The sequence below is a fragment of the Athene noctua genome, chromosome 1, assembly GCF_965140245.1.
Source record: "Athene noctua chromosome 1, bAthNoc1.hap1.1, whole genome shotgun sequence".
Taxonomy (NCBI): Eukaryota; Metazoa; Chordata; class Aves; order Strigiformes; family Strigidae; genus Athene; species Athene noctua.
Window position 1 is genome coordinate 101,400,351 of NC_134037.1, and position 288,358 is coordinate 101,688,708.

Sequence of the window (288,358 nt, forward strand, 5' to 3'; positions counted from 1 at the left end):
AACTGTTTCTTAAAAATGCTTAACCATTTTAATGTAACCAACAATAAAGGAAATAAGGACTTCATTACACTAATACAAAGATATTCACACAGAAAAATCATTACTCAATAAAAATTCTGCAACCTAATCCATGGATTTGTACTTCTTATGCATTTAATACTACCATGGGTCTTTACAGAATGCTAAAACCCCAATTTTTGCAAAAGCCTTTGCTCCAAGGACCTTACAGTCTTGATCAACCAACTTAATGATATTCCTTGTATATCTAAAGACAAGGATAAGATATTCAAATATCAGAATCAAACCATATGAAATTAAGTGCTTCCATCCCCTTGCAAGTCTGTGGTACTTCCATGGACTAAGTTTAGGACCACATAAGATCTCTGGATTAAAAACTTAGAAAAGTAGAAAATCTGATGGGATTGTTTCATTTAATATTTTTATCTCATTAGTTTTCTGACTATCTTTTGAGGAGAATTAGCAATAAGAGATGATGAGATGTTGCATATTGTGACAGCTGTATTTCTAAGGACATGCTTGAGGTCAAGCTTGTCAACTCCTGCCTACTACCATGTCCTGGAAAAAAAAAAAAAAAAAAAAAAAATTTATATATTTAATGTATTAATATATATTTATTTATACATAAAGTATCTAATGTTATAGTTTTATCAACAGAATCTTAGTGTTGGATGCAATTTATTAATATTAAAGGCATTTTTTTAGTCTTTGAATTTGAAAACAAGATTTTTACCATTTTGCTAAGTTTCAGACAACCTTAAATTAAATTCCTTTTTTTTTTTTTTTTTTTTTTTTTTCTCTGCAGTTTGGTTTGGTTTGGTTTTGGAAGCCCATTCTTTCACATTTGTGATACAGAACTCTTCTGAAATCAAGAAGTAGATGGGGTTGGTTTCACATATCTAGGAAAATGACTGAATACCTCTATGAGTACTTAGCCCAATCCCTACCCCTTCTGTCCGATTCTTCCATGCAAAGCATAGGAAATTGAGAAGGAGATGCCAAGCAGCTTGGCCATCAGTGTGTCACACTCTTGAAGTTACACTCTTTGTCCTTACACATCTATGAACAACGGATCATCTCTTGCTGAATAGTGATTTCCAGACTACCTATTAATTAATTCCTTTCTGTACTATCTCAGATAATGACAAGGAAAGTTGTGGGTGTTGTACACAATGTATGTGTGTTGTACACAGCCTATGTGCATCTTTGTTGATTTTCTCTTGGACTTTTGTTGTAGTATTTTCTAAAAAGTGAAATAAACTCCAAATTTAATTTAAAAACAGCAATCCAAACGAATTGCAGCAAATTCAATGTCAGTGACAAATGTAGCATGCAGTCTTGAGTAAAGTTACCCAACTTTGCATATTTACCCTAATGGGCTTTTTGCTACTGAGGTGTCATTGAAAAATGTCCCTTTAGATATTTCATTTAATGTATTGTATAATGGATTAATTACTGTTCTATAATTTTATTTCATTTATATCTTCAAGTTTTAAACGACAGTAGAGTAAGAATACACTTAAAAAACAAGGTATCAATTTGTCCCATGGCTTTTACAACATCATTTCTTAATTAAGTTCAGGATCCATGCAACCTAAATGTTAGTTCCTGGAAAATACTGAAAAAAGTTAATGAGAGGCTTTCACTTTAATTCATTGTATGCAATGGTACTTACACATCAGGATTGTTATACCTGCATGGAATAGTCTGCAATATATACAGCCCAACATCTTAATTTAAAAACCCATTTGAAAGTAAGTGGGAAGCAGATGCTGTTCTCCCTTATATGACACCAGCACAATTCCACTGGAATTCAGAATATTCTGGTGTAAAGGCACAGTCAAAATTTATGCAGAACTCTTGAGCAGTTGCCAAAGTCAGCTTTAGCTGGAAGGCACAGCAGCTCTTTCCCAGAGACAGCTTTCTGGGACTGCACAGATGTGTCACCGCCAGATGGGCTATGGGATGAGCAGCTGCTCCATCCACCATGAAAGGGCAGTATGAAATTTCCTGACTGGACTTCCCTCTGACAGCTGAGGGAGAACAGTTGCTCTCTAGAATGTATACCAGCATTGGTAGGAGTAAGGCTCCTCTCTTTTCTAGTCCTGCAAAGGTCCAAGGAAGCATAGGGACCCCAGCCACCAGGAACTGATTATTCTGGCATAACAAGCAACAGAGATTAAACACACAAAACATATCACTACTGTAACCCTACTGGGTCCTGAAAATAAGATGACCTCTGTAAAAAAGTAAGAAATGTATTTAAATTTCCCACGTACTTAAGTACTATAACCAATCTTTGTTGATTACCACATCAAGCTTGTCTCTCCACAGCATGCCTCTGTTATGCTCTTCCTAATAGAGCACAGGAAACAGCATGATCTGTTCTCAGTCTCTCTTTGTCTTGGTAAAATCCCTAGTCATTTTTGTCATTACACACAAAAGTCATTTCAGGTAACTGCTTTCTATTTGCTAAGAAATGTCACAAGAGCTTGCCCCACACCCTACCCGCCCTGTCAATTAAAATTTGCCATATCAACAACATTTCAACTATGGACCTCTTTTATAACTTATGAAGGGACGGACTGTGAATACTTTGTCCACAAATACAAACACAAGTCAGCTAGCATGGGCAGCCAGTGCAGGTTACAGAAAAGCAAAGTACTATGGACATCCCACAGCAAGGAAGCCGATGGCCAAAATTCAGCATTAGATCTAATTGTGATACGATTTTTTTACATATTGCCCTGCAAAGTGAAGTGTGTTGCAGAAATCAGAACCCAAAGATGGAATGCCATCATTATCATGATGGTATTACAGCATTGGAGCAAATGCTGCAATTACAACAAAGCCAAGACTTGGAAAAAGGTTTTTCATTTTTCTTGATCACAGCTACTGACTGAGCATCTAAAAACTGTCTAAAACCTAATAAGGTTCCTAAAGAGTAAAGCAGAATAAACAGCTGCACTGGGACTGTTTAGCCTAGAGAAGAGAAGGCTCAGGGCAGATCTTATAGATGTATATACAAATACCTAAAGAGAGGGTGTAAAGAAGATGGAGCCAGGCTCTTTTCAGTGGTGCCCAGTGGACATAAGAGTCCCTGGGCACAAACTGAAACACAGGAGGTTCCCTATGAACATTAGGAAACACTTTTTCACTGTGAGGGTGACTGAGCACTGGCACAGGTTGCCCAGAGAGGTTGTGGAGTTTCCCTGTTGGGAGATATTCAAAAGCTGTCTGGTCATGGCCCTGGGCAACTGGCTCTAGGTAGCCCTGCTAGAGCAGAGGGTTGGTCAAGATGTCCTCCAGAGGTCCCTTCAAACCTAAACTCTTCTGTGATCTTGTGATAAATACTAATATAAAATGCTAACATAAAGTGTTGATACAAGCCATAGCTATTTTATTGGTTGGGATACTACAAATTTATGACAGTTCAACTTCTGTTTGTCCTAATTGATATTTCTGTCTTATTCAGATAATAAATCACTCATGCAGTTTGTGCAGCTATGACACTTGGTGTCTTCAGTACAGAGAGATATTGCCCTCTCTTCCCTAATACAAGGAAACCTGATGAACTGTACTCTCTAGGGAAAGGAGCAGATCATCCATGCTGTCCCTTGGAATTACACCAGAGCATCCCATCTACACCCTGGTTAGAAACTTCAGCCACAGCCAGTCTGTGTTAACAATGGACTTTCCAGCACTAAGAGTTCATTAATTCCCTTACCATTCTCCTGTGCCATATCCAAGCATCAAAAAGAGGTAAACCGGAATCAACTGCAACAGGCATTCCTGCTAACCCTAATTTTGTTGGAAAGAGATAAAAATTAAGTCATTAATAAGCACACTTAGATCTAAACAGAAGACTTTACAAGCAGCTGGCATCCCTTTCCTATGAATACAGACTTAATGTCTAAACCTGTATTTTTGTGCAAGATGTAACCAATCATTGCTATTTATTCCCCACCTTATCCAGGAAGGTCATTGGTTTCATGGAGAAGAAAATATCATTCATATTTGAACCTCATCAAAATTCTGGTTTTGAAACTTAGCAGGAGCATATTGAGAATGAGGTTCTATTTCATCCATCGCAAATCATCCGCAAACTGTCATGAGATCACATTACAATGGGCTCTCATATCCAGCTATTTTTTAGTCCTCAAGTATGCTTCTGTCATGCAGTTTATGCTGTGATGATGACATTTGTATCAGTGTGCTTGTGCATTCTTCAGATAACTGTCATTGCAAACGCCCGGTTTCTTTCTGCTCGTCCAAGGAGATATATCGTTTCAGGAAGCATGCTTTTCACAACAGTTTATCAACTTCATGTTAAATTGAAATGGATTGCTAAAAAGAATTACCTTCAAGGAGCTGGAGGTTCAGTCCCCTTCCTGTTCATTGAAAACAGAGTTCTCTTGTTTCCTCTTCCATGAGCAGGACAGTCAACCCCTGACACTGCACATCACATTGCACAGTGAGCATTCCATCATGACTCAGATACTGTCAGTAGCCACCTGCCTCCTTAAGAAGTTTAGAGTTTACTGTTAGCAAGTGAGAATTCCCTGTTATGCTTTTGGGAAGGAGTTTGTCCTAAAGACAAACCAATAAAAGGGATACAGAGAGATCCTAATGTTCCCTTTTTGACCATGTTTGCACAGCAGCACAACTATTTATGATGAAAGAGACCCCGGGAAGATGTTTTACTCGTCTTTCTCAAAAACCTCTCTTATGCTCTACCAGAACATTCCTAAATGGCCGCAGGAGTACATATAACCCAGTTTTGAAGGGAGCAGAGGTCACTACCTGCAGCTACACCAGTTATTTTAAGTAATGCCATTTCTTAGTGGCAAGAACGTATCTTGAGTAAGCACTCAGGAAGGGAAGACAAAGCTCTTTCCAGCTGGCATCTCCACCTCTGAAAGCTATGAACAGAAGAAAGCGGCTCAAGATACTTTGATTTCTTAAGGTGAAAAATGTGGTGAGCCTCTTCAGAAGAGCTGTCTCTTCGTAAGAAAGACTATATGCACAACTGCTGAAAGGTAAGAGCACGAAAAGAACATTCACACAGTAACACACTTGTAATGGTAGCTGCATATGCAAACACTAACTGAGATACTCCTTCTGTAATGCAAAACACAAGAAAATACAAATCTGAATATGATTAAAATACTAGGAAAAATGTATTTGAATCATAATCTCTGGATTTTTAAAAAACTTTAATTGGAACATGAGATCCCAGACAAAAGACACTGGCTCCAAATTTTTTCTACAGAAAGACATAAACCAGAGAACTTGAATTTAATACATTGCAATTGTTTGCTTTTTATGGAAATATTAGGACATGTTCCAGATTTTTAGCTACACCTGTCAAAAGGAACCTAAGACACAAAGTTACAAAGCCTCATGCATCAGTCTTTTATCACTGTCTGCTACAGTCTGGAAATGCTGGATGAAAAAAAATCAAAATAAAATTTGGAGTAAAGGACAGCCCAGAAAGGTGCCAATTACAGGCAATAATTCTGAAGACAGGACATTTTATGATGAAGCTTCCACATTTTCTTTTTATCATTAAAAAAGACTACTCTGCTTTCTGATTCAGCAAGCTAATTCAAGGTAACTTGCTAGAATAGGAGGAATGCATTAAAATACAGCTTTTATCTAGCAAATAAACTCAGAGCAAAATTTAAAGCCAGAAGAAAAACTACAGTCACTATAAGTATCTAACGAGAAATACAGAATATAACCCAGATGAGAAAGAAAGTCAGCAAATTCTTGGTCTGCTCTTCCGCTGATTAACAGGAAACATACTAACATTGAAACCAAAAAAGATGCATTGATTTACAGCTGCTAATACCTGTGGATCTGACATGACAGACAAGTCTGATGGTATGAAATGGAGTCGGAGCTCTGTGCTGATAAATCTACACTCACAGGACTTGTTTTAAGCAGCAAGATCCAGATTGATTGTACCTTGTCTCTGACAAAGGATCTAGGGCTTGGATCATTAAAAATTGGACTGGGGCATTATCTATTGAAACCTGGTAGCACTTATTCCTACCTTTTCTTAACTAGCTTTTTGGTTTATAAACAGTAGTCTTTTAAGGGGAATTATTCTTAGTAGAATACCTTGCGTATGGAGACATTATTGTGGGTTTTAGAGAAGGCCCATTCCCAGGTGACAGCCCAGAGTGAATCCTTTTAGTCTACCTGTCATTGCCAAGTTCCTTATGGAGACAAGGAAGCACATGACCCTGATGCCCACTGTAATCACTGGGAGTTTTGCCTTGATCAGGACCTACACTCTTCGTATGATCTGTGCTGTTTGGAGACAGTTTGGGACATTTGTATACATGTATTAAATGACCATTCAAACTCCAAATATAAGCAGACAAAAGCAGATGTTGGTTTGGGTTGTCCTTATACATCTTTCTCTGCCAGATTATTCCTTCCAACATCTCTCTCCTGTTTTTCACATCCAGACGAGAAACCATCATTTATGCCTGTGGCATAGTATTTTAAGGGTTGCATTGAATTCATAGAAAGAATGAGGACATGAGGGAAATTACAACTTGCGTAAGGACAATTTCTAGTTGCTCTGCTGTCAACTGCAGTAATGTAAAGTTCAAGCAAAACAGTCACTGCTGCATCACCTCTCCTGCAGGGTGGCTCCTGCTGCAGGAACAATGCAACTGTTGATACAGCAGATACTGAATCATGGCTAGTAGTCAAAAATATTTAGAAGAACAAGCACTAAGGTCAGATTAATTTCATATGCTGGGTTTTAAACCGTGATGGTTCAACAGCAACTATTCAGAACAGTAAATACACTCTCTAAAACAAACTACTTGGGCCATCTCAGGCTACACTTGTGGTTGCTAACAAAGAAGAATCTTAAAGCATGCATTGAAGATCTCTAGATGACACTGTATCAATCTGAAATCCCCTGCTAGGTTTACAGGCAAGGAAGATGCTATAAGGCACAATTCTGCTGCTGGGTTACAGTATTATTGATGTGAAAGACTAAACAGAACAATGAGCAACACGTATATTTGAACAGCTCTTGTTGTCTATTTCTATTTTCTGTTATCTCACTGATAGCTAGGGTGATTACCTTCAGGAATAACACAGACAGACTAAAAAAATTATCAGTCACATTAATGACCAGACGCAAACAGGGAAGGGATTAACATAATCTAATCCAATTACTCCTGAAAGCACAATATGCAATAGACCTATATGAAAAAATATCAGTTATTCCATAAAGGACGCTCTTCAGTATAACCACAGCCAAATGTTAGTCTGCTTCTCATTTGGTCTTAATTTTCCTCTTCAGAGTCATTATATAAACATTCCCTGTTAAACTAACCGATTCTCCTAAGGTGGTTTCATTTTTACAAGATCAACAAGATTTTAAGTATTCTTGGGAGCTGCTCTCAGAAGTTAATTACAGGGTGAGGAAATAGGAACATGCAGGCATGTAGCCTTCAGACTCTGGCACTGAGAAGTATTCACCTATGATCAAAAAAGAAAAAAAAAGGTGAAGATTTAAGGTCCCTGGACTCTAAAAAAAAAAAAAGTATATATATATATACATGAAAACTGGAAATGCAGAAAACCTATTTGTTCAGGCAGGCAGTCTGTCTTCTTTCATGAGATCAACAAATAACTAACATCTGGTAAGATGAGCTCAGCCTATTCCTTAACTTCACAGGTGGTATACCAGTAGCACATAGATAGATGACTACGTTGGGGAATAGGACTGGTTGCTACTTTTTCCACAGAATGAAATGACAGAAAATTACAACATTTTGACAGAATTATACTGTGCCTCTCAGGATACCTCTCTCAAAGCCATTTCAGTTGTGCTGGTAGGAAGCTTGGAGTGCTGGTGTTCAGACTTCCCCATTCACTGGCATCAGGCCAGCAGCTCTCCTCCTCATTCACTGCCTTTAAGAATTAATTGTTTCAATTTTAACATTTTGTATGGGACTGTCAGAAGCACTCAAGCACAGACCCTTGCCCTTGCAGCTATGTAGACTGTGAGCTCTGTGGTGTTAAATCTGCCTGGCTTCAGATGGCAGTTCATGCTGGGATGTCAGATGTCCCCTCCTCATCCCATGTGATATGATGGCCCAAGCTTCTTCACCCATCTGTCAGATTTTGACTTTTAAATAAACTCTTGGAGGGGGTGGGGACCTATGTTTGAAGTAGACTTAACAGTCTTCAAGTATTACATAACTACAGTTGAAGAAGAAAGGAGTTAAGCCAAAACTAAGTGCTTTTAAAACCATGCTCTTGAGAGAAAATAATACATATCTCTGCTTACAAACAGAAACTCCATTGAACAATACCATAAAAAAACCCAATTTTGATAAAAAGGCAGAATGGCAAATCTCTTGAACTATATTCCAAATGATAAAGCCAAATTCCCTGTGAGATACTGAAATCCTGTATTACCAGTAAAGCCCTACTGGGACGTGATTCTTTTCCACACAGATAACTTTAATAACTAACTGTGCAGGGTGTATTAAAACACCTAGGAATTAAATGCTGAACTTTTTAGAAATTACACAAAGAAATTAAGAACAACTGAAGCAGAGCTTTCTAAGAGACTGCACCAACAAATTCTCTTTGCTCTGTGCTTCAGGTAAGCAAGACAATTCCAGCAGTGCTAGAACCAACATGCTTAACTCTTAATGTTGGTGGCATTTTCTATGCTGCATACCAGAAAGCAACAGCTACCGCCTGAACTTTGATAGGACTGGAATAGAAATCATGCCTTAGTGATGTAGGAGTCCGAAATGCTGGGGTTTCAACCCCAAATTAAGGTTGACATATGGGTGGTTCCCACAGTCCTTCACAAAGGAGTGATGAGTTTGCCTTTAAGCTTTCCCCGGCCTTGCAGGGAGAGCCATTAGGTAAATGAGCCCCAGGTGTCCCACATTAGACAAAAGTCAGGTGTCCCACTTAGGGATAAAAGCTGGAACCACTTACAGAAGGAGGGGAGTGTTTGTTTGTGAGGTGGAGGCACTTTGCAGAGGTTCCTGTTGGGGAAGGACCTCCTGCCTCCCTGTAACTGGGCTCCAGTCAGGTCTGGCTTTTGTAAATGTGGGCTGTGTAGAGATTCAGGATGTGGCTTTCTTGGTCTTATGTGTTTGGCTTACTGACCCAGTTGTCTCCTATCCCTTCTATGGGAAACTGCATTTCACCATTTATTCTACCCATTGTTGGTCATGCAGTGTCATTGTTTGGGTCATTATGTATAATCTGACTGACTTGATTGTACCCCCAGTGCTCACTCATGTACTGACCCTTTTGTATCAAATACAATTTGGTTATTTGTTCATCTTTATGCTGGCTGTGTCCTTTATGCTAGGCCTCATAACTGGCAAAACAGGGGCTCTGCAAGTCCCTTGATATGTGTGTGTGGTAGGAGGAGTAAGGTTGAAGACTAATAATTTTACAGTCCTTATAAATCACTTTACTGTTGCTCTCTTCAACGTATTCCCACTTAAGGGAAAATAAGTAGTTCCTGTCTGCTTTCAGGCTTCTGACAAAGTATACATTTGTGTGTGCTTTTGTAATCAATTTACCCGTGAAAGTTCAGAAGACACAACATCTGGTTTGCAGCAAGATTTTCCTTTCCAAGAGAAAAAACTGAATTAGTCTGTTATGAATCATTCAACAGTATTGATATTACAATCTGAGCTGAAATAAACATCATAAAACTACCATACAGTAAACACAACACTGATAAAAGTAGGGAATCTAACTTTTTTTAAAAAAATTTAGCAATTTTAAAAAAATATTTCCATGAATGTTGTGTTCTCAATTTTTTGCCATCTCACCTGAATTTAACACTGAGACATCCCCTTCTTTCCAGCCCAGTATATTTTCCATTTGGTATCGCACTCCTAGACTGTATCAAATGGCTAGAAAGAAATAACTTCCTCTACCTAAAGAGGCTAGTTCACACTGCATAGTCCAGAGAAAAAGTGTTTTAGATGGAGAAGGCAATTGTCACCAGAGGATCCCCCTGACACAAGCATTTCCTAAATCTGTTCCCTGTATCATATGGTATACAACTCTCACATGCCAGGGGATGAACAGTTTTCAAAGCCCAGTGGGTGACAGGGTCACTCACCATAATGTAGTTTTTATCACTTACTATCTGGAAAATATATTTTGAAAATTCATTTGATGTGTGGTTTGGTGAAAAGTCTGCAGTTTGTACTGCGCTACAGACCAGATGCCTGGGTAGCAAGTCAGCAAATGATAGGTCAAGCTCAAAAGCTTTACCCAAATACAGCTATTAAGCATTAAAAATTTCAGTTATCAATCTGAATTACTTCAGATTAGAGCTAGGCTACACAGAAACACAGTATCAGAGCAGGGAGCTCTGAAGTTTACCAGAGCACGTGGGCCTGTTGAGACCAGTCATGTCCATTCCCAGAAGCCTCCCTATCTTGTTTGAACTAAGAAAGAGAAATGCCCCAGATAAGATTTTTTCTTTCCTTAGTCCTATAAAAACTTGATTCTCTGGGTGTAGTTTTACGAGCTTTGGCTTTCATTTCAGGGCTTAATTACTACTCTCTTGTCTGCCCTAAGCAGTCCCTGTTTCATAAAATAACCGCAACAAAAATCAATAAGCTCTCAAACCCAAAGTTTAAAAAATCTTGGTAACATCCCCTTCATTTGCCTTCTACTTCCAAAAAGACTAGCTCAATTGATGAAAAAAACATAAGCGCTTTTTTTTTTTTTAAAAAAAAGGTAGGTTTTTATGTCCTCCAGTTTTAAAACCGCTCAAAACCCAAAGTGCACATGGGAGCAGAAGACATTTTCCTCATCATGGGAACTCTTGTAGCAAGAGGCAGAACCATGACTGGTGATGAATGCATGAGAATGAGAAATGCTCCCCAGCAGCAGCTCTAAATCTTGTTATACTGAGCAATGTGAGGTGACTAGAAAGACGGTAGAAGTTACTGCCAGAAGGCCTTTCCAACACAGGTGCAAACAAAATGTATTGCAAACAGCAGTATGAAGTTCATCAGCAATGGCAATAATGGATGGACCTCTTCCATAGTATGCCATGGAACACATGCTGCATGAAACAACTAGAATAGGAAAAGTAGCAGCAGAACTTCTCATAAATGCATTCCACTCTGATCCAGGCACACAGGAAAGAAATTCATTTCTGACTGTATTCCAAGTCTCGGCAAGATCTAGAGAACATCTGCCAAGATACATTTAGCTGAAAGCTAAGGGTTTGGTGGAGCAGACAGTATCAACTTCCAGCAATGTGAGGGACTCCGCATTTATATTTGCATGAATATACAAATTTGTATTTGCATTTAAAAAAAAAAAAAGCTGTTGATTTTTGTATTTTTAACCTGCTTGTAAATAGACACATTTAGGTTTCATGCATTTCATTTCCTGCATTTATTTTAAGTGTAAGCAAGTTTTCAAGTGAGGCCCAAATTAAAAGGGGGAGGGGGTCCATAAGAATGTATGTCACTTGAAGCTTGTTTTACTGAAAAATTAGCAGGACTTAAGCTCTGATGTGCTTGTTTGCTTTTGACATTGAAAACATGCCAGCACTTCCACTGCTAAGTGAACTGGCCTTCTATTTATTTTTAAATTATTTTTATCATGCACGCTAGATGGTGCTCCAGTTAAAAAATAAGTGGCAACTTCAACAAACTTTTCATGAGATTAGCAAAATACATGTTCTTCCTTTGCAGTACTTATAACAAAACTTAAGGAAAAATTGCCTATTTACTTGAGTCTCTTTCTGACTGCTGATCATCATGCATTTTACTAAAATTGTATTTCACAGGCTTTGTTCATAATCACTGCTGATTTTTAGTTGGATATTTATGAAATTTTTACAGTCACTTATAGCATCCTGCATTACTGAGAGAGTGATAAATTACGTGAATGTAAGTACAGTGCTACAACCAATATGGAAATACATTTCACCAGCCATCAGAAATACAGTATCTGTGTTCATGACAGTACTGGCTTGTGGAAACATTTGAAAACAGAATTATTTCTTTCTCAGTGATCATATTGGATTAACCTATTAGTTTATGGAAAAGTTATCATGTTACTTGACATTTCAAACAGAGAAACTGTACCAAGTATGTCACAGACCTTTATCCTAGCTGCAGTCTGAGTTTTGAGCAAATCAGGTTCTTTTCAAGCAGCATAGAGAGAAAGGACTAAGCAATTCACAGTTTAATAGGTGTCCAGTCCTGGCTGAAGACTGACAGACCCTCCTGAACTGGCAGTGATTGAACACAAGTGGTCACAATCAGACAGATGAGAACACAAAATTGGTGAGGAGCAGAGACTGACAGCAATGTTGGATTGGTCACAGGCCGAGAGACATGCAGACCTTGAATTAATCAGAAGTATATAGATGCTTGAATCTGGCAGATGACGATTAATTGATTAATTTGAGATCTTTTCTACTTTTTCAATACTTAATAGCTCCTCAAGGAAAGTTATTTATTTCTGCAAGGTTAATAATTCCTTAGGTAAACCCAGAGGCTAACTTGGGCTGTGGATAGATGTCCTCTTCCAGATGAAGATGCTACTGACCTGAGATACTTGTCTTCCATGGCTGTCAGAGGTTCTTATCTACTCCCCTCCCTCCTATTTCTTTCATTTCAGAAAATACCACATGGTTAAGCTTAGTTTTCAGCCTAACTTTGAAGCAGAAAACAGCAGAGTCCATGCTATTCTCTCTGCTGACAGAGGGCAGAACCCCCCAGCAGAGGATTAGCAGCAAGTAGCTGTTCTAGGGTGACACCTTCAGTCACCATGGCTGTTTGCAAAGCGAACACCAACCCCACAGCCTTAGCCCAGTCCAGATACCAGCTCCAGTTTTGGAAAAATGATGATAAATTATTCCAGAATTGCAAACCAGTGGTCTAGGGGAAAGGAGGTAGGAAGCAAATCTAACTGAATTTTACAGTACTTCTCAAATGCCCCTAAATATTTGCACAAAACCTGAAAGTGATCTTGATTCTTTTTATCTAACACCTGCTGGTCTGTCACAGTTCACCATTAAAAAACAAATGACTCCAATCTACTGGAAATAACAAAAGGTAAGAGAGTGTCAAGTGCTGTTTGCACAAAGAGAACTGTGCAATAAAGAAGTTCATAAAACCATGAGCAAAGTTCACCTTTATCCTCTACAAATAACATTTCAACTTCCTTGTGTGTGTATAATAAAAAAAGCAATGTTTCATCACATACAACTAGCCTGTACCTTTTACTGTATTATCCTATCTTTTTTTGCCATGAGGTGAAAAGCATTTAAAAACCTGTGAATAGAAATCACCATGGATTTAAATGTGGAGAGACCATTAGGAGCTAGTAACCCTCACCCACTTCTTGATTCAGAGAGAATACATCTTTTTCTTCCTCACATTAGATAACAGAACACCTCTTCTGCAGAAACTAGCAACATCCTCTCCTGTGTCACTAAGAAGATCCTATATCTACTATCAGCTCTTGAATATTTTTTAATATCATAGCCATTGTCACAAAACTATAAATCTAAAAAGCATTTTTTAATAATTACAGGAGGTTATTAGCCCTAACCTAAAGAGCTTACAGCTTAGCCTGCAATCCCACTTCAGAATTCTTAGTTGCCTTCAAGAGGATTTGCACAGATGCAGGAGTTTGACCAGAAGGCCATTTCTAGAAGCATCATGCGACTTTACAGAGATTAATTCTACAGTTCTTATGGTGAACATGGGATTCTTTCAGAAGATCCCCAGACAGGATAAACTCATCAGCTCAGAAAATAATTTCCCTGTCTGTGCAACTCCACAGTCTTATATACTGTCATCAGATTTGAACATCCAGAGAACTAAATGGTTAAATGGGCTATTTTTGGACAGACTGTTTGATTCTTTCCCGGACACAAGACAGAATTAATTGCCAAGTAAAGCCCCCTCTTTCACTGAGGTTTTTACCCATAAGAAAACAGAGGGTCAGTGTACACTGTTGCAGACAGCACTACGCTGAGTTGTCAGGCTGAGTATCTTTGACTTTGGTGATGTGCACCAATGAGTTTACACACTGGTTTTAGAACAGTATACGTAGGTTGGCCCAGATGGGCAGAAGGCTGAAATCAAATCAGCAAAATGAAAAGAGCTAGTGAATCAGATTTTCTCAAATTAACTGCTATTTAAAAATAATAAGCAACTGCAATTGATTCTCATTAGTGCATCAAGGGAAGATGGAGAAAATCCAGAGCTAGGCAGTCACTTCATTTATATTCTTCTACTGAAATCTTTCAAATGTAATCCACACAAGCAGTAAACAGAAGAAAGCTAGTCAGCATTCAAGTAGCAGGTCTAATTACAGGCTGGCAAGGCATGTGTAAGATACAGTCAAGCCAAACCCTAGAGCAGAATTCCTCTAAGCCTGAAGGAAGAGTAAAAAAGCCAAACATTCAACATGATAAAAGTCTGCAGTAAGCCCCAGTCTTTGGAGGGGGCAGTACAAAACCACTGGCTCCAAATACCTGAGAAAGTGGGCAGGTTTAAAACATTAATCTGGACTAGAATTCTGATGAATTGGCTATATCTAGGTTTATCGAGCTATAAGCCCACATCAAATGTTCACTGCCCTCACTCCAACAGGTACAAATTTGTGATTTTGAAGACTATGTAATATTTCAAGTAAGATCTGAACATATTAGATAAATCTTTATCAGTAAGGGAAATAACAGTGGAAAGGAAGGCAGAATGGGAGTATCTCCAGAGGGCTCAACCACTCTGAACTAATTATTACACTCCAAACTGCAGAAGTGCCACAGAGCCTGCTTTAGCCACAGAACAAGACACTGCTGTGCTATAGGTGACAGCAGCATCAGCCAGGCAGGCTGCCCCCATACTTAACAATTTTAGAATAAGAAGTATCAGACCGGTTTGTAGTAGCCAGCACACAGTCTGCACCAAGGGACACTCCACAGTGTTCCAACTTTTCCTTCTGCCAGGCATTCAGCAGCTACAGAGCCAAACCAATGCACACTGGGAAGGGGAGCAGCATCGGGATCTCCTTTCTTCTGAACATATACAAGAAGCAGAAGAGCAAGCAGAGATCATAAGAAAGGAGATAACATTTAACCATGCCTTAACTGTGCACATACAAATTGCAGGATGGAGTCTAGTCCACTTGAAAAGGCCAATCAATACTGTGCTTAGTGTTACTAATAGGGAAAATAAACAATGAGGCAGGATTAACAAACAGCTAGTACAGAGTCAAGCTCCTTCAAGCAGATCACGCAACACAACTACTTTATGGATTATGGATTAAATGCATATTCTAAGGACCAAAGTAATCTAGTGTAACTTTTCTTAGATTCACTGTCTGAAAAGAGATTAAAATTCTCATGGAAACCTAGACTGAAGGAAAGAAACAAATATGGAGCCATTCAAAAATATTACAGTCTCTGCATTTCCATTGCATATGCCCTAATAACTTATCTGACTGAAATGTTAAAGTAGTAGTTCCTGTTTCCAGTATGTGCATACTGGGCAGAGGAAACAGCACAAATTGAGGAGTTTGATGAATACAGCAAAAGCAAGTGCAGTGTCCAGAGAACTGGAATGGAAAGGACTGCTTGAAAGAATGATCCTTTCAGTCATTGACAATTTTACCCATGTAACAAAAGGAAATCATGTTCAGTGTCCTATTCTCCTATATCCTGCAAGTTTAAGGTTCTACCCTCTTTACTTATTTCTCATCTTCACACAAATCCTTCTGAAATTAATTTTTGCTGTTATTATACAGAATGATCTTTTATGTGCCTAAGCAGAAGAAACTAAAGAAAGAGCCACTTTTAGCCCAAAGGTGATATGAATGCTTCCTCCACATTAATGAAACTATTGACTCAGATTACTGTGGAGCAAATCTCCGAAGTAATAATACAACTAGCAAGCAGGGGAAAGAAAAACCCTACAAACAAATTAGGGAGTCATCATACTCATCCAGGCTCAGTGGAGCTTAGCTTTGGGGAGGAAATTCTGCAGCCATGAATTGCTAACTTGGTAGGAAGTCCTTTTCCTCCCACGCTATTGCCCAAAGCAGTACAGACTAAGATTTTATTCCTGCAGGAGATTTTGTTTGTTACAAGACTCTGTTAAGCCACTTAAATACAAATGTCCTCATTGCATAGTATCAGTGCCAATTCTAATGCTTAAGGAACATACCAGCTACACAAAGCAGACTTTGATTTGATTGTGTATCTCAAAATTTACTGGCCACAGACAGTGCTTTGGCCTGACATCTAGGTTTTATCACCATTTACATGAGTGATAAAGAATTTAATTTCCGTAAAGATCCCTCTGTTTAATTTATAAGGAACACACATTTAATGTATAAACAAATAACATACAGTTGAAGAACCTTTTGGTCTTGTCACAGTGGTAACAAGGGGCTGTAATGTAACAGGGTCCTAAAGCCCCATATGGCCTTTATGTTAAATTGAAATGGTAACAGTCACTTATCTGCTAGTTTCTAATTGAATAAAACAGTCATAATGCATTTGACTTCATAGAAAAGTTTCACAGTGTCAAACCAGTCTCACAAACAATGTATTTTGCATTTACAGTGCTTTATGGAAGTTCTGCATATACCAAGGACTGAAACACAACTCAGCTCCTAGTAAAACAATCATTTCTGCTTTTATGTAAATCGAAGAGCCTTCTTTTAAAAAATCTTTTTCCTTTTTTCTGCCTGCTAGTGCAAGCAAAACACTTTAAGTCCTTTCATTGCTGAGGCTTTGTGTGTGTGATCAATACCTTTACAGTGAGCTATAGAATTAAGAGACTAAAGTGGTCCCTCAAGTACGTATTTTAACTAGACAAGGGAAAGGCTTTACAGTACTTGTACTTTGGAAGTGATGAGTATCTTGGTCCTCCTCCTGTTTGACTGAGATTCCTTGTAAGCCTGGTTAAAGAGATGCCCATTTCTTCAGTTCCACCAGCAAAGGACTGCTTCCAGAGATCATCCCCCCCTTGATACCATTACAACTCACCCAGAAGGACTAGTAAATGTAACCAAATAAATCCAAACACCACAGAAGAAGGAGTTTTGCGAATCTGGACAGATGTCTTCAGGGGAGGGGGGAAAAAAGAGAAAAAGATAATCCATTCTAACGCACACACTTGAAACAGAAGTTAGCGTGTGGACCAAGCAGCATAGATCTAAGTAAATCCTGCCTTCCCCAGGACAGATGGGGGAATTAGGAGATGGAAAGAGTTGCCTCAAACAAACCGGTGAAGTAGTAGCCATTACTTCTGTGCAGAAGCCCTTTGTATGACTCTCCTTCTTTGCAAAAACCATCTGATTTAATTGGGGAAATTACTTCAGATGTTATTAAGGAAGAGGATTCAGATTATGTCCCATATTCAGACAGAAGTCACCAGTTCTATGTACTACCAAATTAACAACATGCTAAGTTTTTGACACTAACGCCGACCTGCAAAGTTTAGATGGGCCAATGCACTGGGGACCACAATGCACTGTAACTTCTAGTATTTTTTGTGAACTATGAGTCCTTCTGCCTAGATTTCAGTTCAATCCCAACAAGTTTTCTAGTGTTCCAATGCAATGACCAATACCTCATGTCTCTCTCTCTGCTTGACTTTTGAGTCTTCTTTCCTCATCCCCATTTCAACTACTTGTGTCTTTAACTCTAATGCATTTTAAACAGCTTATCAGTTTTCAGTCTCTTGATTATTCAGTAGTCTACTGTAAAATAGGATGACCGTGTCAATGCAGAAATTTGGTTTCCTGCAAAAAGGGCCAAGAGTCACAAAGTTTGTACACAAAGACACTTTAATGCAAATCAAATAGTACTATGCTTCATTCTAAGGTGCTCCACATCCTCAAACACTCAACATTGAGCTTCCCAGTTTTACCATTCCATTGAGAAATTCACTTTTAGTCTAAACAGCAGAATTGAAAAAAGAAAGCTCTTTAATGCTTCTTTTTTATTTAATCAATACTGTCTTTCAATAACCAACTGTTAAATCTTTATGAGCAACAGGAGCATATTCTGCAAATTTGTTTGTTGATCACTATATAGTACAACCTCAAAACTCTTATCCAAAACCCATGTATTCCAAAATTAGGTTTCCTCCCTCAACATGCAACGTTTGAATAAAAAAGTCCTGACTTACTCAAAAAAATTCCACTGTGCAGTTATATAAACTCAGATCTCTTGACACCCACTCTGGCTTATGAAGACACAGGTTTATATAAAGGACCTTCAAGAGAAAATGAAAAATGAACATTATTCTGCTGAAATTTCCAGAGGATTCTAACACTTCCATTACCATAGCAGTACACATATATAAAGACATTGTGTCCACTATATTGTACTTTGCAATATAATATTTCTGAAGGACTATAATTGTTCTCTGCGAAAGGCTGTGGCATGTTATGCTGTGACTGTATCAGAAACAACTACGCAGTCATTCCATTTTATTTAAGCCTTCATAATTAGGAAAGTACCTGTGTTGAATTATATTTATTAAAATCCCCTCTTACTTCAGATTAATAAAAAGTGCACATTTTGTAAGTGCAGATTCCATTTCACCATTTCTACTGCTTGTTTGTTCTTCATTTCAGATTCAGTGCCCAGTTTTTCATAACATGCTGCAAGGTTTGGACTCCAGAAATGAAGGTTATATTTGCCCTTAATCAAAACACTGGTTTAAAAAATGTTGTTTTCATACCACCAACACATTTCAAGCACTCTCAAGTATTTCAAAACCTCATATTTCCACTCCACAGAACCACAAGTTCCATCACTAAATAGGGGCCTTTAAAAATAATCTGAAAACAATATATAAAATATTTCAAGAGAGCAGAATAGCTATATAGTTGAAATCAGCAACACAGACATTTTAAATGTTAAAACAATCTTCCTACTTTTTATATGAGACCTCTGGAGACAAAAAGATTGTGCATTTTGCATGGTTTTCTAGCCCCATATTTGTAAGAGGAAAGGCAGATTTTCAGATACAGTTCTTATTTAGATAACAGGAAAATAAATCATATTGCAAATGCAGTGCTGATTCTGCCTAGATTCTCGTGCTCACATCCATGGTAAGTACCAACTTCTTGTCCTTGCTTCTAAGGTTTATGTTTATACTCAGTGTCATTGTTGATGACTGATATATGTTAGCTAGTTTTAAAATAACTATCTTGGGAAGCTTGATAAAAACAGTACTGAGCTCTGATTTGCTGTGGATATACTGTTACAGTTTACACAGGAATGTGTTATCTTTGCTCACAGACAGTGGAAAAATCTTTAACTCAACAGAAAGCATGGAATTCCATGACATTGTGGTAAGGACTGTCACAATTTCTACAAAAATTTTAATCCTTATGCCCAAACCCAGCAGGAACATATCTTCAGCTAATCTTCCATCAACACTTCCGGCTGAAATTCACAGGTAAATCCTGCATCCATACCTGGAGAACGTCTTGCAGGAAAGGTAAGATGGAGAGCAGGTAAAGACAAAGGTGTGATACATGGCGTGCAGTTTCTCTGTGCACTGTGTGCATTTCAGGGGAGGGAAAGTCTCTGTGCAGCTGCATGCGAAACAGTTTAAAGATGGAGCAGAAGGGATTCCAGCAGTCTCCTCCGTGCCTTACCCACCTCAAGGCTTAGCTATTGAAACCTGTGAAATGACTGCCAGGCAGGGGCACAGCATTATTTCCAGTGTATCCAGATGAAGCACCTCAGCTTGAAGCTGCAAAGGATTCTTCTTTACCTTGGCTATTTGATGCAAAAGATAACAGTATCAGGCAGCCGGCTGCATAACAGGGAGTCGTGTTCCCAATCTCTCTCTCCTCAGAGGGAAAGAAGTAAAAATGACTTCACATGAGACTATTACGGATACTAACACTTTTGTCAAAAGCAGAAACATACAGAGATTTTACAAAATACTGTCTAGACATTGTAGCACACTGACTAAAAGAAATAATTTCAGCACAAGCTTAATAAGGCATGGTAAGAAATTCACCACCTTTAAACTAATGACACTTTGAAAATGAGTCTGCTGTGTGTGATTTCACTGATGCCTAAGGGAGACAAAGCTCTTTCTGTTCATGTTTTTCATACTTTCAGTCAAACAGATTGCTGAATAATCATGTTTTCTTTATTCTAATGGGTGAGGAAGCTATTATACAGAAGGTGTTTCCATATGTCATAGTCAATAAAGGCAATTCTTACTAGCAAGAATAGGTTGTCTCCACTCAAGTTATCTGATGAAAAGCCCTCCTGTTGTGAGGAAAAAGCAGATCCTGTGGCTAGAAAAGACTCCTAGGGCTGCACACTTCAGCGGCTACGGGAAAGAACTGTAAGCAGATGAATCTCAGGTCTTCTCCAACTGAGTCTAAATCAGTGACATTCACTAGGGTGCTCAGGGTACTAGGAGCACTTTGTGTCATAATCTCTCCTTCATATTCACCCTTTTCTTGCTGGTGAAGGACAGCAGACAAGACCTGAATCCCTCACTCCAGAAAATCATCAGCAAGTCCCTTCAGGAGTTCAAAGCGGTTTCTTTTTTGAAGAAGCATCTGGGCCATTGTCTCAAGAGCTCAAAATCCTACACCGAGAGTATCACTCCTTACAGGCTGAGACCACAGATGCTTTTTCAGGTTGAAACCATAAATTGCATGGGGGGGAAATAATTTTTGGGGAATCACCCAGAGGTATGAGATACCACTCACATCTTTGTCTTTCTACCCACAGAGCTGAGCGCATGTCCACAACTGGATGAATACCTCACATCTATACTATACTGTTAGAGCTACCTAGTAAAGAGAGAGGAGAAAAAAGTCTCGAAGCTCATCTCAGCTTACTATGATATGTTTAGTGTCTGACTATCTCTTAAAAAAGCCATATGGAAACCAAACCTATTGAAGGACACAACTTGCCTCAGATAATCAACATACCCCAACTAGGTTTACACAGCAGTGCTACACACTGGTGGCCTCCTGATTTCAAAGTAGGGCAGAGATTGTTCACCTGTAAGTACCTGAGTAGAAAAAAGACCTGCCTCTGTTGCCACTCCCACTTTCAGGAGGACTGACAGTTTCCTACAAGTAGTTTCAAAAGGCACATCATCTCTCCATGGTGAGTATCTACCTGTAGCCTTACAATTAGGATCTTCAAAGCATTCTGCAAGACATCTTTTTATCCAGACATATCAAAATGTAGAAATTATTTTGTGGAGAGACATTTCTAATAGGAAATACTGGGAATAGTGTTCTGCTGGCTTTCGCTATTCAGAATAGGCTTCAAGAAATGCAAAAAATACCCAAAGAAATAGGTGGATGCTTGCAAATATATAGGCAATGGGACCAGTTCCTACACATGCAACTAGTCCAGCTGGATGTTCACTGCCACACATAATACTTTCCAGGATTTTAACCAAAGCTAACATGGCCAGCATTTTGAAAATTGGCCACTAATTACGTTTAAGTTTCAGAACTGCTAAACAACTCCCTGTCCTCATTTCAGGGTCTGGATGCTCAGCAGTTCAGAAAATCAAATCCAAAGTGACTCAAGCCAATACTGAAGAATATGAACACCTAACGTTTGCAGTTGTTTTTGAAAATGCAAGCTGCTCAAGGCTAAATCCCGCTTTAAAGACACTGCAATAGTTTTGAAAGCTGTATATTTTTGTATCAAGCCATTAGATGGCATAGACAAACATGGTGGGTGGACTTTGCATCCATATTCCTTCAGTGTGGTCAGTGCACAGTCCCTCCCTGACCAGCCAATGCTGATGTTAAAAAAATGGAGAGAAAAGCTGGACAACCCTGGATAGGCCTGCACAGTGAACCAGAAGTAGCCCTTGCGGAGACGAGGGAAAACAAGGGCTGCTGTTGGATCCTGCCCAGAACTCAGAACCCAGACACAGTCTGTCCATACAGTGTTTCTGTCTTGAAGATGTGGAAGGTCTTGTATCTGCATTCACAATTAAACATGATTCTGACATGATTATGGTGCTGATGCTCTGATGTCTTCAGTGCACGATGGTTCCTGGTTCTGTTTGTGCCTGCCTATTGTTCATGAGAGACTTTGCCTTTGCAATGATCGGAGAACAAGGTTTTCTGGAAGCTCTTTTCAGCTGTGATCTGGTGAACTTCTTACGGATTTTTCTGTAAGGAGGGAAGAAGGAAAGGAGGGAAAGAAGAGAGAGACAACAGAAGAGATAAATCTCAGTCTTTAACAGAAGACTGCTCAGGAGCCAATAACAAACATAACAAATACTCTTACCAGAGAAGGAAGGCTAGTTCATGGAAAAAGAGACTTGCAGTCAAGCCCTGTCCATCAACTGATGATTCACAGTTGTCTCCAACTGATAATTGCTCAGTGAAAAGTGAGTTGGTGTTAGACAATATTTGGACAATAACAGTTAATTATATAAAATTTTGGGCCACAATTCTCAAATGGTGAATCCTTACATGTGATATCAATGCAGGAACAAAGGACCACAGAAGAAAGAAACTATGTTACATCTGTAACTGGGAGCAGTTGTTATTTGCACTGTATCAATTTTGCAGATAATGCATAACCCAAGTCTCTTGGCTTTTTGTATTAGTGCCTTTCACGTGCAGTGAATTCACTTTAATTTTAGACTTTTAGATGATAAATCAAATGTATTAACTACAGGCAACCATACTGTTCGTATTGTAACCTTATACATCCAAGGATAGTTAATTCTGAAGCAAAAAGCTTTGTTACATTCCAGCTGCTCTGTCTACTATTATAAATCAATAACCACAATTCCTGGTAGAGTATCAGAAAACACAGAAATGACACACACTGAGTATGTCAAGAATCATCTTAATTTGCAGAGTCCTGAATATTAGATGTTACTGGAAAATTACCTGGTTTTTTTATTCACTCAAGTCGAGAATCCCAGCTTTCATTTAGATAGCTTTATAAATCACAGAGATTTTGAGCTTATGGAAATGAATTAAAGCAAACTGGGGCCTCTGACACTGAATGAGACCAAGCTTTCTAATTCAAACCTTCCAATTTGAAAATGTGACCTAACTACAAACTGGAGGGTGATGAAGTGCCTACCTGCATCAAGGCTCTGAGATGGTAACTCAAGAACTGATTTGTCCCTTTCATCTTAATGGGCTGTTAACGCTGAAACTGAAAAATGGTGGCACGTGACATTGAAAATACAGGATCATCTTAAAATAAATTCTATTGAACACTAAAATAATAATTTGCATATTAAATTTCAAACTTGTATTTAGTTACGGATTGAGTATTAGCCAGGAATGTAAGCTTCCAGTTGAGTAACTGGGCCACAGAAGAGAACACAAAGACAAAACAAAAAGTCAAAAATCAGGATATTATATTGTGCTCTTAGAGGTTAAAGGGACTCTGAAAAATACATTTATTTTGGTTAATATATGTAAAAGATGCAGGGAAGTATTCACTTTAGCTGCCTGAAAAAAAATGTCATCAGCATCTCATGGTCTGGAATAGCAAATTAGGATTTAGCATCATTAAGTAATAAGCACAACAGAAGAAAACGAAAGGAATTGCCAGAAAGTTAAGTTTAGGCTTTTCACACAATCCCACAGACACACAAACTTACTGTTTGAGTACTGACTTTACATGGTTGTCTTAAATTAGGCCTAAGAAGATATTAAATTTATTGACAAGATATTGCATACCTTCCAGAATGGTAAGATCACAGAAAGGTAACCTGAGACTGGTGGAAACACGTATTTTTAAATGAGACATCTAAGTTTTATAAATTCATGTAATAGACAATAGAAAAATACTGATTATTAATGGGGATTATTCCAGCAAAACCTTACAGAACTGGATCCTTTTTCATATGTTTCTTTGCAAAACTTCGTATTTATTTAGAGAACGAATGTGGCCATTAATCATTTGAGAAGCCCGTGGTTTACAACAATATTAGATAATTGTTTGCCCTTCTGAATTTTTAATATGGCAACTTCATAAACTGCCAAGAGGCTGCTACTAACGAAAGCAATTTGCAGCTGACACTAAATGTAAGGACAGAAAAGTATTTGTGATTACAATTTGTGATTATTTTCTAAGTCAAAATATGTAGTTATTCTCATTAAATATTGGTTTGAAATTAGCATAAAGGCAGAACAAAAAAAGGGGGAGTCATCACATTATCATATCAAGCGAACCACAAAACCAGTCAACTCCTCGCTTAGTATAAATGAAAGTAGGTCTACATAGACAGTGAGAACAACTAATCTGGTATGCATTCTAAAAAGACAATCCAGTACTTCTGTTTAAACAGGACTGTGAAAATGCTTCCAGAAATTAGTTTTCTGGGATATAGCCTTTCAGAAATAAAATTGGAAGAATGGAAATTTCCACTGACTTCATTAAATGTAGTATTGAAACAACCATTTCACAAAAAGCAAAACCTGTTCTTTTTACTGCAAAAAATATAGAGGCTGGAGGGAACTGATGATTTACACTGAAGAATTTAGCATCTAAATACAGTCAAGCTTTTTGAGAAGCATCGATCAGGTTTATAATGCTTCAGAGGTTTTTTTAACACTTAAACATGCGGGTTGTAATAGTAGCTGATGAAAGGCAGGAAATTCAAAAGATAAAGTTGTCACCGCCCTTTCACTACAACACTTCTCCTTTCCCCAGTGATACAGTGAATTAAGGGCAGAGTCACCTTTAATGTTCAATTTCCTGTCCCTTTTTCAGTTAATACCAGCCACGTTTTAATTACATAAAGCTTTTATTTGGTGATGGCAAATAAATGGCTTTAATATCTGTAGCGCTGATAACATCCTTTGCAGTTGTTATGAAAGAGTAATTGCTATTTTCCCCTGCTTTTTCCTTTGACTTTTGTACTAGTGCTTGAAGTAGGATGCGTTACATACTTCAACTGAAATGCAAATTAAAAAGTATTTTAAAGCCTTCTAGCCCTCCTGAGACCAAAGGTATGAGAATGAATCAAACTTTTAATAGGTGATTGTTATATAAAGCCCACTGTGCTCATTTTTATGTCAGATGTGATGCACTGCTGTAGAGTAGGAATAAGACAAATTCTTTATGTCTGCATGATATTTCAATTAGTAACTGCAGATGAAGGTATGCAAGACCCCTGTCACCTATTCAGAGAAATACGGAAACGTACATAAGTACCACACACTATTAAGACCTATCTTCTCTCTGCAAGTTTCATACACAGACTGAAACCTACTGGGTAGAAATAATAGTTAGGCTATATAGGGCCTATTTACGCCATGCTTAAATTTAATCAGGCAAACCATTTCAATGAACCAAACCTTTCTCAGGATCTAAGTGAATTCCATGTAACTAACCATCTGGTGAAGTTAAGCACAATCCTGTATAATCTGTTATGTCCAGATTCCTCAGGAATAGGATAGATGGTAACAAAGTTTCTCATTAATAAAAGCTGATTCAAAATTCTCCCCTCTAATTATGCCACGCATTAAAACAGCAACAATTTTAAAACTTGAATAAAATAAAGAAGGGTGACCTTCAGTTGATGTTAGTCAAGAATGTGTTTTTCAAGCCTTTCCTAATAGGAGTTGAAGGCATTACTTGCTTTAGCTCTGTTGATATCAGGCGTATCTGACTGTTACCGCTTCTATATATAAACTGTTGTGCATCAGTCTTGCCTCCTCTGCATAAGACTCAGAGTTGTGATCACTAGAGTGATTTTGGTCTATTCAGCTATACCAACAGTACTTAAGAAATAATACTAAATGCATTCAAATTATGGCAGAAGTTTTTACTGTGAGAGGGATTCATTGCATATAAAGGCCTGCTGACATCTTAGCAGACGATAAATGCTATTTTGAAAGAAACAAACATTTTCCTATGAAGGGGAATCGCCCCCAACACACAAACACACTTTTGAGATGTCCATAACCTTCCTTAAATACCAAGGCCCAGAAGTGGTTTTGATGCTCTGTTTCCACTAAAAATAATACAAAACTGGCTACGGAGTTTTAAGCTGAAGGGCATACTATTGTTTCATACTCTACCTAGACCAATTTGATAATTTTGCCTGAGTCTCTTAGCTCATTTGAACAGCCACTTTGTACACAAAGACCAGCTGCTGCGGAAATATATTATTACCCAATTGTTGCTGGCAGCACAGCGAGTATGTAAAGGTCGGCAGCAGGCATAAGAGAACTGTTTCCCTGGACAATCGTAGCTGAAATTCCACCCAATCTCTAGATTGGGGTGACGTATTCTGGTGTGGCTTGCCAATTGTAAACAGCAATTTAAATGCCCCAGGTGCACAAAATACTGCCAACCTTGAAAGGAGGTGGAGTTTTAGACATTAACTACAGCAAGGCAGGATTTTGCACTCTGCCACAAGTTTTACATGAAACTTGCAATCAGTCTAACCATTGAGACTTTCAGAGAGAAAAACTAAACTTAAAAAAAAAAAAAGTCTTCTAGACAAAGATTCCTGAAGTTGCTGCTGCTCCAGGGCAATGTAAATTTTGTGCAGTGTAAATTTTCTGAGCAAGCTCAAGGCCAGTTAGCAAAAACAACTATTTAAAAAATAACCATCATTCCTTGGAGTTATTAGACCCAATTACCACTCATTTCTGAGGGCTTCTTGTACCCAGAGGTATACTACAACTATTCAGTGGATTAAATAACAAGAGGGGGCGCTATTTTAGGAAGCTGATAGGCTTTCTATTCATTTCAACACGCCTTTAAACAAAGTGGAAGGCCAAAATGTGTGCAATGTTGTCTGCTCAAAGAGAATTTAACTGGAATGAAGCTGTAGGAAGAGATCTTTAGAAACTTCACAGGTTACAAAGAGACTGAATGATTCACAGCACTTCCTATATTTCTACCTATGTGGAAATGAGAAGTATTTTATTTAACTGACTATCTGGCTTGCTGACATCTTTTGGCTTGGTTTGTTTGTTTTGTTTTGGGTTTTTTCCCTCAGCACTTTGAGGCTAAAGCTTACCCATATATCACTGAAGTTTTAATCTAACCTCAAAATGACAGAAATTAGGAGAAATATATCTGGAAGGCAGAAGTGGGCTGACACTGATACGCCTTTTAAAAATAAGCTCCTTTGTGAAATGTTCATTTATAAACAAAATCGGAAGTGTTTTAATAAGCATCGGGCTAACGGAAAGCAGTTACCATGAGCTACTTGGTTGCATTATAAAACTCATACAGATAGAGTGGTACAACCTTTGTAAGATTAAAGAGGTGCTGCTGCAGACATGCCAACATCATCTAAATGTTTTAAGAGCTTGTCTTATCTTTCTCCTCCTAGCAAGGAAATGTTTTCCTCTGCTGGTGTTTATCTTCCAACTTGGTATCAATATTTACGGAGCAAAACTGTCCTCAATGAACAATAATTTATTGACACACCGGTTACAAATTATGGTGTCAGATCTTCCTAAACAGCTTAATATAGCATTTTCAAGCATTGCTTGAGGGCTTCTCTGATGTTTTGTGTTCCAGAGCAACAGCTTACAGCTACTATGCGTGTGTATATATATATCTATATATAAAAAAAATAATGTTTTTTGACTATTTTCTTTACTGGGAGGCAAAATCCAGCTCAAGTGCTTAAAACACAGACTTCTATGACTGTGTCATGCCTGACCTGTTGCATGGCACAATCATCTCTCTGTCTCTACCTGCTGCTGATTTAAAACCTACTTGGAACAAAATCTCCTCAGAGCAGAAATTACCTCTTTGTGTGCATTTTTAGAGTGCCTAGAACAACATGAACCTTACCCGTTATTGAAATGATTTATATCCAGTTTTACTGACAACTGGCATGGCTTTTGGAAAAACCACCTTGTTCAACAGATTTTTCCATGCTTTCATTTCCCCTGAAAATGGCACATTTCATTAATATTTTAAAGTGGTTTAGGATGATTGGAGAGAAGGAATTAAAGAAGTGCAAAGTCTTATTCTCAGCATTTTTCAGTTGAGAACTGCAAAAAACTTTTAACCCCTAAGAAACATTATAAATAGATGCTGTCATACAGCAGTCATCACACGATGACTAAATCTAAATCTTAACAATCAGCAATGAAATTATCCTCCTAGTTCATCTGTGAGCTTGGTACTTATCACCAAGAGCCTAAAGTTACCTACTGCAGATGACTAGGACAAAAACGATTACACATTAGTCTTGATGCAACACTGACTTCGGGCAGAAGCCAGAAGCACAGAGGCCCTACCAGACTGACTGATGGCAGCCACAGTTTAAAAAAAAACCCCTTGACCTAGTAATCAGACTAGGAATGATGGCCATCACAGAGCTCAACGTGGATTAAGTAGCTCAGGACTTGCCCTGCGTCTTGGGTGGAGCTGTGCTAACTCAGCAGGGACGTTATCTCACTTTACACACCACACAGCAGTGACTATTGCAGAGGCATGCACAGAGCCATGCTCCTCAAGACAGTTTTCCCCTTGAAGAAGGGAGAAAACCTTGTCTTTGGATTCATGGGGTTTCACCACAGTGTCCAGCTTTGTAGAGTTGATTAGAACCAATAAGTCCTAGCAAAGGTAGCTTAATGGATGGGTAAAAAGTAAATTATTCATACTCCTCAAAACAAAACAATGGCTCAGGCTTCAACAGGCTTGTAACCTGAGCTACAGGACACCTGCTGTGCACCTTATCTGAAATTCATTAGCCTCTCCTTAGTTACCATCTACTTCAGAGGTTAACAGAGCAGGCTTCATGCTTTTCAAAGAAAGAGTTGCTTAACCTCTCCTTCCCATGAACACTCAAGGTCACTGCAGATTTGTCAGTATGTAGGCACCCTGGGAATCCAAGCAGCCAGAAAGCCTTCTACAGCTCACAGACACAAACGCCAGAAGATCTCAAAGCAACACCTTTATTCTTCCTAACTGTATCATCAGGGTGTGGGTGAATTCCTACACTGCACAACTTTATGCTTTACCAATAGGAATTTGTGTTACCATCTAGTTATTCTGCAGAAAGATGGCCGTTCTGTATATTGATTAAACATCACCTGCTATTAGATTAAAATATTACCCACATGACAGCATATATTTTTTCCTGAGACAGTCAAGAAATTGGAGAGAAGGTGTATCAGAGCTGGCTAAGAGTGGAACACAATGTTGCTTTCAACTACTCCCCAAACACCTTGTATATCAGCCAGCGTTATCCCAGATTTTAAGATGACAAAAATGTTCATAATATGCAACTTCTGTTTCCGGCCCTGGGCTACCAACCAGCATCGTGCCATTTCTCCAGCAACATTAAACAGTGTTGAAAAATTTAAAAAAAAAAAAAAATTGTGTTAACTAAATATGCTTAAGTCCAAGATAACAGAAAACATTCTATTATATGCTCCATTTGGGGGGGTGGGGGGGGAATGAGAGACTTTACTTTTGTTGACACCCCCTCTTAACTAAATACTTTAGTATTTTATTTATTAAGAGAACTGTTTCAACACAAAATGTTATGTATGCTTCCTACCTGAACACTCAAAAAAATGGACAATATTTTTCCTCTTTAACAATTATACATATACTTTTCCTGGAATAATATATGTACCAATAGAGTATATTTGGAGGAGTTTCTTGGCATTCTGGCAACTTGCTGTTAAGCAAGGGCTGAAAATCAAAATTAATCAGTCTTACCAGCAACAGTTGGAGAGCAAAGGTTCCCTCACAAAACGGTCCCCTGGGGCTCTACTCCACACCATCCATCTCTGGCATAATCAGCACTTACTCTACACACAGAAGCTTCAATGCAGAATATGGATTAGAAATCTGTATTGTGGCATCAACAGAGGAAAGCTTTGCCACAGAATGATTTGATGCTAATTTCTATGGCCAGCTTCATTTCAAAGACTGAAATTTTCAATATTCATGTTACCAAAAGTCTATCTGGGTTCATTTTCTGCCGCTCATCCTGCTCTCCACTCTACGGCTAACACTTTTCATGTATCTTATTGTGCTTGCTGGACTGCTTAATTAAAAACTGCACAGCATCCTTAAGGGTAGGTATACATCAATAAAATTATTGATTGATTATTGATTATTATAGATAAAATCTAGTTTACAGACAAAAAGGTGGAGCTACTCAGAGGTTAAATTACTTGTCTGGTTTCTCACATCAGACAAGAGACAATGTAGGAATTTTAAAGTTGGGATCTGTGGTTTTTCCACTAGAACAACACTTCTATTGTATTTTGTCAGGTAAATGTTTTAGCCTCTATCCACAGCACAAGTAAGCCGGCCACAGAACTGATAGTTATCTCTCTGATTGGCTTTCACAGTCACAGTCATTATGTTCCCTTCAGTATTTTACATTTAAAATGCCTATGTACTTATGCAAGCTTTTCCATAAAGAGAGACCAACATTTGTTTTTCCACAGCTTTACTTGCATTAATGCCAGAGGGTCATGCATTTAAAAGATCTTAATGAGTTTTAAAAAAAACCCACAACACAACTATCAGAGGAAAATAATAAGAATTATTAAATACATACATTGAAATATAGACTAACTCAGAATTAAGTCCTCTATCTGGAATTTAAAATGAATAATCCAATACAGGACAATTTAAAGTGAAAGTTAGTGGTCAGTTCTGTGTGAATTTTAAGACTGTGAGGATCACTGACATTATATTTTTGTACATACCACAGTTTTATCATCTAATTTGCTACTTAACTTTAGCAACAGTGTGTTCACCACAGGAATTTACCTGGTTTCTATACCTATGTGAACATTATTGCTGTGTATTTCTCTGCCTTCAGATGAAATAATTCTTAACCCTGTGTCCAGCTTCTACTAATTACTATTGCTCACATGGCACAGAAATTGCAAAAAGGAAAAAAGCTCTCTTAAGACTGATAATGTGCAGTGTTTGAGGATTACAATCATCAATAGCTAATATTTACTGTGATAAACCTCTGTGGTTTAGGCATAGAAATGCGAGTAGACTAATTTTAGTTCTAAATTAGTGTTACTCTAGCCTTGCTATAGGTAACAATTGTACAATCTTGTCTTTATCTTTTCTTTGATACTTAAATATGCAAAAGACTATGGCGGTCTGACAAGTTAGCATTTTTATTCTTATTTTGGATGCTTCCCAAGGCTTTGAAAGAGAAATTGGCTTCTCATGCAAAGATGCTTCTTTATAGAAAAATCTCTTCTTGTTCAAAACCAAACTGGGTTTAACTCCCACAATAGAAGATGACCAAATATTACAAGATGACACATTTCCACTGGGATGTGGATTTAGGAAAAAGCTGAGCAGCAAACTAGCAAAAAGCTAAGCCCTAAGACCTTCAGTTAAAACATCCTGTAAAGAGGATTGGGTTCAGCTACATCAAATCCTCTGCACAAACACAAAAGACAGCTTCTGAAGGAAAACCTTTTGAAATGGACAACCATATTGCAGGAAATTCAAAATTTGTCAAGAACTATGAGAAAACAGGTTAAAAGAATTGCATGACATCCCAATTTAACATCTGGCATAGAAGATGTAATACTGACTACATGATGTACTCTAGCTGAAGGACTGTGCTCAGTGGGAGTCAGGCATGCATTCAGCTTTGCTGAATTTGGTCTGGAAGGTCTAATGAAGTGACTGAAGTTTATGGCAAAATTAAGCACTTATACAGATACTTCACCACGAAAATCTGTGTTTAAGACAATCCTTAATGCACTTATCATCATCCCTGTGTTTCATTTAAGTTTTGGTGTTTTTTTTTTTTTTCCCCAAGTCAATAAAATTTTGAAAAAAGTGTAATTTCAGAAATTATATTTCCCTTCTCAAATATAAAATGCTCTGGCTACTTCTGCAGCTACTGTCTCAGTGTGAAATGACTTTCATCAAAGCGAGTGGAGAAGATTGCAAGTGGTTGAGTAACACCTCTAAAGGTGTCATTGCTCTTCAGCTGAGTCATGGGAATTAACCACATTCAAGCTCCTACCTAAGAGGTATTGCAAAATATACTTTGGTATCTAAGCCACCACAGAGAGGCAGCATATTTGAATTTCTGCTCACAACAGGGTAAGATCAGACAAGATCATTTTACAATATCCAATGGTGTGACTCTTCAGGCAGCAGTAACTAGGTCATTTACCACCATCTGTTCTTTGCCTCAGTCTCCCTGCAGTCATCACTGAAGCTGTGCACTAATTAATTTTCACCTGCTAATCAGTGGAGACACCCCTGAAACTAACAAATCACCTAGTTTCAGTCAACAGTTTCTGGACTCCTTTGGGTGGCATTTCCATGAGATTTTTATCACCAATAAAGGTAAACAATTTTCTCTGAAAGAAGATCCCCTGTAAAGTTTCTGATCTGCTTCATGTACAACAGCCCTGTGAAAGAACAAAGTACTCTTCATCTGATTCTTCAGACAAAGAACAGAAGGTACATTGACAATTTCCTCCACATCCTCAACAAAGTATTTAGGCACCTTGTTAATTTTGATGTGAGAAGTTAGGTATCTAAATGCTTGGACATATGGACTTAAAAGACCTGCTTGAGGTCTCCGGAAAGTCTAGGAGGGAACAGGGAACTGAATCATGTTTTCCCAAGTACTAGGTAAGCACTCCAACCACTGCAACATCCTTCCCTTCTCAGGTAGCTTTAAATAGGGTGAGTGGCTTACTAAAATGTCACTGAAACTTCATCTTAAACTGTGAGAAAATTAATACAGAACTCCAAACCAAAATGACTGTACTTCATTTGTTCCGAAGATCGATAAAACAAAACTCTTAATACCATATGCTCTTCAAACCTACCAGCTCTAACTAGTGGCACATCTTATACTGAACTTTAGGTTTTGTTACGTATGTGTTTTCTATGTATATATCTATTATGCCTCTTATAAGTTAAAAAAAATATTAAGATTATTCAAATGAGTTGATTTTAGCTTCATGGAATGATCCTGCTTTTAAAAACAAACTTTTGCATTATCACAGTAGTGACTTAGCAGGTGCTGTAAAAGGAGCCAGAGGAAAAACTCATGTAGATAAATAGCGAAAGAAAATATCTGTAGACCCATGAAAACTGCTCAATGAGAAACAAATGGCAAGAGATTACGATCTAGCTTCTATACCGCTGGTTGTGATTCTGCATCACAATACCTCACCTCAGCTAGAGCTCAGAGAATAATGATTTATAAAGTGTGAACAGTGCATAGCATTCATGAGTAATCCACACTAAATAAGGTCAAAATAACAGCTCACAGAAACTATTATTCACTCTCATGAGTACGTAAAAACTTTGAACAGTAGCTAGCCAAGCAGGACCGCTCCTAAACTGCAGCAAGGACAGTTCCTCCCCAAATTCCCCATATGCAGTACTGTCACAGTGACTGGATGTGGTTGTCAGCTCACCTGTGTTCTGCTGCAACCAATCAGTAAGATATCTGCAATCCTATGAGCAAGGATTAGACATAATTCTAAGGGATATATTCTGTCATGCCTGTTTTTCAAGATGTACAACAACTATATAATACAGCAGAAGGAAACAGAAAATTATATCCTTAGAGGCTGATATTTTGGTTAGAGGGTAGTAGCTGGTGCATCATGTTCTCGGGCTTGCAGCTGATGCTCCAAGGGTGCAGCCAGACGTCTTCATGCTGCTGGTTACAGGGTCAGGGTGTAATGGCAACAGTGCCATGCAGATAAGAAATTAAAGTGCACTATGCCCTGGATCCAAGTATGGTGAAGTACAAAACCAGGATCCCAATTCAAATCAAATTGTCTTGTCTTTTTGAAAAGCAGAGGTCATCCCTGAGTATACATTAAAACCCCTTTTTTTTCGGTGCACAAATTTTTTGCACGGTTGTGGACAACTGAAAAAGAAACAATAAATGTACCTATGAACATTTCTGTGATACAAACTGCACATGTGAAGAGGAAGAAGGAGCAGAGCAGTTAGCACTGGAACTCTGACTCTGATTTAGACCTGCACCTGTGTACCGTATGTCAGACCCCAGGCACTGTAGACTTACTCCTCCACTTTTCACTGTTCACCCAGCAACATCCTACAAGTAGTCACTCAAACACCATGCCTGACCTTGCCTAAGCACTGATTAAAACATGTGAGAGGGAGAATGGTCAAGGGCAGGTCATTCACAACTCTTAATATTGGCTTTGGTTCACCCACGTTTTCAGTTTGGTTTTAAAGGGACAGCTTTACACCGATAAAGCTACAGTGCAGAGTTAGTGGTATATGCAGGAGCTCGAAGGGCTGTGAACACTAGCACGATTCTTCCCCACTTCTGTAAGAGAACCAGATCACTGATGGCAAGGCAAGACTCAACGTTTTGCTGAACTTGGTTGTCAGCCTTACATTCTCTTCCTTCTCAACATGCAACTTTAGTTTTTAAGCTTTTTATGTGTGCTATGAGACATGCATAAATAAAAATGAGTGCTATCAGGTAATTATCATAGCAATTGTGATATTCTTACGTAGTACCTCAACAAATCAAGGGAAGCTTTTCCTTTTGGAGACAAAACATGAAGTGAAGAATATGAAAATTGCCTATATAACGCTACCACACGGATGCCTCTCAAATAATTTTATCAGCAAAAAGGAAGCAATGTCTGCTGATAACAGCTAAAGATCACGTTCTAATTTTAGCAGTTGCAGTTAACTCATTCCCAATGGAGTTGCACTTACCGTGAGAAGGTTTCTAACTGCTTCAGCACTGAAAGGAAACAAGCATCGAGTCATTCAACTGCAGTTCTATATGCAAATACGCTTTTTGGCCCATGAAGGGAAAGCATATGGAATCTGCTGCTATAACCCATTCAGCCAAACATTTCCACACATTTCTTATAATTCAAATGCTGAAAAAAAAATTTAACTTTCCACACAGTGTTTTATCTGTCCCTATACAAGTATGAACATTAGCATGCACATGCTTCTGTTAGAGACAGAGCATGTGTATAGGAACTGTATGCATGCTGCATACCTAGAATTGGTAAGAAAAGTTTTAAACAACAGATACATTTCCCTTGACATCCAACAGCTATATTAAAAATTTTATTCATAGATTATGATTATATCTTATAGAACTCAACAGATACAAAGATATATTTTTATTAAACTTCTGGAGACCATGATATGAACTGTCCCACTTTTTCAATTATTATTTAACTCCCAGAATGGTGTTTCAGTATAAAGAATTTAATCTCACACAATATAGTAATTTTCTGCATTAATCTCTAACAGGGCCTACAACAGAATCCACATCACAGCTGGTCAACAAAAGGGGAACAAACCCCAAAAAGCTTCCTTATAGAGAACGTGATTTAGTGTAGTCCTGAATAAAATTTATTTTAGTTATGAGACTTTTGGTTGATCCTAAAGCATGCATTTAGTGCTAGAAGAATCCTAGCAGCTAGTATCTAAGTATATTAAAAAGAAATAAGGAGACTCTCTTGGTGAGCAGTGCTAAATATAAGGTTCTTTAAAGAGTGATTTTTCAATGAATTGTGTAAACAGATTTGAACTTTAGAATAAAACCTTGAGCAAGTTATTTTGCAGAAGGGAATGAGAATTCCTTTTTCATTCAAAAAGGGTAGGAGTAAACTAAAATACAGAAATGTTACATCCAGCAGAGGTCAACATAAAATTACGATGTAATGTCAAGGTAAGTGTTCTTGACCTGTCACCTGCTTTTCTGCCTGGATTAATCCCTGCTGTGAGCCTGTGACTGAACAGAGGCGTGCTGGACTCACACAGGCATCAGGACAGTTTCTGAATGGAGAGTGCAGCTTGTCACTACAGATAGAATAGCAAAACTGTTGACCTCTATATTTACTGGCAAAATTCACTGAGCATGCTGATAGGTATTCAGGAAGGAGATCTACATACACATATATAGATACAGAATAATCAAGAAATTCATACAGGTGATTAATTCATGGCACTAATATCTAGGCTGATGCAAATTTGTTCTGTCCCTTCCCCAAACTGGCCAGGGGCTGCAACGACTGGGACTCAGCACTGTGCTAATGGCAGCCTCGCTTTCCAGAGGCCTCTGGGCTTGGAAAAGGGGGAATTCTGCTGGCACCTTCCCCGAGATGTGCAGATACTGATACACAACAGGGGAGGAAACTGCATTTGAATAGCTATAACTTCAAAAAAATCTGAAGTGTATGAGGATGCACATTATAAATTATATATAGTACATTCCTGTTCTATTCTGAAGAGCAGATCAGCACCCAAGATATGTTGAACTTCAGATGCAAACTCCGGTCTTTTCGTTTCAATGATACATATGCTCACACTAAATTCTAAGTGTACCTGCAGGCACTGTTGAACTGTGGCCTGAGTGAAGAGCAAAGAGCACTGTCCCAAAATTCTAGGATAACTCCAAGTGTTACATTGGAAAGCTTAGATGATCTATAATTTCCACAATTATTTTCATCACTCTGAATATTCAGCTCCCTCCTCATCCATTACTACAAGTATCACAAATCTGTGAGCATTCAGATATACAATAGTTTACTTTGTATAAATCTGATTGCTGCTTAAACTCAGAGGGGGGCGAAGGATGAAAACAATTTCTTTAAAAATATTTTCTAAAATGGATCTATAGGCATAAATACACATATTCACCTTATCTATTGATGGATAATAAAATTTAGAATGTTCATGTGCATCTCTGGCTTGGTTAGCATGAAACAGACTGGCACCTCATTTAGTTTAGCAGAAATAATACTATATTTTTTTCTCAGATAATATCAACCAACTAGCTTAGTATAATTTTTTTAGCTAAATGTCTGAGAAAATTTACCCATTAGACTCCCTACTTGATGTTTTATAGAAATATGCATCTTAAACCTTAATTCACTGCACAAACAAAAATGTTTTAGGATGGGGAAATGAAAATTGTTATGGACTGTTGCAAAAAAACCATTATACTGAAAAATATTTTCCCCTTTGCACACTGTAATTATACTGGAAAATATTTTTCCTTTTGTTGTCATTCAAATGTGTCTGTCTTGCATGTATTTTTAATGAACAAATACACATGATAAAACAGACCGGATCCCAATGCAGCATAAAACAAGTGCTCTAAAGAAAGAGCTGTTACCTTGATTCAAATGGGCTGATTATTTCTGAGCTGAGTGTTCAGAACATATTTAAACACCTAATGGCTGCAAAAAGACAACTGACTTTCTTTTTCATTCTATGGCAGGACTGGATAAATTGTGTGCTGCTTTTTCACAAACATCTCCCTAGATATCTCTTCCCATTGCCATTACATTGCATTCAACCCTGTCATGTCTGTGCTCAGCTATGTGAATTTCTATCATAGGACATGCTGACTGTCAGGGACTAGTGTCTATTCCTTCTTCCCCCTCCTTCCCTTAAAGAGTGGAGCATTTAATTGTCATCTTGGGCATCAGTGCATTCCTAGCAGCAGAACCAGGCAGTGCTTTCCAGTTCAAGCTGTAAAGGCTGGAGGCAAGTGAGAGCTGAGAGGAGAACAAGCTATACCGTCTCTCCTAAATAATCTTGGAGTAAAGGTGGAAGGAATCAAAGCATCAAAGGAAAAAGTTAGAAAGGAGAAAGTACACCTGAGGTAGGGAAGGAATCAATAGGGGTGGGATGGGGATGGGGAGGGGAAGGAAAAAAAAAAGGAAAAGCTCTGTGAGAGGGAATGAACAGATCTCATGTGAAATGGAGTTTCAAAGGTTAAATGTTGCTGTTTCCCATTAGTAATAGTTTTGAAGGTTAGTGTGTGTGTGAGGCACTAATACTCCTTGTGTGTTGCTATCACAGAAGGAAGGTGCATGCACATGTACTGGCATCGAACCTATGGGGTTAGCTCTTGTCAAACTGGGAATGGCTGTACAGGGAGGTGAGCCCATGCTGGCCCCTGAGCCCTCCCTGCTGTGCTTCCTCAGCACCGGCCAGTGATGCAGCACGACACTTCCAGGCACCTCCTTGTTTGAGGGAGCATCAGTGAGGTCTAACCGGCCTGTGTTCCCCATACCAGGAGACTGCAAATGTTACTCTCCAAAGTTTTAATGGAGAATTTAAGAAGAGCAGCTGACAGAGCCCTGTGGACTAAAGCCCTTGTTCACCCACCGCTGTGGGTGTGGAGGGGGAGACAGTGCAAGTTCTGCCTTGCTGCCTGGCCCGGGTACAGTCTCCACAGCCATGGCAGTAGAGGGGGATTTCACAGGATGGGAACAGGCAGGGCTATCATGGATGAGGGATTTGGAAAGGCAGGATTCATTTTAGCATACTTCAATCACCTAGAATTTAAACATCTAGTGTAGGCCAGTTGTCTGGGCTACCTCTGAAATCAGTGGGGAGACGAAAACATTGTCACTGTAGGACTTATCCTTTGATAGGCACTTCTCTACAGTAATTGAGAAAAAAATTTCAAAATTCTAAAAACTCAAAAGGTTACCAGTCTCACTTTGAGTTACATGCTACTAAACTTTGCATCCAACAACTCAAAATAGTGAATGCTATCAATCTGGGCTAGACTTCAAACGGCTAAGAGCTCATCATCCTCCTACCACTCTCTCTGAATTGTCGCATTCCTCATACAAAAGAAAAATGAACTGCCACATTTAATTAATCTTGAAATAACCACCAAATTGTCACATACTAGTATTTTGACTTCTCTATCTGAATCTACCATAAATGGGACTAAATATGCACATTTTCCTTGGTTAGCTCTATATTTACATATGTTCTTCCTCTTCCTCATTTTATTTTTCTCAGTTGTGCTCAACTCCCAGCTTTTCTAGGCTTGAGAAATAATCACAGAAGTGAGGAGCAGTCTGATGTTACTTGCCATAATCCCCTTGCTTAAGTAAGATTTTAAAGGCTTTTAAAGAACAGGACCAGCAACTACAGCTTACAAAAATAGACAGTAACTTCTTGTCTTAGTCTGAATTAACTCAGGGAATGGCCAGATCTTAACAGAAGAAAAGAACAGAGGAGCCTCCAGAAAACTAGTGACTCTTCTGTGATACCGAGCTCTATCAGGAAAAGCAAAAGCTCATCAAATTTTACCAACTAATTTGTAAATAAAGGACTGAAAACTATGATCACCTTAGCTGCTTTTTAAAGGAATTAAATTTCTACCCTGGAAAAGATGCTATCTGGTGTATATTTCTCTATTACGTGCTGTATATTTTTCAAGTTCTGTAACCTACATTGTGGATGCATTTACATTGTGCTGAATGATCAGACAAGCCTTAAACTTCATTGTATATGAACTCAACTAGTAACAATTAAAAAGTTCTAATCTTTGCCACAGAGAAGTAGCCCTGACTGAGTAAGTCTTATTAGTGAAATAACTGATAGTATTAGTATGCAAGAGATGCAAAATCGGGTGTATGTTTTGATGTAATATTGCTCTTCACTGTAATGCAACCTCAGACAATAATGTCAAAAACTGTTATTCAAATTGTGGATCAACAACATGGATGCAGTGAAGCCTCGTTCCCTGCTTAGATTTCATTTCTCTTACCTGGTCTCTTCTGTAGCTATAAAGAAACCATCATCTGAAGCATCAAGCCAATTTTGCCTCTGTCTCTTGATCACTGGAATGGTGCTTGTCTTAATGGCACTTGCAGTGGCTTGCAAGGCCTTACCATTAGTCATATGAACATGGGGAGCAGCATGCTGAAATCATAATAAAAGGGAAAGGTATTTGCCTGAGAATAACCATAATTCTGTTAACTAGTTCTGCTGTAAAGGGCAGCCTACACACAGCACCCTTCTCAAAAAACAGCTAGTTTTCCTCAACCAGTACCTGGGGGTCAGATAACACACTGTAAACATTGACATATTTTACCCAGAGGTCTTAAAGCTCTTTAAAAATTACATTAACTACTGCTAATGCCATTTTATACAAAGAGAAATTGAGGCATGGATCAGTGCCATAAAGTAAGCAGTTCCACAACAGAAACACCTTGATTTTAGGAGAGAATTCACATTTTCTGAGCAAAATCCTAGCATCCCAAGAAATGAAATATGACTTGTTTTTCCATCCAAGTATAGCATTAAGCTGATTTAAAAATATCCATACTTCTCACTTCATTGGTCCTTACTTTGCCTGTCTGTTGTTTTAAATAATAGTCACTAAATAAGTGGTTTGGTCCTGATGCTAACCTAAATGGAAGCAGGATAACAAAGGTTTGTATCGCCTTGCTGTGCCATGGTTCTTAGGTTTACTCACCAGTCATTATATATTAGAACTGACCGCAAAATGTAAACATTCATTTTAATACAGGTAACATTAAACATAAAATGCATTAATTTTCCACTAAACCTTTACCTGGAATAATTGGGCAACAAGAGCAATTGTTCACATCTAATGAGAGAAGCTGACTTCTGATATACGAAAAGGAGAGAGTGAAAATAATGTTTTCTATATCGTCTATAGGCAACATTCTGGAAGAATATCCCATGACAAATATATTAATCTTGGAAATTCAAATCTTGTTTCCCACATAACTGATTATCAGCAGGACTAACTAATAACATTACTTAACTAAGACAGATATGATAGAAGGCATTATACAAAGATGAAAGTTTGATTACTTTCTCTCACATGGATTCAGTATCATGTTTTCTTAGGAAGTACTGTTTTCTTGGTGAAACAATACCAGTATTGCACATTACTGATAGCATTTTTGTAATATTCCTAAAAAGTGCACAGTGCTGCAGATTCATGGGAGCATCCTCTAATTAGGGGACCATTTCCTGAGTAAGGAAGGGGCTGGTAGTATCCACAAAGACTAGCAGAACAGAACTCAAAACTGATTTCTTAAATCATGTCACAAGAACATAATAACCAAAAATAATAAACATGGGCCTCATTCCTTCTACACAATTCTCACATTCATATTCCATGTATTATGTTCACATTATGTCACCACTTTGAATACACCTCAATCCACAGCATTTGCTCCCTCCAGCATGACAAGCTTTATGCCTTTGATGAAAAATTCCAGTGTTCATTATTTTAGTGCAAATAATTGAACAATATCCTCTATGATTCCTTAGATCTGATGTAACAACACCAAATAACAACAGAAAGAGCAACAAGACATCAAATTTGAGTAAGTCACATGTATCTCTTTCTTAGAGCTAAAATATTTTCCTTTGTGTTAGAGACGAACAAGTTTTATGGTGAATTTAGTTGCTGTTGCTCATAATGCTGCAGGTCTGTCTTTACAGTCCTTCTAAATATTTGCCTAATTTTTTCATTCAGTGTCTGAATTCAGTGTCTAGACTGCAGTTTGGTTTTCACATATTTTTTTGTATTGCCTTTGGTGGAAGGAAGAACTAAAGGACATGCTACTAGCAGTAATTCAGCTATTAATTAAATTCAGGATAAAATACATAGCTTGAATGAAATTAGAAATTCATAAAGGTATTTAGCAGAAGACCTCTTAGTGTACAAAGTGGATAGTGCCCAAAAAGTGAGTAAGAATTCATGCATGGAAAACATGCTTGAAACATGGAAAACACTGTCATACATCAGACTTCACACTAATTATTTTTATCTGGCAATTGCCAGTGCCATACGTCACAGAGGAACATTCAAGGGCTCAAATGGCAATTTCTTGCTGTGCTTCTCCAGTCAGAAAGGGTTTTAAGGTATCAAACACAATGGTTTATATCTTTTCACAGGCTCCTTTCTAATACACCACTGAATATTTCCCTTATTCAAGACAATACATAAAGGCAAAAAATGTTCAGGAAGCATACAAGGTACAAAAAGTGTATTTCTTATGGCATAAATTCTGAAGAATGGTTAAGCCTGATGGAAAGATACGTGTTTTTTCATAATACTTCTTCCCCTGGCAGAGACAGATATCATTACTAGTTCTGAACTTCTGTTTTGTCTACTTTTATTAGACCCTAACTCTTATTCCAGGAAAGAGATAACATTAGAGAAAATAGTGCAAGGGTTACAATATAATCTCATTTCTGTTGCATCATATTGGTTAGAATTTTCTCTTTTATTTCCCTTCTCTCCTGGTCCTTTCAAGCTACTTGAAGAAATTAATTACAATTCATTTAAGGACAAGAGAAAATAAGATAATTGTTCTCCGGTCTGTACTAGGGACCACATTATCTTCACTTTCTAGTTAATCAAAACAATTGAAGTTCTTGAGTAGAAAATCAGTTAATTAGTTCCTCTCAAAATATATATATTTACCACTGTGTATAACAATGAGTATTCAACGCCTCCGTCATACTAATACCAACACCAAGAGCAAAATGAACTTTCATACAAAGTACTTGTTAAATGCTTTTTTAAAAATTATCATTATGATTTAAAATTTTCCCCCTCCATCACACAGTTAGGCTAGAAAGGTTATGAAAGCCTCAGGAATACTACCTGTACTATAACAGAAGCACTATTCATTCAAAAACTCTGCATGCAGAAAGCTCCATTAATTTCATCGTAACACTGCCATGTGCAATTAGCAGCTGGCATTTTGATTTTGGCTGTGAACATCACTACTAAGCTGTGCTGTGGTTTGCAACAAAACCACTGGTATTAAGAGTCCACATACCAGTGGCAGAACACAGAGCAGCACCTAAGCATCAGGAGCTTTACACAGAGTTTGCCAATGGCACGTTGGACAAATTTTACCTCTGTGCTGAGTGACTCCTTCCTCCCAAGATTTTCCTCATCACAATCTGTGTACATTCACTGAGTTCTCTTGTACCTCTAGGACAAAATTGTTCCATGCCCAAAAGACATGATGAGAAAACCAAAGTACCTGAAAGAAAAACCTCGCAAGGCTGAGGGAGCTCTGGTTCAGGCAATGTTACATTCAATAAAGAACACAAATATTTAAGTCAGCACAGAGTTATCTCTGTGAAGAGCTTCACCTCCCAAACAGGAGGCCTTCATGGTGCAGACTGAACACATCCTCAGAGACCTCTGAGACCAAAGACAATCTTTTCAAGGTCTTCAACAAGGAGGAGTTTATGGAAAGACTGTTTGTTACAATGTCTTCATAGCTTCCCCTGTCCCTTGCTGAATCATTTCTCTAGGGCCAGGGTTCTCAGGTACTTCTGTCACAGACGGGTGCACAGCTTGATTTTTGGGAGCTGCTTGCAAATGCTGCTTATGAAAACTTACCTGGCAGGGTCACAGATTTTTCCATTGGCATACACAAACATCCATTTGTCGGGGGGCAACTGAAACACCTCCAATGTTCAATGAGAGAAAGAGTCCCTTTCATGAAGAAGCTACCTACATAAGAATGTGTTTCACCCTGTCAAATCTGCAAGCAGCAGCACAGAATTACTAATTCAATCAGTTGCTTAACTGTAAATCCAGGTCTTTCAATACACTAGGGATAAAGCTTTGCTGTGCCTGGGAAACAGAGGAATTAGTTGTAGAGAATCACTATACACACGCTGCATGCTGTAGTGACAGCTACCAGTCCAACAGTTTGGACATTATTCCAAAGACACACAAAGATACTCCACAAGCACCTTATACTGCAGTGGCAACTTCATATAGCATCTTTATTATGGAGAGTAAATCTCATATCTTCACTAGCTCCCAGAGGAATTTCAAGCACAAGGACATTAAGAGGCACATTGGAAAGTCAACAGAGGAATCTTGTATAAATTCAGAAACAGGACTCAGATACTAAATCACAGCTGAGGTTCCTGTCTACACATTTCCTAACTTGTACTGGCATAAAAGTGGCTGAGCATTTATTCAATGAGAGCCACTGAAGATTCTGAAAAGACATCCAGCTTTGAGATAAATACATAACATCAACAGGCACTATAAGTGTAAAATCTAATAATGAATGTTTATGCTGTGGCTGAAAAAATGTTTAATTGCATTATCATATATTCCTAAGTGGACTTGAATTTATGATCTCTTATGTTTTTCCCTATCCTTTCAAAAAGGATAAAATTCACATTGCCTTGAATTAGCATTTTTAAAATTTCTTTCACATCTTTAATTGAAAAAAATCAAATTAAGCAGAGCAAAAGATGCTCAGTACCTGGAGGGAAAAAAAAAAATCACTAGAAGAAATCAGGCATGCTCAGATGATTGGTAATAATCCATATTAACTGGTTAATATATCTTTCATTGATCTAATTATACAGGATATTGTGGAAAACAAGTGTAGAATTACATTAAGTTTGAATCAGTTATTGATTCTGTTTTGACACACCTGAAGCGTTCTTATTTGCAAAGGCATTAGTATTATACCTCTAATAAGCATCAAGGTTTCGGGGCTGGTTTAGTTTACTTATTCATAGATATTTGACATGAATACAAAAATTACAGGTTCCACACAACATGGAGTTGCAAATGTTGATACTAGCATGCAGGCACACATTCATTTTGGGTTTAGAATTTCATTTAAGAAACCCAAAGGCTATTAAAAATGAAAAGATTTTCAAACAACAGATCTTACATGAGAAATTACCCAGAAGTCAACACAAGTATTACTTTTGAAACTCCTGATTTTCTATCAAACCTTTCACAAGACACCTAGAATAGATGTAATGATGAAAGTCCAAGTCAATGATTTTTCTGTGCAGAGGGTGAAAAATAAAAAATATGACAGTTGACTTTCCAAAGCATCTGAGCTATAATACTGCAATGTTTATAGTTTTCATGGAAATTATATAAAAGCTATATAGCCTCTGAAAAAAACATGTCTTTGAAAGCAGCATTTTGAAGTTAATATTTATTTATATAAATGAGTAAATTAGTAATGAAAGACTAATCTAGGCATCTATCCACAGAATATGAGGAAATTTATTTTACAGTTAAAACACAGAATATCTCCTCCCTCCCCCTCCCCTCACACAGACCCTTAAAGAATTTTCTAGTTTTTTATTTTTCTGAACAAGAATCTGAAACAAAAAATAGGGAGACATCATTGTATCTAAATACAGAAGAAAAATTCTTGTAATATTATCAGAAAAACCGCACTTTTTCCTTAGCAAATTACATTCTATTCCTCATTGGCTGTGATTTTAACGTAAATCTGAATCTTCAGAGACAAGATCAGATTTAATGCCTTATGTTGCTTCACTACCTATAAATGCAACTTAAAAAGAGTTCAAATACTTTGCCTTGGTAAGACAAAAGCTTTTTTGCAACAAAGCTCCTGAGGCAGTATATAGAGATTTGCTGCTATACCTTTCATATCCTGAGTGACTAAAGATCATGCTTTAACTTTTTGTTACAATATTAATCATAATCAGTCAGAAAAAGGGGACTTTCAGAGTAATTGTTTATTGCAGTAGTCATTCAAAAATGGATTTCAGCAGTATTGCTTTACTATGTCTGTATTAAATAGATAATCTGATACTATTTCTAATGCAAGGAATACTATATTTTCTGGCTTTACTGACATATTCTATCTACTCATTGGAGAGTATGAAATTTTCCATTGTACATTCAGTTATGCTTTAATTGTAAAGAAGAGTGGACATATTGTTATAAACTTTTCACAGTAAACAGGATACTTTAATAAATAAAAAGAAAATTTAAAGTAAGTGCAACAGACAACTGCTGCACATTGACTGCAGAACAGTCTGAATGATCTCAATTGTCAGCAGAGAGGTCTGGAGAGGTTCACGACACAGGAACCTCAATAACTCAAGCTATTTAAAAACCCTTCTCTTATATCTTTAAAGTTTGGCCATGTTTTGGTGTGAGGACACATTTATATAGGCAAAAACCCCATTTCTTTGGGTCAGTTTTTAGAGCTGTTCTGATGGAAAAGAGAGACGGACAAAATGTGCTACCTTCAGAGTAAAATTAATACAGGAAAAAAAAATAAAGGGAAATGAAAAGTGAAGTTTTCACCAGCTTCAGCATTAATCTCTAGCTCTTTTCCTGACTCCAATGCAGGATTTGAAAGAAATTTTGAAAAAGTTTTCAATCCTTCAGAAATTTTATAGCAGAGGAATACAGTTAAATGACTCTAAGCATCTTATTTTGAAGTAGGTCTATTTAAACCATGACAAAGAAGGATTACATCACATCCAGTAAAAAACATTACTTTTTTCCAAAGCTATCTCTACTATTTTGAAATTTTGTAATCTGTAGTCCTTACATATTTATTATCCATTTGCACTGGGATATTAATGACTATTGATGATAAAGCTAGTGAACTAAATTTACCCGTTGTTTCCTGCTGAATCAAGTATCTATGTGAGAATTTACATGTCCCATAAATGTTATACATAAAAAAAGAGGCATTAAATTTGAAGGGGCACCCTGAAAATTGTAGGAATGAAAACAAACAAGCTTATATCATGTTTTGTTGGGTTTTATTCTGAGAATTGAAAACTAGTTGAATTGAAAATTGGTCTTTTTCTGAAAGTGGATAGTCACCCCCAGAAACATCTTACAGGATAGGCATGAAACATCACCAGTCAGGCAAAGGTTTTTTTAATATGAATTTTTGTTCAGTCCTTACCTAAATTTTATTAGGAGTTTGAAACAGAAAGAGACTGATAAATTTTTTCACCCTATAAAAACCCAAGATAGGCACTAAATCCACAACATTTTTACACATAAAACTTTTAAATCTCATTTTTGAAGATGTATCGATCTGTTTAAACATTTCTCTGTTTCTGGAACCCAAACTTACAAAACTCAAGGTAAAGTCAGAAACCAGCTTCACAGGAATGTGATGCCACAAATTAGTCAGCTATTGTTCTGAACTTTAAATGTACTCTGACACATCTGATACACATAGAATGGAAGAGATCTTTATCAACTCTGACATATCAAAAATCACTTAAACACATAACACACTGAATTGTAACTGGATATTTCACCTGTTCAGACTGACAGTACTGCTACTTAAGTTATTCAGCCTCACATTTTTTCCAAGATTTCCCATGAAATGTGGTAGCAGACAGACTCATTTTATCTCTACAGTGACAAAGGACTTTATAAAAGAACATGCCAACGGCTTAGGATACTATCATATTCAGTCTGTTTTCAAAGAAAAAAACACATTTATAGATAGGTCGATACCTATAATCGCCTCTATACTTACCATTATTGTTCTTGTTGTATGGCTGGATGATTCTGGAAAACAAAAGAAGCACTGTGTATTAGAGTATAATCTTTATCCATCAAAGCCCTTTTCTGATGCTCACCCTGAAGGCTAAGATGCTACTGTTCAGCTACAGCAATGAACATATCAAAAATGCAGAGATTTGAAAGATTCTTCAGGAAGTGACCATGAGAAACACCACTGGTCCAGAAAACATACGGCACACTATAGTATGGTGTTAACTGCACTCATTCTCTTTGTTTAATTATCCTCTTCTGCAAGAAAATATAAAAATGGAACTAATTCATAATTCATGTTTCAAGAAGTGTTTTTTCTCATTTTACTTTCAACATATGGCATTATTTAACATGGAGGATTAAAAAGGAAAAAAATACAAACAGTATCAGCATAATTCCTTTACTATTCCCATTTGAAAAAGCTGTATAAAACTAGGCAATACTTTTTCTGAGAATTTTGAGATGGATTCTCAGTTTGAAAATGACAAAGTATATTGAGAAGTGTAACATCCAGAAATCTTAATTATTTTCTCCTATATGATAAATCAGAAGTCAGTCAACTGAACTCACAATTATATTTATACAAAATTGCAGAGGAATCACTACTAGGCCAATAGCTAAGATAGATTTCACCCTGATGTTTAAATTATTTTAAATAATGTTTCCTTTTTTTCCCCCAAGGTCAGAAATCTCAACCTCTTTCGCTTTAAAATGTTACATATTACAGTTGTGTTCTTTTTCAAAGCAGTATAACTTCAGTAACTAAACAATTAAAAAAACTGCAAGAAAATTTGCTGCTGATCTATAAGATGGGAGATGATGCTATTAGCAATCTCACAGACTTGCTCAAAAATTTGGGTAAGTCATCATATCAGCTATAGTACACAGAGTTCTTAAGGAAAAGACATTTATCAACATTACATGCAGTTCTGGGTATAATGTACACAATTCTGCATGAATTCAATCAGCAGAATCTCAATTCTGCAAGGAGATAAATGCACAATAATTACAATGGAATAGTTATTCTTGCCCTGGTTCCAAATTGCGATTCTTATGGGGGTCTCAACTGGCATCACTTACACAAAGAATTCTTTAGGGGTTTTGTTATTGTTAAAAATAGTATTAAAGAGATTAAAAGGACATGAAAAAGAATAGCTGCACACCTCTTTCTGAAATAATGGCAATTACACTCTCAAACTGGTGCTTCTCTATGAGGAGTCACCTTAACCAGTCTGAAGGTATAGTTCAATCACTGATAGAAACAAAGGCAAGCCAATTTTAAACTTCTCAAACTATTTTAGAAACTTCAATCCTATATTCAGCAGTAATTCCTCTATCTAGTTTACATTTATATTTGTACAAACGTTTATCCTTAATCAAATCTAATAATAATAATAACAAATTAAATCAATACAGATATCAATAACTTCCCATTGATAAAGGTTCTGTAATGTGAAAACCTACCTAAAGCCACTGATATTTTAGTTGTGAGCTTCTCTCCCAGCCCCCTTTTCCTCTCTTTCTTCACACAAAAAATATCATATATAAAAATACATTTAGGTCACAATCCTCCAGGCAAGTTTTAATTAAATAATGTGACAGTCTCCTGTTTCCTGATACCTTGAATATATTTTGCACTGTTATAAAGTAAGAGAAGATCACAACAGAGTGAAGAACTCTATAATCTATTCAATTTTTATCTACACAGTAAAGTTATTTTTGTTTTTACAAGTTTATTTTTTTCGACATCCCAGTGAACATTCCTGGGAAAACCCAGAGACTGCATTCATGGAGGTATAACGACCCGAATAACTCTTGAGACTAGGACTCACTCTGTTTATAAACCCAACTACCCAGAAAACACCCCACCAACCTGTTCTCAGGAGCACAACTACATTTCCTAGGAATCCTCAATTTAAGCAGAATTACCAGGTTAAACAAAAAAGGATGAGGCTTCTCTCTTGAAATACAGATAAGATACATTACACATCACTTCTAGTCACCCCCAAAAAGATCAAAGTGAACAAACAAAAATCCTTACTTTTTGTAGATACTTAATAATAAAATCTTCAGTCTTCCTCAGAGGTGCTATGCTTTTGGCATAACTTTATATGCCAAATCTACAAAAGCTATGCTTAGCCATGATTGTCTCAAAATACTGTCATCCTCTGAGTTCCACAGACAACTGAGAGAGAGAGAGAGAATTTCTCCCTAAAGGGAACTGAGCTGAATGTACCTGGAGGCTGTTAAACAGTGTACTTTTGAAGAATACTTTACAGAAACTCTTCATACAATCCCAACAGCTATTAACTCCAGCATATTACCATACTGATAATCTATTAATAAAACCAAGCAAAGAAGTGAAGAAAGATCTGTTATATTTGTGGAGTAATATCCCTGTGTTATATCATACAATAAAAATTCTCTGCTTTTTTCACATCTTTTCTTTGCTTTTATTGCTGTAGATACTGAAATGTCATCTAAGTTGCCAAACATCTTTTAGAAAGACCTGAGGATATCTATAAATAAAAAGCTACAGAAAGAACTGTTTAATAAGTAGAAACAGTCAAAAGATTCTAGAATCTAGAACAGACTACTAATTAAGGTGATGTTTTTATACAATTTAAACTCTTATATACTCTGATACCCAAATATTCAGATTTTAGAACTGAGGAGACACTGGTTTCTTACAGAAAATAATTACACACAGATTTGGCAGGATTCTGACCAACGTTTACGCATGAACACACACCAGCCAATTCTGTGGAAAACTTTGCTTTTAATTAAGGCAACTGAGGAAGAAAGCCCTTGCTTTCAGTTAAAAAGGCAGTCATGCAGCACTCAAAAAGGCACGTTTTACAAAAGGTCCGCACACCAGTGCAACTTCCAATGCAGCCTGAGGGCAACAGGGCTTATTTAAAAACCACAAATATGTCTCAGTGTTCAACAGAACAGAAAACAAAACATTGGATTTTCAGTTTTATCTGTTAAGTTTTAGAATGCATTAGGGAATTTAAATAATCAGGGTCAAACTTCAGTGAAACAGGTACCAGTAGACACTTGGTTTATGAATGAGTTCTTATAGAAAATTATTTTGTGGAAGGCAATAATCCGAAATTGTGCTTCTTCAATAGAAAGGGAACTCCAGGACACAGAATGATTCTCTCCTTAGGGCCGATGAAGTGCTGGTGAAGTGGATTACTCCACTTCAAACAGAAATGGTCAGACAATGTCATTAACAAGAGGTTCTGGTGATGCGATATGAGTAAATGACAGTAAATGCAACTTCAGTACTGACTAAGCACTCAGAAGCTTACTATTGTGGAGAAATTGATGCACCAATGGCAGAAACTGCCTAAGATGCTCCTATGCTCTTTCTACAACGTATTTATGTGAACTCAAATAGCAACGAGTAAGGTGTAAAAAGAAATTTCTTCACATTAGAAGTTGCTTCTCCAACCACACTGACCAATCAAGTGTTTCTCCCTGTTTACAGGCAGTAGGAGACTATAAAATTTCCCACTGTAAAACCATTTAAGGCTAAAACAGAAAAAGTCCACTGCTAAAGGATGGTGCCAGCTACAGAATTATTCCAGATTTAGATATTATTCCCCAGCAACCTCCCCCCCCCCCCCCCCCCCGCTTAAGAACTCTTCAAGCCAGGGCAGAAAGCACATCCTTACTAACACTCCAGTCCTTTTCCAGCTATACATGTGTTATGTGCCATTCTTTAGTTCTGCTGATAAGAAACTTAGTTATCTGATATTCATATTTCTCTTTTCTATTAATAGGGTCATCAGCAATACCAGTGGGTGAAAGGTGCCCTTTTTCTAAACCTTCCAGAATAAATATGCTTCAGGATAATGTCATTTAGACATGTGGAAAATAAAGGCAGACAGGCAATAGCAGAGGTGTTTAATCCTAGTAATACTCTCAGTTTATCATGGTGCATAAGACTATAATGAACCTTTTCACCCAGGAGGGACCATCTTATGAAATAAGCTGAGAAAGGAACATTGTTTCATTATTTCTTCTCCACTTGGGTTATGAATATTTTAAGTAACCAAACATCATCTTTTTTTCCTACCAGTTTTAACAACTGAATGACAGTAAGTGTTACTTTAAACTATTATTTTAAGAAATAACATATATATATGTGTGTGTGTCTTACAATCATACTAAGAATGAGTTTGACTTAATTTGAGGAAGACTCTTGGTCTCCACAGACAGAAATTTGAAACACTGAAGAAACAATATACAGACAAGAAAAGCAAAAAGCACAAAAACATACAAAATTATCACAAAGCATTTTCCCCAGACGCAGAATCTTTCCAGTTACACTACCTAAGCACTTTCTGAAGGTGCCTTCCCTATTACATTATGTACTGAAATTGTTAAGAACTATTGCTCTGCAATCACATCTTATAAAAATAATCAACTTACTTGACAGTAATCATACATAGAAGCACTTTAAGTATAAATTCCAGATCTTGAGTCCAGAACACATAATTCATGAGGTAATACACTGCTAATCATGTTATCCAACAGACAGGATTCTCTTTCTGCAACTTTAATTCTTTAAAATAATACTAGGGGAAAGTAGTGATTCCAGGAATTAGGTTCTGGTTATCTGCACTGTGTTTTAAATGCTAACTTAATTGTAGTGTTGTTCTTACTATTTAAGAGCTGATTTATTCTGCCAATTAGAAAAGCAATTTCATGCCTACACATTACCTGTATACAAAAGAAACCACTGATTCAGCAGCAGAAATGGGGCAGTTCACCATAAAATGCCTTTTCCTCCACCTATGATCCCACATAGCTTGCTCTTTCTAACCCCTGCTGTTATCACAGTTATCAGAAGCATGTGTTACGTGAATAGAGAGATACAATGCTATAATCTTTTCATAAGCTTTCATTTTCTTAGTACAGCAAAATGTAAGTGATGTATGGCACACTCGAAGTGGTGCATCAAAGCATGAATGTGATTCTAGTTTTGTGCTTTCTGTGAATTAAATGTGGGCAAAGAAGCCTTATAAATCCAAAGAAAAATTTTTGAAAGAAAGGAAATGAAAAAAAAAAAATCCCCTCTTCAATTTCTAGTGTACTTGCATCCTTGGAAAGAACACATTTCACAAGATACAGCAAGCCTGAGAACTACCGTTGAATGGAAATTGTATTTTGACTTTGGCAAAACAAAAGCAATCACTGTCTGTATTTAAAAACTCTGCAACACAGCGTATGCTATGCTAACGTTTAGAAGGAACAGTTTTCTCAGACAAAATTCAAGGAAACATGGGTTTGCAGAAATGGTTTTGCTCCTCCCAAGTCCTCCTGTGACCAAGTTCATCACAGAGAAGTTACACTGCTTACCTTTACTCATTTAAAAAATAAGGGCAGTTTGAGCAGTCTTCAGACACAGAATGGAAGCCCGTTCTATTATTTGCAATCAAAGAACCTCAAATACTTGGGAGATAATTGTAATGTGAATTCGATGTAGGCAAATGATGACCGCACATTTATCACTGCAAGACAATAAACCATTTTCTCAACTTTATGAAATTCTGGGAGTGAAAAAAAAAAGTATTTCTCTCTTATTTTTCAGGCAAAAATATTTTCCTCCTAGTTGATTAGTTTTTATGTTAAGTCCCAATATCATTTACATCACTGGGGCTGGAGGAATGAGGACCAAAGTGGGGAAGGGGGAATCATCAACTCACTGTGAATGCGCCAAAAACATTGTTTTATAATACAAAAATTTAAACAGAAAAAAAAAAAAAGGCTTAAGACATGCAAATGAGACGTAGTAGCTTATTTCTACAAAGGATTGACAATATCAGCAATAACCCCCTGGGGTAATTAAGCCCTGCGTCATTTTCCAGGTACATAATTTGGGCTCTGGAGGTTATCACTAGTTCATCATCTCCAGTATTAACATTTGTACTTCTGCAAAAACAAGTGAATATACTGACCACAGAAATGTAAGCTTTAAGAGCATTTTAGTTTTCTATTAAATATTTAAAATTATTGCTTCCAGTTGGACAGTGAAAATAGACAGAAATTGGCTACTCTTGGGCAAGTTGCAAAAAATCAAAGGTAAAAAGGTGGTGCGGTTAGTCTCTTGAGAGTCAGAGATGACTTTAATGACTTTGTATAGAAAGGCACGACAAGGCTCTTACCATAAAGCATTTCTTATCATGACATAAATAAACACTCTGAGTAATATATGTTGGGAAATAACTAAGAGTCATAAACACCCTTTTCATAGTGTTCTGCTTCTCCAGTAAATGACAGTAACACATCATTTTTTCCAGCTTGTATTTCCATCAGTATCAGTGCACACATTTCGGTAAGAGACCTGTAGCCAAATATTTCAAAACGTGCTGGCTATACCAACGAACAAAATCAGAATGCACATGCCCAAAACAAATTTCAGAGGAAAAACTGACCATGAAACATAACTTTTGTTTCTCACTTTTGGAAAGAGTGGGTATACACAATTCAACATCAGTCATACTCTGTGTTTCAGCATGGAAGAAATGGCAAAAGTGGATTCACATAATAGCTTGTGTATCATATCTTATTTCTTCTTCTTCCAGTTGGAAATCACTGGTATGTAAAATGAGGTTTATAACAATTTAGGCTATGTTTATAGTTTATTATTATGTAAGAGAAAATTTGTTTATTTTTTAAACTAACGGAGTGCCAGATGTTTTCTGGTATGCGTTTAATCCTGTTAGCCTGCCACCACTGTAGAACATCTCCATCTCTACTAAAAAACAGTATTGTGATAACAATGATCAGACACTTCTGAGAAAAAAACAACTCTCTCTCTTGAGAAATTACATCCTACAGTGAAAACTCCTTCTCTGCAATGTACCTTCACATAGGGTTGTGTGAAGTTAATTATGATGAAGTACATATTAGAATTGTTTTATCTGTCTCAAGAAAATTTAGGGCAGGAAAGGCTCCAGTCTCCCTGCTTGCCAGTTAGGCTGCTTACATTTTCATGTGTTTGTCAAATGAGAGTCTCAAATTCCTCATGGAAAAATAGAAGTGAAATATAAGACTTTCTTCCTTGCATATCTCCTCAACAGCAAATATTATTAGTCATAAGTAGAGAGAGAGGATTGACCAAAATAGCATCTAAGAGAGAAGGTAAATTTTTTTGAGGACTTTCTTCCTTTGCCAATTGCTCATGTCACTTTCTCATCTTGCTGTGCCAGAGATGTGTGGGTTCCGAGGAAAACAGACCCAAAAATTGCTGTCTCATTCTTAGATATAGCTGCATACTTCAATATATTGAAGAAATCTGACTGTTGAAAGAATCCTCTTGAAGGCATCAGCATATCTCAACTTGAAATACAGTATTAAAGGTCTGGGCAGGGGAAGAGAGAAGGAAGATCAGGGCTGTTGATTAAAGTCTCTTCAGATATGAACAACGGGTTCTCTTCTTTCTGCCCACGAATCATCAAAATGGTATCAACAGGCACAGACTGATTTCCATCCCTCATTAGTGACGTTAATATCCTGGACATCCTGTGGATATTCTGGTTCTGATGTATGTAAAAGTACGGAAATGCCTGCCAGCTGACAGAGATTATACCCATGTAAAATACCTCTATACCCGATCTTTCCAAATATTATAAAGAAAATTATCATTACTCACCCTGCCAAGACAATAGCCTGACATGAAACTTGACTACTTGGATGTACTGTTGCTCACAGTTAAGCAGCTTGTGGGTGAAAGTAATTGCTCGGAATAATTTCAGACACTGTAATTTAAAGATCAGATTCAAAATATCTACAAAGCACTTTACAGTCACACCTAAATCTTCCCATCGTCAACTCCAGTCATAAAATTGGATACACATAACGTCCTGCAACATTGTGATTTTCTGAAGATGGAATTTTCCCATTTGAAAGAGACTGTCTTCACCACTGAAAACCACTTAAACATCTTGTGTTGACTTTATTTTCAGCAGCAGTGGAAATACTGCATCTCAGAGTAGTTAAAAGCATCAGCATGCATATTACATGAAAACTCCCCAAAGTACTGTGATTTATTTCCAGAAGAGAAAAAGCTTTCTGGCATTTTTCATTCCATCGTACAGAATGTGAGATTTGCTGTTGTTTGAAAATAAAAGGAAAAACACTTTTCTAAGATCATCCAGAAAAAGTCTCCCACCTACAATAAAGGGCACAAACAACTAAAAGACTTTCTATCTAGCTAGTTAGAAGTGCTTAAGCAGTGCAATTTTACTTATGTCTATGCCTTATACATGGGTCCATGCACACAACTACAACTACGACTCTCAGCCATCAGTGACTGACACTCAGATCAGCTAACAGCAAGATACCAGGGCACAAGCCTCATCATTTATGAAGAGACATATGAGCTCCCTCATCACTCTCGATAAAGAGCTAGCAATAACAATCAGAAATTACAGGCTCCTCACCCCTACCAGTTCCACCAAACTCTTGCTGGAGGTGTATCCACAGAAAAATGGAAGGGAAAATTGTGCTGCATTGGCCAAAATCAAGACTCAAGCCAACATAAGACTTCTCTAAAATATGCTAATCCTGTTCTTGTTTATTACACTTAAAATCATTAAACCAAATATTAATGTTGTTTCTCATAATCTTTCCCCACTCCCCCAAACAGGCATAAAGAAGTGCCATTTTCATATTACATTGTTCTGAGCCAATAATTATTATCTTGTTAATAATAAATTCTGTCAAAATATGGCACTCAATTCACCTAGGCAGTATGACTGACTTTAAATATGCCCATCTAAATATATATTTGCAGAAGCCTAAGTGACATTTACTTAAATGCTGTAAATTATTGTATATCTTAAGTAAACATATTTATATGGCTTCTTTACAATAAATTTTTAATGCTGTTGGAAAAAAACAAACCCAAACATGCAGACATTTCTATGTCAATAACATTAAGATTATGAAAATAGCAAGAGATAAGACTCAATATAAGCCCACTGTGTTCCTTTTTGTTTGCTCATTTCATCAAAGCATGCATTGAAAGACAGAATCTATCATCATCTCCATAGTAGGCTTTCTGGATACTGTTAATTGACACAATGCAATAAACTTCGCAACCACCAATACTATTTTGGAACCAAAAAAGCTTTTTAGTGTATTTATAGTAACACTAAAACTCTGTAGGTTGGCAAAACCTGTCATTGCACAAATGGTACATCATGGTCAGTGCAATTATACAGAAACCACCATTTCCCAAGTTGATCTGGTCACTGATTTCTTGCTGTGTAGCTAGACTGTTTTTGCTAGAAGCTAGACAAATTACAGCCAAACCCCCGTATTTTATATTCACCAATAATCAGAGGAGAAATCAAACGGTAAATATTGAAGGTAATAATTTTTAAATCAAAAGGGACAGAGGACCTGTGCAGTTAAGTATCATTATTACTGGTTTGTTGCTTTTTCTTTGCATTTTATTTACACTTTGCATGCTTTTTAATTAAAGAGAGAGGCTAGTTTAAGAACCAAAATAGCCATTTTAAATACTAAAATAGCCATTTTTACACTGAGAAAACACAGATTTCAGTTATTTAGGATATATGCTTTCCAGTAAGCTATGTTTTCATGGTAAACAGACAAGCAGAAATGGTTATCTCCTAAAGCAATGACTTGCAATTCTCAGTACTAAATTTTTACATGTTATTTTGTGCAGATTGCCTTAACACAGTTAGCTGTTTGATATAAACTCATCAGTATGGCTAATGACTGGTTTTATACATTCTTTACTTTGAAGAGAACATCTGTACTAAATAGAAGAAAAATTTTAAAGACTTCCAAGCATGCCTCCTTATGGGGACATAAGGAGGGACATAATCATGTTTACCTTGAACTTATTGCTACAGCCTTCTCTGCAGTAGAAATGTAACATCCCCTTTATTTCCAGATTAAAGTCATTCATCACTCAAAGCTCATATGGAGACTCCTGTCTAATGGTCAGCATTGGCGGAGGGGGAAAGCAGCTTTCATCCACGTTCCCATGCAGCAACTACCAGACCATCCCTGCAGAACTTCACATCCAAAGACTGTAGTAGAAATACAGCATTTATGGCTATGCCTATTAATGTCATCCACTTTTCTTCCAAGTACAAGTCACATGTTTGCCATCCTGGTCCACTGAATAGCTTGTGCTGCCATGCACATTATCTGCCTGCTGCGTAATGGCTGTGTGCACACTGAGCAGAGGTCCAAGAGATCCTCTCTTCTGTGTATTCTAAATAAGCACAGTTTGTCAGTACACAGTGATTTCTATCTAGGTATTATTAAATGTACAGTAGGTATTTTCACTGCAAGATACAAATAGCATTGGCAATGACAGAAAAATATGATCATTATGGGAAGATGATGGATAACGGATCAAGTTTTTCTTCTTGTATTTGAAATACTGTTTCTATTAGCTTGTCTAAAAGGCAAGTCCCTCTCAGTTTTACCTCAAGCTATTCTGTGAAGCATAAAAACAGTCTCCTCTTTTGTGCAGATCTTGTCCTGAAAAGCATATTTCAGAGCCTAACTTCTTTCAGATTTCTAATCTCAACAAATTTATTCAATTACAGAACAGATAAGCTAACGTCTTACAGAAGTTATATCTGACAAAAAGAGAGTTCAGGAATGCATGCATTTCTTTTCAGTGCAAACAAATTATATCCTGCTGGATTGTCCTCTTATCTAGACATGAGGTGAAACTGTTCACAGTTGAAAAATCTTTCTTTTTCGTAATGATTTAAAAAAAACCAAACAGAAATACACAGTCACTTTTCAGAATAAAAAATAATTTGGGAAGTTAGTCTTATCCACAGATTTCCATCACATTTTTGCACAGCTTCCTATCTGCTCTCCATACGCACCACATGTTAATGAAGTGGTTGGATACACCAGGCTTAAACATCATCTCTGGTGCTGCACAGTGTACAGGAAAAGCCTCTCCTGTACGTCTGTGATACCCCTTTTGCTTCCTCGTCTGCAAGCGGTATAAATACAGAGACAGTCACTTTCTAAGGAGCTCCTACCTTCCACCAGTCCTTACTGCCAGGACTACTTCTTGTTTTAAATGACTCCGTGACACCGGTCTTGTGATGCAAGAGCTATCTTCCCTCTGTTACAAATCACACTGTTGAGAATCCAGACTAAGCAGTGTTCAGAATTCACATATGAGCAAAGAGATTGGCTGCAAACTAGCAAGCCCAGCACATATCAAGTAATTTCAGAGTAATTAAAAAGATCTTGCATATCTGCAAAATATTTCTTCAGATAAAAATGCCATAAGTCAAAATAAAACATATTGCATCTCTGCCTTCACCAAAATGGTTTTATTATTTTCTCATCCTTTTATATCAAGATTAGTAAGGAAAAGGTAAAAGCAGTTTTTGCAAGAGATGGCATTAATATATCCAATGTTCAATGGATAAGCACCACCATTCATTGCTATTAAGAATCTATGCTATAAACACACTATCCATATCTTACATTTTGGTTGGTCTGTACCCCCTTATTTAACGTATTCTCAGGTCGGCAGAAAGTTTTGCAGTTTAGAGTATTAAAGGATATTCCTTTTATATTCCTTCACATACCATCAAGACCATTATGATGGCTGTAGTTTCTTTTTCCCAAAATACTTAATGAAGAGTGATTGGAAGGTGCAAGCAGCCGTTTTGCACTTGGACTCTGAAGGCTTGGTGTTGACCTGATTACATTGGGTTTCACTGCTGGATGAATCTCTGTTTGAGATAAAAGAGAGAGAGAAAAATTATACATACTTGATAAATAAAACCAGTCTATTCAGCATACTAAATTTACATTTAAATTTCTGGTGAAAGGAAAGAAAATTTCTTCTGCATGAATGTTTTTACAGGACCTTGCATAGCAATTCAAACAGAAGTCTTCATACCCACAGCTCCTGCAAGAAAGATCTATTTCACTTTAGATTGCCCAAGTTCTATGGTGTTGATGCATAAGGATTTCAGAGGTTGAACAGATAATATAAATCAATCTGAAACAGGTCTGTGTTTACATTTTCCTACCCTTTTGAGGTTTGTATTGGAGCTACACTCCTACAGAGTTTTTAGCAAGCAAATAAAAGCATTTTACTATAGTGAAATCACCTCAATACCTCAAGCTATTCAATATTTTCTGTCACAATAACAAGCTTTAAGGGACTTTCCCAAACACAAGTCACCAGCTGCAAGAGTCAGGGGGTCAGCCACAGCAGGGCTCTGAAGCTAAAACTACCTCAAAACCACATGACAAACACAAAAATTGTTAAGATTGCACTGGGTTCCCAGGTTCTGCCAGACTTTCATACACAGTCACTACTGGGGATCTTCAAACATCCCGGAGTATCCAATATGGTTCACGGAGCAGGATTATTTTGGAGAAGGAGGATGAAAGGTGGGTAAGAGGCAGTGAAACATCTGGGCAGCACACTTCAGGGTGGCAGCTGCTGTGTTTGCCAAAAGCTGATACAGCTCTATGGAAATTTCTCAGTTATCTTGCCAGATAAAAGTGGCAAAAGGAAGCTTCAGTAAAGTCTGCTTGTCCTGCACCAGGAATTTGCTGAAGCAATTAACTTATTCCCACCACACATTTGGGTTCAGAATGCCACCACTGTGTACGTCCTTGGACAGACCCAAACTTGTGAGGGAAACCAGACTGCCAGAGGGCAGGTCCCCATCCCTCTGACACAGCCACAGGGCACTCTGCTGCTGGCACTGTGCAGGTTGTGAGGTGCTGGCAGCCTGATTACAGCCGGCCACCTGAATTCCCCATGGAGCAGGAGAGACCACTGGGCTGAGAATGCGAGAGCAGAAGGGCTGGGAGACAGGTCAGGAGGGTCAGATGCCTAAGGGGAGCAAGATCAGAAGACAAAAATTAAGTCCTTTCCCTTTTGTAGCACACGTTTGCACCTCCTGAATAGTGTTTCTTTCTGCTTTTCTGTTTATAAAATAAAGCACAGAAGCTGGGAATATGAAAAATCTAAAGTGAGGCCAGGCATCCAAGGAGGAGGCCCTCCAGCCTCTGCTGCTCACAGCTATCATGCGGGAGAAACAGAAACCATCACATAAAGTCAAAGTCCACTGCGATAGCAGGTTTTTCCTCTTTCAGAAATTCCAAGGAAGTCTGATATCCAAGTGCTTGCCTGCCTGGTCTCACACTCTCTTTCCCACAGGAAGCCTTCACACCCAGCCTGCAGGCACCCACTCCACCCACCCATGGCTGCAGGGGAGACTGGGGATGCGCCGCAAGAAATCGTGATAACCTTTAAAAGACAGATACATAAAGATGGGACAGCCAAATAGTTTCATCAGTATCCAAACAGGTGGAAAGGAGTGACTTGGCCAGGCTATACTGGGAAGAGCATGCCAGGAGGAGACAACGCCGATAATTTTCACATTTGAAATGACTTTGCTTAAATGCAAACCACTGGTTTGGTCAGCACTTGCAATTATACTCTTAAAGCATCAACACCCTCAGCCAAGATGCTTCAAGAGGGTCAGATAAGAAAGAGTAGAGTAAGGTTATGCACAGGCAGGTGTTAGAATAGCACAGAGCTAGGGTACAAGTAATTGCTCAGGGCAGTTCTGCAGATTTGGGAATGTGTGTAAAGGCCAGTTTGATGTCATGGATTTTCTCACGGCTTAAGATGAGAGCTTCTTACTGCCATTCACTGCAGTATTCATCTGCTTTTCATATAAAAGAGTTTAGGAACACCAAGCAGCCAGCAGATTTCATGGCATGTCCCATTTTTCATACTATAGAGAAAAAGTGTCTGGTTTGCTTTTTCACTAAAATGGTAACAGAAGCATGCTTAATGTTATGAACACTACTGATTGCCAAAGCAAAACTTTAAACTGGAATAAAAAGGTTCGTGCTGTTTGCTGAAGATGATTGCAATTTGGATTTTAAAATGCTCATATGGCAATCTTTCCCAATCTTCTTGAAAGAAATGGTTAATTTTCAGGTCTAACACCATTAAATTATTACCTTTTTTGGTCTAAGAGCTCCAGCAGTAACCACAATAATCCAAGCAGCTGCATCAACATATGAGAATGCATAAACTCCTTCTGTCTACAGCCTATAGGAGATGTAATTTTGTATTTTCGGGGTGAGTGAACAGTTGAAGAAGGAAGCATTTACTTTCTTTGACTTTTCTTCAGTTTGTAGGTCACTAATCCTCCATTAGTTTACCACAAAGGCTGTCCTTTCTTCTTTTGCAGTAGAGGAAGGTAGCGAGACTAAGCTCTCCCTTTAAGTTCTAGAAACAAACTTAATTAAACAGGCAGGACCACTCCCCAGTGGATTAAGTCCTTCATGTGGGATCTTTACACCTTACACTCACTCATCCTCTACATATAGAATCGCCTCAATATTTGCATGCTTTAGATCAGCACTTTCTAACTAGCTGCTTCATCACACCTGAAAGGGATAAGCAGACATTTCAGGGTTTTTGCCTAAATTGTACTATGGAATAACAGTAATTAGGGTTTTCTAATTCCTGCTGCTCTTATCCTTGTTCTATTGCTTAGTACTTCACTGAAAATATCCTCGCCACCTGTACCATCTGTTAACTCGGAGAATTAACTATAACATCCAAACCACTCAAACTATCTCTTTACCCACACAATAAATAACCAGTTGGTTAGATTCAGACTGTAGCATCATTTCTGAAATAAAAATAAAAGAGGAGTAAGAAACAATACTTGAACAACGTAGTAGGAACCCTTGCTTTAAGATCAGGTTGCAGCCTCAAACAAGTAAATAGCAATAATAGCTCTAAAAACTTCTCTCATTTCCATTAATGTCACTAGGGTAAAGGAAAAAAGAAAAATCCAAAGCAAAGCAAAGTTGAAGGCTCCTACTGAGTTGCTTAAATAAGTATCCTGGCTTCCAGAGGTGCTTAAGCAGCTGCACACCTCTCTCATTGCATCTCAACATGCATCCCAGCTGGAAATGTTAGCCTGGTTTCCTCCTAACTGGGAGGTAATAGAGGACATTTAATTAGCCAAGGGGTTCACCTCAGGGGGTCTGCTTAGTAAGCACAGTGATGATTGAAGAGATTACAGGGGATTAGCCCCAGTTCTCTAGAGGACAGGGCCTACTTTTAATGCTTAACCTACCTCACCTGCGGAACTGGCAGCCGAGAAGCAGAACAGCAATAAAAGGAAGCAATGACCCAGGATGTGCAGGGCACTGAAATCCTCTCTGCCTTACCAGTCAGGCTGAGAATAGTAGTGCCCTGAGACACACCCAGTTACCTGTATGGCAATAAATGTCTGTGGGAATGGCATGGAAGGAATTTTAAAAAGAAAACAAACACCTCCTGGATAAGCTATGATGTGATATTTAATACTAGATTTTATGAGAAAAATAATGCAATATTCACTGGAACATGCAAAAATCCCAAATAAAGAAAAAAAACCCCAAACTAAAAAAACCTACCCCCCCCTCCCCAAGTTAAATAGCAAACAAAAGCCATTTTCTAGCCATCCTTACACAGTTGGAATGAATACAGATTCATGTATTTAATGCACTCGGTACACTTCATATCCCTGTAACACATATTGTTTGCCTTCAACCGTAGTGAGATACTTTCACTTCCCATAGAATCAAATGCTAAACAGACTCTACAGATACCTGGTATATTTTAGTACCGTTAATCTTCTACAAAACCTTCACCTAACTACACATAATGGTGTCTGACACTGTTTGTCCATTTACTCCCATTAAACATAAAGACTTATGCTCCCAGAGGTATCAAGACGATCTCTCACCAACTAAATAACATGGCACTAAAAAGATGCAGTATCTTCTGAGATTACTATAGACACTGCCAATTCTTCTTTCGACTACATAGACAGGTCAGCCAGGAGAACCATCTTCTGTCCGATTGTCCCCTCTTACAACCACAGCTCCACCAAGACAATCTAAGCAGTCCTTTCCTCATCCATGCTAATAACATACGTAACACACACAGCTGGGATGCCTGCAGGAAATGATCACTGGCTTTTCTCTTAAACTCCAGGGCAGAAGGAATAAAAATTCAGTGAGAGTGGGCAATAATTCTTCATTATCCAGTTTTCTGAAGTTTGGATTTTGTTAAAATTGATGTTCTGGAAGAACAATTATAACTATATTAATAGCTATTTTCTATTTCATTAAGAGACTGTTATTGTTTACTTAATTCTACTACAAAAAAATCTCCTGTTAATTGAAATTTTGAGCAAAACATCTAGACTCAGCTCTACCCTTAGCTTCGCTTCTGTAGAATGGGATTAATACAGTGCAGAATTATTCACTGTTTCTCTGATCAGTGGATTGATTTCTATATTCATTTGAGGACTAATAGAAAGCCATTAGGCTTTCTTATATGGTTGTGTAAATATTTAATAGTCAGTTCTGGTTCCTTGCAAAGAGGATGATTTTCATTTTTTTAATAAGGAATTACAATTACTAGAATTTCCCCTCTCCCCATTATCTCATGTGAGTTCATTGTCCTCTTGACCGTGATCTCAGTACAGATTTCATCGCATCTTTTAAAATTATGTCAGCACATTAGAAGATCATTGTCTTCCTGAGAGACAGTCTAAAGTCTCCTCCTTTTAAGTACACACGAGTATTACAAGTGGATTCAAGGGGCACAGTAGAGCAACACTGAGCATACTGAGTATCTCCCCTTTGAGTGCTTATTTTTTAATTTAGACTACCAGACTATTTTTCACATTCTAAATTACATCAGGTTTCATTTTAAAACTGTCGCAGAAGGTCTTCTGATTCTTTAAACCAGTATCATTCTGCAAGTTCAGTCATGCAGTTTGCAACTGATAGTGGACCAGAATTTTTACTGATTTATTAACTTTATAGTTTTCTTGTTACTAAAAGCATAAATCCCTCACTCTACGCATGTAAAATTCTTAAGTATCAGTACATACTGAATGTTCATTTGGTTTGTCATTCTCTGGAGGCAGATACGCACCTAAATACCCAATGATACATGACAGTGGTTTTCTGGTGCTTTTTATCTTCAGAGGATTTCCAGCAAGTTCACAATGTCGATCTGCATCTGAGAATTTTAAAGAATAAAACTCAGTTTAAATATTTTACCATGACAAATACAATTAGGACACACCAACCAGTTCCTGACTTGCAGTTTTACCACAAATTTCTTTTTTCCTTTTAGCACACGTTCTTCTTTTTCATCAATGCTTATAATGATGGATATCTAAAGGGAGGCTAATGCAAGTGATAATATATATATTTTTTAAAGTTAGTGTAAGTTCTAACACAAATTTGACTGCATTTTTTGCTTACAAAGTCTTTTCGGAGACAGTCAGCTAGGCAGATGACACACAGATGAAAACACGAGTACTAAAATAAAAGGAGCTCTGGCTGTTAAAAATACTTTACATTGAATTCTTCAGTTTTCTACAAGCCTGTCTGGCTGTAAATGGGGTAATACAAAGGTAAGAAGGATTTAAAGTTGGGACTACTGATTTCTGTCTTTTCTTACTCGCATAGTATAGTAATTCATTTCATTCTTAAGTAAAACAGAACATGGGGGCTATCATGGCAAGATGAGGCTTAAAAACAAAACCAAAAAAACCCCTCTGTACTACAAACTTTTGAACAGTGGCCAGTTGTAACCAAGCATAACAGAGCTCAAAGGTCTCAAAATTCCTGCAAGGTAAATGAAAACAAACAGTTCAGTAACTACCTTAAATTTGACACTACAACTATGAACTCACACCTTTAAAGACACTGAAAATATGCAAGCAGACAATCTGTCTAAATGCCCCGAATATAAAAGTGCTACTATGAAGAGGTTCATGTTTAGACAGCAAAGTCAGCCAACCTAAGGTAAAAATTCGCAAGACTCTAGGTTTCAGTAGTTTCCAAGACTACTGGACCTATATTATCTTTTTTTTTTTTTTTAAAACTACTCAGAGTGATTCGGTTATTTTTCTTCCAAAAGCATGTAAGTAATTCCCATATAGGGCTTCCAGCATCCCTAGAACACAGGTATTCTGTTTTGTACAAAACTGCAATCACATGTTGATTGTGTAGATCTAGAGTTCTCACGTGCAATTACTTCCCACATATACATACCTACCTGTACGCTTTTCTTTCTACAGGTTTCAAATCTGCAGATCTGCATTTTCTAACAAGATTTACAGGAGCTAGACATTATAAATAGATTATAATAATTGTAATTCCACTTTGTCTCCACCTTGTGCTTTAGCAAAATGTTCCTGTTTGCTTCATTCCAACACACACGATGGAGTACATAGTCACACAAAGAAGGTAAGACACTATATAGAACAATTAACAATCTCTTCATATACTCATTCTAGCTCTGTGCAAAAAACATGTAAGTCATGAAACCACAGCAATGACTGAAATAAGTATTTCAGTATGTTCACAGATGTTTTGAACACAACAGACGATGCACAACTTATTTCAATATATTAAGGAATCTACTGGAAATTCTGGAAATGCTAGCTGGTATCTGGGCAGCCCAAAGGTTCCCGAGCCCTAATGTTGAGTACAAGAAGAACTTCGTTATTTTATCTTAATAACAAAATATACTGTTCTCAGTGGAAAAAAAATGCCATGAATCCGGTGCCTGGAATATTTTGAATATTCCACAGCACTTGAAATATTTTAAGTGACAGAGTAGAACAATGTGTCTCCACTGTCTCCCTTAGTAAAATAAGCACAGACTACACAGTAAGTATTTTATAGTTACTTTGGGAACAGCAAAGCATGGCCTAAGAAGTAATTAGCAAGAAAATTTTCCATTTACGTGTCTTCAATGTAAAAAAAGACACTGAATCATGGTGTGATATTAATATGCTGACTGAGAATACAGACTGCAAAGAGAGTACAATATCCATGTTTGAGGCAAAGCATGTTCACCAAAGGTATTGAGCAGGTATTCCAAAACACACCTATCTGTTAAACCAGTTAAATATGTTTAACAACAGCAAACTTTAATCCACAATACAGTACTCCCATTAAAGGTATAATAAAGTTTATGACCTTTATGACATGCAGAAAAACACAAGTTAGATTGTGCATCACTTTCAAGTGTAAAACCACAGAATAAAATTTAGGTAGGAAGTTGTCAAAAATACAATTTAGAAGTCCTAAAATCAAATATGGGCTTCCACATGAACATTAAAAATCTTAGTACGATCAGTGAAATAGTGGAAGCTATGAGAAAAAATAATCCATTTAAAAACACCAACTACCCAGGAGTATTATATTTGATAGAGTATTTTTTCAAACATAACAAAAGCAGGAAGTGTGCTAGTGCATGTAGCAATAGGAGATGATCAAGGTGTGAGGAAAATATACAAGAAAGATAAAGGCATGGCAGCAAAGCCGAATGCATTCTTTGCATCAGTGTTCACTGCAGAAGAACTTAAAGAAGCTCACTTCCAAAATCCTTTTACAAGGGAAGTGTAAGAACTGTGTCACATCGAAATGTCCATAGGAAATATTTCAAAACAAACCGGTTAATGAATAAAAACAAGTTACCAGAACCAGATGGAATTCATCCAAACAGAAACTGCTGAGCACGTACACTACTGGTGTTTAACTAATGCTTAAACTGGTCTTGGTTCAAGAGAACAAAAACATGGCAAAAGTGATAACATTCTTCAGTAAGTAGGTCTGTAGACTGGCAAAAGGGTTGAACTATTAACAGAGGCGTACAGTTAAATATGGAAACATCGAGGGAGCCAACAACGACCTTGTAGAGGGAAAACATGTTTAATGCGTTCACATTATTCAGCAGCGTGTCCCTGAAACAAGGACAACTGCATACTGGGCCTCGTGAGCACCAGTGCAGCCAGCGGGGCAAGGGAGGTAACCCTTCCTCTCCACCCCTGGAAAACATGTCTAGACCCTGTGTTGACTTCTTGGATCCCTGCTAGAAGAGATACAGACATACCGGAGCAAGTCCAGCTATTGGGGAGCCACCAAGCTGGTTGGGGGCTGGAGTACAGGACATTCATGGAGTGTCTGAGGGAGCTAGGTCTGGTCAGTCTTGAGATGAGAAAGCCAAGGGGAGACCCAATTGCTACCTCTAACTTCCTAGCAGCAGAGCAGACTGAGCCAGAGCCTTCTCAGAGGTACGTAGGGATAGGACAACACACTACTGCTGTCTGTGGCAATGGACACAAGCTTGGAGATGGGAAATTCTTTTTAGATGTAAGAACAATATTATTTAAAGTGAAGCTGAACAAACATTGGGACAGGTGCCCAGAGAAGCTGTGGAGTTTCCACCTTTGGAGATACACAAATCTAATCTGGACAAAAGGCCCATGAGCAAACACATAAACTTTATGAAGGGCGTAGAATTAGAGACCTACAGAAGTCCCTTCCTACTTATGTGTCCTGTAAACCTGTGATTGCAAGTGTCACAGGTCTGCCAGGATCCTCTGAAGGAATCGTGACATGTACACATGCAGCTGATTTGGCATTCAACTTGGCATTTCAGTTAGCTTTTAACAAACTGTGTCACCAAAGACCATTGCTGTCCAGCTGTTACAGGGCAAAAGATAAATTTTTTTCAGGGATTAGCACCTGATTAAAATTAATTGTCTATGTAAGCCCCAAAAGACCTGTGCTGTTCAACATACAAAAGATCAGGAAAAGAGGCAATCAGAGAGTTAAAGTTTCCTGATAAGAAATTATGAAGCATAATCAAAGCTAAAACTAATGACAAAGGATATCAGCAACATCAAGTAATAAATGTAAATTAATTCTCAAGGGGTAAAATGACTGTAATTTACAGAAATAACAATGGGTTCTACACCACCACCATGCAGAAGAGAATTCATGGAGTCAGCCAGTGTCAACAGCTTTCTAAAAATATCCAGACAGTACTAAAGAGTGGTCACTTATAAGGAAATTTAAATATTAGAAATTATGATGACAGGAAAACAGAAAACATTTGACTCTCTCTAAAATGATGGGAAATCTGTATCTTGAAGTGCATGCAATTTGGGGCACCATAACCCTAAAGAGGATACAGTACAATTAGAAAAACTCCAGGGAACAACATTACGAACCACAGCATGAAATGGATTCTTTATGAGGTTTTAAACAGACCAAGATCTAACCTAGAAAAGTGATGACTGTCGCGGGTCTTACAGAAGTCAATGAAATCAGGAATGTTATGGAGAAGCTGATAGCAAATAAGGCTTGTTCTTTTAGATTTGAAAGGGTTCTTCAATGATTTCCTTTTCTTAAACTAGATTTGTAGGTCTCTTAAGCTTAGAAAGACTCTTGGGGAGTTATTTCTCTTTGAAGTTCCATCATATCTCTATCCAAACTCAGATTATCTAATGAATGTATTGTGCTCTATGTATTCCCTCAATTGTATTCTTCTTAGAAACTTTGGGAAAAAAATAGCATGCTCTTTTCATTATATTATTGGCTACTAAAATCTGGTACGAACTATATTTAAAGATAACGGTAGAGAAAATATTTTCACCCTAGATGCAGCCAAAAGATCTTCTGCAGCTATCAAAATCAAGGATGTGAAACATTGTTTATGAAACAGTACCCATAAATGTTACTCACTTCAGATGAATGGGCAGTTTTACACCAGTAAAACAGGCTGTATGTTTATAAAGACAAATCAGTTACATTTTGCATATTCTACTTAATTTTCACTTATCTTTGTTTTATCAAACCAGACTGGAACAAGCAAGTACTGTGCACCAAACTTGTCAATAAATCTGCAGATTTAAAGGTATGTTAAGTTTTGATCATAAACAGTATACCCATTTCCAGAGAACTATATATATTATACAGATATTACCATTCACTGCAAACATTTTGACAATCATGTCTATACATAGACATAGTTACCCAAATTTAAATTACTATAATTAATACATATAATTATATTGATAAAACTATATCCAAGCAGGGAAAAAAAAAACAAAAAACCCCACCAAACCAAAATCCCTCAAAAATCTTCTTGTGCTGAAGGAATAAGGTTCACAGACGCATGGCTTTCTGCCATGCATATATCTACAGGCTTGCAAGCTGGCAACAGATCAATGTTGTCAGTGACTGTAGAAGAATGCCCACTTTGGTTTCCTCTGATTAAGAGACCTTCCATAGACAGGATAGTTTTGCTAAACTTACTAAAAAACATGCAATATATTAAAACTAAAAAGAAGGTATTTTGCCTAATTTAGAGCATGGGAATTTCCTCTTACTGAAACAGTTTGCCAATTCTAATTATTAGTGAAAATCCATCAGACAAGTTTATTGTCAACAACTACAGTGAGTCTATTATCGTCAGCTGAACAAAGTTCGAGATTTCCATGATGGGTTGTGCTCCTAGCAGGAGATGCCATGCCTTCTCAACCTCCTGGTGACCATTCCCTACATTGAACTGGGATGGAAATGCATCATCTCCTCTACCTCCTGCTGGCATCTGAGCAGGGGTCATGCTATATGGTTCATTAATGAGAAAAATCTAATTCTCTGCACTAACTGAAGGAATAAAGAACATAGAATAGGACCTTGTTTTCTGCCAGTGGGTGTAATGGGCCAAGGCAGATGATGTGGGTAGAATTACTACAATAAAAAAATGCTCTGTCTGAAATGTGGTTTCACCTAAAAGATGGTTGGGCCTGAGGTTAGCATTCTCAAAGGCCTCCATGTCCCTTCCAAGACAAAAGAAGTATCTGCAAATGAGTTCAGGTGGCATGCAAAAATCTATTTCTTTTATGAGGAAGCTCCAACTGGCTTGTTCAGACTTCCTTTCTCAGAACTGGGAATTAGTTTAATTTACAACGTGACAGTTCAACAAATTGCATAAGACTGAGAAGACATAAAACCTGGTATGCTGCTGGGGTAAGTGCCCTACCACCCTTCTGCCTTCAGGTTTTATGGTTTCTGAGTGTGGTATGGTGCCTGCTGCAACAGAGTTGTGAAATGCAGTTAAATTTTCAGGCACTGGTTTGTCACACACACAGAGCCGGGTGAGTCTGACCAAGCATCTAAGCAGACATTAGATTCAAGTTTCAGCACATCTACATGGAAACCAAATTCGAAATCAGTTCTTGCACATCCTAACCCTCTCATGCCATATCACCTCATGGGTGATCTGCTAATCTGACCAGGTTATCATCTAAGCACGACTCTAACTTTTGTAACACCAACACAGATATTTATTCAATCTTGTTATTACTCACCGGTATTCAACATATGAAATCATTACTCTTAATTAAATATGTCATTTACAAATTAAAAAAAATAAAAATTCCTTGTATCAGGCTACCCTTAGAAAAGGATTCAAGGCATTCTCAGAAAGAAAGAGACTATTTAGTTATAACATTAGAATCTACAGAGTTCACTGAACACAGGTCACCAGATAAAGTACAGGAACGAAATAGAAAACAATTTTTTATTCACTTACTAGACTTTACTAGAGTAAGAATATGACAGTGACAATGTAGCTGAGATCATTGTATGATTCCAGAGAGATACTGCCAGAAACAGAGTATGTGCGCATGTGTGTGTGCATGTAGGTGTATGTGTGCACAGAGAGAAGCACGAGTTAAATTAATTAAATAGGGTATAATCTGGTTTCCACCATTGTAAAATAGTTTGCATGTCGTGTTCAAAAAGCATTGGTAACTGTTCTTTTTTTTTTTTCCAATCTATGCTAGGTCTATCAGGAAGCATCAGCATTCAAAAAGACAAAATTGCAAGGTCCAAATTTTGCTTTAAGCAAAAAGAATAATGAAAGACAGAGACTACAGGGGGGGAAAAAAAATCTTTCTGCTCTTGATGTGGCATTTTTTCATTCAAAGGAACAAAGATGAAGCACTCACAGCACTGCCAGTCTGATACAAGAATGACTATTTCCTGCTGAAAAGCTCAGCCTTTCACTCCTTTGTTTTAAAGTTGAACTGTGTATATAACTCTTGTTCTAGTATGATGAACAGTTGGATGAAACTTTTTTTTTCTTCTATTTTTTCTCTTCCTTAAACAAAAGCTTAATCTTTGGAATTGAGTTACTGCACTGAGAAGAGGGATATGGATAAAAAGATTCAAGGTTCAAGTGACTTCCTAAATTAATTTCCCTCCATGATTCAGCAGAAATCAGTGCCAAATACATAAATTAAAAGGCAGTGATTTCCTGTCAGTAAATAACTTGTTTTGTATTAAGAATTAAAAATATAATCCTAGTCCAGTCTTCGGACAGAATTCTTCCATAAAGTACAACCCATTTTATTCACACAGTGGACATATGGTTTCCTTAAATCTGAAAGCTGCTCCTGACTTGCATAGCTTTGAAAGGAGGAAGAAAATGGCCAACAGGACAACTAAATAAATAAGACGGCAATGAACAGAAATATTCACCAAGTTCTGGGTGACTGCGGAAGTAGGTGAAGAGTTTGCATGTGAAGAATGGCTGGTGTAAAAGTACATAAGGTGAAAATAATTACTCAAAACCAGATTTTAAGCGTCCATGGAGTAAATTTCTTATTCACACTGACATCATCAGCATCCCAGTTCAGTATGGTGGGCAAACATTTAGTGTTTAATCTAGTAAACACAGGTATAACACCAACATCTACTATTGTAAAAAAAGGTCTCTTCGATTCTTATACAACGGACAGTACAAGGAGCCAGTACGGCTCATCTTGGAATACCCAGCATCTGCTCCAAGAACTGCACCTATGGAATACTGGGAAACGTAACCTAACAGTGGGAGCAGTAAAACAACATGCTCAGCACAGATATAAAACCTGCTGAAATATTCAGTGACTTTGCAACAGAACTTACACACATGTGCACGTAAAGAGACTTACTGTTGCTATCTACAACTCACAACATTTTGTCTACTAGTGAATTTACCCGTTCTTTATATTTTGCCTATATGAAGAACAAGCATAATATATAAAATTTTATTTAAACTAAAATTTAATACTGGAACAGACCAAAAAAAAAGAGATGCAATTACGATGAAATAATAAACATGGCTATGACCACCATCTGATCACCACAGTAACAAAGGGCTGTATTACATGCCCGATTTAAATTCTTATGCATCCTCAGCTCTATTCCTTAACCAACCCCACTGAGAAAAAGTAAAACATGTACAGATCTATACTTTCTGCTCAGCTGAGGAATAAACCATATAGAAGCAAACTTCTTTCACACTGCCTAGTAGGAAGCACCTTTTTTATGTCACAGCACTGATTTCCTCTCTCTGCCCCTGATTTTTTTTAATGAGAATTTTCTGTAAGTGAATGAGGTAACAGTTATCCCCTCTTTAATTCATATGAAATGTTTCCCCAGCCTGAAATCTGTTCAAGGCAGCCAGAATTTATCCAATGTGTTGGTGATATGCTGGACAAATGAAAAAATGAAAAGCAAAAGCATATAGACAAGAAATGTTTATTGAAAAAGAAAATAAAATTAAAAGACAAAAATGGGTGGGAAGCACAGCACACAGAACTAAGAATTAAAAAAACATCTTACATTCTGCCTTAATGGCAGCACAGTTAATAGGGACAAAGGGACGTCTTGCTGCCTGCCGCAGCCGGAGGGTATTTTTGCAGACCTGACGGGCCAGTTTTGTCCAACACGTTGTGTGAAGAAAGAAAGCTTGACGTGTTTTCACTGCCGACTTTGGACTTCCAGTGTTACGAACTGGAGTTCCCTGTGTGGCCTGCCGGGACATGTGAGTTCTAACATGAGATTCCTATGAAAATAAAATTTAAAAAAAAATCAAAATCATAACACTGATTTATGACACTTACAACACTTATGACATTTATAACACTGAGTTACAGCATTAAAAAAATTCACAGTTTGGATAAATTCACAAGGTTAATCAAATAATATGTATAAGCACTATACAAAACACGTGGGGCTTATGCAAGAAGCTGCATAACACAGTAGAAAGCTCTACTGTGAGTGGATATATAATGCCATTCTACATGAGATATAGTACAGTCATATTAACATTTTATACGTAATACACCATTTGATTGACAAGATGACATTTGTCCACCAAAAATGCATGAAGTGGATGTTTGTTTATCTAAGACTTGGTCATATAAAGATACGGCAGGACCCGCAGTTCTACTTAAGACAAGAAAAGGATTAATAAATTAAGTTCTGTAAAACTGAAATTGAACACACAGATAAAAACCCATGCCATTAAACATTCAAATCACAGCAGTCTTGTGAAAGTACCACATTTTATTTTAGTAATTCTACCTATGCAATCCTACCTCTGTAGGTTGGCTGGAAGACAGTTTGTCTTCATCTGTCTGTGTGGGCATTTTCAGGCCACCATATTTCTTCCAATAAATCCAGCAAGATGCACACAATCTACATTGCATATTAGGAGGACCCCAAGAATACCACTGGTGAGACTGTGGAGCTAAGAGAAAAAAACAGTACAGCTGAAATGGTGCGTGCTATATTGAATACAAAATCCAAATACTGTAATAGATGGCATTCCCAAAGAGCATTATATGGATAAATATTTAATACATTTCAGATGGAGAAAAGAACTTGGATTTTTAGTTTATTTTTTTTAAAAGCTTAAAAGTTTATTTTTAAAAAAGCACCCCAAAAGTCAACTCCAAATGGAAATTTCAAAATACTTTCCTATTTAATTTCAAATGAGGGACTTTGTATTACCAAGAAGAGATTTTCTTCCAGGGGACTACAAAAAATCCCCCAAAACAACCAGCCAACCAACAAAAAAAACCCAAACAGAAAAGAAAAAAAACACCAACACAACAAAAAAACCCGAAACCCAAAACCCTATACACCCTCCACTATTTCTAATCTTACACTGGAAGACAGGCTTATTAAGTAGCTTGCTACTTATTAGAATTACTAGACATGTAGGGATTTTGCCCAAGTCATGCAAAGTGAGTACTTGTAAGTCAAAATTCATATAAAAAAAGGACAAGCACTTCTACTGACCTTGGAGATTCATGTGTACCTTTATCTTGTGCATGTGGAGACTCAGAAGGAAACACTAATTTAACCTTTTTGTAATCTTTCACGAGAAAACTTATTTTAAAAATGTGATTTGAAAAACAACAAAGTATATAACTGGAACTTTCTACATACAGAAAATTATTTTAATTTAATTGGTGTTTTAGACGCAGTGAGCCATAGCAATGGTAAGTAAATAACTCTCGTATGGTAGGCCTTTTCAATTCTTTCCAGTTCTGTTACATCTTGTCTCACATAATCCATGTTGAAACCTGCTATTTCAAGTCCACCAGGGACCACCAGAAACACACAAAATACTAGAAAAACCAACTTCACCTTCCCCATCCCCAACAACAATAACAAAAGAGGGTGGGAAACGACACACCCCCCAAAACAACTCAAAAAGCCCCGCAACCTTACAGGAGAAACAAAAATAAATTTGAATCTAGTATGCTGAAGGTAAAGAAAAACATATCAGTGCCATCATATTATACTACTTTATCTTTCTGTACTTTCTGAATTGTTAAAAAAATCATAAAGTGGATTTGAATACTGACATTCCATCAACATACTGAAGACAGGTCTAAATTTGGTTTTGCCACACAATTAATTGAAAATTATCCTCTATCTATAACATGCAAACAAAAGTAGATATATTTGGTTTTTTAAAAAGTGCTTATTAAAATTTAATATCATCATCATTATTATTATTATTATTATTGTTAAAAAATTACTTACTATAGCAACTTTCACAAGCCCGACCTATTAGGGAGGCCTGTGCCTGATAAGAGGCTCCCATTGCTCCATTGACTGCAGCAGGTTTCCCATTGTTGCTGGATATTTGATTGGGATTTGGTTTATTGCTTAAAAAAAAAAATAAAAGCTTTTACTAACAAGTTAGTCTACATGAAAACAAACAATCTAATTCTGGAATTCTGATGTGTGGTGACAACACCTGTAAAAACTTCTCTAAACAAGACTGATTTTTATACTCGTATTTTCAGCACTGTAAGAGACTTGTTCTATCAAGAGCTGCTTTGATACTCAAATTTACAGATCTTTGTAAAATGCTCTCACATGGTCTAAGCTACTTGGCAAGCTAGTAAAAGACCAAGTCTCAAGGTGAAGCATTAACATAAGCCTGACACAGGACAGAATTTAAGAAGGGGATTCCAGTCAACAGATGAAGCTTTACAGTGTGAGGCTGGGCTTTGGGTGAAGTATAGCAAGTAAGAACAGTAACACTGACTAAAATACCAGACAGGCTGTCCAACCTAGAAGAGAGTTTGCTGCCTCATATTACAGGCAGAAGTACATACCTCCCCACCAACTACAATAAATGCAAATGTTGTATAATCCTGCAAAGCTCGCCCATGTAATATCAGGCTGTTCTGCCTGGGTTGTGTCCTAAACATCTTTCACACTCTGAGAAGGCTGAAGAACTGTTATTGGATTATTTTTTTTTTGTTATATTATTATGATGATTATTTTACCTACTAATACTTCACTGACTTTAAGGTCAGCTAATTCAGAGGGAATTAATATACTCCTGGCTAGGTTAAGTACTGCACTTCCAAAGCCTCAACTCTGTAGGTGTTAATTACCCATTTGACAAGCTATATTCACAATACAATGCAAGGCTGGATACATTGATTCTTAAAATGATTATTCGTTACTTTAGGTAGCATAAAACATATCCAAGATTAGTTAAAATGACTAATTGAAGAAATCTTTACTGTATCATCTCTACTCCAAAGGCCAGCAAATCTGTCTCCTGCCTTCTCCTTTTTCACTATATCCAGTGAGAGACTATTTTACAATTTCCAGATACGCTTTATCAACTACCCTCAAAAGAAGTACCTTGGGCTCAAGGTACAAGCGAAGGTATCAAGAGATTATTTTCTCCCACGTTATGATCTGTTGCTTAGAGACCTTCCAGAGAAAGCATGAATTGAAAGGGTTATTGAGAACAGAACCTTGCTTTTACAGTAAATACCTTATGATCAAATTCAAAAAGGTATTCAGCTCTGAGCATCAATTCTACTCAGATTTCAGATACACTAAATCAGTCTTGAAACACAGCATTAAGCAATCAATTTGCCCACGAGTGCTCAGATTGCACAGTTATCAAAGGCTTGAGAAGCCCTACCCTCTTACCATTGACTATGGATTTTGTCTTGACATGGAAGTAAAAGACAAGACGTTCAAAAAGATAAAAAAGGTAAAAACCCTACATTTCAAAACAGGTTTTGTCATTCAGTACAACTAGTCCCCCTACTGTGAACATACTGCCAAAAGTCCTGAGCTGTCCACACGGACCAATGAAATAAAACTGAAAAAGCATTATGTAAAAACTGAGCATCTTACAGTTTTCCTAAAGCAGCCATTTACCTGAGACGGTTAGGGAACAATCACATTAAGAGTTTTCAGTGTTTTTAAAAAGGCATCATTTATTAGACTTGAGCTTCAAAACTTAAAACATTTCTTCAGAGATGAGATTAAAACACTGAATTTAAGAGTCTGCTGTTTGTACTGTTAAATCTACTTAAGAGCAAAGTCTGTAAGAAATATGGAAATGAAGCTCTACTGCATGCAATTTATACAAGTCATCAAAATGACAACAGTGGATTTTCAAATTATTTCATTTGGTTATACAAACACTTATAACATTGGGAAATTCACATGTATGTAAACTGAATATAACACAGAAATCTTAAAGTCATCTGTAATCCTTTCTTTTCCCATAATATTGAAATTATGACTATGAGACAGATTATATCTTGTTTCTGTAAACTACATGTTAACAATAGCAGATACAGCATAGAGTTTAAATCTAAAAAACCCCAGATTAAACACCCCTCAGAAGAAAACAGATTTCATTAATAAAAACTGTTCAAAGATAAAAGATCACATTAACAACTGCTTCTGTTTTGAAATACTGCATTTACACAAATATGAGGTGTTGTGCTACAGGGGATCGGAAGTGATTATTCTGGAAAAATTTCTTTTTAAATGATAAGGCCCTTCTTGCATGTGAACAGTCCATGTAGCACTTGAACACCTTTTGTAAAACTTCTCAGAATTCCAAAACAGGCAGTTCACAGGTCAAAGACAAAGGGCTCAATTAAGTACTAAGGTTTCACTTATGACAAGAGTTTGTGGCATTTTCTGATTAAATCTCTGTATATTCTGTTTGTATATAGTAACTATTAAAAAGAGAAGTAAAAAAATATCATGCATGTTACTGCATGCAACTGCATGTTACTATTTCAATTTTACCTGTACGTTATTAAAAAAAAAAAGATTACTTTATTGTTATACTCACTAGGTGGGGATGTATACTTGTTTCAATTTACTTTCTGCTTCAGCCGCTTTCAGACGTTTCTAGTTGAAAAATTAACACAATAAAATATTTTATTATATTCAAGATTTCATAAACTGCACACAATCCATCTTTAGATTATTTTTATTTTTTTTATTTCTCAAGAGCCTCCAAAACAAGTGTGGAAATCTACAAGATGAAAACCATGAAAAACGATTTCTCTATTTTTATTATTAGCTTGAAATTATAGTATACTGTCCTCCCCAGTAAAACTCATACGCCTCACATATGAGAGCAAAACTGTAAAAAATGACAATTACAATTTACATAAATTACATCTACATAAACATGTATGACATTGTGGCTAACCCTCACTGCAGAATAAATAGAAAATAAATGAATGAAATTGCACATGATGAGTTCCCTCATCAGTCATGTTACTCAATACTTCTTGTGTGCTCTGTCAAGCCTGAGGCTAGTATTTTATAACCAGTATAAGGAAGTGGAACAGTAAAGGCCATTGACTGTTAGAAATAACTAAACATCTACTCCCATTAAGTGCCATTAAAACTGCAGATCAGAAACACATCGGGACAGCTATACTACTATGAAGATAGTATGTGAATTTACTAAATTATTACTTCCTATTTGCAACAAACTGAAAACATGTTGTGCTCAAGGTAGTATTACTAAGTTCCAAAATGTTGAGAAGATTTAGTTACAAGTAACTAAGACAACATTTTTTTCAGCAATGGCACATGAAATACAGAGTTCAGATGTCTACTGATTATCCGAAACATTTGTTTGTACATAAAAGTTGAAGCAAAAAAAGATTATTTCCCCAATATTCCTGTACTATAGACATCACTTCTGTTCACTTGGGGGAAGAAAAAAAAAAAAAGAACAAAAAGGAGTTGAAACAAGGTCAATTTTACTGCTGAGGAGTCAAAAAAAAAGAAAGGGGTGGGGGTGGGGGGTGGGAACTGCACTGATATCCAGCAATAAATCAACACTACCTGCCTGCCTCTCAAGATTCTCCCTTTCTTTATCAGGTGTTTGAAATTTAGTCCTCCATTTCTCCTACAACAGCTAATTCTCTTCTCAGCTATACTTCTATTTTCTGAGATCCAATCTTTGTGAGGCTCACAAACCAGGAAGAGATTTCCCACTATTAGAAAAGTATCATCAAAAGACTCTGCTCTGAGAGCCTCTTGCCTGGGCCATGAGGTGAATTACAGGGTTAATCAGCTTTAGTGGTCAAGTAGCCTGAGTAGGCCACCTCACATAAACCGCTGCTCTCCTCCACTTCAGAAAGTTTCCTCTGTGCCATCCATCACCATAACTCTCATCTATAAAAACTGCATCTTTGAGGAGCAATCTATGACAAATTGAGTCCTAAGCAGGCCATGACACCACAAATTAATTCCCATGCAATATGAGAGCCCTTTTCCATTTATTTCCAAGATAGGCTTCCCCCAGCAGGTCTCTGCTGTTCACAGATGCCTAGTTTGAGTTTGGAGCTAGAGAGAGAAGTGACTTCCATTGATACATCTGGTGCAGCTGCACTCGTTCCCCAGCACGAGGGCTCGGCAACACTGCACTACCTTCAACAGGCCCATAGCAAAACTGCAAACATGCTATGCTCTGCCTGCTTAAGTCAGTTTTCACAAGGGCAATGATAAAGAAGAGCGGCAGCAGCATGCCCCAAACCTTGTAAACTGATACTTTTTAATCTGAGAACATTCCACAGCCCCAGCAGAAGAGCTCTCAAGAGTGACCTCTTTCCACTTAACAGCTTCAGGCCACAGGCTTTCCACAACTCTATCTTTTTCCTTTTCATATGATACCCAACAATACAGAATTTGTTTTCAAACTGAAAAAGCATGGGAGACTGCAGGTCAGCAGATAACACACATTCCACAGGGGTTCATGACTAACTGGTCCCGTTCTACAAAAAGAACAAGTAAATCTCACTGCACACCTAGCAAGATCATCAGAGCAAAAGAGAAAAATACAATAAAAGGAAAGAAATAAGGAAAGTAGCCTTGAAGCACTGTCAAAATGTAAAGGCATTTGTAGGAAGCTTATTAAGCCCTGATGTCAGTTATCAGTGAGACGTGGCTATACACATTAATTAAATTTTAGCATACTTTTATTACTGGCATGATGGTTGAAGGGAATACAATTTTAGCAATTGCTTTCCTCCTTTATTTTCTAAAATTAAGAATATACTGCTTTCTACAAAATAATCACACAATGCTGTTTCAGTATAAACTTTATTTTTATGCACCAAAACGATGGTCAGCATTGCTCTCTAAAAGCAACAGAAAATGTCACGGCTTGGATTCACACTGACCCATCAACTTTTAAGTATCGAGAGAGAAAAAAAGATGCAGATACAAAACTATCAAGAAATAGTTGCAAATTCTAGGGGGAAAGTTCTGCCTGTTAAAATTTAGAGGATGAAAACTGGTAAACTGTAAAGGTTGGATGTTGAAATTGAAGACATTTAGACAAAAAACAAAGCACCAGTATGTAACAGTAAGTGTAAGAAATCATGGAGCAATGTGACAAGAGTTGATGCTTTTCCTAAAAAAAATATTTACATCTGATCTTAAACAGTAACTATTTCAAACCAGTTTTACAGACTACAAGGTAGGGGAGGTTGAACTACAACTAGCCCAGCTTTTCACCTGGGCTCTGCTATTTTTAATCAACTACCTTGAAACTGAATGTTACTTCTTTTTAAGAACTTCTGTTATGAGTATCAACTAACAAACATCTCAAGAAATGACCACTTCCCTACTGTGGAAATAAATAAATGAGAGTGAAATGTAATAATTTGTTGTTGTACAGCGATTTAGTTATCCTTACATATGTTCTCCCTTTTTCTGTTGCAAAGTCCCAGTAAGTCTTTTTGCATTGAATCAGATTTTTAAGGAGAACACCACAAATAATGAGAACACATTTCATTCAGTGGAATGAGCCACCTGGTCTTTCTCAAACTCTATATAATGTAGTGGTCATGAAAAGTCACATATCACCAAGAATGATTACCCAAGGTCTGAATTAGTTTTGCTAGACAGGTTCAGCACAGACTGAGAACTTTAACGTATCTATTTCCCTTCACCTTGAATTGAAGGGAACAAGTTCTGAAGGCAAGGTGGCAGCAGTATCTCCCTTGCCATTAAATCACCACCTTTAGCTTCCGAGCAAGAATAATATTTAGTAGCAAATATGACAAGGAAACCTTTCTTATGCCAGACACAATGCAGTCAATTCACACAAAGAATAAAATAATCAAAGAGCAAATTTTCATATTAAATCACACTGCTCTAGAATTCAGAGACTGTATTTTATGCATAACATTCAAGTATGTACAATAGGAAGACCTTTTTGTCTTCCCATCCCCCCAGGCTGCCCTGCCCCTCAAACATGATGTTCAGGGAAGAATGACTCAGAAATTGCCACTTCCTTACTGAATGTATTTTCTCCCTGAAATGCCTTCAACTATGACAGCTTGTTCTGGTGGGGAAAACAAACCTACTGATACAATTTTTACTGAACTGTATTATTCTTACCATTTCAAAACAAACTTAAACAAGGGCAGAAGGAAGTTCTCATCTCTCATTAGGAAGGATTACAGAAATGTTAACCAGGATAGAAATGAAGTATTTGGTCTACACTGGTTTTGTTACTGATGATCATATGTGACCTTGAAAGAACATGTCTAAAGCAGTAAATCCTGTGATGTACTACCATGTTCTGAGTTAGGATGTTCTAAGTTTACTTAGTTACAAGTAAAACACAGGCATTTGTAAGAGCATTCAAGTTGTAGATAACCATAAAGCCTATGTGTATTTCTTGTATGCGAGGCTAAAAATCCAATCCTGTGGAAGGATACACAAACTCGACGCACCATCACACACCTTGATCACTGTAGCAACAGAATCACAACAATGCCCTAGAGAACTTTAGAAAGGGAGTCAGCCTTCTACCAACCACTCCAGAGCAAGTATTTCAGAAAAATTTCACAGAAAACAAGATTTGTCTCCAGGCAGCCTAAGGGTATTGACAAAAGTCAATTTGTACTTCAATTTATCCTTACTCCATGGCTTTCAGTATCAATAAAATCTTTTTATCTGGTTCTTCAAGATCATCTGTTGTCCAACCCTTAGGAGGTGACACAAAGCACAGCAAATCTCTGCTGGCAATACCTTTTAGGATAGATTAAAAGCACAAAGAAAAAAGCATTAGAAATGATATGAAAGGCGACAAACCCAGAAAAACGTGCCTTTATACACAGCATATTATTGTCTATTTGTATTATCCACAGAACTAAAAGGTCCTAGTGATAGTTCAAGACTACTACGTGGTAAAAGACTTTACCATTACTTTCCATACCCTGATAAGATGATGCAGAAACGCTTTCAAATAATCCAGAACAACCTGAAGCACTCATCCTCCTGGCACACTGTAACAAAATCTGGAACAATTCCAAAGATCCATCTAACAATACAGCTGTAACCATTACAGCAGAAAATTTCTTTTCAACGTGCTGTATGTACATAACATCGCCACTAATTATGTATCAAATAAAGGAGCTACAAACTTAAATGTTAAATCATAAATTAAAATTGAGTATTTTAAAATATTTTATGTATCTAAACCAAGGAGTAAATATATAAAGACTGCAATTTATAAAAAGCACCAACACTGAAATTTTGCCTGAACCTGATTAAAATATCCCAGTGTCAGTACCCAATATAATCTTACTATGTTTCTGCCCAGACAACTGAACATTCAATGAGAAGGATAAACACATCCACTGTGTGCAGACAGTTCGCAACTTTGTTTTTAAATCCTGGTAATGCCAAAGCAATGTTTTACCATGGAGTACCAATAAAAGGTTCACAACATTAGCAGCCACTTTAACACAATGTATTTTTCCTTTTCCTTCAGTCCCATGCACAGCTTCACAGCCTAAAGCATTTTCTCTGCAGCCCATTTCCTTCTTATCCCATACTGCAGTAAGAACCAGAAATCACATTGTTACAAACCAGCATACAATACAAATGGCTTAAAAAGCTCTTCACAGCTCTGTGATGTACAGTAGGTATCAGAGGATTTGACAATACACCCCGTGAACAGCACAAAACCTAAAATATTACCATAGGGCTCCCACCATATCTCTTTTTAAGAACAGAAACAGATTTTTATGTTTTAACAAGATCAGGGTTTTTTAAGAACATGGCAGACTGGTTCATGCTGAAGTAGTCATTAAATTACCTGCTGCACATATCTGTCCGTGGTTTTCCACATGTAATAATACTCAATGATGCTAGTCAGTGACTTCCAAGGGAGCTGAAAAACATTTGTTACAAATTAAAGTGCTTTCAAGAAATTGCCATGTCCCCATCTTAGTAAAGACATGTTAAAATCAAGTATAGTTGATACACAAATGCTAACATGTGAATGTACTAAATGCCTGCATTAAAATCCATATGCAAATGAATATTTATTACTATTATCAATAGACAACCTTTCCTTAAGAGTTAACAAGGATGCAGAATTACAATAATATTACACATCCAAATCCAAATGTAATTCATTCTGTTTAAGCCATAAGGTTAAACAAAATCATCAAAACAGAATCCAGATTTCTATCAGGAAACACAGAAGGTAATAGCTCTATTATAAAGTGTATCACATGAAGAACAATATCAGGACTAAAATAAATCATCTTGACAAGACTGTGTTTGTCTCATGAACATTTCACTCTTAAAAAATACAATGGTCACTGTACTTAGTTCACAGGTTTTTCAAGTCCCATAACTCAGCCACTCATACAACACCACTAGTTTTGCATAAACCTCCACATACTGTTGGACCATGAAATAAGAAACAAAACGATGCTAGGGACAAATGCTACGGTGAACAACAAGAGTGATACTGACAATGAATATTTCACAAAATTCACTGCAAACTCAGGGCAACTGAAGATTATTATTTTGGGCGCACATGTTCATTGGCAAAATAAAAATGTATCAGCTTAAGTTTAGGGGAGAAAATTAAGCGTACAGCAGCCACTTTTACTTACTACTGAATAATCTATTTAACTCCATAAATTCTTTCTATAATTTACATTAGTACTTCTTTTACAAAATTCATGCAATTTCTCTTCATAACCTGTAAACACTCTACTATTTTGTGCATTGTATTTTCTAGAGGTATGCATCAATGCTAGTATTATCTGCTTTACAGAAATTAGGATGATTTTTAAGAAGTCCCAGAAAATACAGGTGCAGAAACTTATCTTTCCAACCTTATTTACTCCACTTTGGGGCTTTCTGCATGTCTTAAGCCAAAAGAACAGCTTCATGACCCTTTATTAATTTCCTAAAGCAACAGAGGAACACCATATCAAGCTGCCTCCCTGCATGCAGGAGCTCACAGCTAGTTTTTCATGCCACTTTCTTCCAGACACTGAGAGGAACTGAGTCTGGCTCCCACTTCTGCCTTTCAGAAGCTGGGATTCAGGTCCAGATTGAGCTGTGAATTCATTCTCAGACAGTGGACCACAGTGTGTAAATCCTTGTCCATTTGCATTTAATTAAAAAGTAGGAGTGTAACAAATACATAAGCTGAAATTCCAGTAAATAGCACCATCATTTGATTTACTAAAATCCTTTTACTTTCTCAGGTAAATTACGCCTTAAGAGAAATCTGCCCAAGAAAAAGCCAGTGATGGGAACACATGTTCAGTGTGAGTTGACAGATCAGCTGCTTCTCAGTCTCTGTGTCCATATTCTTCCTGACATCCAGATGAAACACCATTACCCCAACTACCTGCTATCTGTCAAGTAGTACATTTCAGCATTTCCATATTTAATTTCCTTCCTGAACACTTATATTCATGCTACAGATTACGTTTGCCATGTCTCTAGAAGATACTTTAGTCTGTTTTAACTATGATTGTGATGCCAGTATGTTCATTCACTCAGTAGGGATCTACAATTAAAGAAAGATAATTAAGGTGCTTGGACTGGATAACCATAATTCTTTTACACGTTGATTCACAACTCAGAAAACCTGTTTGACAGACGAAGTATGAATACCCTGTATTCTCTTTACCTACTCACTTAAATGACAAAACACTGAAGAGGCATGTGAATTTTCCAGAGGTTGCTCTGAACTGCCAGAGAAGCTTGAACAGCCATAGAATGTACTCTACCAAATGCTATTAAACACTAATTGAAAGAAGTAAAAATGATCACCTGCGTGACATTTTTGTATAAGAAAATTAGCAGAGAGGTGTCAGCAATACAAAAACAGGGAGAGGGAATTTTCAGTTTCTTTAATTTCTTCAGGGTAAAAAAGGACTACTCTAATCAGAGCAGCAGAAAAAAATTTAGGACTATAAAGTATCTTAAAATGAACATGTTAATGTTAAGGCATGTTACCACAACTTTCTGAAGTTGGAAAACAGTTGCTCCTGTTTTCTATAAATGGTACAAGTCTTGATTCTCATGGCCTTTCCTGGCATGTTTGAGATGTAAGAGTTACAAATTTGTGAAAACTGTTGATAATGAAAAAGTAAGAATTAACAAGCATAACAGCTGTCTCTTATGATTAGGAAAATAGTTATACACAGAGAACATAAAATATTCAGTCTTCTTTCATTCTACTACTCTGGGATGTGAAGTAATTCAAGTACTTCAAGTAAATTCAATTAACTTAAAAAGTTTAGGTTGATTAGGATTCACATAGGTTCTTAAAAGATATCAGAACCTCAACAAATGAGCTCCTATAACAGTTGATGAGTTAACAGCTGATGAAAATGATTATTCAAAAGCTAGACTCGTAAATTGGTAACAAATGAGCTTCTCCTATTAAAAAAAAAAAAAGGTAAACTCCTTTACACCATTTAATTTATAATAATTGTCTCACTGACTAATATTTAATGTTCATAGCTTAATGCTTGAGCTGCACATTGAATGTCAACTAGTGCCAATTCTTACTAATTGCTGGAAAAGTAAATGAACCTGCCCTTTAGAGAACTATCACGTAAGGGCTGCAATTGCAGCTGCCATGCCATGCCTTACAAATCCAGGCTGATTCAGAAAAGGCAACTTCTCTGGCATGTCATTACTCAAAGCAGGTATTACATAACCCTTTTGCTTCAGAAGAGTGCTAACAACCACCTTCTGCCATGCAACATGATAGTCTTGCCTGTACTGTGTCATCACTGTGTGACTGCTTAGGTTCAAGTTTAATCTCAGGCACCATAGGATTTAATTTTACTATTAGATCCCACATGGACACTCGAACAAGTTCATTACTCTGCATTAGAATTCAGCAAATTGAACCTTCGCTCCCTGTAGTCTGATACTTCAGTACCAAAAACAGTGTAGTTTGTACACATTGGAAAACATTTCCTTTGAGAAGTGCCAAAATACCTAATATGTCAAAATAACTTCCTGGACTGCACCCCAAACGCTATCTGAATATAAATTTCTCTCTGCTAAGGAGGAAACTCCAGCTTTCCAAAACCACTCAGGAGAATCAGCCATGTAGCTGCTCATGAATTTCACTAGAAATTGTGGGAAAGTTGCTGGAAGTTTTTCAGATGCTTGTAAAATCCTTGTAAAAATCCTTATGAAAACACACCAGCATGAGACATCCTACCTGGTATTAAACCATTAAATAAATTATCTTCTGTCAACATCTTTCCAAAGTACGACACCAAACAAGAAAGCATATTGACTTTCAGCCAGATAAAAAGTATATGTATGTTAATTACACATATTAGCTACACAGATTTCTCCTCTAGCTAATATTCCAAACTTACAGAAAACAGTTATGCTCACCCATGTGAAACCGCAGTAACAGAAAAGTGAACTAATTTCGTACTTACAAAGTCTTGTCGAATGTCATTGAAGTCCTTGCCATACTTTTCCAATGCCTCTTCAAATAAACTAGCTTCTGATGCTGACCACTCTTCCATTTCATCTCTACACAAGACAGGCCCTCCAACTGGCACCAGAACACTGATGGCACTGCTCAAATCATAGTTGTGCTTATGCAGTGTATCCATTGCATGAAACTAGCAAGGTGAAGGAAAGAATAAAAAACGTGTTTAAACAGGAGTCCATTTCAGTTAATGAAAATTCAATGTATTATTTTCTGTAAGCCACACGAGAAGCCTCAACTAATAAAGCTAAATTTAGAATCTATCTTAATATTATAGGTATTCTGCAACAGGGCATAAGGAAAATAAATTTTTAATTGCTTAATTTGGGAAAGAAAATGCCTTGATTGTTTACTAAAAATAACATTAGTTTATTAGTTCTTGTAAATTACTAGCAAACATTTCTACAGAATCTTTAGTTGGTAGAAATTGGTTCCAAGTAACCCAACAGAGACAGTAGCATATATTGACTGAGAGGCCATTTTCAATTAACAGAAGTTCTAAATAGTAGCTAAGCAGCTGCCCAAACATCTATGTGCTCAATATTCTCATTGCTCGGGAAGGAAGGCATTTAGTGTTTTAATTATCATCAAACTGAAAGACTAGCAAGATTTTTTGTCCCGTGCTAAATTCTTTTGTAAGAGATGGGTAAATGAGGTTTCTTTTGTTAATTCACTTTTTGTTATAAAAGAGGAAAACAGAAAATGAACAAGTTATAGCATTCTTCACTTTACAGGTAACACTAAATGCTCACTAACCAATGATGGGGAATATGAAAAGTACACAACTACATCACAGATCCACCTGCAGGTAAAACAAGCAACCTCAGCATCTCAAAAGACCCCATCACCACAGTCTTAAATTGTTGAGCCAAAGGGGCTGTTAGAGGTATAAAGCTCAGTAACATGTGTGACTATGTAACATCAGTCTCCTACTTCTTTGTCCCACCAGAGTTATGAGCTGTAACTGTAGCATGCAATGCTTCACACAGCCCTAAACTCACTTTATGAGAGAAGGCACTCAAAACCTTTCAAGGAACAAATACTCTTGAAGTATCTGTCAATATAGCACTTACAGAGCAATTCCAGTTGAGCTTCTACATACAAATGTACTGCAAATAATGAATTTTCCTTACCTTTTGCCATCTCCTATGAGTGGCTAAAGTCTTTCTTCAGCTTTCAATATACCTCTTTGAAAACTATCAAGCACAAGATTCTCGAACTGTTTCATCAGCAACAAGTAATGTCACTGTTACCCTACAATACATCCTTTTACTTATGGTTCAAGTCAAATTCACCAGTCTTGAGAAAAAGCCACGGTTAAAAGGAAGTATTCTAATCTGGAAATATGTAACATAAGGTCTAAAATCCATAATCTTCAGATTGTGGAGAGTAAAATAAAAACATTGCTTATCATTTAGGCAATGAGTAAATCAGGCCTAAAGACTGAACTCTTATTACAGTGTATGTGTTACCAAGGTTTAAATCTTTGTTTAAATTGCAGCCCTTGTGGAAAAGCAGTACATACCAGACATTTCCAAGCAGCTGCTAAATCCAATCTATTCACTGATAGCAACTTTCTTAAAAATGACGAGAGGTAAATAAATCAGGATCTTGATCTTGCTTTATGTTCATTTTTCCATGTATAATAAACATCTGATTTCATAAAGCTTTTTTTTGGTATTACTAAAGATTCATAATGAACTCTGTGGGGAAGTAGTGTCTCCACTGAGCTGCTCTGTAACAGAAGACCACTGATAAATTCCCATAATAACACCACTTTGTCATTTGTAGGTTTGTCAGCCCTCACCTGCAATCAAATTCCCACACTGCAGTGAGTAAACTGTGCTAGCAAAAGCAAAAGCAGCCTGAAGACATAACTTGATCCCAAGACACAAAGTCCTGGAGTATCTCCTTTTTACCTGCTTCACCCAAGTATGAGAGGACTGTAAGAAACAACTGGTGGGTAGCTGACACCTAGGGAGCAGGAGGCTGGGAAGACCTGCCATCACATCTCCCAAATAAGAGCTTGAAGGACAGAGGAAGAATGACCCTTCCCTAATAACTCTTGCTCAAAGCATACTGTCCAGCACAGACAAGGGGTCCACCAGATAAAAGGTATTAGCCACACAGACAGAGGAAACTTCAAGTCCAAATTTAAAGGAAGAAATTCTCCACCAAAAGCTAAGGAAGGGCTGCATGCAGCTGGAAAGAAAGGGAGTGACAGGGCATACTGCAAACAAGCTGTAACACACAGTTCACAAGCCAGCTGCAATTTCAGTAGTCAGTTAAATCAATTAAACTGAACTGCCTCCAACAAAGCACTCAAACTGGAAACAGAGTACGGGTTCTATAATTCAATAATATTTTAGGCATGCTTGTCTTATGAGCTACATATATGGAAGTATAATAAAAATCTTTAAAAAGACATCATTCAAAATGCAAAGGCAAACTTGTTCATACTTCTTGTTTTGAAGTGATATCCAAAACCAGATTTACATCCTTACAGTAAAGTAGCATGGGCTCTTCCAAACAAGCCCACCACAAAGAGCAAGTGATTCCATCAACCTGCTTTGCTTTAACTGCTCTCATTGTCAGTGTATGCGCTATAGAATGGTTAGGAATCTGAAAATGGAAGTCTTTCCAGTTTCTTTCTCTTCTGAGAGATCAGTTTTCATTATAAAATAAAACACTGCCTCTAAGAAGGCCAGAAATTCAAGTTTCAGTTGGTTGGTTGTCTTACAAATCTTTGTCACTGTAAGAAAAGAACATCTAGTATCATCTAAGAAGGTAAATACACAGTTTCATGTCTTTCAGTAGGGTTTTCTAAAAGCACTGGTAGTTTCCTGCCTTGTCTCATTACCTTCCACGTGTTTTCAAACTAAGGAAGTAGCATCTCACTTGCTGTTAAGCTGCAAGAGTTCCCTATTGTGCACATCCACCCTTAATTTATTCATGTTTATAAACCATGCATTTATTGAATGTTTTTGGGATCACTCTGTTTACAGTCATCTCTAACTGAAACAACTCATTAGGAATACTGGAAAGCCATAGGTGTGGTGTACAGAAATCACATTAATAGCACTTTAGGTGCAAGGGTTATCTGACTTGCATTAAGAATACAGACAGTATAATTTTCTTAGTGGCATGCACCTACATGCCTTCCAAAGCGTAAATGAGTTAGACCACAAGTTCTGTAAACGTCTGTACTAACTTTAACTGCTGCTCAAAATATGCTCCCAATCAACATGGAATGTCTGAAAGAGTAACTACTACAATGACAAATACGTCTTTTTCTTAACTTAGAAGGAAGTACATTGCCAAAGAGCAAAAGAGAAGGGTTTTAAAAAGCCGAGGGGGTAGGAAAATTAGAACAGACACAATAATTAAACCTGGGGTGGCTCCTCTGGTGCCTCATTATAAGATATGCCTTTCATTAAGTGTAATGGAACTTAATGGATCATTTGCCATGGAGAAACATTTATACAGCACTCAAACACTAAATGTATCCCTTTATTAGCAGCACTGCACATGTACTTTCAAACAAGATGAAATTGCTATAAGGATGAATCTAGTCCGTTAATCACTGAATACAGTAAGAAGGACTGTGAAATGTGTGGTATTTATTAGAAATTCTTAATCCAATGAAATCTTAATAAAATTAAAAATGTTAAACTAAAGAACTACTTTGATGAAAAAAATAAAGTATTTAATATGAACAGAATTGTGGTGGTAAGGTCATACCAGCAAGTATGAAACATAAAACTCATTTTGAGTATTACTGAAAATATTACATTTTGCCTTTGCCTTTACTACACTATCATAGTCCAGACTAAGTTTCCTGTTTAATGGTGTTTGAGTACACTCACCATACTTATGAACATATTTTATCTGGAATGTAAGAACTGCTCTATTGAATCAGACCAGTCTTCCATCTAGCCAAGCATTCTGTCTCTGACAGCAGCACCAAGGGTGGCTACTTAAGAGAAAATATGCAGGAAAGTCTAACCACAGTATGAGGTCAACTCCCATTTCATTCACCAGCATCCATAAACCTTGGGAATTAGCAATAGTTCTCCCTATTCTCCTCAGTACCCACTTATGGAACCATGCTCCACAATTTTTCTAACCCCTATTTTAACCTCCTGATATTGTCTGTTCCCACAAAACTTTGTGTAACTAAGTTCTAGGGGCTCTCTAGCTGCTTTGTGAGGCAGTACCTTAACTATTTTAATCTGATCTGTTAGTTTCATTGAGCATTCTCTAGCTCAAATACTCAAGTATCTGATGAACAGCAGATCTACTTTAGCCTTAACTATTTTCATGATTCTGTACACACTTAAACAATTCCTGCTGATGTCCCTGGCAATCTAAATCAAATTGATTCTATGAAACAGTAAGACTTTTTGTTCTCATACAATTTTCCTGGCATGCTTTTATTACTGTAGCACATCTTGTAATCTCAGCTAATATGAATACAGAGAGACAAAATTTTGGTTTCTAATAGATGTATTTTTGATTTCTTTAAAAGATGCAGTTGTTTACATTACGGTGAATGCTTTAACAAACTAAGGAAACATCCTAAGGGTATCCTAAGCAAAATGTTCTTCAAAAAGTTGCTTACAAAGTCAGATTGCTTAACCTTTAGTAAATTTACTGACACACACATCTAGTAAGTAAAACATATTATCTCAACAATTTTCAATCAGCTTACCACATACTTTAAATCACACTATTGATGAATTCTACCAAATGAATCCCTATAAAATGGGTATTATCCACTCTGCTGTGCAAATTACACATATGAAGATATTTAAATAGATTTCAGCTAAACTCAAATGATTTACAGTATGATTACAAGGGCATCACCAATAAGCTTACAGAAAACACCCAGGATTATCTACCGTACCCACATGCACCTTGCACACAGGTATCTAAGGGAAAACAGGTATCCAGAGGACAGGCACTCTGTAGTAATAGGTACTGCTGAATTCACAGATATTAAAAAAGTTTTAGGGTTTTTAAGAAGCCACCTACCAGTGTGATGTCTCGGGAAGCAGCAGCTGCACTCATGTGTAAACTAGGTTGCCTGACAGAACTACTGCAGTCCAACGCTCGAGCAAACGTGCCAACCGCACTACAACAGAGAAACAGTAGACAGTAAATACACAGAAAGATGGAACCTCTTTTTTATTACGAGACCATGTCATATGTATAAAAGTGTCCTGAAAATAAAACTCACACACTGCTACTCTTAAAATTCAGCTCTTTGCTAACAAAGGACAATTTGATAAAGACAAATCACTCAAGACTGCAGTAAAAACTCTGGCCTTCTCCCCTAAAAGCAACAACCTATATATAATAAGAACAACAACAGGGAAACAAAAGATATTCCACAAATTCTAATGTACCAACTTCTTCATGTACCAATTTTTTTATTAATTATGAAGTTAAAGACTCTACTCAGTTTGGTTTCTACAACCATGACTATTATTTTTTGAATTAAAAAACCACAACACTGCTTAACAAATTACAATAAAATTAAAAAAGGAGGTTCACCATATTTCCGTGAAGACATTAGTAACATTTTATTCACTTCAGTAATGTATGTCTACTACTTCCATTAGTAAGGCAAAGAAAACATATTAGCTTAGTCTAAGGCATGTCCAAACCAATATTTTTATTACAGGTTTTAATTAATAATGAAATAAACGGATTTCTCAGCTTACTTAATAAAAGCATTCCAGCATTATTGAAATGGATATGCTCTTCTCCAAACCTTTACCTTTTTTTCTCCCCCCTCACTTTTGTTGATGCATTGTATATGGTTTATTATACTTACGAGAGAAACAAAATACAAGGAATGGAGATGAAGAAGTAGTGAGTTAGTGACTGTTCTAAACTGCAAACTTTTCTTGGAAGCACATCTATATCATGCACAGTGAATATGTGTACGAGAATTTGACTGGGCTCAGTGTATCAGACAAGAACGAGCAAAGATGCAGCGACATGTGAAAAATTACTAATTAATAGAATGGAAATTGCTGCAGTACTCCGAGCTGCATAATGCCTCTTGAGGTTCATTGTGTCACTGTGATATTAGGAAAGAATTATTTGTTGCAATTATTATGTAAGTTCTTCTAAATTCAAAGACCCAATACTCACCTAACATTTTTAATATAGTTTATGCCTCTGGACTAAGGACTGGAGCCTAATTCAGCAATTACACTCCACACAAGTTACAAATGCAGATTTATAACAGTGAGAAATATCATTGACAGAGATCGACACATGAAAGTGTCACATTACTCTGTACTATAAACCCGATGTTCCACAATAAAATCATGTAATGTGCATCAAGAGTTTAACTCACTAAGGTGTATTATTAATCGTGGAAAAACTAGTAACAACATCTCCTATTGCAATTGTATACTGAATCTCAAAACATTTAATACTGAATGCATGTTTCAGCACTTGCTGCCAAAAACTTGTAAGACACAGCTAAGATTCAACGGCAGTGATTCACACTCCAGATATTAACTGCTTAAATTTCTAAAGGCTGTGGAATAAATTATAGCCAAACGTTGTTTCACAACCTTTGCTCCCTCTTTGCAGAGATGGCAAATACGTGACAAGAATACACACACACACATATACTATTTTCTTTTTTAAAAGTTTGGCAGTACATAAAACAGTATTTGTCCACAAATCAGTCCGAGAATAAGGCTCTATTGTGAACACATTTCCTGATAGTCAGTCAACCTCTTTAAACATGTTGGCATTGATAAGGGTTGTAGCTAAACAGCCTTTCCTGTGATCCTTCTGTCGCTACTGTTCAAACCAGTAAAGCAGCATGCGGCATGACTGTATTTCCCTTCTGCTGCTACCTAACAGCTTCTTCTCTTCCTTTTGCATAATTAACACTATTTTCTTTTGACCATATTTCTAAAACAAAATCAGAGTATGCCATGAAAATTACAAAGAGTATGTCCTCACGAGTCACTCTCTAGCACATCAAGCTTTTTAGGTTGACTTCAGAGCCCAAGCATATGTGAATTATGTTGCCCACTACTCAAAGTCAAGATTAAGACACAATATAAAGCTAAGTTTATTTTGAATAAGTGATAAAGAGATAAGAATTGATGCATTAGTTGACATCGCCTCCAGAGCTGTACTGAGTAGGAGAGGATCGCAACCATCAGAGGAACGCTGCGTGGGAGCATGGGGTACGTGAGTGCAAAACAAATAAGAACCACCATAAAATGTAGGCAGGGTGCCAGTTTGGGGGGCGGGGCATGGGAGGGGACAGAGGGACATGGGACACAACAAGGCGGGGGGAAAGGGGGTGTCTGTGGTTATATGTTGAAATCAACATAACTTCCAGTTCACCTGTCCCTGGAAACTTCTGAAAAAGAGTTAATTTTTCAAACAATCCAAATAAGTGTAGGAATTCTAAAGCATTTGGCTACGAAATGGTAACTAGTCTCAAACCTTAACAGTGACATAGTGCTCTGTATAATCTAGCCATACAATCCAAACCCAAATTCAATAATAATTTTAGAAATCATTAAAATACCTTTTTATGTTTTTCCATTTAAAAAACAGATATGAGGAGCATATTGATACAAAGGTCAAACATTTTCTTTGTCATTTTTCCTTGCTTTTTTTTTTCCTAATAATACCATCAAAGAATGATTTAAAAAATGTTAAAAGGAAAACCACTATTGTCTTCACCTACCTGTTACCAAAACTCAGTATTAAGCCAATGTGGGCTGAACAGTCAGACCCTAACTACTCATGTTTTTCCTTTACAGTCTTAAATGTAAATGTTCCATTAGGTTGGTAGGATCCAAAAATAACTGTAAATGCTTAATTGAAAGTACATTTATTTCAATAATAACAATAATAAACTCATGTAACCAAAAATACGTGCTCAGCAAGCTAGTCACAAATTAGTTATTCAATGAATAATTAAAATATCGAGACTTCAAACAGAAACCAACAGCCCCCACGCTGCCCAAAATAAGCTGAAGCCAAAAGGCATATAGACGGTGAATGACACACATGACAGATATGAACAAGAATTATAAACAATTGGTGATACCTGCAGAGAGACCCCTCTTTGCACAGGCTGTACCAGCAATCAGGTATAAGAGCTTTAACGGCTAGACCAAATGATCCACTGTTACCTTAATTAGGTTTTCCTTAGTTTAATTATCTTAAAGACCAGAACCAAGAACATTCTCTCTAGAACTTACAACAAAGATTATAGCTGACAATCATACAAACATAAAACAAATCATGATAATTCAGTGCCAGAATCTAAGACCATGGAATAAATCCACAAATACAGCAAAACTCAACAATATTTATGTCCAAAAAACCCTCACAGTGAAGTCTCTAGGGAGGAAGTAGCTCATGATCATTTTGTTGTGCCTGTGTGCCCTACATTCAGGAAAAATTTCAGATTATGTATTGAACACAGAAAATACACTGCTCCACATTTCTTATAACTTACATCTAAGACATTAAAGGAAGCAATTGTTCAAATTTTTGCATAAGAATAGTATTAATGGTAGCCAGTGAAACTGTGAAGCAGCAAATGCAAAAGACTGTTCTAAAGATTCAATTGCTCATCAGTAACTAGGTTCTGAAAATGGATGTTATTTACCAAAGACAATCTGGAAACACTGTGACTATACCTCAGGATTAATATAGTTACTAGTCTCCCCAGTAGCAACAGCAGTCCAGCATCAAATCAGATCCAGAAAATTCTGGATCCAGGCCAGTAACTTTTTTTTCTTCTACCTTGTATTCACAAAAACCCAGCTGAGACAGGGATTTTTTTTAATCTGAGGATGTTTATTTTTAAAATGTTCACTTTTATACACTGTTTCTCTGTTTCAGTGATATGAGTAGTGAATACACTCTGGTCAAATCTGTTTAAAGCAAATTACCTTTGTGCATAGATGAATCCACAAATTCACAATTTTCCTCACGTATTTGCAAACTAATAAATTGAAACCTATGCTTCACCTCAGAGTTAATGTTTTTGAGGAAAATAATTATGTGGATTTTTCATGGCTTCCTACATATTAGGAAAGCTTTTTGTCTTCCTTATTAATACATCAATGATGTAATAATCCCCTTCACTATGAGTTGGAAACAGTCCTAGAAGATGACCTCTTAGACTGCTATCAGTAACAGCATTTTACAAACAGTCAATTAATATCTGATTGCTCTGTAACAGAGCCATGTGACAGTTAAAATCATGGAAAGAAGATAAAAAACACTCTTCAGTGGAGTATGTGTAATCAGCATAACAGTGAAGTTGAAAAAGAACTCTTGAGATTTTTACTACTGGATAATGCAAAATCTGACACAAAGAACATATTCGTAGCAAAATGATGCTGTTCCAGAAGACACATTTTCCTTGCATTTCTGTCTGTACAGTGCTATGCTTCATTATCACTTCAGATATTTAGTGCACAAAGGGAGATGACATGATTAACATGAAAGTCACCTGCCACTAATCTTTCTCTGAAAGAATCTCAAAGTTTGGGTAGGATGTGGCATTACACATAATGTCCCCTATGCACCACAACTAACCTTCAGTTTCATTACTAAATGAATAGAGGTGGAACATATGTGGAATCTTTTTTATTCAACAGAATAGAACCCAATACATGCAAGTTGTTTCATTTACAGCATATGATTTAAGTGAACATCTGTACACCATCCTGAAATTTTAGTCACAGAGGAATAAGTTTACAGCCCCCAAAAAGCAGGTCCATGAAAACGCTGCTGCAGAAATCTTTTCTTTATAATGGAATAGATCAAAATTCATTAAAAAAAATGCAAAAAGAAATTCAGCTCCAAGTCTGAATTAGCTGTTTTGAAATTTATTTGGTCAAGAAGAAATACAGCAACACAAAATGCACAAAGGAGTAAACATGTATTGGCCAAGCATGAAAGAAAGGCAGAAACATAGCATCTTTGATACTCATAGTAAACTTGATGTGAACATGTTTTTCCTTTTTATTGCCAAACCATCTGCCTACCATTAGATGCTGTAACTCACCTTGCTAGCAAACATCTAGTTTTGTGAGTGCAGCACTGGCATCCAGATTTTACACCATCTTTATTGCATAATTTTATGTTGCAATTCTGCCATTAAATTTCATTACCTCTTTAATGAACTCCAATTCCTCCCACTTCTCACCATCTAAAGAGAATCCAGAAGCACACTAATACTGAAGCTTTCAAACTAGTGACTTCTATGTATTTGTTTTCATTGACGAGCTTTGGGAGTTTTGTCTGCTGCCGCTGACAACACTGAATTATCTTGCAAGAACATTGTATTACTATTTGAGCACACTTTTAAACGTTTTTACTTATTGTTCTTAGTTGACAAGTGTATTCTTTTCCTCAATATGATGAAAGACACATTGCTAGCAGAAGTTGCATTGTGTTCCCCTCCACACTGTAAGATAAATTTATATACCATGAGCACTTATACCATAAGTGCTCATGGTACCATAAGATATACCATGAGCACTTATAACTAAATCAATAGTAAGCAACAGAAAATGAATATAAGCACTGTCTTAGAGAAAAAGGAAAAGTGGGAACAACACAGGAAGGATCAAGCTCTAATTCAAAATGACTAACACATAATCTTCCATTCTTCTGTGATTTGCTATCAAAAATTAGCTGGCATTAAAATGAAGACAAATATGTTATGTTAGCCTGCGGTATGCAATGCCATTTTAATTTTAAAGAAATCAAAGAAAAAAATTTTAAGGTAGAGATGCAGTGCTTTAAGGCTATTTTAATGAGTCTTCAAAACTCTGGTTTAGTTGGAAATAAGCTGGGACCACAAATGTCTGTAAAAAACCTTGACTTAAGAGACATATTCCCTCCAGAAGACTATGCTGATAATGTAGTTAGATGAAGCAGAATAAAAGAAGTTAATTGTTTCACTGCATCATAAAGTACATAAATGGAACTAGAACATACCAAAAATATATCGTGTAATGAATTACAGGCTATATTAGCAGATAGAAAGAAAATGAAAAAAATGGGTTGGGTCTATGGCTCTCAGCATCTGTCTGGACTGGAGCCCACAGATCCTACCACTTCTGAGTCTGGTCAGGTCCATTTTCAACTCGACAAACTAAAAAAGAAGACAGAACTATTACGTTATACATACAGTAGGAAAGTTTCTATTTCCTAATACTATGCAACTTGGAACAGAGTTAGAAAGAGAGCAGGAGATGTCACAAAGAAACTAAATACTCCTTGTATATTAGGAAATAGAGACTGATGACTGAGAAAATGGTGCATCTGTATCAGTGTTTTAGTTCAAATTAGGAATGGAGTGTCAAAGCAACGGTCCCCAGCATCTTTATCTACTGCACTTTAATCAGCAAAAGGTCTCTTGTAGCATACAAACTGGATTTCTGTTAAGTTAAACAGTAGTTCCACATACTCAATAGATATTTAGTCCACAGGACCACATCAGAGTTAGCCTAAAAATAAAACTGCTCAAAATGTGCAAGTGTGGATGCTAGGTCCTCAGCATCAAACATTTCAATTCTACAAATCCACTTCTACTGTATTGTACTATTTGCTAACGTGGACAGATCTAAACTGTTGTGGCAGCTTCTCAAGAGTCCTGTTCTTTGAAGCCAGCAGACACAGGAGAACTGTTGTCAATATAAATGACGGAACAAAAATTGGTTGATGAAGCTGTATCTTATTTGAACAGAGTAAAAAATGGTGTTGGAATTCTCACTGCCAGAGTGAAAATCACAGCACATTGCACAAAAACCAACTCAAAACCAGAATACATTAATCAGTCTGATGCCTCAAGCTTCACTTAACAGATGCTTTCTCTAGTTCGGGCAAGAGCTCTTGCCCAAATTATGCTTCAGTAGTACCAATAAGGTACTTACAAGATTTGTAAATCCACACTCAAGCAAGACTACTGAGGGAGCTCAAGGTTAAGAATCTTTTTGCTCAAGTACTCTTCCACTTTTTTCAAAATCTCCACAGATTTTTATGGCACTGCTATCTCCAATTTCTGGACAGGATAGGCATTATTCTACCTTTATATGAAGCAAATTATTGCATACTAGGGCTTACTAACAGGCTCGGACTGATCAAGCATATAAACATAGAAAAAATGCCTCTAGTTCCTGAGACAGTAAACAAACCTTGTAAGACTGAGAAAGCTACATGCGCAAGACCAAATATAAATGTTCTTGCATATGGGCAACACAGATAGAAAAAGAGAGTATTTAAATACCTTCTAAAGAACCAACAAAGTGTGCTTGAGTGATTGAAAAAGCTAAAGCCTGTAACAACAAAAGCAACTCTTCCTTCAACCAGAGCAGACTGAAAAACACTGAGAAGAAATACTCATGCCTTTGATGCAGCATGTAAAAAGGATGATGTGAAAATGCTTTTAAAATTTCAAATATAGATAGCATACACACTTAACCAAAATCACATATAGGAATGCATTTAGGAAAGAGTTCTTATATTGTCAGAATTTCAAATCTGCAAAACTAAAGATAACCAGAGGAATCCCATTCTCTCTGGAAACTCAGCAGGCATAGGCAATATCCAGTGAACAGGAACTAGGCCACAGCAGAGCTATCTCCTGAGTCTGTGAACACAGTTTACGGTATCATAATACCAACTCCACTATTACTCAGGCAGCTTTTAATGGTCCAGTATAACGAAAGCTTTTACCTCTAAGCACACAACATACTGAATTTAAAGCTGCCACAATCATCATAGGAGAACTGTTTCTCCAGAAGTTGGTGAAAATCTGTCTCAGAAGCACTTAATGCAACAGAAATGTGATCTTGCAGCCTGTGAATACAAGCACACAGGAGCTTGGAAATAGCTTGTGTCAGTTCCAAAGGAGCTTGGAAAGATGAATAGAGTTTTGTGGAAGTACATCAATAAAGTGGTACCTGAGTAACGTCTGATTACAGAAGGTCATTAGCGACTGCCTACCACAAGATCTTGTGGCAAGACAATTATTTAGCTACAACCAAGACCCACTCTGCCATAACAGAAACCTTCTTTACAGAAATTTATCACCTTCTACACAAATGCAGTCTTGGTCAGGGCACAGAATGTCTTAAGTAAGGGGAAGAAAAGAGAAGAATTTTCAAAAAAAAAAATTCATCAACTCTCTGTCACTTCTCAGCAGACTGCTTACTGGTACACTCCTCTGGGAACATTTTCAGCTTCACAATATATTACTTAAGCTCCCCAGAGTGGCTGCAAAACAAGGAGTGGAGGGATGTGAAAGCAATGAATGAACTCTTCAAAAACATACATAATCTTCATGTAGATGTTTTTTTAGAGCACTCCACAATGATCTGCCCATACATGTTCAGGTATTATATTGCTTGTAATAGAAGTAGTTGATGTTCTGGGTTCTGTTCTATAGAGCATCTACCAGGCATTGTGATCTTCTGAACAGATGCATGCTAACAGCTCTACCCCTCTGGCTTGCTTGGAAAATCAACAGGGCCAGGCAATTTTTACTACTGCCTAGAAAGGACACAGCACTACAAAGTGAGGGAGAAAGAAGAAACCCAGGTGGATCAGAATCTGAACTGTAAAACAATAAATCAGCAACTCATTTCACCATACACATAAGCCGGAAAACATAAAGCAACTTCTCCATTTCCTTTCTGAAATGCTTTGTTCAAAATGGAGAAAGTATATAGAACAAAAACTGGAAAAAACGTAAAAAGATTATATACCTAAGGCGACTTGAGACTACACTCTGCAACCAGGTTACAGAAAATACAGGGGATGGAGTGATTCAGCATAAAACCCCTACATTAGCTGTGATTAACAGTTCTCTGCCACCATTAAAACAGTACCTTTGTACTATATTTCTAAGTATGAATTACAGGACAGGCAAAATATGCTGTATCTTATGAGCTTTGTCCTTCAGTAAGAAGTCTATAGAATTTTGAAAGTCAGGTTGGTTTTTTTAAAGTAGAGAAATAGGTTTTTAGGATATTTATGAATTCCAAGGGCTTTGATGTTCCTCTCATAAATCTGCATAATCATATGTTAATTTATAAATTAACCTGGTTACCTGGGATATGGAGAAGGCTGACTCAACAACTTTTTTGCCTCAGTTTTCACCGGCAAATGCTCCAGCCACACCACCCAAGATGCAGAAGGCAAAGGCAAGGACTGTGAGAATGAAGAACCACCCACTGTAGGAGAAGACCAGGTTTAAGACCATATAAGAACCCTGAAGGTGCACAAGTCCATGAGACCTGGTGAGATGCAGCCACGGGTCCTGAGAGAACTGGCAGATGAAGTGGCTCAGCCACTATCCATCATATTTGAGAAGTCACGGAAATCCAGTGAAGTGCCTGCTGGCTGGAAAAGTGGAAACATAACCCCCATTCTTAAAAAGGGGAAAAAAAGAAGACCCAGAGAACTACAAGCCAGTCAGCCTCACCTCTGTGCCTGGCAAGATCATGGAGCAGATCCTCCTGGAAACTGTGCTAGGGCACATGGAAAATAAGCAGGTGACTGGTGACAGCCAACATAACTTCACTAAGGGCAAATCGTGCCTGATAAATTTGGTGGCCTTCTGTGATGGAGTTACAGTGCTGGTGGAAAAGGGAAGTGCAACTGATATCATCTACCTGCACTTGTGAAAAGCATTTGACACTGTCCCACCCGACATCCTTGTCTCTAAATTGGACACAGGTGGATTTGACAGATGAACCACTCAGTGGATAAGGAATTGGCTGGATGGTTGCACTGAGAGTTGCGGTCAACAGCTCAATGCTCGATGTCTTTAGTAGAGAACAGTGATGAGTGGCATTCCTCAGGGATTGGTGTTGGGACTGGTGGTTTAACATCTTTGTTGGTGACATGGACAGTGGGATTAAGCACACCCTCAGCATATTTGCTGACAACACCAAGATGTGTGGTGCGGTCGACAGGCTGGAGGGAAGGGATGTGCCATCCAGAGGGACCTGGACAGGCTGGGGAGGTGGGACCCTGCAAACCTCATGAAGTTCAGTAAGGCCAAGTGCAAGGTCCTGCACATGGGTCAGGGCAATCCCAAGCACAAATACAGGCTGGGCAAGGAGTGGATTGAGAGCAGCCCTTCCTTTGGAGAAGGACTTGGGGGTATTAGTGGATGGAAAACTGACTGTGACCCAGCAATGTGTTCTCACATCCCAGAAAGCCAACTGTGTCCTGGGCTGCATCAAGAGAACTATGGCCAGCAGGTCGAGGGAATCTCTTGTGAGACCCCACCTGGAGTACAGCATTCAGCTCTGGGGCCCCCAACATAAGCAGGACATGGACCTGCTCGATTTAGCCCAGAGGAGGGACACGAAGATGATCAGAGGGCTGGAGCACAATCCTTATGAGGACAGGCTGAGAGTTGGGGTTGTTCAGCCTAAAGAAGAGAAGCCTCTGGGGAGACCTTATAGGGGCCTTCCAGTACTTAAATGAGGCTACAGGAAAGATGGAGAGGGACACTTTATCAGGGACTGTAGGGATAGGATGAGGGGTAACAGTCTTAAACTGAAAAGAGGGTAAATTTAGATTAGATATAAGGACAAAGTTCTTCACTGTGAGGGTGGTGAGACACTGGAACAGCTGAATGCCCCCTCCCTGGCAGTGTTCAAGGCCAGGCTGGATGGGGCTTTGAGCAACCGGGTCTAGTGGAAGGTGTCCCTGCCCATGGCAGGGGGGTTGGAACTGGATGATCTTTAAGGTCCCTTCGAACCCAAACCATTCTAGGATTTCATGATTCTATGGAAATTGAACTGACCAGATTTTTTTACACTAATGAAATACATCCATTCAAAACTTTGATTTCAACATTCATCCAAAATAATTGCACTGCAGATTATTCAGCTTATATGTAAATTGGGCAAGCTCTGCATCCATTTCATTTGTTAACATTTTATTTATTTCTATTCTTAACTTTTATTTTACACTATGAAATTCCAAGTACTATATAATACAAGACTGAAATATTAAATTCTGTTTCATTTACTTTGAAGGGAAACCAGACTGTTTTCTACATTTAAAGTATCAAATACTACTATAACCTGAAATACAGGGAGTGTAGCATTATTCCAAAATTCACTCTCTTTTTCTCTCTTCTGTATTGGTAGCTTCAATAAATATGCAGAAGGTTATGGTCTGATTTTCTCTTTTAGCTAACTGTGGGAAAGAGAAGGGCTCACAAAATGGCAAACAAATTGAGTAACACGATATAGGGGAATAAATAGTCAGTAGGAAAAGGAAAAGGAATTTTTTTTTATTAGACGATTTTAATCTTACCGTGCTACAACTAAAAACTGGTCAATCTGACGGTCAGTAAGGGGGCTATCTGGATCCCATACTTTTACTTCCAGCTTTGCCTGTTCTCTGTCATCTAATTCTCCTGTCAAAAGGTAGATGGGACAAAACACTTATTACTCACAATGTTCTTCTCTGTGTATTTCTTGTACTATGTTTAAAAGAGACATTGTACATTTTTAAACACACACATACACACAGAGTATTTAACAATCAGCAGTTATTCATTTAAATTCTATAATGCAGCACCAGTAAAATAAATCTCTTCCCTTAACATCAGCATTTCAATTTCAGGAGGCATTCTTAGGAGGCATATTATCAAAGAACTTTAATAAAATGTGATTATAAACTCGAAACCATAACCTAAGTAACCAGTGGTTTCTTAAATTGCTTCTCAACTATATCAAAGTTACTGTTTCACTTCAGCCATATTAAAATTAATTTCACACTTAACCAGCTTTAGCAATTAAATTCTATCCAATTTGGATTCTATGTCCCTCAAACAAAAATAATTATGAAAAAACACTGTCTACCACATTTACTTATTTTTTTCACCTTTTGCTCTGAGTCACTACACTATCTGTATTGTTAACTCACTTCATATTATTAAAATTGCTGTGTACGTTGACTAGTTATATCCTCTTAGAAAATAGTATATAAGTTTACAGCACAAGAAAGTTACTATATGCTACATCATCATTTCCCAACTCCATTTGTCTGATCAGAGCAATCTTTGTACATGAAGTGGCCAAAACAATGGTAGTGGTTTCTGGTATTTGTTTTGCCCTGTATTAATTACTTAACAAGTATGGCATTTATACTGCTTGTAAGAAAAGTGAAGTGTGAAGATGCTACAATGATTCACGTTCACACGGAAGCCCACTATGGCCTTACTACTACACCAGTTAACTTCTACTGCAAAATGAGAAATGTTACAGAGGTTGAATAAGTAGGCAAGACATATTCTACCAGCATGAGAAGATTTACCTGTGGGATGTGGCCAGCACATCTGTGGCCACAAGAGATGACAACAGCAAAATTTTTGTCCCTCCTTGGTATTTTAGAATACGGGCATGTTCTTCCTTCAGTGAACATGTGAAAAACTCCAATGTTTAGTTGGCTGCTAGTACTTGTCTCTGATTTTTATGAGCTACTACAAGAATAAAAATCTGTTCTCAAATACAGCCATTTCATTTCCTCTGAAAATCCAAGATGTGTAGGTACCTCTCTGAGCATGTAGATCTTTGGTCTGTGCTACTTCTTACAACTTAACGAAAACCACCAGTCTAAACAGGCACAGTATCAAGACATGAAATAACCTGTACCCTTAAGAGTCTGGAGGCAGGCTGCAAAACAAGCACTGGCTCTTCTGAAATCTAAGCATATATGGCAAGTTTCTCTAGCACTTTCATCCTGGAAGGAAATGAAAATGTGGTATATATTTATCCCTACCAAATACACAAGTTAGAACTGCACCATGCTGTCTGGCTAATGTTTCAGGAACAAATTTCAGTCACATTCTCAGAAAAATACAGTAAAGTACTTTCTTCAAAGAACTGCCTGCCTCATGGGACTTCTGCGCCTCTTTAAACTCATTCACATCCAGTACTGGAAAACAACTTAATTTCTGGCAATCTTGGGTAGGATTTTAAACTTATTCAATGGAGTACACACCTGTCAATACATTATTTTTCCCATCTGTGACAGACACATTGTGGGTGATGTTCTACATTTTATAAATAATCTCTGAGCACTTCATTTCAATCTGTTAATATATAGTTCTTAAATCTTATTTTTAATGTTAGTTAACTGTTTCAGCACATCATATCCTGAAGACTATAACTATAGTCAGGCAGGGTATACTTCTTACAAAGAGTAAACATCATAGAAGCACAGCACAAGTATTCAACCCAAACACGTCACTCTCCTGAATTAAATTTGCAAAAAGATGAAAAAAATTGCAATACTACACATCGTACTTCAATTACAATTACTTCTACAAAATACCGTTTTAACTCTTGATAAAGCTAAATCTAAAATATTGCCAAACAGTATTTTGTAATGGCAGTAGACATAAACAGGGTATGTGCAACCAAACATCTATACCAAAAGTATCCAAACACATACAATATTTGCAGTATTAAATATTACTGCAACAATGGCAGACAGAGAGGTTTCCAGAAGATATGTGGTCTCTGCCAAACTGCAGTTACAAAAAAAGCTTCATTCCCGATTTTCCATTTAAATGGCAGGATATTATCACTTAAACAGGAAGAAAAGTAACCTAAACAGATCAATCAAGGAGACAGGGAAGCGGTGCTGTAGAAATCTTTGCAAAGTTGAGTTCAGGAATAAAAAATTTTGTTTACTTCCTTTGAATGTGTTGCAAGAATCAGTGTAAGAGGATCACATAAGATAAACAGGCCTCCTCTCCAGAGATCACCTTTAAAACGGTAATTACAAAACCCCCTCTGTTTTCCTTGAGCTGTCTGTCCTTACTTAGTTCATCATGCTTGTACCTTATACTATAGGATTTTTAAGGTGCCAGACCCCTTTAAATCTAAGACGCTATTTTCCTGTTAATATCTCTACATTTATCTTTAATATTGTTGAATTTGACACAGAACTAAAAGACATTGAAACTGAACACGTATCCAAGTTGCCATAGTATTAATTCCTTCCACTGCAAATTCCAGGACAGAAACAGAATGGGGGGTGTTAATTTTTAACATTTTCAGCCTTGCATATGAGAAGGTTCTCAGATTCTCTTTCACAAGTTTTAAGTTCTCTCACCAACATACCAATTACAGATTCTGAGAAGTGCTAGGCAATTTTTTTGAATGACTGGTATGACATACCAGCATATCCAATTTATTTTGAGCTCTGCTTATAATTTTATTATAACCAATCTAATCCTGAAGATTAATTTTACCGGAAAACATTACAAGATGGCCAGAAATATGCCTGGTTTTGTCTTCATCAATCATTCAATGCTTTACTTCTCATGGTTCTCCCCTAATAAAAAGCAAAATTTTTTTTTCTTAATTAAAAAAAAGAAAGTTCTGCATTTCAGTTAGTCATTTTAAACAAAGGAAAGCATGATATGACTCCTACAGAAAACAACTGTAGAAAAAATTTTACAAAACGGAAATAAATCAAATGAAACTTTTAACTGAATGCAGTTAAGATGAACAGCAAGAAATTAAAGACCTACTTCGTCTTTTAGACTTCACTTCCTGCAGATAAATACCCCCAAGGTAATTAGTACATTAGATTCAGTATGATTCTGTGTTCTTATAACATATCCAACTAAAAGAAAATAACTTGCAATATGAACTATGAACATTTTCTTAGAGCGCAATTCTTTTTAATTTTACAGATATATAACAATGCTGCAATATTGTATCCTTTTAACTGAAATAGGAAATTTATAAAAATTGGATTTTTAAAAAATGGTTTTCAGGGAAACAATGCCAATTGCACCTTTAATGACAAAAAACCTGATGAGATATCTGACTGAAATATAGCCAGGAGGACAGTTTTTAGAGACATCACTTGTCAGGTACAATGACTTATTTTTGTATTTTGCACAATTTGCACTATTTTTCAAGATACCTCTTTATTCTCCTTTCAAAAAGTAATTTACCAGTCACTTCAATCCAAACATATGAACTAAACACCTGCAGTGCTCAGCTTTCTGAGTGAATCCATTTTTCATTATATGTAAAACAGAGGTACCAGCTGCTGGATCCTTAATCACATGGCACAGAAAATCTGTAGTTGCAATTTTTTGGTCAGAGTAGGGCAGACATAACCATGGACAGCAGTTAAGACACCAGAGCAATAGTTTATACCACAGAGTTCCTCCTACTATGGAAATTCATTCAGGGCTTGACACAATCTGTTGAAATGAGCCAGGAGTTTTGACTCATGCAATTCACCCGGTTCGCTAGATACCTAAGCACATAAACATGAAGGCCCGTGTAGAAGTTTATATTCTTAAATCTTGGCACATATCTAAGAAGTAAATTCACTGTCTTCATCTTTGTGCTTCAGTTTTATACCTGTGAAATAGGAATGTATCTCCTGGCTACGTCGCAATGACGCAGAAGAGGTACTTGTCAGTTCTTATTTCCCCCTTCGTCCAGTTCAGTGTGCAACACAACAAAAATTCTATTAGTGAAATAGAGGATAAGATTTAGCAGATAAAGCACTTAGCAGGTTTTTGTCAGAACTGTTTGGCGGTATACTAACTGCAGGCAATCCTAAATGTCTTTTTGAACATAGCTTCATGTGATATATAACACTATAAAAAAAGGCAATTAATCACTGAAAAGGGTTTCAATTCATGAACCACCTTCTCACGCTGCTAGTTAGACTGCTTCAATTTACAGGTGAGAAAAATAGCATCGCATTGGATTTTCTCACACTGTCTAGCTATGAACAAAGTTCCAGATGTTAAGTCTGCTGGTTTAAAGTAAAATCTGAGCTTTTTCCTTCACTGAAAAGTTCATTAGGTCCTCTCTAAAACACTCAGTATATTCATTCTGCATAAAAAATAAATTATAGTCATACAAAGGTTAATTATCATAAAACATCCCAAAGGTTTTGACAAACAACTGATGGGATGGGGCACATACAGCTTAATTGAGAAAGCTGGTTACCAAACGTCGAAGTAATTGCCACTGGGAAAGTAAGTTTTACATGATCTACAGAAGGAAAGACACCTTTCAGATCGATGCACAAACTTTATCTACTGACACTCAATGAGTTCAACTCTGCATAAACTGAATTAATGGTAAATAGCTAGCTAACTGTTAGTCTTAACTAACAGAAATTACAACCCTTCTCACTATAAATGTTCTGCAGACATAGAATTCTTACTACTTTATTTTTTCTTTTTTTTTTAGTGATGTGATTATTACCAGTACTAACAATCACCAATCATTCAGAAAAAAAGTTCAAAAATTTTACATTCAACTCTGCAAAAAATAAAACTGAATTATGTGCAAAAAATTTCTCTCATTGAAGTAACATGAGAAATCTTAGATTATTTTAAAAGTATAGGCAAAAGGAAAATTATTACATTTCAATTGCAGAACAATTCCATCCCCCTTAGCTTGCCTGACAGATGTATATCCAAAATTTCAATTACTTATTCAGATAATGAGTTGTGTATTTACACAAATCTTATGGTAAAACTCAATTTATGAGCATAACGCATGTATGAAGACTAGAAATGAAAACCAAACTATTATAAAGACTATACGTATAGAGACAATTAAAGATACCAGGTAATACAAGCCCATTATTTGTCTACAACTTAAACTGCTGCTGAGCATTTTCCAAGACAATAAAACGTGCATAGTCCAATTGCCTTATATGCTCTAACTCTAGCCTATTAAACAAATTCAGTCATATTTCACTTGAAAACTCCCTTTTGAATTAAACTTCCTCAACTCCAACAACCTCAGAGCTCTCTCAGTGCTCAAGTCTTGCAGTGCTTATAAATGAACCACTGACGATCAAAGACCTCAAAAGCACTCAAAAGAGCTTTAATTCATCATGTTCTAAATTCCTAAACAGAAAGAACTATAATTGGGCTCAAAATAAAAACTGTAACCATGCAGTAATGACAAACTTCTCCATAATGCTGCATCAGGAACAGCTGACCTATGGGAATGTCCGGTGCTGGAAAAAAAGGAACAAATAAGGTCGCTTCTTTCCCAAAACCCTGCAGAACAGCATGCAAAAAGAAACTTCCACAGATCAGAGAACATGGAGGCATAATGTCCTACAATCACACCATTCCTCACTTTATAGTCCTTATTAAATCGTACTTGGATAGAATCCCCACTGCCACAGAAATGAAATGATTAAAAAGTGAGCCCTTTCATTTTAGCTTTTTATGGCAAATCTAAAGACAACGACCTAAATTAATATATTGCATAAAACTACAAGGTCACCTTCAATTCAAAGGCAAGGGTAAGTATTCAACTAAGAAAAAGATAGTTGAAATTCACCTTTATTTGGGAATTAGCTTCTTGTACTCTGATATTATGAATAAATCTGAACAATGAGACTTGCACCCAGATTCCCTGCCCCTCACCCCCCCATTTTAGATGATATTTTGGTTGGTAGACACTGTGCAGTGGTCTAGCACCTATTCCAATCTGAATACAGAAAGATTGCAACCGTTTTTCTGAATTCCTGACATAACACAACCTGAGGCAACACAGTTTTCAGGAAAGCATAGTGAAAATGTTTCTGTGTATAATTAACAGTACCATACTACATATGATTATTAACAATATTTAAAGTACTTGTTTTAGAAAGAGGGATACCACAATGCCTAGACATTGTATTCTTCAAAAAAACCCCACTAAATGAAAATGAAATCTCTGGTTCTGTCTTTCTTTTTTTAAAAAAATAAACTTAATTTTATGAATATGCAAATCCCCTGTGACTATAGTATTCTAAAGCTAAACAGGACTATTCATTTGCATAAATGTAAACAAAACATAATTCAGAGAATAACTTATTTAGGATGAGATGTATTTTGATTTATTCAAATGCAAAAAAGATTTCATCTGCATCTGATATTTGTTTTTCATCTTCTACAGAATAAACTTAAAAGAAAAATCAGACTTGCAATAAAACAGCAAATGGAAAAAAACCCTCAATTTACAATAAGTCCATTTAGGCAAAGTTACTGAGGTATAAAAAAACCAGCAAGGTCAATTAAACTCTAAGATGTTGCTGCTTGAAAGGTGATTTGAGTGCTCACTGCGATACATTATTTGGGATAATAAGTGCATACACAGCATACAATAAATAGCTGTATCCTTCATAAGACTGCCTACCCAACAGAACTCATTTAGTATTTGAACAATCTCAGCCAATACTCTATGGCTATTATTAATAAAGAAATCTTTCCGACAGCAATCATGCACAACCTTCCACGTCAACAACGCAGCACAGACTATTCATGCTGCATTGCAACCAGAAGGCAAAAAGAGAAGACAGCTACTTTAGCCATTTCCTTCAAGTTATTGACAATAGGAGGTTCATTACAAATGTAAGAATGAGAACAGATGCTTAAGTCTCCTCAAGAGGCTAAAGACAGTAGGAAATCATGGCTCTCTTGTTATAAAGACTAAAACTCCAACTGACTTGTCTTTAAGCATCAAGCAAATGAGAAAGGCAGACCTGCTTTTACAATTCAGGGCAGGAACAGGGGGTAAAATAGACCAAACAATCCCCAAGCAGAAAATCTGCACTGCTCACTTCGACTGTTGAACAGATTTTATGAGCTAATTGCTTAACAGGACCATTTCCAACTCTTCTAATTTACCATTTCACTGTTAACACAGAAGTTGTGAGTGATATGAGAATTGAAGCTCAGAAATTTCCATTACCACATTACCTAAGAATAGCGTAAGCATAGTAAATATATAAGGAAGAACCAACATAACCCATGTAACTGCTTGTTTGATCAAAATCATACATGCATTTAATACCTCAATGAATTGTACCAAGAGGCAACAAATATTTTAAAATAACATTACTGAAGAGACTTCATAAAGTACTGTTTTATAATGCAGAGCTTCTAAATACCTAACTGAGCTTCTGTAGTATACGTGGCTGCAATCCTAAACTACAGATTTCCCTTGCATCTGCAAGGTTAGGCAGAAGTAAATGAAGTCTTTACTGAAAACAGGCACAAAGAGGCCATTTACATGTGCTTTATCTGATTTATAGTAAAACTGATAAAAGTCTATAAACAGGCATTTAATTGGCTAGCACATAAATCACTAATTCAGTTCCCTAGACGAGAAATTGGCAACACTGATGTAAAGGATATCATAATCCTATTAAAACCTGACATGAACAACATTGTAAAGAGTATTTTACTATTTGTGATGATCATGCATTTGACAGTTAATTATGCAAAATTTACTCCACTGAGCTTAGTAACAAAAGTCTACGAATCAGACAGGTGACTACCACAGCTCCTTCTTTTAGAAGGTATTACAGAAAAAATTTCATGTAACTCAAAGGCAAAAGTGCAACCAACAGAAACTCCATATAAGAACAAAATATGTTTGAGTACTCATAAACAGGAGTTTCATTCTGGTGTACTACTTCTGTTGAGATTCATCTCATCAAACCTTAAACGTCCTCTGATCTATTTTACACATCCATCTTCAGCTGATATGAATCAGGTTTAGGCAACATTTTTCTCTGACCATAAAGGTAAGTCTTACTGGGTTAGCACAATCATACCTTTTATGTCTGGTATTCTACTGCAGCTTCCACAGGTAGAACTCCCGAATTGGCTTTTCATATCTGTTGTCCCACACACTCCTGAAAAATTCATTAAACTGGAAAGCCATCATATTTTAGTTGACTGAATCGCCCTCAAAGACCTCTTTGCTTCTGGCATATTCTGACTGGTATTGAAGTTATCATTTATTTTGCTGCTAACTTACTAGATTTTCCAACAACTTTGAAGCTTCAACACATTTCAGACTAAACTTGGTGGAAGAGATTTCTACAAGGTTCCTGAGCATCCACTTTAAGCAAATGAGACTTAGGCATAAACATCTCCTTTTATACTTGCTCCTGAAGGTAGTTCTAGCTTCAGAATTTGAGCTTTGACTTCTGCTGTCTAGATCCCAGTAAGGTCACCTTGAGTTGCCAGGAGATCTAGTTTTAGACAACAGACTATGGACTCCCAAATTGCTGTATGTAGAACAAGAGAGGTGTACTACACAAACTAGTCCCTTCATCCCATCCAGAACTGTACTTTATGGCTGACAGCTTTCTCCATTAAAATCTTTTCCTCACATGCCAACACACCACTCAAAGAGCCTAAAGCTGCTGCTGTCACCTTCTGTGTGTGCATAGGAAAAGCAATTCTTTCTTTGATGATCTAACCTAAGCAACAAGTTTTGCACTAAATCCACTAATTTATCCTTGCAACTTGGTTCACTCACAAAGGAAATATTAACATGGCCTCAAAATCATCAGTCCTCATGATTTCTTAAACCCAGTTAAAAACAAAAGGCTAGACATATACTATTTGTGAAAATACTGAACTCAGGAAAAGAGGCACTGTTTTCTTCATTTTATTTTCCAAGAACCACCTATTATATTAACGTGCCCAGATCTCACATTCAGCAATTGTCATAAAACTGATCACTCAGCACAAATTACAGATCATATTTTCTGAAAACTGATAGGATGCTAAGACACAATATTTGTTTATCCTGTCAGACATTTCTCACAGCCACACATCAATCGTCTTCAGAGTCTAACAATTGCATAACTCTCTAATTTTTAACTTAAATACCTGAATACAGAATCTTCTGAAAAATATTTCATATTGACGAATTTTTAAAAGGCCTGATTTTTATCTTCTCACAAAAGAATGCAGTCATTGCAACTACATCAACACCAACAGAGATAATACAGCACACAGACTTTTGACAAGAAAATCAGATGCACCATTCAAGCCACTCCTGCAGGTCTCTGGCTAGTATTAGTGATTTTTCAATTCAGCAGTGGTTCTTCCAATAAATGAGAGTATTATGTACCACGAAGTAACAAAACAGATCCCTCCTCATGAGATACAGTTGAGTTCCAATATTCTAAAACATATTTTTCATTTATTAAATTACAATAAAAATTTAATGTATATGGGAAGCATTTAAAAAAACAGAAAATCAAATACACTGAGTCTAAGCATCCTGAACTTTCATGATGTTAAAAATCGAAACAGTATGAGTTTCTTATCTGTCTCTTTACATGTAACTATGTTCAAGCTTAAAATGCTGAAATTCCAATATTCCCAAACATTAACAGGCTTGAACTCTGAGTTTAATAGTTTCCATCTGATATATCTGGTCCATTAAAAACAACATGCTCTCACAACTGAGTTGCAGGAAAAAGACACTAGGAAACACCTCTGAAGGAATTATTTTGGTTTTTCAGAACAAAAAAGTTTTAGAAGTTTTGGACACAGATTTTCTGTGCATCATCCAAAATTTACAGCTTAAACTTCCCCACCTGCTCCCCGTCTTCCTATTAAGCGCTCAGCTACTTGAACTCCATTAATTCTAAAATGCCTTGCCTTCAAGAAATGGAACCAACTTCACAGCAGGTGCTATTTCTAGATGCTCTCTGGATATTTTCAGATGTGTACGAGGGAGTCTGGGTTTTTATACAGATACTATGAATATAGTTTATAATTTTATTTATTACAAAGAAAAAAAAAACTTTGAACAGAATGTCTTTCCTACGGGCTACTTCTTCCTCCGTTTCAGAGACTCTCATTCCTCTTCCTCTATATGTCTCAGTAAGTGGGTAGTCCTATTCCTTGCTAACTCTAAACTCTTTGTACTGCTTTAAATGGCCACAGAGTAATTGTGTCAGATCCCAGCTCCATAAAGAATTCCCCAGAATACAGTGGTCTCCTTTTAACACAGATACAAGAGATAAGCAGCACTGGACTAGGAACAGGACTTCAGCTGGGAGTGGACCACTAGCATAAGGAAAATTCCATGTAGCGGGACACAGACATCCCCATAACAGTGACTCTAACCAAGATCAGCCCTCTCGCTAATTAAAACAGGAATTTGCAAACAGTTTGCCATTGCTGGTGACAGTACTCAATTAGCACTAGCAACCTGTTCTCTAGATAAACCTTTAAATCTAATTATTACCCACCACACCTGTCAACACCTTGATGCTTGTCTCCTTCCATATACCTTTGCATGGAGACTGAAATCTCATTTCCCACCAACTGCAAACCAAACCTAACCCTTCATGCATCCATCACCACGTTTCCCACTGACACGCCTCTCTTTTGCCCAAAGATCTCTATCTCCACATGACTTGCTCAGTACTCAGAATCCTTACAGCAGGCACTACGAGCAGAGCCTGATGAGCTGACAGAAACTGCTGCTATACACAGACAATTAATTCACAGTAAAACGTTCTTACTGTGCACTTTCCACTGCTCAGATAAGCATGTGCACACTGATAGCTGTGCACAGCTGTCACTGTGATGCCGCCCAGGAAAACATAGATTGGGAATCTCTGTGTGCAAAAAGACACCCTTCAACCACCTGAACACCTTGAGACAGGTAGAGAAAGTTTAAAGGTTAATTCCCTCTACAGCCTACTTTCAAGCTGGTAGTTTTGTACTAAATCTCAGAAATTATGCCATGTTTTTACAATAGAAATAAAATTTTTAAAGGTTAGTAGTTGCTTTGTTAACTGAATCATATTGTGCATATGTTATACTTTTTCTTATATTACAGTATTATAATCTAATTATACCGAAGACTTTTTGAGAGGTAGTAATGCTGTTAGCTTAGCATTAGTGTTTGAACTTCCTAATATTCAGGTGTTCCTTTTATTTTTAGACTGAGATTTGCTAAAAGCTCAACATATTGTCTCAAGCCTTTATGGAAAAGTCAGCTGAAACTGAGCATACTAATGACAATGACTGAACATGTACAAAGAAGTTATTTACTACCCTGCATCATCACTGGAGGGAAGGTAGCAGTTTGAGGTTTCTCTTTCAGCTTCTCTTAATGAAATATGACTGTAGATAAGCACAGAAAAATATGGTGCCTAAGATCATCTTTGAAGCATAGGTGTTTTGATTAAACAACTGTCCACTCACATGCTTGTTCAATAAGAGGTAAACTTCCAATCCCAACCCGCTCTCTATGGATAAAGAAGCACTTCCCCAGGGTAAAAGGCTGAATCTCGTAAGTAGGTGGTTAAACTGTAGCACCATAGTAGAATCAGTTCAAGTTAGAAGGGATCGCAGGAGATGTCTAGCATAGCCTCCTCCTCAAAAAAGACTCAGCTGTGAGATGAGACCAGAGCTTTATCCACTTCAGTCTTGAAAACCTCTAATGACAGAGATGATACAACCTCCCTCGGTATTTGCTCCACTACCTGACCATACTTATGGAAAAAAAACTTCTGCTCATGGCCATTCTGAACCTCATCTTTCAAATTCTATCTTTTATCTCATCCTCCCACTATGCACCACTTTCAAGAACCTGTCTGTCTTCTCAACAACCTCCCCTCAAGTCACTGGGTAGCTGCAGTTCGTCACCACCTTGAAGCCAACTCTTTTCCAGGGTGAACAAGCTCAATTCCCTCAGACTGTCCTTGCAGGGCAAGTGCTCTAGCCCCATGAAGTGTGATGGTCTTCACAGAACTTATTTCAGTTTACCAATAACTAGCCCATGCTGGGGGACTCAAACCTGGATGCAGTATCTAGATGGGATCTAATGAGTGCTCAGTAAAGGGGGATGATCACTTACTTTCCTTGATCTACTGGCTATGTGCCAGGTGACACAGCCCAGAATGCTGTTAGCCTCCTTCGCAGCCGAAGTACACTGCTGGCTTACATTCCCTTGCTGTCTGCCAGCACCCCAGGGCCTTTTCCACACAGCTGTTCCCCTCAGTCCCTTCATCCCCCAATAAATTTCTTACTTTACTAAATATATGAATGAGTACCTTAATGTACTATAAATTTCCCTTCAGCTAGAACTAAACTGAAGTCATCTAAAGCCACAGAAGAAGAAAACTGGCATTGTGATGAAGACATGCTACCAGATGTAGGGTTAATTACTACTTTTTTTAGTCTTGTCACTCTTCTTTCATCCTCCTATTTGCTAAAACATTGTCCAAATTTCAGAGGGCATTCAAATAACTAAAGTCTTCGGAGATAATAGCCATAAGGTCTATAAACTACCTAAGGGTCTAAGATCTTAGCAACGTGCTCTCTTTAAAAAGGGAGCAAATTAGAGAAATTCAAGATAACTGTTAGCAGAATAATTCATAAAAGTACGCCTTTTAATCAAATAATCATAAGAATGACTTACCCAAAGCAAAACTGTATAGAGTTTTTTGTTGTTTGTTTGGGGGTGTGTGTTTTGTTTTTTGAACTTACTAGTCACATATTTCATTAGCTGTTGACAAATACAGTAGGTAGATGCCCCAGACAGCACATATAGAGAACAAGGTACCTTGCTCTGGGACTGTACAGTAGGGATGCTTGAAACAAGATACACTTTGTCCAAATGCATGCTTTGGTTCTCAGAGATAAATCTTTTTATCCTTGCTTTGTGCAGAGGAGCACAACTGGAAACAGGTTTGAAAATAAACACCTGCTATATTGACAGAATAAGCCGCTGGAGAATGTGTGGTTAAAAGCAGAGAAAGGACCTTCTTTAGCATCACACTAGCCAGAATTTCAGTCAATGCTGTAGAATATAGTCTCCTGTTCTCCTGTGTAATAAGAGCAACTAAAAAGACTCTCACAATCTTCAAACTATAGTCTAGGAAGACTGGAGCACTTGCACCTGGGAGGAGAAAGAAGGGTTTCACAGAACCATAATATCATTTGAATCTGACAACTTTGATCATAGGTTTACTCCCGAAGATGCTCATAAATGTAACAAGAGATGGGCTGAAAGAAATCTGCTCTGGTCTTTCTCCAAAGTTAAAGATCTTCACTAAATGTATATCTAAGTGATTTAGCTAAGCCACTACAAACAAAACCAGCATAGATAAAGAAGGCTTAGGCATCTTCAGCCAGTTTTAAACTTTGTTTATATTTGTTTACTGTAATTGTGGAAAGGATTTACGATTCAATGTATCTCAAAGTGGAAAAACAGTTGGACCTGAAATACTTTATTATGTATCTTGATTTTAATAACTTTTTTAAAAAGCAAACATTCTTTTCATTTCAAAAATTAAAGAGAAATATAAAGTTATCCAATTCACCCAAGGTGGAGATAGAGGGGAGAAGGTATGTTGCATTATACAAAGTTTGATCTAAACACCAGGTTTTGGAGTATGTTCTACTCAAGGACAGAAAAATGGTAACATCAGTGCAAGGGGAAAAAAAATAAAATCTATTCCCACAAAGAAAATATATATAGTTCTCCAATTAACACTAAAAAAAAAAGATATAGTAGTCCAGACAGAACATGAATTATCACAGTATAGAGAAAATGAAAGCAATTTGAATTTTTTATCTACTAGAATACATCAGTGTGTTTACATCAAAATAATTTAATGTTTATAGATGTGGAAGGGCTTTGACAGTTCAAAGAACTTTTTTTTTTTTTCAGCCACTTTGTGACTGGCCTTCTGAAAGCTAATCTGACCTGGCATGCCTTCAGTCATCTGAATTACATGCCAGTAACTTTTGAAACAAAATAACTGATGGCATGTGAATCTTCGATTTTTCTAAATCTTTTTTTAAAATAGTTTGGGAGATTTTCTGTAAACATAAAATATTCCTACCAATAACATTCAAAAAGGTATACTTCCTTTACATTAAAGAACAAATTTTAAGTGTGAGTAAAGTTGGCAATGCTTTCTATTTTATTATCTAATACTATTATTAGATGACACAACCTAATTTTTCTGAAGTGATCTTTGACTCGAAGTTGTCTAAATTATCGAAGCTAAATGATTTCTTTTAATTTACGGTGATTGCTCTAGGCTTTTAGTTTTAAAGAACCATACATTATGGCATAATAATTTGGACATACAGATCATTAGCTACTTTTAAAAATACAGGCACAAAAATTTATTTCAAAAATCAGAAATCTTCATGGAATTCCGTATTTGCAAACATCTCTATTTTATTCTATTAATTTTAAACATTGCTTAGATTTGTTTTCATGACTGAAAAGGCTTGACAGTGAATGGATTAACTTTCAGGCTGTCAGCTTACATAAAGACACAGTAATAGCTGAATCACCTTTTTCTTTTCCTTGGAGGTCAGAAGATTACAGAAACATTTAGGTAACGGTCAGTCAAAACTACAATAATTCACATATTTTTATCCTCCTAAAACGAAACTTTTTTCCACCAACCACTGGAAATACATGCAGATTAATCCAACTAAACTGCCAAAATAGTGCTCTGTATACCACCTGGTCTTTGGTTTGTGGACAGCTTGATGTTTCTGAACCCTAATAATAAGTGATGGACTATTATCACCTACTAGAGACAGCAAGAAGACTTAACTGCACTTTGAGGATTAATGGGGCGTGAGAAAAACAAGACAGTAACACACAGTGAAATCCTGTCTTCATCACATAAAAAAAAGATCATCTTCTCATTTAACTGAATCAAGGATTTAACTCAGAAAGTTAAGCTCCAGAAGAACTTAGTAACTTAACTTCTAATAAATATGGAATTTAATTTTAGAAAAAAAAATAATAAATAAGTAAAATTTCCATGGGAAAAACATTTACTTTATATGTAGCATTCACTATTCCATAATTAGGCTCTGTCTTTAGTAATGTAAGTAGCAGAATTCAGTAGGAAAAACCCTCCTGCCTGGCAGACACTCCAGCTCATCCTGAAAACCCACCAATTCAGCCAGCTACTTCAGAAGCACATCAATACTTCCTGGCTACTTGATACACACATTGAGACAGTAATTTTCTCTCATACTCTGGGAAGCTTTCCTCTTGAGCATATGAATGCCTACATAATTATTTGTTTCCCTATGACAGGCACATTTTACAGCAAGAATTGCAGTGTATCACATTCTAGTCATAAACTTGTTCTGAAACAAGTCTGTATGCCTTATAAACAAATCTGGAGAAGTCTTCCTACAGTTTACTTCTGGTTATTAAAAGTCAGAATAATAATGCAGGTGAGCTACTAAATGGCATCCATTGTAAAATAATCTGCCACTTGCCAGAAATTAAATCATTCATGTTTTATACAGTTTATTAAATAAGCCTTGTAGAAATAATGCTTATTTTGTATGAAAGAAAAAGTATAGCAGAAAAAACCCCAGCCCATTACAAATGAAAACCACACCATTTAAGGTTATAAATAGACACATTTGTGGCATTCAGACCTCCTTTGACTTACTGCAAGTGATATTCCTGTCACATAATCTTTTCTTATTAAGGAATAAATACCATGATTCTTGAAAATAGTATTTGTGTCTAGATACTCCTCATGAAACTTTTGTTTTTGTTAGCACTCAATGATGAGTGCATATTTCACTGACAAAACCAGCTCATTTTAAAATTTACTATGTAAATATAATTCAAACATAACAAGACACAGAGCGTGCTGATGCTTCTTAAATAACATCCAAACACTAAATAAATATTCTACTTGAAATTTTGTTTAAAAAAATAAAGTTTCTACTTAGCAAAAGCCTAAGGTAAAGATAGTTGTGCTAGATTAGAAATAAATAAAATCTACTTTAAAAATACCACTGATTTTAAAGATATGCCAAGGCTTGAAACATTTGTTTCACTCCTGCTACCAAACAGAGAAGATGTAAGCCATTTTAACTATTTTTAAAAATATTTTAAAGTAAGACGACACACCAACATACATTCTCTATGCAAATACTATTTGAAAAGTGAGTCAAAGAATACGTTTTTCATTTGTTTGTTACCATGTTATTTTTCTAGAAAATGGGTTGGTGCTCAGCATCATCTTTCCATGAGGCCTACATCTAGGCCTATAAGATCTAACCAGACCATATAACAAGTAAACAAACACTGAATGCCTAAATTGTGTTATGCACAAACTGGAAACGGACAATGCCTTTTCAAAAGCTATTCAAGTATCCTTTCCTTCTTTCTTTCTTTATAATACCAAAAGGTATTTGTCAATTTTTAAAGATCTACTATTTTACTCACTCTGCCTCTATGCTGATTAGTTTAGTTCAGAAAGTCAACGTAAGTAATAATGAAAGATGAGGATTATTTTGTTGACTAATCAAAGATCATGTATTTACCTTCTGCAAGCATGTCTGGCACATCTGCTTGATATCTAGGCCCCACTCTGATTTCTCCCTTGTCTGCTAAAAGCGTTTTCAGTGATGGATCATACACCAATGAATAAAAAAAAGTATCCTAAAAAAGAAGACATATTTGCAACAGCATAATGATTTTTAAAATTAGGTTTATAAACCTGTATCACTTTCCATTTGGAAATTATTAAAGGAACCCTACTTGCACACTTTTGCAAGGCACAGTTTTGGTACCTTAATCCTTATTTAAAATAATGCAGATGTATCATGGGTACTTTTAAAAGGCTAATTGAAGCCTCTCTCATTGCTAGGAGTTATTTCAAGATAGAGCAATAATGAAAAGATTCATAGACAAAAATACATCAATAGATTTGAAAAGAATAAACAACTGCTTTTTGAATTTAACATGTTTCCTCCCCTAAATACTACCATGCTGACTTTGCATTATAAATTACAACTCAAAAAATCATAAAACACTATCAGTGTCTGAAGAGGGCTTACACAAAAATAGTATCGGCATGTCTGGTACAATCCCATGAAGTATAGGGCAAATCCTGTTTTCAGAAAAGTTTTTATCAGTGGTTTTGGTGTAGAAATTTAAAAATAAAGACATGCTAATTTCAGCTAAAAACATCTGTCTGTCTGATGTCATATTAAGCCTCTCCAAAGAAAATATGTTTATTTTGAATGTATTTTGCAATACAACTCTCTTTCAAATTCTTGAGGAATTTTCTTCCCCTCTTGTAAAGCTAAGCATCCTAAGTTTCTTCAACGGGAAATGAAAGGTGAGGAGATTTTTTCCATACAGTAATTCAGAACCCTTTAAATTAAACCCTATGCTAAGTTGCCCTCTCTAGGACCCCCTCGTCTCTCCCTGTCCACCACAGGAAGACTCTTCTTTCTATAACACCTCTACGAAAAAAGAAAAAAACAAAACAAAACAAGCCGTATGAATTCCCCCTTAAGTATCTGCTACAGGAAAAAGTCTGTGTATTTTTCTTTTGTAAGATGCCACATGAATTACTTTTAACTATTTTTTTTCCAAATACAACTATATTAATAATAAAACTGTCATTTAAGAGTGTCAATTTTTTATCCAATAAGATTTTTTAAATCAGCGTTTTCAACATGATTTTCTAATTTATTCAAGAAAAATTTTCAAAAATGTTGTCTCCCCATTTATTAAAAATACAGCCATAAAAAAAACCCATAAACCCATCCCAATATTTACCCAAATAAAAGTCACATTACCTCTTTCTCCAGATATGACAGCACAGATTCTGTCTCATTCAGAAGTGCAACACTGCATTTTCCCCTACACAAACACAAGGAAGAACTGTTACTTTGTAGAAGTTCACATTTTTATTGTCAAAAAATTATTTGCAAGAAAACGATCTAGACATAGTTTACATTAAGAATATAGTAAAATGCACATTGCCATACTTCTAAGATATGAAAAATAATATCAAAGAAACAAAATGAATGGCTGTACTGACCTAATCATTCAAATACATAGGAATTCTGCCAAACTGGGAAATAGTTTCAGAAATAGAGAAACAGTGAAGGAACAAGAGGTAATATGACAAACAGTAAATACACATACAATTAATAAAAAGGCCTGGAAGAATAAACATCACCTCCGAGTGACTTACCTCTAGTAAGTTCAGTGCCTAAACTGAAAACAACCCAAAACAGAAACAATATAAAGTATACCAATGGCCTGTAGAAGTAAAGCACTTTTCCTTTTTGAATGGAATTATTTCTAATAATTAATCAGGAAATTCTATTCATTTATCCTATGGCCACATTAAAATATTAACTACCACATTTTTGTGCAGGCTGCCAGTAGAAATCTTCCCATTATTCAGTAGTGGTACAGATCTGACCATGTATAACACATGGAGATAACGCAACGGGAGTTTGCCCCACTACCCTCACCCCCTTCTCTCCCCTCTTTCTCATCCCCTTCTCCCTCAACATTACTTTGGCCTCAAATTCCTCTGCTTCCAACTTCTCTGCAAATAATCTGCAGAATTATTTTTAACAAATGGTATTTTAAAGAAACACACATAGCTGCGGATGAAAAATGTTAAGCGTGCTGAATCATCTTGCTAGCAACTGGCATTTTTATGCTATCATTTTCAACTGAAGTAACATTTTATAATAATATATATTTCTTATCACTTACACACACCACCTTCTATTCCATGCACCTAAGTTTTATTCAGTTTCTATCAGTTTAGTCTGTATTTACCAGGAAGTTCCAGTGGCCTCATATATATGGCTACAGGACCTCTGCCCAGAAAACCCTTCTCCCATCTTCTACCATGGAACAAACCAGCAAACAAATATCGAAAAGACAATTGTTTGCAGAGACCTTGATTTTAAGATAACACCAAAGAAGTTATAGCAAAAAGCACTGTTCGTTTCAGTCAGTGTTGACTGTTACGCTCAACCATAAGCATGAGACATCAATTGTTAAAGACTAATCATTAAGCAAACACACCCAGCTTATTTCTTATTCATTACCATTCATTATCACAGGAAATGGAGTTAAATCACACATTAAATCTACAGTATATAACCTCCTGAATTTCTCTTCATCTCCATATCTGTCAGGAGAACCACACCACCAAAGTGAAATAGTGGAAAAATGAGAAAGAAAAATCTGAGCACAATACAGAACAGAGGAAAAGACACCTGCAGTAGAGAAGTAGGAAAACTTCTCTATACCTGACCATGCATTTGAATGCCTTTTAAAGCTTTTGGCCTTGATAATTCCAGAACATCACTTCTAAAAATTAATTATATATTGTACCATAAAGTCAGTTTGTCAACTTTAACTGATTTTTTTTCTGTGTGTTAAAGGATAAATGGGAGTTTACCTTTCCAGTTTGCTTCTATTCCACATACCTCTAGTATGGTCTCTTTTCACTACAGCCTACCCTTATTTAACTCCAATTACTGCAGAGGCATTCCTTAGCTGTCATTGTGCTGCAAGAGTAATTTATTGACTGACCTTATATCTTATTGCAAGTAATTAAAAAAAAATAATATTATTTAATTAAGAGACAAGATTAATCCCCCTGGCATGTTTTCTAAGTGAGTGAATTTCTATTTGATGTTACATTTCTTTGTACAGCATTTTAACCACCTAATGGTTACATGCATGTATGGTATCTCACATGCACGGACTAGAGTCTCAAAAAAACCAATAGTAGACATAAAGATACCACAGACATAGCAGATACCACTGTAAAATAAAAAAATTTTTTAAAAAGCCATCCGAAAACAGGTAAATAACAGACTCAAAACCAGAAAAAAAAAGTATCAGTATTACAGTTACCAGCTTTTGTAATCTAGAAACCTCTGATACTTATTACAGAATCACAGAATCATTCAGGTTGGAAAAGACCCTTGGGATCACCGAGTCCAACCATCAGCCCTACTCTACAGAGTTCTCCCCTACACCATATCACCCAACATCTCATCTAAACAACCCTTAAACACATCCAGGGATGGTGACTCCACCACCTCCCTGGGCAGCCTGTTCCACTGTCTGACCACTCTTTACATGAACATTTTTTTCCCAACGTCCAGTCTAAACCTCCCCTGTTGCAGTTTAAAGCCATTCCCTCCTGTTCTATCGCTAATTACCTGTGAGAAGAGACCAGCACCAACCTCTCTAGAACGTCCTTTCAGGTAGCTGTAGAGAGTGATGGGGTCTCTCCTTAGCCTTCTCCTCCTCAAACTACACAGTCCCAGCTCCTTCAATCCCTCCTCACAGGATTTATTCTCCAGGCCCTTCACCAGGTTCATTGCCCTCCTCTGCACTCACTCCAGCACCTCGATATCTCTCTCGTATTGAGGTGCCCAAAACTGGACACAATACTCAACGTGTGGCCTCACCAGTGCAGAGTACAGGGGGACTATCACCTCCCTACTTCTGCTGGTCACACTATTTCTAATACAAGCCAGGATGCCGTTGGCTTTCTTGGCCACCCGGGCACACTGCTGGCTCATGTTCAGCTGCTTGTCAGTTAGAACCCCCAGATCCTTCTCTTCCAGACAGCTCTCCAGCCACACCTCCCCAGGCCTTTAGCCATGCATGGGGTTGTTGTGGCCCAAGTGCAGGACCTGGCACTTGGCCTTGCTGAAGCTCATCCCGTTAATGTTGGCCCACTGATCCAATCTATCCGAGTCTCTCTGTAGAGCCTCCCTATCCTCATGCAGATCCACACTCCCGCTTAACTTGGTGTCATCTGTGAACTCACTGATGATACACTCTATGTCCTTATCAAGATCATCAATAAAGATGTTGAACAGAAATGGTCCCAACACTGAGCCCTGAGGAACACCACTTGTGACCAGCCTCCAGCTGGATTTAACTCCACTGACCACCACTCTCTGGGACCGTCCATCCAGTCAGTGCTTGCTCCAGCAGACCGTTCACTCATCCAGGCCATGGGCAGCCAGTTTTTCTATGAGAATTCTATGGGAAACTGTATCGAATGCTTTTTGAAAATCCAGGTAAACAATATTCATAGCCTTTCCCCTGTCCAATAGTTGGGTCATCTTGTCATAGAAGGAGATCAGGTTTGTGAGGTAGGACCTGCCTTTCATAAACCCGTGCTGACTAAGCCTGATCCCCTGGTTGTCCATTATATGACTTTTAACGGCACTCAAGATGATCTGCTCCATGACCTTCCCTTGTACCAAGGTCAGACTGACAGGTCTATAGTCTCCTGGATCCTCCTTTCTGCCTCTATTTAGTATCTTTACAAAACACATAAAAGCCTACTGTTTACATATACCCTCTTCCTCTTTTCCATCAGAGGAAAATCCTCTCAGCCTATTGTAAATGGTCTATTGGGTTGAACCAAGCATCTAGCTCATTATATAATCTCTGGCATCTTTCAATCATGGATGCCTAGGAAATAACTTAAGTGAATACAGATTTGCAGTGATATGTCCCTAAATATTCTCCAACCACCATTGCAGTTTTCACCCTTTCTTCCAATACTAATAATCAAAATGCCCTGGAGAGAAAGTTACGTGGTTTAAGCCACATTATGACAAGACTTGGAGTTCTTCCTCTAAGGCTTGTATCTAAACACCCTGAGCTTCTCTGGATTTAAATACAATATTCTCCTACTCACAGTGTTCTGGAACTTTGTTCATTGATGTTTTTAAACAGTTTCAGATAATTGAGACAGATAGAGTTGTATCAAATACAGAATCAATAAAACAGGATAAAATCTGAGTATTCTAGCATAGAGGAAAACAAGGCAGCAGCTAGCTACCTACAGAGACAAGTGAAAGAGGATATACACTGCATTTACCAAATTGCAAAATCAGTTGCACACCAAAATAATATGATACTCTCTTTGCAAAGACACTAGGATTTCTGAAAGTTCTGAGTATTATTTAGACTGGTAAAGTATAATGCCACAGTTTCACTGTTCTATTGCTGGAGTCTCCTGTCTGAAATATGTCACAAAAACTAAGCAAACTAAGGTAAAAGTTACCAGCTTCCATGAAATGAAAAAAAAAAACAACAACTATTGGAGAGTTGTTTACTATTTATTTATTCAGATATGAAACCTTCATCTGACTCCCATTCTCTGATTTAAGTTATACTACTCCAATAAGCAGCATTCTTGACTTAATGAGTATCAACAAGGTGAATTACTAGTAAATAGCATCAGAAGGTCTCAATGACATTAAGATTACATATCTGTTTTTGACCTTTTCCTCACGTCGAAAATATTCAGAAAAATTATTTTTACTTCCTAGAGAATTAGGCAAAATTTACCTTGTACGAATGTTGAGGGAAAATTTCAGATACCTCAGCAATGTACAAATAACCGAAAACAAAAAAAATCAGTTCATTTTTATGTCTTCACTTACAGTTTAATTCTAATGAGACTAAATTATCCCTTCAGAATCCTTCCTGCTCTTAGATGTTCTTTGTATTTGAACTGGTCACAAATAAAAAGTTCTTCCATTGAGCTGACAACAGTACCAACAAAGCTTGTTATATTACTAAATCAGTCAGCAATAAAAAGTAATTTAGAGGTCTTGCAGTAAAAGGAGACAATGAAGCTTGCCTATATATATGTTCATGGTCTTACCAACCTCTATCATACAAACCACTCAGGATTCAATTGCTTCCCCTGTCCTAGGAGCCAGAGCTACAACTCATTATTTTTTTTCTTTCTTTAAAGCATTAACATGTGAAAGCTGTCAAATGTTACACCCTCCTCTGTTCTCATTTGTTAGATGCTCTTATCTGCTTGTAATTTTTTTTATGTTTCAGGTGACTCCACCAGTAGGTTGACTATTCCTGATCTTTTACAGCCATCAGCTAAGGGATACCTAACAACCAGTTACTTCTATACATCAGCAAAGCCCTTCTGTTAAAACACAGAAATGAGACTCAAACACTTCCCACAAAAATACTCTAAAATACTACTTTGGAAAAAATACCTTAATGATTTTGTAGAAAAGGATTTATTTAACAGCCAAAACAGAAAGTCAGGACCATATAGTCCCAAAAACAAAATGCTAACCATCTACAACTGAAACAGCAAAGCACAGAGGTGCTAACGAGGATTATAAGGAAATGGCAAGACATACTAGTCATCATGGTAGGTAGAAGTCTCAGTGCAGTGAACATAAGGATGTAACAAATTATTCTCCTCCCCCCCTCCCTGTTTTGAGGAGCTTTTAAAAAATTATTTCTTTTACTGTGGACCAAAGAAAAGGAGAATCAAAAGAAAGAAGAAAATAAATGGCAGCTTTGTGAGACAGTCATAGATAAGACTGTCTTGGACAATTCAATAAGAAGCTACTCAAAATTAACACTCTGTATGAGATGTCAATTGGCATGTGAGTTCTGAAGAAGAGCTTTCAAAGCGAGTAAGCAGGCATAGGACCTAACAGGCCTTGAAAACTAAAGACAAGAAAGCTCTACATTTGAGTGAGACCCAAGGAAGGAATGAAAAGCATGTGGGAACATAATTCATACAAGACCATAACAACAAACAGTATTTAGAACAGAGAAATACAAGACTGCCCTTACTAACCTGTTCCAGTGAAAATGTAAGACAATGATAACCAGCTCAAGAATTTAAGCTGTACAGAAAAAGTTGTACCGAGGCTGTTATACAGGATAACATTATTTCAATCTAGCCTGGTTAAACAACCTAGCAAACCACCAAATTCTCCAGAAGATACACTTAATGCGTATCTGGGAAATAAAAAAATAGACTTCTTGTTTGCACTGTGTAATTGTCATTTAATAAGTTTTTTCTTAAAAAGCAATCAAAAATATAGTTTCAAATATTTACCAAAATTTAAAAAAACTGAGGCAAACTCTGATTTTTTAAAACTACCAAAATGAATTGAAATAAATAACTGTTTTGATCTTTTAAAGTCCTTGTCTGTTTTAGCACAACCCCTACTTTTAAACCAGTGAAAAGCTCTACAATTCCTGTTCTATTTCTTCATGTTTTCACTAGATGAACGAAACAGCCTATGAGAACAAATCTTATTTTAATAAGGATTCCTTGAGACAGGAGGTATGCAAACAAAAATTACAGAAAGAAATTACAAAAGAAACAAAACGCTTAATGCCTGTTAACCAGGACAAACCATAGTAGTGGAAAAGGCAACCTCACAAGTATGATATCACATCATCTAAGTTTCCTGTTGGAATGTAGATGCAGTTTGGGGGACATTGATGCATTGCAAGCTCATTGCTCTGGGTTCCCACCAAGTCAGGGACACTTGACATGTGTTGGTCATTCAGATACAAACTGAAGAAAGAAAATAATATATGCAGGCATGATCCCACAGACTTTTAAATTCTGCTATTAACAATTATTAATTGCCCTCCTGAATATGACAGAATGATTTAGGGTAATTCTGTACAGATATACCAATTATCTCTTACTGATCTTCACCAAAAAATGTTGGTCTCAGTAGAGATCTGGAACACAGAAGTGTGAGTCACCAGCTAGACAGTCTGAGAATGAAATGAGAGAATATTAGGAAATATTATACTTGTGAGGAAAATCTGATTTGATTTTAACATATGCTGTTACTTTAGTGACAACCAGAGATCAAACTAAAAACGAAAGTATATAATGACGAGGGGCAGTAAGGTTTTGTGCATAAGTAGAACTCAGGAGAAACATTTCCCATATTCAGTATAAAGGGATAAAAGGGGGAGAAAAAAAGGCACAAATATTGAGTAGAGGAGTAGAGAGATACCTTAAATAAAAAAGGTTTTTTCTTAACTGTCTTAAATAGGAAGTGTTTTGAAGATTTCCAACCAAAAAATCACTCTGAGCCAAGTCTTGATCCCTTAACAAGCTGTCTAAACTGCAGTGATGATCATCAAACCACAGACTAGGAACTGCGGAGTCCAAAGAGCTTCTGCTAATTATAGGAAATTGATTCCACAGTTATGGGAAGCCGATACTAACAGCACGTGGGTATTTTACTTTTAAGAGCAGTTTAAGGGGCACAGAATGATGCTGAAAGACATGTACTAAAGTCTTTATAGCAAATTTCAAGTTCTCCAGATAGATATTTACAACTGGAGAGCAAGCTACTGCTTAACACTAAAACCAAGAAAACAGAAAACATCGTTGCGATTTAAATCTGCAACAGACCCCTAACTAGAGTTGGACTTTTAAAATATTCAATCAGTATCTATAATTGACAGAACAAAGATCTGCACTGTATTGATTCATACTTAATTGACTGCAGTTTGGCTCTGCTCATTTACAGAGCTGTTTCAAACATGAGGAAAAAAAAAACAACCCAGCAAGCAAAAACCATTTGATATGTGAATACTACTGGAATCTGTGTCTCCAACAAAATTATACCAATCTCCCAAACAGTACAAGGTTGTGTATCTGTGGCCAAAGATAGATAAATAAACTTGGCATTACCTAATTAACACTCTCCTGATCAAATAAAATTAAAAACAGAATGTACAGCAATTTATGTACATCTAAATGAACCAATAAATGCTTGACATCTAAACACACGCGTAAGATCATATGGATGGCCCAGTATTTTTATGCTACATGTGGCTTTTAGTAAAAAAATTCAGTTCTAAATTAAAGCTGGAGTGCTGATTTTGAGCACTCAAAATTGGTAAGATTTAAAGGCAGTTTCTTGGAGCAATCATGCACAACTGACATAGATTTGAAAGTAATTTGTAGATAACATTCAATTTTTTTGGAGTATTCTTAAGGTTCCAACTTTTATATAGTTCTTACCACTATTGTCTAGTCACAATCTAAACAGGACAAAGCATTCCCATTGTGAAATATATTTACTAAAGACAAAATTAAAGACGACTTTGCATTCAGTAACAATTTATGTAGTTTTTATGTTTATACTACACAGTTAGATGAAGAGCCAAAGCATACAAAACTTTACCAGAATATCTTACCTTAATAGTTGCAGGAAATGTAAATGTATGAATCTATGAATGTACACATATTTGAAACAAGTTTTAACACATTATCACTTAAAATTGGATTTACACTAGTACTGCTCCAGTCTACATTACCGAATGAATCTTGTGTTCTGTAGCTGAGAAGGGTTTGCAAGAAAACACTGAGTACAAAGAACAATCCACTGAGTGCCACAGAGAAATGTAAATGTTTTCTTGGTCTGGGCACAGTAGAACTATGTGTTTTGATACCTCAGAATAAGCATACTTTCTATAAACTATTGTAGGAAACTCAAGTCATTGATATTTTTCCTCTAAGGATTAATTCATGCTAAATTGTAAAAAAATGTTACCTTTCAGCACAGCAACACTAAATCACATGTATTGAATAAAAACACAGGAGGCCGGTTAGGAATGATTTTTCACAGAATCATAGAATAATTTAGGCTGGAAAAGACCTTTAAGATCATTGAGTCCATTAAAAGGTTGCCCAGCTCAGAAACAATGCACATCACTCCATGCAACTGAACTTAAACGTTTCGCACTATATGAAAGAATCCCACTTTGCAATTATATTACTAAAAGGGAAATATGTAATGATTTTCAGGTATTTAAGTGACAACCTTCCATCACTAGTACTGGCAATTGACCACATCCGAAAACAAGATTCTGGCCTATGTTGAATTTTCATCTTAATTCACATAAGAATTCTCCAAATTCTATTGAATTAAAAAAAGAGAAAAAACCCCAAACAATCGACACGCTTCAAAAGTCCCTTTGCTCTAAATAAACTCAATGCAGAAAGGAAGAATTCCTTTCTTAACAATCCAAATCATCAGGTAAGCACATTCCTATGCTAAACAGATTCACTCCTTATCCAGTCTGATTTATGCCAGAAAATAAATCAGGCTTATAAGGCTCAAAGTAAGCTTTTAAATGTTGGCTACTGTATCTCATATATATATATATATATATATATACACACACACACACATACACAGAGAGGTATATAAATTCATCACACACCATCACCCTGTATGTCAGAAATTTCTACTTTGCCAAGAATAGCAAAACTAGAAATCCTGAGGTAGTATCACTAAATGCTAAGGTGCCATACCTTAAAAAGTTGCAACATTTCTTCTATAAAATGACCTGCCCTATCTGGTGTAAGCTTCAGACCATTTGCTGCATTTTAAATGAAAGAATCCCACATTCAGAAAAAAGTACTTCTCTACATCTTAACCTTAGTTGTTTGAAGTAACAATATTTGAAAGTCCTGATGAGATCATGAAAAAGAAAATGCAGCATAAAGGAAGCCGTATGATAAAACTGAGTTCTTTATTATGCATCTAAAAATCATCACACCCTTATAGGCAGTTTGTATGCACTACATGTTTTTATAAACTGCACATACTTGTGCTACTTTTTCTGATATGTCTACAAAGTGGTAACAAAGTTACTGTAGTTTACCCAGTAGCTAGGGGATAATTTAACCAAAAAACTAAACTAAAACAAAACCAAAAAACAAAACAAGATGTAACAAACACCCACCCCACCCACCCACCCCCCCAAAAAACCCAAAACAAACCAAAACCACCAAACAAACAAAACAAACATAAAAAAACCCCACAACTAAAAAACCCCCCACTGTGTTTTGGACTGCATTACTGATCAGAATGATGTCAAAAGAGAGAAAAAGTTAGTAAGAATGTACTAAACTAATACAGGGAAAAAATTCAGAACTGAGGGAAACCGAGATTTTTACAGCTTAATACTTTAAGTACACTTTTTACATGCTTAAATGTGAAAATATGCAGAGGCTCAAAATTCCTTGATAAAAATTAAGAGTCCTCTAACAATAGTCCATTTGGAAGCCCTTTAATGTCACACATGCAGAGACATTCTGCACAAATATTCACCTGCTCCCCAATCATATTAATGAGTTCTTAATAAAATGATCTTATGCAATCACAATCTTTGAAAGGCTTATGAAGTCCTTTCTGTGTGGGAATGGAATAAATCAAGCCAAGAGCTTTTTAGGATAGTTGGGGGTTTGTTGTTTTGGGTTTGTTTTGTTTTTTAAATAAAGGGTATGTATGAGAAGAGTTCATAAATTAGAACTAAAGATTTCAGAATCAGAGTTCAGACAGTTTTTCTGAATTAAGGCCATAGATACACAGAAAGCTTGAATTTGCTTCTTATGTCAAGCAACAAATATAATCCTCTAAGAAATAAAAGAAACAGTTAATCCAATGACAAATTAAATAAATACTCCCCATTAAAGATTAGGGTGTATATTTATTATAGTTATTTGAAAAATCTCCATAATGACAAAAATGCACATAATGCACCGGTATCATACACAGCCATATTGAGTGCAGAAATAAAGCTCAGCAAGAAATTTCAGCATCTTGAAACTGTGTGCAAGAAAAGCAAAAAGGATTCAGTGAAAATACAGTCTCCAGGAGAAAAAAAAGTAAAATACTATGTGACAAGAATCCTTCCCCTTATAAAAAAAGTAGAGCAGTACAAAACGCATGTAATTGGCAACTGATAAAACTACAAATATGGTAAATTATCCATGCCTTGGATATTTGTCAGCCAAGCATGGAGGTCCCACTGAAATACACAATTTAATTCAAGCACAAACTGTTGGGATCACATCAACAGTTACAGCACAAAACTGTGTGGCCTGAATGAGGTAAAAGAGCAACTAAAGAGGTCATGACAATCTCATACTGCTCTTCTATGGTCCCAGGGAAGGACTCTTAAAAACCTGTATTCAAACTATATTTTACCAGAAAGATTGCTGAACAGAAGATATTTAGCAAATTTAATTTTTATTTACTCGCGATAAATATGTCACCCTGTTGTAACTAAGAATTTTGACATAGTAGTTTACTCTTTAACCCTAACAAAAACCACGCAACTGTATCAGCCATATAAATCACCAACATTATAGCAACCAAAGTAATTATATATTTAAAATCCTCTCTCCCCTTCACAAATGGCCACCACTATTTGAAACTCTTCTCCACTCTCAAGCTGTTTTGATGTTAGTCAAATGGTCTGTATACAAGCTTCTTTGCATAAATGAGTTGGGTTTTTTTAAAGGGGGCATATGTGTTATTGCAGTATAGAGCAGCCTAAAAGATTCACACATGATTTTTTATTATGACATCTGAGATTGCTTGTCTTATGTATGCTTTCCAAACACTTAAAATAAAATAATAATTTTAAAAACCCACAAACAAACAAAAAAAACTCCACAACCCCAAGACTGAAACACAGTTATTGGCAAACAAGCACTAAGCAAAGATAATGAAATGGCAAGATGAATCCTGATGTATAAATTCTTCTACACAACATCATATGACGTGTTAAATTTAAAATCAATTACAAATGATCTTAGAAGTCAATGCAATTTTTACAGCAATCTAAATCCCCTCTTAACACTTGAGCTCTAAAGAATGAAAAACAAATTTAAAGCCCAAATCAGGTAACCATTTGCAGCTTTTTATACAAGGCATCCATTTCACCATGTACTAAATTTTATGGTGAATTTTACAACACTGGCAAAAAATTTCACCTTTATGACAACTTTCAACTTTTTCCCTGTGCCTTCTCATGACTTTCCAAAATTCTGTATTTGGTAATTACTAAAATCTCAGAAAACCCAAGTTAAAGTACACAGAACTTCAGCTCAACTCAGCCCATCTTTGGGACTGGCATTACTTACAGGAACCATCTGCATGAATTCTGGGCGCACTCACTGTGTGACATTAATGAAGGAGAGTGTTGAGTGAGTCTGGCTGGCAGTATAACTTTGTTACAAGGACATCTGGGGATTACAGCGCCTGGAAAAACTGCATCTCTAACATGCAGGGATTAGGAGAAAAGAAGATAATTTACTGAAGGGGTGCTACTAACCTTACACTTCTGAGCAGATAGGGTAGGGAATAGTTTCACTTGTAACTTGACAAGTAGGCACGAAGGTAACAAGCCTTGTTTTGAGACCCAACATCAGTACATCAGCTTGTACTGTACCACACGCCATCACTCCAGAATGGTGCTGCACTGAGCTAGGCAATTATACTTTCTTAAATACATACCACTTGCAGGAACACTGCATCCACAAGGCAGCATTACCATGTTTAATTACTACTACACTACCCACTTCTAATTCTTTTCTAAATCTGGCTTTTTTTTGGTGCCAAAACTATACCACCTGCTAAAGCTACTAAAATGGCATAGTGACACCTAATGTAAAGGGGAAACAAGATTAAATCTAAAAAATCACAATATTTTTAACAAAACAAATTATATCTCACGAGAGATACATATAATGTATATAGCAAAATAAAAAGTATGAGAATAAGGAATGAAACTGTATTTCAGCAATTCAAAAGCAAACAAAGTACATCAGAATTATTCAAACTCAACATTACAGACCAAACAACTTCAGAATTTGACTTGCATGTCAAAGAAATCTAACCTGATAAAATAACTGCAAGGCATCTCAACTACAAAGTAGTGACACCAGGTGTATAAATGAGACATTACTGTATTCGTAACTGTGAATTAGAATAAAAGTAATCTCAATCATAGGGTTGGCTTAGGAGGGGGGCACTGTAATTTTCTCTTTCAGTTTAAAAAATGTTAAAAGAGGAAAGTTAAGGAGAAAGATGAAACAAACCAGTTAAAGTATGTTACTAAAAAGTAAATAAAAATATAGCACACTGGTTACAAATTTATTCCCTTAAATTACAAGCAGAAAGGCAACCAATCTAATTTTCTTTTCTTGGCTGCAGATGTCAGTAAAAGTTCAAGATCTGCAGCTGCCAAAAGCAACGATAGATGGTTCAATCTCCTCCATTCTCTTAAAATCACTTTCAGCTTTCTTCACTTCCAAAGCGACTGAGCTTCTGTATTCTTACTCTTGAGAGACCTGATCTCCATTCTTCACTCTATTTTGTTGTACCATTTATTTTTTCCTGTAATAACAATTGTTCCTGTCTAGGGGCTAAAACTGCAGGTGGTAAGAGCAAAGGCCCACAGATTGGAGCTACTCAGACTTTTATTGCATGAGTACCTGCTAGCTTTCTCTATGGAGATGACTGGCTTGCTAAACCAGTGACATCAGTGAGTATCAGCCACCCTGACTTTAGCAAGGCCTGCAGGCTATTCCATAGTGTGCTTTAACCAGACTGGTAACATGTGGGCTAGGTAAGTAGACAATAGGGTTGGAAAAAAACTAGCTGGACCACCAGGCTGAAAAGGTTGTAGTGAGTGGTACAAAGTCCAGCTGGCAGCTGATTATTGGGGGCATCCCCCAAGTGTTGATACTGGGGCCAAAAGTTTAACATCTTTATTAACAATCTGAACAAGTTAACTGCATACACTTTCAGCAAGTCTACACATGATACTAAACTGGATTTGTTCACTCTTAAAACAACTAAAGGGAGAAATCCTACTGTTGTCTTCAATTACCTAATGAAAAAATATATAAGTAAGATGGAGCCAGGCTCCTTTCAGAGAAGCACAGTTATAGGACAAGAGGCAGTGGACACTAAGCTTCAACAAGGGAAAGCCCAATTAGATGACAGGAAAAAAATTTTCACAATGGTGGTCAAACACTGAAACAGACGTGCAGAAAGGCTGTGAAATCTCCATTCCTGGATGTTCTGGAGTACTGACGGGAAAAAGTTGCAGGAGTACCACATTCACATTTCTTTTACAGGACAAACTAATTAATACAAGTTATGAAAACTACTGAGAATCACAAAATCTGAACATTAGTAAGTTAAAAAACTAAATAAGGAATATGCTGCAGTGTGTTGTCCTTCTTGTTTCTTTTTATAATAAAGATTCTTAAAACATCATTAGACTACATAAAGCTTGTTCCAGATTTCACACACAGCCTACAGCATTGATCTGTTCTGAAAAGTAGATGCAAGTCATCACTCTGCATTTGCCTGCTGTGCAGTGCTCTATGTACCATGTATTTACATGTTTTTCTGGCTTCTTTGTGAACTATGTACTGGAGACCCTCAATTATATTTGATCCCTGAGTTGTGAGGTGAGAAGACATTTACAAAACTTCTATGCAATCTTCTCTCTACAAAGAGAATACCTTATTTCTGTATCTAAATGTCAAAGTAAGTAAAAGATACTGTGCAGGATTATTAACTCTATGCTATAGTTGGAGAAGCAGAGATTTGACAGTTAAATGACTTTCTCAAAGTCAGAGAACAAGTAGCTGAATCAAGAACAGGAGATCAATACAAAAACTTTCAACTTCCAGTTTTTGTGATGGCAGTGAGAAAGTTAAGTCACCCATGTGCCAATGTGTATGTGCACATGCACATACACAGTGTTTCTCCTTCTGGAGTGTATACACTCTTTTTCTGGTAGCCTCTAGTCACTTATGGTCTGAAATGGCTGAGGGGAGATGCATGCAATGAGAGAATGAAAATTCCTTCGGAACACAGTGTAAGAGCCCTTGTTTTACACTTACTACATTCCCCCCTGTCATTGTGCTCTTTTTTTTCCCCCCATTTTTAAGTACATGATCCACCCCATCCCAACACAAAAAGAATGTGCTTGAATGCTAAATAGGAGATGACATGATCACTTACATAATTTACGGAACGAAATCAACAAATCATTTTTGAGCTTTAGCAAGCCTCTTCCTACATTAGTATTAGGACAATTTAAAACAATACTTGAAATTGCTTTTGCAACATTTAGCCAAACTCAGTCATGACTTCTTCTCATTTGCTAAAGTAAGTTGGGGCAATTTTATTTTTATATGCAGCCCTAAATTGCAGATCTGACCACTGAATCACTGCCTTCTTTCCAAACCCATCTGTGGTTTCCCTGGGCAGACAAAATGGTCAAAGTTCCTCTGTCCAGCAGAAGAATAATTAAAAAACACAACTCTTCCAAAGCAGGAACAGACTAACTTTATACCACATTATCAACTGATGCTCCAACTGGCAAGCCAGAACTTTGAGGCTCTTATCCCTTCCAAGGTTCAAACATGAAATAACAGAAGGAAAAACCAAAGGCAGTTCCAAAGCAGATCATGGGACAACCTGGTACAACTGAGCTGTGATCAATCACATCCCAGTCCACAATAAAGGCTGAAGTGTTCAAGCAGGTGGGCACTGACAGGCAATCCACTGCAACATAATACACAGAAAAATATTTACTTTTTCTTACCTGATATGTGTTGCCGGAAGGGACTCATACTGGCGAGAAAGGAAGAGCTCTCTGTGCTTCAACTGATGTTTCTGTTTATCAGTTAAATCAACCTCAATTGTAGTTTCAGACTCTTCTTCAACTTCTTCTGCAGAGAAACAAAGCGTAGGTTGAAATTAACTCTGTTGCATAACACCGTTGCAGCCATTTCACTTGACATCCCCTCCACCCCTTCGTATTTCAAAGAAAAGATGAGTTTAACAAAACCAGTAACTTGACAGAATATTAAGTATTTTGAATTCTATACCTTTTACTTAAAACTCTTTCAAAAAATTATGCTACTTTTCTACTGTACTACACATTGATGTGTTTCACACAGCTGTAAAAACAATTCTAACAACATCGCTTGTTCTTTTTTCATCTTCTTTCATCTGTTTTTTGTCTGGGGATGCCTCTTGCTTGCTGACCAGTTCTGGTTTAGATTTTCTGTTGTGAACTTTTACAGAAGTCCTAGAGAAAAGCATACTTTCTATGAAGACAAATTTACTAGATACAACTGCAGTATAAGACTGCCAAATTGCAATCTAAGAAAGTGAAAAACCCTACTGCTTTCCTTTATGTCAACTTTATTATTAACTTACAACAAATACAGTTTATTTTCATATTTAAATGATTTAAAATTATTTCTATTTTAAAACAGCACTATTTAATGTAGAAGACAGCATCTAGAACAGCAAACCATAAATTAATAGCTCTATTTGAAGGATATTTTCAGTTGAAAATTATCTTTTATAATTAGTCTAATCTGAAATTCTCTAGTATTACCTCATCTATGATAAGACCAAGAAAATTATTCCCTTTTAAAGATTTAAACCAACCATAAACCGGGAATATAAAGGAAGAAATAAAAGCAGATACTAGAAAGCATCATGTACAGAGTTAAAGAGCAAAGTTCACAGTGGTTGCTAACATGTCATACAATGACAGGCTCTCCAAAATGGCTACCCTGGGATCTTCATGGCTGAAATCTGCCTTCCTAGTGGATCCTTGGGACATGTGGAACTTGCATCTATACTTTCTCTAGCTTCCCAGAAAAGACAGAAAGTCTCCATGAATGCTGTATGCAAAAATACAGACATTTCAATAACTTCTCTAAGATTTGGCATTTTTTCACCTGCTAAATTATCCATCAGCTGCAAAATCAAGTGTACTTTGTAAAAGATGTCTCTGAAAATAAACAATGAAACCTCAGCATTAGGTAGTATTTCATGTAACTAACTACAACAGATCAATCAGTTCATCCGCTCTTCCAACAATAACCATTTTAACAAACAACCTACAGACACTACCTCGAAACGAAGCCTGCCTGCATCCTCATGGCAACCACAGTTCTCTCCAAATGTAATACTTTTATTCATGCCTGTAGCTCATTCCACTTCTAATAGTTCCTTCCACTCTGATATAACCAACTTCTTCAAACCCAATTCCATCCACTTTAAGTCTATCTTACTGTAGACCCCCCCCCCCACCCCCCCCCCCCCACCCCCCCCCCCGTTACCTTGCTTGTTTTGGCATACTTTGTGGGAAGATAGAACAAGAAAACCAAAAATGAAAAATAAGACTCCCCTAGTCTCACCTGACACATGGACAGATTCAAGTCAGATCGTAACTCAGTTCAGAATTATTCTGACATCTATAATACTAACAATGAATAAAGCTTAAAAAAAATCTGTGTAAAGCCAAAACGTTTTTTCAATTAAGCAAGTAATTAAAGAAAAAAATAGAAATTAACGTTAAAAGGTTTCTGTTTCAAGCAATTAATAGCTATGACTGTTTATTACAGTAAGTGACCATTAAAAACTACATTTGTATTTCAAAGTTCAAGCATTAGTTTTTCTTCTTAAAATATCAACACATGCCAGTGCTTGCTTTATTGGTTTGTTTTGTTGGGGTATTTTTAAATAAATGTACTGCTTGTAGCATTCTACAGGTCCAAAGTTCTCAGTTGGCTACTTACTTTCTCTCTCCTTCCTGAAAACTATCAAAGCAAGGTAATCCCGTGTTATAACCATCTGAAAACAGCTGACAAAAAGCAGTCTATTAGAAAGCAATTTAGGCATCCAAACACAAGTGTCTGGGACCATTTTAGATCGACATATCCAAAACATCTGACTGCAGATATGGCACAAAACAAAGGAGAGTATGTGCCATTTTAAACTGGCTGCAGGGAGCCAGAGATTATATTCGAGAGAGTTTAAAATGGCTTTAGACACCTATGCTCAAGCATCTTAATAACTCCCTCAGAGTAAAAATTTAAATTAGAAAAAATAATTTTAAAACCCCCAAACTTTAATCACATATTGTAATAATCTTACATAAACCATTAAAGTGTTGATCCAAGAGCCTGAAGCTGAAATCAAACATCTCTTACACACACCTCTTAAAACGCTCTAAACCTAAACATGAAACAATGTAACTTATTCTGCAGTATTTTTAGAAATAAAACATACATGTTTCACTCATGATGACCTGACAAGCTCAGTAGTAAGTAGAAAAACATCCAGGCAGGGAACAGTTCCACTCTTAACACAATATAATTTATCACCAGGATAATTTTACAATTTTCTTTACTGTTATAATATAAAAACAATGTTAATAGTAGGATTAGCATTTAGTAAAACAAGCAATAATTTGCCTCAGCAATAACACAAACTTGTACCAGGGAAGGAAACACTAGATAAAGAAGTAATAAAACTAAATTTGCTTGATAGCAAGTACAAATACAAAACCAATTTGCTTCATGGCAATACAAAGAATTCTGCAGCTGAACAAACCTTTCGATAGCTGCTTTTGAAACAGGTTTTTGCATAGATCAGGACTTAACACCTATTAGAAAAACAAGTGGTGATGAACTTCCAGCACTTTTAGAGATCTCTTCGCCTTTCTGACTCTCATTTGCAGCATTGCAGGAAATCATAAAGTAGCGCTAAGCTAAGCACACTTTCAGCACTCAGGAAGAGAAATATAGCAATGGCTCAGACTGAGCAAATATTTTAATGGAGCAATATGGTGATGACATACATAAGCCTCATTGTTCCAAGATAAGAGAAAACACAATTCAATTTAAAATTGTTCAGCTTAAAAACAATTTTAAAGTCTTAGGTATGACTGCAAAGATGAACACAATCAGTCTTTGAAAATGACACAATCCCCTCTGGGCCTTGGGTGAAGTTTAAGATAATTCTGTCTTGCAGTGCTTTTCCTGGTTTACAAGAAATATTTCATTATTTAAAGGAAAAATCCTGAAGAGAAAAGCAGGCATCTCCACTGAGCTTTTAAAGCTTTACATCTATTTATTATACATGGGCTTTCTAATCAGGATTGTAAATACTTACTCTGATCCTCAAAACTAGAATGATCTGGTAATACTTTCAGTGGCAGTGTTGCAGACTTACCCCCTTCCCTTTTTCCCTCTGATGGTATATAAGACTTAATTGACTCCATCAAGCAACGGGTACTGGGAAGAAACTGTAACCCCCATTCATTCTACATATGCACCACTGCTTTTAAAAACATAACGAATTTTTTCTTCCTCTTTCATTTAATTTGTGGGATTCACTGTTTTAAAATGGTGGTGTTAGTGAGTATGAGAAGAGACAACTGTCCATGCCACCTAAACTTTGTATACACTGCCTTTGTTTACAGTTAAGTAATGTGATGACTCAAGCATGACACTAGGAAGAACTGCTTGTTTTTACAACTAAAATCGAAATAAACTGACAGCAAGTCTCATATCTATAAAAACAATACTTCCATTTAATATAAAATGGTTTAAAAATAACTTTAAAAAAAAGTAAATCCTGAAAGACACTTAAACGGTTTAAATACAACTCAAACCACACTATAATTAACCACCAGCTAGCAAACAAGTTCCCCTAACATATTATTCTTCCTTAACTAAGTCAAAATAACGCACCATGTGCTCTCCTTGCTTACTGTAACAGTAAATAGATTAAACACAGGAGGCTACCTTCAGGGAGGAGGAGTAAATCTTCAGTTTTAAAAGGAATAACAAAGTTCTCCCTCTAATGCCACCAAACTGCTGACAATATTATTTTCAGCTAGAGGTTGGCTGAATCACAAAACCATGGAAACACAGAATAATTCAGGCTGGTAGGGGCCTCGGGAGGTCTCTAGTACAAACTCCTCAAAGGCGGCTCAGCTGTGAGGTCAGCCTAGGTTACTCAGCATTTTATTCAGTTGGGTCTTCAAAACCTTCAAGAACAGAGACCACATAACCTCTCCAGCAACCCAGACATGGTGAAAAAGTTTTTTCTTCTATCTAATCTGAATTGCTCCTGTTTCAGTTTAGTCACTGCGAAAAGTCCAACTCTATCTTCTCTATAATCTCTCCACAGGCACTGGGCGCCCACCTCTTCTCCAAGCTGAACAGGCTCCATTCTTGCAGCCTCTCCTAGCAGGGCAGGTGTCCATCATAGTGGCCTCTGCTCAACTTGCTCTGATTTATCAGCAGTTTTCCTGTATCGGGGGCCTAAAATTGGATGAGATACCTAGACATGATGCAACAAGTGCTGAATAATCAGGGAGGATAATCACTTGCCTCAATCTACAGGCTATGTGCCTGGTGATATAGTCCAGGATGCTGTTGACCAACTTTGTTACCAGTAAGTTGCTATCTACCAGCACCCACTGGGCCTTTCACTCCCCCAAGCCCCTCTGTCCTCAGCCTTTACCCCAGCCAGGGGCTCTTCCTTCCCTGGCCAAGACTTGGCATTTGTCTTTGCTGAGTATCTTCAGGTTCTCAGACTACTCCTCCAGCCTTCTAGGAATCTCTGACTACCAGCTTTTTCCTCAAATGTATCATCTGGTCTTCCCCCCCAGTATGGTGTCACCTGCAAATATGATGAGAGTGCACAACATTGCCTGCTCCAGTCACTGATAAAGGCAGGTTCCCCTACAGATCCCCGTGGGATTCCACAAACAGTATGATCCCTTAATCACCACCCTCTGACTCAGAGCACGCAATTAGTTTTTTATTCATCTAGCTGTCCTTTAATCCAGATCAATTCCAATTCCTTGGCCTGGTGTGCCTACCAAAAATGCTAGTGCTGGCACAAAAGAAAAAAGCAGAAATACGAGACTTAAACTGGGAAGACATGATAGGAAAAACCAAGACCACTCCTTTCAACAGCAGCACAAACCGACGCTAAGACCGACGCTAAATTAAATCAGCAGTGTAACCAAAAACTGAGGTGCATTAACTTCCTACCTCTTAAACTTAATTGCTTCCAATTTTGAAACCGTATCTCAGCTTAGCTGCATCCGGCTTATGAAAGCTTAGATTTAAATCACTAACACAATTTGTGGTGTTAAAGCAATTTCACAGAGTTTGTTAACCTACCTTTAAAATTATATTAGATCAGTGTAAATTTCAGTTCAAAGAATGTCACTAAACTTTACTTTTAGAACAGTTTCTAAACTTTTTCCTTTCCTATATACCTTTTCCTTCTATACTGATCCCAAAAACTATATACATCATAGGTATCACCAACATATTTTAAAGCCTACAGATAAAAAGCTGAGAATGCTTAACAGCAGCAAGTTTACCACACACATCAAAGGAAAGATGGCTATGCCTAAGTCTCTTTTAAGCTTAGCTGGTTCTGGCAAAAACATCAAGTGCACATTTGGCAGTTAGATGTTACAGCAGTAAAAATTTTAAGTGTATATTTTGGGGGAGAGGGAGTAAATCTATTTACTGCCAAACTGAGTACAAAAGATAAACATTAAGTCTAATCATCTGAACAACTCTATTCAGACTGTGAATGAAGAACTCTTAGGTGAGCAGCTGGCCAATTTGCTTATCTTTGTGAGGCTTCTTGCCACGTGTTGTGTTGTACTAACTTAGTTGTGATATTTAACCCTCTAGTGCTGTAGTAAAGCTTTTTAATCAACTTTGTGAGCTAGACTATGCATGGTTATACTGTCAATTCGACTGAGAAAGTGTTTACCGAAGCTGAATTAATTAGCTTTCCTTACACCACGTCTGTTAGTACAATGTTCAGAAGGCTGTTAGAATATGTAACACCAATTTGATATTTGCTGTTACTGTCAGATAGGAATAGAAATCTAAAGCACAATTTGCATGGATTATGAGTCATTTAGATAGCATATTACTATCTGAAGTGTGAATCTGAGCAATTCTGTAGATAGAAAAAAAGATTGATCAGTTGTCTTTTTACATAGAACAGGTGTATTTTTAATTTCTATTATTTAGCACAAATAGACATGTGGCCTCTAAGGAGTTAGCCAGTTTTCTTACACAGTTATCCAAATGATCCTCCTACACTACCTATCATTATTTTTTCAAAAGAGGTCACAAAACAAAGAAATAATTATCCTGCACAACCCCTAAGAACTAATATGCTACACCTACTCCCCAGTAATAAAACTTATTTCTAAAATAATGAAAAAAGGTTTTTTTTAGTACCTCCAAGTAGCATTTTACAATAGCAATTCCCAGGACAACAGTCAGTTATAAGCAACTGGGTAACTATCTCCTGTTTATCACAGGCCTGTAGCAAAAATATTTAATGAAAACTTACCACAGTTTTCATTACCAGAAAACTCACACTTTCCAAAACTTGATGGATGGGTTTTTTGGATAACTGGTTTTGGAGATTTTTGAAAGCAAGAAGCTCATGGGTGGAAGGCAGGAAAGAATTACCTTCATGAGTATTATGAACCATGATGCACTACATTAATAAATATATCCTAATAAATTGTGACATGAAAAAAATGCAAGAGTAATCACAGTAGTTTAACCCTGTTATTCAGCATTGCAAACTAGTTTATGACAACACTGCACCACAACAAAAGGGTCCCGTAGAAGCATGAAAACAATGACATGCAGGTCATGGTGACAGAGCTGGCAGTTCTGTATCATAAATCTAACCTAGACTTTCCCCTCTCTTCCCCTTACCTGTTTTCTGTCTCACCTATGCAAAAACAAACTCTTCCAAATAAGAAAATATCCCCTTACAAGGCTCAAAATGTGTTTGGTCATGTGTACACCTGTATGAACTGCAGCAACCTGTTGCAGGATGTGTGAAGCAACAGTTCTGCACAGGGTTTCTTTAAGCAGCTCGTTAGTAGCAGCAAGCAGCAGATCAAAATTGTGCCACAGACACACCAATTTGCATTAGGATGAATATTTTCAATGTTCAATTACTGGTATCCAGCTCATCAGCTGAATCAAAAGCCAATTAGTAGTTTTTCCAAAGTGTAAATATATTTAGAGCTGTGGTGGAAAGTCTTAGTTCTACTCCCAAATCCATGCTGGCAGACCATCCACAGAGCAAAAGTGCCCATGAAGAATCTGACACTGCCCAAGAAATAATTTTTTTTAATCTGTCACCTGGCTCAAGAAATACGAAGGCTATCAGCAACAATGCCATGTAACCTGCATTAATAATTATTAGACCCGCTTTTGAGAAAAGGGAGATCTGTATCTTCCATTTCATGAAACTGATGCTATTAGCAACTTCTCCCATCACTTGGATTTTCACCATTACCATACACAACTCCTGCTCATAGTATCTGTTAAAACAAGGTCTTTCCTTTAGAACAAGCAACAGGTATGATTAATCTAGTTAGTTAACAAGTTCTGTACTTGCTTCTCAGCAAAATGCAGTGTAAATATTTATAAAGCAATAAACATATCATGTAGAGGACTAACACCACCAAAAATCTCTTAAGTTTTCTGTAAGAACTCAAGAGTCTACATTTAAGATATACACGTGCATTTTCTTTCACTGTGTGACAATAATAACCAGAAAGCTTCAGAGATATAAACTGCTTCTCTAACATACAATTCACATCCTCAATAGCAGGTAAACAAATTTTCATAATCTGTTGGCAGAGACAAAAAGGCACAGATTGTACAAGCACTTTCCTTCCCCTACTCAGAATGGTCTACGATTTTGCCTGTAAAACACAAATCATTTATCTTCTACAGTATCTCCTTCCAGGAGGACTGAATTTTGTTTGATTTTTTGCAGGAATGAAAGCAGTATTAGGAAAAAGAAAACCAAAAGGATTTGTATACCCTATTCTTGAGTAAACTTAACCAAAACACATTAAAGCTCCATCTGCAGGATTTTAAAATGGGAAGAATGTTACCCAAGATAATGTCCGCACAATGCCAGCATGGTCAGAAAGCTTTTCTGCTTATATACTGAGGAGACAAGCAGGAAAAGAGATTCATTTACTCAGACTGTCTGTGTAAGACTTAAAAGATAACGTCTTTCCAGCTATGCTGGAGATTTATCTTCCAGGGTATATTATTTTCTTCGTGCATGTACAGAGATCTTAAGACTCTAATTAACAGGAACTATATGTATTAACTGAGAAAATTATAAAGAGATATGAATATATGTATCACTTTAAATTATTAAAATCTTTTATTAATTCTGATGCCAGGGGGAAAAAAAACAACCAAAAAACCAATATAAGAATAAACATCAGATTGTATTAATTAGTCAAATCTTTAATACATATGCCATTTTCATCACTTTTTAAAAATAAATGGAAATAAAGATCAAGTAAACCAATGAAGTTTTTCTTCTACTCTCAGTACTTTTTTTTGTAGACAACACATTCAAATGCCATGTTTGTTATAGTATCAAGTAAAATATCAAAAATCATCATTAATTCACTTCATACATGTTGAATTTTCAGTATGACGATCCTGGCTTTTTTTCCTCTTATTAAGAAAAAAATGAAAAACAGAATAGAAAAAAAAAAGAAAAAGATAACAGCATTTCAACAGTATATGAAGCTAGTCACCCTTTCAAGGCAAATATAAAGATAAAATCTGTCCATATACCAAAGCCCTTTTTCTTGTATGATACTTGGCAACTGAGTCCTTGGCCCCTTGACGCCCTACTGAGAATTAACAGCATCAGGATTCCTCTCCTAACAGCAGCGTCAGTCAAACGATCTGGCCTAAAGGAACTGTCACATAGCAAAGGGTGACAGTGCCCTGTAGGACTAGGTTACGGGTCACTGACCCTGCCAACACTAACAACTTCTGCCCTGGTTTAAGTCGAAACAAGGCTGCACTTTTCATACAGAATAACTGAAACATGACTCTCTTCAGCGTTGCATATCACTGTCACAATCGTTCACAGAAACAAGAACAGACAAATGAAAATTTAAGTCTATCACTAAGCATATCAAAAATGGGAAGACTGCTAATTTAGTTGTGCTGGTTTTTGATGGATGCTTAACCTGTTGTACAAGTAGAAAACCCAGGTGTACTTACATAACCTCTGGGTGTATGTGTACATAGCACTCCATGCATAGCCCAGCAACTAGGCAACTAATCTGCACAGAGAAGACATCTTATGTACTGTGGTAAATCTGCAGACAAGTTTTGGATTCCGACACTGGGTGACACTCAAAATGAACTATTTAGCTTCCCAAAGTCTTTTAGGAATTTGATAATCTAGAACAGGCTTTACTGAAAAAAAAATTGTACTTTTTACCACTCAAACTTGTTTTGCTCATGGGAGTGATGTATTCTATATTAGCACAAAACATCTCTCTGCAAGGATCCTTGCAGAAGCACCTGTGTAGCACAAAAATCAGAATCAAAGCTGTTTCTCACTACAAACTTTCCCTTGCTCAGATAGGGTTACAAACAGTAGTTGAGGTGAAAAACAAAGTATTGATCAAACAGACAAATCACATCACCAATAGCACAGCCATTCCAGCCACCCACTCTGACACTCCATGTGGTTTGGGACATGTCAGACTCAACAACTATGGTAAATTTGTGCACATATCCTGTTATTTGTGCAGCCTAGATTTAACAGAAAGAGAGTTTACAGACAAACCACAGAAGTACTTTACAAATTAATCTTATTTGCTACTTCTACATTTTCCAGAATACCTCATGCCATATACATACTCAGCACTGCATGAATAAGCTTGGGTAGGAAGCACTACATTCATCCTCACACACCACTTTGCCCCAGCTAATAAACTCCATCTCTATCATCATGGGTGAAGTTACAGGCATGCATGAGTAATTAGAAGGACAACTATTGCAGACTTCATTCTGCTGCATGATACAGACATTCAAGAATTACTGCTGGTAAGCCTTTAAACCATCAGACCTGATCCTCAATTCATACATTTAACTGCCACTGTGTGATAGTAAAAAAGATTTTCTATATTAATAGTGAGTTTATATCATTCAAATTTGTAAATTATACGAACTAGCGATTCAACTAGACTATCAGAGAACTCTTTGAAGATGTAAAATGCATCTCTAATTGGAGCTTTACAGATAGAGATAACATAGCAATGTTTTTGTAGTCTAAAATTCATGCCTCAGGTACTTTGGTACAGTGTGGGTACACAGAGAACGTGGGAAGGGTCACTCAAAATCAGGAGCCAAGGAAAAAAGAAAAAGTAGAACCATCTGAAATTATGTAAGTCTAGGAGCTGTGAAACATCCTATTTATCTTCATGAGACAAAAATTATGATCTATAATATCAATTTAGATGTTACTAGTATTTTGGAGGTCATCAAGAAACAATGTAGGATCACTGGCCTGCACAATTAACAAACATTAAGGAGACAAGAAAGTTAGCAGCTGAGAGATGATAGTTACATGCTTTCCACAAATCAAAAGAAACCCTGAACAAGAAGTACGGTAATACTGATGCATGTATTCAAACTTAACCATGGGGAAATGAATCCTAAGGAACACAGGGAAACAGAGAATGCACAATGCTGTGGCAGTTTCCTGTGAATGCTGTCTCCTTGCAAAAACTCCAATGTGAAGAATTTATTTTGTGAGTAGAGCTTAAAAAAGTGCCACCTTTTCTACCCTATTGAGTCCCTCCCTACTGAGGAAACACACTAAATAAATAATTTCAGTAATTAAGTAATAAAAATAAAAGCTGAATTTCAGATATCTATTAAATAGTTTTAAGCATAACTTTGCAGCTTTCCACTCTCCACAGAAAACTCCCAGAATTAATACAGATTTTGGGTTTAGTTTGGTTTTATACTCACAGAGATTGGCAGAAATATGTTCAATCTTTTTAAATTATGTGTTCACAAAATAAAAAAATCTAGGTATGATTGCCCAAAGTTATAAATCTATTCTTAAGTGATCAAAAGATGAAGCTGGCAGTTACTAGCTAGTTTGCTAGTTCATGCAAAAATTCAAATGCAGTTATACCAACTGCACAGAGTGGACAGTATTTTTATATGTGCAAAGTCCTGCATACCCAAATAAAGATCAGATATACTCAGATGAAAAAAAATGTATTTATGCAAGTTTTTCATCCGAGCTAAGAGCTACTAAAATGATGAACTTAGATGGAAATCCATTAAGAGAAGATCATTAACATTCACCATCTAACAGAACATTCTGCACCAAAGAAAGAGTCTGAACCACCACAGCAGTTAATAATTCCACAAGATACTTAGAGCTGACAGTAAACTTGTTAATGAGACAATATACGCTACTGTTAACTACTAATTCTAAAATGTCATTCACAAAAAAGATGATTCTGATATTGTCAGAAGCAAAAAGCTCCTCATTACTGCCTCTTTATTGCTTTTACCTTTGAGGGGAAAAAAAAAAAATCACAAGTATGAAGTTCTTGCACAAAACCCAAATGAACAAAACATAAATTATGAGACTACCCAAAGCACCCTTGAAAAGGATAATTGGGAGCCTTGAAACAAGTTTCTCCTTGGCGACAAGGATGTAATTTTGGACGAGGCTTGCTCTATTTCAGCAAGTTCTGAATTTTTACCCCCTCTCCAAAAAAATTACAGGTGAAGGAATTCTCTTGGGTAAATGAAGGAAAACTTCATGTTCCCTTGTCTCAGGAGATCAAAAAAGTCATGTCTTCCTCACAAAAAACCCCAACTATTCCTCAAGATCATTTTCAGTGAAAGTGATAGTTACACTAATATAAAAATACCTTAGCATAAAAGCAACTCTGCCACTGATTAAAGAATTTATCTGTATCATCCTTAAATGGTCCTCCTAGGGTGTGTCTCACCCACATCACAGACTTCAAGATCCCCAGAAGCAACATAACATACTTGAATTTGCTAGTGCTTAGTTTCCATGTCTCTATTAGTTGACTGCAAATATGTATAACATGTAAAATTTCAGTCTTGAGCAAAAAGGTTATTGGAACTCATTCTCCTAAACTTTCCTGTCCTACTATATTTGTTTTTGTCTGTTCACCACCCCATCTTCAAAGCAAACCCAAGAGCTTTCTGATTGCTTGCTCACAGACACAGACTTCTGAAAGACTTGTCTTTTCCTCAAAGAGGGCAAATATGTGAAGTCAAAAATAATTTTTTCCTAATTCTTGGGTACTCACTGGGGAGGCATGGGCGGTGGGGTGGACCCAGATGACAGAGCCAGGGGCACTAAGTTGAAAACAAACACTAGTTTATATTTACAGAAGTCCTGACATTAAGACAGTAGTATCTCACTGAACCAGTTACACAAGTCTGCTCACCCACTCCTCGGGCATATCTAGCAGCCAAGCCTCCTCCTTCCTTATAAATGCTGCAAGACATTCTCCTATTTTTGATTCGCAGCTCTGCCTTTCCATTCCTTAGCTCCTTTCCCTCCTATCTAACATCCAGAAAAATGGTATCCTTCATCACGGGGTAGGATCAACAGATCTGTTTTCTTAACAGCAAGCAATAAAGAGGCCTTCTCACCAAGTGCAATTAAAAAACAAACTGTAACCTAACAGAAACACTGAATTCCATGGAAGAGCCACTTACACACTACTGTAAGACATGCAAATCAACTGAACTCTTGAGCTCTAAAGACTTCTTTTATTTTGCACCCACGTGACCATAAATAAGACCCAAAAGGTTTTGTTTCTGTTTTATTTGTATCAAGACCAATGCAATACAATCATCTTCTTTTCATTCAAAGGACCACCTGCTAAACAGGCAGCTCTTTAATCTTCAATTTGTTTGATGGAGTAACTAAGAACTCTCTATGCCTCAGAGAATCCTATCCTGTAAGATAGATGTTAATCTCTACTAGCCTACCAGTAAAGTGAATAAGCTGTCTTAATTCATTCCCTGAAAGTTGTATGTAGGGTACAACAACATAAGCATTCAACATAATAAAAAAACCAAACCAAAACAAAAAACAAACATGAATTATTTCAACATTTGAAATTATGAAGGTGGAAAAAATGGATCATATGCAATGGAAGAATTAACATTTGTGTCTCACATTCATTTGATCAAAGGTGCTTTTAACCAGACATAGGTTGTGGAAACAACAGGTATTCAAAGGAACTAACGGGACCAAAAAAAGGGAAATTTAAGGTCTCAAATAGAATTTCCAGTCAAAATATACTTTTTATGCTAAGACATTATATGATTTGAATTAAGTAACAAGAAAAGTCTCACATCTTATTTTTCAGAAGAGGGATTGTGATTAAAGACACATTATATCCTTTCTGAAAAACAGCTTTTTAGTGAACTACTGTGATGAAAAAGAATCATGACAAAAAAAAACCAAAACCCAACCACCGAGTTTTTGGCTGTGTTATCATCTGATTTGGCAAAAATAACCCAGTAATACTAAATTATAAATGTTCTGAATTACACTGAGTCAAATATGTGACTAAGAGAAAAGAACATCAAACAACACAAAGCATTTTAGGCATTTTACTCTGGAGTTCCTTACTGAACCCCCAGGGTCTACACACACACACATAATTTTTTTCTTACCAAATGAATATGTCAATTGCCCCATTCCTGTTTTAGTTCTAGGTACACTTGAGAAAAATACTGAAAAATGAAGCTGAGTTGTGTTTCTTCAATTGTTGAAGAGGGCAGGAAAAAAAATCACACGTTTTTCCTGGAACTGAGTATTAAGAATACCACTATGCAACAGCAACCATATATTAAAAAAACCTGACGACACACGAAAGGAATTTACATTTCAGTTTTGTATATCTTTGGGAATATTCATGAGTAATCTGCATTACTATTAAATATATTAAACACTATTATTCAAGTTAAGTTCATCTTCTTGACACCTTCTACACTACCTACTAATCTGCTGCTCTACTGAAATCCCCAAAATCAGATGAAATATTAACAGCTTCATTTTCTTGGATGCATCTGGAGTGGTTGGCAATTATTATAATAACGCAGATTGACAATATGCAAACGAATTGTTATTTTTTTCACAAATACAAAGCATCTTTACATAAAAGAATTCAACAGGAGCAAAACTGCTCTGTAAGATCAAACCATTTCCAGCACTGTTGGAACATTCTTGATACTAATACACAAAATAAATTTTATTTTTAAGGCGCTTTGAGATCTTTTAATCGGAGCTATACAAATGTATTGGTATATTAAATATTTTTCACCAACCTTAACAACTTCTAATAAGAGCATTACTTTACAGATAAAGAAACTAAAGTACAAGAGAGAATACTTGATTTGCTTCTGATTACAATACATCAGTGTCATACCAGAGTCAGAACTAAGTACAGACTCCAGCTGTTCAACAGTAATCACTAGATCACTAGCAGGACTCTTCCTTTTTTCCTAGAAATCTATCATGTACAAAATTTCTGTAGTAGAAACACCATTTTGCAAAGCAGTGTGATACAAAACATGTGTTCAAGAGCCAAAGGCTAAGAAAGCCCTAAAAAAAGTGCAACTATGAGAAGTAAAGCCATTAAGTGATCTCTACAGTGCAACTGAGATTCAAGAAAGGAGATTTTGACAACAGCTTCTGTAATCTAGAAAAATGTGTTTTAACTCTGATCTCTTAGTCACTGAAACCAATATGCCTCCCATTTTTTTCTGTCAATTTTTGCTAATGAGAAAGAATACATAGTGCATGAGTTTATCACAGGCCCAGAAAAATTCTGGGCATTCAGTCAGGAGCTCAGCACACCTAAAGAAAGCTCTCTTAACAAATCCAAAGACAAAGGCCTCCCCAGGCGGTCGACCAGGCAAAAGCTGTTTGAGGAGTTGCAATAACAGAATGACTTCAGACACAGTATTACATGGTAGCACATGAACAGATAAAGAATTTAAAATGTGAAGAACCGTAAAAAAAGGCATCGTGTACTCAAACCACCCTACTCAGCTTCAAGAAAGTAATAGTGCATAAACCTAACCCAAAGCCAGTGCTAATACAGAGCTAATATAGTCCCCCCCTCTCCAGCTATTAAAACTTTGCCCTCCAAATTTACATCAACTCCACTTTATCTAAAGGATCATCTAAATTTTATAGATCCAGCTACAGTTGGCAATTGCACATTCAATCACACCATTTGGTTAGAAAACATCTCTATGCCACCCCTTTATGTTTGTTTCACCCATTTTAATAAGCTGAGTGGGTTTGTCCCTTCTTTCCAAGTTCATTTGCTTATGTACTTCAGTCATCTGTTGCAATAGCTCTTGTACTGCCTGCTGTCTTCTATTCATCTTTTTTCCTTCTTTTCTCCATAAAGCAAGACTTGCTCTGCTGCAGGAAGAGAGGAATGACCCCCTCGCAATGACCCTATGGTAACAGCTACAACCTAAAACCTAGCAGGTGTTAACACTCCAACAGAACTCCCCTACTCAGTTCAAGAGGCTGCGCAGTGTCAAGGAGATGATCTCAGCCCATATTTTGTTTTGGCTTTCAAGTTGACTTCACCATAAACTCTTTTTTATAGTAACAGAAGTCAAGCCAGGAAAACGCAATGTCTTCAAGGGCCCATAAAACATTCCAAATCCCTGGATTTCAGTGGCTGCACTCATCTTATAGAACTATTCCCAGATCTAGACTGACATCATACATGATGCTGGTAGACAAATAAAAATGCTCATTAATTAACTTCCACCAGAAACACCAGAGAAAAAGATGGAGGAAATGCAATTTCCTCACAGATTAATGTCAGATGCTTTGAAATCAAGGGAGCTCATCTGTACCCGTATTTTAGAACAGCCTAAGGAAAACCCGTTTCTCCTCCCTCTGTTTCTTTTTATGTCCTGAAACTTTTTTGAAGACAATGTAAAAAACAAACACAAAAACCCCCAATAAATAGTATATTGACTCTTTATCAGTGACTGTCACACAACTACTTCATTCCATTTTTCCCATTCTTTAAAACTGTTTTGAAACTTTTTCAAGTTACTGAAAATGCATTCTTTAAAGTTCAAAAATATTTTCTCATGAAGCTATTTTCTTCTCTTATTAAATGAGACCATACCTACATCACAAAATGCAATCTTCAGAAATTGAAATGTCACCAAAAAAAAACCCAACCCTAACCCCACCTGCCAAAATCTTCAAAAGTGTATTACTCAGGACAGTTTTCTCCATCAGAAATATATATATATATTTTTTTAAATGCTAGCAATGCAAAATGTCATTAGAAAAGATCAAGCAGATCTTATACTTAAAAGACTTCTCTAGGCATGTACACTGGAGTAACCAGTGACTGAACTGGAATTTCCGTTCTGTAAGAAACTCGTGTCTTTTAGTATTTATTTTATAACAAAGCAGGTAGAAGTGCTGAAGCACCAACATGTTTAGCTGTATAAAACATTCCCAAAACATTCAATTCATAAATATACAAATATTTTGTTTACATACATCATTTTTTTAAACAGACCACTGTGGTATTGCAGAATCAAAATATTGAAATTGATTTGACATTTAACTACATCTGCTGTATGAGCTGTATGAAGATCCAAGCAAGCAATCCTTCACTACATGCTGTCCCCTGTAACATATATCTCATAAGGTAACTTCACTATACAGATTCCACAGATTGGTCAGAAAGAAAACATTATGTACAGAAAAAACATCCAAACCTAATCCATAAAAACACTGGGTTAGAAGACTTACGACCTGTGAAACAGAGGCATTCTAAAGATGCTTGTTGAATCAGCTAGGAATTACATTTCTATTTTCTCACTAGAAAACAGCAAGAAATCTCAATAGAGAAAATGTGATAGAAGATTCCATGATACTTCTGTTAACACCAACAAACCCCTAGTATGCTATAGTGGAAGAGCAACAGACCGTCAACAAGTCCTTTATTTCAAAGTGCTGACAAACTGGCAATCTAAAACTCACAAAGGAAACAGAAAAATCTTATTCCATTTTCCAGATTGAATGATGCCCACAGAACTAACACACCCTTTTCTAAAAAATAAGCCAACCAAAAAAATTTACAAGATTCATGTTTTAAAAATAAAATGGGAAAAAAAAAAAATGTATTTCCAGTAAAACTGTTATCCTTTCCATCCTTCCCTGCCCCCTCCATTAGAAAAGAAAAAAAAAAAAAAAAAAGTGCTGGAAAGCTTACTGAAGCTCACTAAGAGTTCTGTGTGTCTATACATTTCATATGGAAGAACTCAAAAGACTATAAAGATTGTGGGGGCAGACTACCATAAAATTGGTCACCAATAATTATAAAACGTACTCAACTATATTAGAAAAACATTTCAATAAATCATTCCCTTATAACATGAGCAAGATGTTTCTTCTTCAAAAACCAAGCTAGTACTTCACACTACATATTCAAATCACCTTCACTTCTCCAGGACCAATGAGAGAGTAAAACAAAAGCCAAAGGCTGGCTGCTTCTCTTCACTAATGGTACTTGTATGAGCAAAGTAATCAGAATTTGACATTAAACAAACTGTAAGGTATTTTAAGTGCCTAATTACTCCATCATATATCTACACACAAAATATGGCATTAGGTAATGTCTTTAAAGAGGTTCATCCCAATAAATCAGAAAAGATACTATTATAATCCCTACATCACTTATTCACGTATTAGTTTTGAAAACTCAAGTATCATTTATAATCAAAATGTTGTTTAACAGTATATGGCAAGAAATTAACTGGATGTTGACATGTTCAACACTTCAGTTATTTACAAACATGAGCACAATATTTTGCAAATAACTGTTTTCTCAAACATCTCAGTTTCTCAGGTTGTTTTTGTTTACAGAATTATATTTTTAAAGTTATAGAAAAATACCATTTTTCAGTTACAGGCCAAATGGCAGCTACCAAAAAAAAGTTACTTTCATGATGAAAATGGGATTTTTTTCCCTATTACCACTTGTTGCTTTTCTGAAAAAGCAGTGAGATGATGCTTGCTGCTATTTTACTGATTAATACCTACATTTATCATAAATGCACATAACAGTTACTTTACAACCTCCAGTGATTTTCAGTCTCCAATGATATACTTCATTCTTTACAGTAAGCAATACCCGTTTATGTCTAACTCGAAGTCAAATCAAATCCTCACAAACACTCTTCAGCTTAAATCAACTTACACTCAAGATTTACTTTAGACATAAATAAGAAATATAGCTGTATCTTCCAGATGAAAAAACATATTCTTTTTTTTCAAATGGAGACTTTGTATCACTTCAACACAGCTTAAGTCCCGGAAGCAACTACTAGGAGCAGGGCCAGTATCAGATAATGCTAAGCATCTAACTGGGTATTAATTAACGCCTCGTATAAATATATATATATTCCACATGCCAAAGAAATGCAATTTTAAGTAGCTGCAGAAACTTAACGGGCTGTAACAGAAAGAAAAAATGCCCTATACAATCTACTTACTAGCATGCTTATCTGCAAGCATTATAAGGCTGTTGGAAATATCTCTTCGCCTATAAAAACACACCACTTTTGCTTCCACGTTTCCATTGGCAGTCTACAAAAGAAAAATAAATCAAGTCAGAATGTATCCTTCCTCAGCTAAATAATACAAATTAAATGCCCTCTGCTTGTATTAGTAGTTCTCACACGATCAGTCAGGCTGAAGTCAACAAAATTACTCAAATAGGTAAAAACCTGATACAGGCCAATATCAATTTCAGATCAAACAATGGTATTGACTATAATTATTTAGTCCTAAGAATGAATATATTACTCCGCTGTTTAGAGATGTAATGCCAGTATCATGTTAATGTAAGAATCCTTAGTAAATATTAGAAGCTTGTGAATATTTCTTTGCAATGCAGCTTTAGACAGAAATCTGTACTTCAAAGTACAAATTTTTCAGAATCATATTTAATATAACATTGTTTATTTGAAAACTCACTGTGGCTCGTAAGATAAGAGAGCTATTTAGTTCACAGCTGCTTTCATGACTCATTACAGGATCATGCTCTTTAGCCTGGTAACTGTGAAGAATCTACTAACATTTGAAGAACTGTATGCTCTTTCTTGTTATGAGAAGTACAAAATTAGTTCATTACCTTGAGCTGCTTATTTAAAAGTCAAGTTGTGGCACTGAAAAGTATCACGTTTTAATTAGGTTTGTTACAAAAAAAAAAAGAAAGCATCTTGTCTCTGGTAAAATGATAACTAAAGCATTTTGTTACATATTTACGTAACATCTCCATGTTTGCTTAATGCCTTTAACACATGAACGCACATAACTCATAATTAAGATATCTGGACTATATCCTCGAAACACTCTTAAAAAAAAATCAATACCATCCATGAGCAAGATTAAATTATAGCAATGCAGTTTAAAGATAATAAGTATTACATTCAGAACATGATTGGAATCAGTTCAATTACTGTAAATAAAAGATATTCTCCTCCAATAAAAGTCCAAAATGATTTGTCATGCACAAGTTCAGTGGATGTTGTGTTGGACAGTACTAACTGGTGATGTGGTTGATGTCTGCTATGGAATAGTGTTATGTTCCATCAATAAGAAGAAAACTGTTTGCAGGTCACAATTTTTGAACTTACTTTCCAACCACAGGAAAAAGAATCTTTATCATTATTTACATAACGATAAGCACTTTGATCATTAACTTTTGACATAATGTATCAGTAAGCTTTAATACTGCTTGATTAAATAGTAAAACTATGACACACACAAAAAAATCCCACATCATTCCTAATAGTACAAAACCAAAGAAAAATAATCATGCTTTCTCCAAAACAAAACTCTCAAAAACTTCCATTCTTTATAAAAATACACTCAGGTTAAAGAAGTAGAATACAGTCTCTGTTTCTATTCAAAAACCAGTCCTTTATTTGCAGCTGCCAATAAGCAGAGCAATTAACAGCCACAGAAGTCACATATTCTTCTACTTGATCACTACAAAGTCTGATACTTGCTTTTGGATGTATGTGGAAAGAGCTGACACATTGCATGATCACTATCATTCCAGATGGATTCAGTGTCATTATACACAGACCCAAATTAATTCTTTTCCTCAAGCATTCATAGGATTCATTTGGAAATTTTTTTACAGCAAAGTAGTCCTGTTCACCAGGAATATTTCCTTAGGTAACAGGGCAGAATTACAGGATATCACATAGTAGTATCTCAGTAACTGAAACATACACAAAATACACAGCAAATCTCAAGAAGGTAAAAAACCTCAGAAAATTCTACCACAACAGAAGTCTTATGGAATAGAAATAATTTTCAGTTTTTGAAAAGTGCACTGGCTGTTGTCAAAGGTTAAGCAAGAATCTCAGATACTCGTGTACCTTGTTAAGTTCTTCAATTCTCCTAATGAGATATGGATTGCTGGAAGAATTTTCAAAATAAACATAATCTGCAATGAAAAAAGGAAAGATACTGAAATACCAAAAAATAATATGTAAAAGCATATCATTATTAATGCAAAAATTTTCTTCTAAACCTAGAAGCTGTTAAAAAGCTGAGATTTCTTAGTAAATGTTAAAACAGTAAAGTATTTCTATACTGAGATTTAACAGCATTTGTTCCTAAAATCTGGTTACAACTGGACTACACGTGCTTTAACAACCATGCTGAAATTAAGTTAAATGCCTTGTGTTGAAACTTACATGTAATTCAGTAATACACACACTTTATAAATCTTGATATAAAAGCAGCAGTTTCTCACAATCGATTAGGGAAGATTTAAGAATGGAGTGCTTTAGTGAGTTTCTATTTGTGTAGATAGATAAACATTTCTGTAAAATATGCTACCTCACGATTATTATCAGGTGCTGTGGTAGCACAATCATCCAAATGAGTAATGCACATTTTCTGATACTTGCTTTTATTGTTACCTCTGTTCAGTAACATGCAAACTATACTAAGCAGTAATACTCATGAAGTTCGTGAGGTTCTTCAGGACAAAATCTTTTACAGCATCATTAATATAAAAATATTTTCATAGAGCATATGAAAGTTGCTCCCGTGTAACATAAAGAGTTGACATGCAGCACATTTCCTTCCATAGTTTTCTCAAAACTTGTTGTCATCTAATGTTAAAACACACTTTACATTTGATATGTCTTCCACACCACGCACCTTGTGAACTTCATTTTAAAAAACTGAATGGGGGGACCATAATGATGTATAAAACTCTTCTGCAATGTTTTGACACTGCATTACAGTGAAACAGACACTCGGGTTGATCATTTAGCTCTGAAGGAAGAGTATGATCTCTGGATATTGTTCACATTTTCTTATTAAGGTTACAACGACAAAATTAGGAATGGATGACCCAAGAAGAAAACCCTACCCAGATTTCAACTGCGCTGCTCAGAGGATTACTTTCGTGAGTAAAGGCTGATGGGATTACAACCTAAATGCCCTAATGGACTATGCAGATGGACGATTTGCGGATGTATCAGCGTATCTCAAAACAAGAGGCAGAAAGAGATTCGAACTATCACCCCTTGCATGTTCCCTCTCACCTCGGCTGCCGAGAGAGCATGAGAAAATAAGCCATCTTGGAGCACCAAGTACCGAAAACCTAACTTGAGCGGTGCACCTGAGCCCCAGCACTTGGCACACGGCCACGTTCACTCCCTAAGGGAGGGCAGTGGAAAGTTATCAGTGTCCGTTTCGTCAGGCTGGGGGTGGGAAGAGGCACCTTTGCCGTGTTTTTTACCGCCCAAGTGCCCCCCCCCCTTCGCCCAGTGCCAGGCGCACTCGCAGGGGGGTCACGCCGGCAAGCAGGAAAGCTGACAGGAATCTCCCGGTTACACAGTCGGATTTCTTACTGATCACCGGGAGCTGAAAGCAGGCGTGGGGACACTCCGCGGCTGAAGGGAGGGAACGGGGTTCGGGGGACGGCACGGAGGGAAGCACCACCGGGCGCCCCCCGGGCCCGCCAGGCCGCAGGGCCGGGCCGGGCCGAGGGAGGCCCCTGGGCCGGGGGCGGGCGGCCCTGCCGCGGCGCGCTGGTCCGGCGGGTGGCGGGGCCGAGGCCGGCCGCGCGGCCGCTCAGCGGGGAAGGAGGCGAGGCGCGAAGGGAGGCCATGCCCGCGCCGCGGTGAGCGGGTGGCAAGCCGGCGGCGCCGCTCCCCCCTTCCCCGCGCACAGGGCTGGTGGGGAGGAACCTGCGTCCTCCGCCCCGCGGAGGGCCCGGCGTCCCTTTTGCCGGGACCCGCCGCCCGCCCGGGCCTGGCCGCCACGCTCGGGGCCACGGCAGGCGGAGGGGGCCGGCGAGCCCCTCTTCACCGCGGCGCGGCGCGCACAGCCCGCGGCTCGGCGGGGCCCCCGGACCAGGCCCCGTCCCCGCTGCCGGGCCCCCCGGCGCCGGGCGGGTGCTGCCGCGTCCCCACATACCTCCCACTCGGTACATGTTGGCCGCCATGTCTGCGCTCTGCGCCCTCCTCCTCCTCCTCCCGCCGCCACCGCCTCTGCCGGGCCGGGCTGGGCGAGGAGGGAGCGGCTCCGGCGGCCCCCCCGCCCCGCGCTCGCCCCCACCCCGCGCCACCCCTCCCCGCCCGGGCACAGGACACAGCGCCGCGCCTCACGGGGCCGCCGCCGCCTCGGCCGTTTCCGGAGCCGCCCGGCGGCGAAAGGGTTAAACAACCGCCCCCCGCCGCTTCCCTCCCCGCCGCGCACCGGCCCCGAGGCGGGTCGGAGGCGGCGGGGGCCGGCGGCCCGGCCGCAGGTGGGGCGCCCCGAGCGGGCGGTCCCGGGGGCGGTGCGGGTGCGCGGATTCCCCCGGCCCGGCGGACGGCGAGCAGGGTGCCCCACCTCGGGTTGGGGGCTGCCCGCCGCGCACCCGGAGCCCGCCACGTTTTGCGGGCCCGCACCGCTTTGTCCCCAAACTCGGGAGCCGCGCGCTGCCTGGAAGAAGCGGGCGACTCCGTCTTCCATCTCCTGCGGGGTTTTGCTGGTGGTTGCCTCTCCCCCGGCGCAGCCCCCTGGGAAACACCCAGAGAAAGAAAGTTTCTCACGCTGGGCTGTGCGCAGCACCTGCCGGGGATGGGCCCGGCGGCTCCTCTGCGCGCCCTGGGAGCGGGGCGCAGCCGGGAACGGCGGCCGGGGGGCCCGCCCGCGGGGGTGGCCGGTTTGGCCGCATCAGACAGCACCCACGGCAAAGTACAGATTAATCTAGCAGCTCGTCTCGGAATCAGGAAGCGTTGAGGGAGCCGCTTACAAATCATCTGATGAGAGGGGATGCTTCAGAAACATCAATATTGATGTAACGCGAAGCCATTTTCCCGTGTTTATACAAAGGTCACACCATCCCGACGCTTTACGAACAAATTGATCCTACTGTGTAGCGATTCCTTGGGAGAGAAATGCTTTTTATCATTTTCTTGCAAGGAAGGTGAGCATTTACTGTTCATTTCCTGGATTGCCATGCATGTAGCTTGAGCTCTACCAAGCTAACATTTAACTTCATCCTGAGCTGCAAGGAAACGTGTTGATTAGGAGGATGAGCTTCCCCGTGTTACAAATAATCGTATGGTCTCTTCCCTTTCCCCCTTTTAAGTGAATCTGGGACTACCAGGTTAAGATTTCTCCTACTTTTAGGGCACTTTTAATTTCCTGACAGGCTACTTTGTGGCAAACAGGCAACCGAGTACCAAATTCCTGAAACTTGTGAAGTAGGCATATGATATTCACAGTGATTTAGTCCCCTATAATAAAGAGCTACACATTCATGCATTGAAAGGGAAGATCTGAAGTCTTGATCTATTTTGTCTCCCAACAAGAACACCTGTGGGAGCCAGCAGAAACTCCTTGGGAAGTGGCAGCTCTATCCAGCTGGTTATTTCTCAAGGCATAATAACACTACCTTAGCAGAGACCTAAATACAAATAGCTAGAAGTTAAATGGGATGTTACTTGTACTCTTGTGGTTTACTGCTTGGTAAAGGAAACAGGTTAAACTTCCAAGGCAGGAGAACAGTTAATTCAAATAGTTAGCTTGACACGGTCATTTATCAATTAAACAAAATGCCTCCAAGCTCTCTCCTCCTCAGTTTAAGTCTACACTTCGAGATTAGAGGAATTCCCCTACTTTGAAGCTTATAATGTACCCTCATCCAGCAAGGAGTGGATTTCGATAGAAACAGACTCATTTCCATCATCTGAAGGCAGGGCCTATAGAAAAGGAAGGCAGCTCCTGAAGATACAGAATTCACCTCTCAAGAACATAAGAGCACAGCCCAGGTGAGCCCATGGTCCCAGCCTGCCCTTTCAGGTTGTCAGCCTGGAAATAGTTAGAAAAAACCCTTTATTTACAGTTGCCTGACTAAGGCATGCATCACAGACCAAATAAAGAATGATGTTTATATATACACCTTAGTACTGAATCACTGGGCCTTAATATTCACACAAACACAGTTTGTATAGCCACAGACAGCACAACCTGATACTGTATGGTGTCACACTGCTGTATTTGCTTAGTTTAAAGTCATACTGCAAGCTGAGGGAGGTAGTGGGCACAGCTAGCTGTGGCTGGGTACAGAGTTGCAGGGCTAGCAGTACATTTTACTTTGGTGTACTGTATACAAAAGCCTGGATACAGTTTATTTTCTGTGCTATCTCAGTGCACAGAATGGGAAAAATTAAAGTTATGTAAACATCTTCATTTTTCTAGATTAAATGCAATGGAAAACTCATTTCAACCACAACATTGTTGAGAAAACAATTCAGATAATAGCTGTATCTTAACAATGAGCCTGTATTCAGCTACAGACTGAGGTTACTTGTGTTGTTCAAAAGAAATCACATTTCTGTGGTAACTTTAAATTGCAAATAGATTATTCCTGTTAGGAGAGAGATTACCCGAGAACTTAATTTCACAACTTTTTTTGTGTCATCCTGAGCAGTCCATCATTCCTCCTCATACTCCTCTAAAAATAGCAAAGAAGGAAAGTATAGAGTGTAAAGAATCATTTTAAAACATAGATCAGTTGCCTGGTCCAGGGACACCAACTGCCCTCAGGGTGAGCTAGATCAGCAGTACTGAAGGAGTGGAAATGAGGCGCTGAGAGCAGGGCTACTGCCTGAAGACCTTTCCTGGTATTACAAATACAGTGTCTATTGGCTTGCCCAGGCCACACCCTCTTTGTTGGCTTTTTCACTTTAGCATCATCAGCTGCATCTAAATTAACACCCATTAAGCTGACTGGAGCTATACAGTTTTCTTACTGTATTTAAAAAAATGCAATGATTAAATACTTTTTTTTTCATTAGGGATAATACAAAAAGTTTCACTTTTTCTTCTTAGACAATTCAAGGCTTCTTTCTCATGTGTGGAATTAGTTGGACAAAGAGAATTGTAATCTGCTATCATAGAATTTTATTCCTGAATTTTCATTTTTAATTCCCTAAAGCTTTTCGGAGACCAGAAGTTGTGTTCAGCCAGCGGCAGAACTCTGGCTGTTTACATTAGTTCAGAGATTGTAGGACAAATCTTCGAGGATTCTTGCATCAGACAAAAAATCCTCACCAATGGTCTTTTCTCAAAAACCTCCGACAACCTTATCACTCCAGAAAGTGGCAGAATACAGGAACTTTCCTTGCAGCTGTTGTGCAACGTCCTGTTTTGTGTCCAGAGAACTTAATTTCAAGGGTTCCAGTGCAGCATGTTCTCTAGATAAAAGCCTGAATCTAACAAAAAAAAAAAAAAAATCCCAACCAAAAACCCCACAAACTTGCTCACAAAAAGACACCAATATGGAAGACAAATCTTCCTAAATTACTTTCTTAAAGATTAAACTGACAGTTCAGAGGTCTGAAGTAAAGTATATTGATAGAGGTGTGTTTAAGAATTGAATACTTGGGATCTTACAGGTAGAAACATCTTACTGAAATCAACAAAAGAATTGGAGAAGAGAGTTGCTTGAACCTTAATAAAAGGTGCTCAGCTCCTTCAGGAGCTTTCATAGAGACTCACCCTCATGCTGATGCAACAGAAAGGAAAAGACATTTAGACTTTCCCGTCCTTGGGCCACACTTACAAGACATGCCTAACTCATAGTGGCTGAGCCTAGAGTTTCATTTTGGCATGGTGAAGTGCTAAGGCTTGGACAACAGGCCCAAGCCAGAGTTGACCTATAGATGAATCCTGTATAGTTTATAACTGAGAACTATTATACTAGTAGGTATTGTATTGTACTAAGCGATAACAACCTACCTATGCTGATGTAAAAAGTGCTAAAGCATTGCAATACTGCAGCCTGAACAACAGGCCCCAAGCCAAAGCTGCTAACTTAGCATGTAGTCATTAATAAAATATGTAAACTCACTAGTGAAAGATGCAGCTTAAACAAAATATAATCAGTAGTGAAGAGAGGAGGTATCCAACTTTCTCAACCTTGTTCAAGGCTGAGAACTCAAGTATCTGGCCTTGCTAGAAACTCCCTTGGTCGTCGTGTCCATCCCCCCCCCCCCCCCCCCCCCCCCCCCCCCCCCGAGCCCTGGCTAGGCTTTGGGTGGAACCCAATAGGAGAACAAAAACAGAAATTTTCCACTCAAAACAAAGGTGTCAGCTATTCTGGCTTGTTGATCTCTGGTATATAAGGCTGGGCCCGTTTGCAGCCACTTTGGAAGCCTCACCTATGGGTGGTGGCACCGCGTAGGATTTCCCACTTGCCGGGACAGGCTCTGCAAACCCTCGCTGTAACCGGGGCTGCCCAGTGACTGCAGATCTGGATGATGGTAACATATGCAAGTGGTGATGTATCTTTCTTAATGACTATTCTCTCTCTCATGTAGTAATGATTTGATGCATTACCCTGTATTTTCCTGTTTGTTGCTTAAGTGCACTATTCTGCTTTTTCTTACTGCATGTTTTCTGTATTACACTGTTACATTATTTGGTTATCACCAGTAAAATACGCCTACTTTTTTCATTCTGGTGTCTGAGTTTAACTGGTATCCTTAATCAGCAAAATACATGGGTAATCTGGAAGCACAACAAACATGCAGCAGTTCAATTTTACTATTTCACACCAAGGGAAGGTGACTCCCTTGCTAATATAACTTTGCTACAACAGATAAACAGGCTGCATGCATGTAACCCATGCAAAGAGTTAAAAAAAAAATACAAAGGACTTGAAAAATGATAATTTCTTACAAGCCTAAACTCCTGCTTACACTGAGAGTAATCCACTGTCAGAGAACTTTGGTAGTTCATGGGCTTGTCCTGCAGCTCAAAAATAATATGTAGTCTGTATAAAGTCACTTTCCTCTAGAGTGAACAAACATGCCAGCTAAAACAGCTGCATATCCATCAGACTGCCTTATAGGCAGCTAAACGAACATGTTTGGGTTTTTTAAATGCAAAGACACACCATAGCTTGAAAAACCTCATTAATGAACTTGTAGCAGAAACAGAATTCATATTGTTGTCACTTAATTAGTCACCAAAGAAAAACATTTTTCTATGTCAGTAGTCATGACTATTTATAAAAACCTTAGATAGCTTTCATTTTTAATAGATAGAAGATTTTTTTATATTTAATGTACAGGAGTATGAAATTCAATGTTTTCTATTGTAAGCAATAGAAAATTTTAGCTGCCTCTGCTAAGGCAGAAGCTAGATGCAATCTGTAATAGATGCTTTCATCTTAACTTCTTTATAAATCAGAAAAAAATATACCAACCCTCTCACAAGAGAAAATCATCTTGTCTTAGCATCAGAAATAACGTTGGCTTTTTTATTGACTCTGAGTCAGATCTCTCAAGAGACTCTTAGCTAAATATGTCACTATTTTCATTAAATATGATTTAAACAATATCCTAAAGTTAATTACTGAATTGTGAGTAGTCTACAGATTTAGATGTTTAATCTGAATCTTAAAGTTGTAAGAATACCACTAAATCAATGTGCAGAAAAAAAATGGTGCTTATGGCTGACAACAAGTTATTACTTGAGTGGGTAGTGAAAAAGAGATATTTGGTAATGGCTTTTCAATATGTATCATACTATTATATATGTAGATGCTACAGCCTACCATATGGCAATGCTTTGACACCATACATAGTTTTATTTCCCATAAATCATTCAATTGAATTAAGGACTTTTTTGGGTGTGCAAAATAAGTCAGATCTGGACCTGTATGTACCTGTCATCTTGTTCTGACTGAATTTGCTTTAATGAGAAACATTCTATTGCAATGGAAATAATACTATAGGTTTGATGGAGAGAGGGGGGGAAGGATTGTAAAGTAGGATTTATTATTAATCTTCAACTAAAGACTAGGTATGCAAGAAATGCATTTCTTCCATTCCACAGGCATAACTCACAGTTTTTGATAATAATCTCAGTAAGAGTAGAGATGTTACTTTTTAATCAGATTAAAAAAACAAAAGAAAATTTGCCCATCTAGAGATTGTTATACCTACAAATTTATTTTGCAGTTCACATCCTGATGGAGAAAAAGCCTACAGCTCTAGGATTCAGTTTTGTACCCCATTCTGTTCGCCAGTTTTAGAGAAGACTTAGGTTCACATCTTGTTTCTGTTAAAGTCAATGTGAGTTTTGTGGTTGACTCCAGTAGGGCTAAAGTGAGACCATTATATACCTTTGTTATCTTTGACGTAAGCAAGGCTGCAAATCAGAGCAGTTGAAAGCACACTAGAGTGTTGCGTACATCTGCAGCACTCCTAAATGAAGCCATTTTGGGCTTGAACACAATGGTACTAGATAGACATTAAACACACCACACTGGATTTACTGTTTATCTCTCCTGTTCTCTCAACTGATCTATTCTTCGTGCTAAACACCTGCTAAAAGCTGTCAAAGGTGCTTAATGACACATATTTAAGTACAGTACATTCATCTGAGCAGAATTAATTTAAGGACTCGGCATCTGTTCAGTTCAGTTTTTCTGAGGATTGAACAGGCAAGCAACAAAGCACAACTTACTGATCAAATGTACTCCAAGTCCCTCAGTGCCTTACCATGTCTCTAAACACTGCCTTGTGCTCCCATTGTAGACACGTTTGATCTGAAATTCTCAGGTACTATTTTTACCTTTAGTTTTGACAATCAGAACCATTTATGCAGGTAGCAAGTCTTCAGGTCAGTGCAGTGAGAAGACAATCACTTATTATTCTGTTGGTAGGATGAACTTCACTTCCGAAATGTCTGGCTGAATCAGGGACACATTTATCAGTGGTATAATACACACACCTTCCTCTTAATTCAGGTGATTCATCCTTGCTTACACACAGTGAATTTAACTTTGTGTTCAAGTGACCTTTATTTCCAACAACAGGCAGCATCACAGAGGATGTCAGTTTGCCTGCCTTATTAACAGGCTTTTGACTAGATGACTTGCTTCCAAAATCAGGCTGTGTACTGGTGAGGAAGAACAGCAACACTCCACAGAATGGTAGCAATACTGTTATTTTGGAAAGTATTGGCAGTTGCTTTTAAGCAAGTCTTTTACCTAAAGACAACGACATACCTGGCTGAAGTCAAGAAGTTCATGAAGTGTTCTTTCTGCTCATTCTGAGAAAACAAGTAATGTACCTTTAGGTAGCTAGATTACTGCAGGTAGCTAGAATTACCACACCAGGCAACAGGTGATGACATAAGAAATACTGTAAGAATGAGAGGCTCCCTAGTTGCAAAGCTGGCATGGGTTTTTTTGTTGCTGTTTGGAATTATTTTATTTGTTTAATTCAGCTATGTGTTATGCCTGGCAAGAAGAAATAAACAGTTTGAAAAATCCTCTTCCCCATAGCACACAATGGGCTGAGAGAGAACACTTGTGCACTCAGAATACCCTGAGTATTCCCCTGTAGGCAAGGCAATAGGAGATTTTGTATATTTCCTAAACAGGACTACAGCAAGAAGCCTAACTTTGGATGTCATACAAACCTGTACTTCCTGCAAATTGGCTGTTGGTGCCAAATAGTCACAAACAAAAAACCTGAATGTATTACCTGCCCCGAAACATCCATATTCAGTAAAAATCTCTATTACAGTTAAGTCTCTCTTTGTAGGGGAGGCAGATGCCAATTGTACAGTCCGATAGGTCTGTCATGTCCATGCTCAGTCTGTCAAATTTTACTCTTATCCCTGGCAGATTGAAGATTTTTGGCTCTACAGCCTTCAGGTGCATTTATCAGGTGAGCTTCTCACTATTCTTTAACCTCTGCAACTAGACCCTTTTGCAGCTTGGATCTTGGTTATAGCTATGGATGGAAACCTGTAAAATCTGGATACCAGATATTGACAGTCTGCAAGTATTTGAGTTTTAGTATTCTACAATATTGTCTAGAATACCAAGGAACATTTTATGTGCTTACAAACCAGTTCTTATAATTTATATTTCAATATAAACAAACAAGCAAGGTGCATTAGCCCTCTTCTCCTTATAAAGTTCCACTAGAAGGCAAGTGTACAGCATATACCCAAGACTAACAACACATAAAACCAAAATTGAATGTTTCCATTCCCTTGTCTTTCTCAAAGCTACCCAACCAACTACTCTGAACTGGGTAATCAGCAATGAGGAAAACTGCTAGAGGAAAACAAAAGTTCTTGCTCTTCGGGAAGAATATGACCAAAGAAGTGTCTTTTACAGTATGCTCTTTGAAATAACCGAGATTTCTTGATCCAATGGTTCTGTCATACAACTCTAAAAATATTTTGGGATCAGTCCTGCAAGTTCTGCTTTGGGACAGAACTCAAAAATACCTAAAAAGAGAGACACATTATAGAAAGAAGGGAGGAGTCTTGGGCTCACATGCATACAGTGCGCTTGTTTTCCTATTATTTTAAACACAAGAATAAGATATACCAGAATAACCCCCTTTTATACTGTTACAGCTTCTTTCCCCTTAGGGATCTGTAAAAGTTTTTGAACTAATGCATATCAACAACAATTAAAAAACCAAAACCAAACAAAAACCAAACCATCCAATCAAAACCAAAACACAAAACAAAACCAGAACCAACCCAAAAAACCCAACCAAACAAACCACAACCAAAAATACCCCCAAATTAGGCAGCAAGATACCCAGGAATATTTTCACTGAAGCCTGTTCCCAAATTTCACCAGAGTAACAACCAGCAGTGAGGTCAAAGTACAAATATCTGTGTATGTGAAATGCCCAGAAGACATCGCAGAGAAAAACACAGCTCACACTGCTAAATCACTTACACTCTGAGACAGAAGAGGCCTGCTCATGCATGTTTCTCAGATCTGCTTCCAGAAGTTCTGGTCTTCTTTCCAAATGAAGACTCATATCCCTTTGAGGACTGGCTGGGTCTGTCAATAAGCAGCAGTCAACATCCAAATCCAACACTGCAGGGCTCAGTTTTAACAGGTGCTGAATGCCATCTGCTTTCATGAACATCAACTGGAAGATACAGATCGTACAATACACATAGAAGGCCCTCCCACTTTGCAGTGCTTAAGAGTACTGTATAAGTTCTTGTAATAATTATTCATAACATCAGTTCCATACAGACTTTTCCATGAACACAGTCAAAAATAGTGCACTGTGACAGGAAGGGGAAAACTGCATAATAAATGCATATAATAAATATAATAATAATAAAATATCCTGGCCATAGTGGCCTTCAAGCCTTTCAGAATATGACATTTTTAATGAATATTTTAAGATTTCATGTTTTGATTGGGTTCCTCTTTGGTAGTTGCCCAACATTTTGGGATGAGGAAGGTTATTTATGATTAACATAGTCTTCTGAACATGAGTCATTGTGTGTTTGGCTATCAACCTTTTCTGTTTAGAAAAGGAAATAACAAATGATTGAATACAGCATAGTGATTTGTTGTGATTGGAGAGGTAGGAGGAGAATGTGTATGGGCCACGGTTGCCTTCTATAGGGTGGCATCTGGACTCCACAGAGTTTACAGTACTTAATCTGACATTTTTACCTTAGCTCTTTAGCAAGCTTCATACAATCTATAAAGCATAAAATAAGTATATGTTAGTTCTATCTTAAAAACTTGAAGAGATACACTGCTTAATAGTAATTGTGACTTAAAGGCAAACAGTCATTTTTAAAGGCCTTTTACAATTTTGTACATAGAGTAAAATGTAAAACTGAAAGTATCAACTTGTAGTTTAAGTGTTTTGTTTTGTTTTTTTAATGGGACAAACCACTGCTGAGCAGCTTTCTTACTCACCTACAGATTTCTATGATGGAAGTATCACAGGGATTGAAAGCAATATTTGCTGCTGTATTAGTCCTTAACAAATTCAAATAGATTTATGAATGCAGTGCATAGTTTCAAAACTGCCTTGTTCAGGGATGCGCTGTTTCCTACAAACACTGGGAAACCCCATTACACTTCCATCAAAATTATTTCCCCACAAAAGAGGACAAAAGTAACTACAGTTCTTCATGATCTTTCTGGAATTGTGTATTAAATTGAAGCATTCACTCTCTATTGGAGACTGCTGTTCTGAACAGCAAAAGGTAATGCTGCTCTTTCAGGAGCACCAGTTTTGCAATCTCCTCCGAGGGCAAAACTTCAAGGCACAGAGAATCCATCACGTCACCATTCATAACTAAAATTTTCTCCATCGCTGTTTCCATTACCAGCCTCTGTTGCAAGGTTTATAACTTGGCAGTAAAAGTTCATGCTAGACTGAAACTTGTCCTGTGAGGTTTAAGGAACCCAAGAGCAATTTTCTTTTTTACTACAGAAGTACTTCTCTCCTTGTAGGAGACAGAGAGGATTGCTTTTATGTCAACAAAATAAGCAAAGACTCTAATGCCCACAAACAATTATACCAAGCGATTTCTCTATAGGAAATAACTTTTCTGTCACACAGAGCATCCGTCTCTTGAGCCAGTTGACCTAAATGGTCACAATTTCTACAATGCAGATTCCTTTCCACAGAATTTATCTAAAATTCCTTAAATACAGCAAATACTGGAATACTAGACAAACCATCATTATTAGTGATAAAAACATATTTTATTTGCCTACAGAGACTCAGAAGGACCAAACAATAATTAACTCTCAGTCACACCATTGTAAATTCAGATAAACTCTATTAATACTGTTAATCCACAGAAATCGCACCTTGGGGAAGGCAAGAGAACTTGGTTACATTATTACAAAATTCAGCAATAGATTGAATCTTTAAGGCCCAACGCCATGAAAGGAAGACTGCACATCTATCTGCTCCACTCCCAGTACAGGATGGGGACCCACACACTTCAGGTTGGTGACTGGTCTGCCAGACCTCCCTGGTGCACTGGGAGGAGGAATACTGGCACACCTCAACAGACTTGCTCCCACAAAGCTTCCAAGAAGTGCGGGGTTAGGAATCACAGCTCCACAAGCTTACTTTCCTCTCAGCTTTCAGGGACTACTCCTTGGGGGATAATGAAAGCATAAGAGTCTGTAAAAGTCAGCTGCATGAGTAGACAATCCAACTACATACGTGGCCAAATATTTTTCCTGTTCTGTGAAGTCACCGAAATGTTGCACTTGAGAGATGAGGAGGTTGTAAGGAATGTTTTCCAAATAATCTCTGCAAATAATAAGAGAGAGCACGAGGCTCTGGCACATCCTCAATTTCTGCTGAGACCCAGGCCACAGCAACTGTTCACATCTTTGAATCAGTGACCACATCCCAGGCTGAGTGGGGAACTCCTCACCATCCTCTTTCTTGGGGCTGAGAAGAGAGAAGGAAAGGGGATGAATGTATGACTGAGTAGAACATGCAGAAGTAGGGCTCCCAGTATAGCTCCTGGAAAACAGAAGCACTGAACTTCAATCCTATGTTTTAATCAGTAGTTGGGGTTTGGGTGTTTTATTTGGTTCATTTTGGGTGCTCTTTTGGTTTTGTTTTGGGTCTTGGGGGTTTTTAAGTTTATTTTCCCTATTCTTCTCCTTTGGAGAAAAAAATTAATATATGAATTACAAAAAGTGTTAGGTAGAAGACACAGAAAGCCAGTGATATAAATTGGTGAATTAAAGACAGGTATCAGAATTAAAGATATAACTATAGGAGGAAAGAAATCAAACAAACAAGGCACTGCAAACATGAGATGTCTGTTCCCAGTTTGAAGTCTGCTTGGCAGCACAAATGTTTAAACAGATGAAATGTCTAAAAAAGAGAGTCACATTTAAACCCACTGAGGGAAAAATGTGTTGATGATCTGATAACAATACTCCTCAAAAAACTAAGGAAGCCACATGATCTTGAGGTCATGTTTTACAGTCTTCAGCATAAGACCACAACACTAAATAAATAAATCAATAATAAAAAGTGCAAACCCCCAAACAGAAAAAAGCTTCCCCAGCTGAATGCTGCAGTCTGTGGGCAGAGAATTTCTGCTAAGGGTAGGAGCCTTCTGAAACAAGCTTCTGTGATTGTTACTATAATTTCCCACCTTTGAGAACCAGGGCAATATCATATTCATTGAAGTGCAACACAACACAACGTGTCTCATTAAATGATGCTAAGCTTTTCAAAAGAGACATGTACATATTTTTTTACTATGATTTCAAGGTAACTGCTGTCTCCTGCCTTGTTTATGCAATAGTTTAAAGAAAAAAAAAAAAAAAAAGGAAAAACAAACTCCCATGGATCAAAGGAAAACATGATTTAGAATCTGAAATGAGTGATCTGTTTTATTCTGGCTCCTGCAATTGAAAGGCACATCTATAAACCTGCCTGGGCAGCTTAATGTGCAAAAACCTCTACTGAAATTTTACCAAAGATCTTTATCAGCATAAGTTAGCATAGCTCTGCAGACAGCATTAATAATTTGTTTCTTAGCCATCATTTCCAGAAAATTTCTGGTTTGTCATCAATATTGTGACGTTTTGGTTTTCTGCTAAACCCAGGCTAGGGTCAGTCCTAACATGATGGCAAAGTTGTGCCCAAGTCACTCCAGCCCCAGCAGCTGGGTTCCACAGTTTATTGCAATGGGAAGCAGGGAAATGAGGAGAAGTCTAAATTGCTAATGTGGGTTGATTAGCTTTACATCCTGCAGGTACATCAGTAGCTGAGTCAGAGAGGTAGTGGCCATTACAGCAATGCAGGTGGCCCACTTGCTGTTTGATTTCGGCATGACGCAACTGTTTTTGAGCACTGCAAAGTCCACCAGCAGCACTTTCTAACACACCCCGTGATGGCAAAGGAATGCATATTTTTAAACTGCAATGTCATTATGGATTTTGGCACACATATTAGAGGGGTACCACAGTAAAGTACCCCTCCTCTGAATCCCACTCCTCTCTTCCCAAGGGGAGTGTGGGGAATTCACCTTCCCCTCCCGTAATTAGCAGAAAAAGAACAATTAGTGAACATATTGCAGCTTTCCAAGAAGTGACTCAGGAACTGTGACTTCAGTGACACTTGACTTAAAATGTGGGGGCAGGTCTGCACGTAGGTAGGATCTGCAGTTGCCAGCATAGAAACAAATGTGTGTTGAAATAGGCAAAAATATACGTTAAAAAGAAAAATCATTATATCAGAACTTGTACAGAATGAAGCTATAGTAACTTATACCAGAGAACAACACAGCATAAAAACTGTACACAAATGTATATTTTTTACAGTGCGAAAGAAAAAAAAAATATGTTCTTATGCAGTTGTTTTATTCTCAAGAACTAGATTCTCAGATAATTTGCTAACACTGTTCTAAGAGGTGATCAATCTACCAGATTGTTCTGGTGGATTTTGTACCCGATCCAGACCATTGGTGTTTACATCTTGAAGTTGTAGTTGAAAAATACCATCATGAGGAATATTATACCTCCATAAAATGAAGGCAGAGAAAGACAGACTCATTCTGGCTCCACGACATTTCTAGCTGTCTAATGGAGATAACAGTGTGATCACTTTAGCTTCCAATTCCAGGACATGATCCAGTCTCTTGTGAGATTTAGGAAGGAATCATCTGATGTAAGGGGAGAGAAGTTATCGCTTCTGAAACCAGAAACCAACTTGTGCCAGTGATACAGCAGTGAACTCAGGCAACATCCATGTAATTCGCTTAGATGTTGACAGAGATTGTGTAGGCACATGGGGAGACCTGTATACAATTGCTTACATGCAACCCTGCTTAGTATAACCTTTTTGCTAGAAGCCAGAGTCCTCTCCAATATACTGGAGATAAGTTACAGAAAGTACTGAGGGATCTTCAGCTTATTTCTGAACAGCCATGAAAGGCAAGCTGCCATTTAACATCCTACATTGTAAACTCAGGCTGGAGTGGCTTTATTTGCTTCCCTGTAACAGTAATGAAGCTATGCTCCAGTTGTTCCTGAAGCTCTGATAATGCAAAGGTTTTAACACCTTATTGTGCTGCAGAACTAGGTCTGCCTATGTCCCAAGGAAGGATACAAGCACACCGCACTCCCCAGTGCTGCAAGAGGCTTGGGAAAAGAGATTTTTAGAGAGGTCTGATCTAATTTTCGCTGAGAATCAAAGGATTTCTTTGTGAACAGAACAAGACACTACTGGTTTATTAATTTTAACTGGATGAGTATTCGACTTCAGATTTAGTATTTTAAGAACCTGAGCATCATCTTTAAGTTTTAAATAGTCATGCAAATGTTTATTTAAGTTAGCAAGCGCAATCATTTTTATTATAAAACATTATAGTCAGCAGGAAAAGTTTCTGGGACTTCTGGAAGAGCATGTAGGATTAGACTAAATAGAAATTAATTACTCTTTAGAAATTAAAAACTGCATGTAAGGGGTCAAAGTGACTGAATTTTGTATTCTCAAGTGTTATATAAGACCTGATTCTGCATCATTTATTGTAGTTTAGTACGATCAAGTGGTCAGTAGTTAACAACGCAGCATTTGAGAAAAGCAGTATTTAAGAAGGAATTATTTCCCCTGTTCATCAGGAAACAAGTGAAAGGACTTCCAAAAACACCTTATTTAACTTTATTTCCTCTGAAGTGTGAAGTTTAGAGCAGTGTAACAGCAAGACAGAGTTTCTAACTTTCCTTCCCCTGAGAGCTTAGGTATCTAAAATAGAAAAGTACACTATTTCTCACTAAGGAATAAAATAAATTAACCAATATTTCCAGAAACTTCTCTTTAGAATATTTTTTCCACAAATCCAGGAAAACCCTGGGGGAAAAACTTGTGGGACACTAACTCACTGTGGTCAGCTCTCACCTAATTAGACCTCTAGGCTTATTACCTCCTCTAAATGAGCAGGCAGGTCTATGTGTGCTGCCTTCAATGGCCCTGCAAGTTCCCAGCAATAGGATTTCAGAGTCCCAGCTGTCTGAATTCCCTTTCCAAAGACCATGGGTGACTCACCAGGGCATCTGACCCCAATCCCAACCAACACAACTTTCAAGTTTCCAGTCCTGTTCCTTCAACAAGGCATAACAGATGCCTAGGGCTCAATTCAATTACCTGAACACAGGCATGAAATGTCCCCTGTATGGCACCCAGGACATCCATGGGGGCTGGTGGACAGGACACAGAAGGCTCATGCATTAATGGAACAGCAGGTGGAGAATAGGGCATCTCAAGTGAAACCAACTCATGGATGTTTAGGCAAGTGAACTGAACTCATAGCCTTTGAGGATGCAAGGGGGAAAAAAGCCTACAAAAAACTACAACAGTAACTCTTTATGTTGGCTAATGCAAAAAAAAAAAAGTAAGATTGTGACAAAATAATGTTTATATGCATTTATCTGGCCCGGTTTTCTTCCTCTTCTGAGAGCATACTTTGAATTCACCCACACACGGCTTCTCCAAATCCTAGGATTTCTCTCCATCTTCTCTGCCGACAGTTTCCCTTCCCCTTGGTTGGCATTTAGAAAAGGATCTCACTGCTGTGAAAGCACATTCTTGCGTTGTACTCTCCTGTGAGAATACGTTCATGCTTTTGAATTCTCCATTAGCAAGTCTCCTTCTAATCACCTTCCTCAGGCAAGCAGAAGTCCTGCTTTCTGTGCTTTGTATGTGCCTGCCTGGAGTTCAGATGTAGAAGCTGGGGTAAACCAGTTTGTTAACAATCTCTGTCCAAGAGGACTTAATTTGATTCAATAATCATTGGCATTTAATAGCCTTCAACAATTAGCCCAGCATCAGGTACAAGAAGTTTTGCATTTGATTTTCTCAATATGGAGGTGAAGGACAACAGAGAAAGCAGTTGTCTCTCACATTTAAAAAAACCCACTCACAGTCTGACCTACAAATACATCGAGTCTCCAGTGTCAAATCTAATTGTTCACAGCCAAATTTACCAAATTGTTAGCATGTTTCATGAAATAAGTTATTCTAATTATAAATGTCAACTACAGATTGTATTCTGTGCACATGTATATATGTGAATACCCAACTCCCTACTAAATGTCATTCATCCGCTTTTAGAAACATTCATATTCAAAATTATTCAGATTTTTCTAAGTGCCTCAGTGACAAGGGAACTTGTACTCTTATGTCAGGTGCCACTGACAATCCAAACTGCATCTGTCATTAGACTGTTTGGTAATTATATGTGGTAATAGGCTCACCTCATAAAAGGCTTTCTATGTAACCCACAAATCACATTTAAGTAGAGGGGCTTTGTTGCAGAGAAGTTTGATTAAAGAAAAAACAGCTATTTTAAACCATTTTTCCCCAAGACCTAAACTAAAGATAAAGGCAAGCCATAGTCCATCTGTGCATATGGAACCTTTTGAAGCATTTGTTCTAGTCTATGTATTGCCTTTTCAAGTAATTAAGATAGATACGGCCAAATGCAGTGTGTTCAATACCAAAAAGCACTGGGTCATCCCCTCCCCTAGTTTTATATGTTATGTACTGTATACTCCCTGGCCAGGAAGATCTTTTTGTTCTGTGTGTACAAGTCAATCATCATGGCAACCTGCTCCACTGCTAGAGTGCCTACATCTTGTGGTCATAAAAATAACCAAGATTCCTTACAGAAGACACCCCACCAAAAGCCAATTTTGCTTGCACTGAAATCAGCAGCACTCAGTTAGTACCTCAGTAGGAAGAGAATTTCACGCCGTTATGAAAGATGCCTGCCATCAAAAGATACCACTTTGCTCACATACAAAATGCAAGTAAAGACTCCCTTTTCTAAAAGCAAACATAGAGCTGCACTCAAAACACAGAGCAATGGTCTCAGCGCAGGGCCAGAAAGATTTGGAAACTGTAGAAAATTTTTCAAGTTCATTAAATTACCCTAGGATGCAATAGCACAGCACAAGCCTTGGAAATAAGTATTGACATAGAGAAAGCGATTTTTACATAACAACTATTAATTGTGAAGTTCCTCCTGGGCAGCAAGTGATAACAACTATAACACCAGGAAAAGAGTAATTGCTTCAATTCAACATCCCAGCATGTATCTCCAGGTCATAAAAACCCAAACTCAAACCAACCCAACCCCCCAATCACCTAAACTCAAAATACTTGAGAGAGGCCTTTATTATATTTTCAATTATTAGTCAGCTCAGTCCTTCTAAAGATTCACTTTACGCTTCATACTTTACCATTTAACATATAGGTTGAATACTCTATTAATTTCTGTGTTGATCTATTTAGACAGATTTATTGGCTGGCCTTTTTTTTTTTTTTTGCCAATTAGGTACCATCTCTCAAATCAGGACAGCTGGAACTTTCAAATACACTTTTTTCCCCCCCGCTTACAATAGATTTTAAAAAAGGTCTTAACAGATTACTAAGTGTCTTGCTTACAGTCACACATTTTAAGTGTTTTGTCTCTTTCAGACTCACCATCCTATTTGTTTCAAATTTCTTAAGACTTTCAGTCACAAAATTCAACACCACCAAAAAAAAAAAAGTTACACTCACTGACACTTCCTGGAAAATAAGGCATATACCACAACAACCACTGAACTGACACTTATAAATTCTGAGTAACTTACATGAAGCAATGCGAGTTACCACAAATCTACTATAAACCAGCTATTTCAGAACTGCAGTGGGTAACCAATCTCAAAACACCAAAAATCAGAACATGTACTGAAAAATTACAAGTCCTGTCTAAAATCTTGCTAAGTTGTGGCTCCTGGTGCTAGGTGTTGTTTACAGCTATTGACACCAGCCCACTGTAACAAAATCACCTCAATTGAAAGTCAGTAATTATAACTAAAACAACTAAACTTGAACACATCAGACTACAGAGGAAAACATTGTGTTGGCAGGTTAGCTTTGCTTACATCCAATGTTTGACAAAGTTATTCTGAAGGAGGAAATCATTGTATTCTGTATTTAAAAGAAACTGAAAACCAGAAATAGGCATCTATTTTGCAATGCTACATCAAGCAAGGTACTTTAAAGACAAAATCTTGCCAGGCCAGCACTTTACCTGTTCTGCCATACAGGTTCACAAGACAGCACGTAAAGCTTTGTTCATCTTGAAACGACTTCTAGAATGTAATTCCAACTCCTATTTCTATACAGTTAGTAAATACATGTCTTCAGGCCACCTTATTCACACTCTTCTCTCTTCCTTTGCCATCTCCCTGTGTGGAATGAAGGGGGTTAAAATATATGGAGCAGGAAGCATGACAAATTGCAAACCCAGAAGCACCTGGATAACTGATTGTCACTGTCAGAGTTCTAGTCAGGTTTTGCTATTTATTTTTTAAACAGATATTCTAGTAATTGTTCCTGAAAGAATTAAATAAAGAACCATACAGATCAAAGAAAGGTGAAGAGGTTTAAAGTAGTGTTTGTTGCTTGTAAAATTAACAGGCAGCCAAGATACATTAACTGAACATAGCTGCTGGAAGGAAAACCTTTCCAGCTATGTGAAAACAGACAGCAGCATGACTAAACAGAGATCAAAAATGACCTTACTGCAGACCAACACGCTGGCCTGTATACTTTCACCACATTTTGTGACTGGAGTTTGGGTGGGTTTCTTGTCATTCAGTAAGTGAACAGAGAAAAATGACTAACCGTGACCTCTAGTGGTTATTCTCTATAACAACCATAGCAGGGCTTGCAGAACTCTCTTAGTGGTAACGTGGACATTTATTCGAATCTTTCTCAAAGTATTTTTTAGAAGATGACAAATAGGGTTAAAAATAGTAGCGCTTAATCGCATTCTCCTTTAAAACAACAATTTTTGCTACACGATTAGATGACTATCCATTTATTTTGATACACCTATGTGTGCCTTACAAGTCTTGGCTGAGAAAGTAACATGGCAGCAACAAGAAAAAACAAAAAAACCCACCCCCAAACCCACCTACATCTAGAAGGGCAAAGAACGGGGCTGGTAAAACACTGTTTTAATCTGGATGTCCTTTTACAGACACAGTGCTTGAGCCACAGATCTTTGGCATTGGTTTTGAAAGGATAGACTCACCTGCCCTTTCTTCTGCCAACTGCAGGCACATTCGCAACTGGAAGCACCTCACTGAAAGGGAGAGAGTGTCTTGGCTGATTTTACCGCTTGATGCTCCAGATGTTAATAAGCCTAGAAGATACCTCAGCCTGGAGAATTGCTATACCAGAGTCAGAAGTGTGAATGAAGAACTCTGTCTACATAATGCAACCAAATGAGATCGAAGCTTTGCAGAGCAGACAGGGTCGTACCAGCAGCTGGGTGTTTCAGTGCGGTAGATAGGTGCGGGACGCAGGACCGGAGGGGGCTGCACGAGTGAGACGTGAGAGGGGCAGGGGCAGGGGAGAAGGCGCTACCCAAGGCACCCGACTCTTCCCGGTGTCCACACACTACGTGAGGAGGGAAAGGAGAAGGGTCTGCCGATCCAGATGTGCGGGGGGGTGGGGGGTGGGTGGGTGGACACACGACACAGGCTGTGAAAAGAAACCCGCGTTTCGCAGGGAAGCCCGGGCGCTGCCCCGTGCAGGCAGGGCCGCGGCGAACAAATGAGACGGGAGCGACTGGGGCTGGCAGGCGGCTGCCTTGGGCAGGGGGGAGCGAGCGCTGTCGCGCTCAAACGATTCACTGGAAGCTTTTTTTTTTTTTTTTTTTTTTTTGGAGAGGGGGTGCGTGTGCGCTACTTGGGCTTGGCGGCCAACTTCGCCCAAGTGCCTCTCCGCCGGGCTCTCCCCCGCCGCAGCCGCAGGCCCCTGCCCGGCGGGCTCCCCGGAGGGCCGGGGGCGGCGGAAGCCCCGCGGGAGCTCCGCGGCACCCCCCGCGCTCCGCCATGTGCGCGGGCGGGGGAGGAGGCGTGTCCCCAGCCCCCCCCGCCGCCGCCGCGCCGCCCCCCGGTCGCTGCCAGCCGGCACCGGCGGAACGGAGCGGAGCGGCGCCGGGCGCAGAGATCCCCGGCCCCGCCATGCCCCCGGCCCCGCCCCAGCGGGGCCCCGCGGAGGCGCCCGCCCGCCGGCGCTGAGGCGGCGGCCGCACCTGCGAGCGGCATCGCCGGGGGGGCGCGCAGCCGCCGCCGCGCCCCGTCTCCTGCGCGGCCGCCGGGGCGCCCGCAGCGGCGCCTCTCCCGCCTCCCCGCCCGCCCCGTCGCCAAGCGGGAGCCGCCAGCGGTGCGAGCGGAGCCGGAGCCGGGGCCGGGGCAGCCTCCGCCGCCCGCGCTGCCCCCCGCCTCGCCGCCCTGCCCGCCCGTCCCCTCCTCCGTCCCGCCCAAGCCATGAACTTTGGCCGCGGTCCCTCGGTGGTGTTGAACGTCGGGGGCACCCGGTACTCCTTCTCCCGGGAGGTGCTGAAGGATTTCCCGCTGCGGCGGGTGAGCCGCCTGCACGGCTGCCTCTCGGAGCAGGACGTGCTGGAGGTGTGCGACGACTACGACCGGGAGCGGAACGAGTACTTCTTCGACCGGCACTCGGAGGCCTTCGGCTTCATCATGCTCTACGTGCGGCACGGGCACCTGCGCTTCGTGCCGCACATGTGCGAGCTCTCCTTCTACAACGAGATGATCTACTGGGGGCTGGAGGGCTCCCACCTCGACTACTGCTGCCAGCGCCGCCTCGACGACCGCATGTCCGAGACGTGCACCTACTACGCGGCGGAGGAGCCGCCGGGGGAGTCGGCCGGCGGCCCCGAGGGCAAGGGCCGGCGGCCGCCGGGAGCCGAGGGCGGGAAGTGGCTGGAGAGGATGAGGAGGACTTTCGAGGAGCCCACGTCTTCCGTGGCCGCCCAGGTCCTGGCCACCGTCTCCATCCTCTTCGTCATCGTGTCCATGGTGGTGCTGTGCGCCAGCACCCTGCCCGAGTGGCGGGCGCCGGAGAACCGCAGCGTGGAGGAGCAGAGCAGGTACACAGCAGAGTCAGTGAGGGAGCCCTCAGGGTAGGAGGATCCTTTATTTTCCTGCTGTCCGGTCCCCGTGTGTCCCGTCCAGTGTGTCCTGCCCCTCGTCCTGACCGTCCATACCTGTAGCCCGTGCGCCTTAAAACGCCGGCGCTGAACTGGGGGGGCCTGGGGGGGAGGTGGATGTGGGGGTGTCTCGGGGAGCGGGCGCTGCTCTACAGCTCCGGCTGTCGCCGGGCGGCTCCGGGGGCAGGGGCCGGGCGCGGGAGCGGAGCCCCGCGGCGGGCAGGGCCGGGGCCTCCTCCCCGGGGCCGCCGGCAGCGGCCGCGCTCCGGGCGCGCAGCCCGGGGCGGGCTCGGGGCTCGGGCACGCTGACGGCGGCGCAGGTGCCATCGGAGCGCGGCTCCTCTCCTCTGGCAGCCTGCCTCCGCCTGGGGGGGAGCTCGGAGCTCTGATCTCCCCGCTCCGAGGAGCTCCGGGACTCCCTACCCACGCAGAGAAGTTCAGACACTTGGAAAAATCATATGAGGCCCTTACGGTTGTGGGAAAAGGGGGACATAAAACCCTAAAAGAATGCAATTCCCTTCTTCTTTGGGAAAAGCGCAAACCTGCATGTACTCTGCGGGCATTCGTACAGGTCCTTCTGCTGGAGCAGATCCAGCGCCTGCTACGGTTGTGCTCTTGTAAAATCCTGTATGTGGGAACACCCATTCCTCTTTCCATCTCAGATTCTCTGTGTCTGTGTGGAGCACAGGAGATGATCAGGCTGCGCAGTAAGCTCTTGCAAATGCATCGTAGAAGTGCCCAAGCGTATGAATGTAACAGATGTTTACGTTTCCTTTAGATAAAACGTAAGCGCCCAGAACATTGCAAAACAGTTGCAGAAACCAGGGCATGGGGTGTAAGGCTCAATCCCGAGCCTTACTAGTAGGAACAAGTCCTTTCTCATCTTCTCTGCGACCTCAGTTTAGGGTTACGTTGATGCAACTCTGCTGACTTCAGTATCATTGCTCGCTCACTCGCTCGCTCTCTTCTGCTCCCTAGAGAACAGACTCAAGACCACTCTGGTAGGATTTCCCCCGTAAATAAGACTGACATAGAAAGAACGAAGTAAACACTTCCTGTATTTCCTAGCTTCTCCCCTTCTTTTAAAACAGGTTATTCAACAAAAAGTTTTCAGCTTCTGCTCAGCTAAAGGGGCCCTACACTAAAATAGCAGACTTGTCATTATGAAATCACCATCTTTTACCATAGAGTTAATTGGAATGTGATATATTATATCTTAGTAGCCAAATTAATTCCTCAGAAAGTATTTTCATAGTTTCCATTAGCTTAATGGAAAACTGCACCTGTATTTCTCACTGTAGCTGAGCCAAAGAATTGATTGTATGAATAAAAAGAAAGCAGATACAGATTGAGCAGCTGTTGATTCCTCCTTAGATTCAGTTATGTCAAAAGTTAATCTTACAGGTTCTTCAAGTTAAAAAGCCTTACTTAAGCTTTGCAAAGTTATTTCAAAGGGTGGACGTTTTAGATGATCTTTTTGTAAGGCAGCAAATTGCTTAGATACCCCCAGTAGACAAGGGGAAAATAGGTGCAACACTACCATGGCATTAACGGCATCAGTCATATCTTTGTTCACATCTTCAATAATAATTTATTTATTATGTTATAATCATATATTTATTATGTTCACATCAGTCAACAGTCATTTTTCCTCTTACTGAAAGAGTTCAACTTGCAGAGGAACAAGGCATATGACGTGTGAGTTTTCTTTCGTAGTGCTTTGTTTTCAAGAACGTGTGTGTATTATATACACACAGAATTTTACTTTTCTGAACAATTGCATATTGTATACCAAGTGTTTGAAGGATAAGGGATCTTAAATACTTGCAAGGTACAGTGTAGCCGAGCACTTCACAGGGCAGTGAAGGCTTCTTTTAAAACCAGAAAGACCATTATCAATGGTAGGGTGAGTTTCTTCAGTACGGGTCGTAGTACTCCATGGAACTGCCACAAAAAAAGAGGGGTATTTCTAACCATCTTCTTGCAAAAGTGTTGCATGTAAACGATACAGGCTCGTTCAGTTCATGTGTGACTTAACCGACGTGTTCTCACTGCACAGGAACCGATGGCAATTTAATGGCAAACACATGGAAAACAGATACAAATGTGTTCCTTTCTTTCTACAGCTGATCACCTGCTGAGGTGGCCTCTTGTTCTCTTATGGCAGACACTCCTTTCTTTATTGCATATGCTGCATCATGACTAAAAAGCCCGTTACATCTGGGAAAAAAGGCATGAGCTACAGTTGCTTTTAAGTCAGTCATCCAGTTTAGTTACAACTGCTTATATACATGCCATAGGATTTGACCTAACATGCCCAGCTGTCATCTGACTTTATTTCCCTTTAGTTGTTTGTATTTTCTTTTGGGTTTTTTTAGTCATTTCATTTTAAATGAGTTTTCAAAACCTGCGTAGTTAAATGGCTTCTTTGAAAGTCTGACCACAGAAATCACACAGAAGTGTCTGGGATTGTGAACTCTGGCTATACTGTCCATCTTAGGGGAGAAGGCTTTTAGAAACATGGCTGCTAGTTTCTGATGCATTTAAAAGTTTGAAGTCAAATTCTGGCTTTTGTTTATTAACCAAAGTTCCTCATCAAAATAAAGAAATTCTATCTAACATGATAATACAGGTTTGGTTTGTTTTGGTTGGCTGCTTTTTTTTTTTTTTTTTTTTCCCCCCCCCAGAGAAATTGTGATGTAAATGCTGTATACAAATGAGTTTTGACTCACATGGCACTGTGATTACCATTATGAAGACTTTATACATTATTCTAAAAATGTTTTTTTGAAGAGTTTTGGAAATTAAAGTTGAATGGGCTTATCTAGAAGTCCTTAAGCTGTGGATTTTGGATGTGACTGACTATTCAGATCCACATAAGGCACTGCTTAGAGGAAGTGAGAACTACCTCATGAAATTCAGCAACTTTGATATTTTTAGTCTCTCACATGCTTAGTAATAAAAACCCTTGTCCTTCCCTCAATGTTATGTTACAGTTCAGAAGAAAGGTGCCACATGGATAATTTCTGTGGCTGAACTGTGGTAACCGTCCCCAGAACCGCTTTGGGCAGCTGTAGTGAAAATGGGTCTAGCAGTATGTCTCCAGCTTACCTGCATATCATCTCTACGAGTGAGGGGGTCACTAACTCAGCAATTTACAAAATCGGCCTCTCTAATGAGGTTTGCAGTGAGGGTTACAGCTGCTGCCAGCTAATACCAGCTGTGTTTATTTTTCTTGTATGAACACCTCTTCACCAGCAGAGGAATTGAGTCCACCAAACTTTTCTCAGAAACCATTATGTTGTTACTACTTTTCCTGGTAGCCTAAGACTATTTCTGATCCTTTGGGGTAACGCCCTTTAGAGGGCAACAGAGAACAGTAACGAATAAGCCTTTTTATGGACAGAGTGATGGGGAATCTGACCTCTGAATTTCATAGATCTTACAGACACGGACAGTATAATTCCCTGATTTGCAGAGGGATTGCCTTCCCCAGGTCTGTTCTCAGGATGAGGCATGAGTTATTAAATTTCTTGCATTTTAAGATTTTTGCTCTCTTCCCTGCCTTGGCATGTTTCACTTATCAGAGCTAAAGATTTGCATCAGATTTGCAGAGTTTAGGAGCAGACAGCAGGGACACCTGTCTCCCCTTCTGTTGCTTCTGGCAATTTCAAGCCATCTTTGCTCTCCTCTGAACTGTGCCAACAGATGCATACTGCGAGTTTCTGATCAGGGACCCGTCCACACATTGATCGTAAGCAGCATCTTTTGTGGAGAGCTTCTCAAGCCTGTAATAGGAAGTAATTTGAAGCTGCTTGACTTACTGCCAGCACAGTTCTATCTACCTGCCTTTAAACTATTTTTCTAATGCTAAGTACGAGTAGCTTGTTAGCACAAAGAAGAGACTGTTGCCCCTTTTCCACCTACTAATCACGGTTACATTTGTTTTGAAAGAATCACTTGGTTATCAAGCCTATATGATTGCTGTGTTCTTAAGCAAAAGCAAATAAACACAGTAACTTCTCCAAACAGCATCTCTCAACAGATACCAGTGGGCTTTTCTGCATCTCTGTAAGACATCAGCTTAAAAAGTTGCATCTGAATTTCAGACAAATAAAAATCATTATTCCTTTATTGTGGTGGGATTTCAGAACACCAGGATGCCCAAGTCCAAAAAAATAAAAACTTCTTTCCTGGGTAAGATCTAACCTGAACACCATATTTTTGCTAAATTAAAACAGTAAACTGAAGGTAAAGATTGGAACTACAGACCTAAGTTAAAAACATGGATGTGGATTCTTCTAATGGATTTGCAAGCTTTTTTGAAAAATAGAGGTAACACAAGGAACAGACATGTATCACTGCCTGGCCACAGGAGAATCTTAACGAACTCAGCAGGGCTAGGTGCCACTTGTATTCAAAGTATACGGAAAAGATGATGAGGACTTGAGATGTTCATATCCAGCTATCCCCTGAGAGCTGTGAAAGGCATTTGCCCCTGCCCGGGGAGTGCTGTGTCATTACAGCCTCCCACATAAGGCATTGGAGTTTAATGCTTCAAGACATATTATTGCTACCAAGCCAGAGAGAGAATGGAAAAAAGGCAGCAAGGTTTTTAATGCAGGGCAACTAGCTGTTTTGTGGCCCTTAATCTACAGTTTGTAGTGAAACAGAAGCCCTATTGATTTCAAAAGGATTTTTTTTTTTTTTTTAAAAAAAAAAGACATTTGCTGAAATGACTAGGAGTCTTCATGAGCAGGAATTTGATCATTCTGGCTACTGCTTGGATGTTTTTCATGTTTAATGTGCTTTACATGGAAATAGGCTTTAGCAACAATTTAACAAATCAGTGCTGACAGACTTTAATCCTGTCATATACTGTTTTTAATCATATTATCTGTTTTCATCATGTGTCCCGTTGATGTGTATGTTTTATTTACAAGCTTAATAGATAATAGTGCCATGAACTAATATTTTGGCTAGATTTCAAGCAACTCACCAGGGGATACTGAAAGTATACAAATTGGCACGCTGTGGCAAAGAATAATGCTAAGTTGAAATATTCTAAGACATTCACAATATGGGTTTTTTTAGTAATAACTAGTCTTGTTAGTGATTGAAAAAATTTCTGAAGTGGTTTAGCTCATTGTACATAAAACAGCTTATTCTGAAAGGAAGTTATCAGATGGAACAGAAAATTGAACAGTCATGGGATTACAGGAGAAACAAGGCTCACAAAGGCTTGATTTTCCATTTATGGACAAAAGACTCATATGAGCAATCTTGACAGACTGTTAAGTACCATGACGCTTAATATTATAGGGGAAAAACCCTCTTTCGTGTGCTTAGGTCTGGGGCAATGAACAGTAAGTTTGAGCAGAAATAACCTGTAACTGAATAAAAATTGGGACTTGGTATTTTCTCCGATTATTTATAAATTTTGTGGGGAATCTTCAAAGAAATGCTTCATGAGTTTGTTTTTAATTTTCCCCTCTCCCTTTTGAATGCCAGCTAATTTAAAACTGAACTGATGTGGGGGAAAAAAACAACCAAAAATTGTGATAGAAGTTTATAAAACAGGTACTACATTTTACCAAATAGAGCTCATGATTTCATTATCTAGTTACAGATTTTAATGCAGTGCTATTCCAGGAATAGAAAATAAAAGGCAGTCTGTCCTGTGAATATGTAACAAATATTTTAAGAAGTGGTTACAGAAGATACAGTAACTTTAGTCTTCTGAGTGCATGCATTTTATTTGGCTTTAACTTCATACTCAGTTAAGTTCTCTTTCCTTATTAGATGTTATTTATCCATTAACAAGGTTAGCTATAAAGTTAAGTCACTACAAGGAGAGGGAGACTTGACCTGAAAATGGAAATGTAGTATGTAGCACTCCAGACTTCCCAACAGGCCAGAGGTTTCTAGTTCTTCTCACCACAGCACGCACTTTTATCTGATTCACCAGGACTGCCGAAATCCATCTACACAGGCAAAAAGGAGTATGAAGAGAGAAAAGATGAAAAATGTTTCACTGGTGGCTAAGAAGTAAGGAGAGGAAGGACAAAAATAAGGGACACCCTTCTTCATTATCTTCTTCCTAGCCAGGATGCCTATAGTTGATGAGAAAGAAGGGTAGATAGATGTAGAATGGAGAAATGAAAGTGCAATGTGTAACGGAGTGGCAGTAATGCATCTCCCACTATCTTGATCTTGCTTTGTCATTTTTGCATCAGTGATGTTGCATAGCTCTCTTCAAGTCCATTTCACAGTAAAAGGCCTCTTCAGGCCTTCCTACTGAAGTATAACTGATTTTTAGTATCTCTTGTGCTCAGAACTGCCAGACTAAAACAATGGATTGATCACATTTTGTGGATTTTTACTTGTGCATCTATTCCCCAGATTTATAGCAGACCACTGAATCAGTGTTCATTCATAAAGAGGAATTCTACTGAATCACAATAATCAGGACCTAACTTCCTTAAAGTTCAACTCAGAAATAACCAATAAAATGGAGGAATCACATTTCCAGCATTATCAGGGCATCATGAGGAAATACCGAGTTAAAAAGCTTTAAATTCTATAATTTTGAATTGCTTTTTCATTTAAATGCTCCATGTCATAGGATACAGGCAGCACTACCAGAGAAATCTCGTAAAATGTAATGAAACAGTCTGTTGGGATTGTTGAATATTCCTGGCTACAACTTTCTATCCAGATACAATTTTTCTTTTAGTCATTACATGAGATCTCAACTAGTCAACGTATAAGTACATTCAGATTTTATCAGTGTGTCCATTACTATGATCTTGCTGTTTGACTGATTTTACTAGAGAAAGGCTTAGGTATTTCCTCATCTCGTCTAAAAACGATTTAAGAGAACTTACCCATTAACATTTTTTTCTTGATTTTTTTCGGCATAAAGGAACAATAATCCACATCCATACAATAGCTTTCATATATTCTGTACATGACTTTTGTTTAGAAGATGTTATGATCTGAGCATTTTTTTAAAAGAAATTAAATCTGCATCTGAGGTAGTTACCACTCACTGCCACTAGTAAAAGAAGCCCTAGTATTTTCAAAAGCTTAATTTTTAAGAGAACACACAATTCTTAAGAGCAAGCTATTTTTGAAGTTCACAGGTCTTTCCATCAAAAGGTGCTAACATGAACAAGGGTTTTAGAAGCCCTTTATGAAGAAAGGCCACTTGCTTACAGAACTTTCATTAGTCACGAAACAAAAAAAACAAGGTCTGGTTTTATGTGAATAACTATTTCTTTAAGTAATTCATTTATGTCCATTTCAGTTTGCTGTGGCTGGAATTACAACGTACCTTGTGACTTTACATCAACTGACTGTAACTGTTTCCTCCACTTTTAGCATAAAACTAAAGTGAATGAATGAATAAAATTAATTTAAAAAATAAAAACTTCAGTGTATCAAACTTTTATGAATGTTCATTTATAGAGTCTATTAGTATAATTACAGCAGTTACAGAAGAATATTGTCTTTCTAACAGGCCTTTGTCTTAATAATAACAATAGATTTCAGAACTGGTAAAAAATTATGCAGATGTGTTAGGGAAGCAAAATGTGAGGTTTGAAATGACAGTTGGATTATTACTTGCAACTCATTACGTTTCTACAGACACTACCTTGTCAGGATTCAGGATCCCCGCAGTAGCAAAAAAGCTCTGCTTGTATGTAGTATTTTTCAAATTCCCAATCTCACATCAGTTCAGTTTCAGATCTGTTGGTACAAAAAAGGCATTGGTGATTGGCTTTTTCTTTGTTCAAATTGCTGGTAAAAAACCAAAAAAACCCCAACCAAACAAAGGAAAGGGGGAAAGATTAGCTTCCATTCTTTCCTGTATTAAACAAGTGAGCACAGTCTGGATTCTTAAGAAAAGGGTTATTTACAGATGGGGGATTTGAGACTACATGCACAACAGTTACTAAATAATCTTGGAGGAATGTTTTCATCTTCTCTTTCTACCTTCCACCAGTTTCAAGTTGAGATATTCTCAAATGTCAGTCACTGCACTGGGACTTGAAAATATTTAAGAACATACTGAAATCACCTTCCAGGATTTATTTTCTTAAGGGCCTTATTTTTATTTGGTAAGATTATGATCTTGCCCATTGTTTTGGTTACCTGGACATTTTTGCTGCAATACAGTTTAGGTGGAGTTACATTTAAAACAAAAGAAAAAAAACAGTAATGCAGAGCATAGTGGTAAATGGGAGGACACAAGCTTATTAAGTTGTGTACCAATGATGAAAAATAAAATACCATCTGTATTTAGTGGCAATACCTATAAAGTTCTGAATATAGTTCTAGGTAAGCCCCTGTTTGGGATGCAAATCGATCAGATTGGTTCCTGAAGAGCCAATTTACATTAATTACCCAATGCAAAAGATGACTTCTGCATACTCCATTTCTTCACTTGCATTTTAGTTTAACAGTCTGGTTCTATACATTGCTAACCAGCCAGTTATCCATTCATAACCAGCCAGTTCACTCATCCACAGTCCTTGGCATTCTCAAGTGGATCAGCCCTCACAGATTTAAAACAAACAAAAAAATGAACAAAATTCCCCCAAATCCAACCAAGAAAAAAAAAAAAAAGCAGTTCTAGATAATGTTACACGTTGGCATTGGTGGTGTACCATTTCCTGTAGGGTTCCAGTTTTTGTAGCTATATTTGCCCAGTATTAGGACCAGAGCAATCTATAATTCAAAAAAAATGATCAGTGAGTGAGCTCTTAGCAGTCACTGGTTTAAACTCCTCACTAGATCCTCAGGTTAACTGCTGAAATCTGGTGCTACCATGCGTAGGATAAGAATAGCATGGCATTCTGTTTGTCATTTGTGGAAGTCTGAGTGTCAATTTGGTAATACCTGTGAACAAACCAAACATCCACTAAAGCTTTTGCACAAAACGTAAATACTGTACTTTGTTTCTTTTGACAGGATAATTGAAGCTATCTGCATAGGCTGGTTCACTGCAGAGTGCATTGTGAGGTTCATCGTCTCCAAAAACAAGTGTGAGTTTGTCAGAAGACCTCTCAACATCATTGATTTACTGGCAATTACTCCTTACTACATCTCTGTTCTAATGACAGTTTTCACAGGGGAAAATTCGCAGCTTCAGAGGGCTGGAGTCACCTTGAGGGTCTTAAGAATGATGAGGATTTTTTGGGTGATTAAACTGGCTCGTCATTTCATTGGCCTTCAAACACTTGGTCTGACTCTGAAGCGTTGTTACAGAGAGATGGTGATGCTACTTGTCTTTATCTGTGTTGCTATGGCAATTTTCAGTGCACTTTCCCAGCTTCTTGAAAATGGGTTGGACTTGGGAACAAAGAATAAGGATTATGCCAGCATTCCTGCTGCTTGTTGGTGGGTGATCATCTCGATGACCACAGTTGGTTATGGTGACATGTGTCCCATCACTGTACCAGGAAGGATTCTTGGAGGAATTTGTGTGGTTAGTGGCATTGTTTTATTAGCCTTGCCAATCACTTTCATTTATCACAGCTTTGTGCAATGTTACCATGAGCTCAAGTTCCGATCCGCTAGGTACAGTAGAAGCCTCTCTGCTGAATTCTTAAATTGACTAACCTTGCATTCTGTTGTAGTTACATGCTAAGCTTTGTCTTAGAAGAGAATGGTGGAAGGTCCCTTCGTGTGTCCTCCTTGACTGGATGGTCCCATGGAACAACATTCTCGCCAGCCTGGAGAAAGCCCGTCACCATTCAGACAGGAAGGATGGCCATCTGCCTTGGGCACCTTGCAGGGAGAGGGACTGACGTTTCGAATTTGAGAGAACAAAATTAACAAAAGAGGATTCAGAAGTCCTCAACCAGACTAGTTTGGTCTTCAGTTTGCCTTTTCACACAAAAGCAGAACAAAAAATGGGCTTAACAGTGAGATCTGTCGTTCCCATAATTACATCCTATACCATTCTAAGCAATGTGTAGCAGAAGTTTTTCAAATATTTCAGTATCTAAACGCTCCACAAAGGCATTGGTAACTTCTTGTTTGAAGTTTTAACTTTTAATTCAGATAACCCAATTAGATACTGAAGGAGAATCACTGCTACTTTTGAGCTTTGCAACAGAGTAGATCTGGTTCTGTAACTCAGGAAACATGAAGAATATAGGTCTGTAGGGCAGAGAGTCTTGAGACCTGATGCTGATCTTTGATGAAGCACACAAATCTTCTGTAAAGCCAGTGAAGTCAGTGGCATTGCTCTGAACTTGGTAATTCAAAGAAGTGCAAGTACACCTCTGAATGTTATAGCAAGGATTTCTTTAGCCACAATTAATTTCTACTCTGGAACCAAATTGGTAGCAGAAGCAAGTGTTGTACTTTATAAAGATCAGCATAAAAACCAGGCACAGATAAATACATTTTCTGGTAGCTTAGTGGGGGAGCTATCCAAATTTTACATACATTCAGTTCAACTTCATCCACCTGAAGTTACTCATAAGCATAGATATTTCTTATCCCATTTAATTAAACATATCTATCATAGTGAAAGTTCTCGAAGACAACTTAAAAGATTCTGTCGCTCGAAAGTCTGGAGAAACCACTGGAAACCAAGAGTAGTTGCTCCCTGTCAGATGAAACCCTTCATCACCTTTAAATTCTTCAATCCTTACTGAAGGATACACTTTACTTTAATGGAAGTTCTAAAAACAACTGTAAAAAGCCCAGAGCATACCAAAGAAAGTAAAATATAGAAGTGTGAGTTGCACTTGGCAAAATGGTATATTCTCCAATGTAACTAGAAAATGAAAATGAATCAAGTTAGGTTCTGAAATATCGTTCACTACATTTCTTGTGTAGTACTGCTTAATAGCCTTGTTCAGTATCATTCTGAAAGGCTGCTATGTAGAAATGTGCAGTTAGATACTAAAACACATTCAGGTCCAGCTTTACAAGTTTGGGTACCAATAAACATCAGCAGGGAGCTTTCTTACTAACTAACATGGAAGTTCAGAGTCATCAGCATAGTTGAACTTGGTGTGCTTGCCTGAAAATACTGCATTTACTATTACTGTGCTATAGAACAATCTTTGATATACATATTTATTAAAAGCTTTAGAAGTAAAATGAGTACCACCTAGAAAACAGATCTCGGGAACTGCTCACTCAAATAAAAGTACCACATTGGTCAGTAACTAGTACACTGAAGGCTCTATCCTAAGACCTGAAAATTCATTATCATTTTAAGTGGTCTTAGTCTTAAGTAGTCTTAAAGAACTACATTTTTTCTGAAAACCTGTAAAGAATTTTAGTAGCCTTCTTACAGACGAGCTTGACTTCAATAGTTTTTCAAGACTACATTATTAACAAACGTTACAGCCATACCTCTGTTCTTGCCACTGACTCATTCTGGTGTTCAGAAGGTTAGCTTTGTAGTTCCCTGTACTACTGTATTTATGTCTTTTATATCAGAATCATGGCATTCAGAAACTGGCTCCAGCATTCCACAGAGAGGTGAATATGAGATAAGCAAAAATTTCTTTCTTAGGTGAGATTCACAGCTGATGTTAGTTAGGCAAGTTGTGACTTCAGAGACACTTAGATGTTTTACACCAGCAGAGATGCTGGCTCTGTATTCCTGCATGTGTACCTATATATATCCTGCATATATTATATATTATAGTCAGTCAAAATGTTGGGGTTTTTTTCTCTTCACAAAAAATTTCTTCCTTGACAAAATTGAAATTTCAGACCTTAATCCAAACACAGCTGTTGAAGAAAATGACATTTTCATCTTCTAATGAAAAGTTTATTTTTACAATATCAAAAGCATTTTCAAGGAGAAAATCACTGTTTTTTTGTATTCTGATCTATTTTTTTTTTCTCCATTAAAAATAGGTAAAAAAAGCCCCACGTGAGAACTTAGCCCTACAGATTTTTGTATGCTGGTTTTCACACTTGGGAAAAATACTGTTTTTCGTAAAACTCCTTAAAACTTACTTTGTCTTTTGTCCATGTGTTGTATTTAACCAGACCAGTACTCTGAGATACAGCCCTCCTCCCACAAAACACCCAAACCATCATCACGATGACAATAGTTTGAAATCCATACAGAATGTGAATATACTTGAAAGTATGTTACAGTCTTGATTTCAAGACAAAATAAAATGTACTTCAGCACTACCTATAAATTTAATCTTTAGATGCCCATACAAAGGAAAAACTATAAATAAATGCACATAATAAATTGTGAATACCAATTTGCACAATGAATCATTTTGTATAAGCAATTAAGGACAGGAAGTTTTCAAAGATCCAGGCTGTATGTGATATACAAACAAAATGTTTGATCCTTTATAAAGTGCTTACCAGCTAAAGAATCCTTTTCCAGTGTAAAAAGGTTACCTAATGAAAATAATCATGTAAAGGAGTAAATCTGTGGAGATTATTTTAAACTGTACTTTTTTTTTTTTTTTTTTAACAGCTTATGTTCACTTTTTATATGGCAAGATGTGAACAGAATGACCTAATGTATTTTTTGAGTTATAATAAAATATTTTGAAACTGCTCTATATAAGCCCACTAAGGCGAGATACTGGGGTGGGGTTTTTTGTTTTTTTATTGTTGTATGGTTATCAGTGTGTAGACTTTAGTTTCCTTAGAAACCAAGTTGAAGTAACGTGATCTCAACAGTAGCCTTAAAACAGAATTTTATAGTAAGCAAATAGGGTTCCTGACTTCTAGTAATACATGTCATCTTATTTTCAATGGACCAATGTTTTTTTAGTGAAACTTTAAAAGAACTGAATGATATGTGTAGTCAACACTAAGCATACTTTAAACAAATGCAGCTGTTTTACTAAATGTTTACTTGAGACCATGTTTCATGCAGCGCTCTATTTCGAAATACAGCATTTCAAAGGCAAGTGAAGACAAGCTGGCTCATTTCTAATCATTGCCAGTTTGAACCCTATACCTATACAATAAAATACTTCATGGGCAGTACCTCTTTCAATATCAGAAACATTAACCAATTAGATGAAATACAAATATAACAAAACTGGGGATAAATGAAGAAAGCTTATATAATTGTGATCCAGCCTTTCTGTTCATCTAAAATTAAAACCAATGCCAGTTAGTTTTGAACAGCCATTGTATGTTTTGATGGTAACAAAGGTTAATCATACACTATGTACTAGTTTCAATCCTTGGAACTAACCTATTGGGAACTATACATTGGCTGCAATCATTCAGGGTACTTCGTGCCACTTAAAAGCATTTGATCATTAATGAAATCACTGAAAGGAAAGCTGTCTAGGGTACATTTTCCTTCTACAGTTCCACAAGAAGCATCCTAAAAAATAGAAAGCTGTCTAGGGTATATTTTCCTTCTGCAGTTCCACAAGAAGCATCCTAAAGAACAGAAGATTATAATTTCCCTTGATGTAATACTTGGGAACAGCATTGTCTTGATGAATACCCACCAAAAAAAAAAAAAAAAAATTGCCTGATGATTTTAAACAGTTTTATCAGCATAGGGATCAGCCATTTAAATATGTGATATTCATTCTTACTGTACAATGGCTTATCCTGGTGTACATAGCACGAAGTTTGAGGAAGATAAAAATCCTGTTACTGTAAGATTCCTATCTCGATACCCATGTATTTAAAGGAAAAGGTATTGGGTTTTCATATTGTGAATGCGATTTGTGCCCATAAAGGAATTGGTCTTCAGCTTTTGTAGCATTCAACCTCATTTTTCCAAAATAAAACTAAAGTCCTTATGGGTTCAAAACACTTATCTCTTCTCCTCTGGGTAACAACTACAAAAATCTTACCAGGTCTGAACGTGTGCCAGAAGTGGTCATATGCACACACCAGCCAGCTACATTCAGCAGCCAAACCAGCCAGTTTCCTGGGAACCAGCACAACGAACAAGGTCTGGTGTGCTATGAATTTTCTCCCACCTGGGAGGATCAGGATAAAACTCCTGACTAAAGTTTGATCATCTGAAGTACCTTGAAAATTTTAGAATTATCCTTTCAAAGGAGCTTCTAAGAAGACATTTGCTGGAAAATTAAATAAGGTAGGCATAGCAAAAAAAGATTATATTGCTTTATAGAAATCTTTTCACTATGATTTTAAAAAAGAAAATTAACTCTCATTTTCTGTTGTTTGTAAAAGCAAAAATGCAGGTCAGTATACCCCTGCTAGTTAAACTTGCTACATAAAACAGATCCCCATTTAAAATAAGATTTAGTGAGAAAGGTCTTCCAGTTTTGCCAGAGCTGTAACAGTTAACACTAGCTGAATAGCTGCCCCAGCCCATATGGAAGAAACAACAAAATGCTGGTTTCACAGTGGAAAACTGATATGATGTATAGCCTGCGAAATGCAACACAAAATAGGGAATATCTTTTGCAGATGATTGGATAGGTTAAGCATCAAGAAGGCTGCACAGTGAGCAACCAAGACTGCCAGCCTGTTTGACAAGAAGTATAAAGAGCCACCGAAGAAGAAGAAGAATATAAATCTTTTGTCAAATTAATAAAATGTGATTGTTTGCAACTACGCATTTTAGACTCCTTTATTCTTTACAAATGCAAAGGTTTATAATTTTATAGAACATTAATTTTATATATTGTTCGCTTATCTGTGAAGAAAAAATGTATACTATAATTTGAAAAGGTAATCAATGTTTTTTGATGTGAATACAGAAATAGATGCATAAAATCACATAATAAAATTTGCTGGTCTTGTTGCTATATTTCATGGACTACTGGTCAAAACACAAATGTTTATAAAATGTGTTCTTTTTAACAAATTAATTTTGTGGCTATTCATATTGCTATTGTACCTTGGCAAAAACTTTAAACAATTTTTGGCTACTGAGAAGTCTGCTATTTAGAACCTAGGAATATTACTCAGTAGAAAATCTGAATATTTTATCCAGAAGTTAGTCTGAGCCAAAATACAAAGTTACACCTACAAAGGGTTATTCTTCAGCAACTGAATATCTATTATAATTATGGACAACAGAACTGTCAGAAAAAAATTAAAAAGCAGCCATGTACCACAGGGCTTATTTACAAGAACAAATCTGGAGAAATAGAGTGAATTTGGCTTCAAGTTCACTGAACTGTATTTATATTTTAAAACCAACACCAGCAACATGGTATTCATTCTGGAATTTCAAAACCAGAATTATCATCAGTGCAATGCTTGCGTTACTGTGAACGGATCTGAGACACTCTGGTGAGTCTTTAAATTTCAAAAGTACTTCCAAAAATAATCACAACTAATGTTCTTTTTTAAAAAAATTTGAATATTTTGAGAGATCACTGAATTATGAACTATTTTGGCACCAGCCCACTGCATTATGAAAATGAACAGACTTTTAATTTAGAAATCATGAGCATTTTTATTTCTTGTATTTTATTTACTTGTTTTAAGTTTTACATAAAATCAATCAGTGAAGAAATTAAGCAGGTGTCCACATAGTAATATCAGTGTATTTTAGAAATGTTTTTCTAAAAGAACTTCTGAAATATTTTGGAAGCAGAAGGGGTTTTTAATGTTTTAACACTGTTATTATTTACAGATATGCTCAGCACTTGCACCTCTAGCAATCTGAGATGCAACAGTAAATACGTAAGAACCCCCCCAAAGTAAGATTGATTCTTGCTGTCCTGGGGATCATTTAGTACATTTGTTTGCCACAAGTATTTTAAAAAGAAAACAGTAAAGAGGTTCATTAAAATCTAGGAAATCTTGAAGTTCAAAATTGGAATTCTTTCGCTTGTGCCACAGAAATCCTCTGCTTCAAATTTTGTATTTCTTTTCATTGTTCTTTTACAAATATTGAAATAGCAACTAGGAACTACAGTGAGGACTAGGCTTCTGTTTTATTCAGTGCTCTACAGCCACAGATCAAAATTACAATTCTGCTCCCTAAAACCATATAATCCAGGACTGAAACACAAGTCACAAGCTGCATGCAGAGAACAGTGCAATCAAACAACATGGCATTTCTCTGTAGCATAAGTGTAGCTTATCTATTGAGTCTGATATACTTTTAAGTACTAAGTATTCAAATACATTTTTTTTTCTCTCTTCCATTTAGAGAGGCTCCCAGAGAATACAGCACTTAGAAGACAGTCTTTTCTACATTGCTAAAGGCCTTGTCAGCTGTACTGTCTATGCCAAGACAGTACAGCCTCTAACCGTGACTTTTGCTGTTAGGGTTTAATATTTGAACTTGATGACATTTGATGGGATGCTATGAATGAGTAAAATTGGGGCCATTTATTAGAATAGCATCTTGAAACCTTGATGCTATATAAGGATTCTATTATATAGATGTCATATAAAAGCAAAAGAGAAAAACAATCCCAACAGTATATTCACTAAGCATAGTCATGCAGAGACCCACTGAAAAGAAAAGCATCAGTAACAGAATTACTTCAAGAAAAAAAAATAAATAAAAACGAATCTAAAAGTGTGGATTCCTGCCAGAGATTCTTGCTCATAGCCCTCAAATTTACATGGATTCCTTGAGTATCCCTGCCTTTGGGTGCAGTGTCTTTAGGGTGTATCCATTGGGCCCTTTAATACAAACTAAGCCTATAGGTCACAGCAGCTTTTTGGCCTCCACTGACTCAAGAAGCTTAAAAACCATATACAACTGAAGAGAAAAATCTTCTTCAAGGGAGCCAGTCAACCAGCAGTGAACAAAAGCTGGCTAAGATAAATACTGTTTGGTTTACAAAATCTATTTGTCATATGGGTTATGGAAGGTTACATTGGATGTAAATGCCAGATTACCCTTCACACACGACCAGGGGCCATGAAGCTCATCTGCTTCCTTCTTTATAGCACACTCCAGTATGTCTCTTTTGTTTCAGCCCTTTTTCTTTCTCCTTTCACCTGATACTCACTCAAGGAGCATTAAGGTTAAACATTAACATTCAGGGACTGAGGCTGCTGTTACCTTTGCCTTCATACAGATTGTCCCATTCACATTTCAAATGCGGTTCAACTCCAGATTAGATAGCTGAGAATAAATATCCATACATTTCTCTGTCTCAGTGTAGGATAAGAAGATCTTTCCTCCCCCACAATAAATGTCATATATAATGGGAAGAAACAGTCATGCAAAGCAAAGCTTTTACAAAGCAACACTAAATAGCCTAAGCCATCCACATCCCACCCTTCATCTACAGTCTTATCCTGGCACCTTGCATCCTGCAGCCCATTCAAATCCTCTCACAACTCTGCAGTAAAGATCACCTATCTGCCTTTGGCCACCTACTCCTGCCAACATGAGTGACAGCATGTTTCCACTGGCTGGTCCACATCCACCATCATGTAATAGTCATGCTAGAAGCCACTAACAGCCTTGAAAACTGGTAGGCTTTCACTCTAGTATTAAAGATCCCAGTTTAGGATCTATAAGAGGAATTACTAGTTTTATGTTCCCTGCTTTAGGGATTTATCCCTACTTAAGAGTTCAGGATTGTCATGTGTACTGAAAGAACACTGTAGAGAGCGGGTGGAAGACTAATTAATTAAAGAATAGAAATGGGGTAGAGGGATAGGGAGAGGTTAAAAATACAAAATCCAACAATGTGAAAGGCTCTAAGATGGTAATAGAGTCCTTTCTGAGTGACTCACCAAAACCTAAGAATATGCAATGCAGATAACTCTCAGATACTAAACACAGTGAGGCTTCGCTGTGCTTTTTAGCCCTCTTCGCCATCACTGCTGCTGCTCTGCCATACCCTCCCTGAAAACACGTCTCTGCTTTCTTCCTTTGCCAGACTTTTTCCATCCAACTCCTTTCCTCTTTTGTTCTTTTTACCCTTTTCCTAGCTGCCCCATTTTCCTTCTGCTGCTAGCCACGCTGGCAGACTTCTTGCACTGGCACCAAATATTTCCGAAATCACAGTGCCAGCCCACTTTCTGCCATCCCATCCTGCCCATTCTATTTTATCCTATTGTCATTTCAATAGGTGTATGCTTATATAAATTGAGCATCCTGCCCCTTGAGGAACTGTGCTAAAAAGCAGTTTCCCAGTCCACTCATGCCTGATAAATATAACCCAACTGATACATGCCCAATTTCCTTTCACCCATTTCTTTGGTTTACATGCTGTGACAATAACTTGTATTGCCAACATTTGTGATTTACTATTTCCCTCTAAATGTCTTATGAATGTGTCTGCTTGCAGACGCAGTCTCTCAGATCAGAAGTATAAAAGAGAATCTGGCACCGTCTCATTGCTTTCAGCAGTCACTTCCCTTTCCATCATGTGCTAATAACTACCAAAAAGCATACGGCATCCACAGTAAGGGAATCTAGGGACTGCAGGCTTCAACCCAAAATACACATAACGGTAAACAGAGGGCTCTGACTTAAAATCTCCCCAAAAGTCATATCCTTTCCTTTCAGAGATGACCACTGGAAACTTCCATGGAACTGTGCCATCTCAGCATGGAGGGTCCCTACCCTAGTCTTTAATCATGATAGCTGGCACACCAAACACAACGTTTTGCTGCTTACGCAGGCTAAAATTGTGGTCAGCACCATGTCAGCCAACTCCACTCCGTTAGCACTCTAAGGCTAACAGTAACATACGCAGCAAATGCTGCTGTGTTCAGCTCTATAACTCGGGCTCCCAAGTCACATCTTTATCCATTCACTCCTACTATTTTGAAGCAGGATATACTACAGATACTTACTACTTTACTTTTTAAAAGAGTATGAAACAAAAGCTCAGCTAAAGCACCATAAATTGTCTTGGAGACTAGAGTAAGAAGATAAGCACTACAGTACTTGATTAGGTATTTTCACTGCTCAAAGGAGAGATACAGATCTCCTGAATCAAAAGATGTTCAGTTTGAATGTTCAGAGGCAAAATTGCATAAGTCTATTGTAGAAACCTGAAGTTATTTACCAGTAGTCATAAATAATCTGTAAACTCTCTACTAAGTCTTTTATTTCCTCCTCATCTATCAAATGTGCAAATTATATATATTTTTTTTAATATTTAAGAAATATTTTTAAAATATTTAAGAAAGCTTTTTAGCTTTAAGGCCACAATCACCCAAAAAAGAACAAAAGGGAACACACATAGGTTCAAATTCTTTTATGTGTGAATCAAAGTCAGCTCTTAAGATTACACTGAAAATATACGGGACTTAAGTAAAACCTTTTTAATAGCGTTTAGACAATGTTTCCCTTGTCTCTACCCATAAAACTTTTCTGTAAGGCAAGCGTGTAGATCTCACTCCTAATTTATTTCTCCCTGAAGCACTACAAACGTGATGCTGAAATTCAATAACCTAGTGGAAGCAAAGAAAGAACTTGGAGTAATTTGTCTCCCATTATTTTAGTGTAACCTCTACACTATAAGGCAAGTGTTCAGCCAGGGCAAAGAAGCTTGAGTTTGTAGCTTCAAATTATGTTAATCTGATACCATCTGTTTGGTGGCAACTGTATCTGGGACAAGCAATTTAATGGGGTCAAAGCAGCGCCTCCAGCAATTCTGAGGACGCACAGAATCAAGTTTCCATTCTGCCTTTGAACAGTGAGGAACAAATACTGTAGTCTAAAGGAGATGGGGAATCCTTCAGGAAACCATAATCACATCAGATCCACACTGTAAAGTCTAAAAAGAGAACTATACTGGGGAGGGGAAACAATCAAGAGTATGCAAAGTAAAAAGCAAGTAAAATCATGGTGCCAAATTGCTGTTTCCACACCTCCTCACCACCCCTTTTTAGTTCCCTCAGGCTGCAGAATAGGATATAGCACTCTTAAATGAACATGGCTGCACCACCAATGGTACTGCAAGCTCTGATACTCCCTGGGAATACAAAACTCAGATTTTCCCATTAAAAAAGCCCAGGCTCCTATATATTGAGCCAACTGAAACTCTCTGTTAGCAATTGGCATCACAGAACCTACGCAAGGGAGCCAGATACAGTTCAGCTAAATTTGCTGTGAGAAATCTTTAGGAGGGAGGATGTTGTCAAAAGACATTTTTTCCAAAAAAAATTTTTACTCAGATGTTAAGTGTGGTCAGCAACTGAATCACACTGCTTCCATCCATGTACACATACCTGCACTCACACAGGTCATCTCTTGCTTGGGAGGAGACTATAAATAGAGATGCAAAGTGCAGTATGGAGAACCCCAGTCTAACTATAGGCTTTGTAAGGCTGTGTATGCTCTGCCAAATAAAAGTTCCTGCACAACGCAGAGGCAGATGTTGCAGGCAGCATTTACTTGGAGGGCTCCCTATTTCTGCAACTATCCAACCCTTTAATGTGTGCAAGGACTTGGCTCTGGAACAGCTCCTTTCAGCTTTCCCTGCTGTTGCTCCACTCACTCCAGCACACTTCAGTCCGCTTTTCTGCAGAGATGCTACTCAGCTTCCCTCCTCCCCTCACTCCGGACTTTATCTGTGTTCTCCCACACTGTTACCTAATCTTCTGAACTTCCTTCTCCTATGCAGGGGTAATGCTGTGATAAGGAGGGAGATAGTTCTTTCATCTGCTTGTACTCCCGGTTTTACAGTGTCACTATTTTGATGTCAGTAAGGAAGCACAGACAGGTATACAAGAGCTGACAGAATATTTCAAAAGGAAAAAAGCCCCGCATTTAAAATGTGGCAAGACAAAGGGGAAATGCATCAAAAAACCTGCAAGACTTCCTGAAACAGATCTGAGTTACATTACCATATGAAGAAACTAAACCATAAAAGTTACAAGCTTGTAGGACGTCAGTAAGACTACAGGATGCTGCAGGAAAGATAATTAGGAGACTGTCAGTTGTAAAGGTATCACAGGGTAATGGTTCCTACTGCTGGCAGAACACAATCATCAGAAAGAAATGTAGTCAAAACTATGCATTATTTTCAATGCAGGAGACACTGATCTCATGGCAGCAATATATTTTTGTTATGTTACCCCTGATGTGCTAGATGATTCATAAAACAAGATTATTTTATATAAGATTTCTCTAGTAACTAGAGCGTTGACATTAGTATTACTAGATTTAAGTATGCTTTTTTTTTTTAATCCCTTAGAGTACAGCCTGTTGACAAATAATTTGGGCAAAGTTGGACCTTCTACTACAGTAATAGTTCAGCCAGCTCTGAATGGCTTTACCCCATGGCATTACTTGGAAAAAGGATTTAGAGGTAGTAGCTGTGAATGAGATTCTAGGCAGGCATTAGGATCTATAAAATCCATCCTCACATCCCATCTTCCACAATTTACCAGGTTGTGCCTGCTGTGGGAAGCAGTGGAGACAAGAGGAGCAATGTGCAAAATGACACAGCTGATGCTGAGGGCCTGACACCCACACCACACACATTTCAGGGGGGGTCACTTCAGACTAGTTCTAGTTTGGTCATATTGTCTGAATGCTCGTTACCAATTGGAGCATATTAGGTGTGTTTCTTAAGTGCATTTTACAGTCAACCAGGAAGTCCAGCTTCATCCAAGAAGACAGCCCATCTGTGAGCTCCAAGCCCGCTCTGTGATACAAACCAAAGCACAGGTATAACTTGGAGGTTTACTTCAAAAGCGTATTTCGGATTAAAAGCTTCCCAGTTGAGGACAGCTGGAGGGAAGTTCTCTTTTTGCTCCTTAGGTTTCAGCTTCTCCTCTGTAACATATTGGAGATCTGTTGTTCTTAGCCTTTGTGGATCCACAGGACTGTGGACATTTCACTGGAGCTGCAGGTCTAGGCTTGTCTTAGACTACATCTTGGCTGAGTGGCCATGGCACACTGCATGGTCCTCATTTCCCATTCACTCCATCTAGAGACTGAGCCAAAGGCTGCAGTACCCTTCCCATGGAAAACTTTGTCCAGGAGCAAACTGGGAGATGACTCTGGATGTGCATCCTAGATACATCCTTAGCTAAAACGCAATCAAAAGATTTTGCAAGACACGTCTACTGCTCTTACAAGGATGCTTGGATGTAGAGTACTGCTATTTGATGGCACCACTTTAAGAATTATTAGCAAACAGTGATCCTCTGGTGGAAGAATTGCTGTTATTCTTGTTTCTTTGTCCCGAACAGCATGGATTCAATGCACTCTATCAAACAGCATTGCCTCAGCATGTACCTATAGGTCACTCTGCACTATGTTGAGGGTGCAGTGCTAACAAACAATTTATATCTTCTTCAGGAAATTACAGCTCAGAAGTTGACAGCTTTTGAAATTTATTACCTATGATAGTCTTTTTAAAAAATCATCATGTGAAATGAGGCTTTCATCTATTCATGTTCCTTATATCCTGAGGCATGAGAAAGAAGTGCTAAAACATGATCACATGCTAAAACGTGAATAACTGACAAATTTTTAAATCCAAGCTCATGATTTTTGAACAGCTGGTGCTGGTGATCCTGCATGTTCACTGATCATTGCCTTCTCCAAGGAACTGTTAGACTAGATACAGGGCAGTGTCACTGTTGAGAAAAGATAAATTAAGCCCCAACACAGCTCTATAGAATGTACTGAAATGTGACTGATAATAACTAAAATTAAGTGACTAACAAGTGGGCACTGGACCAGGAAAGCAAAAGACTCGTGTATTCAAGTCAAGCCACCTGGCATACACTGCCCCATGCGTTAGTTGTTAATACTGAGGAACAGTGCATGGGATCTTTCCTCAGCCCATCACAATACCCTACTATCTATCTGCTTCATACCACACAAACGTACAGAACATTTCCTCTAACACATGTGCAGAGAAGGTTTTTCAGGTCTATAAATCTTGACTTACCCAGGAAAGTTTGTTACAATACTGCACTAAGGATGTGGTTGTCTCTGGACACCAGTCTGTGGATTTGAGTATGAAAAGGCTGACAAGAAGAAATGAAATACAAAGACAATGCCTCATCCTTGCAGTATTTACAGCATATCTGAGAAAAATAAACTTCTGCTGCAGACTGTTGACTGTTTGAGAAAGAAACTTTTATAGCCTAGGGAGGGAGAAGGAAGAGGTGAAGGAAGACTTTGGCAGCAGTGTGAAAGCAGAAAACCTTACAGATCCATTTTACCTCTCAATGTCCAGAGATACTGCTCACTTTATTTGGGAACCTATTTCACTACCTGTGTAATGTTTAAAGGAAAAGTTCAGGCAGAATAAGGTACTACCATCATGAGATTTCCATTATGATTGTAAAGGAAAAAGATACATCACACAAAGAAATGTCAACCTATGGTTGTCCCCATCAAAGTCAACAGCAAGAGGCAAAGTATCCAGCCTTCCAGTACAGTATTTCTGAAGTGAGAAGTGTTATATGCCACAGAGATAGGGCCTGGGGATTTCAAGATTACTTGCTCAAAAATAGGGCTTTTAGGTAATTATTATTTTACTGACAGCCAACTTCGATGTCTCAATCAGATGAAAAACTTACCTTTGCTTCTGCAATCCTGAAAATAAAGGGGAAAAAAGGAAAGACAACAAAGCTGAAAAGTCATGAAAGCAATATTTACTGTAGGTTCCTATAATGCTTTTCACATCTGGAGACTGCAGGATAGAAGAATACTTATTTGCTAACCTGGAATAAAACAGTGCTTTCACAATTTCCATTCTGCTTTTACACAGGTAAGACGTAACTGCAGAGAGACGGTATATAAGAAGCATAACTTGCTGCTCCAGAGGCATTATTCAATCATTAGGCTTTACAATAATTATACCATCAAGTTTTAAATTCCTTAATTTACTTTCTCAGACAAGTTCTGCCTGAGAACGTGGAAAAAATACTATACATGTATAACTAGAGGGAGATACCCCCAAATAAAATTCAATACCTTTAAAAAGATTCCTGATCCCCATCATACTACAGTCAACACAATGTCCTTATTGCCCAAATTGCTATTGCTATTAAGCAACTACTGCTATCAAGTATTTCACAAGTAGAAGCCTTATGTCAAGACAAAGAAGTGTCCATGAAATAGAAGTGAAATATGAAATTATTTCTTAATTCATAGAGAAGAGCTAAATGGCTGTCTCTTTAACCCCATCTCCCTCAGAAAAAAAAGCAAGAATTTTGTTATGAGAAAGATATAGTAAAACCTTTGGTTAAACTTATATTAATATTAAAATATGTTTTTATTCATTTTCAGTACTGTTAAGTCTCTCAAAGAGAAATCTCTTTGTGGACAATAGTAGTCTATTTCCAAGAGTCATCTGTGCTGTATTCAGTATATATGGGCAATAAAGCACCAATAAATTCACATAAAGGTTTGAGAACTAACTACTGCCATATTCTGTGCATGGACTTAATTTCTTTCAGTTGATAACATTATTCAAATGGAACATGTTTACAATGTCCCAGACTCTTGCATTAATAGAGCTTATGCTTGGTGATCATCTAGTTTGAGGGTTTGTATATATTATGTATACACACACAGACACACAAAGCAAATATTAAGCACATCCAATCTAGTACTCTTAAAAACGAGTACTGCATAAACAAAACATAAGCACACACGGCAATTTCATGTTCTAAATCCACCCACATAGTTGTTCTCAGCAATTCAAGAACAGAGCTGCATGGGCAGATTGACAGAATTTGAGTTACAGACATCTGTGCTGAAATAATGATCAGCATATGAAGGTTTTGTTCATTAAGCAACAGAATAAGGTCTTGGGCTTTTATTTATTTTATCCTCAAAAAGAAAATAGATACACAAAAATCGCAACAACAACAACAACAACAAAGAAGCTCAAGGTACTCCGCTTCTTTCATTCACTCTCAGAAATCTACTCCTCTCAAAGCATAATCTTAGTGCTATTCCAGGAACGAGCCATGATAAGCAAACCTGCATGTATGAAACCAGTTACCTTAAAATCTGGAAAAAATGGAATAGATTAAACTACAGTGTAGCCTGTAGGACAGTATTGTCTTTAGCTACTGCCAATACCACACTGCAGATGAAGATATAAAATCCCTAACAGACCCAATGTAGAACTGCCAGTTCCCATAAATTATTGGTCTCAATGTCTAGAAGTCAGAGCTCAGCTTAAAGTCCAATGCAGGAAGGCTTTTCCTTCCAGGACACTTTGTTTGCATTAAATGTACATAGTTTTATGGTCCACAAAGATGCCTGGTCTTTCTTTGAACCATGGTAGGGTGAGTGGCCTCATTTTGCCCCAATGACTTCTCATGGCAGTAAGTTTTACAGTCAATTTATCCATTATGTCATCAAGTCTGGTAAGCAAAGCAGTCTAGGCAAAAGTCTAGAGACTAAAGCAAAAGGTGGAGAAAAAGCCTAAGGGAAAACCAAGTTTCTTCCTTTAGAGGAAAGACTTTATGCTATTCTGATTTTACTTTCCTTTTCACAGAATGTCCCCATGCTCCTGTGTTGCACGAACGACAGCAGAAGCTTCATTTATAACTGTAATTTTATTCATGTCATCCTCCCATGCATCCTTCTTGCAAGGTAAACAATTTCACATCTTCAATTTTGTGAGCTAAAACAAGACAGAGGCAGCACCTAGGTTTTGTTTCAACAGCTTGCAGCAGCAGTTTCACAGCTTACTTTTAAGCATCATGACTTGAATTGATTAACTGAAAAAGGGAATAAACCTGTACGCTTTTCACAGCCTCCTTGGAGCTCCAGGGCACGAACCTTTCTTTTCCACAGCTTTCCATCAATATTGAATGACTTTTCAAGAACTTGATTCAAGAGCATCAACAGAGCAAGAACGAGTTATACAATGGCATTATCTCCATGCATGACCTGCCACAAAACCTGTGCTCCTCTGGAATTATAGCAAGTATTAATGTTGGAAAAAAAGGTGGAAGAGCAAGATATAAAACAACCTCAGTAAGTGAGCTTGCCAGGCACATCTATTTCTTCTGGCAAATGCTGAAATAGCTGGACAGAAGGAGCTATAGTGCATCTACAGATAGATATGCCCAGGGAAGGTTCCAGAGCCAGATCCCATGCATTTCAATAGGTCAGGCCTGTTACGCACAAATCTAGCCATGATTCACAGCATTCCACTCTAAAATAGGTATATCTCATCTTCAGGGTCTTCTGCTCCATTATGGGCAGATTTGTAATCAAACATAACTTCTCGTTTAACTTTCCCAGAAATAAGTACAATCCCAATCAGCAAATTCTTTTCTACCATAAATTATGCAGCACATGTTCATTAATGCTCCCTAGTGTTGAAAGCTGCAGGGATTTCACAATACTTCCTGTAATGTTTACAAAATATTTCCTACTTAATGAACAAATAACATATCCTCTCCAGTTAATGTTCTTAGCATTGAGTCAGAACATCAACTCAGGGTATCATGTATGGAACAACCAGCTGGTTCTCTCAGAGAGGACAGCAGAGACAGGGCTTGTGGAACTGGTCTCACCAAGAGGAAAATCTGCCTCCAGGGCAACAGGCACAGATAAGAACTAGTGTAGCGGGACCTACACTTCAGGTTCACTGCCCGGCTCGCACAAGTAAAGGGAAACACAGAGCTCACAGGGGCTTTCCTTGTTCCTGAGCAGTGGTCACCCTGTACAGGACATGTCTGTTCACAAGGTGATAAATCCAAGACACAAGGCTCCATTTTGCTGCCATCAAGCTCAGATTCTGAAAACTAAGTAGAAGGCGTTACATGAGCGGGTAAAGAAGTCATATCATACATATTTTAAAATTTTACTTTCTAAAACACCTCCTATGAATAGATCTTCCTCTAGTGTATAATCAAATCATATTTTAATAGTTCTCAGTGCATAACCACAGATATTTTTACAGCAAGTGTATCTGCAAAACTGTATGTGGGACTCCTAATAGGCAATACTCTAACTGGTGCGGGTCACTAATGACTATTACCAACAAATTCTAGAAACAAACTCTAGATATCAGATGTATTCTAAAGGCAGGAGTAGAGAAAGGAATCACTTGATAAAAGTAGAGACACAGAGAAAATAAAACGGCTCCTTCTTAATTTCTATCAGAAAAGAAACACTTCAACCCGCCAGCGCTGCCTCAAATTCCAAATACCAGGCGGGCGGTAAGGAGCGCAAGGCGCACAGGCCGCCCGCCCCTGGCTACCCCCGCGGCGGCCAGGAAGGGAAGAGCGGGCTGGGCCACCGTGGGGGAAGCACCACGCACACGAGCTCTGTCCCACCCGTGGGCGGCCGCCTCCCGCGCCCGCAGCATCGCGGCGCCTCAAAACCCGCCCGGGGCCCCGCCGCGGCGGCTCCACGCTGCCGGCCCGACCCCCGCTGGGGGCGGGGCCTCCCGCCCGCCTGCGCTGATTGGCTGACAGCAGCCCCACCCCTCCACACCACCTGCCGCCAGCCGGCATCCCGCTACCGGTGCCCTTCGGCGGGCAGTGGTGCGCATGCGCACCACAGCTCGGGCTGCTAGGGGGCTAAACTGTTGCCTGACTGAAAATTGCCCCCAGTCTCACTTTAAGAGCTGCAGGAATTACAGAGAGAGAGAGGCTCTCTCACAGATTTAGTAACGGTTCTTGGATTTCGCAGTTTTATTTTTTAATCCCGCTCCTTTGGCGGCTTTCCTACCACAGCGCTTTCAGGCGTTCGTGGCTGGGTTCAGCGGGCCGGCGGGCCCTTGCACATTAAAGCGTCGCAAAAAGCCGGCTGGGGTCCTTCCGCTTCAGGCGTCGCAGCCGGTGGGCCCTGGGAGCGCGCGTGCCGGTGGCCCCCGCCATGTATTACAAGTTCAACGGCTTCACGCAGAGGCTGGTCGGGGCAACGGCGTCCGCCGCCTACAACCCCCAGGTAACGGGGCCGCCGCTGCCGTCCTGGGCGCCCTCGCGGCGGTGACCTTTGCCGTCCTCGTGCGGCGCCACTCGCTTCCCCAGAGCCGCTGGAGGAGCCGGAGCCGGGCCCGGGACTCCGCCGGCGGCCAGAGCGTGGTGGCGGCGGGGTGGTGGGGGTTGGAGCTGGCGGGCCGCGCGAGTGTGTGCTCCCGGGCGGAGGGCGCTTGGCGGCTGCTCTGGTGTTTGCCTCGCCTGCCGGCACCGGCCTCGGGACCTGGCGGCGTTTATTTCGCTGGGGAGGGATCTTCGGCGCCCCCTCCCCCTCGCCGTGCGCCCCTAGGTGTACCGAGAGAACGTGCCCTGTGGCTCGACAAGACAGACGCTTCGTTCTGCGGTGCACCTCTTGATTCAGTTTTGGGATGTGCTGGGTGTTATAGCAAGAAATTTTCCCACTTTCAGCATGTAGGTCTGCGCCTGAGCTAGAACGGTGGCTGGTGGTGTTTTAAAATCGCAGCTGGCAAATCCAAACAGCACTGCAGCTGGTCCCCCTTCTTGTCTGTGCTGAAAAAAACACTAATTATTGAAAGTATTAAAACCCTTATTAGGGAGGACACAGATTTCTAGAAGTTTGTTTAAAGCAAAATGAAAAACAGCCTTTCCTCTCTATGTTGCTGATGTGTTTACTAAGGGTACACAGATTAAAGGTTGCATTAAGTAGGCATATATTTTCCACACTTTATAGTTACGGTACATGGTTAATTCTGTGGGAATGGAGGGGAGAACGAATCCTGATTACATCAGCCATTTCAAGACATTAAAGAGTTGCACAGTGGTGAAAAGAAATCACAGAACTTACTTGCTTTGATGTGCCTCAGCATAGTTTCCTAGGTAATGTGATTTTTGTCACAGGACAAATGCAGCATGGTTGCTATACCATCTTGCAAGTTTCCAAGTAAACTTTGAAAAACTTAAGTTCTTACAGTTTAGTAATTGAAAAAAAACAAAAAACCACCATACCAACCTGGAGGTTTAAGGATTAGAAGAATGATTTTTTTTAAAAAAAGTCAACCTTCCAAAGAACTGACTTCAGAGAGCAAACATATCTGTTATGACTTGAGGTTTTTAAGGAAAAAATAAGTGTATACACAGAAGTGAAATCAAAGTTATATTTTGGCTTTTTCCTGATAAACTCATTAATAAAATGTAACTGAAATTTACTACATCTTTATAGACTAATGTGTATTGTTGTGATACACAAGTAACTTCTTATTTCATTCTTTCTTAGTCTAAATCTGTTAGCAACCTACCTTACAGTTAAGCTTTCCTGGATAACTTTGACGATGCAAGTTTTACTTGGAAAATCCAGTTATCTTCAAGCAATAAAGTTGTATTAAGCTTCTGTAAAATCTCAAATTGTTTCAAGGGCCCCAGACCAGCTACAGAGCTCTTAATTTTGAAATTTTTTGAAGATGTTGTAGTTTAGATGGATAGGCAATTAGAAGGGTTAAGAGAACTGGATGATCAGGCTTAACGTAGTGGCTAATGGGTCATATCTGTAGGGGTGCTCATAACAAGTGGAATACTGCAGGACTTTATCAGTTACCTGGAGCAGGCAACAGAGTGCACTCTTCTAAAGTTTACAGAAGACATCAAGGCAGTGCCTCCAAAACATCTCAAGTAGAGCTGCCATTCAGAGGGACTTATCTAGAGTGAAGGGTGTGAGGAATACTGTGAATGTCCACGAGGAAAAAAGGCAAAGTTGTGAATGTGGGAAGGAAGAGCCAGTGGCAGAGATACAGGCTGGAAACTGACAGGCTGGTGGGAGCAGCTCTGTTGTAGACACTCTGTGGTACTGGCAGACAGCAGCATCCTGGGCTGTGTCACCGTGTGCACAGCCAGCAGATGAAGGAAAGTGATTATGTCCCTCTGCCCAGCACTCATTGGATCACATCTAGGTACTGCATCCCGTTATGGGCCCCCCAGTATGGGAATGTTCTTGAGCAACTGGAGAAAATTCACCAGAGGTCACCAAGATGGTCAGGGGATTGGAGCACTTGCCATGTGATGAGAAAATGGGGCTTGTTCTACCTGGAGAAGAGAAGAGAGAGGGGGGCAGGTGCAGACATAAGACCAGCCAGCCCACGCCTACAAGGAGGTTATCAAGATGATGGAGCCAGGCTCTGCATAATGGTGCATGGTGGGAGGGCAAAAGACAACAGGCATAAGCTGCAACAAGAGAGGTTCAAACTGGATATCAGGAAAGACATTCTCATGAGAACAGTCAGGCAGTGGAGCAAGTGCCTGGGGAAGTTGTGCAGTCTCGATCCTTGGAGGATTTCCAAGGCCTTTCAAGGCCAGACCAGACAAAACCCACAGCAACCCAGTGTCACCTCAGTTTGGACTAAAGAGTGCTAGAGAGTCCTTCCATCCTGATTTACTCTATGATCTTAAGTTAACATTGAGGTACTACTGACTCTCTGATAGGGCAATTTCTGTCTGAAGAAGATTTTTATCTTCTTTCCCCATCACTCTTTGGAAGGCTTCCTGGGTAGCTATTGGGGGCAGGGCTTCAGGGCACAGGGAAGACAGCAGAATAAATAATATGTTCTAGTCTAAAAGTAGGTCTGTTCATTAGAGTGTGTACGAGTATGTCCAACAGGCACCTCTGCTAGAAAACACTTGCCACTATTGCAGTGTTTGGGGCACTTCTTACCTCTTCTACAGTAAGATATATTCAGAGAATAAACATCAATGGACATTTCATTTATGTAGAGGAAAGCAAAGGCCAGGGTTACTGTTGGGGTGGGGCAAAAGGGCTTCAAGCCCAAGCAGTGAAGTACCTCCTCTCTGGAAGAGTATCACTTAGAACACTACATATTAGTCTCTAGGTCATTGCGACTATTTTTCTGCAAATGATGCATCCTTTTTTAGGATCGTAAGAGAAAAGCCCCAGCACAGAAATACAGAAAGCTCTGATAACTACCTGGAGCAAAGTTGTCCTAAAGACAACACTCTTGGCTTCTGGAGCCCAGATTGTGGAATATTGCTTACCTTTCTGTTCAGCAGCCTCCATTACATTATAACAATTATCCCATTTTAGGTACATCTTTATTTTTTAGGGATTTAAAAAACAGAAGCAAGATAAGAGGGGAATACAGAATTCTCTTATCCCACATTTTGTTATGTTAATGATTATTAGGCATGTATGAATATCATTGCACTAGATACAGAAAGACACGATAAATTCTGAATTCTTGACATAATCCAGATTAAAATGCTGTAGTGTCATATATCAAAACTGGTTCATAAAGAGTCTGTGCAAAACTAGCTTTACATAAATGTATCATTGCAGATAAAAAAAAAAAGTCTAGATGGATCTTACTTCTATCCTCTGCAAGGCAGGAAAGACAATGTCCAAGGAATAGAAATAATTTTCTTCTAGAACACTGTAGTTATTTCATTTTAGGTCATCATCAGGCATTGTATTTCATTTCAGTGTCATTACTGAAATGTTAAAACCTAATTTTTGAGGGAATATAGTTGAGAAGATGAGATTGAAATGCATCTGCTTGGATACACATAGGTTTTAGGAATATTGTCTCGCTTTATAAATGGGTTTTTTTTTCATATTGATGTATGTAGTTTTTTCATGTTTGGCTCACCATTCATATGGCTTAGTCCTCAACTGTGGTGTGCAAATGTGCTATGCAACAGAATAGCTTCATTTTAAAAAGTTACCTTCAGTCCCTTTCTACAGTGTTCTTAGTCCAGTAGAATTTTTTTTTTTACTCTATTCCCAGGTGACACATTCAGAAGCAGTCTGATAAAACTGTTTGCAATAAATAGAATTAATATATAATTATTACGTCTACATAAGTAGATATTAAGTCAGAAACAAAGTAAATTTTTTCCTGTTGATTTCGTTGCTGTATTTAACAAAACCATAGCTCTGCATGTAAAATGGTTTGGTTTTTATGCTTCTATTTATCTTGATGTTTCTGGAAAAATGAAGACATCCTGTGATTCAAATTCTGCTTGCTCAAATATACACTATAATAATTCATTCTGTTCTGTACTGTTACATTCTAATGGTTCCCTATGGAGTATTGTCCTGATACAGGTTTAAGCTTATTGTGGGTCTGCAAAATATCAGTCAAAATGTATTTCAGAAATTCTTTTGCTGACAGTAACGTAACTAACAGCTTATACTAACAAAAAACATCTCTTAGTTTGAAACCTGTCTTGTTCTTTCCATCTCAGTCTTAGCATTCTCAGAAGACTTAATTTTACATTTTAAAAAAGTTCCATAAAGTAGTATGAACAATTTCGCCTGTTTGACTAAATGGGAACTTTCTCAGCTAGTGGAGGTGAGGAGTCAAATAGGCTAAAAATTACTACTCATATTTAGGAGGATAATGAGTGCCATAGCCATTACAAATACAATAAAACTGTTAATTCAAGGAGTTGGCTTATGTTTAAAGTACAAACAGTGGGACCGGTTTCAAATGCCATCAGGTGGATGACTGTATGAACTTTTGGCTAGTTCAAGGCTGACCATGATCCTGCCCAGCCAAAACCAGGACAACCTGGTAGAAATTTAGTCATACTACTGTATCTTCACTTGATACAACTTACTTTGCTTGTAGCTATTTTAAACCCCCACAAATCACAGATCTCTTGATTTTAGCTGTTACAAATTGGAGTTTGTTGAGAGACTGTAATGGTTAACTTTTTATGCTGCAGATGATACTTAAAGTGTACAAAAACCAACTTTTACTTAAGTGTGTCATTCCAAGACAAAGCCTCAAGTGATCCTACTTAAAAGCATCTTTGGGTTAGTGGTAACAAATATATTTAACTTCATATAGCAAGGTATATTTACTGTGAAGGACCTGCTATTTAGCTTAGCAAGTTCATATAAGTTACTTCAATGCCTGTTCTGAAATAATAATTTTCCTTAACTTTCCTGTTTCCCCTTTTCATTTTGGTCCTTACCTCAGTTTTTACCACATTCTCATTCTCTGATCTGTTTGAGCAATCCCCCTAACATTTAAAAAAATTAAGCGTGGTGCTATTTCCATTAAATTGTGCTCCAAATCCTTAACTGTTTCATGCTCGGGAATTCATGCTAGCAAGGGATGTTTGTTTTAACTGAGCATGTTGGCCAACCGACAGATAGACTGGGTCCTAAAACCTTCAGACCTCTGACAGGAAAACAAACACACTTTACAGAGGGGTAGGTAGAGACTTTTGTTTGCTGTTTTGGATTAGCTACACGTCCTGACCTTTCATTGAGGACTTCAGCATTTCACAAAGTCATTGCTGTAGTGTGCTGATGAAATCAGCTGATGTTGACTCTTCTGCACAAGTACATGTGCTGTACTTTGTCCAGGAATTTGAACAAATTCTTGTTAACATGATTAGAAATGAAAAATTAACACCTTAATATCAGAAGATAAATTATCAATGTGAAACATTTTCCTATGAAGCACAGGTCAAACGTTTAGAGGCATTCATTCCTCAGTACTATCTTGAGTGTAGTAAGACTGATGCTGTTAAATAAGCCTGCAATTTTAGTCATGTTAAATGCAAGTGACGGTTAGGTCATTTAAGGTGTCTTAATGACTTGCATAAAAAATGATCTGTACTGAATTTCTTATGTGTGATACTGAGGATTTCTCTTCAGCCACATTAAGCTTAACCAGCAATTGGGTATGAGATAAGGGACTTGCCACTTTCTTTCAATAAACACAGACCAGTACCCAGCTGGAACAGCCATGCAGTTACGCTAATTTAGCTGAGCTTGGTTGGAGCTGACCACAAGGTTCACATTCATGGATGCAATTCAAGTTTATGTTGGGGTGAGAGACCCTGATTAATGCAGTGTCTGTGTTATGCAAACTGAGCTGTCTCTCTTCTGCAGCATGTGTTTTGTTGTACTCTTTCCTGAAACCAATGAACCATGTAAATGATTTTTATTTGAATTGCTATGCAATGTTCTTAACCAGCACCATGTTGCTTTGGAAGTCATTTCAATAGTACACTGATGATTATATGAGTTTTCTGATATGGTTTCATTTGATTTTGTTATGAAGTTAGTCACCTGAGTCAGGTTTGAATCTCCTGTTGCTCACAACAGGAGGGGATCTTACAAGTATCTGGACAGTAATGTATTTCTAAAGCCTGAAAAAGTATGCAATAACTTGCAGTTGTTAGCACGACTGATTTCACTATTCTAATATTAATCTGTAGTGTCTTGCATCCAGGTGGTATCCTGTAGAGGCAGGAGTTTTAGAAACCCCTACCATTTGTTACTAGTGCTAAGCACATTTTTAAGCCCCCTGTCCGTGAGTTTAGGAAAGATTAAAGAAGTATCTTTATCGTGGAATTGTTTGAAGTAGTTTGCAGCTTACTCCAGTTCTCAATATTTACAGGTTTTATACACTACAGACAGCTCATGAAATAAAGTAGATATGATGACAACAAGCATAAATTCCAATGATGTAGTAACTATTGAAGTGATCTCAAAGACTGCTCCTGAAAAAGTTAAGCTCTCAGGAAGGCAAAAGTGAGATTCAGAAGTGGAAGCCTAAAGCAAGACGAAAGGTGCACCTTGCTGCAATACTAACAATCAAGAAGGTGAGAAAAAGTCACCTGCACATGTGGTGATCTGTTCTGTAGTTTTTTCTGTCAAATCATTAACCTTTTAAAGACAAATCTAATAAAGTAGTTAGAGTTCTTATAGACAAAAATACGGGTCCAAAATTGCTTGCTTCAAGTATTTTTGACATAATTGGTACTTAGTCTTGAATATATATCCGGTAACTTCCCTGGGATAATAATAGTTTCTTAGATGCATCCTTCTTAGTGGTACGATCAGAACTGCCTAGTCTTAAATAATTCAGTACCTTCTGTGCAAGCTTGTTCAGTAGGAAGGCACTAGTTAGTTATTGAATGTGTCAGAGAATCCAGTTTTGGCTGCTGTCTTTCAAAACATAACCAAGAAGGTCACAAAGGGATTCTAATATTCATTCAGGCACTAGAAAAGTGGGAAGCTGGACCCATGTCTGGAGGATGGAGCCCTGATGATCATTCCACAGGCTATTTTGGGATGTTGAGAAATCTGGTCTTTCTGTTGAAGATGCCTGTTGCGGCAGAGAATTTAGAGCCTTTACGTATGGAAAAAACGCGTCTGGTCTATGGCAGGCGTAAGAGAAAAAAAGAGTGCTAGTCTGCTTCCAACTCCAAATACTGTTCAGGCAGTTCTCTTAAATACAAAATGTATCAACTAGTCCTTTGAACAGAAACTAGAATTTCAGTGCAGCCTTAACTTGACCCATAGAGAGCAATTGCTGATTCTGTTCGTAAAGAAAACCCATTACATGAACCTACTTGTACAATGCTTTTCATTTCTGTGGCGAGTGAGGGGGAAAAAAAATTACAGCTGTTTCAGGAGCCATAATGTGAAGTATCACTGCCATGTGTCCAGGCGTAACTGTTAAATCTAACTATAACAATAAAGGCAAGGAGGCCACCTCATGGTGGCTGTGACTTTGTGCACTAAATCTTATCCATACAACTGCATTATGTAGTTTCTGATTACGGCAAATGTAGAGTACAATCATTTGAACTGAAAGCAAATTAAGTTGTGCTGCTCATGGGGAGTCCGTTGAGGTGTGGAAAGTTGTGGCAGCATGTGAATTGTAGGGTGTAGTTACACCTGCATAAAATATCCACCATGTCAGGGCTTCTAGACGTGTCCTTGAGCACTACTTACTACTTTTGTATGAAACGAGTGGTCCTAACCCCCTTTTTTTTTTCCTCAAACTATACATCCAAGTTATTTAAGGCCCAGTTATTTATGGCTACTGCTTGCAGCCTTCAGGAGGAAGAATTCATTGAAATCTCCTCAGTCTGTTTGACCCAAGCATCAGGGATTCCCTGCTTCTAATCCTGCTACTCAAATAGAGCCCTAGATAGTCTGTGTGCAAAAAACAAGCAGCAATTTGAGCCAAGTACGTGCACAGAAAAACTTACGATTACTGTAAATTTATGTCATGAAGAAATCAGAAAAGATGCTTCTATTCTCCTTGCTAAGCTCTGACCCAGAGTTGTTGCTGAGAAGTGAGTGGGCCAAAAATGTGTCTAGCTCATTGTCACAGGTCTTTGTACCAGATAAATAGTCTTTGTAATGTATCCTTGTAATGACTGGCAGTGTGCCTGCCTAATGTGACAATTGGTACATTTGCAAGTGTTATGTACCTTGATATTTTAATCTTTATTTATGCAGGGACTCAAACCAATAGTTTCCACTGAATCTCCCGCTCTGATATTTGGGACAACAACTAAACTTGCATCAGATTTACCAGCAACTGATTCATTCTTGGGTAAAAACAAGGTGCCAGACCTACAGAAACTTTTTCAGGTAACAACAACTTTGAGAGTAACTTAAGAAAACTGGAGAGTAGGACATAAACTTTCCTTATTTTAATGTGGCTAACTAGTTTTGTTCTACAATACCAAAATTTTGTAAAGCCTAGTTAAGAAAGGTTCAAGTACAGTATAACTTGTACTATACTACAAGGTATATATGCCTTGTGTAGGAGATAAATACAGAAAGTGGAAAGTCTGGTAATATTGTCTGTCTCTTCACTGGCTTCAGATGATGTTTATTGTATTATCTGACTATTAGAAGCACTTTCTGTCTGGGAATCCAAGTGTATGCCTTAAAGCAGATCTGGAGGAGTGCAGTAGATCATTACTGTTTTGTGTATAATTTTAACATCACTGAAGCTGTTTATAATGCAGCATAAGAGCAGCACAGTAAAGTTTTCAAAGCCAGTTAGCTATGCAATTTCTAAGTGTACTAAGACTTTTCATAAAACAAATCAATTCAGCATTTTTTTTAAAAACATCAAGAATGTGCTTTATATGATGTTCCCTTTTCTCTCTTACATGCCACTTGCATTTGGAATGTGTCAGTCTGACTTGGTGAACAATTTTTTACACATATCTTTTCATGTTCTTTTGTTAGTGACACTTTTCCCATTCAGGTCCTCTTGAGAAATATTTCAAGATACATCCTTTCTGCCTTCACTTAACAGCTTTGGCTAATAAAATTAACTTGCCTTTGTATTTGTCTTGCTAAATGAAAAACACATAATACACTTGACTGTAGATAGCCTATTTGTCAGGAGGTTTCCCTCATGGAAGTCCCTTAACTTACATCAGATAGCTTGTTCCTTATGGCCTTAGTATGGATGTTAATTTCTTTTTTTGTTTTCTTTTTAAACTCTTCTCACAGAAAGCAGATGGACTGCCAGTACACCTGAAAAGAGGAGTTCCAGATAAGCTGCTTTATCGGACCACTATGGCTCTCACAATAGGGGGGACTATCTACTGTCTAGTAGCACTGTACATGGCCTCACAACCAAGAAGCCAAAAGTAAATGAACCACGACTCTTGGGACTCATCATATTTCTCTGAAGGACCTCCAGCATGTATCTCTCTGCACTTGCTTTAATTCTGTGATCCTAAAGGGTTCATTATTAGAACCATTTATTGGAGAAAATGTTTTTAAATTGGTTGCCTTACGTGTAATAGAAATCAATACAAACAGACTTAAAGACATCATTTTAACATATGGTTGTAGTTTTGCATTTGTTGTCTTGCAGGAGTGTATGAACAGTTGGAGAAAGATGAGCTTTTCCTTCCTTCCTTCCCTCCCTCAACTTTAACAATGTTAGAGATAGGACAAGACAAATACATTGTGGTCTATGCTCCACATTCCTTAGTGGGAAGATGCTGCTGGTATCCAAAACAGCAAAAGCAAATAATTATTATAACATACTGGGAACCTCTTTCTGTCAAACACAAGTCATTTTACATAAGCAGGTGGCAGTGGAACTTTTCCAAATGCTGCTGTATTATTAAATATTTGTACCTCTGGTGATAGAACAAAGGGCTTATCTCCTTGGAGCATTTAAAGTGGATTTATTCCATAATGTTAGTATTATGTATGTATACATTCAGCAGAGTGCACCAGTATTACAACATCAGTTATACCAGTTTTTGGACTTTATTTGTCAAACAGTCTTACTGTGCAATAAAGATAACCACATGAATAATAAAAGATGCAAGCGTTGACAGTTTCAGATGACTTTGGCTGGCCTGCTAGTGAAATAAACATATTGGTACTCTTTTGTTAAGTTCAACTTGTAGATCTCAAACCAAACAATTGATTCAGCTACCTTACTGTAATCTTTTTGAGATGGTAATCCTCTTAAAATTATCTCGGAACTCATTGGGTGTTTAACTATACTATTGGGTGAAGCAGGTCACTGTCATGGCTCAGCTGCATATTATTTTCAGTAGACACACACACATTTCCTTTGTGTGGGTGGGAGAGAGTGGCCAATAAAACCCTTTATTCATTCTCTTTTGCTTGTAATATCATAGCCTTGAACTGCAAGTTTCACACAAGTCTTCACAAAAAGCATCCTGTAATTTGGTAGATCCTCCTCTGTCTGTGACTCTCAGTCACCCAGGCTCTGGATAAACATGGATTCACTGGCCTCTGTAAAGACTCATCTCTCCCACAACTGTGCAGAAACCATGTTCCATGTAAATAAGGAAAACAGTTGATAAAGGAACCTAAAATTCCCATTTCTTCAATCTTTTAGTAAAAACATCCCGATTTTTTTTCCAGTTGAGTTACATCAAAGCCTCATTACTGTTCCATGGGAAAGAAAATAGCTGCTTGTACTGTGATCTCAGCTTTCAGTTAATGTTGGTATTTCAGGATGGGAGAGATTAAGTCACTGAAAAAGAAATTTCTAAGGACAACAAGACTCAAAGAATACAGAGAATAATTAAGTTCTCCAAGTATTGACAGCTATGTTGCCTCTACTGATAAAATATTTTATCCTCAGTAGCCTATGCTTGAAAGAAAAAAAAAGAGAGAAAGATAAAGCAGCATGGTAGGTTATTGTCTGTCTTCCCTGTATATCATATATTCAGCACTGCCTACAAGAATTTTCTAATAAAGGATACTGTGCACACAAACTTGACAGGTAGATTTTCACGAGGATGAGTTTTACTGGAGAATTTCTATGCTCATAAAGGGTTTGGGTTTTTTGGGTTTTGTTTGCTTTTTTTTTTAAAAAAAAACCAACTATTTTTAGAGCTCACATAGAGGATAACAACTTTCTGCTTGTTGCTAAGGCAGGTGTTGAGAAACTAACTAAACTGTTATCCCATAGCCCATTAACCAGTGGAAATACTCTTCCAAGTACTTATGGAAAGAATGACAACAGAGACTTGCTGCTCAGGTCCAGCTTTCTTAAAGGGAACTCAACTAGGAGATTGGGTTCATATATTGCCACAGAGGTTATGGTTGGAGCTATGGATATCAGAATTGTCTTCCTGTTGCCTTGGGTCTAGCTTTTTCCAGCTTGTTGTCAGCAGCTAAAAACACACATACTAAGGAGAAAACATCAAACTTCAAAAATAACCAGATACTAGATAATCCAGTAGGGTTTTTTTGTTTAGTTGTTTTGTGGGGTTTTTTCAGTGTTTGGATTTTGAAAAACTATTTTCACTTTGCGCTTCTCAAAGAAGCGAACCCAGTTGAAGCAGGATGAGAGCACTGCTTCAGCTTGTCAGATTGCATCCCTGGTTCATTTGGAGGTTAAAGAACAAAGAGGCATTGCTTGTCTGCAGCCACCGGGCAGGGCTCCAGACATGAGAGAAAGAGGAGACTGCACTTCTGTATTCCCACAGCAAAGTGCTCTGAAGAACAGGAAAGCTTGCAAGCTGTAACCAGAAGGTTAAGCTGTGGCAGCAAAATCTTGCCTCTTTTCTCAGTTTTGAGATCATCATAAAGAAATTAAAACATTGTAAATCCTTTTTTTTTTCTAGAAAAAAAAAAAAATCTCTGTTAAATATCTATTTAAAAGGTATTCCTGATGCCAGACTTCTATGAGAATTCAAGAGGGTTTAAGTGTTTTCAATTGTTGTTTGTGATAGAGACCTTCTCAAGCCTTAGAGATATTTTTTTGTGATAAAGAGATCTTAAGCCTTCAGGAACACCCTTACCTTTAAAAGGAGTAGTCTGTCCCTGGCCTCATGTTAAATACAGTCTTACGTTTGGAAAACCAGGAGTGAATTGCAAAGTCAAGGCTATTTCAGTATTTTAAGTTGCCATTCCCAGAAGTAATAATCTGACTTGGGTACTACAACTTCATTATATGTGTATTATGTTCTGCTTTATTTTAAAGACCCTCTCAGTTTTGCCTTAGAAATTATGAAACCTACCAGCACCGATAACTGAGAAAACAAAATGCATGTTTAAGTGATAGCTTATACTCTAGTGTTTTGGCTTGAATGCACAGTAGAGAATAAATTGTGATAAACTCTCATACCCCAGGGTGCTGGGTTTGGAAGGGGAGGAAGCTGAGATTACAATACTCAGGAACAAAATTATCTCATGGATAATCATCCATCCTCCATGGTATTATCTTATTGTTGAGAGACAGTGGTTTTCCTTCTTGAATGATCTCTCTGGCAACCTGAATTCAATAGTTATCTCTTTATAATGGTTTTTCAATAAGATCTCCCTCCTTACTTTTTGTGTGGGAGTAGCAGAATAAATGCACTTGAGAAGACATTGATAGTATGCATGTATGTCTTTCAGCTGCTTTAAAAATAGAAGTATGTTAAGGAGAGGATTCCTTCACAGTATTCCAGTATGACCATACTGTCTCAACAGGCCATAACATTTTAAATTGTCATAAGACTGATTATTTCAATACTAAGACATTAATTGATTGGTCTTCCCTTAAAGTAAAGCTTGTCAAATTAAAAGGCGCTGTAAGGAATAAAAGCAAGAGAAACTAAGAAAAAGGGAATCTAATCTTACAGACATCAGAAAGCTAAAAGAGTGTTTAAGAGCTGTATCCTCACACATACATGCATAGTACTTACTCCCTCTGTACCCTCCTTCCTCCAAGTTCAAGCCTTTCAAGAGGCTTCAGAAGAGTCACAGATCAGATTTTTCCACTCCTGTCACAAACAATTGCCCCTGCAGGTCTTAAATAAAGTGCTTTTTCACTAAGAGAAAAAAGCATATGTATTGGGTAAGTTACATGTAAAATCATGCTAAACTGTTCTAAAAAGGCAATCCACCTGCATTTTATGACACAGTATAGTAATTTTTTCCCTCTCCAGCCCTTAACTTTGCTGTAAAGTTTCACAGGAAGACAAAGTCAGATCTCTGTTTTAAAATGGGAAGTGGGTAGAGCTTGCCTGTAATCTAAGCATTAATTTTAGCAATAGGCATGAAAAACAACTTTTTAAATATTTTGTATATTCAGTACTAATTGCATCTTAGTTTATTAAAGCTTATTTATTTGAATCAATTCCAGTTAGCTGCAGTGCAAGTGATGCACAGATTGCTAGGAAGTAGAAGCACATTTGGTGTGAAAGGGAGTGCAAGCATGCCTGTGGATCAGGAAATAGGGTATATGCTAGCAGGTATCAGTATGGCATCTGCCTAGTACCAGATCTTATCTCCTGGTGCTTATATAATCCCAGACTGCTTTTGGTTATGGTACTAGACAGAAGGAACTATTTTATTTGTACATTATCTCAAGGTACAAGAACGTTAAATTCAAGGGCCTGTTCCCCTCCACACCTCAGTCTGTTGCAGGCAGCCTGTATGTGTCCTCTGGCTTTAAAGAGAGATGATATCATTCCATGCTAAAACATTTTTCTAATTACTTTGCCCAGCGGATCCAGTGTTGCAAAACTAGGGGGGTGGGAGGGAGGAGGAAATACTTTGCCTCACACTTTGTGTCAGCTGCACACCACCATCACTTTTCCCCCTTCCTCACTCCCACATTTTTATACTTAAAAGACCATGAAAAGTTTTCTAGTTTATGTTCCACAGCATTTTTAAAATATTCTGTGCCACAAAAGGAACGAAGCTCATTCTAAGTGCTTCGAGAAAACTTCTGAAATAGTCATATCAGAACATAAACATTTTTTGCATGTATTTTTTCTCTGCAAGTTGGAACAAGCCCTGGAAGTCTCCTTTGAGAAGTACGTGATCCTATCAACCCAGCAACTTGCATCCGCTCCAGGTACACAGGTGAACTTACTACAGTGGCAGGTCTTTGAAGAAGCTGTTCTACAGTTGTGCAAATATAGGGGCATCAAATGACTTACTGCTTCCAAGCACCCGACTGTATTCAAAAAAATACAGAAAATACCTCCTCCCTGCAACATTCTTACACTTCAAGCCATGTAACCTGGAATGTATATTGTACACATTTTTATATCTTACAATTCAGTCACGTTAATCTTGCTATTAATTGCTTTATCTGTTTATGGTGTGGTGGTGCTTCAAGCATCTTGATTTTGCTTTCCAATTTCATCACTGAGTCCTAATCTTGAGCACCCAAAATTAGAAATGTGGGCATTAATTATAACACATGTCAGTTACAAAACTTTCACTCAAGGCACTGAGCAGAGACAGCTAACAGCATCCATACTAGGGTTCAGTACAACCTGCCACCATAAACCAGATGTTCTCCCAAACACACAAAGCCATCCTTAGCATTTTGCATGGTTGTTCTTGTTACATGTAAGGAAAATGATCTGTGTAATCTTTAGTCACTTACCTATTTGCAAGAAAAGATTGAGCATTGTCTAAGCCACAATACTGTATAAGTGCAAATTGCATTTTCCCTTAAACTAAAACCGTAACAGCACTTCTTTGGAAGGAGGCAAGGAGAACATGTTTGGAGGATTAGAGAGGTCGTGTTAGTTCCACCAACATGATCCTGACTTGTAGCCAAGAGAGCAAAACCAATGAAAGGCAGCTTTTCGGGCATAAAGAGCAAGTGCTACTTGTTAAAGCTCATTCTTGCATAAGCCTAAGGAAAATGTATTAGTCTTCTAATTGGAACTGATAAAGCAACTCTGGTCATATGCAAACCAAACCCCACACTTCAGCATACTCATCATTAGCAGCATGACCCTGCAGAATTAACAGGGTCAAGACTTGGGGCTTTCATAAAACAGCAACAAAACCCTACATTGCAATAAAGCAAGCTGAAGTCAACACAGGTTCACCAAGATGTGGAGAAACCAAACAGCTTGTAGTGCTGTGCCCTTCTTACACTCTTCAGAAAAGCATACTTTAGAAACAGACTGAAAGAATGGTTTCTGGCAATCTCAGAGACTTCCTGGTTTCCCAGAAATTCCCCTGGAAGCCTTTCTAAAGCTCTATAACAGCTTTCCATGGCCTCTGAAGAATGGCTTCATAGACAAAGGTCTGAACTTTTGTTTAGACACGCTCCCAGCTATGCAGAGCCCGATGGATAATGCCCATCAGGTCAGTCTGCAGAGAAGCTGTGTATTTGATCCCTCTGTACTGCAGCTTGTAGAAAATGTAATCATAATACAACATCCAGGTGTGACAATTTTTAAAAAGTTGAATAATTCAGAGATCCAGGCTCTTCAAGAAATTTTTCATCTATGTGGGGCATATTTACTTTCACTGACCAACAGGCTGGGAGAAAAACCTATGATGTCAATCGGATTTCCTGGATTACACACTCAAATCCCATGTTCTGTATTTAAATTGTATGGGATAAACCAAACTGAGTAAAAATAGCAAAATCTGTCAATAGCAGTTTTAACTAGAGTCATCCCTTCTTCCTGGTTTGCTGCCCCTCCTTTCCAGGAGCAGATGTCAGTGCCTGTGCCCTTCCTGCTGCTTTTCCGGGAGCAGGAAGCAACAAGCAATCACGTACCTATGCACAGTATGATTTTTCTAGCTTCTAGAACAAGGGAGATAGGGTTGGCCATACAGTAACCGTCTTGTTTCCATGACACCCACTGCTTTCTCTGTGGATGCACCCAGCCATCTAGACTGCAGTTTTCTCTGAAACCATAGCACCTGGCATGCCTGCCTGGCCTAAGGAAGAGATCTCCATGAATACTCTGGCTGGTCAACAGCAGGTCCAGCTGCTCTGGCAGCAAGAGAAAAGGGAAGTGATATTTGCTGCCTCTGGAAAAAAAGCCATCAGGGCTACATGAAGGGATCACCCATAAAGAGCACCATCGAATGCCAGCATGTCTACTAGGAACGCTGCTTGTGACCATGTGTCAGATGGTTATTCCATATATATGTACATGTGTGCGTACAGTATTTTAACTATAAGCTTTGGCTTCCAGGTTTTCAAAATTCAGCAATTTTCACCAGCTAGATGACAATCTGACGTGGGAACACTTCTTTAAACCATTTAGTTTTTACACACTGTAAACTCAAATAACCATCTGATACACACATTTCACCAGGATCACTGATCTGCATTTATCTTTTTATCTCTGTAAATTTTATCTGGCTGCATAAGAGTATTCAAATTTAGATGCAGCCCAAACTGCTCTTTTGACTTCCATTGCTTTTATTAGGTATTTCTAGTAAGTGTTTGCTGGGCAGAGCTATACAGTATCTTATCTTGTATGAACAGCTCTGCTCCTAATAACTGAGCCTGAAAGTTGCTGAACACAGTGCATGAATGAGGAATTATGTGCTTTATTTCTCAGGACTACACGCAGATATACATACATGAGGCCTGCAGGTTTAGTTCTGTTTTTCCATTGCACTTCAGGAAAACATATTTCCAGGAGCAATAAGCAAACAGACTCTAGTACCTGTAACAAACATTTTGCCTGGTTTGCACCACTGGCTTGGAGAAATTAAACTATGCAAGACCAGCAAAGCCAGGCTTCACAAGGCAAAGGAGAAGTTTAAAAAAGAATGTTTTTATCTAACCTGTTGAAATTCACTCTAGACAACTTAAAGAGTTTAACTATTATGGCACTGTCTACCTTTGGATTTTAACATACAGTATGTAAGAATACACTACCGCTTTTTCTCACTGAATAGTTGTTTCAGTTTTACACTGTGAGGAGGTACAAATGCTTGGAGACATGATGGTCTCCAACTCCACAGCTTGTGAAAGGTTTTAAAAGAGTGTTTTTCTCTTCATGCATTTTTTGTGTGAAAAATTGCAAGGATCCTATAGGTTATCGTTTTTAGAGTCCACTTTGCTGGTACACAGAGTGTTAGGCCAGAACTAGAAGAGCCCTTCCAGGTTGCCATTATCAGAGGGATCCTCTCTCCTGAGGCTGAATTCCAGCCTTGTTTCTGGCAAGGTATAGACCAATTCTTAGGTTGTATTTCCATACTCATCATTATTTTATCAGCAGAACTTATGTTGGTTCAGGTTTGCATAACAACCTCCCTAAGTTTAATTCCTACTGGCAAAATCCAGGCCAAAGTAGAAATGATACATGTGAAAGAAGAAAGTTCTTTATGTTTCTGTAGCATGATCTGTTACACAAACGTTCAAGGTTAGGGTGAAGAGCATTAGGGTAAAAACAAAACAAAACAAAAAACCCACACACAAATAAACAAAAGGCCTGGCAGAATTTCTGTCCATTTTTTACAGATTATGACAGGAAATCCCTACAGATTTTTTCCCCTTTCAAGATTCCTTTCATATTTCATCTCTCCTGATCAGAAAGATCAAGTAGCAGAGAGCAGTTTCTTTCTTATGAAGCAGTTTGTAATATGCTACATCTCTGCAGCTCCCGACACAGGACTCATGCTGACGTCAATGGAAGTGCTGTGAATTTGTGATAGTGTATGAGACGCAGTTTGATGCTCTTTTGGGACGGAAAAGTTAGCGGGACACTGATTATAGATCAAACTAGAGAGCAGTTACCACAGTAAAGTGGTTCTTTTGTCATCTGAGGTGTCCCACATAAATCTGTGTTGTCATACCTGCCCAGTGAAACAAATACAGTTCCAACTGTCCTGCCTGCAGGAACAATATAACCTAGAGGCTGCAAGATGGGTAACATGGCTGGATTTTAGATCTCCCTCTTGTTTTCTGTGATGAGACAAGAGCGTTTAATAAAAGCACTGTTTGCATATGATAGAGTCTACCATTTACCAAACAGTGTTACAGCAATCACCAAAAGTATCTTTTATTTTTTAATATCTACATAAAGTTACAGTATTTTTCACTGTACCAAATAATTATAAGCCTAGGATGCTGATTTGACTTTCCCTACAAGGACGAACATGCTTTGGCTGACCCTGGTGCTACCACCTTGTTCTAATTTGGTTTATTTTTCACACTTGATTTTCCCTGTTGGAGTAAAATTAAAGAATGCAGGAGTGGTATGAAAAAGAAATCATTGCTTAAGTGTGCAGAAGGAGCAAGAACTAGTCTTGTACAATTAAGATTGAAAGTTCCTCAGTTATTTCATAATATATTTCTATAGATACAAAGCTCCTTGAAGCTTTGCATTATATTTTATATATAATACCATTTACAACTTTTGATTTTGATCAAAGTCCTTTTGATTTACTCATAGCACTCATTACAATACATGATCAGCTGTGACCCTGAAACCATGTATTACAATCCATGTGAATTTTGGCTGGAGTTTCATTTGACTGATATATGAAAGGGGGTTACAGATTCTGATGTAAAAAAGTAACTACATATTTGCTATAATTTTTGTAACAAAGAACAATTTATGATCAGACACACTGGAATAAATCTGAAGTGTATTCGCTTTTTTAGGCTTACTCTGAAACCACCGTTTTCTCATACAAAGTCAGTTATCTGTTATAAGATACAGCAGCATTTTTAAAAAACAATGACATTAATAATTATAAGAAACTTCAGTTGTGTTTATGTGGTTCTGTGTGCCAGAAGAGATGATCAGATTTGGCAGCCTGAATGGCCATGGAGTATCATCTTGTCACTATAAATTTTATTTTTGTAGAATTTAGGACAAGCTCTAGTATTAATTGCAATAACTCAATTTTTAGAATAAAATGCATAACGGTTCTCTCTCACTATTTGTATCATTTTGGTTACAAATCAAATGTAATTTACTCTATTAATCTTTCATTAATAGCATTTTGTTAGGAATGAACTATGCAGGTTATTCATTTCAATACAGTAAAAGAGGCTTGAAATGTATTTCATAGCTGCACAAGACGAAGTGGAAAAAAAGATTTTAAAAAGAGGTCTGATTCTCACTTATCTGTTGCAATTGTTACATCTGTTCAAAGTAAACTAAAAAAAAAAATATTCTGGCGTATTTCTATTTCAAGTTTATCTTAAAACAGTCCATTCAGTTTGAAACAAAATGTATTGATCTCAGGTAATCTAACGTTCAGAAGTTAACTTTAAAATAAAAGAAAGAACATAATATCTCTGAAGCTTTAAATTATAAAAAAAGAACTAACTTACAAAACACTAGAATTTCTGGAGTAAAACCATCACACAGAAACACATACGCTATTTCTTACTGTTTTTTCCTTCTTGTACAGATAAAACTATTCACTGAATTTAACCCAAGCCCAAGTATCATTTAGCTTCCACAGAAACTGACTCCTTTAACAGAAAGTTTTTAAGAAAACAGAATAAAATTCATCTGGCTGTAGTGTAAATGTCTTGATTGTGTTCTAACACATGCATTTACCCTTCACAGGGCTAAATTACTAGAGCGCACACGCTAGAATAGAACTTACAAAGCAGAAGAAAATAGGGAATCATGACAGAGACTAATTTTAAGACTAATTTAGCATAACTAAGACTGGAAGAAAGAAAGTATGGAGACAAAAATTGAGTGAGGTTTTACAGTGAACAATTATAGATTTTAATAAAACTAGACTAGTATACATGAGCTGAAACCCAGACTCTTCTTTATAAAGGCAAAACTGAAAGCAGCATCCAAGAACAGAAATTATATAAATTATGGTACTGAATTTCCCTGCAATGTTTCCCTAGAATGTGCAAACTATTATGCAAAGTCATTGTCCAGATAGTTTTACTTCTCAGTGTTCTATTAGGGCTAATACAAATAATTACATTTACAATGGAGACATTGGTCTAGGAGTGGATGGTAGAAGGCAGACCTTCCATTACAGACCATTAAGAGTTCTGCATGAGCAGAAGCATATTTCTCTCAGAAGGCAATGAGGGTGTTCAGACATCTCAGTGAAGAGGATTTTTTGTTTACAAGTGTTTCTCTCAGATGAACATATGCTGAGACCATAGACCTCAAGATGAAGAGGTCTGTAGATAAACACTTTAAAATTATTTGATTTCTACTATTTAGTGGAACTCTGATGATGCAGAACACTCAAGAGTTTAATAACACAACATAAAGCAGTGTTTTCTGTCTGGCGCTTAAGACTCAATTATTAAAGTGACTATACTTATTCTTCTCGCTAGAATGTTTTGAAAATAATTTCTGATTCATTGACCTCTGTGTTTTACCCTAGTTACTGAATTTTGATATTGCAATATTTCAAGGGAATATCTTTTTCTTTTCTTTGTTGATGACCTGTTCTTTCTCATTCCAAAAAATACGGAAAATGTAAAATAACTGTATCTTTGAAATATTCTCATTTGAGTTTGATAAATACCCAGTATTAATGCACCATAAAATTATGCCAAGACTGACCATGACTTTGAGGGGAACACATGGTTTCAGAAGCACCCAAAGAGGACATGAGGCATTAAGGATGAACAGAAATAGAAGTCTGTTTTATACAGGGCTGTATAAAAGGGAAACTCAAAAGGTTGGCAAGGTGGAATATATTCTCTCTATATTGGTTTTCTTCCATTCAAACATTTTCGTTGTAATAGGAGCTTTGCGGAAAATCTGCAGTATTTTATGTTACTGTGAGCCCTTTCAGTGTCTCTAACCAACTGTTTGTCATTTATCCCAGAGAAGGACTATGCCCCCTCAGGTTTTTGAACGTTTGTGGTGCAGCTTTGCAATGGAAACAGTGAACATTCAGCAATGGTCAAGATTGCAGCGTGGGGGCCATTATGCTTGTTCTGCCCAATTCACCTTGGGAATTTATCTAGTTTGTAAATCATGGTTGGGGGGAGAGGAAATAAGCTCAGTAACTGTTTTGAACAGGCAAAGGTTGGGGGACATCTGTGGAAGACAGAGATTTGTGAACAACAAGGCTTTGATCTTCAAACTGTAAAGAATTATTTGTTTCAACACACAATTGTACAGATGGTACTTATCTGCCTTATGACCTCACTGCCCAGTATTTTGTTTTCTCGGTGTTCTTGTGTCAAAACCAAATCCATGTGACATATTTCAATAAATCTCTATTAACTAACAGCTATTAGAGAAGCTATTTCCAGCCAAAGCTGAAAGGGCATAACGCATTCATGGGTCAGTGTGGAAGGATGCAAGTAAGGATGAAGACAAGCTGCTCTGTGTGCAGCAGAACTATTGACACCTTGTATGGTAGTTATGCTTTGTCTCTCAAACTTGCTCCCTTCCCTTCAAAGTAACACTTATCCTAGGTCTCCTTTAATATTTTAATCAGGTAATAGACAACATGCAGATAATCTGGAGCTACCAACAGTCTGACAGACAAGATTACAGCTGGCAAATTAGCCCCAACAAATCACAGGCAGCAGCTGAATTCTGCTGATTATCCTGACACACTGTCAAGACACCAATTTTAAGAAGCTTCCAGGAATTTAATTTTCTATAATTTGAAGGAGATCAGCAAACATGTTTAAATCATTATCAGTGGGGGACTGATAAGTGGACAGTAGATGAAATCACATATTGCATAACTGACTCACTATGTTGCAATAAACCTTATTCCTTGATACAGTAAGGCAGAGCTGCGAATGAGGCCTTTGGCCAAAGTAAAGAGGAGAGGTGGCAGTGCATCAAGACACTAATACTCTGTAGGAGAGAGAGTGCTGACTAATATAACATGTGATGGCCCATAGGACCCAGACAACATGGCCAAGTTGGTTTGTGAGAATGACTGTCCTCAGGGTGCTCTGACTGCATTATGTCAGAGGTACTGCATCGCTACCCTCATCTGTCAGAGTACTGTAATTCAGGTGTATCTTCTGCCAGGCATAATAGTACTAAAAGGTTGGTGTGGAGTTTTTTTTAATTTGTTTTTTAAAATGACACATTGTAGTCACTCTGCAATTCTATACTGCAGTGTAAATGTGCATTTCTGATAATGTTATCAATTAAATACCTGAAAGAAAACACACAAACCTTAAAATTAGTATTTGCCCCAGGTAAATATGGGAATCCCAGACAGTGAGCAGTAGAAAAAGGGAGCAAGAAATGGGCTTTGCCCTAGAATACTTGCTAGTGAGCCTCATCTTTGTAGACAAAGGAATAAGGAGGTACAATTCACTGAGGCATGTAGCAGTTTAGTGGCAGACAACAGCCGAGGCACTGGAGAACCCTACTCACTGCATGCTACTACATCTAGAGTACCGTTGTCAGCAACCCATATTGAAAATACCCGTGCTTCATAAAATGCTGTTTAACTAATCACTTAATCAGGACAAGTGACATTAACAAACACTGTAAACCTCATCCAACTTTGTGGGTCATCAAACAGTATTTGTGATCAATAAAAATAATAAAAAGATTTAGCAAGTTGCCATCATGCCTTAGGCATATCCTCTCCACACAGCATTTACTGTGTATCATGCAGCACCATTCCCTAGCAACATGAAGCATTATTATTAGCAACTTAAGTCCCAAGGTTATTAGTGAACTATGAACTCACAATACTCAGAAGATAAAAACCTCTAATACTTTTATTGCTCTCATTCACCACCTGGTGTTTTAATCATAATATGTTGTCTCGTTAAAAATCATTACATTAATTCTGTATATGATTAGCGTCTGCAAACCTGTTGCACATTGCCCTAAAGAAGAAAAAAAAAAACAAAACAGCTGGCCATAGTGTCTCTCAGAGTGCTTACAGGTTTATGTTAAAGCCTTTTCTGAGGAAAGGGTAAAAAGGAATGGCCACACACTCTAGGGTTTTCCCCTAAGGTAGAAACAAAACCTGTGAAAACAAAGGTCTAAGCAATTAAAGTGGGCTGTGTGCTGAAACAGGCTTTATGCAGTTGTAGGTGGAAGGCAGGCAGACTGCCAAAGTTTTAGCTTTAACCACCAGGCTCTGAGCTCCCAGCATAGTGAAGCATTTTTCCCCCATTTTCCCCAGCGCAATGGTGCCTTAGCCTTATTCTCAGAAATGCTTGTTGTTGAGCTGTTATTTGCTACATGGGACCCACACGTCTGCTAGGAAGTTTTTAGAAATTCATGAATTGTATTTTTAAAAGTAAAAGCATTGCTGTAGAATGGAAACACAGTTAAGGACTGAATCCATTTGCTCCAGAAGTAAAACAGGGTAGGAGGAAGACCATTGTTGTAGTCTGTGTTTTGCTGGGTCAGCTACAAGCCAGGTCCCTCCTTCTCAATGAAACTTCTGCTTCATCTTATTTTGTTCTTCACCCTCCTTATCACTCTGTTTCTGCTTTTATGCAAAGTAGTTCTGAATCGATTTACAGCTTTGGGAAGAACTAGTTTTGCTGAAAAATTGCCTTTCCTGCCCTTTAAGACTTGCTCTTAGAGAACTGCTCTTGATGGGTATGGCTGCTGCACACAGCATGGAATGAAGGAAGAAGGCCTCATTCATTTAAGTTGCAGATTCAGACACACAGGATGTCTGAAATTTCTCTTTTCAAGCTGTTGGGTGCCACAGGTCTACTTGTGCAGCATTGCGCTCCACCATGGTGCCAATTAGATGTCCTTTCCCCCACCACAGGGCCGCTAACTCACATCTCAACGGATGCCAATCCCTCACCACAGACTACACGACTGTAAATTCCCCTCAAATGGAGAATGGCTGTCCACTGGGACCAGGGGAGTTCCTAGGGCCAGGACAAGGAGGTGGTCTCATGCAATTCAGGCTAATCCTGTGTTTTAATGGCATCTGACAAACATTCTGGCTCACCCTCAATGCTAGTCTCATCCTTATGTCCCTTCATTTCTGTCATTGAGCCTTAAGCAGAAATCTTCTGGGGATATTTCTAAATTAACTTGCCAGTCATCCTCCTATTTAGCATGCAGCAGCAACTTTCTAATTAGCAACTATTCTTTCACTGTAGTCTACATTCTAAGACTCATTATTCCAAATTTATCTACAAATTGAACAGCCCTCTTTCCATCTGCAATCAGGCCAGGTACTAGCATGTTCTAAAACCTTCCTCATCTGACTATATTACTGCTCATTAATTTTCTTCCTTAGTGTTGTTATTCCAGCTTCACAGTACCGTGTTGTTGCCAGCTACCTACACAAACAACTTCAGCTAAGCAACTCAACACCCTATGTCTAGTCTTTAATCGGTAAAATAGGCACATTTATGTTTATAGCTGTTGCTAAAGTTGAGTCCTGTTCATAAAAGTCTTGTGTACCACTATGTAAGAACATCTGCAGAGAGATTTGTACAAACATTTCCAGTCTAATTTCAGTTTTTAATTACATTTTCAGCTGTATTCCTCTCGCTGGAACATGAGAAGTTACTATCTGAGGCTGCATTTAAGAAACATGAGCACTAGATTGTTAAGAGAAGAACTAAAGGCAAAGAAGAAAATACACCTTCTCCTAAGCGGAGAATATTGAAATGACAAAAAAACAAAGTCCAGAAATATTCCAATACGAAATATAATACATGGTTTGAAATCTGAAAAGAGACCGAGATATCCCCAGTGTAGTAAGACTCTTCACCATGTGATAAAAATTAGCTGTAATTTGTGAAATTTAAAGAAACTATACCCCAAAACATACAAAACACATTAATATCCAAGATCAACAGAATCCAGACCTGCAGTCAACCTATCTTCCTCTTGCTTTTCTTTCCCTGTGGTGTCTCCATATTACCCTTGCTATGTAAACAGCAAGGGTGAACAAAAATCCAAATGCAGTGATGAAATGCACAGCTACCCCAGTGATTCTTCCAGTGAACACCAGATTGTGGCTTCACCTTACCTCACCAAGCGTTTTTCTCACCATCCTACCCAGTTTAAGACTCGAATTTTGTATCTAGATCTAGTGTTCAGCAAAGCCCTATCATAAACAGTTTTCTCAGAAAGTCACTCCACAAAACGGGATAGGTCCTTGCTGTGTTCCTTGCCCAGCTACCACCTGACTAGAGCATCTGGCCGCCTGCAAAAGGACTGACCCCTTTCAGGCTGTGATAATTTAATTTCCTCTTCACAGAAGATTATGAGAGCAAGCAGGAAAACACTCTTTGTCCATGTACCATTCTCAAAGGCACCAAAACTCCTTTATGAAGGCATAATTTTTCTTTCTGATAGTTAAACAGCACTGAGAACAGACATGGTAACACTGAGGTTTCTTCAGGCTGACAGTTTTAAATACCATTTCCTTCAGTCTTTATAGACTTCAAATTGAACCCTTGTTCATGCTTCCAGTGAACTACCATTATTTTAACTGCCTTAAAACGCTTCTTTCCATTTTAATACTAAAATTTTCCAGCTCTTATGCTTTGAACTATATACTCTATTATAGCTTTTATCTTCACACTAAACACTTCAGGAGCAATCTGTGGATATCCCAATCCTTCCCCTTCTAACACCATAATCTCCTGACTTTTATTCAAAAAGAAAAAAAAAAAAAAAAAAGATAGATTTGCAAAGCTGTTCTGTGCCTCCTGTTCCATGTTAGCTGTTGCTAAGTCACTTTGCAAAATTATTAAGCAGCCAAGCTTCCATGCTCTATTTGATGTTTTCTTGTAGTTGTGCTCCCTTGGTTAACCTTCCTCTGTTGCTTCATTATGCATCTTTTTTTTTTTCTTCAATTCCTAGATTAGTTTCATAATTCTTTATTATTCCTTGGCATAGCTTGCAACACCTTCCCTTGTGCCACATTTACAATCGGCATATGATGCTTTATTGAACTAGACCAATGTAATGTGAATGCAGAAGATGCATTTCCAACACTTCCTGAGTTTTTTTGGTTTGCAAATAAAAGCAGGTTAGGGGGAGCCCAATTATGCCAGACAGGACACCTACATGAAACGACCTTAATCTAACATTGAAGTGATCCCTGTTCAGAGAACAAAGCTAGACTACATAATCTCCAGAGGTGCCTTACAACCTAAAATTTTCTATGACTATTTCCAATTTTCCCCTTGCTCAGTTCTGTCCAATTTACTTTTTCCTTCTTCTGCCTCGCTACAGGCAATATCAAGACGTTTTCAATAAGAACATGTGCCCACATACTGATGAAGGGCTACACTCAAAACACAGCAATTCAGGTTCCATTCTTCCCTGTCTACAAATTCACCCCATTCTCTCATGTTCTAGGGAAATGCCTTAAACATCTGGCATAGGTTACTCGGTGGCTTGCTTGTGATTTCTTGATGCACTTTCACTTTGTACAGACTACACAGCAGGAGCTGAGACTGAGGTCTACCTTCTCCCACGTGAGACTCTCGCTACCAAATTGTGCACATGTTCTCACCCTCTGGTTTGCTCTTCAGACTCTTCTAACTGAATACTCGACTATTGTGGTATATAATAATCAATACTGTTGTACATAATAGATTGGAGGGGAAGAGATTGTGCTATTACCTTTCCTTTATTTTTAATGACCTTAATTATTGGGTTTGAATGGTGCACACAAACTACAGTCTCTGTTTAAAGGGAAAAAAAGGGGTGAAGAACTACTACCTTCCTCCCTTGTCTTTGTCTTAGTTGTTCAAATGAAGCCAAAATCTATTTTTAGAGCCCCAGTAGAGTACATACTGGCTGTTTTTCTTGTGTGATTCCAAGCCAGTGAAACAACACTAATGGCAGAAAGAATAACACTTGGATTATTTGTCACTTAGAAATTAGTTATAAATAATAACTTACTTCTGTGTCCAGTTAAACAGGAAAAGCTGTGACTAATGCAGGGAGGCCACCATTTTATCATCTATGAGAAAATGCCACATAGGGATAGCAATTGCTTGTGTCTAAGTGTTTCCTCAGGGCCACTTGTAAGTAGACACAGAAGGTCGTAGACTTATGTGTTTCTGTCTTGCTTATTAGACCAAGTACAAGCAACAGTATGTGTGGGACAACAAAGGAGATCCTGAAAGGCTGTGGCTTCTGCTGCATCATGCAATTCAGAATTTTCACCTCTCCAAGAGGACCTCATAAGAGGTCAAGAGTCACCTTTCCACCTCTGCAGATCCCATCCAACACTTATTCCATATTCTTCAGAAGAAGGGCTGTCTCACCCAGCATGCCTAAGTGTCCAGGACAACAGTCTCTGTTACAGCCTTAAGATAATACTACCAAAGAAAGAGCTGACAACTGAGGTCATGGTGCAGAACATAGCTATGGCCTGAAGGCTTCATAGAAAACTCTGGAATAAGTACTAAACACATCTTTTTTTGGTAGATGAATTTCTTCAGTACAAACAACCAGATGAAGACTTTGAAGGAGTGTGCGAGAACATAAGTGGGAAGATAATGAGTGAGCAGGGTGGTATTACCATGCCCCAAAGTGAATGTTATCTCTGCACTATGAAAGAAGCTAAAAATGATATCTGCCAACTATGAAACTTTTGCTGTTTGAAGAAATAAGAGATTAAAAAGCTTCATGAAATGCCAGCAGAGATGAGTAATTATTCAGTGAGACACCTAGACCAGATTAATTAGAGCTTGGAAAGAGAAGTCTTGATAGGCATATTTCTGTAAGTTGGCAGCACTGAAGGAAAAGCCTTCATGTTCTAGGTAACCAAGAGAATAATAAAGATAGAAATAAATAAGAATATCTATCATCACCACAACAACAAAACAATAAAGAACCAGCAAACAAGCAAACACTCCCTGCTCAAAATCTCACTCTGCAGAAACCAGTACTTCCTGAAGGGGATCCAAGAACTATTTAGCAGTGTCCACTCTTTCTCCTCTAAACCAGGAAATCCAGTATATATATATAGGGGTACACAAAATATTTTATTAATAGAAAATATTCTATTTTATTCTTGCTGTTAAAATAGTGCAACAAAATAAAAACAACGACACAGAGTCTGTTACAGAAAATTTAAATCCAGAAAGTGAGGAGAACCTTGTGTGATGTCAAGGAGATTCCCCTGAAATTCTAGAAGGGAAGTATTTTCATTCCTCCCTGCCCCACTTCCTTTCCATACGGTATAAAGAGTTATTAAAGAAACTGAATTCTGTTCTGCTGGGCAGAAATCTGCTGTACCATAGCAGTCTCTCTGTCTCCAAGTAACCTTTATACCTTAACGATACTAATCTTAATTGGAGTGACTGACAACTGCAGTAACAGAAGCCCTACATGGCCATTTACTTTATTAAAGAAAATACCATATACTTCAAGAGCATATGACTACCAGACTCCTGCCCTATCAAAATTAAGCATCCAGAGTTCTCAGAAGTTTTTTGGTCTTATACAAGAAATACCAAAGTACACTATGAAACTTTCTTTCAGAAAGAGTTCAACGGCCTTTTGCTTCTAATGAAAATAAATACTAAATTCAAGAAACACCCCAATTTACTGTCATATTAGTTAATTCATGCACTCTGAACAGCGATCAGCAATTAATTTTTTTCCAGCAGCACCGTATCACAAAGTATGTATATCTTTAAGATAATGCAATTTTAATACCTCTACTCACAGAGATACAACATTTGCTTTGGCTCATCTGAAATTCCTTCCTCACCCTTGTTCTCCAGACATAATTCAGCTTTTCGGTTCTCCAAGTCTAGTTTCAAGTGACTAACAAACAGCATATCTTCTGCTGTGATGCTTTCAGTTGTTTGGATCTTATCCTACAGACACATCATGTCCTACCTGAACAGGACTGCATTGAGTTTTAAACCCTCTTTTATGAGTGATCACTGGCAGACCCAGGTCCTGGGATCCTATACTGCAGCCATGTTCCCATGAGAACCTCCTCTTGTGCTTTCAGGCTCTGAGCTGCAGCTGGTCACCACCATCACCTCACAGAAAACTACCAAAATCAACTCACAACATCTTCACTTACCTCTAAGAACAGTCAAGCTCGTCCAGCACTGCCATTCCTGGGCTGAGGAAGAACTTACAGCAGGGAACCAAACCAGAGAAAAATTCTGCAGGAGCAAGGAGTTGGAGCAACAGCAGCACAAGCAACCCCCCAAACAACTCATGAGGGCAACACCCAAATGATGCTCTCTAGCATCTGCTGATTGGGCATTTATTGCCTTGCTATCTGTCTCCTTCTGGTGTAATACACTCATCCTAGTGTTACTCTACCTCCCTTTCTACTCTTCTTCCTCTCTGGTAGAAAATCCTCACTCTTACCCTAAGAATTAGGAAAAAGCCTGACAGCCCAGTGAAATCCTCCCTTTTCAAAGGAACACAGAAGATAAGTAGTCATTAGAACAACAAACTTACCACTGCTACAGTCTCACTGATTGCTTTACCTACACCTTATGTATGACTTTCTATCCTTCCCATTTCAAATCTTCACTCTGTGAAAGACAAAGTATTTCTAGCTTCTCTGTATTTGCAAAAATTTTTTAAGTGTTCAAGGGCTTTGTTCCTGTCTGGTCCTTAATTTCATCGTTATTATAAAAAACCTGAACATTCAGAAATATATTTAAAAAACCTTTATTAGACAAGAGCCTGAATATTAGGAAAGAAAGATAGTTGGCTTAGGGTGTAAGCTGTTTTAGAGACTGATTTTTCTTTCCCAGCAGACAAGCTGTGAAAATCTAGACTTTGCAGTTCAGTTTTGGGTTGGAGAATTGCCAATGTTGTTGAGAGCAGTCTGGAAGATAACCTGGGATGCAACACACCTGTGTTTTCAAGAACAAGTTAAGTTAGCCTAGTTTTCCTTTTGAGGGCTAAGACAATCATTTGTGCTCACTCAATGATTTTCCCTTATAAAAGAAGGCTAATAAAATGTTATGTTATAAAAAAAACGAAAGAACATATATGCTGTCATGTCTGAATAATAGATCAAAGAGAATTATTAGATCTTTACCTTTTAAAGTGAGAAAACAAACAAAACTCGAAGAGAAATCACAAATCTAATTTTTATATAAAGTTAAAAACAAATGAGCAGCCAGTTCTGCAGCTAATCCCCATGTATTCCATAGTTTGAGTTATAGATTTATTTCAAACAGGTTTTTTTTCCTTTTTTCTTGGAAGATTTTCTTTCTGCTTAGAGATCTGTAGAGAAAATCAGCTATTATGGTTGAACATATTCCATCTTTTCTTCTAGTTAAAAACTATTAGTCCAAAACGAAGATTTTTGCAGAAAATGACCTCTTTACACATACTTATAATTCTCTTAGGGAGAGAAAATGGTTTAAAACCACACCCAACTTCAACCCCTTTTCTAAGTAGTTCTCTTTTTATAACATTAAAGATCACCAAGTTCATAGCCCAACTTTGTCTTCAAGGATTTTCTTATTCCAGCATCTTTTGTATTTGTTTGCCATTTCAAAATCATATTTATGGAAATACACCACATTTTGAAGTCCTTATTCAATGACAATTCACAAAGAAGTTCTCCTCATGATTTGACATCCAGTTTCAGCTGCTTTTTCTGCCTTTCTGTGCCTATACAGGGGTAGCCAGATTTTTGCCTTCAGCCAATTCTACTTAGTGGCAGCAATTAGTTGGTCAGCTAGCTATGGGCATGCTCAGAGTTTTGACAGTTAGATTGACATTGGAAAACGGATCACATCAGGTCAAAGGTTTGTTCACCAGTCACACTAATAGTTTCATTAGATTAAAAGAAATGTCTTATTTTTCTTGTTTACAGGGATCATTAGGGCAACGTTAGGAAGAAACGGAAGATCTTCAGAGCTGTTGTGCTGTGAATAATATCTTCAGGCACAAGCTAACAGCTTTGGGGAATAGTATAGACAGTTTAATTGCTGGTCATAGGATCTGAACTTGTTTGGTACTCTCCAATAACCACTTCCAGCTGAGGAGTCTAACAGGGATTTGCCTGAGTGCTAATCAGTCAGCATGTATTTAATACAAACCTCTGAGTAATGCACTGAACAGTTCCAGATAGCTTAGGTTGTATACTCTTTGAGGTGCTATACTCCACATCTTCCTTTTCTCACACAAAATATTAACAATCAATAATAACATTATACAATATTTCAAGTACAAGTAAAGATTGATTTACTCAGCTAGCAAGATCTGTTTGCTATCCTGTGCTGCTGCCTGGCCACATTGCTCTCCTGAAGTGTTGATGCTGTGTAGGCAGGTGCTAACAAACATGAATCTCTTGCAATTTCCTTTGAATAAACTGAAAATGATTAAATGAATACAATAAAAATGAAAAATGTAAGTACTACAGCAACAGTTATATTTGGCAATAAATCTACCCTTGATTATATGTTTTTTGATAGTGCTCGCTGACTGAAGAGTGAGCTGGCTCTACTTTGTATTTCTAGAAAGTTTTATCCCTGGTGAGGCTTTTCAGTGGTGCAAGCTTTTAATATTAAGGCATCTTCTTACTCAGTTTTATTTCTGGTATCAAATATAATTCAGAAATCAATCAGATCCAAGCAGTCTGATAAATGTTTGGCTCATTCAGTTCTATTTGATCGGTTTTGTGTAAAGAAAACATCTTTACAATGCATCTGGTGCCACAAACTCCATCAAAAAGCTCTTACATGTGCAAGCATATCCTGGGTGTTTGTATGTACTCCAAAGTCACACTTGAATTACTAGAGCTACACCGAGGCTGTGCTGCTTCCGTTGCCAGAATCTCTAGAGAAATATCTTACTGTTATTAGCACGGCTCTAAGCCACTTTGAGATTGTTTTGTTGAAAAGACAAAAGTTCAAATCCCCCTTTGGGAGACTGTGACCAAAATTATTGCCATTGTCATGTTTTTCAGAACTCCATGAGATAGGAAATAACCATTTTTTTAGAATTCTCTTTAAGGTATATTTTTTTCCTTATGATTTCCTGAAGGGTAAAATGTCATTGTCTCCTTGAAGAAATATCATCGATGTTCTCTTTGCAATAGTAATCTGGTCCTTTTTGGTCATTTTATTTCCTTTTCTTACAAATTAAACTGATTTGCAGAGACGGAACTCTTCAAAGATATTCCCATAAGATCTCTGGTTAGATTAAACCAGTACTTCAAATGATAATGAATCTGTTTCTGAAAAACAAATGTTTGTCTCTTCCAAATTGTGCCTGGAGTTCCCTTGAGCTTTACAATTCAGTGAGCATTAATGTTACATAGCCCAAATGATGGGACTTCTCTGAGAAGACAGGATGCAGCTGCTTATGCTTAATTAAAACTTATAAGATTTGGTGTGCTGCTTTGATCTCTTGCTTTTTTGTTTCTTTACCTTTTGAGCAAAGCATCTATCAAAGTCTAAATGTATGCTGCATGTTTGTCTCAGTGAAAGTCATGCACAGGACCTGTCTCTGAAGCTTTCAGAAGAAAAGGGCAATTCCCGTCAAGGTGAAAACATTGACACGTTTAACTGTGTTTGCATTAAATTTTTAGATCCATGTTAACAATATAAATGGCTTATATATTCAGATGATTGCAAGCAGATGACAGTAACATAGTTTGCACACACCAACAAACATGTGCCAAAAGCCATAGAACAGGTGTATATACCTCAATTTAGAGAATATAATTCATGCAAGAAGCCTATACCTCATAATATACAGTATGCAACACCCTACAGAACACTGATGCAGATGTTGGGACATTGGGGCAAGACAAGAATTAGAGGCAGCATAAAATGCTGCTGAAATGGATTAGAGTCCACACTGCTGCATAAGATACAGCAAGAAGGATCTCATTGCTTTTATATCTGCTGAGGGAGTAGCATAGCTCCTAATAGGAGGAGGTCATTGCTTAGCATCATTTGGGGAAAGAGGCCATGCTGTACCAAGTCAAGTCAGAATAAAAGCAGAGAAACCTGCAGTTCTCCTCTCCTTTCTGTATTTTGCAAAAGGCATAGCTAAGCTGTGCACTGGAGGGTGGGGCTGTATCAGGTTTCCACATCAAGATTTTGGTAGCAGGGGTGGCTTCTTTGAGAAGCTGCTAGAAGCTTCCCCCATGTCTGACAGAGCCAGTGCCAGCTGGCTCCAAGAGGGACCCGTCACTGGCCAAGGCTGAGCCCATCAGCAACAGTGGTAGCACCTCTGGGATAATGTATTTAAAAAGGGGAGAAAAAAACCCTGCACAACACCAGCAGCAGTCAGAAGAGAGGAGTGATAATGTGCAAGAGAAACAGCTCTGCAGACCCCAAGGTCAGTGAAGAAGGAGGGGGAGAAGGTGCTTCAGGAGCTGTAGCAGATTCCCCTGCAGCCTGTGGTGCAGCCCATGGTGGGGCAGGCTGTGCCCCTGCAGCCCATGGGGGTTAACGGGGGAGCAGATCTCCACCTGCAACCTAGGGAGGACCCCACGCTGGAGCAGGTGGGTGCCCGAGGGGGTCTGTGACCCCATGGAAAGCCATTGCTGGAACAAGCTCTTGGCAGGACCTGTGGACCCATAGAGAGGAGCCCATGTGGGAGCAGGTTTGCTGGCAGGACTTGTGACCCTGTGAGGGACTCACGCTGGAGCAGTCTGTTCCTGAAGGGCTGCACCCTATGGGAGAGACCCACACTGAAGACTGCAGCCGTGGGAAGGACTCACGTTGGAGAAGTTCATGAAGGACTGTCTCCTGTGGGAGGGACCCCACACTGGAACAGGGGAAGAGTGTGAGGAATCCTCCCACTGAGGAGGAAGGAATGACAGAGACAATGTGTAATGAACTTGACCACAACTCCCATTCTCCGTCACTCTGAGCTGCTTGGGGGGAGGACATACAGAAAATTGGAAGTAAAGTTAAGCCTGGGAAGTGGGCAGAGGAAGGTATTTTTTTTTACTTTGGTTAGTATTTCTCATTACCCTATTCCAATTTGGTTGGCAATAAGTTAAATTGTTTTTCCCCAAGTCAAGTCTATTTTACCTGTGGTGACAATTGGTGAATGATCTCCCTGTCCTTATTTCAACCCCCGAGCCTTTTGTTATATGTTCTCTCCCCTGTCCAGCTGAGGAAGGGAATGACAGAGCTGCTTTGGTGGGCACCTGGCATCCAGCGAGGGACAACGCACCACAGGGGCAGAGCATCTGAGCTAGCAGGCTAGGGAGAAGTTAAGGTGTATGAACTCAGGCACAGGCAGGCATAGCAAAGCCACTTTAGACTCAGCTGTCTCTCTCTATCTGATGGTGCATTATATTGTACTGATGCAGTTGGCTGAAAATACTCTGCACTCTCCATTATGCACACTGGATAAAGCACTTACTTTAACCCCTGCAATTACAGGGGCTGGTCTATAGCCTAGGAAGCAAAGAAACCTGAATGATGTCTCCTCAGTCTCTGCATACATAGCACATACTACCCACTAAATTTAAATTTGCCTGAGGGTGTCTCTCATCAGCTACCAGGATTAATTTTTCTCATCTTCTCATTCAGGTTCTGGGAACCTCTCTAGTAAAAGCAAAACCAACATCATACTACTTCACTCTTTCAACTCAGTGGTTAGATTGTCATGTTGCTGTTTCAGGCAAATACAGTCCAAAAATAGCTGTGTTTTGAACATGACTTTGTGTGGAATAAAGTGCTCAGTGGGTTGCCTTGATCAAGCCACCTGGGATGAAGCAAAAGAAAGAATTGCTTGTAATTTTAGCAGGGTTTGTCTAGCAAGTCTCTTTAAAAGATCAAATGTTCATTTACCATAATCTTCAGCTGCTGTTGTTACCATGAAATATTTAATGAATATCTCACCTCAGTAACTTTTTATCTTTAAGAGTTTTTAAATGAGCAATTATAACACAGAATAAAACTTCACTTTCTGTTGATTTTGGTCATTAGTGATTTCCTATGTCATTGCAAACCTAACACAGCCACAGAAAAATTATCTGAAGAAGGGGGAGAATCACCTCTGAAAGAGTAACTGGAAACATATGACCATTTTAAGGATCTTGATTTATCGATAGGAACATTTTAACAAAAGTTAATCCTTGTGATTCACAGCCCTTTGAAGTCAACGGAAAAATGCGTACTTTAAAATGTTGATTGGACCCCATATATACATATATAAAGTTCTTTAGGGTTACATTTTCAAAAGTGCCCACATGAGTAAGGAAGTTAAATCCCATTGGGCTTTGAAAGCATTCCTCTTGGACATGGGTTTTGACTTGAAATCTCTCTGTGTAAGAACAGTTGCCTGACTTAGGAGCTTGATCACAAGTCTGTAGGAGAGACACATCAAACAGTGTGAGACAAACTCAGCCTTGCTGCCCCGTCTTCCTGGTGGCCCCGCTCTTTGCAGCCTCCACAGCTGCCAGCAGTCCCTGCCTGCCTCTCAATCCCCTTCCTCCTCTGGCCCAGCCATTGCTGCAGCAGCAGCACAATCAGCAGAGGCTGTTAAGAATCCCTCCTGTCCTGCCTTATTTTGGCTTGGTCACCTCCTGTGACAATGCTCCCCACATGTGCCCACAGCCCAGGATGCCATGTCAGTCCATGCCCCAGCGATGCTGCAGCAAGGCTGCTCCCCAGCTCCCCACTGCCCTGCCCTGCTTGGCCGTGGGCCCTGACAAGCTGGGCCCAGCCGTGTGCCCGTGACCCAGACCAGCCTCGGCCTGTCCTCACCCCAGGGATGCATCCAATGCCCAGGGCTGCCACAGTGCCCTCGGCTGCTCTGCTCCTGGCAGGGGTGGTGGGGGACAGGAGAGGCCCTGGCTGCCAGGCCCTGCTCTGCCACCCGGGGCACCTCCCGGTGTCACTGGCCCCTGGGAGCTGCTGGTCCCCGCTGCACTCTGACAAGGAGATTTTTGGGCATGAACCCTGATGAGCAAAGGTGCTTCCCTAAAGATTGGGCTTCAGCAGCTGAGTCTCTCTCTGCAAGCGGCAGGAGGGACACAAAAGCTTTTCTTAGGCAGAGGGTGATGGCTGGCTTTGGTTAGAGCTGGTCTGTGTGCAGGGAGCTTCACTGTCAAACCTGGAGCTGCGAACCCCAGTCTGACTTGTAATATTAGGCATAAAGTGATGCACGGCCCTGCTAGTGAACAAAATATTTAGCCCATTACCGTAGCCCTTCAGGAAAGTGGGGTATGAGACAATTCACCAAGGGAAGCACAGAGGAAATACCAGTTTAGGGTGAAAACACCATTGCATGGAGTTTGTAGAAATTTGTTCTGCCATTCCCCACAGCAGGATTTCATCCTCACTGTTCTTGGAAAACAAAAAACATCTTGTAACTATTACAAATAATTTTGTATCAATAATCCTTACAACACAACCTCACTGTGCCCCATGTGTTCCTGTCCCATGGTGCCCACCTGTACAGCAGTGGAGGTGTGGTTGGTCCATACCATCAGCCACAGGCATTCAGAATACCTTTACGCAGCCTTTGTACCTTACTGAAGACTGTTATATAAGAGTTTATCTTTCAAGATTTATATGACTTATTTTTGAACATTTGCCACTTATTTTAAATACCAAACAACAGATTACTTTTCTGCATGATCAAGAATATTTAGGGTCACAGCCTAAGAAGAGGATTGAAGAGTAACAGAGAATTCTTAACCATGTTACAGTGGTATTAGTGGTATGTACTGCTTAAAGTTCTTAGGATAAAAGACAAAAGTCACTTGTTATCCACACTCATGACATCAAAGGTAGCATCCGGGTGCCGGGTGAGTGCCACTTGCATTTCCTTATCAGTTGGGTAACAAGACTTTTGACATTAGAGTCTCAGCTCACTATTACGGATTTTCAAAGGCAGTCCTTTTGTTCTACTGAAAGGAAAATATGACATGTGCAAACAGAATTTGTGCTTCTTTTATTGACATCCAGAAAAAAATACAATGCAATGCTCTAGAGAGCAACATGGCCATGATGCCTTTGCTAGCACCTGGAAAGCCAGGCTGGCTGCTACTTCTGTGCAAGGAGATGGTTAGTCATATGAAGTGGCGGCTATCACTAGAGTAGCAAGTGCTACAAAAATAAATAACTTTCCAGGACTCAGCTGTCCCTGACCTACTCTCAGACATCTCTTCCCTTGGATGGCAAAATTCAGCATTACCTGTAGTGCTGGAAAACCCTGAGCCAACACAAATCTCAAATCTTGACCTCTTGCTTTGAGCTAGCATAATTTTAGTTGGTATTTCCAGTCTGAAAATGGCACAGATGTGTTACAACTCGGTGGTTATGATTGGCAGGTTGCAACAGGAGCAGAGGAGCTCATCTACTCATCTCTCCATTTGAATCTAGCTTACCCTGCTGTGGAGTCTGACTCTCCTTTTCTGGATCACTTGCCATACAACATTAGATTTGATTTAACCTCCATTTCAGATAATCTTCAGAAAGGTTTGAGAGACAGAAATTTACCAAACCTTTCTACAAGTAGTATATCATCCTGTAAATTATTACATTCCCCATCCCTCTCTGCCCTCAAATCCTGCTCAGACATCAACTGTTTTGACTTAACATGCACAGTCCCATCTACTGTGCAACCTGTGCCACAGTACAAGAGCTGCTTGTTTTATACTGAACCATTTTTAATTACAAATTGCAAACATTGTGTTAAAGGGCATGTTCTCAGTCTGCCACACTTTAGCTCCTTGTTTTAAATTATCTTCTTCTCTGACACATGAATTCTCAGGAGATTTCTAACATTGCATGTTTAAATGAAAGTTTCTAGTTTTAAAATTAGTTTTGTGTTTTGGCACAAACTTGGCGAGGGGGAAGGTGGCTGTGCAGAGAAGACAGCTGAACTGTTGTATTATGAAAGATATTAACATGTATGTAAAAAGATTAATCATTTTGTAGGTCAAGCCTAGAGTTAGGGTGCTAATTTGCTAAGCAAGGTAACAGCATTTTAGTAAATGAAATAATTAAAATGTTCCTCTGGCACAGAAAATTAGATGTCCGCTTGCAAGGCATGTGTATCACAATATAATAGGCTGTGCTTTTGATAGGTGGATGTTTACAGAATTCAAGCACCATCTAATGGTTTCCTTGTAGTCTGAGCTGCTATGTTATTTTTCCAAGTTACAGATAAAAAATAAACCCTTGGACACCCTGATTTTGTTCAAACACAGCATGGAGAGGCCTTAAGAATGTGAAAAAAAAAAAAAGATTCAAAGGGCTGTGTTATTCAAGAAAAATCTGTCTTCTCTGCTGAGTGAAGCAGACGTGTTATCTAGCAAACCATTTAAAAGTATTGGTTAGGGACTTCTCGTGCTAAATGAAAGCTGTTCAACTTTCACTTTCTGCCAAAACTACTTTATTCTGATATTTTCACAGCCTTGGTACTTGTTGTTTAAATTTGTTTCATATTACAGACCTCCTAGTAGTTGCCTTTCAGACACCTGAAGAGATGCCTTCACAACCTGAGTTTCACTTTGTTTACTGTGAACTGGGAAAAAACATATTAAAGCAACGGAGTACAACTGGGTTTTTCTTCTATTTAAAAGAACAGAAAGAGATAAGTTCCTTTATGAAACAATTCAACCTTTTGCATCAAAACTAAGTCACATGTAACAATTGAATATAAATGCACATGCTAGGCCACTCAGGAATTTGCACGGCATTGTGTACTACTTGTGTAGGTACATAAGCGTGTGGATAGATGTTGGCATTCTCTACTTACTTTTGCACATTTCAGATTGAATACAAAACTACAGAAACAGACCAGACAAGCACTCTGAAAGATTCAAGACAAGCTTACAAAGAACTTGTGGACTGAGTGCACAATCAGATAGGCTGCAAGCTGTGGTCAAAAACAGATCTGCTGCTGGTTTATTCAAGTACCTACAGGGAAACAAAACCTTGTCTTTTCTTTTCAAAGAACTATGATTTTATCAGAAGCCTCTGCTTTTATCGGGTTTGCTTCCTAAAAAGAACAAAAGCAATATTTGTTTCATCCTTCCTGTTTAATGGTGGGGAATTGCAACATTATTCAACCCTTTACTAACTGTATTCTTATTTTGGCCCTCTTTAGTAAGCTCTTTATCAGATTGAGAGCCAGACATTGTACAAAAGAGCAAAAAATACAAATGGTAGGTAGAATACCCAGTACTATTGATAAAATGTTCAAAATTACAATTCACATCTTTCAATTCATGGGTTTCTCATAAAAGCAGCCTTAAAACTATATGCTTTGAAACTTGTTTCCTAAAAGAGAAAGGAAATGTTCTGCATGTCTCATCGCTCTTGGACCTGGAGTTTATGGAGGATGCTGAAACCACAAGATGTGCACTAAAAGTCTGGCATCAGTAAAACACATCACCCCATTTCACAAATAAGCAGCTGAACCAGAACTTTTGCAGGTCAGATTCTCAGGATTTCAGGGCTACATATTCAGATGGCCAATGCTGCAGTCAGGATTACATTTTCCTGACCATCTAAGCTGCTAGGTGAGACCCAGATTTCTAACGGCACTCATCTGCTGGGACTAACTGATCATACCTTCAGATGATTTTAACATTCCATATGTTTGGTTTTTTTGAAAATGTACCTTCTATATTGGTGCTGAAGTGGGAGCCGACAGCAGGTGCATGTATATTAATATTTGGATCATACAGGGAGAGTGCTTTTGCAGTAATTCTCCACTCCATGCCCATTTCTTGTGCTGTGTCTCACCTTGTGAGGTTGTCTCAGAGCACACAAACCTGACTCCTTCCAGATCCACGCTCAGCTGAAAGACATGCCCAGGGATCACCTCTACTGTGATTCAACAACTTAGAGGCAGCCAGCCCACAGGACATTGCAAGAGCTGGTCTGAGTTACCCTTTCCACCCCTCCGCCTCCATGGATACATGTAGTGTGGGTGCTGCATCCATAGCACCAACTGTTTTGTTCTGTAGATCTGCTCCTATTGCACTGTACTACTTGCTAATATAGACATAGCCATCTTTAGAAGAATTGGCACTGTACTCTTGAAAACATGATTCTAGTGGCATATCTACGGTGCACAATAGGGAATGGGGCAGAAACACAACCCAGAATTATTTCATCACTGAGGATCTGGGAATAGTGTCGATAACCGTTTCTCTAGTGGGGGGTGTAACACCTTGCTTATGTAGTCTTACTGCTTTCAGCATGACCTCAATTTCAGTGCATACTGCTGCACTGTGTCATGAAGTTGTACCAAGAAGAGTCTGAGGCTAGGAGGGCATCTCTGCATGTTGATGCTCCTTCACATGCTGCACTGTCCTTCCTTACTGCGGATCATGGATACAATAACTTCCTAGGATGCAGCTCTGAGGTAGCCAGACAAATCTTTTTTGTCTCCAGTGCCTCCTGAAGTTAACAAGGTATCAGTCATCAAGAAGGGCTTATTCTATCTGAAAGAATGCTGGGGAATACAGAATTCAAAGAGAAGGGTGGCAACGTCCAGTGGAGGAGGGAAATAAAGCAGAACGTAAAATGCAGGAAGAAAGTAATTCAGATTTCTGTGTGCAATATACATTGATAGTAATTGCTAGTTGCACATCAGGCTGAGAGCAATATATTGCAAACAAAATTCATTTCTCTGACCTTGTGCACATTTCTTTCTCATGGACTAGATCTTTATGTTTGGTTCTTGCTTTCAAAGGTACAAGGGAAGTCTAGAATATTCAATAAATATATTGTATAAAAAGAGTATGTAGGACAGACTTTCCCTTGCTGTAAGATGCTAAAACACTTGCACAAAGATAAATAAATGAATACTGTTCAAAACAGTGCTCTAATAGCTTGAGGAGAGTATGTGGGAAATATAAGATAAAACTTAACAAGGTTTCTTTTCTGTGGCTATCACCATGGTATTTGAGTACATTCCATTGCTAATAGGACAGTTTTGGGGCTGGCAGTGGTTCTGAAACTTATTCATATGGAACTGATGAAGTATATGACAAATGCGTCTGCATATGTACATGGGAATTATGCATCCTGCACATTAGGGGAAAAACTAGCAGATCTGGTGTTTTATTCTAAGCCTTAACATTTCATCTTAATGCTTACCTTCCTTCATGGAGAAACAGTTATAATGTGAATCCAATTCAAAACCCAAGGAAATCAGTGCTATTTGCCCACATATATTAACTTTCGGCTAGATTGAGTGGCTGTAACCCCCTTTTAAAAAATTTTTAATTCCCCTTTTTGGAATTAAAACATCTGACAGCTAGGACAAGTTTGTTCTTAATGTACTACCAGCTCAGGACAAGCTGGGACAAGTTTCAACAGATCATGTCATATACAGGATAGGTACCTATCCACTGTAACTCCTTTTAAAATTTTTATTTTGAATATTTTTCTGCATTGCTAAAGCAACATTGTACATGAATGATTATATAGGTAGCCTAGATACCCGCATCATATACTGTAGTTATTTGAGTGCATGTAGAACCTATGGTAAAGGGCTTTGAAAATTCTACCCAGAATGCTGTCTCCCTTTAGTCCTTGGCTTTGTTCTTATTTAATCTAAATTGAAAAACCTATTAAAACTTGAAATCAGTAGAACTTGTAAAAGAAGAAAACCTCCAACCAGCCAAGCAGGACTCAAAATGAGTTTCAGCATTTTAATGCAGAATGAAATAACAAAGGTATCTAGATAGGTATCCAGTAGCTTTCCAAATCACAGCCATCTGAGTCATTAAAGTCCTCATTAAAGTGGCTGATGCTGTTTTCCAAGCATTTTTTTTAAAAAAAATATGTATTAAACAACCACATAGCAGATTTAAAAAAACCTAACCACCAAGCCACAGCCCCAAGGGAGAAAGATGCAGAAAATCTACTCCAAGTCAAAGGACTTGTACTTTTAAATCCCTTTGTTGCTTTTGAATGTTTTTAAGAAGTACATTAAAGAATTTCCTTCCCTTTTCCTAGATTTATCCAAACTCATATGTTAAAAGGTTGATAACTAGAATCATCATTTTCAAATACAATGGTAGAGCTTAACATCTGAGTTTAACTATAAAAGTTTAAAAAACAGCCACACAAAAACGTGTCAGCTTTAAAGATTCAAGGCAAGAAAATCAAATCTCAAAAAAATGCATATCCAAAAATGTATACAACTTATAGATTCCTTCTAAGGAAGTCTATAAAATGGCTGAGAATTCAAAACGGATTAAAAAATACTTATATAAGAGAAGATAGATGAAAAGAAGTGATTTTTTGGGCCTGAAAGTACACTGACATTGCAAGCTCTTTTAAAAATCCATACAAGGGGCTAATTCAGAACAGTTTGTCCCCTTGAGGCCTTGGAGCAAGGACTATATTTTGCCATTTCAGCTTTATATTTCCCAGGTCGAAAATTCTCTGTATTCTCAGCCCTTCTTTGGCATTTTCTGCTGGCTGAAAGCAAAAAGGGCCACTAGTCAGGCCACACCCTGTGGTTGTTAGCTCCAGTTGAGGAAAAGCAGCCACCTGAAGCCTGGCAGGAGCCACTACCACCTATCCTAATACCCTGACACTTTGCCCATCACTATATACAGTGCCAAACGCAACACAGTCTAGGCTAAGCAACTCTGACAGTAATTCAACCTGTTAGCTCCAGAGCTGGGGATGATGCTGGCTTTAGTGACCAACCAGGATTTGTTCCTTGTATTTTTCTGTATTTGACTACTTCTTTGTACCTAGAAATGAAACAATTGCCAAAAAGGCACATGTGTAGACATGGACACAGAAGATATCTTAATTTTTAAGAGCTCAGGATATAGCTTACAGAACTGTGAAGCTACCCGAAATCATGGCAAGAGATCCGGCTGAACTGCTGGAACGACACTGCCACCTATACCCCAGCTGGGAAGTCTCTGTCTAGTTTAGATATGTATGTGTGCTATACTTCTTACAGCTCTGTTCTTTTAAGGGCAATGTTTCCTTAAACTGCAGGTCACTTAGGAGGACTTGTCTGGGAACTTTCTTTCTGCTCTTCCTTGGCTTTACTTTTTCCTTCATCTCAACAAGAAATTTTAATGGGAGAGGCTTTATGGCAAAGGTGGTATTACACAGCAGATCTTGGAGGAAGAATAGAGCACTCAAAGCAAGCAGTTAATGATTGAATTATCAAAGGTTTCCATTTACTGGAAGGGGGAGAATTTGTCCTGTAGCTTCACAGAAACTATGAAGTTCAGATGATCCAGAAATAAGTGGCAAATAAAAATTTACAAAAGAATCAGTTCCAACACCCATGGGGAAATGACCTCTTCTGTACTTTATAGGGTCTCCACATTAAACAGATGAAATACAGTACAGAGTTTTTAAAAAGGTGCACTTTTCTCTTCTTTTTTTTTTTTTTTTTAAACCAGATTTTTTCGGATAGTTTGTTTTCAATATATTCCTAAAAGGGCACTGCTGTATGTTTGTCTGAGAAGGTGGATGGATGGCATGTTTTGTGTGAGCCAGACAACAATGCCACCAGCCATGCACAGTTCAGTTCAAGATAAGTCCTCTTCAGAATAAGGTCTATTCATGCAGTTTCATTTCAGATATATTCTGGGAAGCACACACCATTATCCAGTAGTAAAGAAAGTAATATAGATGTCATAAATTTTGTGGAAGAAAACTATAATATTCAAGAAAACTGTGCATTTTGAATTCTTTTTTCAAATGCATTTCAATCATTTTCAGTATAGTAGACTAAGATAAGCAGGCAGTTAGCATGCTTTCCTTTTACGCCTTACTCAAATGAAGTTTTCTTTGATTCCTGTGCATCACTAGTTTCTGTTAAGGCAAACTCTGTTTGGCACAAGGGTGCTGATTTTTGTTGCTTTGAACTGGTTTATGTCACAAGTACTAATACATGTTTTGAGCCTTACAAGTGTCTTGAACAAAGATTAACCAGTAAATCCCAATCAAAGCTATGCTTATGTTTTCTCTAAGCAAATGACTGAGTTATCTTTAGTTAAGTTTACTTCACTATTGGTTTTCATTTATTTTTCTTTTGCAAGTATTGCTTCTTAAGAAGCTTAGCAACTTTGCACCATACTTCTCTATCAGCTACATGGATAGAAATCCAAAGTAAGACCCCTGGAGTGGCTCTGGGATTTCACTGTTGTAATTTACAGAAAACTTTTCACTTACTCTACATCTGTTGGTAATGATTCATAGATCTGAACAGTATTAGTAACATTCTGACACCTCATCTTCAACTTCTCTCTTTCAACTTGTCTTAGACTTGTCATAGAACACGATGATGTTCCAAGCAAAGGACATTTTGTGCCTTAGCAGATTTCATTGCTTGGATTTGAGTACAACAGTGGAAAAAGCACCTCGGCCTGTATTCCTTGTGAGGGCTATTGTGCTGGCATATTAAAGTCCTCCTCCCATTTACTTATGCTAAAGAGTCTTGGTTCTCCCGTCATTAGACAACTAATCCAGACAGAGCAGAAACCATGCTGCTGTGTTTTTATTGCTCCTAGCTCTAAGGGCTGTGCTGACATTTCCAAAGCATAAATTGTGTTATTCTTGAAATCTTTTTAATTGTGATTTTTTGCATCTGACAAGCCTACTGTTCCTTATGCTGATGGTACATTATGCAACACTCCTTTAATATCTGGTGTGTTTGCCAATTCCAAGATGGTGTGGACTCCACCCATCAGGCACATTTTTTTGTTAAGGAATAAAGCAAGTAATTCATTGTTTGAATTCAGTTGCCTCAAGCTCACTGTCGCCTCAAAATAGTGAGTCACTCAGGTTTCTGCTTTTGAATGAGAGCCAGAGACGGTAATGAGCTACATGCATCAACTGTATTTACATTTTTATATCAGCAGTTGGTGGTTTACATATGAATACAGAATATAAGCTTCAAATGGAAAAAGGTTCTCAATGAGATTTTCACATTTTCTCATTAATAAGTTAACAATTTCCTAATAATGTAGTCATGTACAAGAGATCATGACTGTTCTGCTGAAAGCATATGAGCATTTTCAGAATGTGAAAGGCAGAGGGGCAAAATTGCTTCCAAAGAAGTTAAAGATCAGTAATCTTTGAGAAAAAGAAGAGCTGAAGCTAAAGGAAATTCCAAGTAAGGGGTTTAAAATGAAAGACTGTATGTTTTGACAGCACATTTACTGAGTGTGCAGACTGTGCAAGAAAGCAAGATTCCCCAAGAGCCTGGGTTAGGGACAGACTGCCAGTGGCACAGCGAGGCAGCTCAGATTTGATCTCTGCACAAGTAGATTGAACACCTATCTTTAATTTCTGCTTCCTGTGCCTTGACAAACTTCTGTATCTGTCTTGCCTGTTTTAGAAATAAATATTTTTCTTTACTTATATCTTAACTTAGCTTCAATAAAGACTGATACTGAAGGAGCTGGTTAACAGTGGCATTCAATATGCCTGGGCACAGAAAACTCTAAACAGGGCTCTAGGTCATTCTGTACATTTCACCATGAAATAAAACACCTGCAGCTGATCTGAGATCCAAGTCTAAGATGAAAACTGTCTTCCAGTGAATGGCATTAGCCAGGAAAGCTCTCTGGCATGCAGCAAAGAAATAAGGAATATATAAAAGCCCTAGGGATCCTGCAACTTCTTTTTTACTGGGGAGCTGTCTCTTTTACGGGCTATCACCTAATGACAGCAGAGGATTATTTTAATGAAATATTATATGGTTAAGATTTTTCTGTGGAAAAGATAATACGTTTTCACATTCTCATTTGAGAATGTGTACAGGCTATAAGAAGGAAGATGAGACATAGTGGAAAGTTCAAGTTTGGAGATAATTCAAACTTGGCAGACTGTATAGCTTTGCCCACCTTTTCCCACTTTTGAAAAAAGTGGATTTGCTTGCTGCCATGGCAGGTTGTAAAAAATTTATTTCTCTGGAAATCCCACAGAACTTGTCTTGATTTTAGGAAGGCTTCAAGAGTATCCATAACACAGCTGTGTGATGGTCAGCATCCTTACAGACTTTTGCCAGCAAGTATAAGGGGACTTTTTCTATAAGTCAAAATCTCTTGTGTAGCCAAGGATAAAAGCATGAACATTGAAGCTTACCTAGTTCTAATATGAACAACATAGGGATACCCACTCCTTACCTACAGAAGTTCAATAGGTTTTTTATTTACCACTATATCTGCAGATTGAACAGCACAAATATTTCCACCTTTTCTTCCAGGATGGGCACAGAGTGGCAGAGGAAAGAATGGGCAGATAGGAAAAGATCTGATAATGAACATCTTTCTGCTTTCATTACAGGAGAGAGTGAGCTGACAAAATACGTACAGCTCTAAAAACCATTGGTTGAACCTCTAAATAGCTTATTAGTTGAAGTTGCTACTTTGGCATTCTGAGCAGAGAAAATAGTAGAGAATGTCTTTGACTAATCATTATTATTTACAGTGGAACATAAACAATTTCAGTCTAAAATATTGAAACAAAATTTGTTAAAGCCCCAATAAGACAGAAATAAATGAACTGTAAATGGTTCTGCAGTTTAGAGGGTTTTTTTACTTCTATTCCCTTTTTTTTATTTATTTTTTTTATTGCATGGACCCTTTCTTACATCTAGCAATCGTCAGTCCTTTTACTGCCATGCTCTGGCAGTCACAAACATGTCACTCCTGCCACAATTCCTTTTTTCCTCTAACGAGTAGTAGCATTTTCTTGTGTATGAGGTGTCTGATTGATGTTCAACACATACATTTGTACACTGCTCTTACGTTTACTGATGCCTCGTTTCTTCTAAGGATTCATCAAGAGGACACTAAGCAGCTCCTGGGCTTTGGTGATTGAGCCAGAAAGGGAGAAAGGTAAATGCTGATGTTTAATTTATTACCACTATTAGAAATTCTTATGGTATGTAGAGAACCATATTACGCCACTGAGTTTTAAACATGAACATTATACTTAAGAGAAACTGCTTAGAAACCAATTAAATTATCTTTCTAGATGCAATTTAGACCTTATTCCTGCAAGATATGTGAGGACCATGATTTTAATGCTGATTTACATAGCATATGGTTAAAACATTTCACTAGCATTTGTTTTATAAAAAAGTATGCTGGTAAATCCATGCATTAATAGGAAAGCTTCATAAAATTGACTTTAAAAAAAAATGGAATCAACTGATGATGTTTTTCCCTTAATCTTTACCCACTCTTTTTCAAAGATATGGATACACATCATCATACAGCAGTTAGATTTATTTTTTTTTTTAATCTCTGGTTTCTTTTTTTTATTATTTTATTTTATGTAAAAAATTGTTTCAACTGCAAGATCACCTGTGGTTAGAACTGTCATAAAAAACCTAACTAATGCAAGGAAGACTTCTGATAAAAATCTGAATAATTGGTAACATGGCAAATGTATCCATTCAAAATACAAATTATACATGAAAGTTTGAATAGGATATAAAAGAACCCTATTGGTATATTCAGTACAGTAAGAATCACACAGAATCACTCAGGCTGGAAAAGACCCTTGAGATCATCGAGTCCAACCATCAGCCCTACTCTACAGAGTTCTCCCCTACACCACATCCCCCAACATCTCATCTAAATGACCCTTAAACACATCCAGGGATGGTGACTCCACCACCTCCCGGGGCAGCTATTTCCACTGTCCGACCACTCTTTCTGTGAAAAATGTTTTCCTAATGTCTAGTTTGAACCTCCTCTGTTGGAGTTTAAAGCCATTAGATGAATGAATGATTGAGGTTGTCTGTGTTTCACTTACAGATTTGAAATTGTGAGCCCATCTTCCATCCCAAAGAGTGTTGGATATTTATACAGTTAGAGTATATGGAACCAGAACAGACATACAGTGTTTTTCCCCATGGCCAACCCAACTAGCATCTGAGTTAGCAGCTCAGAGGCTTTCTGAGAGAGAGGCTTCAAAGAGACTCATATTTAGTAGCTGTCAGAAGAACTATGTTCCTTCAATTCTGTTTAATTCTTTTAGGAGTCTATTTATACTTTCAACCTTTTGTAGTAATGAGGTATTAGAACATCTCTTACTCCTTCTGATATGAGAAGTGAAAATAATAATCTCTATTCACCTTCTTCCTACCTTTCATATGACATTCTTTCAGTATACCTTCTTCTAGCTGCCTCTCTTTCAGGCTGGAGTGTTCTCTTGTATTTCCATTTGTGGTTTTGACTCTCTGATTTAGTTTCTTCTCATGTGTAAACTGTTCCGTATTTCTATCATTCTTCTCAATCTTTAAAACAGAGGGACTATAATCTCAAAAGTGTTGCACACATGGACATGATATTTCCTTTTAATTCCATTCTTCTTCTAAATGTTTCTAACATTTAGCCTACCTTTTCTACCACCGATTATATTTTTGGAGAACAAACACCAAGATCACAGTGACTCCAGGATCTTTCCTTGACAGGTAAGAGATAATACAGAGCCTATTACTGCATCTGCTTATTTTAACTCAAGTACACTGCTTTGCATTTATCACTATTGAAACCTACTTACTCTTTTATAACTCAGCCAGTCTCACAGCATCAGGATAGCCTACAGGCAAATTTGTTTCCTGTAGCAATTGCAAGCAGTGGCACCCTGAGATCACCGGCTTTTGTAGCGCATGCTCTGGCTATGCCCAGCAGTACTAGTCCTGAGCCATCTTTCAGACATCCCCCTCCTCATCCTGCTCTTCCCTGCGAGAAGCGACTGCCCATTCCCACTCCTGCTCCCTGCCTTTTTAAAGACATGCTGTTCCCTAAATCCTGATGAAATTTGGAAGGGGACTGAAAAATACTGCAATCGAAATGACTTCTTGTCCACTAGAGGGAAGTACCTGCGTAATTAGGATCTGGTGTGTGACCATACAGAACAGGGAAAATAATCTTTTGTGTCTCTAAATTGTGAGGTAACACTCGTTTTGAACTTTAATAGTCATAATTAAATGAACAAATGAACAACCACTTTTTGTAAGGGCATTAACACACTCAGTAATAAATAACCTTTTAAATTGAATTGTGTTAGGCTTACCTTAATGTAGACTTCTCTGTTCAATAAAAGCTTGCTTATGGCTTAATAGATTCACAGGAAATTGCTGTGGAAGAACAATTAAAGAAAATGAAGGTTAGATTTGTATTTCAGCAAAATCTGTATTGTATTCAACTCCCTTAAAGTAGAAATACCATTAACCTTTCATGAAATGACATTAAATTACTTTCAAATAATTGTCACTCTAAAGATGAGTCATAAAGAGAAGTCACCTGCATAATGTTATATTTATCTCTGCACTGACACATGTAAACCCGTACTTTTTCATTATTCTACTATTTATATGGTACTATCAAAAAAACCGTAATAGAGGTACCGATCTACCGAAACATTTAAGCACATCACTTATTAAATAAATTTGAACATATGATCACAGCTAGACGGTCACTGTGCAAGAATCTGAATGCTTTCTTTCCCAGAAAGTTTAGGAACTTAAGTATGAGAGGACTAGGTCATATACAGACACAGTATGACCACATTACATTCTCGTTTTATTTTTGTTCTTACTAAACTTCAGTAGAGTCCTTACCATGTTTAGCAACATTTCAGAAATGCATCAACAAAAGCAGTACTGCAATGTCTTCAAAGACTGATCTTTAAAATCCTCCAACAGACTTAGCAGCTTATAAGATTTCAGATATTAAACCTTTGTGCAATCTCTCTCTACTCAAGTTCAATGAGGTTTGAGCTCGTACTTCACTGAAGCTCTATCACTATTTTGATTTTTTATGACCAAATAATAGTCTAATAAGGATTTAATGGGAAACCAAATATAATGTGGAGGTAAACTCACTATTTTGAGCCAACCTGCGTTTAGGCAGCATTGCAGATACCTGTCCCAAATGCCTTCACATTGTCACTTAACTGTCTCCTGAGTGAAGGAATTCTCATTTTATTATATAACAAAATTATTGTCTTGTTACAAAGGGAAAAAAATTACATAAGTCAGAAACAGGTGACAAGGTGCCATGACAGTGACTCTTGTTCTCTGCCAGAGCTCCGCAGTCTATGTTTCACACAGAATCAGTCTACTGAAAATCTCATGGCTTCAGTGCTCTGGATTTTGTTTGAACCCTTCATGCCCTTCAGTAAATCTTTGTACTATTTGCTCCTATCAGTTAAAACACTTTAATATACTGTCAGGAAAGGACAACTTCTCTTATCTTGCCACACCGAATCATGTGTAGTGTGGGATACTGCTACATGGGAATTATCAGCAAAACGGAAACAAAAAAAGCTTTCAGACTGTCCTAGCAATTCTCCCTTTAGGTTTCCTAAGGAGAAAACAGGATTGTATTTGCCCTGTGCTTCATTATCTTCTCCTTCCCTTGCGATCACCTCATACCTTGGGAGGAACTGGGATGAGAGGCAGGCAGCAGCCTGTGCCCCTGCCTGCCCTGTGTTATTGTCCAGGGGAGAGCAGAGCCTCCAGCCAGCACTTCCTAAGCTGCCCACACCCACCCTGCCCCGGCAACTGCTCTCACCCGGGCAGCAGCAAGCAGGACTTTCCCTGCCCAAACACACCCCACTGAGAGGATAAGTCCTTTCTGCAAACACAGCCCCTCTTCAAAGCAGTTCTGGAAGAAGGGTGGGTGGTAGAGGCCATGCGTTCTGTGACTCCCTCCATCTTCTGGGGGGTCGAGACCTCTGTGTGCAAATGGGAGTACCGGGGCCTTAGCTAGTACATGCAAAACAGACCGTAAAAAGGTAAATGTGCAGTATCGAGGCTTTTGCAGATTATTTCCTTGAACTGCATAGTAGAAATGGTTAAACAAAAGCAAAACATTGTGTTTGTGATTTTTTAAAAAAGCTTAACACAAAATGACAGTTGACTAAACAGTTTTACATAAAATTTCCATTTCCATTTGAAAGGCTTGCATTTTCAATAAACATCTGTTCCAGGCTCCTCTTCCAAACTCAGGCTTTGCTCTGAAGAAACCCTTAAACACTGAAATAAACATTATTTCCAAACAATCACTGTCACCTCACTTTCTCCTTCACAACTCCATCTCTTAGGAAACAATACAAGCTTCAAACATACAAGGTGTTTTCCACTTCACACCAGCAAACTGTTAAACAAATGACTCGCCGGCAGAGCAAACTCTGCTTAATGAGGCTTTTGCTTTAGGTTCTGTTCTGGGCACAGACTGAAAAAGAAGATGCTCACTTACCACAGAAGAGTCACTGCTGAGTTTTGAGCAGCAGAACTGTAAATGAATGGTGCACAGAAGACAGCGTTTAAATGACATAGCTTTCCATTGAAAAATGGAGAATTTTGACCCAGCTTTCCCAAGTCTAAAAACTGTAATTAACAGTGACTAGACTGCTTAAGGCTAATGGAATCCCTATGTAGCCAGCCTATCATTTTATTTAAACTATAATGGAAGTGAAATGCTCCCTCTGCAATCAGCAGGTTGTGGCAGCAGAGCAGAAATGAACACAGAGAATAGGTGGGTGTTATTTCACTGGGTATCAAAACCTCGTTGAAGGAAACGTGTTTCTTTGTAAGACTACAATGGAGATGGTGAAAAGAACGATGAAGGATTTCAAAAATAGAGTGCAAGAACAACATTTCACACTGAATAGGTCAGAAAGGGGTCCCTGCTGTCTGAAGACACACAAAGCTATGCCTGGCTTATTTTTTGCTGCATGCTGCTTTCTTACTGCTTCAGGCATACACACCGGCTACTCAGTGTAGAGTGGGATAGGTGATATGTTACACAGCTCAGGGCTGGCTTACCCCTTAATCCTTTTCTGTCTTTGTCAGCTGTGTCCTCCTACAGAGTAACTGAAAGGTACAATTTCCAGGAGCGGCCACTAATTTGGAGTCCTTCAAGTGCTTTTGTGCACACACCTAGAAAACTTAACTGGTAAAGCGAGAAGTCTGAGCAATTTTGTTCACCGATTCCTAGAAGAAACTTTACATTCCTGCATGTTTTGGAAGAGCATGATATCACACAAATCTAACCTTTCTTTCTTGTTTTAGCAACATCATGCTTGACAACCTTTCTAAATCCTGGTTTCCACATCTATTGTGTCTATAGTAATACTGTATCTCTGGTTTTCTTCATCTCTCCTGAAGGGCAGTGAGACTCTGGTTTGATGTGGTGAGAATGCTTTTCCAGACTGAGGCCAGAGATATCATCAGGTGGCAGAACAGAGACCCTCAGTTGCTACTTAAGTGCTGAACCTGCATTTGAGATGGCTACTTAAAGACACAGCACAGCATAGCATATACAGAATAGCATTTTGAAACATATATATTCTGTAAACAGAGAGTGTGAAGCTGTTCAAAGTGCACCGTATACTTCCCTCAGCCATGAAAGACTTTAAATGTAAAGACTAGAACTATCCTGAAATTCAACTTTTTATGTGTTTCCTTCTCCAAACTGTGAGATCATTTTTCTCACTTGGAGTATTTGTGCTCTTTTCCAAGGTAATTTCGAGTACACCATTTTTCCCCAGAAACCTTCAGGTTGGCAGCAATCATTAATATTGTGCCCAAAGATGAATGAACTAGGAATCTGACTCTTGAGCAGAACAGAAATGGGTTTGCAGCTTTAGATAATGGGTAGTGCTTTGACAGCAGTATTTTTAATTTTTGTAAACAATCATATTCCAATTGAATTAAAAAAATATCCTCCAATAAGTCCTCTTTGAGAAAATATGGAGCAAACAGTGCCTTTCAGTTGTTTATGTGAAACAAACAGCCAAAACTGTCAATTTTTTCCCTGAATCTTTTCCTCTGAAGACTCAGAAAAACCATAAAGCTCCATTTGAATAATAATAACCAGAACATATACAGTATTTTCTAGGCACCATCCAAAACTATTTCAGCAGTCTGCATGAAGCTTTGTTTCTCATGACCCTATACAACCTCAAAGCCCAAAACAATACTTTGCAGTTTCTATTTTTCCCTTCTCCCTTGTGCCCTCCCCATTAACATACACTTTGCCACAGTCTGAAAGAAAAAAGGATGTTCTTTTATACAAGGAATTTCTCATAGAGTCTATTTTGGCACCCTTGGTGATTTTGGGACAGTGTAAAGTTTCTGCAGCACCCTGGCTAGCTTGTTCCCAGTCTGGCACACTGCTTGCTGATCTTGGGAGAATTATAGTGAATTTAAATAGACAAATATATTTTGTACTATTTTTCTTGAGCTTATTTCTTACCCCTTTCAAGGGACTGGTATAGTCAAAAGAGAGGACATGACATTGACAGATTACTTCTTTCCTTCCAAATTACTCAGTGTATCATCTTTAGAAAAGACCATATCAATATAAGATTCAAAAATAGCTATTTATAAATGGAGGCATAGTAAGAGTCTTTATTTTGGCACCCAGCCTTTTGATTACTTATCACACAGTTACAAGTAATCAAACTGCAGGTACTTTGATATCATGCTTGGATCTTAGCAATTTCATTTATCCCTTTTGTCCTTATGTTTTCCAAGAGGTGATAAACTGGCAAAATGCATATCTAATCTGTATTTGCTACAAGTAAAACTGCCTATGAAGTACTGGACATTTTTTTCTACAACTGGTACTGAATTCAAATGCACTGGTTATAAATAATTTCTGAGGCCCATGTAATATTTATGATGGAAATCTGAAACTTTATGTCATGTTTGAAAAAAATGAAATGCAGGGAGGAGAGTTTAGGTTTTCACTGAACCAGCTCAGGCTGAAGTATCTGAATGGTACTACCAGTGTGCCTATGAGAACACAGTAGTGGTTGTTGCACTGTCATTGCTGAGGGACCTGAGAGTCTCCTCTTGGCACTCTACGTGGTCTGCGTAATGATTTGTAATATCTTCTTAGTTCATTCCTTTCTTCCCAGCCCTTTGCAAGACTGATGGCTCTTATGTAAAGAAAGAAAGTGCATCTTCTCAGATGTATGCAAGTGTTGGCCTCCACTTGCTAGAATACAGAAAATCAACTGGCTTTGTTACATTGCTTATTTGCCTGATTGTTTTTTGGAAGGAATGGTTAGGCATGTATTCGTTACATTGACTTGTTCAGTCATAACCATGCTCTCAGTTACTCTTATGTGGTTAAATTTAATTGTGCATCTTTCAGGTGAGAATTATCTTACTGGACTTCAGGAATCTCTAATATGGACAGATATGGCTGAGCTACGTTCCCCATACAGTCAAATAGGAAGAAATAGATACAAAATGGATAACAAATCTGTAGATGACAAAGCCAGGAAGGACTAGGAAGATGCTGAAAGACAAAAATCATAGTTCAAAACAACCGTGAAAAGCTGGGATGAATGCAAGCTTTCACACTCAAAAGGATCTGATCAGTCTCAATGCAACTAGCTAGGAATAGGTCTCCTATGGATGACACTGGATCACAAGCTGAACATTAGCCCATATTCAGGTCAACATGATTAAGTTTTCAAGAAAAAGGCCTGAGAGTATCAACCTAAGAGATCCTTCCCACTGCTGTGTCCTATTTCAGAAACTGAACCTTGCAGTCAAGGGTGGAGTGTGTACAATGTCCCAAGGATGATGAGAAAACATGACCTAAGAAGTGGTATCATTTCTTCTAAAGAAATGACTGAGGAGGACTATGCTAACAGTCTTCAAAAAGGAACGGAACATTTTATTCTCCATGTTTGTAGCAGGGATGACCTGAGAAGAAGTAAGAGCTAACTGTACTTCCAAAAGACTTCTTAATGCTAAGAATAGTAAAGAACTGAAATAAATGGCTTGGACAGGAACAGAATCTCCATAATGCAAAGTCTTTAAGAGATAGTCAGGAATGTTGTGGGAGAGCAACAGACTAGAGTTTGCCAAGTTTTTTTTCAGCTTTATTTTCTTACAGTTTTGTGTGTAAGTGGCTGATGTAGAAGGAGATTTTAATGGACCTTGGGTTTATCCAGACAGCTAAAACATCACCCAACACTAAAAACAAAAGCAGCAGACTATGTTAAACTAATCAAGAATGTCAGGTGCTTTTACTGAAGTACTCTGAAAAACAGCTTCAATGTCAAAATTAATCTCCAGTGAATGGAACGTTAGAAAATAACCCCTCCTCATCACTGAGATCTGCAAACTTCTTCACATTATTAAAACTTGTAGTCAGATCATTTTAGAGAAGACTATGGCCAGAAATTCTAAATGTATTAATTGACATAGAAGAGTATGGCAGTGACTACTTTCATCCTGCAGCCTAAAACTGCACCACAGGAATACTTAGGAGCAAATGATATTGCTTAGATCATGAAGTTAGGGCAACAGTAACAAAGGAAACATATCATATTCCTACTCCTTTCTGATAAGACAGGGAGCATTTATATTCTTTCGTTTCCTTTCCTTTAATCTTACATTGCCCAAGCCTGATTACTTTGGAAGACTAATACTCATGCTAAAGCAGGTGAGCCTCAGCTGAACAACTAGGATATAGGAAAATAACATCATGAAAGACAAGGTAAAAAATAATGTGTTGGAAAAGGTGCAGAATCAGTGTTAGATATTTAGTGCAACAATAAATACAATGGAAAGCTTTGTTAAGGCAAGCTAGAAAATAAAAAGGCAGAGAAGAAAGGTGGTTTAAAGCTTTGGCTAAAGCAATGAAAACAGTTATGGAAATCAAGGACTTCGAAGTGCTGACACTTCAAACATACAAAAGATTAACAAGGAAAGAGGGAAAAAATCACTAGTCCAACTTTGACTGACAACTGAAAATTATGCTACCTGACAAGGAGAGTGAATGGAAAGATCTAGAGTCTGAATCTTTTTGATTCAGCCATTATGTGATGGCAAGATTACCAGAAGAAAAGTCCTACAGCAGTAGTTGGAAACCCGTTAACATGCTGGACTCTTAAGAATAAATGAGCTCCTTTTCTGGGAAAAAGCATTTAAAAAGAACAATAATGTTACAGATTCTGATCTTAAGAAAATTAAATTGTTGACATGTACGGTAGTATAAGGGACTTTCAGGAAAGCTAATTCTTATTCTGGTTAGCAGAGCAAAGACACAGAAGAAGGAAAATACCAAGGGTGGGAAGGACAAGCCAGGGCTTAGGTAAATGCCTAGAAACCAGATGCAATGTCTTATTATGGTAATGCTATGCCCAATGTTATTGACTTGAACCAGTAAAAGACCTAAAATCTTCAAAGCTAAACTGTATTGAGTAGTGCCTCTGTGAAATCTAAATACTACCTGGGCACCTAGCAGTCCTGTATAAGACAAGAGAAACCAGAACTCTTCAAATGATAGTGATACAAGAAAGCCGCTGAGCAGGAAACTCCCTGAAGCTAGCCAACATCATGAAACACAGGACTGCATATGAACTTCTCCTCTCTCCAGAGGTTTCATATCCAACCAAACACTCATTTTCTTAATCAGGACCAACAACTTCCAGCAAGGCTTCTAATGAGGGAAAAGCCTAGGAGACGTCTTTAGGAAAAGTGATTATCATTCCTGTTCAAACTCAGCTGAGGCGGAAATATAATTTTCTTTCCAGCATTTAACAAAGCAGAGCCAAATGGGACTCTAAGCCAAACCCAGAGGACTGCTTTAACCTCTGCCTACAGAAACAAATTCCATCTTGCTTATCTTTAAGTCTTGAATTTTATGTTCTTGCCCAGATGGTGACAGTTTCAAGAATAAATGCTATGTCAAGAATGAGAATTAGCAAGAGCAAAACTTACCCTGGTATTAGGGTATTTCTGTAGGAAGAGAGGTGAGAGACTGATGGAAGTGAATTCAATTCTCCCATATGCACAGGCAAGCGTTCTTAGTTGCCTCTGGGCTACCATGAAAGATTAGAATTACAGTCCACAACTGCTCCAGCTCAAACCTTGAACAGAAAATGTGCAACTGTTCTTTGTGAGGATCCAAATATCTATTCATATATAGCTAAACAAAATGTCTCCAAAACCTTTTTCTTGTCCTAAGGTCAAGTGCAAAACTTGGTTTGTATCCACTAAATTCTCTCCAGTGCAAAACTAGGAACCTCGAAGCTGGTTAATAAAAAAGTTTCTGACACATGCTTTCCCCTATACCCTTTCTGCGTCTTCTTTGAGAAGCAGCAGACTACCAGAGACCAAAACTGAGACAGGGAAAATGCTAACAGTTAAGGAGGATGGATGATCTGGACCTGTACATCCCTTTGGGAAGAGTCAGTGATGCAACTCCATTTAGTTTACAGAGCCTAGATTTTTCAGAAAGAGGTCACTAGGGATAGGTGCACAGCCTACAGCATTTCTGGAATTGCAGTCAGAACATGGAGGCCTCCAGTATATTTAGGTAGTGTCAGGACCAGACTGCTGCTGGGATGGAACAGGCATAAGATTTGGAGCACAAGTCTGGACTTCAGTGCATTAATCCCTCTTCAATCTGGCTGCTCAGTTCTCCACTGGTTAAATGAGGCTATTATTTCTTGCCTGCTTCCTAAGGGCTTCCTAAGGCTATTGTGACACTAACTGCAGGGCTGCAAGGCAATCAGATACTTCAGTAAGTTTCTATCAGCACCCCTGGGGACCTTCTGCCTCTCGTAAGTAGAAATCCTGCAGGAGCTGCCAACATGCAGAGCTCTTCCTCAGACTTCCTATAACAGGCTGTTGCTTAGCCACAACGCAGCCCTGAGAGGCTATATAACTCCAGATGTCAACGTGTGGTTTAATCCTTGTGCAGGCAAGGGGCCAGCAGTGCAAATGTCCATATGTAATTACCATTCTCTCATGACTAAACACCAGCCCATGCTCAGTGCCCAGTTATATGAGAAATTCTTTACAGCTTGAAGTCCTCCCTGTTTCCTGCTTGATCAAAAACTAATTGATCTTGTGACATAATTTTAATTACTATTTTTGTATGAAGAAGTGAAGCATATGCAGTTACTGTGCTAATGCCACATTTTAAATGATATTTACTTGCAAGCAGAATATGCCTTGTGAACCAGGGCAGTATGCCCAATATTCTTGTTACGGGAATATAAATTTGGTTTTTGCCCTGCAGTTTTCACAGTTCCTACTAATATATTTCTTCAAGTGAAGAACAGGAGAGCCCTCCTGTGGCTAATTTAACACCTGTGATATTGCACAGATGCTATGTATGGCAGTAAAAAAATATATCATGTACAAGCTTTCTTTTGTCCTTACCTCTGGTCTCACCCCCTTTAAATATGGTTCATTTAATGAACTTCAAATTTGTTTTCTAGGCAGTTACATCTCTCTTTTTCTTTTTTCCTACTTGAAATGAACAAGCCATTCCTCATACCGTATCTGTGCTTCATTTCCCAGTTTTGACAATAGGAATGTAAATTATAAAGTAACCCTCTCTGAAATGTTTCTCTTGTGGGCTGTAGGGCAGAAGAGAAGCATATGGGGGATTTATTATGCACAATGACCTCATTCTTTCCAAGTTTCCTCACTCTCAAAAGATATATTTGCAATTCACACACAGAGTTCAAAACTAGTAGGCTACACATCTGCAGTATACACACACACAGAGCATCTTACATCCCCAGAAGACAACAGGTGACAAACCAATAGGAGTTTTCCCATTATTTTTGCATTAGGGCTCTCTCCAGAACTAAACCAGGCCAACAAGCATCTTAAGCAAACCCTACTTTCTGTATGAACTTCTCAAAGGCACTAATATAGACAGACCATCTGGGGTCCATTTTTAAGAGAAAAATTACTCATGCCTGACATACTTTTGATGTCAAATGGATAAATTTGAGGTCAAAAAAGGGACTCAACTGAGATCTAATATTCGTTCATTTCTACTTACTATCCAATTCAGGGATAAATTAATCTGTCTTGTACTGAAGTCAGGAGAACTTGAGTCTTTCTTATACATTTTCTTGACCCTGTGTTTAACCCGTAGTAGGCACTCATTACCATGCAGATAACATGACACAGATTAAATTGCACCTCAAAAGAAAAAATCCTCAAGCCTCTCAAAGACACCTCTTTTTCTGCTCTGTTTGTAATACACACATCATACTCATCTTCTCTTTCTCCATATCTATTCAGCAGGGTTTTTTATTCCCTTCCTCATTAGTCCTTTTGAAACTAACATGAACAAATGCTGCAGGGCAGATATTGCTGGCCCAGTATGTGAGGGATACCAGATCTTGAGAAAGATTAGGGTGGAAAACAAATATTTTCAGTTGGTCACTACATTTGTCTTTTTCTGCACCTGATTTCTCACGTAACATAAATGTGTTGTGACTGAGAAGAGCTACTTGCCAAAATATCAGTCAATAATACAGGTTTTGGTGTTCCTAGCTGACCAGTCAGTCAGTAATAACATTGCAGAAAATGTTATGACTGAAGGCTGAGTACTTAGGGAAACTCCTGTTGAAGGTACAATCTAGCAGCAAACAATAAATCTAGAAGCGCAACCCACCCAACCGGTCTGTTTTTTCAAGATTCTTTTTTGTTCTGTTTATGAGTAAAATTTGTGTTAACTGTTAGACACACCCAGATTTTAGAATTTGCCTAGAAGTAAAATAACTGATTTGAGTACCTATCTTCCAGTCCTAACCTTGCAATTTTTTCTTCACAATAACCTGAATTCAGTAGCGTAAGTGGAGACTGTTCTCAACCCAGATGAGATGACAGTACACAAACAGAAAGTTTAGTAAGTAGTTTGAGCCTACTTAGGCTAAGATAGATCTCTGGGCAACAAATAAGAACATCTCAAGAAGAACTGGCACTGGTTTGATACCTTCAGCCCTGTCATAATAATAAAGGAACATACAGACCAAAGCGGTACCTTATAAAGATGTGGTACCACTCCATGTACTGCACTAATACAGCCTCCTAATGACTTGTCTGTTAAACCATTACTTTGAAAATAAATGCTATTTACTTCTCAGTTTCTCTGAAGAAAGACACATTCTTCAGCCAAATACCAATGGCATTTCAAGCCACACTGTCTTCCCATTTTTTTATTCTATCTCTTCATCAGTTCACTTGGGCAGAGGTATCAGACAGGTTTATTATGAGAAAGATCAGCAATTCATCTGCATATCGGTAGACCTAAGGATTGGGCCATTTTAGTAAATCTGCTTTTTAAAAAAAGAGTATAGAGGAGTATAGAGAAATGCTCTCACCTTACACAACCAACCTGCTCAATGGGCAGAAAGTTGCCATTTAACTCAGATACTGCACTATGACATTCCTTTGAAGTGCAGGTTGGTTGGTTTTGTTTTTTTTTTTTTATGACAGGCTTTTTCCACGGTGAAGAGACAGACATATTTATAAATACTACATTCTTTTTTGGGTCTCTGGATAATGACATGCACAAATTGTCACTATGTTCTGCTACAGAACTCAAGCACAGTCTCATATATATGTGTACACACACATATATTCACACATTCCTAATTATATAATAATTCCCCTTAGAAGAATAGCAACAGTGATTTTAACAGGCCATCTCCAAGTGTAAATTTGTATTCAAAATGAAACCAAAGGTTATGTCTCTCTTTTGTTTGTTGAATAAATGCTTGAAACTCTAGAGCCATAAAGTCTAGAGCTGAAAAAATTGAACTGAAAATGTTTGAGATAAAATACAATTCAACTCAGGGACATAGGATTAGAAAGAACTTCCCATTGGTTTACATAGATCCCTGATAGAAAGTTATTTCGCTTCCTCAAGTTATAAGAGCAAGATCTGAAAATTTAGAAACCTTCTTCCATTTCATAATTTTACACCACAGAGCATAATTACGAAAGGTTCGATATTGAGTTATTTTGAAATACTGACAGTTCTTTGCAGTTGCTTAAAAAAATCTGTACCTCTTCACTTTAATTCATCCATTTAATCTTTAAAATCAATTTAATTTTGATGTTTTTACTATTTTGCTGTCATTTTAGTAATTCAGATCTTCAAAGGTAAGAACACATCAGCCATTCAAAGCCAAAAATCAAATAAAGCTACACTCCCTGCTCTCTAATCAGAGCTTTCATCTGTACATTTATGATCTCAGGAAGAAGCCAAATTAGTCCTAATTGCCTCTAATTTAACTTGGCCACTCACATAGAATATGAGATCACATTTTATCATACTGTAGATATTTTAATAGCTAGTGTACACAGACTGAAGAGTTTGCTGTCACTAAAAAAAGCGCCTATTTTATCACATAAAATTTCAGCCATGTAGAAACAGACTCATTTTCATTTTCTTTTAAAACTATAGACTTTAGACAAAATGAGTTCTCTGATGTGCATTAGAGATTTTGGGTTGACTTACAATTGTGTGCTTGAAATAATTCTTTAACATTTAGGGTTTTTAAGCCTCAGATGGCCTAAAGTAATTTGAATTATTTCAATATTGCACAGTTTTACATGAGGAGAAGATCTTTTGCTTAAAGACTTTAAGGAAAGGCAGATGCTAGAAGAAGAGGCACCTTGGAGCTGCTCAGGCAGACCTGTGCTCCCAGCTGGACAGAGGCTGCAGCCCCTGCAGCCCAGCAGCAGCTGTTCAGTTCCGACTGCAAGGCAGGGCAGTCCTTCAATAGCTGCTGCAGTTTTGTAGGAGAACTTGGAAATACTTGAGGGCAGTTAAAGGGCTGAAGAAAGGGTGTTTGCATCAATATACTGGATCAGCATGAATCAGAAATTCTCTAATTCCACTTAACATATGTTAATTTTAATTTTCTACTCCAAGTGAAATACCTAATTATAATTTCAACATTCTTTTCCTCTTGCTTAATTATCTACCATCTTACATCTGCTGATAGCATCTTTCATTTGAAGCTAGATGATCAAATGTACTCTTTAAGAATAATCTTTTAGAATGTTTAAAGATTTTTTTCTCGGTGATGTTGATACTCCTAAGAGAGCCCATGAAGGCAGTAGCAAATCGGGAACGTTCCTTACTGCAAACTAGAGAGGGAGCAAATGTTACACATTTACTTTAAAGTAGAAGAGCTAGGCAAGATAAATTTTGTAATCAGAAACCCTTGAACTGGCAGCCTATTTCTAAAACTTATGTGTAACTGGAGAATGTGAATGCCATGCAACCTCTGTATTTAATAAATGTTCAAAATTTGAGTGCTTTTATTACTGGAAATTTTTGGAAAATCTACAGACCAAGCATTATTCATAGCAGTTATTTGGCAAGTAAATTTGTATAATGGAAGCACACAGATGCAAAGGAATCACAGTTGTTAGTTATTGGCTATAAGTTATTTTCCTCCCCTACATGGAGGAGCTCAAGCTATTCACTGGCATTTGTTAATGAGGATGTTTTCAGCAATGTAACACTGCAGTCTAAAGCCCTGTTCTGTGGAAACCTAATTCTCTCCTACATTTGGAGGAGTGCCCCTAAATTAACCCATGTCTCTACTGGTCAGTCAAATGGCTTTGGGACCAGGAGAGAGAGCAGCGTGTACAAGCATAAGCAGAAAACTCTCCTCCGTCAGTCACTCAGATTGATGACTGGTAATTTGCCTCCAGAGCGAGATGGAAACCCGAGCGCCTGGGCATGCTGGGTGGTTTTCTTTAAATAAATCAAGGAAATTTCTTCCCTCCCCCCAGAGCAGAGAAATAATTTAGAACAAGACAGCTTTTACTTATATTTTGCAGGGAGGGAGGAAAGTGACAAGAACTGCAAAACAGTATCTACAAAAATCCTTCTTAGGTGAGATTGAACACGGTAAGATTTTCCACGGGAAGCCTTTGTGCTCTTTAGCTCTCCAAGCATGAAAACAACTCCCATTTCAGTGTTGCATTTCAAAAGTTCACTAATGCATGTGGCACCAATGGTGGGTATCCCAGCACCACAGCGTCCCACCTTCATGTATGCTGTCTTGACTTTTATTTTGAACATCAGCGTTTTAGAGAAAAAAAACCAACCTGAATTTACACTAGAATTAATACATAAGACAATCTAGCACTGTGAAAGCCTTCTTTTTCTTTCAGAAAACCACAAGAGTATGTCAGAGCCAAGGCTTGCCATATCATCTTGTGGGCGCTTCTGAGAGCCTCCTGGGGGAACGAGGCCGTGCAGCTGCTGTTTTGCAGCAGCCAAGTTAATTTGATGGGAGAACATTAGATAGGCATTCTTGAGAACTTCTGAGACACGAGGTGAAATATTGCCACAGCATTCAACCACTGTGAATTATAGACTGTCTGGGCTAATATTTTGTGAGTGTGCTTCATCACAGTAATTTTCAAAATATCTGTATTTGCTATATACTATTTGGATCCCTTATTCACATGCACTAGGAGATAACTGGTTGTAGTTTTTCTAGCAGAAAAGATTTTTCAAAGTTACAGACAGTAACACCAGCAAGGGTAAGGGAAAGAATATTCTTTAACGAAGACTAGTAAAATTTTTAGGGAAATACATGAAAGTGTTCAGTATTACAGCCTTGGATGGGCCAAGTTGGAGCTTAAGATGTGGATTGATAACTCTGGGTGAAGACAAGACAGCTTAGTCAAATCAGCCTTTTTTGATGGTCACATCTGTCAGAGAGAATATATCACAAGAGGAAGATAGGGCCAGTATACAGCACAACTAGCAAGCAAATGGGTTCTCCCTCCTCCAGCATTCAAGTGAATCGCCAGGTGCAGGTTTCCACTCAGAGGATTCTTGGCTCACAAAAAAGGAGATCTCAGGATGATTAACTAATAGTTTCCCTGGAGAACTGAATGCTGGGGAAAAGGCTGGGAGAAATAGCAAATGCGGGGCTTGTGGCTCAACCTCGCCCATTTGGAGCCTACCGGCTCACAAACGGGAAGCAAAAGCAGCTCTCAGAACTCTTTCCAACTGTTTCTCATCTTATAGAATAACCCAAAAATATTCAGTGACACTAAGGTCTGTTTGCACTAAGGACAAACTAAGTATCATAGGTTTCCAGATTTTAAAGGAATTTGGATTCTTGTTTTAAGAAGCAATTTACTAAGAGTTTCAATGTTTCTTTATAGTTGAGGGAGAAATATGATCTTCTGACTCCAAATGATCCTGAGAATGTTGGGTATTTTGGAAGCAGAAATATATTTTCACTGAACTCCTTCAGAGAAGTGGCTTAAATCAGATTTAACCCCAATGTTCCCAGGTTCCTCATAACCAAGAAGAGTTAACAGTCAGCATTTTACTAATGAACTATGGCATAACTTTATCCCGTATAATCTCCTTGGCCATTTAAATATATTAAACAATTTAGACACGGTTCTGCTATCACATTTTTTACAGTTCTTGCTGTTTTGTGTTGCTACGATTGCTCTGTTGCAGAGGATGTGTTATTACTTGACAGGTTGTGTTGTTGAAAGTTTGAGAGAGTTTGTATTCCCCTTATTATTTTGTTTACTGCCTTGTGTTGTAGACAATCAGGACTAAATAAGGACACGTCATGCATAGAAGAATAGCATAGAATATAGCAACAAGACTACTATTGTCCTGATCACAACCATGTCTCTTCCCTACTTGAGATTTCAGCATGCTTAAATGCTTTTCTGAGGTAGAGTGCTGAGTCTCTCTACCACTCATTTGGTTTCCTATTTGCTAGTTTCTGACTGAAAGTATTACAGCTAAGTCAGTAGTAACTTGGCAAATTTCACCTTCTTACTGCTCAGAGCATCAATGAACTGCTTGTTGACACCAATAAGTTGTTTGCATTTTGTTTCACGGGTCATGATATATGACTATATGATCTTCAAGGTCTTTTCTAATGTAGATGATTCTGTGAAGTTCCTCTGAACCTGCAGCTGACACACTCCACAGCACATCTGCAAGGTAGCACTACTGACATCCTTGCTTTGCCCATAGGGATGCAAGGCATAAAGACCTGAAGGGCACCCAGTGAAACACTGCCAGCTGAAAAACTGCAGACCTCTGCCTGTGTTTTTTAAGTTGAGGTCCTAGTCACTCACTCACAAGTGACCAGTAAATCTGGCTGGAATGTTATCATGACAGTCATGCCATCTGAATGCTCATCAACAATTACATGCATGAATGTTTGATTTTCAAGTTATTCAGAAAGAATATACAGAAGAGCAAAGAGGGTTGGAGCAGCACTGCCACACTGGAACATTAACACCACCATTTCTAAGACTGTGCTCCTTCTGTCCAAAATAAGCTTGTTTTCCTAGTGGAAGAGCTGACTCCCCATACCCCAGCCTGCTCAACCCTCAAGTGCTCATCCCTGCTCTTCTTCATGCCAAGGTGGCTTTTATACACTATCTACTAAGCTGGCACAAGAAGCTGAATCCGATGAAAAATTAATGGGGTTTGTTGCCTTAATTTTCATTTGGGTTTGGGAAACCAATCAGCTGACAGTAACAAGATTTCTGCTGCCTAAGAAGTCAGTGGGAAAACGTCTTCTGACAATCTGCAGAGGGATGGGAGCAGAGCTGCATGAACTTCTGTCACATTTATGCAATTTTGTAAACCCAGAACAACATAACCTAGCGGATTTTGGAGTGCAAGGATTCTGCATTTCTGTCTGCACTTTCCTGCTGTCTTGATGGGTGATTTTCAGACATCCTAACAGCAAAAATGTTTAGGATGCCTTGCTTAGCAAAGCCTAGAGCATTGTTCCCACATGGCTTTTATGAGGTCTCCCACACAGCCAAGAGCTGAAAAGTTTCCTGGGGACAAATCCACACATGGCAACTGTGCTAAGAAATAGTATGACTGTGCACATGGACAACAACGAGTGCAGGAGGTAGTGTGTTTATTATAAAGACAGTAGATCATTCTCTTTCTGAACGGAGTACCTTTGTTAAGCTGTAGTAATGGTAAAGCCTTAAGTTTTTCTATCTTACAAAACTTTTGACAATGTAAAGCTACATATGTTAATGCCCCAGCTGAACTATGTAACTGAAAATGACAGTATCTATATACCATTATCTCAATTGCATTAATCAAGATAATTCATACCTTCCATGACTTTTTGGCAATAGAATAAGAATTACTAACTAAAGAATTGCATGCAACGTAAGGACAAACTTGACTGTTTTTCAGGTTTAAAGAAGAGTGACAGAAGTATAAATAATTCTTTCAAATAAGCCTGAGTATAATAAAGTAAATGAAATAGCAGATACCTTCTGTTCCAAGTGTGTGGTTTTTGTCACAGTTTGGGAGGAGAAAAAAACACCTCTTTTAAAAACCTCAGGTTAAGATTCTTAGGTCCAAGCTGTTATTTGCAGGGTTGTTTTCTGGTCATAACACCAAAACCATGTGTGTGGTCAATTTCTTAAATTGGATCCTAGGAGAAATCGCCTAGTATAACTGCCATGATTTTAGTTCTCTGCCTTGGGATTGTATAATAAACAGACTTCAGTGTCTTGCAATTCCTTTCTCAAAACAGGAACTGTTTAGCTGAGGAAGAATGCATGATAGAAGAATTATTTGATTTTTTTAAAATATTTAAACCTCACTTGATTAAATATCTAATTATGGGATCTGAAGGTTTCTAAATTCCTCAGCGACTACACATGGAAAATTTTGTACAGGGTTTTATTAATTTTCATTCTGTATTGCTTAAATTTTTTTCTCTGCAAATTTTTGATTAATTCTTTACCCATCACTTACAGTCCCTCTTAGGGGAATAGCAAGCAAACGTGGGGTTTCAGGCTGAAGGCTTCTGAAATTCTCTGGTAAGAGCTATGAAATAAAAGTAAACTGAACTGGAGACAGGAAGCTCTAAAGTTAAGCTCTAGTGGAGGTTTTGGCTCTATATATTTTAAAATATGTTTGAAAGTGCCAGTTAATTGTATTTAAAAAACATTATTTCTTTGTTCTTCCACAAAATGTTACTTTACAAATTGTGTTAAGAGAGACAAGGGTCTAGGCAGGAGAGAAAAAGAATCTTGTCAGAGATGTTGTAAGAGACGGGAAGTCAGGAGTTCAAAGGAATGTAAATTTAACAGCGGCATTTTGGAAGAAACAGTGTTTTTACAACAGCCTGGAGAAAATGAAGTCACTGGGGAGAAGATGTGGAGTTAAGCTATCTGTGTGACAGGGAAATAGTCCCAGCCCTGATCTGAATAGCTGTAAAGATAAAGAGAAAAAAAAGGCATGTAGAAACATGAACATGTTTCTGATAGAAAAGGTAAATCATTGGTACTGACAGAGAGAAAATAGGTTCAGAGTGGTAGCCTTTCAAGTAATTTCTGCCTAAGTGCATAGAAATCTTTAACTGACTTAGATTTAGGGGTTTTTTTTTAACCTCTAGTTCCTCTGTGCCCCTTCTTTGGAAAGGCTTGGATGGTCCCATGTTTCTCCAGTTCTCCCTATCCTCTGAGAAACAGCTGATGCCTAGCATTAGATGGTAGGGATTTGTAAAAGAAATATCAAGATTAGTACGAAAAAGGCATGAATGAAAATGTGTGAAAGACAGTGATATGCATTAATTGCTACAGAGCACTATATGTGTGATTTCATTTGAATGACCAGATGGAAAGAATAAGCCAGCCTAATGATTAAGGGACAAGATGATGAAGAACATGTAAGGCAAAAAAATGCCATGAAACACAGAAATTTTGCCCAAGACTTACAAGGGCTGAAGCAAAATAATGAGATGAAGGAAATCCAAACACCATCCACACCTAGGGGCCATAAAGCACATATTCAGAATTCAGTTGATTGCTGCCAGTCACAAAAGAAAAGAGAGGTAAGGCCAGCATTCCTTGTCCTGGCCAAACCACACGGGTGTATGTCTTGGCAGTGAATTAAATCTGTGAGTGCAAAGGAGAGATATCAGTTTTGTTTAAGGTAACTATCACATTCTCCTTCCATAGTGCCTCACACGGAATTTTGTTGTGCTAATTCCCTACAGTATTAACCATGACACTGCTATACACCATTGGGTCTGCAGAACAGTGATAGCACTCCACACTGTAAGCATCTGCAGCTCCTTAATGACTAATGGACCTTCTCCTATGTGGATGGGGGACCTGACACCACTTATTTAGTGAAGAACTAGGTCCTAACAATATCTATAACAAGAACAAAAGAATAATTTTGCATCACCAACTGCCCAAAGGCATTTTTTCATTGTTTTGTTCCTCTCACCATTAAACCATGAATAATGATTTATTTTATAGTGTTAAACCCAACAAAACTCTGAGAGACTACCATGCCTATGATATTACAAGGAACTTTGAGGAGCAGTGCTGTAAAAGGAACGGCTTCAGACTGGTGGAAAAGAGCACAATCTAATGGTAGTGTTTTATGTGACAGTATAATTTTTAAATATTTTAAATATTCCTGATAGATTTTTGGAATTTAAAAAATTGAATTGTTCTCTATAATCATCAGATGAACCTATTTGTAATACTTCTTTTAATGCACATGCTCTGCTTTAAAACTTCTCAGCGTGCTGAGCAACAAGAGCCTTAACATAATAATAATACTACTACAACTTAAGGCTGGTTTATTTACATTTGCTCCTTGGTAAAATATTACTGTATTGTAAAATCATTATTCCTTCACTCTATTGTTTTACAGTTGCAATGTATGTCATCTCTCTAAACATGGTACTAATGTCACTCAACATTAGTACCTAAACATTCTTTTTAACCCAAATGGATGACCCAGTTTTGAGGGTCTTGGGTCAATTAGGAGGAAAAACTGAAGGGGACTTTCTGATGCAGTCTGCTAATGTACAAATTCTCATTTTTTTTTAATCCCACCGTATTCAGGGCAACAACAAGCAAGGGCAGCTTGTTCACATTCCAGGCAGGAGTTGACACAGAGAGGCTAAAAAGAGTTTTTGGACTGCTTTCTAAGTCCTGTTGAGCCTCCATTGCTGACCACCCCACAGCTCTCCCCTCCTGTCTGGATCTCTCATTAATACCACAACATTCACTGACAGGCAGTGACTTCACCTTTAACTTACCGCATCGTTGCTTTGATCAGTAACATGTGTTTTAGATGAGGTTTCAGAAGGGAGAAGGTGACCTTTAAAAACTTGACATCATGTTCAAATGAGGAAAATAGAGGAAAACGAACTCTGGCAGGTTAAATGTAAAAACACAACAGGGCAGGCCAAAGAGTTTAAGGAATAATTTTTAAAAAGGCATAAAAAAGTAATAATAAATCCTTTTACAAAACTATCAAAGGCCAAAAGCCTGCTGGAAAGACTGTACAACAATAAATGGTTAAGGCACAAAAGAAGCATTCATAAAAGATAAGGCCAGAGCAGATAAGTTAAATGACTTTTTATACATAGTGAATGGGGAAGAGTTTAGAAAATTCTCCCACCAGAACGTGCTTCACCCTTGCCACACACACTCTTTTTTGTTTTAATGGATAATACCTCAAGCATTCTGCATTCAACTGAAGTTCAGAAAAAACTTCCTGAAAAGGACCAGCGGATATTTATCCAAGAGCTCAGAAGGAACTGAAGCATGAAATAGCTTAAGTAGCAAGGGCAGTGTATGGTTTCTTACTTAAAAATGCCCAGGTACAAAAACAGATGGTAAATGGGATTGAATTAAAAAAAAACAAACAAAAAAAACAACTAATAACAAAAAAAGCACCTCACACTCTGGTCCTTTGTACCCTGTTAAAAAGTGTTTGGAGCCATAAGAGAAGAGTTTGTGAACATATGAAAAATGGTATGTTGAAGAACAGTCAACAGAGCTTTTTGAAAACTCATGAGATGCCTCTCTGAGGATTTCTGAAGGTGAAAATAGATATGTAGGCAAAGGACATGAAGTTGATGCAATCACATTTTATTTTTCAAAACACATTGGTCTCTCATCAGACTCTCAAAAAATTAAGATGGGAGAAACAGAAGGTCATCACTTGACTAAATAACTGATTAAAAGTTAGGGAACCTAATGTGCTAAGTATTTGTTAACTTTATTGGTAGACAAGTGTTATCTGTGGGGTCCTACAAGAATTACAGCTTTCCAGACACTCTTCTATTATTGTCTGTTCTGCAATATATCTTCATACTATGCATGTTCTCTAGTCTTTATTACACTAAAAGAAATTTTAGCAGTGCAGTATGGCCAGGTGGGCTGTGCTGGAAGAGCTTACACCTTCCCCAGGACACAGCAGAGCATATTTGAGATGATGCAGAGTTGTGGCAAGCTAAAGGAGCAAGAGGGTGAGGTTCAAAGATTTGTCTAGGTGAAACTTTGGTTGACCTGATCCTGATGTTCCCTTGTCCCTTCAGACACCACTACTTCTGCAGTCCTCCAAATTCCTACAGAAGGATAGATCGTGAGAAACAGTTACACTGAGATGTCAAAAACATTCTTTCAAACTTATACTAAGGGGTGTTCCTCCTCTCCTAACAGGTGGTGTGTAGTAAAACCATTACATTAAACATCCAGTTCCCTGGAAGGGTAAGCAATACTGAGCTTATTTAAAGTGAGCGCTGTTCTTTAGTTTCATGATGGACAGCACAGTTGACAAGGTTTTTTTAAGCATTAATCACCTTTGTGATTTACAACATCTGCTACTTACCAGCAAATAACCCAAAAGGTGCACATCTGTACTGAAAGCTATTTTTCCAGCCTATTCTCACCATAAAGAGATCATCAATTTTTGATCTGTAGTGACTATAAAATACTCTAGAAGTTAGTGTTTTTCCTGTGACTCTCAGAAAAAAATTATTTGAATTGCATCTTAAGGCTCTAACTATCTGCCTCTCTATGGCTAAATATCACTGCCTTTCAGATAAGGTTTCTGCAGTGCTTGCAGTTTGGCCTCGCTTACCTTATCTTTATTTTTCCTCATTATTTGTGTAGCTCTAACACATTAGGCACTCCACAGACAAACATGAAAAAGTGTCAGATGTTTCTTTACAGCCTGGCACCTGTGCAGTCATTTCACATACCCAAAGTAAGGACTAAATGGGACCATTATGTTTAAATAGTAATTTATGCCTAGTTTACATTACTACAATCAGATTCATGCTCAGAATGAGAAACACAGGAGCACAATATTGCTCATATCTTGCTAGTTTGTGAGCAAGCAAGAGTAATTGGTGCACCTTTACCCCAGTCCTTTCAAATGAAGTATTTGTGGGTATATTTACATACACCGAGCTACACCATCACCACAGCTGACATAACTTGCCTGGCTCCAATACAGTAATATGTACCAGCTAAGTAACCAAAGTGACTGGTCAGGCTGATGTAGCAGACACTAATGTACTCTTATCAGTCTGCAAATACATTACAGTTCACAGCAAGTATTTACTAAAATGAGTCTTTGTCACCACCAAAAATTTAAGTGGTAATTCTTCATCCCGTCTGGTGTGTACAGCATCCAGGATAAAACCAACCAAACAATCCATTGTTGCTGTTCCCTCTTACAAGCATTATAATGGTTGGGTGCTACTAAATATGGATAGGATTGATAGAGTTATACGCTCAATTCATGTGTTGTAAGTACATGTTATGAAGTTGAGATGCAGGTGTGAAGGCAATGCTGTCATCCTTCAAAAAACGGTGGTGTCCTTCATGAAAGAACCAAGGTGAAGCATCTTCCTTACAAAATTGACTTTTCTGTCAGGCATAAATCATTCTTTCCTTTCCCTCCATGAGAAAACAAACAAATATGAATTGAACCTAGAGTACCCATCTGTTACTGGTGATACTGTGAAGTGAGGCTACACAGTTGTAGTTAAGCATCACAAGAATCACTACCTCATTTGGAAGAGTCCAAGGACTGACTCCCAGTTTGTAACTGGGGAACTCTGTGAGGGAAGCCCAGAAGGGCTTTCCTGCAGTTATGCATGTTGTTTGTTCACTGATAGAGAACACGGTCATTCTCCAGCGGAGGCAATCATTCCTGAAACCCCTTTTGGTCAGTGCCCGGATCATTTTGCAGAACTGAGTATTCAGGAGGCTACTTAGTTATATAACACATTTGGAGGAGCAGTGCTGATGGCATTGCAACAGCTAAAACATGCAGTGCTGCCCTTCTTTCCACAGTGAAGGTCTCCAAATCAATTCTGCTGGTTTCCAGACCTCCCTGTCATCACCCACAAGCTGTGACTGGTTATACTGTTGTGACCACCAAAGAGCCATAGTCTAGAGTTTGCTGTTAATGAAAAAAAAAAAAAAATTCAAAAGAGGTTTCAAAATAGCTTCCTCTCAACCTGGTGCTCTCATGCTGAGCCATGAAGGGTTAAACAGTGTTCAGTACAGCCAGTGTTCAGAAAACAACCACCTACAAAGTCACAAAACACATCAATATTCACCTTTAAAAAATGGTGCTCGAAGTTAGAAAATCTTTCCTGAGCAGAAGGAAATTTCCTTTCTAAAAGCAAGGGGACTGTTTCTGGGGAATTTCCTACAGATCAGGAGCAATCAAAGGGTAGTAGGCACACTGCACATCCATTAGCATCTTGCTCTCTGGTTCTCTGTTAGCTAACCTGCCCCTTTGGGATGGGCTCAGGGGAGGCACACAGCCAGTCTTACAACTCCAGGGGACACCTGGACTCAGTGACCCGAGAAGAGGCATGCATCAGAAATCATCAGTCTGTATCCTGCTCTCTGAGTGCACCTGTCAGGACAGTTCTTAATATTTTTATCCCATAACTCTTCAAAAAAATATAACGTGCTAGTCCTTTGAGTGGTCAGGGGAACTTGCAAATACAACAACTACTTGTGCAAGACTACAATTTTATGTTCCCTCCTGCTCTGAGGAGCAATAAATATTGAAGCTATGACACTGCGCTGTAAACAATTTAGAGGGATGTCAAAACTGTGTGAGCTCTGACCAAGAAGGCAACTGGATTTGGCTGCCCATCTCTGGGAGACTGCTCAGACTGCAGCACTATTGACAGGCAAGTTTCACCCTGCCAGCTGCTGCTATGCAGAATTTGGTCTCTCCTCTGAAAAAGGAGGGAAGGAAGGCCAGCAGCAGAGGATTCAAAATGGATTTTGAATAGACTGAAGTATGGGATGCTTTCATAGCCATATACATGTAATTTCATGTTATTAATATGCTATATAAAATTAAGGTGTATATGTTTATCCCACATAACAAGCATATATAGTAAACATTTAAAATAATGAATTAATTGTACATAATTTAAATCTGTGATCCAACTTTGATGTTGGTCCTGCTTTGAGGAGTAAACTGGACTAGATGACCTCCAGAAGTCCATTTCACTCTAAGCTATTCCATGAGTAGCTCTAGAAGTCACTCACTATCTCAAAGTCCTTGCTCTAATTACTTGTATGTTATATAAAAGTATCAGAGCCATTTAGAGAAACCCATACATCCTTATTTAATAGAAGAAAGGCTGTCATAGTAAAAGAAAATGAGTCCCAAACACTGACCTTAAAAACAGATAAAAGCGTCTTCACCTGTCACTTTGCATTCTCTTCTTTCGAGTGAATTCACATTTACTGAATATGAATTTATTCACATTTTGTGAATAAATCCACATACCATCCACCCACCTGAACTTTTGCCAGTTGGTTACCATTTTCATAACAAACATCTTGAACGATCAGATGGTGTAAGTTTGACACATCACATGCAAGACATATAGATCTAATTTCAGTAACACTCATTACCCTTATCATGTGATATTTCAGTGGTATAGCAATTTTCATAGACATGAATAAGACTAGAGTGGGCTGAGAAGGATATTCAGCATTTCAAGGTAATGATAAACCATTCTCTCCATTGAGGCAGATGTCTCCCTCAATTTAGGATCTTACCCTGGAAGTTATCTTTTGGAGTTAGATATCTAAACATTTAAAAAATTAGATTGCATGTAGTCCGGGGCACCCAGTACTGTAACATACACAGTTTTTTGGTTTGGGTCCTACTCAGTAATTTGGGACAGGATGTGATAGCTATGGTCCATAAGAAGACCCATCTCCCAACTTCTTGACTCCCCCATCCCAGGCAGCTCACAGCATAGTTAAATGACTTGGCCCCCTACCGGCAAGAAAAGTGGGGGAATCTCTATTTTGAGTCCACTTTGGTGCTGCAAGGACTTCAGGGTGACTTTGAGCCCCTGCTTCGGGCAATGTCAGTTTTTTGCAGGAGTGCTGTGCTCAGAGAATTCAGGCATTTGTAGAGTTCAACAGCAGATGTTGGAGTATGCCAAAGTCATCTAAAGGGTAGAGTTTTCACTAGGAACACAAACTGTTGAAAATCGGGGACCTGCAGGGCTGGTTTCTTTTTGAGAAGAGGTTTTAGATGAGCATACATTGCTCTTCCTTCTGTAAAATAAAGGCATTAAATCTTCTTCTGTCTGGTGAGATTCTAAAATTTAGGACCCAAAGCACCCCAGTCTGTGGGGGTGATTAGATCTCTAACATCCTATCCGGATTTGTGATGTGATATGTATGCACTGTCAGAAAACAAGTAATATTCTGCATACCAGAGAAAGAAGATATTGCAGATTCATTGGCAGACATTTACCTTGGAAGCTCAAAGAAAAAAAAAAAAAAGTGCACAACCAGAGAAAATTGCTTCATAAGTTCTCATCATTCATAACCCTATCACTTGAATATGGTGATAGCACAGTTGTACTTTTCTCTATAGAGCAACCGAGAATTCTAATTTAAGGAGGACACTACAAGATTCATACTGTATGCACATGCAAGCAGGAGCTTCCAGCAGCATGTCCTTATACTTGCTGCAGCAACCACCACAGCGACTTGCAGTAAGGACAGGGACACATCTGTCAGAGGCTGACAGACACAGGATTATGTATGATGATGGATGATACCTCACGAGGACTGAAATTTACCAGTGTCAGCTGGCTTGAAGAAAAATACCTAAAGTTCATAGATCATTTCACAATCACTTAAAGCTTTACTTTTATTAGCCCATAAGAAGTACAGTTTTTGTACATCTGAGAAAGGAGCAATCTGTAAAATAATCCATTTGTATTCTTGTGTTCCTGAGGCCAAGCCTATTTGCTTTACATTACATTAGACAGTCTCTGAGTTGTTACCAGTCTGACAGACTAGAGTGTACAAGAAAGCTTTGATTTGTCCCTTGTCCCTGCACAAAATAAATGCTTCTTCTGGTGAACAAAGTTAAAAGTTCTATAAGGAAGAGTGCTGAGATCAGATATTTGGTCACTGACATTATTAACTAAATTATTAAATTTAGTCACTGACATTATTAACTAAATTATTAAAGTAAACCAAATAATGATACACAACACAGGCCCAAGTGACACATACAACAGAAATGAGCAGGAGCCTTAGAACTGGCAGTCTTAAATTTTAGATCATCATGGAAAGCTTGCATAGTAAAAGAAAGGCAATGTCCCAGAGATAATACCTAGAAATCCTGCATTAACACTATTTTAACAATATTCAAATATGTAACTACTTTCCAGAACTATAAAAAATAGCAGTAGAAAACAATTCAGAAACAGAATAAGTACCTCTATTGAAAGTTTTTGAAATAGCCAGTTATTTAGTTAGAGGAAAAACCCCTAAATACAACAAGATAGATACTTTGACAACTGTTATCACAGAATCATCTAGGTTGGATAAGACCTTGAAGATAATCCAGTCCAACCGTTAACCTAGCACTGACAGTTCCCAACTACACCAGATCCCTCAGCGCTATATTGACCCGACTCTTAAACACCTCCAGGGATGGGGACTCCACCACTCCCTGGGCAGCCCATTCCAATGCCCAACAACCCATTCTCTAAAGAAATGCTTCCTAATATCTAGTCTAAACCTTCCCTGGCCATTCCCTCTTGTCCTATCACTTGTTACTTGGTTCAAGAGGCTCATTCCCAGCTCTCTGCAACCTCCTTTCAGGGAGCTGTAGAGGGCAATGAGGTCTCCCCTCAGCCTCCTCTTCTCCAGACTAAACACCCCCAGTTCCCTCAGCCGCTCCCCATACGACCTGTGCTCCAGACCCTGCACCAGCTCCGTTGCCCTTCTCTGGACACGCTCGAGTCATTCAATGTCCTTTTTGTAGTGAGGGGCCCAAAACTGAACACAGGAATCGAGGTGCGGCCTCACCAGTGCCGAGTACAGGGGTGAGATCCCTTCCCTGTCCCTGCTGGCCACGCTATTGCTGACACAAGCCAGGATGCCATTGGCCTTCTTGGCCACCTGGGCACACTGATGGCTCATGTTCAGCCGGCTGTCAGTCAGCACCCCCAGGTCCCTCTCTGACTGTTACCACAAAATTGTAAGGTGGTTTAAAGTGATTAAGTATCTGGCTGCAATTTTACCTCTCAGCAGACTTTGATCTAGTGACCAAAGATAGTGTTTTAAATAGCTAATTAAAAAAACAGAGAAAAAACTCAAAATGAGGTACACTATACAAACCTGTCATGAATAACAAATTATTTCCAACTTCTGATAAGAGAACTAGTGAAGATTATAGAAGCAAAAGTAATATTCTCAAGACTGGCAAAAATTCAGAAGACTTTAAGGGAATGATACATTCAGGTCCATCGAACAGTGCTCAGGAGCTGGGAAGGGTGCTGTGGTCACCAGGCTCTTCCCATCTTCGAGGTCCCACATACTTACATGACACTTTGATGTGACATAACAAGATGACTATGAGAATTACTGCACCATGTAATCAAAAGTCAATTATCCTGAGATATCTCTTCTAAATGACAGCTGTATCATAGGATCTAGAAATAGTAAATTATGTGATAATTAACCACTGGATTGCCTGATAATTTCCATTCTAAATTATTCCAAGGAAGTAACTATTTAAAACATGTATCTATTTATTATAGGTTTGCTTATGTCTTTAATAGGTAGTGACTGAGATAATTTTTGGCTATTTGTCAGTAAGAATCAAATGCTATTGAAGAATAATTGCTTATGGATATGCTGATCAACTGTCTGAAGACCTCGTAATAAACTATATTTCTTTATTCAAAAGTCTATTCAAATCTTTGAATACAGTTCACTTTAAAATTTTTTAACATCTTCAGTAGAACAGGGTCCTGAAATATTTGATTTTCTTCAAAGTTACACACATAGTAACTTGCTACAGTTGAGGTGTTGCATGCTCAGCATTTATTCACTTGAAAAGAGGTTGCATCTATGTATCTGAAAGCTTTTTAAGAATAAGTGAGATTTTTCAAACAAAGGGTCAAGTTTAACACTGATGTGAACGGATATATTTGTACTGATTGTCGTCATCTGAAGTGATTCAAAAGTTGCCATGACCAAAGGGGTTTTTTTAGACACCTTTTCTTTCTTTCTTTTCAAATTTCAAACAAATTCAAAGCTAAGTTGAGATTCCCCCCCCCCCGCCCCTTTCAGTAGAGACCCAATTCAAAAACCTGTAAGACTGATGTGGAGGGTCATGTTCTGCCTCTACCTAATGGAAACAAAACCAATTTGTACTTCTCAGGCAAATTACAAGCTCCTACAATATATATGACATGAAAGTCATCTTCATAGTTGAAAGCAGAGGCCCAAAATTGAATCAGTGAAGTGTATTATTCTAATCATAATGATCTAATCTAATCTAAATGTAAATAAACCATCAATCTATCAATGCATCCAAAGACAATTTCAAGGAAAGTGGTGTGGAAATTCAGACTCCAAGAGCTGCCAAGTAGCCACCCTGTGTTTTCTCCCAGCCAAACTCTGTCCTTCCCTCCACCCCACTTCAAAAGGGTGCAAACATGGTCTGCAAGTGCAAATCGTAGGGAAGCAGTATTTCTCTTTATCATAGTCAACATGAGAGCACAGAAATTTCACGGTCAGCCTTTGAGCAGAATTCATTCTGCAACACCCAGCATGCAAGCCTAGGAGAAAATCCCTCTCCATGTTTTCCAATTTTTATGCCCCAAACCAGCATCAATTTTCATACTGTAACAGAGAAATGGACCATAGTCTTGAAAGTAACATTTCAGAGAGTACTCACTCCTACACCTTATTCTCAGTCAAAATGGCTGCATAAAGTGCAGGTGCAAAGTGCAATCCTGTAGTAATTTTAGGACTTATTTAAGGCTTTACTCTTTTTAAACCAATAACATTTTTAAAAGGTGACAGTGACATCACAGAGATATTAAATGTTGACTGCTACTGGAGGTATAGCTCCAGACATCAGGAACAACTATCCTTCAAGGTTAAAGTACCTTTCCAGAATGCTAGGCAATCTTTTAAAAATAGTTGTTTGTAGAATTAATCTCTATGTTAATTGTGAGACAGAGAACATTTATCTTTCAGTAACAGAGTGTATCAATATAATACTTAGTACTCGAATTTTTAAACCCTCTGTTTCAGTTTTATTTCTGTTTTCTCTAGAATTATGTCTAACATTTGGATGTTTAGAGAGTTAATTTATGGATGCAAGATAGGCCTGAGATATTTGTATTGGAGTGCAGTCTTCATAAAGTCATACTAGTGCCAATATTTGCAATAAACTTCTTAAAATTCCTCAAAGATGCATATCTCTATGAATTCTCTGTCCCACTCTCTTTCAAGATAGATTTTTTTTTTACCCAGAATTTTTTTCTTCATTAAGCAGAGGTGAGATCATATTCACCCCCACATGAGACAGACTCACTCCATGGTCAGGCAGAGCACACCAACGTACCAGCACAGACAGAAAAAAATTATATTACCATTCTTTGTAAAACAATTTAGGTAAACAGGTAATAGTGTCAAGGAGTAAGCCAAAGTAAGTAAATATCTCCTCCCAACAGGGTATATAAAAATAAAAAGATATCTTATCAGTTCATGAACCCCCTGGAAAAATGCATTAAAAAACAAAAAATCTCTTTCAGTTTGGTAGACCAAAGCCTAGAAGTCCCAAGTCAGAGCCTGCCAGGGTTTTTATAAAGTTAGCTTGACTCTCTTTTCCTCAGTAATTTCCACAACATTATTCATAATTCTGTTTGTACTTCTATACTGCACACTGCATTATTTATAACAGCACATTATGAATTGTGAACAGTAATGCATAACTGCCTTTTACCTAATTTTCTACTTGCTATTTACTTTGGATGCAGTGAAAATGGCCACTTCCACCTAGCAAAACATAGACTAAGAGTAAAAACTCTTTTTAGCCCTCATCCAGTGAGCAATCACAGTTCAAGAACAACCCCTGGAGCCCCTTACTCCTACTGCCTGGTTTTGTGCTGATGTTGCACTGCTATATAGGGTTACTCACTTTTTGCCAATATCCCGTGGCTGATTTTGACAAAGTCTGGTCAGCGGAAGGTATGACATCATTTCCAAACACAGGGCACACCACTCACTTGTAAGGCAACTACATTCCCCCCTTGCTAGCCAAGATCACTTCTGTTTGTAATTTGGGGTTTTATTCAAGGGGGAGCAAAACAGGTGAGAGGCTGATGGTGATGTCCTTCACATGCTGTATTTACATTTTTTCTGAGTCTTTCTCAGAAAAAGAGAGGAAAATGAAAGGAAAGAGGGAATTTTACTCATATAGTGTGTAGTACATAGTGCTAGTTTCACAGTAAGGGCTTGAAAGTCTTTGCATGCTCATTTTAGAGAATTTTTACGACCCTAAAGATGAGAGACAAAGCAGCATGATAGGGATGCTCTTACAAAGTTCGGCATATTTTTTCTTATTATAAACTACCTGAGGGGAAAGTCTTTTATATTTCTCACTGTAGTCAAACCTCAGGTCCCTGTAAGGGACAAGGAATAGAGGGAACTGACAGAAACCCCAAACTATCATCATCCATAGACTACAAAATTGATAGTCTACAACAGAAATGCTGCTTCCCTTTGTGATTAAGGACTATGCAATCAGTGGTCAAATTCTTTCTCATTCCTTGGGTTTTTTACCCTTTCCCTATCTCTCCACCAACTGCCTTTTTGCATCCTACTGTAATTATTTATCTTGTACTCTGCAACATTGGCTAGTAAAAGTACCTCCCTGCACTCTTCCATTGTTCCAGAAGGTTAATTACTGTGCTGGTTATACACTCACGCATGAACGTCTCCCATAACATAGGAACATGTGTCCATCATACCCTAGCATTAACCCCATGAAACAGTTAAAAGATATGTTTTTCTGTCAGCATTGAGATTCATTCAATGCTTTACTGTGCCACAATGCCACAAGAAGCCACCTCTATTAACTTTCTTTACTCCAATGAGGAAGGTACACTGTTCATCCTATATTGTGCAAACACCTTGTATTTATAGGACATCTAAGGCTTCAAGATTTATTCTTCTGTGTATATGTCTTAGAGCACAAACTACAACAATATTGGGAAAAATGCACATTACTTAGAGACACTGAAATATTCTTTTGATATCCTGAGCTGAAGCCAAAATTTATGAATTGCCACATGGCAGAATGGAGGCAGAACTGCAGTCATCTGCAACTCACAGCCCACGCCCTTTATGTCATCTCACCCATCCATGCTTTTCTAGTAAAAAGTGCTTGCTTTATGCTCATGGGTCTTTATTAAGATTTTTATTCTGAATATCTCAACAGCTGTATAGACCTATAGCTGTGGAAGCACAATAGACACAGCAGCCTTTGGAATTATTCCACTCAAAATGATGGTTTATGGCTTAAAAAGCCATCTTTCCACAGGACCTGTCAAACAATTACAGATTATTTGCTTATAAATGAATGCTTCAACATTTAGAAACTCTTACACAAAAACAGTATTTGAGAATTTTATTCCATCAGATGCCTCATTTATTCTTAGCAGTTTTGATTTTTATCTGTTCATTGAATCAAGAAAATATGTAGGCAGGATAATTACTTTCTAGGAAGCAATGATGTCCAAAATTAATGCAATGGCAACGGTAAAAGATAGTCCAAAATGTTACTGAATAAAGCCAAGCTGATTTACATGTTGAAAGTAATCAACTGTTAATGCAGCTTGGTTTTAATTCTCTGCTTTCTTA

At 38.1% G+C, this 288,358-nt stretch overlaps 3 protein-coding genes across 8 annotated transcripts; 2 read left to right on the forward strand and 1 right to left on the reverse strand.

The window, feature by feature from the left end:
* Positions 1–17,908: 17,908 nt before the first annotated feature.
* On the reverse strand, positions 17,909–159,151 carry MTA3 (metastasis associated 1 family member 3). Of its 3 annotated transcripts, XM_074897111.1 has the most exons (20): positions 159,044–159,151; positions 156,985–157,052; positions 155,086–155,179; positions 136,401–136,527; positions 120,953–121,016; positions 119,687–119,804; positions 102,847–102,949; positions 91,522–91,621; positions 86,432–86,620; positions 82,804–82,878; positions 77,518–77,576; positions 74,931–75,055; positions 73,472–73,623; positions 72,714–72,936; positions 64,168–64,254; positions 58,769–58,915; positions 47,128–47,159; positions 39,573–39,727; positions 34,745–34,772; positions 22,147–22,224 (listed from the first exon to the last, which is right to left on the reverse strand). In XM_074897111.1, the coding sequence occupies exons 1-20, from the start codon at positions 159,069–159,071 to the stop codon at positions 22,213–22,215; spliced, it is 1,986 nt and encodes a 661-aa protein (XP_074753212.1). In that variant the 5' UTR covers positions 159,072–159,151; the 3' UTR covers positions 22,147–22,212. The 3 variants fall into 3 exon arrangements, with proteins under 3 accessions (XP_074753211.1, XP_074753213.1, XP_074753212.1); XM_074897110.1 differs by lacking the exon at positions 34,745–34,772 and having other exon boundaries at positions 17,909–22,224; XM_074897112.1 differs by lacking the exons at positions 34,745–34,772; positions 119,687–119,804; positions 120,953–121,016; ... (2 more) ...; positions 156,985–157,052; positions 159,044–159,151 and adding an exon at positions 111,151–111,212 and having other exon boundaries at positions 17,909–22,224.
* Positions 159,152–179,159: 20,008 nt separating this feature from the next.
* Positions 179,160–194,577, forward strand: KCNG3 (potassium voltage-gated channel modifier subfamily G member 3). Of its 2 annotated transcripts, none has more exons than XM_074897113.1 (2): positions 179,160–179,899; positions 188,903–194,577. In XM_074897113.1, exons 1-2 carry the CDS (start codon positions 179,244–179,246, stop codon positions 189,546–189,548), a joined length of 1,302 nt encoding a protein of 433 aa, XP_074753214.1. In that variant the 5' UTR covers positions 179,160–179,243; the 3' UTR covers positions 189,549–194,577. The 2 variants fall into 2 exon arrangements, with proteins under 2 accessions (XP_074753214.1, XP_074753215.1); XM_074897114.1 differs by having other exon boundaries at positions 179,160–179,866.
* A 12,997-nt stretch (positions 194,578–207,574) lies between these two features.
* COX7A2L (cytochrome c oxidase subunit 7A2 like) lies at positions 207,575–217,839 on the forward strand. 3 transcript variants are annotated; one of them, XM_074897116.1, is made up of 4 exons: positions 207,575–207,707; positions 215,979–216,113; positions 216,671–216,679; positions 216,993–217,839. In XM_074897116.1, exons 1-4 carry the CDS (start codon positions 207,636–207,638, stop codon positions 217,134–217,136), a joined length of 360 nt encoding a protein of 119 aa, XP_074753217.1. In that variant the 5' UTR covers positions 207,575–207,635; the 3' UTR covers positions 217,137–217,839. The 3 variants fall into 3 exon arrangements, with proteins under 3 accessions (XP_074753217.1, XP_074753216.1, XP_074753219.1); XM_074897115.1 differs by lacking the exon at positions 216,671–216,679; XM_074897118.1 differs by lacking the exons at positions 215,979–216,113; positions 216,671–216,679.
* The last annotated feature ends 70,519 nt before the right edge of the window (positions 217,840–288,358 follow it).

Bases quoted from the DNA above. Each gene is read 5' to 3' on its own strand.
- KCNG3 (XM_074897113.1), top strand. From the start codon at position 179,244: ATGAACTTTGGCCGCGGTCCCTCGGTGGTGTTGAACGTCGGGGGCACC. The intron at 179,900-188,902 runs GTAGGAGGATCC...TTCTTTTGACAG, and splicing joins TCAGTGAGGGAGCCCTCAGG to GATAATTGAAGCTATCTGCA.
- COX7A2L (XM_074897116.1), top strand. From the start codon at position 207,636: ATGTATTACAAGTTCAACGGCTTCACGCAGAGGCTGGTCGGGGCAACG. The intron at 207,708-215,978 runs GTAACGGGGCCG...TTATTTATGCAG, and splicing joins CCGCCGCCTACAACCCCCAG to GGACTCAAACCAATAGTTTC.
- MTA3 (XM_074897110.1), bottom strand. From the start codon at position 159,071: ATGGCGGCCAACATGTACCGAGTGGGAG. The intron at 73,624-74,930 runs GTAAGTAATTTT...TTTTTCTCTTAG, and splicing joins GGCTTGTGAAAGTTGCTATA to CTCCACAGTCTCACCAGTGG. The intron at 72,937-73,471 runs GTAGGATTGCAT...TTATTTTCATAG, and splicing joins CTTCCAGCCAACCTACAGAG to GAATCTCATGTTAGAACTCA.